Genomic DNA, 288358 nt, shown 5'->3' with positions numbered 1-288358 from the left:
TCCTACAGTACACCACATCGGTTTACGTTTATCTATTACGTGCAATAAAGCTTTATAAATTCCAAACGTTCATTGGCGTGGTCTTTGTTAGTGAAGCTAGTTTTGCAGGTATTTGGTCATAAACTAAAGTCTTAGACAAATTCAAACTTTGACTTTACTCTGACTTTGTTGTGTGTAGGTTTGGAAACAAAAGCTTTGGGTTAAGGTCAGAGAAAAGCTGTGGTTTTGGTTAAACATTAACAAACTTAAGACTTTTTCTGGATTAAACCACAACCTTGATCTTTCCTTAATTTAAACCAAGGGATGCCAGTGCCTAAACACAAACATTAAAAAGTATGAGCTGAAATTGTATTGCAGGATGGAAAATGAGTTAAACATGCTGTCAGTAAATAGTTCACTAATATCTAAAGAGTCAACATGGTTTGATTTGCCAGACACGTTCATTCACATCATTTTCTCATTATGTTAATAGTAATTTAAATCAAGTGGTATTAGATTTCCTCGAACCTATATGTGCAATTTTAAACCACCACAGCAGTCTAACAACAGTCACCCAGATTTATTTCACAATAAAATACTTAAATTAAGATTATTTAAGGTTATTTTATTGATGTACATTTGCAGAGAGGGTTTGTCATTTTCTGATATGACAAATAATAAAATGACAACATTTCTCCCGTAAAGACACAGTTATTAAAACCAACATGTAAAAATAGTTCTGAACCACGTTGGACGACAGTTTTCCCTTTTATACACTTTACATATAAAGTCTGTGTGCAACATAAACCTGCAAAGGGCTTTTTAACATCTACAATAACAAAGAATATAATCTTGCATTTTTATTTGTTGTTTGTCTAGTCAAGCTGTATTTCAAACGAAAAAAAAAAACATTTTTTTCATTAACCTGAATTTTTTTATGTAAGATGGCAACAATTATTAATTTACATCTATAATAAGACAACTGGAATAAACTCACCTTGTCTGTAGTTTTTTTATTCTGATCTTTCAGATGTTCTGTCGCCTGTGTGTCTGAACTGTGAACTGGTGTGTTGTCCACATACAGTACATTTTAATCCTTGTGTGTGCGCGTGCATATGTGTGTGTGTGTGTGTGTGTGTGTGTGTGTGTGTGTGTCGCTTAAAGCATTTGTGGCTTGTTTTTTGCATGTAATGCTCATTCACTTTGCATTGCTTTTGATTTGCAGCTTTAGTTTGGAGTATGTCATCTTTCTCCTTCCACAGCCTACGTCAAAGACTCTTCAACACCGACATGCCCTCAATAAGTATGTCTCTGTGATCTTCCTCAGTAATTAAAAATCCATACACAGACTGCACACAAACACATGTGAGTTATTGTTCTTTACATTTATTCCATCATTTAAAGCCACACATATATTAAGATTATAATTGATTGATGAGTGTCCATACATGAGAGGATGAAGGTAAAACAGTGATCATCTCTTTTTTATGCTCATACATTTATCATATTGAACAACTTTCATGCCAACACAGGGCAATAAACAAGGAAGCAGACACATTCAATTAATAAATAAGAAAATAAATCAAAACCACTTTGTTTTACAGTGTATTTTGAAGTATCTCCAGATGTTTCTTGCTTTTAGATTATGCTTCTTAGATCATTGGCAAGTACTTGGGTGCCCAAACTTTTTCCTGTGGAGGGCCAAAACTGAAGCTTGATGATGGGCCATGGGCCAACAGGAACCACCTATTATATTTCTCCTCGTTGTGCAGGCTTGCTTTGAAGCAATCTCATCTTATCTTTGTTCAGTGTTGTTCTTACAACACAGTAGTTTTCTGGCTCTCTGGAGAAACAGTAGAGGTAACACCAGACTGCTGGGCAGACCGAACCAGAAACTACCCACCCACATAGCACACCTTTCAGTCTCCCCCAGCTCTGGTGAGACACTCAGAACTCTGCTAAGTACATTTCCCACAAACCTGAACAACAGCACTCCCAGTATGACCATGATGGTATAGAACGCCCTGAGCTTTGATTGATCAATCTGCTGTCTGCGCTCACCCCCATCCCCTGGTCCTGGACGAATCAGAACACAAAGAACAGAATGGCTACAGAAAGAGATGACAGTTAATGCAAAGGTTGAGAAACAGTAAGACATGACATCGATGGACACATCATTTGCCACGGACATGAAACCTGTCCCCGCAAAGCACAGCAGCCAAACACAGCCAATGGTGACATTTCTGATTCTGATCCCTTTTGCCTTCCTCAGACTCAGATAGGTGATCGGGTGAACGACAGCCAGGTAGCGCTCCACACAGGTCAGGATGTGAAAGAACATCTGTGCACTTAAATTGATGGCTAAAAGGTAGATACCCACCATCACCATTTGAGTTAGCTCAGTATGGACACCATAACACACTAAGCTGGACCCTACGACATTAAACAGCTCTGTGACGACCATGTTGTAGGTGAAAATGTCGGAGTGGCTCATCGTCATGCTGGAGCCCTGTTGCCGCCATTGTTGGACACCCAGGTAGAGGATGAGGAGGCAGAGAGGGAGGAGGAAGAGGATGGTGGTGATGGTGAAGGTGGTAATGCTTAAAGTGCCCACTCTGGAGGACAAACACTTTTGCAGTTCATAATAGATGTTGGTGGAGAAAGGGGGCGAAGACGGAATAGACGTATTCGGTGAGGAAGAAGAGTTGACCAACATGACTATGGACAAATAGACTGGAAAAGAGGGAAACACAGAGAGCGAAAAACATTAAAAACATGCTTTAAGCTGAATGCTAAAGTTAACATGCTAACATTCCCACATTGGCAATGCTATCAAAGTGATGTTTAGATTCTTACCATGGTCACCATAGTAGTTTAACATGTTTTATAACTAGGTTCAGGAACAAAGACCACTCCTTGCACTCATCTCGTTTCCGCTCAAAATGTACTTTAGGTACTTTGTACCTTATCTCTTCACTCCCTCCTCGACTGGATTTCCACATCTCTCCCCTCCGAACCCTTTCATTTTTCCCGTCTCTCTTTTCCAAATCCAGGAACCACTGGGACTCTCGACAAGAGATACGAAGAGACAGCTCCCCACTCAGAGTCTCACCACCCACTCGGTTCCCTGTTACCATCTCGCCGAACCCCTCCATTCATTCATCCATCCGTCAACAAACCCACCTTCCTTCCATCCGTTCATCCCTCACCCATTCATTCCGATATATCTTCATCCCTCAACCCTCATCAATTCTTCCCTTCATCCTTCAACCTTTCATCCTTTCATCCCACAATCCTTTCCTAATACATTCATCCCTCCTACAGTACACCACATCGGTTTACATTTATCTATTACTTGCAATAAAGCTTTATTAATTGCAAACGTTCATTGGCGTGGTCTTTGTTAGTGAAGCTAGTTTTGCAGATATTTGGTCATAAACTAAAGTATTAGACAAATTCAAACTTTGACTTTACTCTGACTTTGTTGTGTGTACTTTTGGAAACAAAAGCTTTGGGTTAAGGTCAGAGAAAAACTGTGGTTTTGGTTAAACTTTAACAAACTAAAGACTTTTTCTGGATTAAACCACAACCTTGATCTTTCCTTAACTTAAACCAAGGGATGCCAGTGCCTAATCACAAACATTAAAAAGTAAAAACTGAGTTAAACATACTGTCAGTAAAAAGTTCACTAATATCTAAAGAGTCAACATGGTTTGATTTGCCAGACAGGCTCATTCACATCATTTTCTCATTATGTTAATAGTAATTTAAATCAGGTGGCATTAGATTTCCTCTAAACTATATTTGTAATTTTAAACCACCACAGCAGTCTAACAACAGTAAATCAGCTTTATTTCACGTTAAAATACTTAAATTAAGATTATTTAAGGTAGTTTTATTGATGTGAATTTGCAGAGAGGGTTAGTCATTTTCTGATATTACAAATCATAAAATGACAACATTTCTCCCGTAAAGACACAGTTATTAAAACCAACATGTAAAAACAGTTCTGAACCACGTTCGATGACAGTTTTCCCTTTTATACACTTTACGTATAAAGTCTGTGTGCGACATAAACCTGCAAAGGGCTTTTTAACATCTACAATAACAAAGAATATAATCTTACATTTTTGTTTGTTGTTTGTCTAGTCAAGCTATTTAAAAAAAAAGATTGTTTTCATTAACCTGAATTATTTTATGTAAGATGGCAACAATTATTAACTTACATCTATAATAAGACAACTGGAATGAACTCACCTTGTCTGTAGTTTTTTTATTCTGATCTTTCAGATGTTCTGTCGCCTGTGTGTCTGAACTGTGAACTGGTGTCCTGTCCACATACAGTACATTTTCATCCTTGTGTGTGTGTGCGTGTATGTGTGTGTGTGTGTGTGTGTGTGTGTGTGTGTGTGTGTCGATTAAAGCATTTGTGGTTTGTTCTTTTGCATGTAATGCTCATTCACTTTGCATTGCTTTTGATTTGCAGCTTTAGTTTGGAGTATGTCATCTTTCTCCTTCCACAGCATACGTCAAAGACTCTTCAACACCGACATGCCCTCAATAAGTATGTCTCTGTAATCTTCCTCAGTAATTAAAAATCCATACACAGACTGCACACAAACACATGTGAGTTATTGTTCTTTAAATTTATTCCATCATTTAAAGTCATACATATATAGAATTGACTGATGAGTGTAGATACATGAGAGGATGAAGGTAAAACAGTAATCATCTGTTTTTTTATGCTCATACATTTATCATATTGTACAACTTTCATGCCAACACAGGGCAATAAACAAGGAAGCAGACACATACAATTCATAAATGAGAAAATAAATCAAAACCACTTTGTTTTACAATGTATGTTTTAGTATCTTCAGATGTTTCTTGCTTTTAGATTATACTTCTTAGATTATTGGTAAGTACCGGCGTGCCCCAACCTTTTCCTGTGGAGGGCCAAAACTTGATGATTGGCCAACAGGAACCACCTATTATATTTCCCCACGTTGTGCTGGCCTGCTTTGAAGCAATCTCATCTTATTTTTGTTCAGTGTTGTTCTTACAACACAGTAGTTTTCTGGCTCTCTGGAGAAACAGTAGAGGTAACACCAGACTGCTGGGCAGACCGAACCAGAAAACACCCACCCACATAACACACCTTTCAGTCTCCCCCAGCTCTGGTGAGACACTCAGAACTCTGCTAAGTACAGTTCCCACAAACCTGAACAACAGCACTCCTAGTATGACCATGATGGTGTAGAACGCCCTCAACTTTGATTGATCAACCTGCTGTCTGTGCCCAACCCCATCCCCTGGCCCTGGACGAATCAAAACACAAAGAACAGAAAGGCTACAGAAAGAGATGACAATTAATGTGAAAGTTGAGAAAAAGTATGCCATGATATCGATGGACACTTCATTTGCAATGGACATGAAACCTGTCAACACAAAGCACAGCAGCCAAACACAGCCAATGGTGACATTTCTGATTCTGATCCCTTTTGCCTTCCTCAGACTCAGATAGGTGATCGGGTGAACAACAGCCAGGTAGCGCCCCACACAGGTCAGGATGTGAAAGAACATCTGTGCATTTAAATTGATGGCTAAAAGGTAGATACCCACCATCACCATTTGTGTTAGCTCAGTATGGACACCATAACACACTAAGCTGGACCCTACGACATTAAACAGCTCTGTGACGACCAAGTTGTAGGTAAAAATGTCAGAGTGGCTCATCGTCATGCTGGAGCGCTGTTGCCGCCACTGTTGGAGACCCAGGTAGAGGATGAGGAGGCAGAGAGGGAGGAGGAAGAGGATGGTGGTGATGGTGAAGGTGGTGATGCTTAAAGTGCCCACTGTGGAGGACAAACACTTTTGCAGTTCAAAGAAGTAGTTGGTGGAGGAAGAGGGAGAAGATGGAAGAGACGTATTCGGTGAGGAAGAGGAGTTGACCAACATGACTATGGACAAGTAGAGTGGAAAAGAGGGAAACACAGAGAGCGAAAAACATTAAAATCATGCTTGAAGCTGAATGCTAAAGTTAGCATGCTAACATTCCCACATTGGCAATGCTATCAAAGTGATGTTTAGATTCTTACCATGGTCACCATAGTAGTTTAACATGTTTTTTAACTAGGTTCGGGAACAAAGACCACTCCTTGTACTCATCTCATTTCCTCACAAAATATACTTTAGGTACTTTGTACCTTATCTGTTCACTCCCTCCTCGACTCGGTTTCCACATCTCTCCCCTCCAAACCCTTTCATTTTTCCTGTCTCTCTTTTTCAAATGCAGGAACCACTGGGACTCTCGACAAGAGATATGAAGAGACAGCTCCCCCATTCAGAGTCTCACCACCCACTCGGTTCCCTGTTACCATCTCGCCGAACCCCTCCATTCATTCATCGATCCGTCAACAAACCCACTTTCCTTCCATCCGTTCATCCCTCACTCTGACTTTGTTGTGTGTAGTTTTGGAAAGAAAAGTTTTGGGTTAAGGTCAGAGAAAAGCTGTGGTTTTGGTTAAACTTTAACAAACTTAAGACTTTTTCTGGATTAAACCACAACCTTGATCTTTCCTTAACTTAAACCAAGGGATGCCAGATCCTAATCACAACCATGAAAAAGTATGAGCTGATATTGTATTGCAGGATGGAAAATGAGTTAAACATGCTGTCAGTAAATAGTTCACTAATATCTAAAGAGTCAACATGGTTTGATTTGCCAGACACGTTCATTCACATAATTTTCTCATTATGTTAACAGTAATTTAAATCAGGTGGCATTACATTTCCTCTAAAACTATATGTGCAGTTTTAAACCACCACAGCAGTCTATCAACAGTCAACCAGCTTTATTTCACCATAAAATACTTAAATTAAGATTATTTAAGGTTATTTTATTGATGTGAATTTACAGAGAGGATTTGTCATTTTCTGATATGACAAATCAAAAAAGACAACATTTCTCCCATAAAGACACAGTTATTAAAACCAACATGTAAAAATAGTTCTGAACCACGTTTTTCCCTTTTATGCACTTTAAATATAAAGTCTGTGCGACATAAACCTGCAAAGGGCTTTTTAACATCTACAATAACAAAGAATATAATCTCAAACTTTTGTTTGTCGTTTGTCTAGTCAAGCAACATTTCAAATGGAAAAAAAAGATTGTTTTCATTAACCTGAATTATTTTATGTAAGATTGCAACGATTATTAATTTACATCTATAATAAGACAACTGGAATAAACTCACCTTGTCTGTAGTCTTTTTATTCTGATCTTTCAGATGTCCTGTCGCCTGTGTGTTTGAACTGTGAACTGGTGTAATGCCCACATACAGTACATTTTAATCCTTGTTTGTGCGTGTGTGTGTCGGTTAAAGCATGTGTGGCTTGCTTTTTTTGCATGTATTGCTCTATCACTTTGCATTTCTTCTGATTTGCAGCTTTACTTTGGAGTATTGTAGAAAAATCCATACACAGACTGCACACAAACACATATGAGAGATATTGAGACATTTATTCCATCATTTAAAGTCACACATATATTAAGATTATAATTGATTGTGAGTGTACATACATGAGAGGATGAAGGTAAAACAGTAATCATCTATTTTTTTATGCTCTTACAACTTTCATGCCAACACAGGGCAATAAACAAGAAAGCAGATACATAAAATTAATAATTAAGACAATAAATGGAAACCACTTTGGTTTGCAATGTATCTTGAAGTATCTTCAGATGTATTTTGCTTTTACATTTTCAGATAATTTAAGTTTACAAGATAGAAGTGGTTTTCATCACACGTCGACAAACAGATACCACTGTATTAAGTCATAATTTGTAATACATTATATTTTTTATTAGATACTACTGACTTGCCAAACTGTGTTTTTTCTGAGTATTTTACTACAAAATAGGCTAGGCTGTGAAATACAGTGGCAAAGCCTAGACATTAAAAGGTTAGGGTACAAGATAATAAGATAACTGTTAAAGATGACTAGATTAATCTTACAGAATCTATTTAAAGGTCCAGTGTGTAGGATTTAGTTCCATCTAGCGGTGTAATTGCACCCTCCCTTTCTAAGTATGTATGAAAAACTATGGTGGGTGTGAAATGTGTGAAAAACACGGCAACCCCTATCTGTCATATCTATACATGGTGGTTCAACATGGCAGCCTCCATGCCTTAATAATAGACTTTCCATTATGGCCACATTTGTGTGAAATACAGATATTCATAGTTCATATTGGTGACCACCAACCGAATGTCTCAACCACTATTGGATGGATTTCTATTAATATCATTCTAATTTTTCATCTTGCGCCCATCATCAAATAAAAATATAATTTTTTTCAAATAATTTGGTACTTAATGCCTCTACAAAATGCCTGCACACAATATTGTGCCACTTCATTTAGTAGAAATTCTTCATAAGATAAGCAAAACTTAGGATTTCTACAAAATTCACAACTGCTGTTTAAATGTATCTGGATTCAGTGTTGTTCCTACAACAGGCTAGCTTTCCTGCCCTGTGTAGAAACAGCAGAGGTAACACCAGACTACCCGGCAGACAGAACAAAAATGCAATGTTGATCACCATACGGGCATCTCTAGTCGGCAGCCTCATGAATCTGTATATGGCCATGCAACCCAGCTGCCCAGTAAACCTCAACAGCAGCACTCCCGTTATGGCCATGATAGTATAAAATGCCCTCTGCTTTGATTGGTCGACTCTCTCCCTGTCCCCGCCCCGTGCTCCCAGCGATGGGTGAGTAAGAGCGTGGAGAACGGAGAGGCTGCAAAAGGAGCTGACGAACAAGGAGAAGGTGCAGAGCAATAGAAATGGGAACATAGCGGTTTTAAAGGAATATGCATATGTTATCCCATCCATCCAACACACATCAGCCAAACACACCCAATACTGATGTTTCTGATCCTGACTCCGCCCGTCTTCCTCAAGCCCAGGTAGGTGATGGGGTGAACAACAGCCAGGTAGCGCTCGGCACAGGTCAGGCAGTGAAACAGAGTCTGTCCAGGTGGGAGTATGGACAAAGCATAAAGCCCAACAGTCGTTATCGGTTTGTTTCTCATGTAGTATCCAGTGCAGTACAAGGGACATCCTATCAGGGAGACAATCTCCATGGCCAGCATGTGGTAGGTGAAAAGGTCAGCGTGGCTCATCGCTGTTGTGGATCTGCCGCCTCCATCTTTGGACTACTACGTAGAGGACGAAGGAGGTAAGAGGGAGGAGGAGGAGGATGTTGGTGGCAGCCAAGGCAGCATAGATGTGGAACCCAGTTGTGGAGATGAGGCACGTAAAGGTGAAACATTTTGATGAGTAGAGAGGAAATGGATTGGCGTCATTGAAGTAAGAGGACGAGTTGACAGACATGTGTGAACACTGAAGGCCTCTGAAGAAAGAAGAGAAATGAGAAAGAATGAGCTTTTTGTCTGTGCCTCTAGATTTCTTGCGACTGCGACTTAGAGCAAATCTGCGTCGCCCTTGGTACAATTCACTGGGGCTGATCTAAGATAAGAGTCACTGTCAAAAGGTAAAAAAAATTTCGTGGGTGAAATGATTATGATCCAACTTCAAGGCCACTCTGCAAATCTGAGCTTAACGGCTCTCGTAACCAGCTGCTCTGTGCATACTGGGATGTAGAGTGATCCTGTGTGGATTTCAGTGATGCATTTTGTTTTGTTTTTTGACTTTTTTTTTCAGTGTTAAAGAAACCAAACCAAGGGGAAAACGTTTTGCAGACCCCAGCAAATAACATATATATTTGAAAATGCTCTTAAAAACGTCCCTACCGAGAAAAACAACAGCATTAGAGCAAATAGTAACAAAATTTGCAATTCAAAATATACTGTATGTTACTCCTTATTAGTGATCTTAATTAGCTTATAATAATAGAATTTGCAAACAAACACAATCAATAAATCATAAACAGTGAGTATCAGACTTTTTCATTTACAGAGCTAACATATAGGTTAGTCATTAAATATATTTAGCTGCATTAAAAAACACCAACCGTGGCAGTAGGAATCAGAGCTTTCTCCCACTGCGTCGCACACACAGCTCGGCTGCTGTACACCGGTGTCCGTCAGTAGAAACAATAATGTATGGAGAGTAGGATGGATGGATGTGTTTGTGTAACAAGTGAAACATAGGACACGTGGCAGTTTGCACAAAGTCAGTCATAATCACCTCTTCTCTTGTTTCCTCGTACTGTAGGTAAATGTTTTTTTTTCTTTCCATGTGTCGTTCCAGTGAAAACAGTGACAACAGTAAACTTACAAAAACATTAGTACATGTGAAGTGACAAAAGTTTGCAGCCCCTCGCTTAGCCTTGTGCACTTTTAAGCTATATCAAAGCAGATTATGTCCATATTACTTCATATTTCACGCCAGATCTTTAACAGCTAACATGGATTTTGCACATTTAAGGCCTTTTTTACAATTTAACTTTAAAAATAGGTAGCTGGAAACATTAGCTGATAAATTTGCATTTTGACTGGCTAAAAGGCTGCCTTTGTCTACCTCTTTTTTGAAATCAAGGACCCACTGTTTAAAAAAATTACTAGGTAAGTAACTAAAGGGGTCAGGTCTTGGCGAATTGTCAATTCTGCTAATATTTCTGATCCCGCTGCAAAAACGAAATCACAAAATCAAAAAAGCCTTGTTTCTTAGAAATAATTTTGTCAATGTTTTTGTGATTTGACCACGGAGATCGGAGTAACGGCTGGCTTGACCGCAGTTATCATATCACAGTCATTATATCGAGATCTCAAATTAATTATATCGTTATCTCGGGAAAACGGAGGAAATAAAATGTATGAATGCATGGCCCTTTAGGGCTTCCGTAAGTAAGACCACTTGAACAACTTCTTAGTTTAGGAGAAAGTCGTCTTGTCCTGGTGTTGGAAATGAAGCAGGTGTTTAGCTTTTTCATTGTTTTAATAAAAAAATTATAAAAATAAGAATGCTTCCGATGTCTTCATTTAAGACAAAGTCACTTATTTATGTCTTAAAGAAGATATTTATTTTTAGATTAACGTACAAATAACTTATACCCCATTGGCAAATTTTTATTATTTTTTGGTCAATACAATAAAATTTGATTTGAATATTTGGCTTGTCTTTGGAAGAACTGTTTTCTTATCGCAAGTACAGAAGGCAATTTTTGCACACACTGCTCTCTAAAATCAAATTCACTATGACTTAACTGAAATGCCTGTCAAATTTGTAGATTATTGGCAAGTAACTTTATTGACTCTACCTGATGTCACATATCACTGAATAAAATCCAGGCTGCTGTCTTGGCATAATTTTCTATTCTTAGATACTACAAACTAATCTAGATCCGTGTGCTGACTATTTGTTGCTCTTACAACACGGTAGTTTTCCGGCTCTCTGTAGAAATAGCACAGGTAACACCAGACTGCTGGGCATACTGAACCAGAGAAAAGACAAATACACAGCACATATCCCATTCTCTTCCAGCTGCAGTGAGTCATAGAGAGCAATGGAAAGGATATTCCCCAGGAACTTTAACAGCAGCACTCCCAGTATGACCATAATGGTGTAGAACGCCCTCAGCTTTGATTGATCAACCTGCTGTCTGCGCCCACCTCCATCCCCTGGCCCTGGACGAATCAGAACATAAAGAACAGAAAGGCTGCAGGAAATGATGACAGTTAAGGCGATGATGAAGATGCAATAAGACATGACCTCCATGGCCACTTGGTTTCCCACGGACATGAAACCTGTCCCCGCAAAGCACAGCAGCCAAACACAGCCAATGATGACATTTCTGATTCTGATCCCTTTTGCCTTCCTCAGACTCATGTAGGTGATCGGGTGAACGACAGCCAGGTAGCGCTCCACACAGGTCAGGATGTGAAAGAACATCTGACCAGTTAAGTTGATGGATAAAAGGTAGATACCGACCGTTTCTATTTCTCCGTGATCAGTATGGACACCACAACAGGTGAGGATGTCCCCAAAGACATTCACCAGCTCGATGGCGATCATGTGGTAGGTAAAAATGTCGGAGTGAGTCGTCGTCGTACTGAAACGCTTTTGCTGCCATCGTTGGACACCCAGGTAGAGGACGAGTATGTAGAGAGGGAGGAGGACGAGGATGGAGATGATGGTGAAGGTGGTGACACTGAGACTGCCAGCCGAGGTTTTGAAACAGTAGTGCATGAACACATACATGTTGAGGGATGAGGGGGAAGAAGGAGGAAGGGAGGCATTACAGGAGGAAGAGGAGTTGACTGACATAACTATGGGCTAGGGGCAAGGATAAAGTGAAAAAGAGGAAAAGATGGACAGCAAAGAACAAAATTAACAAGTGGAAACAGTGAATGAATCATGAATGAGATTTGCGATTGACTAAGAGTCTTGCTAGCAGCTCTGTGGGGCTGTACTTAGGCAAACTGATGCTTTGAGCTACATACTGTTGCTCAAAGGTTAACCAAACCAAAGTATTGGGTTAATTCAAGCTTTGACCAGATCTATTGGTGAATATTTACATCCATCAATAGTTATTTAGATTACTGACCAGATGTGTGGACTCGAAAAATCAGATAAATTTGATGACTTTAGACTCGACTCGACAAAGTCACAAAATACAACTTGAAGTTAATTATGTTAATTTTGCCTACCGAAGTGTATTTGCTGTTTCAAATTGGTTGGAATTCTTATGGGACAAGGGTTGAACACTTATATGCCACAGCAGGCACTATCAACCGCAAGCAATTTATATTTGACAATGAAATACTTAGATTATCATGTCAGGTACATCACATAATACAATATAGAGCAGTTTCATTGATGAATATTGCATTAAAAATGTGTCATTTATTCATGAAGCATGGTATGACATTTCTACCTTGTAGAGATAGTTTTTAAAAACCCGTAAACACAACAAATACAAACCTTGGCAGTCACCCAGGACAACAGTGCTGCCTTTGATACATATATAATGCCTGTGCAACCTATTTTCTAACAAGAATAACAGCAGAGGAATCAGTTTGTTTTTTGAAGCTGTAATTTAAACAATAAACCAACTGAGAATTGTTTTACCAGTATTATTTCTATTATCTTTTAAATGATCTATCATAAGGTAATTTGAATTAACTCACCTTTTGTTGTTTTGTTTTTTGATTCAGATCTTTCTGATGTTCTGTCGCCTGTGTGCCTGGACTGTGAACTGGTGTGTTGCCCACATGTGTTGATACTTCTGTGTGTGTATGTGTGTATGTGTGTGTGTGTGTGTGTGTGTGTGTGTGTGTCTGTCAGGTTAATTGTTTGTGGCTTTTTTGCATGTGGTATAACCAGGGACATCTATCATTCACTTTGCATTGCTTTTTATTTGCAGCTTTAGTTCGCAGTATTCTCGTTTACTGATGCAGATGCAGAACAGAGCCACATACAACTCTTCTGCCAACACAAGGCAGAAAACAAGAAATTACATAGAAAATAAATAAATGGGAAAAATTAGAAGTAATTTTGATTATGATGGTAACCAAGTATCTCAAGATTTGTTAATTTTACATTGTCAGATGAATTGAAGGACATTGTATCTATTGGACAATGTCTTATAAAACAAACTATCTCAACAATGTGTTCTAACAAACAATGCATTATTTTTTTAGTATTATTATTATTATGAAAATCTCCATTTATGGAGGAAGCGGTTTTCACAAGTAGCCTTGAAATACAATTTAACACTAAGAAATACAAGTGCTAGCCATAATTCATTAAAAAGTTATAAAAGTATATTTCTTTATTAGACAAATAATTCTGGTGTTGAGAAATGTCTTTATTTTTTACATATGCTTCAACCTCGTCTGTCCATTGAAGTGGATGTTTGACAGGATTCAAATGAGCTGTAACTTTAAACCGGTGCTTATTCAAATCAAACAGCGCCATTAAGACCAGAACACCTGTCTGTATGTGTGTGTGTCATTTGTTATCTTAATACCCAAGCAATCTGTACACCAGACTCCAATCCTGTATTTCACTGTTAAATTTGCTATTTAGATTTTTTTTTTACCATAATTGCTGCTTCACCTTGTGACCTTGTGACCTGTTTTGCTGAAATTGCTGATTTCTCTAATCTTGACCTTTTGTTGTTTTAGTAATAATCTGAAATTGGTTGTTTGAGAACAAAAACAACAGACCAACCATTCACATTAAATTCATGAATAAAGATGAAAGACTATTGAACTATATTTCAGTTTTTGTGGTAGAGAAATTGTGTCAGTTTTGGGTCATTTTGTGATGCACTGCCAAATGTTTCTGAATGAGGACTTGATATGATGATACCACTCACTTTAATCTGTCCTCAAAATGATATATGACCTGCAAGGCTGTGGCAGATCAATCAAATTTCAGATGCTCTACTCTGATCCTTGTCCTGATCTGTGTTCTTACCACACAGCAGTTTTCCTGCCCTGTGTAGGAACAGCAGAGGCAACACCAGACTGCTGGGCAGACAGAACCACACTCCTGACACCAGCACCCCACACCTGATACGCTCACTCACTGTCGAGGAGGAGTAAACAGAAAGAACAAGCAGATGTCCCCCCAGCCTGAACAACAGAACTCCCATTATGGCCGTGATGGTGTGAAATGCTCTCATCTTTGATTGGTCCCGGTCCCTGCCCCTATCACCTGGGCCTGGACGAATCAGAGTGCAGAGAACAGAAAGGCTGCAGAAAGAGACCACCAGTGTGGACAGAACTGAGAGACACAAAGCTGGGACCGTGCTATAGTTCGAAGAAAGACTGGTTAGCCCGAATGATCCCAGAAAAAGCAGCCAAACGCACCCAATGGTGATATTTCTGATTGTGACTCCTCCCCTGTTCCTCAGGTTCAGGTAGGTGATTGGATGAACAACAGCCAGGTGGCGCTCCACACAGGTGAGGATGTGAAAGAAAATCTGTCCGTTTGAGGTGACCGAAAAGAAGTACACACCCACCGTCATCAACAGAGGCACATTAAAGCAGTAGAAACCACACCCCAAGACGCCAATCATCTCCATGGCAACCAGGTGGTAGGTGAAAATGTCAGAGTGAGTCGCCGTGGCCATGGAAGCTGAGTGCTGCTTTTGCCACCGTTGCAGCCCCAGGTAGAGGACGAAGAGGCAGAGAGGGAGGAGGAGGATGATGTTGGTGACCGAGAAGGTGGTGAAGATGAAAAAACTAGATCTGTAGTTAAAGCAGACGGGCGAGGCCGGATGGAGGGAGGAATTAGAGGAGGGGAGGTGAGGAGGAAGAAGGGAGGCATTAGAGGAGGATGAGGAGTTGAAGGACATAACTGTTTGTATGAAGATGTGTTGAGGAGGAGAGGAAGCTGGAGGAGACAATGGTAGATGAGGAGAGAGGACCAAAACTACTTACTATGTGGTCAGAAAAACTACATTTAGGAAATAAAAACCATGTTATAACAGCTCAAACTGATATTACATTAATGGAAATAAAATATATACTAATATACACTCACCTTTTCAGCTTGAAACTGTCTGATGTGTCTCCAAACTGCAGAGCTCTGGTATCTCCTCCATTTATATATTGATGCTGGTGTATGAGGGCGTGTGTTTCTTTATTGTGTTGGCGTGCATGAGGATGCACTGCAGACAGTCTGTGGGCTACTTTGCATGTCACAGACCTATTAAAGGCATTCTATTTATTGTTACATTATACTGTAATTCTAAGTAGGCAAATGTCCTGTTCAGGTTTTCCTTCCACTGGCAGGTCAGACTGCAGATCCAGAGCGTAGCAGCAGCTCGTTTGCATTTTTTTTTTTTTTTTTGGAAACAACAATGATCAGCATCTTCCAGAAACATGGCTTTTTACTTTGAAAACAAATTGCATGCCATCCAGAAACAGATCATATTAACGCCACAAAGAGACAGGCAAAAGGTATAAAGACAGTCGTCCTTTTTAATGAAAGTACACTGTTGAAGTTACAACTTCTAATTTACCACATTTACAAACTCGATCAGTGTATAAACTGGCCACAGCTTGGAAATATTATGTTAGATGGAGCTGAAAACAACACATTTTTCTGCAAACAAAATTACATGGCATCAAAATGAATTGTACTTGTACTGTACATTTCCTATTTAAGGTCTGAAAACAAATGAAAAAGATTGAGAAACCACACTGACAAGCTTAATTTATACAGAAAGTTTAAATATAGGGCTGCTCTCAATTTAAAGGTCCCGTGTGTAGGGTTGTGCCGTCTACTAGTAAGAGAACCTACAGTGGTCAAAGATGCAAAATGCCTTATCCAGAGTCAGTCTTTGGTTTTACAGTTTTTCTGAATTGCTAAAACACTAAAACCCATTGGCTGAACAAAGTTCGCAGTTGCCTGAACTCATTTAGCTAATTGTGCGGTCTGTTGTCAATACCTTAAACCATTTCACATGGTAAAACACAATTTTCAGATCTCACTTAGACTTTTCAGCAGAACTCTGAACACAGTCTCATTCTCAAAACACATTCTGCAATCTAATGCACATGTCATCCATACTGGTAAACACAAGTGGCAACAATCAAATACAAATTGAGAACACATGTCATTGATTAAACACAACCACTCAAAATTGATTTCACTTGTTTCAAATCATGTGACACAACCAATACAAGCCAGTTCAGAGAGCAAACAGGTTGTTGAAGGTCTGACGGAGAAAGTCTAATAATGGATGTTTATTCCTTTGATTTTTGTATTGTATACTGTAGTACAGTGCATTGTAGGCTGTATACTGTACAATAAACAAATTGTCTGGCCCTGAACATTGTGCTTTCCATTTGTTTACAGTACTGGCTGCTCAATAGATTTTAACTGGTTGCAGGTTCATATCAACAAAGAACAAGAATTACAGTATCACAGAAACAAAGGACAAGTTTGTGAGATGCTGGGTACAGTACTGTACAAATAGGGGTACAAGGAGGAGGAAGAACAAACAAAATTGCAAAGAGCAAAGCAGAGTATAATTTCTGATCAATTTTGAGCTACTATGATAGAACATGTTTTCATTCATCAAAAGACAATGATGGAAAAAAATATGAAATTTGTTTTGAGATTAAAAATGTACTTCTCCCTGAGAACTATATGTTTTGAACGACGTGTTTTCTATTTTTTGGTGTATTGTTTACTGACTGCTTGATAGTGTAAATCATTTTGATTGCTTTGTTTATGATTTGAGAGCAGTGTTTGGTTTTGAACACAGGTAAAACTGTTTCGAGGCGAAAGTTTCATTTTGCACGAGGAGTCAGAGGTTTTGTAAATAGTGCTTGAAGCTGAGGTTTTGTGTTTAATGTTTTCAGAAAATGGAGCAAGGTTTCAGAAATTGTGTTTTAGCAATTGAGAAAAACTGTATCCGTTGAGGGCTACTGTAGAAACATGGCGGTGCAACATGGCGGCCTCTGTAGAACAAGTACCTACTCCCCCATAAAAAAGCATTCTAAGGTAACGAAAACTTTGAACCCAATTCATTTTTTTAAATAAAATAAATTAAGAGGATTGCACAACCGATTATTCTGTATTCTACTAAACTCTCCTCTGGTGTTTTTCTTTATCTGGATTCAGTGTTGTTCCTACAACATGCTAGCTTTCCTGCCCTGTGTAGAAACAGCAGAGGTAACACCAGACTACTCGGCAGACAGAACAAAAATGCAATGTTCATCACCATACGGGCATCTTCAACCGGCATCCTCATGAATCTGTATATGGCCATGCAAACCAGAAGCCCAGTAAACCTCAACAGCAGCACTCCCAATATGGCCATGATAGTGTAATATGCCCTCTGCTTTGATTGGTCGACCCTCTCCCTGTCCCCGCCCCCATCTCCCGGTGATGGAAAAGTGAGAGTGCGGAGGACAGAGAGGCTGCAAAAGGAGCTGACGAACAAGGAGAAGGTGAAGAGCAACAGAAATGGGACCACAGCAACACTAGGGAAGTACACATGTGTTACACCCATCCATCCAACACACATCAACCAAACACACCCAATGCTGATGTTTCTGATCCTGACTCCGCCCGTCTTCCTCAGGCCCAGGTAGGTGATGGGGTGTACAACAGCCAGGTAGCGCTCGGCACACGTCAGGCAGTGAAACAGAGTCTGTCCAGGTAAGATTATGGAGAACGCATAAAGGCCGACAGCCGTTAACAGTTGATTTACCATGAAGATGCCAATGCAGTAGAAGACACATCCCATCAGGGAGAACATCTCCATGACCACCATGTGGTAGGTGAAGAGGTCGGTGTGGCTTATCGCCGTTGTGGATCGCTGCCGCCTCCATCTTTGGACTCCTACGTGGAGGACGAAGGAGGAAAGAGGGAGGAGGAGGAGGATGTTGGTGATGGCAAAGGCAGTGAATATGGGGGACCCGCTTAAATAGTAAATAGAGGTAGAGGAGTTGGACGAAGACGCGTTGATGGACATGTGTGAACACTGAAGGCCTCTGACGAAAGAAGAGAAAGAGAGAGAAAATTTAAATATCTGGGATGATTTCTGACGGTATCATTATGGTTATTTTCTCAGACATATATAAAATTTATATCAGGAACAACAAAAAATGTCAGCATCTCCCAACCTGAGCACCAAAACCCCTTCAAGTTTCCTGATTAATCAAAGGGTTTGTTATTACTGGGGTTTCCAACCTTTTGTCTCAGTTGTTTTCTTACTGTGTTTCACTGTAGTTTTACCCCTTCCTGGCACTAACAGTGTAATGAAATTCCACTTTAACCCTCATGTTGTCCAAAAAATTTTTTTTTTCATCAAATGGTCTGAAAATAACGGGTTGTTAAATACTATGCTCTTCATCATTGAAATAAATTTTGATTAATTTGATTGTTTTTTGGGTGTCATCATGACACCTGTTGTCCTCTGGGGTCAAAAAGACCCTGCAGCACAAAGTGGTGCAATGGGGCATATTGTCACACCATACTGCTAAACAAGCGCACACACACACACACACACACACACACACACACACACACACACACACACCACACACAGCTTTTATGTGTCTGCCCTTGCCAGAGTGATCTAAAAACATCCACAATATGCCAAATATGCAATGCGTACATCTGCAAACATCATGCCATCACTACCTGCCTCGCATGCAACTGAGGGTTATTTTAGAAAAGTTAAACATTTTGTAAATTAATGTTGAAATGTTGTATATATGTCAGTTAATGAGTTGAATAAAGTTGACTAAAAAGTTGAAACACAGAGGTGGGTGATAATTTATACTTTATGCTATAAATAACAGTCAAACCAGGTGGGGTCATTTTGACCCCAGAGGACAAAAAGGTGTCATAATGAGCTGCCATTAAAAAAACACTGTCACTTTTGTAGGACATAAATTAATCAATTAATCATAAACAGCAAGTATCAGGTTACTTTTTTAATTCTAACACTAACAAAGGTTATGTATCAAATGTACATTCAAAGACACTAACCTTAACAGCAGTAATTGTTTCAGGTTTTTCTCTCGGTCCTCCCCACACACAGCTGGGCTGCTGTACACAGGTGTCCGTCAGAAGAAAGAATAATGTATGAAGTGTAGGGTGTATGTGTATTTGTGTAACACATGAAATTGCACAAGACATGAGAATTTGCATGTTACAAAACCAGTGATAATGACTCCTTCTTTAGTTTCCTCATGCTGTAGGGAAATGTTCTCTCCATGTAGTGTTCCAGTGTAGGGAAAAGATGGAGAGGGTGTTATATGCCTTATGTTTGCCATTTGTGTTAACTGTAGTGTTTAATATATGTTTTTAAATGTGGACCCCAGGGAGACTAGCTGTCCTTAAAGGCACAGCTAATGGGTTTCCTAACACGTAAACAGCATTGTGGTTTAGAGATACTGAATGACACAGAAATTGTCTATAACCACAGGTCCAACATACCAGTCAACAATGCACCTCAGTACTTTCAGGACTTTCAGATTATTGTTGAAAGTACTGTGGCTGAAGCCTTTATTCACCTCAACTGAAGAGAGAAAACTACTAACACATCATTACAAGTCCTGCATTCAAAACCATACTACATACATAAATATTTAATTACAATCAACAAAATTGTATCAGTGTGTTAATTGTGCAGTAAAATGGTCCCTGCCAGTGTTTTATTATGTCTTTGGATTAGGTTAACGTGTATCTTGCATTTTACTGCTGTAGATTTTTAAAGCTGATAACGTAAACCAAATTTTTTGACACTGTAGACCAGTGGTTCACAACCTGGGACCTCCACTAAGGGTCACCAAAGCTTCACAGGGGGTTGCAAGGCCTTTTTGATTTTCAGGGACTTAAGAAACATTTTTTTTAAATATATACACACACAGTAGGGCTTTATCTCAGCATTTTATCAAGAAGAAAACTTTTTTTTAAATTTAGATTATTATTTCAGATTTAAACTTTCAAGAACTGATCACAAGCTTATTATTAATAATATTATTCACAGAGCCTTCACTCTAAGCTTTGAAATTCAATACATGATATAGACACAGATTTGTATCAAAAGTTCCTAAGAATATTGCAGAAGCTCTGATGCAATATTAACAGGACATACTCCAAATTGTTTGGTTTACACAGAATTCCTGCAGTTGTTTCTTTATCTATATGGGTCAATCAATTAACGTTGATCAGTTGTTCTGTAGTGTTATTGTCATTGTCAACATTGAATATAATATAAAAATATCCCTAAAATATGTCATTTTATCAGTTTACTCAGTGTTAAAATAGGTCCCTTAAGGAAAAAGGTTGGGAACCACTGCTATTGAGTTAATGATTATTCAAGAAAACAACCGGCAGATTAGTTGATAATTGAAATAATCATTAGTTGCAGCCCTAAACATTAATGACCAAAACATGTCAAGATATATTTAAAGGACACCCACCTTGTCAGTCGTATTTATTGACCGTCCTTTACTGACCTTCCTTCTGCACTGTTTCCGAGTAAGAGACACATAAAAACTGACATCTGATCCAAATACACAGTATATTAACACATGACTGTGTGTCTGTGTGTGTGTAAAACCAATGGAAGCAAGACTGTGGGGATTTTTGCATGTTTCCAAACCAATCCAGACAGATTCACACGGTTAATTTCTGTCTGCAAATTCTCTTGTCACACTCTCCTTTTCCAGGGAGAGCAGACCACAAACTGTGCTGCAAGACAACAGAAACATTAACTAACTCATTAATTTAGACTTATAATACATATATAGTTTTACAAGAACTTAAGCAGCTCACTGTGTCTATTATTAAAACAAAATCACATGTTTTGCAAATCTATTAATATTTTTTTTTAGTATCTAAGCTTGCATTCGTGTCAGTTTCCAATTATTTATCATACCAATGCAAAGCAAGTCATTTTATTTGTCCATTAAGAGGAACATTTGACAGAATTCAAATTACTTTTCTGTAAGCAATGTCTGATGTGTATTCAAATCAAATAAAGTGATTTAGCACAGAGCCACAGTGACCACTGTGTAGCTCCCTCCCTCCCAGCAAATCTGCAGCAGGGAGAATCATACAGGGGGCGTGACCTTGTGGCTACAGAGCGTGTGACAGGGTAAGTAACAGCAGCCAGAATGACAGACTGACCTGTGCTCAGTGCAGCAGCAGTACAGCTGCTGGTAGTCAGCGCTAACCAGACAAGAGCAGCTGCTGCCACACAGAGAGTCCACTGGAGCTTTCACAGTCACTAGAAGCACATTCATGACTGTTTCTATGTGCTACCTGTGTTGTAACGCTTTGTTTGTATGGGGAAAGTGTCAGGCTACGTGTTACTCCCTCCAGTTTAAATCACGAACACAAGTCGTTCCTTTTATGCACGGGCATTTATTTGCACATCGGTGGTCAGTCATGCCGTGAGAACTAGATAAATTAAAATAAACAAATCACAAATTGAGTTTCATATCATACAAAGCATTTCAAAATAGAATAACATCAAAGGAATATTTCACAAACATAACAAATACCGTATATAATGTACTCGATTTGCTTACAACATGCGTTGTTTACGTTAATTGAAACAGGTAATATTAAGTCATCACATTACTCCGTGAGCATCTTAAACATGTGTAAACATAATGTAAACATCACTCTGCATACCTCATTGGCCGCGTTAACTCAAGGGGAGTAAGATAGTAAACTTCAAACGTCGAGACTCATCCAAATCTCCGTAGCATTAATAAGTATCTTCATAATGTCATCTTCTAATTAAGATTCCAGGTGCTCTGTTACTCGTGTGCTGTGTAGAGTCTAAATAATGACCCGCCCCTCTACAACATAACAACATTAGTTCCGCTATTAAATACACATCTCTCTCTGTGTGTATGTGCAGGCTCTTAAAATACACTGCTAACAGAAATATGATCCCTTAAAACGTAAATTATTTTAATTGTTGACTCAAAAGTATAAAATGAACTTAAACTGTATAACTGTCTCTGATGGCAGCTACACTACGGCTATGTAAGTGTATGGTTTGTGTTAGAGGGGTTGTTGCAATTTATATATATAATAATACATTTAGATCATTAATTATTTTTTTAAATCACTGAAGCAAAACATTTTGATAACCAGTATAGACACTGATTAAACCATTTTTTTTCTCCAATTATTGGTCTGTTCTTTTGGGGGGAAAAAGCCACCTCCTATTAGTACTTGTAGTACTTACAACGGCCACCAGATATCAGTATATATTTCTAAATTTGTCGAGGACATCTAAATTCCTGACCTGCTTTGCTGAGTGGAGTCAGAATTATTCATTTAAATAATCTATCTCAACTGTTTTATAATGCTATATCTGTAAAACATCAGTAAAAGCTGTCACTTTTCTGGTGGAGTAATTCTTACACACGACTCCTTTAACCCTTCATCCAAAGCCAGGAAGCTTTTGACTTTAACTTTTTGTATTAGATTAGTTTGTGAGGTTAAAGTACATAAAAAAAATAATTAAAAAAACATAATGACGAGCACATCCACTGTGTAGCCTTTCAACATCATGCGAAAGCCGGTTGTGGTTGCTATCATGGTTTATCCTTTTACGATAGCGACTCTGTCCTGCTCGTGGTTATGGGGAAGTTTACACTCGAGCAACCACAGCTAACGTTACCTGATAGAGCATTATGTTTGAACTCATTGGCTGATTCTTTGCATTGCTTTTTATTTGCAGCTTTAGTTTGCAGTATGACATCTTTCTCCATCACGTTTTACATTATAAATATGACAGACGTAGCACTCTTACACTGCCTTGCTCAAATACACTGACACAGCCTCAAAATCAGTAATCAAAAATACATACATACACTGCACACAAACACATCTGAGAGTTATTACTTATTACATTTATTCCATCATGTAAATTATACTGAATATGTGTCTGTCCTCAAAATGATATATGACCTCCTAGGCTGTGGTATATAGTAGACAAAGCCCAGAAATAAAAAGGGTTGAAGACAAGAGAATAAAACAACTACAAAAGGTCAATCAAAAATAATCTATTTAACAGTAACATTATATAACTTGAGTTCAATCAAATAAAATCTAAGACGTTCTACTCTGATCCTTGTCCTGATCCGTCTTCTTACAACACAGCAGTTTTCCTGCCCTGTGTAGGAACAGCAGAGGCAACACCAGACTGCTGGGCAGACAGAACCAGACTCCTGACACCAGCACCCCACACCTGATACGCTCACTCACTGTCGAGGAGGAGTAAACAGTAAGAACAAGCAGATGTCCCCCGAGCCTGAACAACAGAACTCCCATTATGGCCGTGATGGTGTGAAATGCTCTCATCTTTGATTGGTCCCGGTCCCTGCCCCCATCGCCTGGGCCTGGACGAATCAGAGTGCAGAGAACAGAAAGGCTGCAGAAAGAGATGATGAGTATGGAGAGAACTGAGAGACAAAAAGCTGAGATTGTGTTAAAACTCGAAGTGGTTAGGCCAAACGATGCCAGAAAAAGCAGCCAAACACACCCGATGGTGATATTTCTGATTGTGACTCCGCCCCTGTTCCTCAGGTTCAGGTAGGTGATTGGATGAACAACAGCCAGGTGGCGCTCCACACAGGTGAGGATGTGAAAGAAAATCTGTCCGTTTGAGGTGGCCGAGAACAAGTACATACCCACCGTCATCAACAGAGGCACATTAAAGCAGGCGCCGCAACAGTAGAAACCACACCCCAAGATGCCAATCATCTCCATGGCAACCATATGGTAGGTGAAAATGTCAGAGTGAGTCGCCGTGGTCGCCATGGAAGCGGAGCGCTGCTTCTGCCACCGTTGCAGACCCAGGTAGAGGACGAAGAGGCAGAGAGGGAGGAGGAGGATGATTTCGGTGACCGAGAAGGAGGTGAAGATGAAAAAAATGGATCTGTAAGTAAAGCAGGTGGCCGAGGGAGAGAGGGAGGCATTAGAGGAGGGGAGGGGAGGAGGAAGAAGGGAGGCATTAGAGGAGGATGAGGAGTTGAAGGACATAACTGTTTGTATGAAGATGTGTTGAGGAGGAGAGGAAGCTGGAGGAGACAAAAATAGAAAAGGAAATGGTAGATGAGGAGAGAGAACCAAAAGTTAAAATATATTGGGAAAACATCATAAATAATCTGAGATATATATTACTATGTGGTCAGAAAAACTACATTTAGTTGTTATATACAGCTCACAGTGATATTAAATCACTCTTTGAGAAAGTGGGAAAGATTTTACAGCTGCTAAATTATGTAAAAAGTGTATATTGACCCAATATACAAGATTTTATTTGAGTTCTGAGCTTAAAATAAGAAAAAAGTCAGTAAGTAGAATTCTGAAGAAAAAAAGTTTAAAGTTTGAATTCTGTATCTTTTTTATCTATATTTTTTAAACTTTAAACTATTTAAAATGTTGTGGAGCTAATCTTTTTCTGCAATATATAACATAATATAATAGTAGGTTAAAAAAATAGATGTTCACCTTTTACAGCTGCTAAGTTATGTAAAAATAATACATACATTACAGAGGAGGATTAGGGTGACATGTGAAAATTGTATTTGAGTTCTGAGTTTAAAGTAAAAAAAAAAGTCAGAATTTGACTGAATTTGTTGGAATTCTGGCTCATTTTTTATTCATTTTTTTTTTAACTTTATACTCAGACCTCAAATAAAATGTTCACATGGGTCTCTAATCCTCCTCCATAATATATAATATAATATAATAGCAGGTTGAAAAATAGATGCTCACCTTTTCTTCTTGAAACTGTCTGCTGTGTCTCCAAACTGGAACGCAGAGCTCTGCTGTCTCCTCTCTCTCTATATATATGTATCAATGCTGGTGTATGAGGGCGTGTGTTTATTTATTGCGTTTGCGTGTATGAAGATGGACTGCAGACAGTCTGTGGGTTTCTTTGCATGTCACAGAGCTATTAAAGGTATTTAATATATTGACACATTATACTGTACGTCTCAGTAGGCAAATGTCCTGTTCAGGTTTTCCTTCCACTGGCAGGTCAGACTGCAGGGTCAGATCCAGAACGTAGCAGCAGCTCGTTTGCATTTTGCTTTTTGGAAACAACAATTATCAGCATCTTCTTGAAACAGGGCCTTTTACATTATGCCATTTCATCATTTTAACGCCACATAGACACACACACGACAGCTGTATGAAGACAGTCACTTTTAATGAAAGCACACCGTTAAAGCTACAACTTTACAACTAATAGTTTGACATTTTCACACGTTATCAGTTTATATACTATAAACTGGAACTGAAAGCAACACAGAGTACATCACATTTGCTTCTACAAACAATTCTATACTTATAGTAATTTCCACTAACTTTAACACTAAAAATCCTGCTACTGTCACATTCTGGCTACGAATGTGAACACCACTGATGAGTAGCGGACGCAGACAGACGCCAACAGTAGCAGCTGAATTCAGTGTCTGCCTTTTGTCTTTCACTTTAAAAGGTTAAGTATGGATACATGAAGGTAAGGAGTTCTTGGAAGATCTTAAAAAAGGGGATTACAAAAGGCATGGAGTCACACTGAAAGAAGGTAAAACCAAAGTCTAATCTCAGGAATAACATTGTAGATATATATATTTTTTAACTCTAATTGCATCACAGATTTAGCAACAAAAGAGACTGTCCTCAGTCTTTATTGAGCAGAGTATGCGTTACATCTAGAAATGTTTAATTTTAAAAAAAGCTCTGCAACTAGATCTCTTTTTGTCACAAAATGTTTACATTTACACATTTATATCCCCTCATCTAATGCCATTAGATCAAAAAGAGTATCATATAGTACAAAACAATTTTTGTTTGCCACTCCATGTAGTAGATCTGGGAATATTTGAAATACAATAATTTTTTTATATAAAATAACAAATTTAGAGGATTTCTACACGAATCTCATCTTGTGTTTTTATTTATCCGGATTCAGTGTTGTTCCTACAACATGTTAGTTTCCCTGCTCTATGTAGGAACAGCAGAGGTAACACCAGACTACTGGGCAGACAGCACCAAAGTGTACTGTTGAGCAACACACAAGCATCTCCACCTGTTTTCTGGATGAATCTGTATGTGATCATGCAAACCAGAAGCCCAGCAAACCTCAACAGCAGCACTCCCATTATGGCAACGATAGTGTGAAATGCCCTCTGCTTTGATTGGTCGACCCTCTCCCTGTCCCTGCCCCCATCTCCCGGCAATGAACGAGCAAGAGCGCGGAGGACGGAGATGCTGCAAAAGGAGCTCACGGACAAGGAGAAGGCGAAGAGCAATAAAAATGGGACCACAGCGACATCAGGGATGTACCAATGTGTTACACCCATCCATCCAACACACATCAGCCAAACACACCCAATGCTGATGTTTCTGATCCTGACTCCGCCCGTCTTCCTCAGGCCCAGGTAGGTGATGGGGTGAACAACAGCCAGGTAGCGCTCGGCACACGTCAGGCAGTGAAACAGAGTCTGTCCAGGTAAGATTATGGAGAAAGCATAAAGGCCGACAATTGTTAACAGTTGATTTCCTATGTAGTAGCCAGCGCAGTAGAAGACACACCCCATCAGGGAGACAATCTCCATGGCCACCATGTGGTAGGTGAAGAGGTCGGCGTGGCTTGTCGCCGTTGTGGATCGCTGCTGCCTCCATCTTTGGACTCCTACGTGGAGGACGAAGGAGGAAAGAGGGAGGAGGAGGAGTAAGTTGGTGATGGCAAAGGAAGTGAAGATGTGGAACCCAGTTGTGGAGTTGAAGCAAATAAAGGCGCAGCAGTTTGATGAGAGGAGAGAAAATGGATGGGAGTCATTGATGGAAGAGGATGAGTTGACAGACATGTGTGAAGACTGAAAGCCTCTGAAGAAAGAAAGGAGAAAAAATCAGAGACAGAATGATCTTTTTGTCTGTCTTTACAGATTTCTGGCATTTCTCACTCCAATGAGTGGATCGAATGTTTCCTTGTGACTTTTAGTGTTGCATTGTGTTTGCTTTAACTTTTTCTCTGTGTGACAAGAAATCAATGCAACGGGAAAACATTTCGCTTCATAGAATAGTCCTGCACACGTCACAGTCATATTATAATTGTTATGTAATTCATGCAAACCAAAGCATAGAGCTGACTGAAACATTAGCATATTATTGAAATGTCTTTTCCTACAATGCACGGGGCACAGACACGCCACGGACTCCGTTTTTGTAGCTTCTGGTTGGTGCTAACTTGTGTGCAAAGAAAAACGTATGACAAAAAGTCCCCTAAACTTCAATATGTGTTACTTTAACCCAAACCCAAATCAAGTTGTTTCTGCCTAAACCTTAACCAAACCTCAACTACGGCTGAGCACAGTCAGCTTCAGAAAAGCTTCAGTGTTTGTTACAGTTGAATGAAAAGGGTTAATCCAGCAATGATGCACCGCACTTCCATTAAGTTTGGAAAAAAGATACAGGAGAAGCCCAGGTTTCCTGACATTTTGTCCCTCCCTCCAAACACCACATCCAACAATTCAGCATTAAAATGATACCCTCCCTGCCTGATGCAAATGCAAACTTGTATCCAACCCCACGGCCTATGATTGTTTATGATCTTCATAGCCTTATATTTGATTAGGATCAACAAAACAACAAAAATATACACACATTTAGTACCAGAACCCATGGTGTCATGGTAAATTGAAGGGTTTAAAGACTACTACTGGGATAAGAAACAATACAAATAATTAATTAATTTCTGCTGAACAAAATTCTGTTCTTTCTTTTGTCTTGGCTGTTTTCTTACTGTGTTTTACTGAAGTTTTACCCCTTCATGGCTCAAATGGTGAAATTCAATTGTACATAAAAAAATATGTTTTATGCTTTATTTGACTTTTTATAATTTATAGATATGTAACCTGTGATGAGGGTTAAAGTTAGAAATAAAACCATATATTATGCTGTGATCTTAACTGCCTCAGTAAACACTGCCACTTTTATAGGACATATATTAATTATGAATCATAAACAGCAAGTATCAGGTGACTTTTTAAATTCTAGACCTAACATATAGGTTAGTTATTAAACGTACACTCAATGATACCAACCTTGTAGTAGTAATTGTTTCAGGTTTACAGCTCCGCACACACAGCTCGGCTGCTGTACACAGGTGTCCGACAGAAGAAAGAACAACGTATGGAGTGTATTTGTGTAACATGTCAAATGCACAACACATGTGGGCATTTTGCATGTCATAAAACAAACCTTAATCACCTCTTCCTCAGTTTCCCTGTGCTGTAGGGAAATGTTATTTCCATGTGGCCCATTAGAGGGTTCACGGTGCAGGGAAAAGGTGAAGAGGGTGGATCAACACGGTTCAAAGGCATTGAATGCTGGTTGACACAGAGATTGGTGTTGGGGGTCATAAGATAAGATATACTGTATTGTTCCTGAGGGGAAATTTGCTGCTACACACACTTAAATACAATGTGTAGCCAATAAAAAAGTAAAGTGGTACATTAAGATACAATAGGAAATTACATATAACAAAACATTTTTAAGAAGAAAACATATCTCACTACACGTTCTACAATGTTTTGCATTGTTTGGCTCAGGAGATAGAGTGAGTCCACAGCTCCTCCCGTTGCATGTCAAAGAGTCCATGAACCCCACATAGCCCTTGTTGCTGTTCCATCTGTGTTTCGGGGGGGGAAGAAAAAAAAAAAACCAATAAAAAAAAAAAAAAAAAAAAAAAAAAAAAAAAAAAAAAAAAAAAAAAAAAAAAAAAAAAAAAAAAAAAAAAAAAAAAAAAAAAAAAAAAAAAAAAAAAAAAAAAAAAAAAAAAAAAAAAAAAAAAAAAAAAAAAAAAAAAAAAACCCAAAACCCCCCCCCCCCCCCCCCCCCCCCCCCCCAAAAAAAAAAAAAAAAAAAAAAAAAAAAAAAAAAAAAAAAAAAAAAAAAAAAAAATGATGTGTGTAAATTAATATGTTTCTGATGAGCAATCAGTACCTTGCATAGCAGCCTCTGCCATACTTGTATGAAATTGGCTCAGTGTACAAGTGCAGTCCATTTACCATTCGAGGTTTGACCGCCACTCTTTTAATTATGTTATCAATTCTTCTTCAGTGGTTAAATGGCACCAGACTGAAATATTAGCGCCACCAACTTAACACATATTACATTTTTACCTATTTTCTGGATTCAGTTGAAATGTATGCTACATTTGAAGGAAACCTTCTTAAGTGATGTCTTTTTATTTTTCATATGTATATTTATAATTGATCCACACTCGTGAAACTTTCATTTAAGCAACTTTTAAACTTGTAAGTTTTAATCAACCTCTATTATGGCACCAGATATGTTTGCTTAGAAGCTAAACAGTATTGTATTGCTCACAGGATGTCTGATGTTGATATTAACTTAAATGTATACTTAGAAATACAGAATCTGTGGGAAAATTACCTGAAAAAAACATTATTTTCTTATCATTGCTTTATTGTCTATGTAATGTGGATTTTACAATGACAGTTTTTTTAAATAAATATTGAGCAAAAAAGAAAGAAACATCAACAAATTAATCAATGAGTCATTCAACAGAACAGCAATTCAATCATCACTTCACAAACTTGTCTATAACATCTTATGTGATCTCTTTTTCATATTCTATCTAAAACCACTTCTCGTCTTATTCGTCTTATTCACGATGACCTCTGCCCTGACGCAGTTTTGGTCCTACAACATGCCAGTTTTCCTGCTCTGTGCAGAAACAGCAGAGGAAGCACGAGACTGCTGGGCAGAGAGAACCAGAAACTTGATTCAATCCCCACACACCGATCACGCAGGCTCATCTGCGGTAAGGCGTAAAACACGATGCAAACCAGACCCGCCAGAAACCTCAACAACAGAGTTCCCATTATGGCCATGACGGTGTTGAGTGCCCTCAGCTTTGATTGGTTAACCCTCTCTCTGTCCCCGCCCCCTTCCCCTGGTCCCGGTTGCTTCAAAACTCTGAGTATAGCAAGGCTGCAGAAAGAGACTACAGCTAAGGAGAAAATCAGTTCCATGAAGTACACCGTGACAGAGACATTAAAAATGTTCAGAGCAATAATACCAATCTTGGATAAACCCAACAGCCAAACACACAAAATGATGAAGATTCTGATTCTGCCTTTCCTCAGGCGCCTGTAGATGATGGGGTGAACAACAGCCAGGTAGCGCACTGCGCAGGTGAGGGTGTGAAAGGACGTCTGTCCACATGAGGTGATGAAGAAAGCATTGGACGCCACCATCATCATCCTCTGGACGTTATTGTAGACGCCAATGCAGTAAACGATGGATCCCAAGATGTACATCATCTCCATGACAACCATGTTGTAGGTGATGAGGTTGGAGGGACTCGTCGAAGTCGAGGGCTGCCGTCGCGATTGCTGGTGACCCAGGTGGAGGACGACAATGGTGAGGGGGAGGATGAGGAGGGTGTTAGTGACGGTGAGGGCGGTGAAGATAAAATTGCCAGCTCTGGAGCGAAAGCAGTTGGAAAAGACGAAGTGAGGAGGAAGAAGTGACAAATTGGAGGAGGAAGAGGAGTTGTCTGCCATTGTTGGAGGCCTGAAAACAAAGAGAGAGGACAGGAGAGAAGACATGGCCGCTGTAGTTAGTGTAAAGTAGGTTTAGCTGAGCAGCTAAACGATGAGCTCACAAATTGTTTTCACATTGTCATTTGATATGCTTTGAATACTAAAAATATTCCTTAGAGGCACTAAAAAAGAAATGTGTGCCTCACAGTTCAGTTATGAGCAAAAGCATATAAATGGCCACAAGTCAAACCGGTTCCAAATCAGTTCTTGCATTTACAGAACCTTTGGGATGTCTTGCTCCTGCTCATTGGAGGTAATTTGGGCTATAAAAAGTTGCCAAGTAGTCTGTATTGAGTCATTTTTGGGGGGTAAATTGTTCCAAATTCCAAATAATGACAGCTCAAAAGTTTTTTAATAAAAAACAAGAGACTCCGAAACCTTTGGGAGGTACGTTCAGCTCATCTCACTGTAAAGTTTTATTGACTGAAAATTGATCCACACTGATATAAAACTCTCATTTAAGCAACTTTCTTTCTCTAACTTCTACATTATTGTATTTCATTGCTCACCCTTCCAGACTGAAATATCTGTATATACCATAAGCAAGAATCTGATGTTAATATTAACTTTAATTTAGAAACACAGAGAGTCTGTGGGACAATTACCCTCAAATGTTCTGATGATTGTTGTGTTGTGCATATAATGTGGATTTTACAATAATAATTTGGTCTTGAAAGTAATTTTCACCTTAAGCAAAATAAGAAATCAACAATCAACGAATCAATAAATCAGTCAACAGAACAACAATTGATTCATCGCTTCACACATATAGTAAAATATGATAAACATTCTCTGGTTCCAGCTCACCAAATGAGAGGATTTCACTGCTTTTCTCTGTTTTATATCATTGTATACCAAAGATCACAAACATTAGTTGCAGCCATAAACATTAATAACTAAAACATTTCATGATATTGTTAAAGGTCACCCACCTTGTCAGTCGTATCTCCTTCTGACCTCCCTTCTGCTGTGTGTCAGAGACGCCTCAAAACTGACATCAAATCCACATATACGGTTTATTAACACGTGTGTGTGTGTGTGTGTGTGTGTGTGTGTGTAGCAGGTAGACTGTGACGACTTTTGCATGTTGCAAAATCAGTCGAGATTTTATGCCTTTTTACACGGTTCGTTTCTTTAAGCAAATGTGTTCATCACACTGTCCTTGCCCAGGTTACCTAGTACATTTGACGATTAAAACACTTCCTTTGATCAAACTAATACATATATAGTTTTACTAGAACTTACATAATTACTCACAAGCCTGCTATAAACCTAAAATCAGCAGTGGTGTCAAAAAAATACAAATAATAATCAATAATTCCACTTAAATTAATTTGAAAATTAGTAGAAAGTATAGATATTTGTGTAAAAATGTAAGTTCTCAGAAAAATAAGTTCTAGAGCACAGATAAACAAGTACAGTAACAAATATCCTCCTCAATCAATACATGTTTGCAAATCTATGAATATTTGTTTTAGTATCTGAGCTAACATTCGTGTCAGTTTCCTATTACATAATACACCAAATGCAAATGTCATTTCATCTGTCCATGAAGATGAACACAGAATACGTTTATGTAAGCAATGACTGCCGAGTATTCAAATCCAGTCAATGATCCGAATCAAATAAAGTGATTTGAGTGACTGTTTGCATCATTTCATTCAAATGTGTGCATGCAGATGAAAGATTACTTGGAAAAGATCATGTGTGTTTTGGTTTTTTGCTTTTGTTTGTGTTACAGGGATTGTTGGACTGTCTGCAATGCAAATACCTAGATTAGATTAACAGCGATAAGGTCAAGTTAAATCACTGAAGAAAAGTAGCTTGATAACTTAGATTGATACTAATTAAATCATCATGTTTTATGTCTGATATTTATTTCCTTGTTTTGTCATTTTATACATGTTTAAAAATGTGATTAATTATTGGTTTGTTATTTTCTGACAGGATAAAAGGCACCTCCTATTAATAGTAGTACTTGTAATACTTAAAAAGGCCACTAGATGTCAGCATTTATCTCTAAAGTTATTTCAGGGAATTTCCTAAGAATCACATCCTCTCAGATTTATTATAACTCAATATGCCCCAATTTTTTGGAAGTGCAATACACCCATTTAAGGTATTTAACCTCCAGTAGTCTCTGCTTTAGACTGTCCACTGATTGTTTGATGCATATTGAAAGTTTACCAGTTTTCACCAGGATAATCTAAACATCTGTTCATATTTCACCTTTTATTGATTAGTTTTATGGGGCATTTTCTGCCTCCATTTGTTTGGTTTTTCAAGTCACTAATATTTAGCAACTGGGTACATGTGCTCCAGCATGTGTGGACACAAAGGAAAGGGTGGAGCTGTCCTTTTTTTAATATATATTTTACATATATATAATTTGCTTTTTTGGGAGATTGACTCACCTCTGTAGCCAGCCTCTAGTGGCCATTTGAGGAACTGCAGTTTTTGGCATTTCTGTTCTGGCTTCATTTGCTGGTTACACCACAATCTCTTCTTGTTTGTTCTGAAGGTGGAGAATGAACAATGTGACTGATATCCAAACATCCACCTCTGACCTGGTGATATTGCTCTGCTAGCTACCGTCCCACGAGCCTTCAAATGTAATGTAATGTAAGCCGCCTACCTTTACAGGAATACAAGTATTTTGATATAAATATGTATTTGGCATATAACAACATGAGATGTGTGAGCATAATTACTTTTACTGTTGAGTAATTAGTAAAGTAATTGCTTTTCCTACAAGCAATGTGTAATAAGTAATTGATTATATTTTTCAAGTCCTAACTTGCCCAACACTGAATAAATACTAATGTGTCCACACTTTATTCTGTGCAAACGTCCAGAGGCACTTTTTATTTTATGTGTCTGAGGAACAGTGTGTCTTTTTCAGCATGAGAAAACTCTCTGGCACAGACACACACACACACACACACACATAGATACATATCCACAGGGGGAGTTTCCTGTTATACAGAGCAGGAGCAGAAAGGGAGGAGTGAGAAGGAGGAGGAGGAGGAGGGAAAAGTGGGAGGAGAGGGGAGAAGGAATGTCCGAGCAGAGGCATTGTGTTTGGTTATCTCACAACCAGAGAGAGAGAGAGAGAGAGAGAAGGAGAGAGAGAGAGAGAGAGGGAGGGAAGAATGACTCTGCTGGGAAGTAGAAACCCTCTCAGAAGGAGGTGTGACTCAGCCATGGAAAGAGGAGCAGCTCCCTCATGTGTGGATGGAAACTACTAGATACGTGGATCCATCAAGCAGCAGACCTGAGCTCACTGATTACAGCGGCGGCTGAAAGACTGATCTACCACAGGCTGTCAACTGATTCAAATTATATTTGATCCACTGATTCAGAAATCATAAGACTGGTTGGAGGACTGGAGGATCAGCCTCTGTGACTGATGTGAAGCCGCATCAACTGACTTTAAGTCTGATCTGAAGCCTGATCAAGTGATTGGAAGTCTCACTAATCAGTTTTACACCTTATATAAAGTCTGACGGATCTGACGCCTAATTTATTGACTTGACACTTGATTGCTTGAGTCTGACTGACTCCTGGGAATCCTAATTGACTAACTGGAAGCCTGTCAGCATTGACACCTGATTGGAAGCCCGATCCACTGATTGGAAGCCCAGCTGATCGATTGGTTTGCTGGCATCAGGATGAGCGGAGCAGAGGAGGTGGTGTGTGAAGGTTGGCTGCGAAAATCCCCACCAGAGAAAAAACTACGGCGATATGTGAGTACTTCACTTCTCTTTTAGCTTTTGGCAAAAACAGATCTGAGAATAACAACAAACAGTCCCACGTGCTATCAAAAGAGCACACCTTTAAAGTACTTGTCATTTTATTATGTGTTTTATTTCAGGTGTCAAGTACGCATCAGTAGTGACTGTTTATTAGACGCTGACATGCACCTACAGGGCAAACATGCTCCTGTGGGGTTTTTAATTAAACCTGAGGATTAGCTCTGGGTTTCATCACTATTTACACACTGAGTCATTTCCTTACGTTACAGAGCCACAATCATAAATGGATAAAACATTAAGCACAACACAGCTGTCGGCTGCTCCACCTTATCAGTTTTATAGTCTTTTTTAACTAAATGAAAGCACAAGCAGTCAAAGGTTTTATGTATTTGGAGGACGCCAACAGAGTTCTACTTGGTAACACTGTTTTTTGCTAACTGGAGGCCTAGTAGTTGCTGATATTAATGATTATTATTATGTTTTAGCATAAAATTCCAAGTACCCACTTTCTAATGTATATAAAGGCAATCACCAAGAGGCATGCAGCTAGGTATGGCTAAAATATGCAATCCTGTCTCAACATAAGGATATTTACATCTTTGTGGTATCATCACACTGAACCACCTGCTGCTTTAGATATTTATATACAGTATCTACATTTAGCAAATATCCAAAAAAGAGTTGACTTTTCCCTTCTGCCTTAAACATCTGGTACAACCAAAAAAAGTGATCAAATGCTAATTAAACTGAAATTTGGTCTTCATTAGTGAAAAAGCAGAAACTAAAGGATGTTATTGCCCTCTTTCTCGGAATATGACCACTGCCTTATGAAGGCATCCGCCTCCAAATATTTATAGATAATTAGCCTTTGCAGCACCTAGCGCCTACTGCTCCACTCAGCTTGCATCGGAACGGGATTTGAATTCCTCGCTAACTGGTTGGGAAAATGTTTGGAAATCTGCAATTAAGTCCTAATACCAAAAGAAGCATTCCTTCGCTGTATCAGAGAAACAGCTGTTTCTAACTGGCTAACACAACATAAGAGAAAAGGTACCTTTTATCTTTCAAATCTGAAAAGTGACAACCTGCCTTGAGCCTGAAATAGATACAAGAGTCGATATATAACGTAATATATTAGGTCAATATCCCAAAATTAGTACAAGGCTGTTTGTCCAACGGCAGCATGGATAGCTTTCCAGTAAAGAAACAGCTTAGGCAGTTATTCACACACACACACACACACACACACACACACACACACGCACACGCACACGCACACACACACACACACGCACATACACTGCATATCTGGCATGCCTTACCAGTGAGTTGAGCTAATCTCATCTCCCCTCTCCATATTTTCCCTTACTCTCTTTCTTTCTTTCTTTCTTTCTTTCTTTCTTTCTTTCTTTCTTTCCAGAGAAAACTCTGTTGTCTTTATTTGGTATATGTTGCCTTTCTGTTAAATTCATTTACTTTTTCTTCCTGTTCTTTTGTAACTTTCTTCTCTTAGTGAGTGTGTGTATATATGTGTTTTTCTTTCCTAATGGGGACCTTTTCTGATATAAACACTGACCTTGTCAGGACCAGTTGTCCTCGTGGGGATCAAAGACCGGTCCTAATGCAGCAAAAGGTCTGGTTAGGGTTAGGGGTAAGGTGTGAACTGAGGTTAGGGTTAGGTGGTGAATGAATGAAGTTGATATCTTAACAAGGGTAGCTGCGCAAACCTGCGTGCATGTGTTGAAAGCAAAAGGCCAGGGAGGAATAAAAGGAGCAGAAGAAAAGTTCAGACTCTGAAAATGATTGCTGAAGGAACTAAATTGAAAAACTTTAAAATTGTCCCAAGAGCTAATTTTGACGACCCCCACAATCCCTGTTGGCTGGCATCAGTAAACTAAATGTCATCCCAGCAGTGAAAACCTTAGAGGGGGAACAAACATACTGCACAGACACTTTGCTTGTGTTGCACTTTATTTTTCTGCTGCTACATATGAAAAAAGTACCACCGCAGGTGGGAACGAAGAAGAAGTAGAGGAAGAACTTGAGGAAAAAGTGTGGAAAAAAAGAAAATGAAGAAAAGAGTAAGAAGAAGAGTAGAGAGACAAGAAGGGCTCGAAATGAAGAGCCCATTGTCCAGACTGTGTATACATTCAGCCATGATGGTATATACAACCCAGTGTGTACACACACACACACTGCCCAACCAGCTGTGTGTTGACTGTCAACACACACACTCACACGGAGCCCCTCATAATGGCTGCTGCAGGCTGAGTCTGCGTTCATGTGTTCATGTTAAGTATTGGGCCAGAGTTCGTGGAGTGTACCTCATCATACATCATACACTCCCTGTTCTGTCAAAAACTGTGTGTGTGTGTGTGTGTGTGTGTGTTATGTAATAAACTAATCGCTCTCAGCTGGGCCCGGTTGGAAGAAGGGGCCTCCCTAAAGATTTAGAAGATTTGGTAACACACACACACACACACACACATACACACACACACACACACACACACACACACACACACACACACACACACACACACGAACTGGAACAGAACCAAGGAGAATAAAAAGTTCTGCAACCTTCAGTGCAATAACAAACGTCACACACACACACACACACACACACACACACACACACACACACACACACACACACACACACACACACACACACACACACACACACACACACACACATAAGGTCAAACACAGTTTAAAGAAAGCTGCATCTGAGACACTGTCCTGTGTCACAGACTGACAGGTTGGATGGACCTACTACAGCCAAAATGATCAACAACCATCATCGATCAATTAAAAAAAAAGGGTAGACGCTGTAGGTATCCTTCACGTCGCTTCATGATGCACATGGCTCCGCGGCCGAGTTATAATAAATATGAAACGGCCACTTGCAAAGGTCGGAGTTCATTAAGTTTTGGCACAAAAACAACCTGGTTAGGATTAGCAAAAGGTCGTAGGTTACGTAACGTACCTGATGTAACTTTAGTACATGATTAAAATGCAACCTCAAAGAAACTGTTTACTTTTGGGGGTCACATGGGACACGAACACTGGGTCTCCTGTGTTTGTTTGAGTCATCCATCCACCCCACCACCTCCATATGGGGACTTTCTCACTCTTTATAGTAGCGTATAGTAGAAAGTCACCTGATCTAAAACCTCCCTAAAATGTTTTAAATTAAATTATCTAAGAAGGAAAAATCATTCCGTGAGCTGAGTAGACGTTTAGGTGTCACAAACCTAAAAGCTTTGGAACCACTTGTTAATCTTGATATAGGGTTTCCTTGTGTACAACCTGTGTGATTGTCTGAACATTGACAACATAACTGACAGAAATAAAGTAAAAAGTATATCCAGAGGTATCCTGTAATGAAATACATGTCATTTTTAATAAAAGCGTTATTGAATTTGAAACCTATTTGGGTGGTTTTCAGTTCCAGTTGAGTTTTAGGGAAGTGATGAGGAACAAGTCAATGCCAGTTCCTTTGCAGTGTTTACAGTGACTGCCGTCAAATGGAAAGTGTTGGGACGTGTCACATGTTTGCAGTTCAAGAGAAGTGTTCAATGTGATGGGAAGAGGAGGGATAGATCAGTAAATAAGGAAGTGAACAGTTGGAAATTTGTTATTCAAGTCTGGTGTTAATTTTGGTTTGGAGGCAGGATGGAGGAAGTGTTATTTTAGATCCATTGTGCCCTCTTCCTGTCAGGGTCAGAGGTCAAAGGAGGAAACAAAACGAAAGGAGAGGAGGAGAAATGAGAGAAAATAGAGGGAGAAGAGATTAGACAAGGTGTTTAAAGAAATGATGTAATCAGATAATCACAGATTCTTGTGGCATAAGATGTTAACAGAACAAATATTGTGTGTGTAAAAACAGCTTTTTCTGCTTAGGATCAGCTCCTAAGTTAACGCTTGGATTTGAAAGTTTGGTTCAGCCAAATTCTCACCCCTCCCAAACCATGACAAAATTGGCAAGACTTTGCATTAGCATACCGCACAAGCACCGGTTGTTGTGCGCGCTGTACGTAACTGTACTGTATTCAGAGCTTAACAAGATGTAAAGAGTTTGTCCAGAGTCACGAAAAAAACCTGTAAAACACTTAAATGTCCTGGTTTTCACTTCAATTAATGTTCTAATATGTATCATGTTCTGTCCCACTTATTTTTACCCAACCCAACATAAATACGCAAAACATTTCAATGTGTGTTGTCAATCAAAAAGTTGTTGCCACGGCTGTTGCCTATGAGTCATAGGCTGTGATGCCAGTATGTTAACGGTTAGCTGTGATGTCGAAGAGAAATCAGCCTTTTCTAAAGAGCTCCAAGAGGCATACAGCTGGCAACAAAATGCTGCGTTCATGGCGTCCGTGGTGTTAAAATTTCAGTAGTGCTAAAATATGAGAGCCTCTTGTAGTATGGCTGTTAGCTCAACTACAACACAGGTATCCGCACAGTAACTCTCTCAAAGGACCATAAATGTGCTTCTAGTGACAGTTCTAGTCAAATTCTGGAGTTCTCAAACCTTTTTCACAGCAGCCGTTTTGACATGAATTAGTAGGGTAAACACAGGTGTTTCCACCTAATTAAGGTCCTGTTCCATTTAGTGTAGCAGAGCCTTTTTCCAGGGAGCTAACATGCACAAGAGCAGCCCCCTGACTCTGTTTGACCTGAATAAAACCTTAATTAGTAACACTGGTAACGCCTGTGTTTACCCTACTTTTTCATGTCAAAATAGCTGCTGCGAAAAAGGTCTATTAGCTCTCGCAGCTCGGCCCTGTTCCTTGAATTAGAAGGCATAGAAAAATATTTTCATACAAGTCGCTGCCACCCCGCTGCTTTTATTTAGCCAGCAGCCTGAAGACGACTGATCATCAAACAGAGTGAGGGGGGGGGGACAGACAAAAACACACACACACATCTACTGCCATCTCTTACCGGCATTTCCTGTTCAGCTATTTCCTCTTCCTGTCAGTGTTTGGAGAGGAGGGGAGGGGGAAACATGCTCTACAGTATTTAATTGCTGTGCACTTTGGTCATACACACACACACACACACACACACACACACACAGAGGCATGCCTTTGGAGTCACGTTGGTTTTGAGAAACACAATTAAACAGGGATCGGAAGAGATGGATTTGGTTTGTTGGACTGGTGGAAACAGGCAAACACAAACACACACACACACACACACACTCGTACACATACACAGACTGTATTTACCCACGTAAACAGAAGCACAAAGCTCAACCTTATGTTTCAAGTCTTCTTAATCGATCAGGTGTCCTTTCAGATAGTTATGGAGAAAACTTAAATTCTCCTGATTCCTTTAAACAGAAAAACACTGAGATTATCACGTGGCAAGATAATTGTGTGTGTGTGTGTGTGTGTGTGTGTGTGTGTGTGTGTGCACAAGCTGTTATTGAATTTAAATCCTTCTTCATGCTGCGTTTCACACCTTTAAATAATCATGACGTGTCGTTCGCACACTACCTACACACTAATACTAACAGCACACACAAGCACACACACACAGATGGTGAGTCATGTCAGAAAAATGAGGTGTCATCCCATGGGTCGCTCATGGGAGATGGACCCTACCCATAATGCTCAGCGCATGATGGGAACAGTCTGAGAGAAGTGTCAAACATTTAGCAGTTTACTGTGTGTGTGTGTGTGTGTGTGTGAGAGAGAGAGAGAGAGAGAGAGAGAGAGAAAGACAGAGATGTTTAGTTAACATTCATGTGCACTGGAGTGTAAAACTTTTCTTATGGGAGAGAGACACTAGAGTTAGTTTGAAAGTTAGAGAGAGAGGAGGAACTGACCTTTTAATCAATAATCTAGAATTTCATTTTGCTAAAGTCCTAAATCCTGCTGTTGACTCCTTGACAAGTATAATTTGAGCATAAAAGACAATAGTATAGGGTATAAAAAGAGAAGTCTATAGTAGATCTTTGCTAGTTAGAGATAGTTTGTACTAATGGTGGCGCTGGAGGAAAGTTCCCATGAACCCTCTGAAAATGAAAAGGGTTCATCTCACCTTTACTAGCCTGGTGTGGCTACATGTTTTGACGCAGGATGTATAAAACCTCTTAAAGCCAGCTTGAGCGAGTTCTAAGCTGCTTAGATGACCTTTACAAATATAAATGGGTTTTTTTGCTGATATGGACATGCTACACATCGTTAGTTCAGTCAGTTCAATCGTTTAGTTCATTTTATGGAAACCATGAGCACCAAAATATGAAATAATGAAATTAATGATTTGTGTGATATGTATGCACATTGCGTAATTCTTACGGCTTTAAAGGAACATTTATACTGGTTTAAATAAAGTATTTATTCTCTGCTGAGCAAGAGTTTGTGCAAGAGGAATTAAAAGCCTGTCCTTAATAGAGGCAGAAAAGCCTGTGCTATTAATTAAAGTTTTAAGGTATTAACATGACGAGTATCTACATGTTTTGGACGGAACATATTCATACTGTACTGAAGTAACTGTTCTGTTTGTAGTTTGAAACCATTTCATTCTTGTTCTCTCCTCTGTCTCTTTTTTCTATGTTAGAATAAAAAGAAATTAGAACCATTTAATATTCTCTCCCTCTGGATTGTAATACGTGTCTCTCACTCCCTCCAGGCGTGGAAGAGGCGTTGGTTCGTGCTGCGAAGCGGTCGGCTGAGCGGGGAGCCGGACATCCTGCAGTACTACAAGAACCAGCAGTCCCGCCGGCCGATCAGGACCATCAACCTGAACCTGTGTGAGCAGGTAAACAGACAGAAGCAGGACGGTCCAACACCATCTGTGAGCACTGCTGAAAAGGCAGTGAAAGACCAGCTGCATGGCATTATGAGCCAGAACTTTATTACTATTATGAACTTAATACCTTCCTTAAACATTTAATCCTATTCATTGATAACTGGAATACAAGTTTTCATTTCAGTATGTTTAGTTTTTTTTATTTTTAAATGTTGAACCTCCCTTTTTAGTTTGAGGGTTTGGGTTGAGTTTCTTCATGACTGTATTCTTTTATGTATTTATTTATGGATAAGTCATTTTAATCTTCATAGAATATGCTCCACTGCACAAACTAAAGTAAAACTTTGTTCCACTCTAAGCCAGACTAAAGTTTCTGGGTTTAACGCCTACTGCCTGCTAGTGCTTACTAAATAGTAATAGTAAGCAACAGGTTTTGTATTTTTTGTATTACTTTGGCACAGTTTCTTGTATTTTTCAATGACTTCTGTCAGCAGGAGAAACGTTGGACACTAGCTAAAGGTCTTACATTTGCGCTCCAACACTCATTCCCAGTCTGCCTGTTTTCTCTCTCTGCATCCCCTTCTTCTTCAGGTGGACGCTGGCCTGTCGTTCACAAAGAAGGAGCTGGAGAGCAGCTTCGTTTTCGACCTGAGGACGGAGGAGAGGACCTGGTACCTGGTGGCTGAGTCTGAGGAGGACATGAACCGCTGGGTGTCCGCCATTTGCCTGCTCTGCGGCTTCAACCCGACCGACGACGGTGAGGCGGAGAGAGAGGGAGGGAATCGAAATATTCTTCACACCCCTTTCTTATTTTGCATTTGAAATGGTTAGATGTGTGGGTTGTGGCTGAGTCAGTGTGAAAACTAGTGGGAGGAGAGAAGAGGACATGCAGAGAGAAAGATTGACAAAAAGGCCTTCAGGACTTTATGTGTGTGTGTGTGTGTGTGTGTGTGTGTGTGTGTGTTAGTGACTCAGATGTGTATATGGTAAAGTATTTAAAATATCATAAATATGGTATTGTGTATAACAGCTTTACTTTGTACAGTCATTTCAACTTTGTTTGTTTTTTACTGATATAGACTTTAATGCCCACAATGAGTCATTTTGTCTTATAACTCATGTTCTGATAACTTTTTTTAATCATTTTGCATATTATAATCTCAGAGAGTCAAATGTTGTGCAATACAACACTGTTGGTTGCATACAGCCTTGCTATCCCATTATGCATAACTCTTGTTTATAAGTTATTTAAATGTAACAGATACTTTTTAAATGTTTTATGCTGAAGTCAATGGATTTCTGTTTTGATGGAGCCTAACCAATATTTATGGTACTGTTTGGCTGACATGCATGTTTTACCCCAGACGGGAATTCGTATTTACAGTAAATCAGACGTAACCTGAACACACACCGTAAGCCCCAATCAGTAAGATCTGGTATCCTATTCATTCATCATTTTGACCTATTTGGGTATTTATTTTTGTCTCAAGGTCCCATCATGTTAAAGGTAAACGTTTAGCCATTTTTGATTATTTATAATAAAAATGAAAAAAAGTTAGACTAGAATATTTGTCATAATTAAGAGCCTGTTTAGCATTGCACGCCAACTCAGTGGTGACTTTATTCGGTATCAAAATCAATGCAACAGAACCAGCGATGCCATCTTTTTAATTTTTCCTTGTCAAAACCTGGCCCGTACGTTACCCACAATGCAGCTCCCTCTGGAGACACTAAAGTTACTTTTCAAAATGTCTACTAAGACCCATGTTGATAGGTTGAGCTTTAAAGAAAATACTGTCATTCAAATGTCTCATTCAAACACTCCAGTACCCATAATGCCCTGCAGGGAGACACAGGAAGAGTTTCTCATATATCTTTTCTTTCTACAAGATTTTACATATTGTTATTTGACCTCTCGTTTGGGGGACTTTTTTCTTTCTACAATTTCAGAGAGACCTCCTGTCTCCGGCTCATCCTCCATCACAGCGACAACCCCAACCAGTGGCAGTGCCACCATGGTAACAGGGTCGGTCCCACCCCCCTATGATCCAGTGAGTGTGAGGAACATGCAGCCTGATGCCAATGCAGAAGAGGATTACCTGTGGTTATCACACTGCCAGAGTCACATCAGGTAAACACACACAGCCAAAATACAGGAAGCAAGACTTTATCTTGTGATGTGAAAGTAAATTCATAGACCTCAGAAACAGAAGGAATACCAAACTCATACTACGCTTCACTGTACAAATTAGAACCAAAACCAAAACAGAGAGCATTTCAGATCTTATACATCTCACACAGTTTAAGTTGTGAGTTAGACCTCAAAGATTTGACAAACACGCTGTTTTGTTGCATGAACACTGGAGAGTCCATCATGCCAGAGTCACAAGGACAGAATACAACAGAATACAACAGAATTATAAATGAGTAAAAACAGTATAAATCATGTGAGTTTTGTTTAAAAATGTTGGCTAATATTCACATAAAATGCACAAATTCAACTTTTCCACTCTGATTCAGACTAAAGAGAACCGGCTGAAGCTAAATCAACTAGACCAACAGTCAGAGTTACAGGTTCAGACGTGTTGAATTTAAGGACGGGGATTAGAGGTTTATCTTAGCCTGGATCACACCCACGGATCTCTAAAAGACTTCAAACCGTCATGGAACAGTTCATCAGATTTTCCTCTTTAGCTGGAAAGATTTCTATTTCTGAACTTATTTTGCTGTCTCTCTTGTCTCCAGGCCTCCTTTAGGTTCCTCCAGCTCTCTTGAAACCGACTACAACGACAACCTCTACCCTCCTCCCTCTGCCACCTCCTCCTCCTCTTCCTCTTCCTCCTCTCCTTCCCTCCTTCCCAACAGCCTCCCAGTCCCGTCCTCCTCCTCCTCTTCCTCCGGCATTCGGACATCCCCTTGGACAGCTGCCACCGTGACAGGCCCTTTCAGCCAGTCTCTGGATGCCAGCATGACCCTTGACCTCTACAAGCGAGCCGGCAGGCCTCGCTGTCACCCGTCTCCTCATCCCAGGAAGCACTCGCTGGATTTCCACCTGCGACCCGTTGGGATGCCTCTCTGTGATGACACACGCTCCACCATGCATCCAAATACGCACTCATACACCAACAGTGGTTACCAGATCCCCCGTCCTGCGTCCACCCCGCAGCCACGACCCCTTCGCTGCCCATCCTCTACCCCCAGCGTGGACTCCCTGACCCCGGCGGAGCTCCACGCCTCCACCCCGACTCCTCCTCCACGCCCGCCGAAGCCCCCGACCTTTGCAGCCCAGGGAGAGAGCTCAGCTGGGGGCACGCTGCCCCGATCCACCTCAGAGCATGATAGGAGGGATGGATATGTGGAGGGTGGGGGAGGAGGTCTGCCAAAGAGTAACACTGTCGCTATGCCAGGACGCACACAGACAGGTGAGCCTTTGTCCTGACTTATCTCTCATTAAAGGTTTGGTATTAGAATAGTAGTTTGACATTTTGGGAAATATGTTTATGTATATAGAAATCACTCTCATACCACAACCTGACATTTTTACACTTTTTGGACATAACAGAAGCTGCTGCTTGTTACCTTTGCAGTCTTTATACCTTATGAACTCTCAGTGACCATCTTTGTTTGATTTCTTAGTGTCACATCTTATAGTGTTATTTTAGCTTCTTATATCTTTGACTTAAAGTTACGTGTCCACATTAAAATGTCTATAAACACTTCACTTATGTTCTGTATGTTGTTGAGTTGTGTTCTTACATTATCCCAAATGTTTCCATTGGTTGTTTTTAACTCTATAGATGAAGGATTTTAGTCGTTGGATGTCTGGATCTTAAGTAATCAGAGAAACAAGTTGAGTTGATGGCTCGCAGACACTTCGGGACATCCTTTGTACTCCAAACATCAGAGAAACACAGATTTTAACCTGAAACTGCTTTACTCAGTGTTTGTTTCATTTTAATAACCGGGTCTGTTTTTTTTTTTTTTTTTTTGAGAGGAGGAGACCTGTGTGGATAATTTGGCTCCTAGAAGAAACCTCCTGAGTGTCTGGATCTTAAGTTATCAGAGAAACAAGCTGAGCTAATCTTAGCAGCTCCGCTCACAGCCCCTCCGGGACGTCCTTTGTCTGCCAAACTGCGTCAGAGAAACACTGATTTTAAAGGTGTAACTGCTTTATTCAGTGTTATTGTTATTGTTTTGATGTGAGAGACCCCTAGAGTCAGAAATTACATATTGTACGTCTGAATGTAATCATCGATGCAAAAGCTGATGAAGCTGATGAAGAATCAAGAGGTACAAACGGATGCCAACTGGCTGCCTGACAGAGCTGCTCACAGAGGAATGCCTTTTGGCACATGTCATGTAAATCAGTCGTGAGTCAACGGAAATAAATATTGTTCCTAATTCAATATTCAGTTACAGTGGCGGTGAAATCCCCTTAAGAGGCTGCATCGTCACTAGTAGGTGGCAAAGTTTAAAACCTCAGAGGAGATCAGAGAGCTCTGCAGTCATAAAGCGGCTTTGTTGTGCAGAACTGGATTATATCCTCATGGCTAAAACAATTTGTGCCTGTTTTCACCATAATTTGATTGGCATTAGTATCCTTAATAAGACGAGAACTTTGCCCCGCAAGAGCACAAAGAGCCTCTTCAACCAGTTCAGCCTGGGTGGTAAAAATGTACAGTGTTCATGATGGAGACGCAACTGCTTAGGAGCATGTTTAGGAGAACAGTCGGGATGTTCGGCGTTATCTGGATCTGTTCTGACAAGTAAATTGTGTGTATTTTTATACACACTCGAAATGGACGGGGCTAAAACTGGAAGTGGGACAAGCCAGAACTTGCTGTTTCCCTGTTTCCAGTCTTTATGCTAAGCTAACCTCCTGGCTCCAGCTCTGTACTTAACGCACAGACATGAGATTGGTATCGATCTTCTTATCTAACTCTCAGCAAGATAAACCTGCTTCCCAAAATGTTGAACGTCATCACCCTTTAAGAGCGCACTGAGCCTCAGGTGGTTGATGTGATGGTCTGTACGCTCTGTGTTTCAGGTTGTGAGTCTTTTTACATCCTTCGGTCTCGGTCCGAGAGAGCGAGCATGTTTGAGTTCAGCGAGAGCTTCAACAGCTACTTCGTGAGTTAAAACTTCTAAAGCCTAAAATACAATATATGTGACAGAATTTCTGTTCTGTCATTCCCTGTTCTTTATTTTTTTTTAATCTCTTTTCAGTTTATCATTTCAAAATGCAAGTGTCTTTCTCTCTCTCAGTTTAATAAAGGCATGGTACCTCTGGGTAGTGTTGGCGCTGAAGATGACGATGTGGACGAAAACTATGTTCCCATGAGCGCAGCCACCACGGAGCCTCCTGTTGCACCAAGGTTGGTCAGAGGACACGTGAAGTGATAAAATTGTGTCCATGTGCTGGTTTCTTTTTATATGGCTGGACCTTCTTAACTTAAAATGTGGCACTTCAGTTTCTTCTTCTCTTGTTTCAGGGTGCTTCCAACTCCTGCCTCCGACCCCTCGGCCCAGCTCCAGGATGGAAACTACGTCCCCATGACCCCCCTCACCCCGTCCCTTCCCATTCATCCCACCCCTGCGACAGGGGACCTGGCGTCCCTGGGGAGGCAAGTTCCCCCACCCGCTCACATGGGTTTTCGTAACTCCCCCCTGACCCCCGTTGCTCCCCTCACCCCACCGCTCCGGAGGAATACCATTAACACTGCCGGAGGAGTGGAGGTCAAAGCCATGCCCCCCCCAATCCATCGCAACCTGAAACCACAACGCAGAGGTGGGTCGCAGGTTATCTGGAATTTATAGCTAACCCTGTGTCAAAGGAAGCTTGATCTGGTGTTTAATCCCTCTGTTACTGCTCCATATCCAGAACAATCACTAAGTCAATCATTTTGTAGACATATAAGATACAAAAAGACATAAAGAACAGCATTATATAATGAAAATCACAAAAAAATATAAACATATATATAAATAAATAAATATATATAAAAGGCATACAATGTACAAGTTTATGTGATTTCCAAGCAATTAATATTAAATGAATATACATTAAGTAGGTGAATATGTACAGTAAAGTCATCATCAGTCAAGTTTTAGTGTTAGTGATGCGGAGTGATGGCCTGTGGAAAGAAACTTCATTGTGACTTAAAATGTCAATTCTTCACACTTACAGCAAGCATTGATCCGTCCCCATTGATTTAGTTGCTGCAGTAGTGCAGCCTCATTGATGCTCTCTCCTGTCTGATGATGTGTATCCCTGCAGGGGTTTTTGCCAGTCAGCCTGCAGAGAAAACAGATGTCCAGACTGCCGGAGAGACGGCGCACAAAACCAGAGGTACAAACTATTAACTGGGCTGAGAACTGACAACACAGACTGAAACGGACATGAGCATTGCTTATTACACAGAGAACATTCTTACAATGATGTTGCTTTGCTATAAAGTATCCTGAGAAAAACTACATCCATTGCTCCTTGCAGACGCAGGAAGTACTGTGTCCTTGGAGGTTGGAGTGGTGGATTAGTGTGTAGTGAGGCCGACTTTCATGCAAGAGACTAGAGTTTCTTGCCCGTTTTTTTGGCAACCATAACCACTATCGTCCTACAACTACACTATTTCCTTAAAGTCCAAGACCAGGACTACTCGAGACCGAGTCAAGAGCAAAGAGGTCCAAAGAGGTTCGAGTCCAAGTCAAGAATGAGTGCAAATCAAGGCCGAAACAGAAAAAAAACAAACAGAAAAGAGATGAGATTTGGCAGGCAGGCATGCAAGTGACAGGCGCTTATTGCTAATACCCTAAGGTACTTGGCAAGACCAATAGGCCAAGTCCAAGTGCAAGTACATATATAATAGAAAAACCCTCTTAAATTTGAGCACAGACTCCAGTACTACAGCATTGTTTAAACATACCATAGCGCTGATATTAACTGTCAATGAACATAATCAAGGGTTTCCCAGAATCGTCCAATATTAACGTTCCTGTCGGAATGACGATAGGTTTGTTATCTGAGAATGGACCAGCAGCTTCTGGTCTTGGTTAACAAGCAACAAAATGAGGTATTTTCTTTACAAACAACTGTAATCAATGTCATTGAGGCCAGAAACCAACTCAAAGTGAAACCTTCTGAGGCAAGATTTTGATCTGAAACTGCCTGAGTTGAAGGAATGTTAATACATTGTATTAACATCAGTAGTTCAATAGGAGTTTGTTTTTGTTTTGTCTTTGTTTGATAGACAGAACTCTCGTAGCTTATAAATGTGAGACTGGTAAACAAAGTCTAGACTCTCGTTTCCCATCAGTACTTGCAGTTTATTTTCCACCACAATATAATTCCCGTTTTTTGGTCGTCTCTCCTTCGCCGGTCCGACTTGGCAAAACATTTTCTGTCATTGTTTGTTCACTTAAAGTCTGAAACATCTGCCAGTAAGACTCTTTCTGTTCCTGAAACAGACCATCGTTTCTTCTTCTTCTTCTCTCTCTCCATTCTCCCCCCCCATCCGTTAGTCATTTCACGTCTCCCTCGTTTCCCCTCTGGCCTCTTTTAGTTTTAATTATTTACCGGCTTCCACTTTGCTCAACAAGGCTGCACAGTGGGGTCATGACAGCCACACACACTCAAACACACAGCTCCATATATAGAGCTGTAGCTTATAGAAACATTCACATTAAATATTAGTGAAGGTTGACAGTTAAGGAGCAAAGTCTGCAACACTCAAAACACTACTTCTTCATTTGAGGTTTTACTTCTTCTCTCCTCTACACATAATAAAGCTCATCACTCTTTGATTGTTTCACTTTCTTTGTGTCTTTGTCCTGTTTTACTCAGATGACCTTTTGGAAAGCATTAATACAGTCAGCAGTAATAACTTAACTTATGTCTTATCCAATGTCCAGAGGTGGGATGTAACATAGTACAAATACTTTGTTAGTGTACTAATTTTTTCTAGGTATTTGTTTACTTGAGTATTTTACTTTTGTAGACAGATACCTGTACTTTCTGCTGCTAACATATTCAAAACAAGCTCATAACTTTAATCTGAATGCATTGGATGGGAATTAAAGATCATTATTATTATTTTGCATCATTGCACGCCTTCTCGACATTGAGACCGGTGCATGTCATATATAACATGCAAAAAATGCTGAAAACGTAAAATACGTTTTAAAAATGGTCATCAATGGTTTTGTTTTGAAGGAGGTAGGGACTCGGCAAAAGACCAATGGCCAATACCAGTTTGAGACAATACAAAAAACTTTATTATTTTGCATCACTGCACACCTTCCCAACATCAAGATGCATGCGGGGTGAAAAAAACAAACGTAAAAAAAAACAAGAGAGGGAGACTCGACCCTGTTTGAAGTTTCAGTTCATTTTGCACAGAAACAGTCGGTAAAAATGTCCTGCAGAGAAACTTAGCTTAACCCTTATACTATACTTAATAACCAAGGAACAACTTCAGAACAAGTCCTGTAGCAGTTTAATTACAACAGCATCCAACAACTAACTCAAATACATAAATTCATCATATCTATGAGCTATAAGCGAGTTTTATTGTCTTCACACCGCTCACAGATCAGGGATCAGCTACAACAGCTCAGTGTTGATGTGCTCTGGTCCTAAATCTGCACTCAATGTACAGATGAAGATGATCTCAGTCTTTTCTGATCTGATTTTGGGTGAAATGTATATATATGTTATATTGTTATATACGCCACTGTATTTTTAAAGTTTTTTTCCCCCTTAGTTCTGCAGTGAAATGTGTTTCAAAATGTAGTGGAAATTGAAAAGGTCTCCTCTTCCTCCCTCCCAGTGAAACCAGCTCCTCTGAACATCACTCCAGTGCAGCAGGACTGGCAGGAAGTCCCGCCCCCCATCCGCTCACCTGTCACTCGAACCTTCACGCGAGAGTAAGTCTGTGTGTGTTTGTGTGCGTGATAAGGAGCAGTGGCTCGGTGTTATATTGCAGCGTTGACAGAAAGCTACAAAACAACTCGATATTAAAGGTCTGTTAGGTCTGAGAGAGAGAGAGAGAGAGAGAGAGAGAGAGAGAGAGAGAATATCTGAGCAGGTACAATGAGCTGGGTTGCACTCTGCTGCCCTCCTGTGGCGGTGAGTGAGTACTACAAGTCAAAACCACTCTAAAAAGTTGTTTATCATCATTGTTTATTCTCTAAAATGTCAATTAAAATGTGCAACATAATTCCGGAGTTTGATGGAAAAGTCTGCTACTAACAATTATTTCCATAATCAGTTAATCTGCTGATTGTTCTATCAATTAATATTAATTGATTCATCACTTTACCTATATCACATCAAACCCTAGAGCCCAGTGTGATATAAAACAGTCCAACACACAAAATATTAAATTTACTAGTTTACTAATTCACTAAAATGTGCTTAATGATTAATTGTGTGTGTGTGTGTGTGTGTGTGTGTGTGTGTGTGTGTGTGTGTGTGTGTCAGTCCGTCCAGTCGTCGGGCAGCTAGGCCGACCTCTGCTCACAGCTCATCTCCCTCCTCTGATTCCGATGACCCGGATGACAGCTACGTCGCCATGACAACCTCCAACCTCAGCTTCAGTGCCGGAGAGCAGGTAAAACGTCCCCCGTCCCCCCCCGTCCCCCCCATCCTTCCTCCTCTTCTGATCTTATTCATTTTGTCATCATCACTTCTTTCTCCTCCTACTCTCTGCTTTCCTTCCTTCCTTCCTTTCTCTTTCCTCTAAACTTTTCTTTCTTTCTTTCTTGTGTGTGTGTGTGTGTGTGTGTGTGTGTGTGTGTGTGTGTGTGTACAGTCTCTGAGGCTCATGCTGCACCGGGCGTCAGAGGGCGGAGTCAGCAGCCCGTTGCTACGGCGAGCCAGAAGCGACAAACAGGTGGAGTACCTGGACCTGGACCTCCACACTGGGCGATCGACACTAACAAGACAGGTAACACCACTCTCTCTCCTCTCTTTCTAAATAATATTATTTATTTACTGTCACTATATAGAGCAGCTTTGAATGCCTGTATGGATTTGTTTTTATAATAATATTAATAATTATTTATAATAATAAGAATAATAATAATAATAATAATCATATAATTTTTCCATAATTGCAAGAAATTGGCAGGTAGAAATGTCTAGTAGGAGGTCAGCCACTAGAGGGCGCCAGATCAACAGATTCTTCATGTGTACAATATTCTTATTTTGCTTCATTTTTTTCTTCTAATATTTTTCAACATACATTCAGAATGTGATATATTTTATTGATAAGGAAGTATCTGCTTTGTCATTCACATCATGTTTGCAGTGAATCAATCAACAGATAAAAATACTTTTTTTTCCCACAACCAGAAACGCTGCACAGCAGAAGGCGGAGGTGGCGGCGCCGAACAGGCCGGAACGGGCGAGGAGCTCGCACGGGGCGGGCGCACACGTGTGGACTACGTGGTGGTGGACCCCAAAAGAACCAAGGCCCTGAGGAACACCAGAGAAGCGTGGCATGATGGGAGGATGTCCACAGAGAAGGAGAAATGCTAGAAATGCACACAGACGTTTGAAGAAGCTTCTTAACGAGCACTGAGGCCGTTAAAGGAAAAAGAGATTTACTTTAATGAAAAGTAATAAATTCATCACTTCCTGAGAGTTTCCATAAAAATGTTCATGCTCAGCTGACTTGTCAACCCAAGTGTGTATTACCAGCACAGGTAATCGGATTGTCTGCTGTAGAGAGAGCACAGTTTTTGTTGAATGTGTGAATGGAAGGCAAAGCTTGTTTCCAAAGGATTGGTTAACATGGTTCTACATTGACATTATAATTAGGTAACATTAGTGTCACTTAGCCAGGGAAGCTGAGGTTCTTCCAACGCACCTGCTGAGATTTAAGTTAAATCTCCAACTAGAGTATTTCTTCCTCCAGAGTTTCCGCGTCAGAGATGTGTTGTAGACATAAAAACTAAGGTCACAGGTTTGACACCAGTTTGAATAAAAATTACAGCACAGGTAACATCCACGAGCATCCAACCAAGCATCAGTTAGAGCTCCTTTATTCTCTAAACATTGTGTTTTCTGCTGGTATAGAGAAAATAAAGGTGGACTGTCCTGATGATTAAAAAAATCTGAATAACTTGATGATTCCCTTACGTAATCATCCCAGCAAGTTTGTGTGCAGTTAATTATTGTGTCAAATCAAATCTGTAATGTTACTGCTGAATAATTTCATTGATTCTGTGAGTGACAAATGTGATTTTTAGTAATGACTTTTCGACAGTGAATACATGAATAAACACTACACGACACAGGTTTCTAGTGTGTTTTATTGATTCTTGCATGACACAGAGTCATCTGAATCCAAACAGCTGGGCAAATGAAGCACACATTCGCAGAATGATGGCGGAGGCTGCCATGCAAGGTGCCAACTGCTCATCAGAAACTAACTAATCCCATTCACACACACTGATGACACAGAATCGGAGCAATTTTGGGTTCAGTATCTTGCCCCTGGACACTTCACCAAGCAGAGTGAGGAGTCTGGGATCAAACCACCAACCTTTTGGTTAGTGGATGACCGGCTCTACATCCACTCAACCACAAACAGAAAGCATTTTATTGTCTTATATTTATTTATTATTATTCCTATAGTCATGCTGCCATCATGCCTAAAACATGTTATCATACTCAAACAATGGAGATGAATTTAGATCATATTTAAATGACCTGTCTGACCTATCTCAAATATTCAAATAAACTAAACCAGAAGAGCCGATATTCAAACTTCCGGTAAATTAATTTAAATAAACAAATCTGAACCTCAAACGACTAACAGTTAAATGGGGAACTGTTAATGTAGCTACATGATGACTGTTTACTTTCAGCAATTAAAATGACTGACAACAGTTAACTGTCAGTATTTTATTCCCTGTGGGGTACTTACACCTACATTCATCATGTTTATGCAGAGTAACTATACCAGTTATATTACTTTTGTTGAGTAAAAAGTACAAAATGTTCTTCCTAAATGTAGAATACAAATCTAAGGAGGCATAAAATGGAAGCTTGGAGACAGGGAGAGAGAGTGAGGCCACACCCCCTAAAGTCACTGTCCTTTGCAGGTAGGTAATTAACCGTACCCACTGTGAAGTACTTGAGCTAAATGCTAACATGCAACAACAGGCTAAACTAACAAGCAAAGTTGGGACAGATTCATATGTTTTACCTGATGGTGGCGCTAGAGGAAATTTGCATTTCCGAAAGTGATAACAGTTCATCCTTAGGAGGACACGAGTGTCTGAACCTGACTTCTTGGCAACCCATGTTGAGACTCAAACCCAAAAAATCCCCCTGATGGTGGCGCTACAGGAAAGGTCAGGGGATCACCAAAGTCATTAAGGTTCATCCTCTGGGAACTGTGAATATCTGTATGAAGCTTCATGGCAATCCATCAAATAGTTGCTGAGATGGTTCAGTCTGGACCAAAGTGGCGGACTACAGTGAACAAGAGGGAAAAAAACTTTGGCAGGCATGTCTCTAAGCAACGTTACTGTTATTTACATGGGCGTGACAAGTCCTTTTCCCAACTTCACTCCACCTCTTTTTCAAAACATCTGAGGCATTCGTACTCTTGTTTGTTGTAAATGTCAGTGTTTGTCTGTTTAGCAACCGTATCCAAGGGGAGGGATGTAAGAAAAGGGCCCACCTATTATAAAAACCCTAGCCTGATCTCTGATTTGATACCTGACGGGGAGTGTTTGCTTGTTCGTCCACACACAGGAGTTCTCATGTATCCACATCAGGTGGGTACTGCACTAGATCAGACAGAGCCTTTAAACAAGACCAAACTACTCAGTGTAATAGATCCTCCATCAATATACTGTAAAACAAATAGGAGAGCTAATAGTTGGCCACTCACTGTTACTCATTATTATTGTTACCTGAACCTGAAGTATTTTCTCCTTGAACTTCCTTTATGAGCTGAGTCATCATGACTCCTCTTCTTGGCTTCACAGAAACATGTTTTTTTCCTTGAAGCAAATGAGCTGCTACTGCAAACTGAAAGTAAAGTCACTTCAGATCTCTGTTGTTTATTTTGACAGATCTCTCATTCACAAGTAAGTTCACACCAGGAAATGGAATTTAAATGATGTTATCTTCATCTTAGTATTTGGACAGTTAGGCTGCACAGCTTGCATGTCATAGACCTTAATACATAAACACACATGTAAATAATCTGTATGAAACTGAATTTTAATTTATGGAATGGATATTGCAATTAATGCCAATATTTTGTTATTTTCTCCCAAACTGTCTTGAACGATTTGAAAATATTAAAAGCAGAAATCTAATTCAGCAAAATCTTAAGTAACATATTTTGAATATTAGAACCCTTCTTATATGATTCTAATATGTCAATATATTATGTGTGTAAAATGTGAATTTTGTTTATTACATAAGGATAGTATTATCTGACTATACCTGAAAAAGGGGACATTCTGTTTTCCAGCTGTTTCTCAGCCCAGATAAACCAGTTTGACTACCTAACATGATTTGAGGGCAAGGCCTGTAACCACACGAACTGCATGTACATATCATATGACGTTTTAACGGAGACAGGGGTGTGAATAGGAGGAGCAGCATGAGTCAATAGAGACACACTCTACCTAGCAAAGTACAGGCACATCTTCAAACTTATTGACAGTGAGTGAGGATATCTGAGATTGAGGACAGTGATTCAGGACTGGCTCTGCTGGTAAGGCAAATATATCCATGTGTGAATAACAAGTTTTTTTTTTTTTATCTGCATTGGTAAAGTGTGAGAAAGGAGGATGACTTTAACTGTGCATATCTGTGGAGACAAAGCAGTGCTGCAGGGTGGACTGATAAATGACTGAAACGTCGCCTCATTACAAAGCAACTTGTCTGAGTAACTGGACATGTAGGCACAGATACTGAAAATAACTGTGGAGTTTGTTGTTGACATCTTTTGTGTTTATGACTCTTCATCGCTGTCTCCTCTCAAAGGGAAAGCATGACCTGCAGGATCCTGCTGCTCATCTACCTGACCTCCTGTGACTGTGGTTAGTTTGAAGTTTTTTTAACCATAAAGACAAACATTAATCCTCAGTAGTGGTCTGTCTGGGGTCTTGTTTTCTGGTATTTGAGAGTTTTACCAACCTTACACCCTATACTAAAACTAAGACATGCTGGCTTTATGGCTCTATGGCAATGTGGGTTCACCACTTTGGTCCAGACTGGAATATGTCAACAATTAGTCTAGCAGTCTTGCCATAATCCTTCTATGCCAACAAGAAAATAAATCCAGCATTCACTGGCTGTGTGACACAAACTTTGAAAGATTTCTACCTTTATGTTGATAAATAAATATAAATGTTATATGAAAGGTTTTGAAGGTCACCTCCACATTCAAATGTGTAATTAGCAATACCCTAAATAGCTTCAGTTATGGCTTAATTGAATGCATTTATTAATACTGGTGCTCTGCATTTAGTATACAGCCAGGTGGAAGGGTAATGCAGGGTACAAGAGATGAGTCACTGATGGTGACTCTCTGATCTTATCAACATTCCTCTGAGAGTGCACACAGATCACAGCTTTTAATGACTTTTGTTTTGTGTATTTGTTACCAAAGGGACTCTACACTATAGGTGTGGTCTCCCTACACAGCACCATATTATGAGACTTCTTCCTGTGCTAAACCATTTCTCTGCAGCGGCTCCACATGAGGATGCTACCAGAGGCACCACACCCATCTCGTTGTACTGTCCCTCCCTAACACACTCCGTATTTAACTGCTGTAGCCTGAGGGGGGGATCAAACCCAAGAGCTAATGTGGTGAAAAAAGAAAGCAAACAAAAGTCCTCTGTCCTCCTGCTCTGTTTGTGCCATCAGCAGTGCAGTGAAAAACTTCCATTGATAGAACAGAAACAGAGGAACCAAAATCCAAACAGCAGAAATTCAGATACAAGCTACAAAAGTAGTGAAAGCTGATGATGAACATTGTAATCCAACCTCCTTAAAGCACTATTTCATGCTGAAAATACTGAAGATAGTCATTTCTGTGCCACACCCGAATTGGTACAGGCCTCAGCCTGGCCACCTCTATGAAAATGTACACTTTTCCCATGACTGAAAGGTGTGGCATGTGAAGCTGTCCATCTCCTGTTTAATGCAGAACACAAACAGATGGTTATGCTACAGCGAGAAAGAAACACTAAAATCTCTGATAATCTCAAGGATTAACACTTTGATTTATCTGTATATTTGTAGCCTGGGACACAACATTTAGAGCACCAGTCCTTTAATCTTGTTCATCTCTCCTTGTCGTCCTCTCAGGAATGTTTGAGCCTCGTAACATGGCTCCAAGATATCAGGCAGAGGAGAACAATACAATCACAGTGGAATGGCGCTTCTCACCCAAAACCAACATTTCCATCCCCAAACTTAAGATCCACTGTGTGTTTGTGGCTGAGCTGAAGGTGTTTTATCATCTGGACAACAGTGTGGAGGAGTCTCAGGATAAGCAGTTTGCAGGACGGGTGCAGTGTGACAAACACGCTCTCACAGCAGGATCGGTAAGACTTCATCTGTCCAGAGTCAGGACTGAAGACTCGGGCCAGTACCTCTGCAGGATGGCCACGGAATTAGGCAAGAAGGTCAAAGAGTTCTCACTCAACATCACTGGAAAGACCACTCAAGGTTGTCACATATATCTGCTCATATATGCAACAAATATGCAAAAAAAACATCCACTGTGTAGTACAAACAGACTCAAAGCAAATTGACGTAGATTGTGTGCAGCTATAAAGTGTTTGTGTGAAATGTTCTTCACAGCACCCGTTGACGAACCTAAACCTGTGACACCAACACCAGCGAGGCGGGAAAGAATCGGCCTCTTTGTTGGATTGGGACTGGCAGCAGCAGCAGCAGCTGTACTGGCTGTGGCTGTCCTGTATCATACACTGCACTCAACCTGAGGTGAAAGCAAGATCAATGGCACGTAACTGAGTTGTTTCAGGTCTCTCCAGATTCTGCTGTCCTCTGCTGCTCTGAAGAGAAATCCACCAGATAGACGGCTGAAGACTGAAAGCTGCCGGCGTTCAAATCCAGCAAAAAGCACTGCAGCTGAGATTTGTGGTGGTTTTCTACCTCATGGTTAGCTAACAGACAAAAGTTGTTAACAGTTAATAACAGTGGTCACTCTTCTACTCAGAGTCCTTGTGTATCAGATCACAGTGTCTGTCTTCATGTCAGTGATGGGTTGGGACTGAATATTTTCTTCATTCATGTTAAACTGGACATAAAACAAACTAATCTATTGTTTTATGTTGCTCACTTAGACATCAGATGTACTGTAATACCAATTACAGCTAACAGTTAGTATATTTTGAGTTCTACTGTAGCAAGGTCTGATATCTTGATCTTTATTTTACTGATTTTCCTGAACATTCAGGACTTCCTGTATGCAGTGGTGGAAAAAGTACTCGGTAGGTTAAAGTAGCAATACCACAGTGTAGAAATACTCTGTTAAATTCAAAATGCAAATGTATTCGTCTTTAAAGCTGCACAGTATCAATATATCTGTAAATACATACTTTTATATTATGGTTCATATTTTTCATCCTGTATCTGGTCTATATTGAGATATCAATGCTGACTTAAAGCTTGAAGCTGCGATTGTTCTAATGACCACTAGATGCAGACTAGAAAAGAAAAAAGTGGATTTTATTTTGTTTTGACAGCCAATAAGCTGAAGAGTTTGACAAGTTTTATATTGTGTTTAAGTGTTTCACGTATCTCCTTTTATTCATTTGATCTCATGAACCTTATTTGTATTAACAAGATTGTTATGCCTCAAAGCTGAATAAGTAAAAATTAATTTTCTAATAAATCCTTTTGGGATAAAAATAAAACTGTTGCTATTTTCATTTTTGTCAGGAAATTAGTATTATTATTCATTTATTTCATTATGATTTTTGTTCAAGAAAAATACATAATTAGATACATCGTTTTGTAACAGTTTCAAGTGTTTATTGGTGTTATTTTTGATAAACTTTTACTTCTTGACATTCTGGGTGTCTGATATTAAAATACTTACACACACAAGTCATAACATCCTCTCTCATATAAAATAGGCATTTTTTTAAATAAAAAATGTATGAACAATGCATTAGGAAAGCCAGTGCATTGTAATGATGTTAACTGTCTGACATCAAACATCAGTCTCACAGTGGAAGCATTATTAACACTGATATCAATAATTTCTTCTGTAGTAATTTCATTTCAACTCGAACCCAAGGTAACACCATTTAACACAGATATAGATTTTATATCACACAAAAATAATTTGACACTTGAAACTTAGTTTGTTGTTTTTCTGAGAAACTTGACATCTGTACAGCTGCAGAGACGTTTCCTTTCTAATCAGCAGAGCAGAGTCCGGCACAGACAGCCAGTAGAGCTACTGCTGTCAGTCCCAGTCCAACATAGAGGCCGATCCTTCCCCGACTCTCTGGTTGTGGACTCATTTGTGGTCTCAGCAGTTTGGGCTCATCAGCAGCTACTGTAAAGGACATTAAATAAAATGGGGGTGAGTGTATGAAATCGAAAGCTTTTACTGAGACTGAAAACTAAACTTGGTCCTCTTTTACTATACTATTGACTTCTCCTGAATCCACTCACCAGTGACGCTGAGTCGGCATTCACCATAGGTCGCACCATAAGGTGTGCTGACTTCACACAGGTACGGGCCCGAGTCTTCAGTCCTGAGTCTGGACACATGCAATCTGATTCGTCCTTCTTTGAGGACGTCTTTGTCACACTGGACTCGTCCTTTAAACTGTTCATCCTGAGACTCTGGGTCCTCGACACCCTTACGTAGATCATACAGGACTGACTCCTTGTTTTCAGTAGTCAGGGTACAGTAGATAAAAGTTGAGTTGAGGGAACTGTCAGTGTTGGTTGTGAACGTCCATTCCAGTGTGATGTTATGGTTCTCCTCTGCCTGATAGGAGGTCTGTGTCACATTCACTACAAATGTTCCTGTTGAGGAGACAGAGAGGGAAAGTGAGGACCAGACAAAGTGACAACTTTAACATGTGAGCCTTTAAACTCCATCTAGAGATGTTTCTGTGGACAGTTTAGTGATGCTCTCAGTGCTGTAGAGGCCTTCCTCCTTACAGATTGAAAGATGGAAGTCTGAAAGTGTATTTGGACTTTTCTCTTCATGGATAATAAAGTGAAGGTGGAAACTAACCACAGACACAGGAGGTCAGGTTGATGAGCAGCAGGATCCAGCAGATCATCTTCTCCCTGTGAGAGGAGACAGCGGTGAAGAGTCATAAACACATGAGGTCAAAGTTCAGTCCTCACATGTACCAGAACAAACATCTACAGTCTGTCTGTAGTCATTACAATACTCCTTTGTATTTATTATCCTGATTATTACACACAATTGACCAAAGCATTTCCTCACTGACAGAGTCAACAACCACAGCAATGTAGTTAAAGCTAATATTCATAGTAAAATAAAACCTTTCTAGACTGCAGTAATATATTTTTGTCACAAGATGGCGCCAGAGGTTAAAGGGTTGCTGAGTCTGTTCACTATGGTTATAAAGACCATCGCATACAGTTCTATGCTGTACGTGCACGCCGGGATGTGCTGTGGTCACCCTGTAGGGCGGCTGTGCTCAGAGGCAGAGCGGGTCGCTCCCTAATCGGAAGTTTGTGGGTTCGATCCCCGGCACTACACAGTACAAGTGCATTACACTTTACCATGTCTCCATGACTCTTTGATCTGATAGCTATCAAATACAGCTTATTCATGGAGCACTTCAAGCTGTCAGTATTTATGAAAGAACTGCGAATCCACGCAAGAAGCTGGAGAATTTACAGAACTGTAAACTAAAGATCAACGTATTACTCACCGGATTTAACTGCATCTCATTATGTACACACACACACACACACACACACACACACACACACACTGTGAACAACAACAGTCAGTTCACTTTATGAAACCCCTGTGGTCATATCTTCTGTCACTTTTTAAAACCTCAATTTAAGCGTTTCCATTTTCAATCATGGTTTCACTCCATGGTTTGCGGGGCTAACTGTGAATGTATGACTACGGAGTCCCTAAAGTCCCCAAAAGGAAATATTATCATCTTATGGGCACAAGATAATTTACTATAAATTCACATACATCTCTAACGGCTTCAGATGCACACAGCTGTCATATAATGGAGAGAACTCAGCTTATCAAGTTTTATTTTCACCACAGAATGTCACACCAAGAAACTCCTGCTGCTCTTGCTGAATTCTGAATGTCAGCCAGATTCTGTTTAGAGCAAATAACAGAAAGATACCTTTCTCAACTATCTTATCCACCAGCTTAAACTGACTGCTTAAATAAAGCAATGAACACAGCAATGTTTCAAACATAGTGGAGAAATCAGCAAACATGTGCCTATAAAGCCACAAGAAAAAAAGAATTTTCCTTCTGGGGACTCCATATATGACTCATGAAGCCAGCGCATGAAGAGACATTTTGCTGAGTTGATGAGTTATCTGAGGAAGGAAAGCCTTTCAAGTCTCACAGTATTCTACAGCAGTAGACAGGTGTCACAGAGTGATATGAATCAGGAAGTACCTTATCAGACCAATAAAAAAAGAATTTGTTTCACAAATGTCCCGGAACAGCTGCTCTCATTTAGACACACATTATTGAGCTCCACAAAGGAAATCGACTACATTTGGTGCTCACTGAACACCTTCCTGTGCACAGTCATGATTGCGGGGGTAATCATGACTGTGCACAGGTTGTTCACACAAGCTACAACGGTTCAATATTTAGTCCACGATCAGTGTCAAGTGTCTAAAGTAATCTGTTACATTTCATTGTGTCTGAATTAATTAAGTATCCTCAAGATGTTAAAAAGCTCTTTGAATGGGGCCCACACAGGGTTGTCTGTCTGATGTGTGCAGTCAGTTAGAGTTAGAGCATGCTGTTGTGAAGGTAAGGTATATTAACATCATGTAAAATTTACATGTTCTGTGTCTTATTTATTTTTTATTTTATTTTATTCCTTTTTTTTGTGTCTTTGTTGATGTCCTGAGCACACTGAAGCAAATCCCTAGCAACTTGCACCTACTTGTATGGCAATAAAGTATTGAATCTTGAATCTTAAAAGAAAAACCGTGTCTGACTTTCTTAAGATAAAGGCAACTGTCTGCTGTTATTGTATAGATGACAAAAGGGCAGTGTTCAATCACAACTCTGCATCTCTGCAGGGCAACCCCACTCCACACTAGACTTTATCTTTTTCAGAGCTCCTTTTTACCTCCAAACCCAGCAGAACCAACAGAGAACCCATGTCAGTGTTTCTATGTATCAGCGGTTACATTTGCACCTGTCTGCATCTCTTCCAGGGAATAGTTGATGTAAAAAAATATTCATCAAATAGTTAAGTAGATCACTGCCATTGCCGTTAAAAAAGCGCAGGTCTGCTTTCAGGGGTGCATGCAAGTGAAAATATTCTGATAAATAGGCCGACTGTTTTTGATTTAAAGATTTTCAGAACAACACACAAAACTCTTTGTCCCATTTTTTGCTGTATGTATATAACATCAACCATAGAGGCCGTATTAGACTAATATAAAAATATTTATGAAAGAACTAAAAATAAAAAAGATAAACTTATTACTCACTCAGTCTCTGGGTGTGTATTAATCTCTTCTGGATAGACAATAGTTTATCTGCTTACTCTCCTGTTGTCAGAACAGATATTGTTTGCAGTCAGTGGCATTTGGAAGAAACACGCCCAAATTTTGAGACCTGAAATCTCACACTCATCAGTCAGTGCACATCTCAGGAAACCACAAGAGATTCTTGTTTCCTCTTCGTGGCTTTCACATCTCGGCTGATACATGACTTAAACCTAGCTTAGTGAAAAAACACACATTTCCACTGAAAGTAGAGTGGTCACACCGTCATTGTCTGTCTTGTGTTTATAGTAGTAGTTAGAGTGTGCAGTGAGACAGCGTGAGCAGGGCATCCGCCACCCAGCCAATCATCATCGCATTTGCAACGGTAATATGTAATAATGTAATGTCAGTCATTGATCGCTCTGTTCTCAATCATGATGATTCACCGAATCCCTGCTGAAAAATCCTCTCTCTGTATGAACGCGTTGTTCCGCCCAGTGAGTATGTATTGAATCTCTGGGACTGGGTGCAAACTTGCTGCACCGTGGGAAGGGCTCGCAGACTGACTTGCGCTTGATATGAACCATTAGAACGTTTTGGAGGATCGAACCACCAACCTTTCCGAACAGTGAGCGACCCACTGTACCTCTGAGCCACAGTCGACCCTCTCCCGTTTGTATGAAGTGCAGCCAACCAGGTCAGTAATGAATCTATATTGATGTTGGTGTTAATCAGGAGTTCACTTCAGTTGTAAAGGTTGAGTCTGTATATTTGAATAGAACAGCAGGAACAGCTGCACGTTTAATACCAACAAACTGTTTCCAGCGTATATTATCGCTCCCTGTTCTTCTACATAGTTCAAGGGGAAAACTATATATATATATATATATATATATATGATTCTTATATTGTAAGATCTGACAACAGCATCGTTGTTTATCTGTCATTCCTTTATATGCTGGTAGTATTTATACTGTAGCCTCATTAAAAACAAACTCAAATAAAATAAATCGGTTTTATTCTTTACGCTTTTTATTATTAAGGTAAAAGCTCATCAAAAACACTAACAACATGTTCTGCTGTGACTGTGTGAGTCAGGAAACAGTCCACGAGATATTTATTATGTTATTTATTTATGATCATTTGACCCGTTGAGCGGTGTGATTGTACTGTATGTATGTATTCTGATCTGCAGGCAGAACCGGTTTTGGGCATGCGGCAACACATTGACACACTGGGGGCGGGACCAACACTTAAAAAAAAAAAAACCCCTCCTCCCCCAAGTTTTTTTTTTTTTATCAAATCACTTTTTGTCCCATTATTGGCTCCTCATTTTAATGCTCTTATCAACATGGAAAAGTGGATCGGCTTGCTTTGTGCAAATGTTTTTTTTGTTTTTTTGTTTTTTTTCATTGAAAACAACATTAGGCTTATATATCTACTGTAGTGTTCAATTGACGAGGGGGCGAAGAATTCGCACCAGCTGTGTGCTTGGCCTTCAAATGGTATTTATATATTCAGACTGGATGACAAAACACACAGATCATAACACATCCATTATTACAAGCCTGTATGCCTATACTTGCCTTATGATATATAGCGGTGGGTCTTTTTGCGTTTCCGATATCTGATTTAAAGTGACGTTTAAGAGATAACGCACCCACTCTTCAATGGTGAGGACAAGAACTGCATGCAGGCCGGTGTCTTTAGTGATGAATCACCCTCATGCGCAAATCATACATTACAAATATCCTTATTTTACACATGATCCTTGATTATGAGGGTTATCAGGGGGGCTCATGTCTCATTAAGGGAGGCTGAGACCCCCCTGGCTCCCCCGTAGTTCGCACCCTGCAGAAAAGTAACAAGTCATCTTGAGGAGGACATGAATGGACAGAGAAACATTTCCATCCACAGAGCTGCTGCTAGTGCGGCTAAACCTGTCCTTCATAATCAGAATAGTTTATTTTCTCTGTGTCAGTCTGCTGTTTGTTTTGTTTTCTTTCTCAATAAAATGTTTTCAATGAAGGCAATCACCAACAATTCATATAATGTCCTTTACAGCTGCTGCTGATGAGCTGCTGGATAGTCCACAACCAGAGAGTCCACAACCAGAGAGTCAGGGAAGGATCGGCCTCTATGTTGGACTGACAGTAGCTCTACTGGCTGTCTGTGTCGGACTCTGCTCTGCCTCCTGTCATTGTTTGACTAAATCTAAAGAAAGAAAACATCTCTGCAGCTGTACAGATGTTGAGTTTTGAGTGTCAGAAAACTATTTTAAATATGAAATGTATATTTTTCTGTTAAATGGTGTTCATGTTACTACAGGTTTAAGTTTAAATGAAGTTATGTAATAATGTAATGTCATAAATGAAGTAATGTTAATGATGCTTCCACTGTGATCCCAGATGTTCCATGTTTGATGTCAGACAGTTAACATCAGAAGTAGAGCAAAGACATCTAAACAGCCATCGTCTGATTGATCCTCCACTGTAAGCTCTCTACAATGTCCCAGTTGTTGGAGTTGTCAGTCTATGAAGAGTTTCTCAGAGGAATCATTCACATTGAGCTGTAAGTTGGTTCAGTCATTGATCGCTCTGTTCTCCCTCCAGCTGTTATCAATCATCAGTCTTAAACAATGAGTCTGAATCAACAAGACAACAGAATTAGAAGAGAATTGTTCATTATTATATCTTAATCCTCCTGATGGATATTGTTACAATGCACTGACTTTGTGCTCTTTATATTAGACACTTATTAGACAGATATATATTAGACACTTATTAGACAGGTCTCAGATCTGTCTAATAAGTGATAGAGTTTAATGAGTTAAGAGAAGGCAGACAGGAGACACAATGGTGGTTTGTCTTTATTTCAATTTCATTTTGACGTCCAACAAAATGGATTCAGTTTGTCCTTCAGTCAGGGGTTGGGCTGATCTAATAACATTGGTATGAGTTATATAAATTTAGTGCTGTGTAGAGAAACCTGTGACTAAAAGCTTGTGTATGACTGATGTTTGTGTTGTTGCTTTAGTTACTGACGCTCATTAGAGGTTCAAAGTTGACCTTTTCAGACTCAATTTGTCCACAAACACTTTAATATTCTGTGTGGATGCAGATAAACAATAATAACTGTTGTGTTTATGACACTGATACATCTGGAAAATAAAATAGTGAATATTTTCCTTATTGGAAGCTTTGGAGACTTAAAGGACTCAAATCATCGCAGTTGGAGCGTCATTTCCTTGTTCCACCAACTGCTAGATGCAGGGCATTATGGGAAACGCCTGCCTGACTGATTTTTTCCAGGCGTGGTCCCACATGATCTCCTATTACAGCCCAACTATTAGAGGAGAGAAACAACGCAGGAACACAATCTGGATCCAGATCTGATCAGCACTGCCTCTGACACTTTGATCTGAGTTTGGTGCGTTGAGCTGGACGGACTCACTGAGAATGAGCTGTCAATCACAAGGTAGCCAGGGCAGCCTATGTGTAATGGCATGGCCTTTAGGGAATTGTTTTATGGGATATATTCAATGAAACTTAAAGATACTGAGTGACAGTTAGAATATATGAAATCTGACGCTTGACAGAGGAGTTCTACACATTGAAACCCTGCAGGACACAGAAAGCTTAAGGCAGCTGATAGAGAGAGAAGAACATACAGAGAAACACATCAACAGACAGTGCCGTGGTAAAGTTGGGGAAAAAATGGCGATTTGTTCTTTATTTCACTTTCATTTAGACCCCTCCCTCCTCCAGTGAGGAGCTGGTGGAGCTGTAACGCAGTGTGTCCTCAGCAGTCCCATTGGTGGCTGTGTAGGGACACAGTCGCTCTGTTCACATGAGAACTGACACAAAGTGAGACAGCAAACACAGTAAGTGACTAAAAGCTTTTGTATGACTGATGTTTTGTGTTCAACTGCAGCTGAGTTTTTACGAAGTGCGCAACAAGGAAATGACGCTCCAACTGCGATGATTTGAGTCCTTAAAGTCTCCAAAAGCTTCGAATAAAAAAAATATTCACTATTTTATTTTCCAGTCCATATCATTCATCTGACGCCGATCGGTCTTTCTGATGGTGGCTGTGCAGTCCAGAGGGCCGGCTGTCGCTCAGAGGTAGAGTGAATCGTCCACTTATCGTAAGGTCGGCGGTTGGATCCTCAGAAGTGACTCCCGATCTGTGTTCGTGAGCCTCAGACGGTTCAATGCGGGTTTATATACAGTCGCAATCCGGGTAGGATGGATGAGTGGGTGTGAGCCAATCACAATGTTGCTGAGAATCTCCCTGATTGGTTGTAAATACAGGTGGGCGGAGCTGAGAATCTCCCCGATTCCATGAAGTCATGTGACTTATGGCGTATGGGCGGAGTATTGCTTTTCACTTCATGGTGACCTGAAAAAAAATAAAAGCATATATATAGATATATGTATGTATATCTATATCTATATCTATATATATTTTGATATATGGGTTCAGATTAAAATCGTGCTCGCGTTTCTGTGGACAGAATCCACAATGCTGTTCTTGTATTGTATTTATCAAAGGCAAACTAATAGACGTGTGTGTCCATGTTGGTCAAGCATGTCATATTTGTACATGATGAACAACCATGTGTGTAATGTATGCAACTTCAGAAAGTCTTTAAATGTATATTTCCTCCAAGAACCTGAATAACTATTCCAGATTGACCAAAGCATGCATCACACATTCTCAATCATATTTCATAAAGTGGGGCAAGGAACAGAAATACCTAAAACACTTTTTCAACACTTGAATGCATATTTAGTTCCTCAATATAATGTTATAACATTGTCTTTTATTTATGACAGATTTATATCCTCAACATTAATCTGGTCAGAATCCTAAAACACTGAAAAGTGTCCTTGGCTCCAGTCCTGCTGACTGGATTTAGTTAGAACAGGAAATAGACACACAGGAGTTTAGGTGTCCCACCTCAGATGATAATGCATTCAAAAAACGATTTTAAAGAAATGGGATGCCACAGGAGTCTGTCCTTGGTTCTTTGCTGTTTATTTTGTACATCAATAACAGCAGTTCAGCAGTTAAACCCTGTGTATCTCAGTCCATTACGCTTTATCACTAATGACTAATCTTGTACCCATCACTGTTCTCTGTATCAAAGGGTTGGATGGACTTACTGTCAACTAGAAATATCCATCCCATGTTATTCATTTATAAAGCTCTACTGTTCTAAAGCTTCCAAACTACCTTACATCTCTACTGTCATTATAACGATCCAGTAACTACCTAACCTTCCACATCCCTCGTTAGCACTAATAATGCCACATCTGGTTTCTTGTCCTTATAAACTATATAAACAGTTTAAAACTAAATGGTAAGCCTGAAATGATATCAGATCTGATCAAATGAATTTGTATTTCACAATATATATCCATCATTATTTCTTCCAGACATTGATCTAAGTACTGTAGATAGCCTGTAGCTCCATTAGAGGACCTCCTACTTTTGAGTGTTTTTAATACATATAAATAATATTCTGTTCTTTTTTACTGAGTAACCATCAAAGATGTTGGATTGAACTCTCCATGTCCTCTTCAGCCAGCAGCAACACAGCTCAGTGAACACCTCCATCCTCATGTTGTCATGTTTCCTGCTTATGTAGTTAACTACTGGCGCCATCTTGTGGCAGAAATACATTACTGCAGTTTATCATCAGCATCAACACTGTACCTAGACTATAAATACAAAGGAGTATTGTAATGACTACAGACAGACTGTAGATGTTTGTTCTGGTACATGTGAGGACTGAACTTTGACCTCATGTGTTTATGACTCTTCACCGCTGTCTCCTCTCATAGGGAGAAGATGATCTGCTGGATCCTGCTGCTCATCACCCTGACCTCCTGTGTCTGTGGTTAGTTTCCACCTTCACTTTATTATCCATGAAGAGAAAAGTCCAAATACACTTTCAGACTTCCATCTTTCAATCTGTAAGGAGGAAGGCCTCTACAGCACTGAGAGCATCACTAAACTGTCCACAGAAACATCTCTAGATGGAGTTTAAAGGCTCACATGTTAAAGTTGTCACTTTGTCTGGTCCTCACTTTCCCTCTCTGTCTCCTCAACAGGAACATTTGTAGTGAATGTGACACAGACCTCCTATCAGGCAGAGGAGAACCATAACATCACACTGGAATGGACGTTCACAACCAACACTGACAGTTCCCTCAACTTCCTTTATATCTGCTGTCTACTGATTACTGATCACAAGGTTTCAGTCCTCTATAATCTACTTAAAGGTGGCGAGGTCTCAGAGTCTCAGGATGAACAGTTTAAAGGACGAGTCCAGTGTGACAAAGACGTCCTCAGAGAAGGACGAATCAGACTTCATGTGTCCAGACTCAGGACTGAAGACTCGGGCCTGTACCTGTGTAAAGTGAGAACAACTTATGGCTTGAGCTCTGCCAGATGTGGACTCAACGTCACTGGTAAGTTGATTCATTAGAAGGTTTTTATCAGATTAATTTCAGTTTTTAATGAACAGAAAAGTGCTGCTGATATTCTACTGCAGTTATCAGTGTGTGGGCTGCTGAACTAGCCTCTATAGACACATCAACAGTTGATGACTCAGACAAACACGTCTGTCTGTTTAAGAACATACCTGCTACACATACGTCCTCATGAGGTTCCACACATAAGTTTGCAGTGTTTGAACTGTGTGACCTTAAAGGACCTGAGAGTAGGATTTAATGACATCACATCACATTGACGCCATCTGGTGGTAATAACAAGCAAAAACATACATCATCAAACTCATTTTAAAAAAGCTACTATTCCTATTCTGCCATTTCTAAACTAATAAAAACTCCTTCAAGAGGCATGTTAGAAATATAATAACAGACAATGCTGTAAATAAATGAACATTCTTTAACTTTACTTTAATCTGTTGGTTATTTAGTTTTCTTCTTCAGTAAAATGTTTTCTGATCAAATGAATAACAGACACATATTTGTTTGATCTCTTTACAGCAGACAAACAACAACAGAGACAACCGCCACCAAACCAGGGAACAACTAGCTGCTGCTGTACATTAGCTCTGGCTGTAGTACTACTGTACTGCTTTACTTTTTATTTCCTGTAAACTCTCCACAACAACTGTACAAACACTACAGCCGCGCAGTGCTTTGAGCTAAATGCTCACAATGAAAATTATAACATAATGTTTACCATGGTAACCATCTTCTTTAGCATGTTAGTTTGCTGATTAGCACCTTTACAGTCGAGGAGAAGAAGAAGAAGAAGATATACCGTTATCCATCCTCACTCTATGGGGATGTTTGTTTACACACATAGGCCAAACTACAATCAGAGATGCCAGGTGAGACAGCAGTTCACCAGGACCAGGACCAGGACAAACAAGGCCAGAGGTCCCGATGACGTCAACCAGAGGGTCCTGAAGGTGTGTGTGGAGAAACTGGCAGGAGTGTTCCAGCATCTGTTTGACCTCTCCCTGAGATCTGGAAGACTTCCTGCTTAGTTCCTGCTCCCAAGAAAGGACGTTTCAGCGACCTCAAAGACTTCAGGCCTGTAGCCTCAACGTCACATGTTATGAAGACCTTTGAAAGACTGGTTCTGCAGTACCTCAGACCCCTGGTACACTGCCTGGACCCATTGCAGTTTGTGTACCAGGCTGACATCGGCGTGGATGATGCCATCATCTACCTGCTTCACAGAGCTTACACCCACCAGGAGAAGCCACAGAGCACCGTGAGGGTCACGTTCTTTGACTTGTCCAGTGCCTTTGCCACCATCCAGCCTCTCTGGCTGACAGAGAAGCTCTCTGGGATGCCGGTGGATCAGGACCTTGTGGCCTGCTGACTAAGACTGGTTTAAACTCCAACCTACAATGCACAAACTTTTTGCACTATTTATATTTAATTTCTACATGTACAGTTTATTCTTTGTCAAGCTGCTCAAATATTTGCACACTATTCTTACTTGAATATTGCATAGTATATGCGTATATACTTTCATTTATAGTCTTATATTTTCTATTATAGTTTATATGATTTTATTTTGTGATGTCTTATTGTACCTCCACTTCTGTACCTTTTTTTTTTTGCACTACATTCCCCAATGCTGCTGTGTCAATTTTGAATTTCTCCAAAGGGGGATCGATAAAGGAATATCTTATCTTATCTTATCTTATCTTATCTTATCTTAGACACACACAGGGCTTATAGATATGCAAATGTGGAGAGATGGTGGAATGATGGGCTGCCACGTAGCGGCGCTCCTGGAGTTGAAAAAACTTGTCGCATTACAGTGTACTCATAAAAGTTTCATTGTTTCAACTAGTTTTTCCTCATAGATGAAGTCGGACTCGTTCTTCTCTGAGGGCGTCTTTGTCAAACTGCACCCCAACTTTATTTTAAACTTTATTGTGAATTTTGATATAAAAGTGCAGCAATAAAAAACATACTACCATGTTTTTTTGTCCAGTATTGATTAATGTGCCGATTATGTTTTCATTTAATCTTTTGTTTTACTCATAAAAAGTCAGAAAATTGTGAAAAAAGCCTCTCTCAGCCACCTAAAGTACAATGTGACGTCTTCAAACTGCCTATTTCTGCTCATCAAGTGTCCAAAACACAAAGATATTCAATTTAAAATGATATAAAACAGAGAAAAGTTCCTCACATTTTCAATACTGGAACCACAGAGTTGTTCGCACTTTTGTTCCTAACGGATTTCAATTGTTGTTAATTAAGTTTCTTTTAATCAACAGATCAATTAAACCAGTTTGACTATTTAATGCAGGTAGGTGAGTATATTTGGAGCAATTCACTGTGTACTTGCATCAGCTCAGATTCACACAGATAAAACCCAGAGGAGGAGCTTTAGTCACATGATTTTATTTATTTTATTCTTTATTTCTCATAGAACTTTAAAGCCCCTGTCCTCTTCAAACTCAATGATATTAAAGCCATCAATCAACAGTCAGAATGTCCTCACAGTTACAAACAGAAAGATAAAGAGTTGTCTGAAAATCCTTGAACAAGCTTAATCAGTACAAACAAGGTTCATACATGAAATGAATGAAAATATTATCATTAAATGTTATCAATTAAATTACATACAAATATATGGAAAACAAAATCCACTGAAACAAGACGACTTTAAACTTAAAGTAAAGAGCTCCCTCTGCTGATCTTCATCCTTAATAGCAGTGTGAACAACTCAAAGCTTTTCTTACAGCACACATACAATGAAAGAATTATAATCAGTAACACAGTAAATAACAGCAAAAATAAAACAGTAACAGTACATTTCAGTTTAAATTGCACATTACAAGAAAAGGTTAAAGCTTTTACACTACATGCCACATTCACCCTTTCACACACATTCACACAGTGATGGCAAAGCCCCATGAACTCATTCATTCACAATAAAAATTTGGGGTGCCGTATCTTGCTTAAGGACACTTCGACATGCAGTAAGAGGAGTCAGGGATGGAACCAACAACCTTCTGATTAGTGGACCACAGAACACATCAGAACAGGCAGATCTGAAGGATCTTTAGTGAACCTGAACACTTCATTACATCCTGCAGGAGTCAGCTACATGATCCATAGAATATAAAGAAAAATATATTTTATCTTGAATAAATTCCTCACATTGAGCTTTAAATACAAAAGGTTAAAAAAGAGAATTTTCATAGATTATACATGGTATATGAGGTAGACATGTTTATCTTGTATCTCAGCCAACGAGAAACTACTATGTAACAAAACTGTGATCAAATTGTTTCCTCTGATCCAGATGCTGAGCTCTAACTGTTCTCACATCCACCACTGGACTCTGAGTAAAAATCTCATTCTCTAGACAGACAGTGAATGAATAAAAGGCAACGAACAACCAGCAGAGCTGCTGTGTAGTCAGGTCACAGTTGATAGAAAGAGTGTTGAGGGAACTGTCAGTGTTGGTTGGGAACGTCCATTCTAGTGTGATGGATAGGAGGTTGGGTCACATTCACTACGACTGGAAACCCGACTGGAGGGGCTGAGTCAAGTCCATGTCTCCTATCTTCCGTGTTCAAACCGTGTCGTCCAGGTCCTAAAGACAGGAGTAGTGGACAGGTGTCCAGAGATTTAAAGCGACCAGATAGCTGAGCCAACAGGCTAGCTAATAGCAGTCGGGGCAGTCCAACAGACACATATCCAGTTTACAACTCTCTTGACTTCAGGTCTGAAAGCCAATGGCGACAGACTTTTAACCAGTTAAAATATACAGGATAAAACAATCAGGATCAAAAAACGTCTCAATTGTCCTCCAAGGTGAGCCATTACCAACGATCTGATGGCTCACTGCGACCGAAAGAGGGTCCTCCAGACAGAGTACTGTTAGTCCTGATGGGTTGTTTCTCTAAGAAACTCAACATCTATACAGCTACAGAGACGTTTCCTTTCTTATCAGCAGATTTAGTAAAACAGTGACAGGAGGCAGAGCAGAGTCCGACACAGACAGCCAGTAGAACTGCTGTCAGTCCAACATAGAGGCCGATCCTTCCCCGTCTCTCTGGTTGTGGACTCTCTGGTTGTGGTCTCACTGTTGGTCTCTGAGGTTTGGCCTCTACAACAGCTGCTGCAGAAAACAAAATTAACAATGACAAGGGTAATCGGCACAGAGATAAGAAAAACTACAAATAAATACATAAGATGTGTTTAGTTCTAAGCTCCACTGTTCCTAAGTACAGCCTCACAGAGCAGCTAGGATGGCTGTAGACTCTCAGTCTTGTTCTACTCACTGAGTTCTACTGAATTAACTCACCAGTGACACTGAGTCGACATTCACTATAGCTCACACCATAAGTTGTGTTCACTTCACACAAGTACAGGCCCGAGTCTTCAGTCCTGAGTCTGGACACATGAAGTCTGATTTGTCCTTCTCTGAGGACGTCTTTGTCACACTGGACTCGTCCTTTAAACTGTTCATCCTGAGACTGTGGGACCGTGACACCTTCATGTAGATAATACAGGACTGAAACCTTCTGATCAGTAATCAGTTCACAGTAGACAGAAAGAGAGTTGAGGGAACTGTCAGTGTTGGTTGTGAACGTCCATTCCAGTGTGATGTTATGGTTCTCCTCTGCCTGATAGGAGGTCTGTGTCACATTCACTACAAATGTTCCTGTTGAGGAGACAGAGAGGGAAAGTGAGGACCAGACAAAGTGACAACTTTAACATGTGAGCCTTTAAACTCCATCTAGAGATGTTTCTGTGGACAGTTTAGTGATGCTCTCAGTGCTGTAGAGGCCTTCCTCCTTACAGATTGAAAGATGGAAGTCTGAAAGTGTATTTGGACTTTTCTCTTCATGGATAATAAAGTGAAGGTGGAAACTAACCACAGACACAGGAGGTCAGGTTGATGAGCAGCAGGATCCAGCAGATCATCTTCTCCCTGTGAGAGGAGACAGCGGTGAAGAGTCATAAACACATCAGGTCAAAGTTCAGTCCTCACATGTACCAGAACAAACATCTGCAGTCTGTCTGTAGTCATTACAATACTCCTTTGTATTTATTATCCTGATTATTACACACAACTGGCCAAAGCATTTCCTCACTGCACACCAAGACTCAATGCTGATGATAAACTGCAGTAATGTATTTCTGTCACAAGATGGAACCGGTAGTTAACTCTACACTATGGCAACAAATGGATCAAGATGTTCGCTGAGCTGTGTTGCTGCTGGCTGAAGAGGACACGGAGAGTTCAATCCAACAGTAAACAAAGAACAGAATATTACAGTATATTAACTTAGATTCAGTTTTGTGAATATGGAAGGACTGTTCAGCATCCTACATTGTGAACCTTGCAGCTTGAATATAATAAACAACATACAAATGTAGGTGTCGAACAGTGGCGTGCACAGACTTTTTGAAGGGCAGGGGCGAAAAAAAAAAAAGGGCACTTTAGCACACATTTTTCAACAATTGGGCCACGAGCCCCCCCCGTGCACGCCACTGGTGTCGAGTAATTGACATAATCATATTGCCTTTAACAGAGTCTACACAAAGGTACTCCTCTTGGAACAAATGTCTGTATGTGTTTTAATCTCTTGCGATTTATGAACTGCAATGCTTTTTATATCTCTATACATCTCTATCCCTAGACATAAAGTTTAAGAATGAATTTAAATTACCATACAAAATAGACATATACAAATATGAAAACACTAAATACAAACAGCCTCATGTTGTAATGATCTGTGTCACAATAACACTGCCTCTCAATAACAGTGCATCATATTCTATAGGCTGATCATGAAATCTTCTTTAAAGTAGGTTATCAGTCAAGCAGGGGAGTAAAAAGTAGCATAAATATGTTGCAATGTGATGATAACAGACCTATGACATGTTATAAAGGTTTGTTACTATAAGTGCAGCTGTTACTGCAGGTGTTTAATGGCACACAGAGTCGCGTTAATGTGGATGAGATGATCAGTGGCTGTCACTGAATGGATCACAACTGTTGTAAATCTTGTTTTCATATAATAATAATAATAATAATAATAATAATAATAATAATAATAATAATACCATCATGAATAAATAGGCTACATTACCTTGTATGTCTTCAGCCTCATGAGCACGAAAAGCCGCTTCACAAGATGATCTCGTATAGTCCGATCCATCAGCATTGTCACCAACATGAAACCCCCTTCAGACTACAGGGATTCTTCGAAAGCACAAGCACGCCTCCTTTACTAGCCTTCTGAGAAAGGCTGAACCATTTCAGCATTACAGGGGCCCTCGAAATACTACACGGCCATAGAACATGAATTATCTGAGCAAATTATGTATTATAATATGTAAGCCTCTTGTTAGTTCAGAAATAAAATTGATGTAGTTTCTTGCTAAAATCACCCAGGAAGCCCTTCACACCCCTCACTACAAACATGGTTCAGTCCTGTGTGGTATCGACCACAGCTGACTGAAGGGGAGTTAGGGAAACTTCCCCCACTGATCTCAGCCTGCCAATACCAATGTGTAGGTACTGAGTGGCGGATCTGCTACTGACCTCAGATCAGTGTGATGCTGTACAGCTGCAGTAGGAGGTGAAAAGATGAGACATTCTTAACACAATGTGCCACAGCAATAGAAATACAGTGTTTCACTGCTTGTATAGAGAATTGACACTTTATCACCTTGTAGGTTAATCCCTCCGTCTTCTATGATCCCTAAATCTTCCTTGAGGGAATATGACTAAATTGACTAAAGCTAAAGAAAGGTGTCATTAGAAGAAGCAACTGTAACAGGAAATGTGGTGGTTGGTTTCCTGTTGTTTGCTGTCTAAGATATTTCTAGGAAGTTTGGAGAGCAGTTTCTAGGTAATCTGGGCCCAGTTTTTACCTGAGGTCAAAGATGATAACAATCACCTAAAATATATTTTCAATATTTTTATATTATCATTACTGTACATTTTGCATGACTTTGTTTTCCAAAAAATACATTTCAATTGAACAAGTTCAAAAAACTTTTATTATTTATCTGCAATCACAGACATAATGTATTGTACAAGTATTTCATGTGCATAGATAGATAGATAGATAGATAGATAGATAGATAGATAGATAGATAGATAGATAGATAGATAGATAGATAGATAGATAGATAGATAGATAGATAGATAGATGAGGCAAATCTTAAGTATATAACTAAAACTAAAATACTCTACACACATCAAATCTAATTCAGACTGAATACATACAATGTGTTAAACTTTCAAAAGTCCAAAGGAGAATCAAAGAATTAATTATTGTTCAGCTGTCACACTGAAGCACCATCATTATTCTAGGAGGCACCATGAAAGAATATGAGTGTGACACTGAGATCATATGCACAAAGAATGAGTTTGTAGGAAACTCTTCAGTAGTCTCTGAGGACCAGTGTGTAGGATTTAGTGGCATCTAGTGGCGAAGCTGCAGAATGCAAACAACTGAACACTCCTCGCCCTCCACTTCCAAGAGAGAGAAACTTTAAAAGTGGTGAGAAACACAAACGGCCTCGTGTAGAGCCAGTGTTTGGTTTGTCCGTTCTGGGCTACAGTTCAGTTCAACATGGCAGAAGAGGACCGCATCTTGGCTAAAATGTACACCTTGCAGGTCATAAAACAATCTTCATTTAAACTCGACATAAATAAAAACAATTCCACCAAAATGTTCTTTACATTGTTCCAACAACAATCACCAACTCTGCATTGGCTGAAATAAACCCTTAATTCACAGAGGTAGATGAGAAACACCATCAGTTTCACATGGAGACACTCACATACACTAACAGGCACAGAACAGTAAACAATGCTATTACTCCACTATATATTTACACAGCAAATAGTTGTTTGCTGCTATATTCATTTTATAAATCTCATACATACGTACACACGCACAAAGTACAAAAGGGAATCGAAGATTTAACTTCAATCATCACATTTATGCACCATTGTTATTCCCAGAGGTAGCATGGTAGAATATTAGTCTCTTTTTATTGCTGTACGGCCACTGGGACAGATTATCAATCTCTCTTAATACATCCAACTTGCAGTCAAGGCACAGATTCATAAAGACTGCATGACATCACCACTGTGTTTAACAGGTGGGGAGGCCCAGTGGGTTAAGGTCTGAGGTTTGTACTTACAGCAGATGTTACTGAATGACCATAAAATGTTTCACTGTGGTTCTGCTGGACACTGGTGACTCTTGGTGCAACCAGATTACACACATAAATAATAACAATGTCCAGAATACATGTAACATTAACAGCAGCCTGAGGAAGAGATAGAGTAGTGATGTGGAATGGACTACTGCATTACATTAACATAGCAGTATGGCCAAAGTGCAAACATCAAAAGACAGGATGGCCTAAACATTAATATAACAATAAAATAACCTTGGTAATAGGAGGTAGTAAGAGCAATATAAAAAAGGGTGGCTTCAACTACACACACATTCACTGATTATTCACTTAACAGGTAGAGGTAGAACAAATAACTTCCGTGTTGTGTTGAGTTCACTCTTCCACACGAGGTATTTAAACATTGATCAAAAGTCCAATAAGGACTGAAACTGCTGCTGGTAATACTGTACACAAACCAAAATAGGGCGCGATCCTCCCCCGGCTCGCTGGCTTTGACGGCTCGTTCATGGTTCGATCGCTGCCTGCTGCAAAGAGATTAAACAAATGAGTCACTGTGTGCAGATTTCTCTTTACATTAAATAAAAGAATAATGAACATTATGTTATTGGATTATTATTGCATTAAAACATAGGCATTCATTTAAGTAGCTGGTAGAATAATAGATCATCATTTGTTTGTTGATTTTTTATAGTTACTTACTGTGTTTGCTGTCTCACTTTGTGTCAGTTCTCATGTGAACAGAGCGACTGTGTCTCTGCACAGCAACCAATGGGACTGATTGATTGCTATAGCTGTCAATTTTAGTCCTTGAGTTCATAGTTACGTGCTTTATTTGTTAACTGCTATAAGGAATATAACTCTCCTTTGTAGTATGCATGAGAGGAGATGCTGCGAGATTTGTGGACTTCTATGTAGTGTCTGCTGATAATGTAGTGGGCTGGTCTGGACACAAAATGCCAGGGCTGAATTTTTGGCCCAGTCCACCCCTGTCTCCGCCTCTTCACCTCCTCTCTCTCTGATTGGTGTTGAACAACAGGCTAACAAACGGACCACCAACCATGAGGAGCAGAGGCGTGTCAACCAGTAAACAACACGCCTTTCATGAATCTCTGCTGAATCATGTTCTGTGGAGCAGAAACATGATGATCGCCTCTGCTGAATCATGTTTTCAGGAAAGGCGTGTTGCTCAACACCAATCAGAGAGAGAGGACGTGAAGCGGTGGAGAGGATGCATTACAGTATCTTTGGAGCTTGGAACAAGGGAGAGGTGATGGTCACCCGTTTGTATGAAGTGCAGCCAACCAGGTGAGTAATGAATCTATATTGATGTTGGTGTTAATCAGGAGTTAACTTCAGTTGTAAAGGTTGAGTCTGTATATTTGAATAGAACAGCAGGAACAGCTGCACGTTTAATACCAACAAACTGTTTCCAGCTTCTATTATCGCTCCGTGTTCTTCTACATAGTTCAAGGGGAAAACTATATTTATATATATATGATTCTTATATTGTAAGATCTGACAACTGCATCGTTGTTTGTGTTTATTTGTTGTTTTGTCATTCATCTTGGTAAATGTTAAATGGACAGGCGTCTTTTCACATGATGCCCCACCTTAAAAGCCATGTGGTAGGCTATACGACAAAGTAAACCGGTTTAACGCCCTGAAGTTACCTAACTCTTTCAGTTCACGGTGTTTTCTAGTAGTTCTTCTAGTTTTCTATTGCTACTTTTAAGTTTACTGTTCCCTTTTTTGGTTTGACTGGTTGTAAAGCATGTAGCAAAACATTATCACCCAATTCTGTTTCACCTTGTTAGTCAACTTCACTCCAACTCAGTACCACCAATTTTACACAATTACATAGCAGCACCCAGTGGTGGGCAGGTCAACCTGGCAGGAATATCACAGGTGGGGAGAAATTGAATAAAATGTCCATAATTCAGAGTAAGTAGTCAAGTAATCAATTTTACTTGAAATGAGTGCAGACAGAGTCATTTTTAGGCAGTTATATGGAAGAAAATCCTATTTTTGATGTAAATGAAAAGTGATCAAGGGTCAATTTGAGCCAAAGACCACAGAAGGGTCAACATCATCACCTCATCTAGAGCTTCCAAACACATGTTGTCTTTGATCGTTGGCAGAGATAAATTCCTGGCAGAGTTTCTTCCTGTCCAAGGCATCAACCTTTTCTTGAGTATGACAAACTTCCACATAGTTCAGGCGTTTGTGGCGGGGACGGCCAATCCCACAAGAAAAGGCAGAGCCAATAGAGGAGCTTGTGGGCGGGTCTAAACTAACAGGCTTCAGCTTGAGCGGCCGTTTTCCTCGTGGTCCTAGTGCTTGACGAGTCTCTGTTTACTATAGTAACATTGTTTTTGGACGGTACAAACTGCAGGGGACCGAAACGACCTTTTGAATAAGTGCAGGGGACATGTCCCCTGTGTCCCCCCGCCAAATTACGTCCATGCTCAGGTCAGTCTAATCCTGAGGAAAACACACACACACACACACACACACACACAGATATGAAACTATTCTTTCATTTTTATTTGTGGATTCACACAAACACATTTAATCAAACTTCATCTGATGATTGTTTTACTGAGTAACCATCAAAGATGTTGGATTGAACTCTCAATGTCCTCTTCAGCTCCATGTTTCCTGCTGATGGTGCAGAGTTTAACCTCTGGTGTCACCATATAAAAGATATACATCACTATGTATGTGTTTATGACTCTTCACCGCTGTCTCCTCTCACAGGGAGAAGATGATCTGCTGGATCCTGCTGCTCATCAACCCGACCTCCTGTGTCTGTGGTTAGTTTCCACCTTCACTTTATTATCCATGAAGAGAAAAGTCCAAATACACTTTCAGACTTCCATCTTTCAATCTGTAAGGAGGAAGGCCTCTACAGCACTGAGAGCATCACTAAACTGTCCACAGAAACATCTCTAGATGGAGTTTAAAGGCTCACATGTTAAAGTTGTCACTTTGTCTGGTCCTCACTTTCCCTCTCTGTCTCCTCAACAGGAACATTTGTAGTGAATGTGACACAGACCTCCTATCAGGCAGAGGAGAACCATAACATCACACTGGAATGGACGTTCACAACCAACACTCACAGTTCCCTCAACTCTCTTTCTATCTACTGTACCCTGACTACTGATCACAAGGTTTCAGGCCTGTATCATCTACATGAAGGTGTCGAGGTCTCAGAGTCTCAGGATGAACAGTTTAAGGGTTAGGTTTAAGTTTAAATTAATTTGTGTAATAATGTAATGTCATACATGAAGTAATGTTAATGATGCTTCCACTGTGATCCCAGATGTTCCATGTTTGATGTCAGACAGTTAACATCAGAAGTAGAGCAAAGACATCTAAACAGCCATCGTCTGATTGATCCTCCACTGTAAGCTCTCCAAAATGTCCCAGTTGTTTGAGTTGTCAGTGTATGAAGAGTTTCTCAGAGGAATCATTCACATTGAGCTGTAAGTTGGTTCAGTCATTGATCGCTCTGTTCTCCCTCCAGCTGTTATCAATCATCAGTCTTAAACAATGAGTCTGAATCAACAAGACAACAGAATTAGAAGAGAATTGTTCATTATTATATCTTAATCCTCCTGATGGATATTGTTACAATGCACTGACTTTGTGCTCTTTATAATGTGTACATATTGTAAATAAATCTCTCTTTATATGAGAGAAGTTGTTATGAATCTTCTGTGAATATGTTCAATAAAGTGCACACAGTGCAGATCTCAGATCTGTCTAATAAGTGATAGAGTTTGATGAGGCGTCCTATCAAAATAAAGGACAGTGTAAAGGTGAACAACAGTGCATTATTTGTGTGTATCAGTTGTGTACTATGACTCTTATACCATGGCCACTTACTGAAGAATATAAACGCAGGATGGGTTTTAATCTTTAGCAGCTTTTAACATCAGATATTGTTGCTGGTTAAGGGAAGACAGACAGGAGACAAAATGGTGGTTTGTCTTTATTTCACTTTCATTTTGGAAAAAGTAATAAAATGGATTCAGCCCCTCCTCCAGTCACGGGTTTCCTGTTAAAGTCATAAACCAGTATTTCCTCTGTTGTTTGCTGCTCGTTCGCCTGCAAACACGTAAGTAACTAAAACCTTCTGTATGTTTGATGTAGCCCTGTATAAAAATCATATACAGGGCTCAAGTGACAGAGCATAAAAATAATCTAACAGTATAATAACATGCTGTATTAAAAAAGTTCATATATAAATAGAGTTCATAATATTTAAAAATGGTTAAAATGTGTGCCAATTAAAAGCATAAATATAATATGTTAAGTTTAATAAATAAGACTATTTACAGTTAAGAGATACATTCACAAAATGTTCTTTAAGTTCATTAAGTCTGTTAAAATATCTGTGGTCCGAGAGAAAAGAAGAGAGGAAGAAGCCGTGTTTACATCAATCTAACCCGTTACCTATCACATGTCAATCATTTCATTCCTGTTTTGCCTTTGGTTGTGTTAAAATTCACGAGCCATTCACAGTATGTGTAAGGAGTGGGATTAGTGGCGCAGGTTAGTGTGGGGAGTAGTGAGCACGCATGAGGAGAAAAAACAGATGCTATCGACCAGAGAGCCAAGAGAGGAGCCATCTTGGTGTGGGGAGCATTTAAGTTTTATCGTGGAGGTCGACTACTCGTGGTCCTGATATAAACTTCTGTGTGACCTGCATGAAGATTATTGCATTTAAAGAACAGTTGTGGTGGTCATTATTAAAATAGCAAACATTATTAAGGGTACACATTCTTAAAGTAACATAATAAAAAGTTGTATTTTTCCTAAAACGAGCCCAGGGCCAGTCTCATTGTATAAACCACTCTAGCTTTATTTTTTAACTACATGGGACCTGGGTTACATTGATGTTTGTGTTTCATATTGGGTTCTTTATTGAACTACTTTCATCTTCAGCTGGAAACCTCCTCCAGGATCTGATCTTCACATTTCTTACAGTTTTCCAGGAGTTGATCAGTGACAGGACAATGTGCACAAATTCAGCAGCGAGAAATAAAAAGGCTTTTCCTTTCCTGCTGTACTCTTCCTACTGAGTTATTTAGTTCCTACTTAAGATTTAGTTGATGTTTGGATAGATGACACAATTACTGTCTGCATAGTTCCTCTGTGTTGAGTTCAAGTCCACAACAAGGAAATGAAATAAAAATATTTAAATATTCAACGTAAATATTCTGTATTTTTACTGCAACTTTGGTGTTTTCTCTTTATTGTTCTTTGTTTCAGCAAATCTTCATTAGTTATTTTTCATTTTGATCTGAATCATTAACAACAGTTTTTTCTTTTTCCAGATCATTATCTGACTGATGCAATGTTCACATTCACCTAGCACAAACACATGAACAGGTAGGACTTTGTTTCAAAGCTGAGGCTACTGCAGTAAATGTCCACTGAGATGATCTGAAACAAGACTCTGCACTCTGATGTTAACAGCTGTAGTAGCTCACAGTGTGTACAGTTGTGTATTACAATTGTAATTGTTGTATGGAAGCCCTGAGGGGGTATGATGACAAAGATTGTGCTGATTTTCTACGTAGATCTAAATAGTTTCCTCTCCTGTTTATGTGTATCTCTTGTGGCTGAAATGAGTATTACAACAACAAACATTGAAAAAAATCACGCATCGAACAACACTTTTCTTATTCACAAAAAGAAACTTAGAAACCTGTTGAGTCTCTGTAACTCATTTTATAACAGTCTAGACCTTCTTTATGTGATACGTGTCCTGACATCACTTCTGTTATGATTGGGCTCTATACAAAGAAAACTGATTTTAATAAAACTGATCACCATGACTTCTGTATTTATAACTACATTTATAAACATTACAGACCTTAAAGGAAGATCTTCTTCGTGCTGAGTGATCTACCAATCTGTCCTGTTTTAATAAAGTTCTTCTTCCTCTAATAAACCTGTCTCCTCTCTGACAGGGAGAAGATGATCTGGATCCTTCTGCTCGTCGGCCTGACCTCCTCTGTCTGTGGTTAGTAGGACTGAAACTAACAATTCATTTCATTAAAGATTAATCTGCTGATTATTTCCTACATTAATCCAATCAAACTGTTTATGAATGTAAAGAAAGTTGTGAAAAATCTCCCATAAAGACTTCCAGAGGCCAAAGTGACGTCCTTAAACTGCTTCTTTAGTTCAACCAACAGTTAAAAACCAAACATTATTTCATTCACTGTCATATATTACAAAGACAAACAGCAAACCTGCACATATGAGAAGCTGGAAGCAGCAAATATTTGGTTTTGTTGCACTAAAAATGACAATTAATGTAATCTAATTTCTATTTAAATGGATGAATCAAACACTAGTAGCTCTAGTGGTTAGTTTATGTGTAAGTCTCAGTACATCTGACAGAAATGAGGTGAAGATCGATGTCTGACTCTACATAACGTCTCTATTGTGCCTCTCTTTGCCCTCTCTCTCGTCTACAGGGATGTTTGTCTTGAAAAAGACTCCGACCTTCTATCAGGCAGAGGAGGACGATAACATCACCATCGGATGGGACAGTCCCATCATGTCCCTCACCATCCTGAGTTGTTTCTTCCAGTCAGAGCCTCTGAAGCTTTTCTATGAAATGGTTGACGGTGTGGAGTCCTCAGAGTCTCAGCATCAGCAGTTTGCAGGACGGGTGCAGTGTGACAAAGGCGCCCTCAGAGGAGGACGAGTCAGACTTCATGTGTCCAGAGTCACGACTGATGACTCTGGACGTTACTGGTGTGATCTGGCTGCTAATTATGACAAGATCAGGAGAAGATGGAGGCTAGAGACCACTGGTAAGCTGACTCAGCAGAACTCTAACCAGGACTCATGTTGCATTACACACTAAAAGTTTATACAGTGGACCTATTACCACCACTTCATTAAATGCATGGCGTCAAGATAAACATTCTAAATAATAGTGTAGATTTTTAATGTACATTTTTTGGAAACATTATTTGAAATAAAAAAACTGTTAAACTGGATTACACCGAATGTTAAGTGACTCTATTTTAGGAAACATTATTACTTACATAAGTACTTTGGTATTTTGTTTTCACAGAAGAAATAAGAGTTATTTTAATTAAGAAAGATTTTTTGAAAGTGTTTACTTTCAAAGTTTTAAGTAACCAAAACTCAATTTTGTAAGTTGAAAAACAGTCTTGGTTTGAGTACTTTTAGATTTTTTTGATTATACGAATAAAAATGTCAAAATGAAGTCAGTGTCCCCTTAAATTACTAAAGCTACTTGATCAAGAATGTTTGTTTAACTTACAAACTTGAGTTTATTTTACTTATCTGGGTTCACAGTGTAGCCTAATCAATGAACAAATTTCTACCAATTATTGATTCAGTGCTAATTAAAAATACCTTTTATTTGTAGAGGGAAAGCTAATTCTATGAACTCAATGTTGAACATTTGTTGAACGCAATTTCATTAGAGGTTGTCGTAATTTAAAAAGATCATGAATCTAACAGCCTCCTGATTTAAACCCACAGAACATTTCATCCTGAATGTGACCTCTGGTGGAGACAACAGTGATGTGTTCCTCACAACACCAATGTTACCTGAAGGTAGGTCAACATGCTGAGCTGTTACCATGGTTACTTATAGAGAAATAATACATCAGAGACCAACTGTTGTCATTTAAAGGCAAAAACTGGCTGGTTTTATCAACATACTTAACACAATTCACAAAACCACACACCCAAACTGCAAAATACCTCATATATCCTGCAAAATGAAGCACTGCTACCAAAACTACGTATAGCATTATCAAAATCAAACTTTTGCACCAAATGGCACACACTTCATTCATCTTACCAGATGTTTGTCTAACCAATGGCAAACATGTGACTTTATGTCAGATTGTTGTGTATTATACAGAGAACCTTGTTCAGTGCATTTAAAAAGTGCCATATTGAATTGCAAAATGTGTGTAAAGCTGACTTGAGAAGAGGTTTTGCTCTCTGTGTGTCAGTTTAAATAACTGTGCTATGCATGTCATTTTAGTGGGTTAGCAATTGGAAAAAAACTGTAATAATGCATTAGTATGTGTCAACAGACTGCAACAAACTTTATGTGATCAGCAGGTTTATTTTTCAAAAAGGTCAATAAGTTTGTTACAGTGCCACCATGTGGCCGAGTGCTGTAATTTCTGTTTTATGACTGATAGCTGATTGACCTAATGAGAGGCAGATATTTACTTGTTGTTATTTGTTTATTTAGTTTCTCATTGTCTCATTTTTACATTTGATGAACTGGTGTAAATGTTCTTGATGTGGTGGTCCAACACTACTGAGTAGATGCTCCTAATATCAGATACAAACACTGGTTTTATGTCTTCAGATCCAAACCACACAGCAAAAGAGCCGAAGAAGGAAAACAAATCAGCTTATTGGGATAACGTAAAAAGAGGTATCGGAGCTGCAAATGTCGGACTTGTAATATTTGGTTCTATAATATTAGCAGCACTCAATTTTCCCTCTTCTATTGTTTGGAATGTGATATACAAACAAGATTCTGCAAGTTGACTCTCAAACTGCACTGAAACAAGCTTTTGCTCCATACCAGCACTTTCAACTACTAACATATACTTAACTCATTAATCTGAATATATTGTAGTGGTGTGTGTTTGTACATATTGTATTGTATATATTTCATATTGAATGCAGTGATTGTAGATGTATATCTGAATGTGTTTGCCTTCGTCCATGCAGTCCATTGAAACTTGAGTCAGAGCATCCATCACAGTGGTGGATGTGAGAAAAGTTACTAGCTCACAATATGGGTCAGAGGAAACAGTGTGATCACAGTTTCGTACCATGGACAAAAAATATAGTAGTTTCTCGTTGGCTGAGATAAAAGATAAACCTGCCTACCTCATCTACCATGTATAATCTATGACATTTCACATTTTTTTTTACCCATTTTGTATTTAAAGCTCAATGTGAGGAATTTATTCATGATAAAATATATTTTTCTTTATATTCTATGGATCATGTAGCTGACTCCTGCAGGATGTAATGAAGTGTTCAGGTTCCCTGAAGATCCTTTAGATCTGCCTGTTCTGATGTGTTATGTACACTGGCAATAAGCTTTAACCTTTTCTTGTTGTAATGTGCAATTTAAACTGAAATGTACTGTTACTGTTTTATTGTTGCGGTTATTTACTGTGTTACTGATTATAATTCTTTCATTGTATGTGTGCTGTAAGAAAAGCTTTGAGTTGTTCACACTGCTATTAAGGATGAAGATCAGCAGAGGGAGCTCTTTACTTTAAGTTAGGTCGTCTTGTTTCAGTGGATTTTGTTTTCCAAGTTAAGGTTGTGAAAAGCTATCAAGCTTTCATTAGTTGCATTTTGGTTTAAAGTAGTTTCACTAAGAAGATTAATATTATATACGTATGTGATTTAATTGATAACATTCTTCCTCTTTTATTCACTTTATCTTATGAACTTTGGTTTTATTGAGTGTTTAAGATTTTATACCTTAAAGTTAAATAAATAAATCTAATGAATATTTCTGGAATAAAATAAATAAATACAAACTTTGTTGTTTCCATTTTTGTCAGAACTTTCCTTTTTCTGTGGTTGTAGTAAAACACCAACTCACATTATACTATGTGTACTATGTACAATAAGTACACATTATAATCAGTATGAAAGCACTGTAACAATGGCCATCATAATATTAAGATATAATCATTATTGCTGCTGTTCTTTTTATAATTCTGTGTCTTGTTGATTCCAGTCAAACTTATTCAATAGTCTTATAAAACATGTTATACTCTATATATGATTTTGTGTTTCCAGTTTCACTTCAAATCTCACATTCAATTTCTCTGAGGCTTCATATTAAAATCATCAACTGAAGGCGGCTGCAGTTTTCAGAAGCAGTGTCTCTCCACTGACCACAGTGCATGATGGGAAACTCTCTGCTTGCCCCCTAATATAAAACTTGTTATGCAATGCGTATTAGTAGTAGCCTCTTTGTTAGTCATTACAAAGTATGAATGCCTTATTCTGAATGAGCTCATTCTACAACTACTAGGCCATGAAGAGTTTCCCCTCAATAACCTGCTAATTACTGATTATTGACACTAACTGAGGAAGTTGTTGTCATCAATTATGATCTTAATGTGCTTTGTTCAGTATGGACATTATAAGGTGGTTGTACCACAAGAACGCTCATTCTCTCTTAATAACACTTAATAAATATGCTCTATTCTAATGTAACAAAACAGACAGTTGAACTATTAAAGGTGGTGGGCTGTTTTATTCATTTCATTATGTTTTTTTAAAGAAATCCATGAAAGAAAAATACCTAAATAGACAGATCAGTTTAAAGTCTTAACGTTTATTGTCATTGTTTTTGATCAACTTTTACTTCTTGACATTCTGGGTGTCTTGAACACACCCAAGTAATAACAGCCTCTCTCATATGAAAATAGGATTAAAAAATAAATGTACAAACAGTACATTAGGAAACTGTGAATCAACAAGACAACAGAATTATAACAACTAATTTAAACACAAAACCAAAGAATACAATGTAATACAAAAATATATATTTTATATTACAATTAGTTTTCTGACACTTTAAACAGATGTTGAAGGTAGAGAGTGTCAGAGTCTGTTGGTTTCATCAGTCAGGTGATAAACAGTTCTGATAGAAAGTCCTCCAGACAGAGTCCTGTTAGTCCTGATGGGTTGTGTCAACATCTGTACAGCTGCAGAGATGTTTCCTGTTAGCACGTTTCACTCACACGACCGGAGACTTTTCTTTTCTTTGTTTCTTTTTTTTTTTCTCTGTGGTAAATCTTCTGTCCGTCTGCTCGCGGCCACTTGTGACACCACGTGTTGTCTTCTTGAACTTATAATAAGCAGACGAGGCGTGATAGCTGGTCTTTCATGTTTACTTCACAACTTGCACATAACAACAGTTCAGTGCTACCCGCGTGGCTACAAACAACAACCGGCAGTAATGGAGTTCTTAACCTAGTGTACTCATAACATCACAGTAGGAGGTCCTCTAATGGAGCTACAGGCTATCTACAGTACTCAGATCAATGTCACGCCTCAACACACGTCACGAACACTCCTGCGTGTGTACATAAAGCTGTCGTACACAAATACAAATACAAACAGCAACTGGAGCACTTTAGGAGTTGAAAGGATCGAACCGACAACCTTCCGATTAGTGACCGACTCACTCTACCTCTGAACCACAGTCTCTCTGTCAGTATAGTATCTGTGGAACTTGGAACAAGGAAGAGACGATGACCACCCGTTTGTTTTAACTGCAGACAGCCAGGTGAGTAATGAATCCTATATTGATGTTGGTGTTCAGTGCGGTTATTTCTTGAATGACACCCTGGGCGAGACCCCCTTCTTGTTAGCCATTTCACACAATTCAGAAAAACAAAAATGTGCATGAACTATAAGCCTGTATTTATTATATTATATATATATATATTCTATGTATTAATAAATGTGCGTTATTTAGAAGAAAGTCGAGGTATGACAGTGGATCCCCTCCTTGTCTGTTCCATATAAGGGAGACCCAGAGGTGAAGTGCCCCAACCCCCCCTCCCCTTCTCTGGTGACAAAGCACACAGACACTGAAGAGTAGAGCTGTTAAGGCTGGGCAGCATGTGTAACTTCCTAAATCTGACTAGTTAATGAACTGTTAATATATGTTGACCTGCCCTTTTCAACCATCCAGTCTTCAATGTTACTAATTCTTTGATTTTGATGAACTCTCTATTTTGAAATGACAACGTTTGATGTGTTCAGATTTGGACACACTGGGTCAACTTGTATGGGACACTGTTAGAGATGTGTGTACCCAGACGTTTGTTGTTCAGTGTGGTTGATCTGTCCATAAAGCCATTTGTAGATTTCCTCAAGCAGTTTTATCCTTTTGTTAACTGTGATATTGTAATGCACCTGATCTGATAAAACATCATGTTTACTGAACATGCTGTTTTTATTGATGCATTTCAAACTTTTTATCACACGATGGTGTATGACTCTTGACTTGGAGGATTAAATAGTTTGTTCAACATATTTCAAGGGGACTTATCTACTTGTTTGGCTCTGATTCTTATATTGTAAGATCAGCATCGTTGTTTGTGTTTATTTATCATTCCTTTATATGTTGGCAGTATTTATATTGAACCCTTATTAAACATGTTTATTCCTTAAAACAACTAAAATAAAGTTAATATAAGTAAAGTTAAAGATAGTTATAAAAAGTTCATCAACCACTGACAACATATGTGTTGAACACAGTGTTCAACAGGGCAATATATGCTGTACCTAGAACAGGTTAGTCAAGTTTTCTCTCATTCTCACACAGTAAAATAATCACCTGGTACAAGGTTGTTCACCATTAGTTGGTGCTGTTGTTGCTTCCTTGTCTGTCCACGTACTTTCAGCACATGGTGTTTTTATTATATATGAAACTGTTGTTTCATTTTTATTTGTGGATTCACACAAACACATTTAATCAAACTTCATCTGATGATTGTTTTACTGAGTAACCATCAAAGATGTTGGATTGAACTCTCAATGTCCTCTTCAGCTCCATGTTTCCTGCTGATGGTGCAGAGTTTAACCTCTGGTGTCATCATATAAAAAGATATACATCACTATGTATGTGTTTATGACTCTTCACCGCTGTCTCCTCTCACAGGGAGAAGATGATCTGCTGGATCCTGCTGCTCATCAACCTGACCTCCTGTGTCTGTGGTTAGTTTCCACCTTCACTTTATTATCCATGAAGAGAAAAGTCCAAATACACTTTCAGACTTCCATCTTTCAATCTGTAAGGAGGAAGGCCTCTACAGCACTGAGAGCATCACTAAACTGTCCACAGAAACATCTCTAGATGGAGTTTAAAGGCTCACATGTTAAAGTTGTCACTTTGTCTGGTCCTCACTTTCCCTCTCTGTCTCCTCAACAGGAACATTTGTAGTGAATGTGACACAGACCTCCTATCAGGCAGAGGAGAACCATAACATCACACTGGAATGGACGTTCACAACCAACACTGACAGTTCCCTCAACTCTCTTTCTATCTACTGTCTACTGATTACTGATCACAAGGTTTCAGTCCTCTATGATCTACGTGATGGTGTCGAGGTCACAGAGTCTCAGGATGATCAGTTTAAAGGACGAGTCCAGTGTGACAAAGACGTCCTCAGAGAAGGACGAATCAGACTTCATGTGTCCAGACTCAGGACTGAAGACTCGGGCCTGTACCTGTGTGAAGTGAGAACAAATTACGGCTTGAGCTCTGACAGATGTCGACTCATTGTCACTGGTAAGTTGATTTTATAGAACTCAGTTAGTAAAAGAGGACTCAGAGTCTAAGACTATTAGTTTGGTGTGTTAGCATGCTAACATTAGCTAATTAGCACTAAACACAAACTAATAGCTGAGCTGAGTTACTTTAGTGTTAAGTTAAATTCCTCCTGAGGGGGACACGGATGGACAGACTGATATTTCCATCCACAGAGCTGCTGCCAGCGGCTGAAACTGTCCATCATAACGACCTGGAGCCATGAACCAGGAAACAGAGAAAATCAGCAAATCCTCACATTGGAGAAGCTGTAACTAGATAATGTTTGCTGTTTAACCACATTTTATATAATGTCCTTTACAGCAGCTGCTGATGAGCCCAAACCTCAGAGACCAACAGAGAGTCCACAAGCAGAGAGTCCACAACCAGAGAGTCCACAACCAGAGAGTCCACAACCAGAGAGTCGGGGAAGGATCGGCCTCTATGTTGGACTGACAGCAGCTCTACTGGCTGTCTGTGTCGGACTCTTCTCTGCCTCCTGTCACTGTTTGACTAAATCTGCTGATAAGAAATGAATCATCTCTGCAGCTGTACAGATGTTGACACAACCCATCAGGACTAACAGGACTCTGTCTGGAGGACCCTCTTTCTGTCAGAATGAGTCATCAGACTGTTTAACACCTGACTGATTAAACCAACAGACTCTGAGACTCTCTCAACATCTGTTTTAAGTGTCAGAAAACTATTTGTAATATAAGCTCTCTACAATGTCCCAGTTGTTTGAGTTGTCAGTGTATGAAGAGTTTCTCAGAGGAATCATTCACATTGAGCTGTAAGTTGGTTCAGTCATTGGTCGCTCTGTTCTCCCTCCAGCTGTTGTCAATCATCAGTCTTAAACAATGAGTCTGAATCAACAAGACAACAGAATTAGAAGAGAATTGTTCATTATTATATCTTAATCCTCCTGATGGATATTGTTACAATGCACTGGGTTTCTAATGTTCTGTTTATACATATTTTATATTTAAATAATCCTGTTTGTATTTGACAGAGTTATAGTATTGTATGTGTAAGTTTTTTTAATATCAGACACCCAGAATGTCAAGAAGTAAAAGTTTATCAAAAACAATGACATTAAACGTTAAGACTTTAAACTGATCTGTCTATTTAGGTAATTTTCTTCATGGATTTATTTAAAAAAAACATCATGAAATGAATAAAACAGCCCACCACCTTTAATAGTTCAAGTGTCTGTTTTGTTACATTAGAATAGAGCATATTTATTTAGTGTTATTAAGAGAGAATGAGCATTCTTGGGGTACAACCACCTTATAATGTCCATACTGAACAAAGCACATTAAGATCATAATTGATGACAACAACTTCCTCAGTTAGTGTCAATAATCAGTAATTAGCAGGTTATTGAGGGGGAAACTCTTCATGGCCTAGTAGTTGTAGAATGAGCTCATTCAGAATAAGGCATTCATACTTTATAATGACTAACAAAGAGGCTACTACTAATACGCATTGCATAACAAGTTTTATATTAGGGGGCAAGCAGAGAGTTTCCCATCATGCACTGTGGTCAGAGGAGAGACGCTGCTTCTGAAAACTGCAGCCGCCTTCAGTTGATGATTTTAATATGAAGCCTCAGAGAAATTGAATGTGAGATTTGAAGTGAAACTGGAAACACAAAATCGTATATAGAGTATAACATGTTTATAAGACAATTGAATAAGTTCGACTGGAATCAACAAGACACAGAATTATAAAAGAACAGCAGCAATAATTATTCTATCTTAATATTATGATGGCCATTGTTACAGTGCTTTCATACTGATTATAATGTGTACTTATTGTACATAGTACACATAGTATAATGTGAGTTGGTGTTTTACTACAACCACAGAAAAAGGAAAGTTCTGACAAAAATGGAAACAACAAAGTTTGTATTTATTTCTTTTATTCCAGAAAGATTCATTAGATTTATTTATTTAACTTTAAGGTATAAAAATCATCATAAAAAGTTCATAAGATAAAGTGAATAAAAGAGGATAAATGTAATCAATTAAATCACATATGGAGAAACCTTCCTGCTGCTTTCTGCTGCATTCCAGTTACAGAAACATTCAAACAACAACCACATTGCTGGATTCAGGTGTGTAATGATATTATCATAATGTAATATTAATCTTCTTAGTGAAACTACTTTAAACCAAAATGCAACTAATGAAAGTTGGACAGCTTTTCAGAACCTTAACTTGTGGAAAACAAAATCCACTGAAACAAGACGACCTAACTTAAAGTAAAGAGCTCCCTCTGCTGATCTTCATCCTTAATAGCAGTGTGAACAACTCAAAGCTTTTCTTACAGCACACATACAATGAAAGAATGATAATCAGTAACACAGTAAATAACAGCAACAATAAAACAGTAACAGTACATTTCAGTTTAAATTGCACATTACAACAAGAAAAGGTTAAAGCTTATTGCCAGTGTACATAACACATCAGAACAGGCAGATCTGAAGGATCTTCAGTGAACCTGAACACTTCATTACATCCTGCAGGAGTCAGCTACATGATCCATAGAATATAAAGAAAAACATATTCTATTGTCACAGCTTTAAATGCATAAAAGGTAAATAAAAGAGAAATTGAATAGATTATACCTGGTATATGAGGTACACCTGCTTATCTGTATTTCCTGTCAGCCAATGGGAAACTACTATTTTCTGTGTCCATGGTATAAGTTAAGAAAGTTGGACTACGTTTTCCAGAATCAACTCACCAGTGACATTCAGAAGCTGCCAGCAAATAATGTGTGTTCACTTCACACAGGTACGATGATAATAAATTATAATAATAATAATAATAACAGATGTTGGAGAGAGAGTGTGCATGTGTGTGTTAGTGTCTCTTGGTTTTATGATTCAGGTCTTGAACGAATGCTCTGATACAGAAGTGGGGTCCTCCAGAGTCCAGACAGAGTGCTGTTAGTTCGTTTTCTCTGAGAAACTCATATATGTGTATAATGTTTAAAGTAAAACGTAAAGCAGAATCCCGCACAGACAGCCAGTAGAACTGCTAGTGCCACTCCAACATAGAGGCCGATCCTTCGCTGACTCACTGGTTGTGGACTCACTGGTTGTGGACTCTCTGTTGGTCTCTGACCTTTGGGCCAATCAGCTGCTGTAAAGGACATTAAGAACAAAATGTGGGTGTTTGTGGAAAAATTTTACTGAAACAGAAAACAAACCCAACAACGGACTGACACAGAGAAAACAAAGACTCAACATAATCTTATTTTGCATCATTGGTTACCATGGTAACATATCAGCATAATTATTTACTTTACTAGATCTTCAATGTGCATATTAAAGATATGTTTTTTTAATTTTACTTCCTACAAACTATGTGTGGAAATTCAGCATAATACAATATCCCAGATACTCTGATGTTTCTATTAAGCGACTGAATTAAATATTTAAATTAGTGATAAATTATTAATAACTACAACTTTTTACTACAAACAGCAAATACTCCCCTGGTTCCAGTTTCTCAAATGTGAGGATTTGCTGACTTTCTGTTTCATGTCTGTCTAACTTTAATATGTTGTGTTTTGAACTGTTGGTCGGACAGAACAAACAATGTGAAGGTTGTAGGAGGAAGACTGTTGGGCTGTTGGTAGCTGCTCTGTGAATGTTAGTTTGTCCATTCATTTCTACCTCAGGGTGAATTTTACCTTTGGTGACCCCCCAAACGTTCCTTTTTCTGCCAACATCAGGTCAAAATATTCACACACTAAACTTGTTCCCAAGTACAGTTCCACTGAATCAACTTACCAGTGACACTGAGGCGACATTTACCCAAACTGCCACCATAATTTGTTCTCACTTCACACAGGTACAGGCCCGAGTCTTCAGTCCTGAGTCTGGACACATGAAGTCTGATTCGTCCTTCTCTGAGGACGTCTTTGTCACACTGGACTCGTCCTGCAAACTGTTCATCCTGAGACTCCGGGACTTCAACACCTTTACGCAGATGATACAGGACTTTGTCATTAGTAAACAGTTCACAGTAGATAGAAAGAGAGTTGAGGGAACTGTGAGTGTTGGTTGTGAACGTCCATTCCAGTGTGATGTTATGGTTCTCCTCTGCCTGATAGGAGGTCTGTGTCACATTCACTACAAATGTTCCTGTTGAGGAGACAGAGAGGGAAAGTGAGGACCAGACAAAGTGACAACTTTAACATGTGAGCCTTTAAACTCCATCTAGAGATGTTTCTGTGGACAGTTTAGTGATGCTCTCAGTGCTGTAGAGGCCTTCCTCCTTACAGATTGAAAGATGGAAGTCTGAAAGTGTATTTGGACTTTTCTCTTCATGGATAATAAAGTGAAGGTGGAAACTAACCACAGACACAGGAGGTCAGGTTGATGAGCAGCAGGATCCAGCAGATCATCTTCTCCCTGTGAGAGGAGACAGCGGTGAAGAGTCATAAACACATACATAGTGATGTATATCTTTCACATGATGACCCCAGAGGTTAAACTCTGCACCATCAGCAGGAAACATGGAGTTGAAGAGGACATTGAGAGTTCATTCCAACATATTTGATGGTTACTCAGTAAAACAATCATCAGATGAAGTTTGATTAAATGTGTTAATAAAGATGAAAGAACAGTTTCATATATAATAAAAACACCATGTGCTGAAAGTACGTGGACAGACAAGGAAGCAACAACAGCACCAACTAATGGTGAACAGCCTGATGGTTGTATCAGGTGATCATTGTGCTGAGGAATGAGAAGAATCTGCTCCACCCCTAGGTGTCATGAGTGCAAGTATGTTGTCAGTGTTTTTGATGCGCATTTAATTACCTTTAACATAAAACAAGTGCTAGGCAAGGATTAAAACTTTTAATTGCTTTTAATCCCAGTTACGCAAAATTCAATAATGAATTCAAAAGTAGTGTGCTCTGCCATATCAGGTCGTATATAAAGGAATGACAAAACAACTGCAAATAAACCCAAACAACGATGCTGTTCAGATCTTACAATATAAGAATCAGAGCCAAACACACACTGATATATACATCCCTCGAAATATGTTTGTTAGTATTAAACGTGCAGCTGTTCCTGCTGTTCTATTCAAATATACAGACTCAACCTTTACAACTGAAGTTAACTCCTGATTAACACCAACATCAATATAGGATTCATTACTGACCGTGTCTCCATTCAGATGATCTGTGAGTGTGTGTTGGTTCCACAGCTATCACAGACTACCCTTACACACTGTCAGTGGTCCTGTTCCTCCATACATAGTGACATTATACAGATGTACCCAAAGCAACGCTGGCCACGGATCCTTTCCTAGGTGGAGGTCTCTCTGTGTCTCCTCTGCTTTTATATGAATGCCTGATGAAAGACGTCATAAGCCGCTAACAGGTGGTAGGCGGAGTAAAACAAGACTGGGAGTCTACTGAGAGTTCCTGTACTTGGGAACAGAGGAGCTAAACTAAACACACCTTAGTTCAGTGCCACTGCTGAGTTGATTCAGTAGAACTTTCTCTTTCATTCAGCAGTTTTTTTTGGATAAATAAGATCTGAGGAAAAAAAGTATTGTGGACTACCACAGCAGTATCTGGGACATATGATACACCTTCATCTTTATAGTGACCAAATGGTTTTATTGATTTGGCTTTTTGCCATTAGAAATGCACATTTAGATTCATATACTGACATAAAATAGATGTGATTATAAATAGTGTGAGTAATACAGAAGAGATTTTAAAATAACCTTTACCCCCCCTCCCATCCATCTATTTTAGATGGAGAGAGGAGTCATCATTCAATAAAATATTTTTGATTATTTGGAAGGCAGGGTATAGTTCCATCCATTATATCTGATAACACTGTACCTACTTGTTGTTAGCTTTATATAATTATATATAGTTATAGTTATACTGAGATCTGTTGTGGATATTTAGGTTGATTTGTATGAATGACACAGATTAGTTTGGTCTCTTTACAGCAGCGAGGGATTTGCCCAAACCTGAGGCACAAAACACAAGAAGTCGGGGAAGACTCGGACTCTACTGTGCAGTTTAGACGTCTCTGTGGCTTAGAGGTAAAGTGGATTGTTCACTTATCGGAAGGTTGGCTGTTCGGTCCCACCCTTCGATCCTACTAACAATACACATACCGCTGCATCAGGTTGGCTTGCATAGCTGTCTGTTCACTGCTGCCAAGTTATGGTCAGCCATTCTCTCTCTATGCTTGTGGCTCCTTGAAATGTAACTGACTGTTTTATATTCATATGAATCATTTCAAACTTTATTTGTCAGACATTGAAAATGTTTCTTGTGTGTTTCAGTAAATCAGTTTAATAAATGAAAATGTACAATTTGATCAATCCACAGTTCCTTAAAGATTTTCTAAATAAATCAAATTAAAGGGAAACTTTTTGTAATCAATACTGCAACATTGTTTAGCTGCTGGAGGATTTTTATTTTCCCACCAATTTAATCAAATATTTTATTTCTTAGTTTAATGTTATTCTTATATCTATACAGTCTTATTATAATGATCTGTTGTGAGCAGAGCCTCACATGAACTCTTACTACAGAAACTGTGTTGAGTTTAAAGTCTGAAAGACTCAAAGAACAGCTGCTGTCTGACTGTGTGAATCCACAAATAAAAATGAAACAACAGTTTCATATATAATAAAAACATCATGTGCTGAAAGTACGTGGACAGACAAGGAAGCAACAACAGCACCAACTAATGGTGAACAGGCTGATGGTTGTACCAGGTGATTATTTTACTGTGTGAGAATGAGAGAAAACTTGACTAACCTGTTCTAGGTACAGCATCTGGTCCTGTTGAACACTGTTCATGACTCACACAGCATCATATGTTCTCAGTGGTAGATGAACTTTTATAACTGACTATCTTTAACTTTACTTATATTAACTTTATTTTAGTTCTTTTAAGGAATAAACATGTTTAATAAGGGTTCCATATAAATACTGCCAGCATATAAAGACAAAAGACAAAACAACTACAAATAAACACAAACAATGATGCTGTTGTCAGATCTTACAATATAAGAATCAGAGCCAAACAAGTAGACAAGTCCCCTTGAAATATGTTAAACAAACTATTTAAGCCTCCAAGTCAAGAGTCATACACCATCTCGTGATAAAAAGTTTGAAATGCATCAATACAAACAGCAGGTTCAGTAAACATGATGTTTTATCAGATCAGGTGCATTACAATATCACAGTTAACAAAAGGATAAAACTGCTTGAGGAAATCTACAAATGGCATTATGGACAGATCAACCACACTGAACAACAAACGTCTGGGTACACACATCTCTAACAGTGTCCCATACAAGTTGACCCAGTGTGTCCAAATCTGAACACATCAAACGTTGTCATTTCAAAATAGAGAGTTCATCAAAATCAAAGAATTAGTAACATTGAAGACTGGATGGTTGAAAAGGGCAGGTCAACATATATTAACAGTTCATTAACTAGTCAGATTTAGGAAGTTACACATGCTGCCCAGCCTTAACAGCTCTACTCTTCAGTGTCTGTGTGCTTTAGTTCATTTCAGTCACCAACAGACAGAAAGATGACATGGGCTATAAAACAGAACACGGAGCGATAATAGAAGCTGGAAACAGTTTGTTGGTATTAAACGTGCAGCTGTTCCTGCTGTTCTATTCAAATATACTGACTCAACCTTTACAACTGAAGTTAACTCCTGATTAACACCAACATCAATATAGATTCATTACTCACCTGGTTGGCTGCACTTCATACAAACAGGAGAGGGTCGACTGTGGCTCAGAGGTAGAGTGGGTTGCTCACTGTTAGGAAGGTTGCTGGTTTGATCCTCACAAATCCCAAAATGCATCAGTTTCTGTGTGTCTTTATTTAGCAGACTATGGCAAGCCATTTTGATATTTAACAGCTAGACTGGATATGTGTTGCAGATATGTCTAATTCAGTTTTGCCTAGTCAAAAACAACATTTCAGATATCTGCAACTACATTCTTCCTAGGACAGATGATGTCACTTTTGCCATTCATTTGTATGGGTTTTCTCATTACGGATATCTACAATTCAGTTGCAGATATCCACTATGTGAATTACGGATATCTGGAATTGAATTGTAGATATCCGTAATTCCAGTTAGTATGTATATCCAGTCTAGCTGTTAAATGTTAAAATGGCTTGCCATAGAAAGCAACGTGATAAAGACACGCATCAACTGGAGCTGTTGACCCTACACAATCTTGTACTACTACTGTTCTAAAACTACCTTACATCTCTACTGTCATTATAACGATCCAGTAACTACTTAACCTTCCACATCCTCGTTAGCACTAATAATGCCACATCTGTTTTATTGTCCTTATAAACTATATAAACAGTTTAAAACTAAATGGTAAGCCTGAAATGATATCAGACCTGATCAAATGAATTTGTATTTCACAATATATATCCATCATTATTTCTTCCAGACATTGATCTGAGTACTGTAGATAGCCTGTAGCTCCATTAGAGGACCTCCTACTTTTGAGTGTTTTTAATACATATAAATAATATTCTGTTCTTTTTTACTGAGTAACCATCAAGTGAGGAAATGTGCATTCCAGTTGTTTTTCTTTTCTATTTTTTTTTACATTTTAAATCGCTGTCACGCACACAGCATGCGCACACAAGCTCCTCCTTTACCACTCCACTGAGACAGACAGCGCGCACAGCAAGGGCACGAGCAGCAGAGTACACGTGGGCTGCTATTGTGATATGCAAATGTCAGATGACGTCACCTGAGCTGTCTGACACAGTGGCCTCTCCCACAGACACTCTACTGTGATGGAGACTGTGGCTCAGAGATGTTGGCGACCTCTCTGGTGTTATTGGAGACTTTATCAGTTACGGTGCTCAACGAGCAGCGGGTGCTGCTGTGAGTCCCTCCCCGTCCAGAAGCACTCACAGGCGGCCAGTCTCACAGTAGCAGTCCGAGCAGAGGAGACGAAGCTGCTTTCCTTACCGAGGAGTTGGTAAAAATGCTTTCCTGTGGAACATGCGCGCAGATGGCACTAGGGCCGGGGGGGCATGACCCCCTCAGATTCATAGTGACCCCCTCAGATTCATAGTGAGCAGGGAGCACTCAACTGTGGGGTTACGTTGTTCAGAGCTCCAAGTTCCGACTTTCAGTGTAAATTGAACACACCATAAGCCACGACTCTCACAGACTATAGGGAATTCCTAATAGTACTACTTCTGTCATTTAAAATGTGAATTTCATTATTATTTTTTTCATACCTTAAAGTTCAATAAGTAAATCTAAGGATTATTTCTGGAATAAAAATAAATAAATACAAATTTTGTTGTTTCCGTTTTTGTCAGAACTTTCCTTTTTCTTTACCCTAACTTATAAATGAAGCCTGGACGACATATTAAAAGAGACTGATGATAAACATGTCTACCTCATTAATACTCTTAATGTCCTAGTAGTTGTAGAATGAGCTCATTCAGAATAAGGCATTCATACTTTATAATCACTAACAAGAGTCAGTATGCTGCATGCTAATAGGTAGATAGTTAATGGTCAATATGTGAGCCTTAATATGAAGTGTTACCAACTTTTCTTCATGTTTTAATCTTAAAAAATGATTCCATTCAACTTATTGAAGGATTATAAATGTTCTGTGGTTGATGACAATTTCTATGAGCCAGAGAAGCTGAATAAATTAATCTCAAATATTCCAGATCATTTCATTCTGAGGTGACACAAACATTTGATCACATGGGATGTCAACATCAGCACAGTCTCATGTTACAGGAAACAAGAAGTCATCCATTTGGGGAACTTGGTGAATATTGTTGAACGTTCCCAACAGTCAGACAACTCTTTATCTTTCTGTTTGTAACTGTGAGGACATTCTGACTGTTGATTGATGGCTTTAATATCTTTGAGTTTGAGGAGGACAGGGGCTTTAAAGTTCTATGAGAAATAAAGAATAACAGCTTTTATTTCTATACTTTCACTTTGAAGTAAAATCATGTGACTAAAGCTCCTCCTCTGGATTTTGTCTGTCTGAATCTGAGCTGATGCAAGAACACAGTGAATTGCTCCATATAAAATCACCTACTTCCTCCTGTAACATTCAGACTGTAGTGAATCAACTCGTCCAGTTCAGACATAAAGTGTGACAGCTTGCTGCTCCATCAACTACAAAGTAAGTAACTCAAACCTTTGATTTACTGTCAGCACAGTTTGAATTGTGTACAGTGGTTCATTCACTGCTGATATGTTTGATCCAATGTCGACTCGGATTAGAAAACAGTTTAAAAATGGCTCTAAGTGTATTTGAGATTAATGAGCTGGATAAATACAGAGTTTGGAGGTTTAATCTTCATCTTGATGTGATAGAAAGAGTCAAATGGCTTAATTGATCAGTTGATCAAAACAACTTAATTAACAATTTTTATTAACATATATAATCTGTTAGGAAACAAAAGTGCCAACAACTCTGTGGTTCCAGAATCGTAAATGTGAGGAACTTTTCTCTGTTTTATATAATTTTAAATTGAATATCTTTGTGTTTTGGACTCTTGGACGAGCAGAAATAGGCAGTCTGAGGACGTCACATTGTACATTAGGTGGTTGAGAGGCTTTTTCACAATATTCTGACCTTTTATGAGTAAAACAATAGATTAAATGAAAACATAATCAGCAGATTAATCAATACTGGAAAAACATCCATGATAGTATGTTTTTTTATGGCTGAACTTTTATATCAGCTGATCTGGAAAGTTCACAATAAAGTTTAAAATCCAGTTCAGCAGGTTGGATGGTCTTTAGAAAGTTTCTAACAGCGAGGATTAAAGAGTTCTACCAGAGATGAAATGAAAAAATGTAAACAACAGTGTTTCCTTTCCAGATCAGTGTCTGACCGATGCAATGCAGCCAGAAAGTTGTTCAGCAGGAAAACTGCGCCATCGCTCGCTCGTCCTCGTTCACACGCTTGGGGAGGAGTTCATGGTTCCTGGGAGCAGCTGACAGACAACACACCTAGCACAAACACATGAACAGGTAGGACTTTGTTTTAAAGCTGAGGCTACTGCAGTAACTGTACACTGAGATTATATGAAACAAGATTCTGCACTCTGATGTTAACAGCCGCTTTAATATCTAGTAGCTCACAGTGTGTACAGCACAACAATCAGCACAGAAACATGACATGGTGCTGATTGTAATTGTTGTACGGAAGCCCTGAGGGGGTAGGGACAAAAGATTGTGTTGATTTTCTACGTCAGATCTAAATAGTTTTCTCTCCTGTTTATGTGTATGTCTTGTGGCTGAAATGAGTATTACAACAACAAACATTGAAAACAATCACGCAGCGAACAAAACTTTTCTTATTCACAAAAAGAAACTTAGAAACCTGTTGAGTCTCTGTAACTCATTTTATAACAGTGTAGACCTTCTTTATGTGATAAGTGTCCTGACATCACTTCTGTTATGATTGGGCTCTATACAAAGAAAACTGACTTTAATAAAACTGATCACCATGACTTCTGTATTTATAACCACATGTGTAGTTTAATATTATCTGAAGGATGAAATGATTCTTTAAAGCAAACCAAACAAACTCCAGTTATACGACAAAGACAAGACTGATTTTATGACACTCTTACAACAGAAATGCTCCTTTGTGACCTTTCACTTTATTTCTGACTGATTTATAAACATTACAAACCTTAAAGGAAGATCTTCTTCGTGCTGAGTGATCTACCAATCTGTCCTGTTTTAATAAAGCTCTTCTTCCTCTAATAAACCTGTCTCCTCTCTGACAGGGAGAAGATGATCTGGATCCTTCTGCTCGTCGGCCTGACCTCCTCTGTCTGTGGTTAGTAGGACTGAAACCAACAATTCATTTCATTAACGATTAATCTGCTGATTATTTCTTCCATTAATCCAATCAAACTGTTTATGAATGTAAAGAAAGTTGTGAAAAATCTCCCATAAAGACTTCCAGAGGCCAAAGTGACGTCCTTAAACTGCTTGTTTAGTTCAACCAACAATTAAAAACCAAACATTATTTCATTCACTGTCATATATTACAAAGACAAACAGCAAACCTGCCCATATGAGAAGCTGGAAGCAGCAAATATTTGGTTTTGTTTCACTAAAAATGACAATTAATGTAATATAATTTCTTGGAATGAATTAAATGGATGAATCACACACTAGTAGCTCTAGTGGTTAGTTTATGTGTAAGTCTCAGTACATCTGACAGAAATGAGGTGAAGATCGATGTCTGACTCTACATAACGTCTCTATTGTGCCTCTCTTTGCCCTTTCTCTCGTCGACAGGGATGTTTGTCTTGAAAAAGACTCCGACCTTCTATCAGGCAGAGGAGGACGATAACATCACCATCGGATGGGACAGTCCCATCATGTCCCTCACCATTCTGCGTTGTTTCTTCCAGTCAGAGCCTCTGAAGCTTTTCTATGAAATGGTTGACGGTGTGGAGTCCTCAGAGTCTCAGCATCAGCAGTTTGCAGGACGGGTGCAGTGTGACAAAGACGTCCTCAGAGGAGGACGAGTCAGACTTCATATGTCCAGAGTCAGGACTGATGACTCTGGACGTTACTGGTGTGATCTGGCTGCTAATTATGACAAGATCAGGAGAAGATGGGGGCTAGAGACCACTGGTAAGCTCTTTAAGTTGATTTGAAATGAAAAGCAGAAATGCTCTGTGCACTGCAGCACTGTACAATGGAAGTGTTACTGTCATACTAATACACATTTGACCCCATAGAACATTTTGTACTGAATGTGGCCCAGACCAATGATGGAGAGAGCAGTGATGTGTCCCTCAACTCATCAAAGTCTCAAGTGGCAGCAACTAAAGGTCAACATGGTAAGCTGTTACCATGGTTACTCATTAAGTAACACTGTATAAATATCGCATGAAGTTTACCTTTTAACTTTGATGCATAAATCTGATTACAAGGTAAAACATTTCTCTAGTTTGGTCCATAATTTCTCCCAGTTTTACTTTAATGTTGTACTCAAACAGTTCAATGATCTGGGAACATACCTTTCCTTAGTGGTTGAAGCTTTCTGCATTTGTCCAAACGTTCTTGCTGTGATAATGCTCCTCCTGATGTCACATACAGTATAAAACACTGGTGTTGTGTCTTCATGCAGGTGCAGGACAGCCACCAGGAAGCCCAAAACATGAAGTCATAGCTCCACTATTAATAGTAGCTGTGGTTTTTGTTTCTGTAATCTTGGCAACTTGGACATTTCTGACAGCATGTGCTTGTGAAGACCGAGGACAACAGCGTATGTCTGCTTTATTATTTGTTTTAATGGAACTTGTTCTGATTTATTTGTGCCCATTGTTCACCTGCACTTCCTGTTTTCTCATGTCAACCATACAGCTCAAGACCAGGATGGACGTTACATCGTGCTTCCGATTGAGATAGAAAACGAGGAGGAGTTATTTAAGTGAGCTGATTCAATGTCCCCATCCTGACCCACTCCAGATGTGAGTGGACATTTGGCTGAGCTGATTTTGGGATCCTATTTCACTTTTTACAGTCTGGGTTCAAACTGCTAGAATGAAGCACTAAAATGAAGGTAAAGTTACGGTTAATTATCCTCTTCCCTGTCCATGGATGCTTGGATTCATCCTCACAGTAACAGCTTTATAACAAGTGGGTTTCTAGCTACCAGAGACAAATATGTATATAGTGAGTTTGTCTTCTTTTTGATTTAAGTGTTTTCTACGTCTCACTGAGCCGACCTGATACAACTTGCAGAGACTTGAACGAGTCTCACACTGGACTTTAGATCCCAAATAGGTTTCATTAGACTGGAAAGGCAACGTCGCCACAAGCTAACATGACAAAGAGCAATGTATATGTGGACACCAAATGGATTACATTGTGCTGATGCCATTATGTGAACAAATTATGACTCGCTACATAGTCAAGATAAAATGCATTATCAGTGCTTAAAAGAATCACAAAATACTGTATCTATAATCTGAGGAAACATCAAAACATATCTAAAAAGCAATGATTTCTTTAATAATGTGATCTGTTTGCTTTTATATATTTATATATGGAAATGTGTCCTTTTTCATTACTATGCAACAATAATACAGACTCAGTGTGAGTATTTCCAAAATACTTGTTTACTGTGATGTCCATATGTCAGTTTCTGCAAGTTGATTCTTATACACTCAAACAAGCCTGTGCTCCACTTGCAGCCAAGTTACTAATCACACATACTTTATTGCATATTCTTACTCTAAGTATGCTGTAATGGTATATACAGTATTTACACATATAGATTTCATATATTTAACACAGAATATTTTCATCTCTTCTCTTTTTTGTGAGGGAGATAAAAAGAAATGAGGGAGAGAGGTGCAACAGTGGTCCAACTCCACAACCCTTAGATTCTAAATCTGAAGCATTTGTCTTTTATATTTATTATTGTTATATTTCTGCATTTTAAATTGTCTAAAGAAATGTTTTAAAAGCACTTCTGACTTTGTGAAGCACTTTGTAACTTAAAACATAAAATGTGAAAAATAAAAAATAAACTTTGCTATTATCTAACTGTGTAAATGTATTGTGTGCTTGTAGGGGCATGGAGGGATTGTGTTTTCCCATTAGTTTTTATTATAAACAAAAGCATGACTTCCTGTGTACCACAACAGTTTATTATTATATGAGGTGGACATGTTTCTCAGTATTAGTTCAATAAAGTGCACACAGTGCAGATCTCAGATCTGTCTAATAAGTGATAAGGCATCTTATCAAAATAATAAACATCATATTCAAGTAACTAAATATGCATTCAAGTGTTGAAAATGTGTTTTGGGTATTTCTGTTCCTTGCCCCACTTTATGAAATATGATTGAGAATGTGTGATGCATGCTTTGGTCAATCTGGAATAGTCCTTCAGGTTCTTGGAGGAAATTATATATTTTTTTTCAGGTCAACATGAAGTAAAGATCAGTGTGTGGGTTAGATATCAACAGAACTCTAATAGTAAAACTATGTAGTTTTATACAGTGAATTCCCCCTGCTGCAGTTTAAGCTGCTGGCCACCAACGTCCTGTAGAGGTAGATACAGGTAGGCACAGATAGACAGGTAGATACAGGTAGGCACAGATAGACAGGTAGATATAGATAGGCACAGGTAAACACAGATAGACAGGTAGATACAGGTAGACACAGGTAGACAGGTAGTAGGTGTTGCTGAGAATCTCCGCCCACGTTCGTCAACAACTTGGTGAGCTATGGTGAGTTGATTCAGGAGAACAAGAGTCTACAGCCTCCCCAGCTGTTCTGTGAGGCTGTACTTAGGAACAGTGGAGCTTTGGAACTAAACACTCTTAGTTTAGTGTGTTATATTTAGTGTATTGTACAGGTAGGTGGCGCACTCATCTCCGCCTCCGGGCGACAGAAGCGCGTAAAGCTGGCGCTGATGTGAGGCGTATGAACGCGCGAAGGCAGCGGGACTAGAAAAATAGAAATAATACCAAATCAACAGTTCAGTCAGTCAGGGAGCAGAGCAAAACATAGTGGTATGTGGGAGCATCGAACCCCCACTCTGCCTCTGAACCACAGCACCCCTCTAAACCGCCTCATTATTTGGAGGAAGATAATTAAACTTCATGACCACAGAGCATAAAATAATCTGTAGTCTTTACTTCACATCGAAACTATAAATTCTGATTCTGTTTTATAACAATAAATGTCTTTATTCGTTAATAGAACTCCCCTCCCCCACTCACAGACTGTTTCTCTTTCTCTCTTTCTCTTTCTGTTTTGGGTTCATCAACATTCAACAAACAGACATCCTGCACAGTCCGCTCAAAGATCGTTTCTTAAGAAGGATTCAGAAGGATTTGGTCTAACTGAAGACAAACGAGGTCAGTTGTGTATCCTTTATTCATAATGCTCTTAATCATAAGTTGACTTCGGTTGTAAAGATTGAGTCTGTTTAATTATCTTTACGATGATGTATGAACAATAATGTATGTGAGCCATTAAACAGCAGGAACAGCTGCACATTTCATATGAAGAATGTGTGTCCTGGTTATATTATCGCTCTTGTTCTTCATTTCAAGGGGACATATTCACTTTGTACTCCTTGCATTACCAATCGTTACTTCAGATCAGCATAAAGTAGGATATGATTCTTGTTATTGTGATTGTTATTGTTTATTTACAGTTGTCTTTCCCTTATATGCAGACAGTATTTATGTTGCTGCCTAATGGAACAAAATGTTGATTCCTTAAAACAGCTAATTGTTTACATCGGTGTTATTCGGTAAAGTAATAAAATACTCAGAAAACACTGACAACACTGAAACTCACTGAGACAAGGAATTTACGCCCATTTGGTCCTGCTGTATATTTGTTCACCACTAGGTGGAAGCTTTGTTGCCTCTTAGATGTCCACATATTTTTGGTCACATAGTGTTTTTATTATATTTGAAGCTAAATTTGGTTCCGTTTCATTTTTAATTATGGAATCACACACATCAAATATGTTGGATTGTTTTCTTCAGCCAGCAGCAAAGCAGCTCAGTGAACCCCTGGATCCTCATGTTGACACGTTTTTATAGTGGAGAGTTTATCTACTGACGCCATCTTGTGTCAGAAATACATTACTGCAGCTTAGACATTTTTAAAATTAAAAAAAAACAGACTTTACATTATTGTGGTTGTTTTTATCATCAGCATTGAGTCTTGGTGTGCAGTGAGGAAATGCTTTGGTCAGCTGTGTGTAATAATCAGGATAATAAATACAAAGGAGTGTTGTAATGACTACAGACAGACTGTAGATGTTTGTTCTGGTACATGTGAGGACTGAACTTTGACCTCATGTGTTTATGACTCTTCACCGCTGTCTCCTCTCACAGGGAGAAGATGATCTGCTGGATCCTGCTGCTCATCAACCTGACCTCCTGTGTCTGTGGTTAGTTTCCACCTTCACTTTATTATCCATGAAGAGAAAAGTCCAAATACACTTTCAGACTTCCATCTTTCAATCTGTAAGGAGGAAGGCCTCTACAGCACTGAGAGCATCACTAAACTGTCCACAGAAACATCTCTAGATGGAGTTTAAAGGCTCACATGTTAAAGTTGTCACTTTGTCTGGTCCTCACTTTCCCTCTCTGTCTCCTCAACAGGAACATTTGTAGTGAATGTGACACAGACCTCCTATCAGGCAGAGGAGAACCATAACATCACACTGGAATGGACGTTCACAACCAACACTCAGAGTTCCCTTAACTTCCTTTTTATCTACTGTAGACTGATTACTGATTACAAGATCTCAGTCCTGTATGATCTAGATAAGGGTGTCGAGGTCCCAGAGTCTCAGGATGAACAGTTTAAAGGACGAGTCCAGTGTGACAAAGACGTCCTCAGAGAAGGACGAATCCGACTTCATGTGTCCAGACTCAGGACCGAAGACTCGGGCCGGTACCTGTGTAACGTGAGAACAAATTATGGTGCGAGCTCTGAAAGATGTCAACTCAGAGTCACTGGTAAGTTGATTTTATAGAACTCAGTTAGTAAAAGAGGACTCAGAGTCTAAGACTATTAGTTTGGTGTGTTAGCATGCTAACATTAGCTAATTAGCACTAAACACAAACTAATAGCTGAGCTGAGTTACTTTAGTGTTAAGTTAAATTCCTCCTGAGGGGGACACGGATGGACAGACTGATATTTCCATCCACAGAGCTGCTGCCAGCGGCTGAAACTGTCCATCATAACGACCTGGAGCCATGAACCAGGAAACAGAGAAAATCAGCAAATCCTCACATTGGAGAAGCTGTAACTAGATAATGTTTGCTGTTTAACCACATTTTATATAATGTCCTTTACAGCAGCTGCTGATGGGCCCAAACCTCAGAGACCAACAGAGAGTCCACAACCAGAGAGTCCACAACCAGAGAGACCACAACCAGAGAGTCCACAACCAGAGAGTCCACAACCAGAGAGTCCGGGAATGATAATCCTCTATGTTGTACTGGGACTGGCAGCAGCAGCAGTTCTACTGGCTGTCTGTTGTTGTTACTTTAGACGAAACGAGAAACAACCCATTAGGACTAACAGATGATGTTGAGAAAGGAAACGTTTATGCAGCTGTATAAATGTTGAGTTTTAAGTGTCAGAAAACTATTTGTAATATGAAATGTATATTTTTCTGTTAAATGGTGTTCATGTTACTACAGGTTTAAGTTTAAATGAAGTTATGTAATAATGTAATGTCATAAATGAAGTAATGTTAATGATGCTTCCACTGTGATCCCAGATGTTCCATGTTTGATGTCAGACAGTTAACATCAGAAGAAGAGCAAAGACATCTAAACAGCCATCGTCTGATTGATCCTCCACTGTAAGCTCTCTAAAATGCCCCAGTTGTTTGAGTTGTCAGTGTATGAAGAGTTTCTCAGAGGAATCATTCACATTGAGCTGTAAGTTGGTTCAGTCATTGATCGCTCTGTTCTCCCTCCAGCTGTTATCAATCATCAGTCTTAAACAATGAGTCTGAATCAACAAGACAACAGAATTAGAAGAGAATTGTTCATTATTATAATACAATGCACTGACTTTATACTGTTTATAATGTGTACATATTGTAAATAAATCTCTATATGAAAGAAGTATTTTAATAGTCTTTAATAAAACATATTGTATTGTATATATTTCCTATTGAATGCAGTGATTGTACATGTATATGTGAATGTGTTTGCCTTCCTCCAGGCAGTCCATTGAAACTTGAGTCAGAGCATCCATCACAGTGAACATCATGTCTCATCATGTGTTCTACTGTAGCTGTCAGAGCTGTGCTGCTGCAGTTCAAAGTGCACATTGAACTTCAAACTTTGAATCATCCACTGATTTAATCCGACAATGATGTTGCTGTTGTTAAAATAGGTTTGCAATAATTAATAATAATAATAAATAACACTGTATGGTCTTCCTGCAGATTTATAGAGTATCTGTGATATTTCAACAGTTTCTCTTTGTCTGTAGAGATGTAGATTATCAACAAAGTACATGTGACAGTTCATGAACATACCCTAACCATAATTTGTTTTTGTACCTAAACCTAACCAAAACTTAACCACAGTGATGTAATATCAGACAATATCAACTAATAAGATGTTGAAATATTACAAATAATCTATAAACTATGTGTAGCAGGACGATCCAAATAAAGAGTTATCCAATAAGTAATAAGCCAATTAGCGTGTCTTAAAACATATTTTATAAAATAATTTTTCTTTAGACGTCCTCGGCTCTGTGTGTATACATATCTCACACTTGACTTGAATTCTGGATCCAGTATGTCTGTATCTCTTATGAAGATCTTTCTCAGTTCTCATCTTACTAAAATAAAGTTCAGCAAGTAACCAGGCAGCATCTGTTCTTTGTGTTCTTCACACTTCAAACTAACAGATTCTGTAAATCTGATCAAACTCACTTCTTTTGACATCTAACAGGATTTTTTTGATTGGAATAAAATCTCTGAATATTCATCTACCCAAACTGCAGGAAGAGAAGATACAATTATTATTCAGCTTCTGAGTCTTAAACACCAAATCATCAAGTTGAGATTCACCCAGTTCACTGAGAAACATCTTCTGGACAAACAATGAAAGGAACGTCAAAAAACTTTACTGAAGTCAGGAACAAACACAACATAGACCTTTATTTTCATTTAATTCATCATTTTATTAAAGAAATAAAATAATGAGAAATAGGACATGTTAATATTTGCATTATATTTTAAACAGACTTCCCTTGAAAACTATCCATGGATCACAAACTGCTTGTTAGCTACAATCAAACTACATTAACCACGTACAGCACGTACCAGCATTAATGTTAAATACTACTTTTAAATATAACTTAAAGCCCAAACTTTACATATCTGTGCAAAAGATTATCTGTCGAGAAAACAGTCAATAAAATAATTGGAAGACTAAAATAATTAGAAGGTAGATAAAATAAAATAAACATCACAAATAAACATCTGAAATGGATTAAAAATAGTTAAACTATATGATAGGACTGTGTATTGACAGGGAGCTGATACATATCACAAGACAGGGTTTACAATTATTACAATATGTTGACAAAATGAAACCACTGCCACAGATCATGTAAAGTGCTAATTCAAATGCAATAAAGTGTTTGTGAGAATCGCTACAATATCATGAGATACTCAATCAATACTGAAGTGTATTGATATTTTCTTACACCCCTATAGATTACAGTTTCAGTTGCACAACAACACAATAAAATCATTGTTACAGGTCAGACCACACAACAACAGAAAGCTGTAGTTTTGTTGATGTGTTCAGTCTGCTGCTCCCAGACCAGAGGATCAAGAAACACATGCAGGGACAGTAACACAGTATTTATCGTTTGTGTTATTCTGAAACATAAAAACACACCTTAATGTCCTGCTATATACTCAGAACTCTGGATTCTGATTGGTTAGAAGGTGTGCATTAACTTTAAGTAACCAGACAGTATAATAAATATAACTGGAAAATTCCAAAATAAATTTTTATTGTGTCTTGCTCTGGCCCATATGTTAATACCATGTCTTTAGCTAGCTAGAGGTAGCACAATTAAACACATTAACCAAAGCTAGCGATTGCTAATCTCTAGCTTTGGTTAATGTGTTTAATTGTATTATTCTCCTGAAGGAGCGCTAATGTAAATTAAGGAACAGCTCATAGTAGGGTAAAATATTTAAGGTGTATTGCACTTATTTTGTTTTAATATTAAAATCATTCAGCTTTAAATTGTTTGTTTGTTAGCCGCCTTCTAATTATCTTTAGCTAGCCAGCTAGCGCTAACTTATTAATGCCTTGTCATTCTCTGTAGCTAGCTGTGTGTGTGTGTGTGAGGCAGGCTTTGGTTGTCATGGCAATCAGGGGAGGCCACAGCAGCTGCGCCGAAAAACGTACAGAAGAATAGTAATAAGTATAGTTTGCAAGGCACAATAATAATTAAGCTTTACATCTTTAAATGTAAATATTAATCACTTAATAAAACAATCTTAATGTCAACTTCATTTAGCTCAAAGCACTGCACGGCTGTAGTCTTTGTACAGTTGTTGAGGAGAGTTTACAGGAAATAAAAAGTAAAGCAGTACAGTAGTACTACAGCCAGAGCTAATGTACAGCAGCAGCTAGTTGTTCCCTGGTTTGGTGGCGGTTGTCTCTGTTGTTGTTTGTCTGCTGTAAAGAGATCAAACAAATATGTGTCTGTTATTCATTTGATCAGAAAACATTTTACTGAAGAAGAAAACTAAATAACCAACAGATTAAAGTAAAGTTAAAGAATGTTCATTTATTTACAGCATTGTCTGTTATTATATTTCTAACATGCCTCTTGAAGGAGTTTTTATTAGTTTAGAAATGGCAGAATAGGAATAGTAGCTTTTTAAAGTGAGTTTGATGATGTATGTTTTTGCTTGTTATTACCACCAGATGGCGTCAATGTGATGATGTCATTAACTCCTACTCTCAGGTCCTTTAAGGTCACACAGTTCAAACACTGCAAACTTATGTGTGGAACCTCATGAGGACGTATGTGTAGCAGGTATGTTCTTAAACAGACAGACGTGTTTGTCTGAGTCATCAACTGTTGATGTGTCTATAGAGGCTAGTTCAGCAGCCCAGACACTGATAACTGCAGTAGAATATCAGCAGCACTTTTCTGTTCATTAAAAACTGAAATTAATCTGATAAAAACCTTCTAATGAACCAACTCACCAGTGACTCTGAGTCGACATTTACCAACGTTGCCACCATAAGTTGTGAATACTTTACACAGGTACAGGCCCGAGTCTTCAATCCTGAGTCTGGACACATGAAGTCTGATTCGTCCTTCTCTGAGGACGTCTTTTCACACTGGACTCGTCCTTTAAACTGTTCATCCTGAGACTCTGTGATCTCGACACCATCCCTTAGATTATAGAGGACTGAAACCTTGTGATCAGTAATCAGTTCACTGTAGATAAAAAGGAAGTTGAGGGAACTGCCAGTGTTGGTTGTGAACGTCCATTCCAGTGTGATGTTATGGTTCTCCTCTGCCTGATAGGAGGTCTGTGTCACATTCACTACAAATGTTCCTGTTGAGGAGACAGAGAGGGAAAGTGAGGACCAGACAAAGTGACAACTTTAACATGTGAGCCTTTAAACTCCATCTAGAGATGTTTCTGTGGACAGTTTAGTGATGCTCTCAGTGCTGTAGAGGCCTTCCTCCTTACAGATTGAAAGATGGAAGTCTGAAAGTGTATTTGGACTTTTCTCTTCATGGATAATAAAGTGAAGGTGGAAACTAACCACAGACACAGGAGGTCAGGTTGATGAGAAGCAGGATCCAGCAGATCATCTTCTCCCTGTGAGAGGAGACAGCGGTGAAGAGTCATAAACACATACATAGTGATGTATATCTTTATATGATGACACCAGAGGTTAAACTCTGCACCATCAGCAGGAAACATGGAGCTGAAGAGGACATTGAGAGTTCAATCCAACATCTTTGATGGTTACTCAGTAAAACAATCATCAGATGAAGTTTGATTAAATGTGTTTGTGTGAATCCACAAATAAAAAATGAAACAACAGTTTCATATATAATAAAAACACCATGTGCTGAAAGTACGTGGACAGACAAGGAAGAAACAACAGCACCAACTAATGGTGGACAGCCTGCTGGTTGTACCAGGTGATTATTTTACTGTGTGAGAATGAGAGAAAACTTGACTAACCTGTTCTAGGTACAGAATATTGCGCCCTGTTGAACACTGTGTTCAACACATATGTTGTCAGTGGTTGATGAACTTTTTATAACTATCTTTAACTTCACTTATATTAACTTTATTTTAGTTGTTTTAAGGAATAAACATGTTTAATAAGGGTTCAATATAAATACTGCCAACATATAAAGGAATGATAAATAAACACAAACAACGATGCTGTTGTCAGATCTTACAATATAAGAATCAGAGCCAAACAAGTAGATAAGTTCCCTTGAAATATGTTGAACAAACTATTTAATCCTCCAAGTCAAGAGTCATACACCATCTTGTGATAAAAAGTTTGAAATGCATCAATACAAACAGCAGGTTCAGTAAACATGATGTTTTATCAGATCAGGTGCATTACAATATCACAGTTAACAAAAGGATAAAACTGCTTGAGGAAATCTACAAATGGCATTATGGACAGATCAACCACACTGAACAACAAACGTCTGGGTACACACATCTCTAACAGTGTCCCATACAAGTTGACCCAGTGTGTCCAAATCTGAACACATCAAACGTTGCCATTTCAAAATAGAGAGTTCATCAAAATCAAAGAATTAGTAACATTGAAGACTGGATGGTTGAAAAGGGCAGGTCAACATATATTAACAGTTCATTAACTAGTCAGATTTATGAAGTTACACATGCTGCCCAGCCTTAACAGCTCTACTCTTCAGTGTCTGTGTGCTTTGTCACCAGAGAAGGGGAGGGGGGGTTCGGGCACTTCACCTCTGGGTCTCCCTTATATGGAACAGACAAGGAGGGGATCCACTGTCATACCTCGACTTTCTTCGAAATAACGCACATTTCATTCATAATATAATAAATACAGGCCTATAATACATAGAATATATATATAATATAATAAATACAGGCTTATAGTTCATGCACATTTTTGTTTTTCTGAATTGTGTGAAATGGCTAACAAGAAGGGGGTCTCGCCCAGGGTGTCATTCAAGAAATAACCGCACTGAACACCAACATCAATATAGGATTCATTACTCACCTGGCTGTCTGCAGTTAAAACAAACGGGAGATCATCGTCTCTTCCTTGTTCCAACTTCCACATACTGTACTGACAGAGACGGTCGGTTCGATCCTCCCAAATCCCAAATCCAGTTCCTGTTTGTCTTTATCACGTTGCTTTCTAACAGCAACTTTCTGGCAGAAGTGTCAGTGAGTCAATTCACACACGGCTGCTGACATCACGGACAGAACATCGCCCTAAAGTATTGGAAAGCACAGTCTTAAAGACACAGGCACCCTGCAGCCTACACAATCCAAACTAATTTACTCTACTGTCATTATAACGATCCAGTAACTACCTAACCTTCCACATCCCTCGTTAGCACTAATAATGCCACATCTGGTTTCTTGTCCTTATAAACTATATAAACAGTTTAAAACTAAATGGTAAGCCTGAAATGATATCAGACCCAACTCTCACGCTTTCGCAGTGTGACACACGGTTTTGCCTGTTTTCACACGCACTCACGCCACACATCCAATTTCTCACGCAAAAAAAAATCCGATCTCGGGCCGTTTCGGTCCCCTGCAGCTTTTACCGTCCAAAAACAATGTTACTCTATAGTAAACAGAGACTCTTCAAGCACTAGGAGCAAGCGGAAACGGCCGCTCAAGCTGAAGCCTTTTAGTTTTAGACCCGCCCACAAGCTCCTCGATTGGCTCTGCTGTTTGTTTGTGATTGGCCGTCCCCGCTGTCACTCCATCTTGCTCGCACACCTGTCTGTTGCAGTTGCCCAGGTAACATCAGAGGTTTCAGTCACATTAACGTTTGAATCGGTGTCCACGTGCGTATGTGCGTGGGTGTGTCCAGAATGTTTTTTCTATTTTTACATTTACATTCTTTACAACCAGTCAACCAAAAAGGGAACAGTGAACGTAAAAGTAGCGATAGAGAACTAGAAGAACTACTATTGTGTAATGGGGGCGCCGGTTAGTTCAGTCGGTAGAGTTGCTGCGTGTCATCCCCTCTCTCTCCACCCACCATCACTGTCTCCCTACAGCTGTCTCTATAAATGAAGCCATCAAAAGGCCAAAAAAAAACTTCAAAAAAAAAAACCTGTGTCCCCCTCACCTCTGAAATCAAAATGTGGTCCTTGATCTGAGCTGAGAGTATGTAACAATGAATATCGTCCAGTTGAGTACTCACTCTGTTAAACTTTAAATCTTGATATAAAGTATTTGTTTGTGCGTGTGAACATGATTTAGTGTGGTGAAATCTGTCATAACAAGCAGCAGGAGAGCACCTTGTTAACCTGGTGGTATACTGCATGCTCACAATATCAGTTTAATACCATTCTAATCAACATATCAATCAACCTACAGGCACTAGGTCCAATCTTCAACACTGGTCTATGAATAAGGCTTTATTGTGATACAGGCAGTCATTGAGGCACAACAATAGTTTTCTGGTTGAATGTTCAGCTCAAGTCTAGAAGGCCCTACAAGTCATGATGTCGAACATGAATCAGAATAAGTTCAGGTATTGCACATCTTTAGCAGACCTCCCAACAATCCACTAGACTGCAGGAAATCACATCTACTTAATCCAAAATGTCCTGTGGGTGGACCTTCAGCTGGGTACAACATCAAATGAATTCCAATCCTCTGATATCTGAGCCACCAACTTGTGTGGCTGCGTGCGCGGCATCGTTTTGGTCACACCTGACAAAATCTCACTCCAAGGTTTTTTTGAAAAGTTGGCAGGTATGAAAGCATATGTTACATGCGATGAAAAAAACCTACTGGTGTCTTCATCAGGTGCAGTTGAGGCAAGAACTGGTGGAGAGCGACTGAATCAGAGACAAAGTACATATAAGTAATCTTTTATCTCGTCTTTATCACAAACGTTACTGACCTTTTGAAGTTCTTCTCTGCTCTTCTCTGTTCACTGACACAGTCGAGGAGGCGAGACGGAGTTTTAGGTGGTTATAGCGCTAAAGGGTGGCAGTGGCCGGAGTGCGCATTACGTAGCGGTTGAGCACTATCATAAAGAATCAATGGGGGAGGTAGTAGTTCCTCTTACTCAGATAGAAACAAAAACAACAGCAAAAAAAAAAATAATAATAAAATAAAAAATAGAAATGCCCATTATCAATGTTCGGTGGGCGGAAACAGCCCTTTTAAGGAAGAGAGCCTTTCACATTTCCCTCTATAAAGAACTGCGACTGTTTACGCCAGAGAGACGACAACTTCAACAAGACCCAGCGGTTACTACAGAACCATCTCTGCCATCAGGTAAACATTTATAAATATGATCTCTCTACAGGACGTTGGTGGCCAGCAGCTTAAACTGCAGCAGGGGGAATTCACTGTATCAAACTACATAGTTTTACCAGAAAACATATATTTTAACTCGCGTTTGTTCTTGTGTTGTACGGAGCCCCTAAAGTCCCAAAAGGTAACATTTGTTTATCTTATGGCCACAAGTTATTATCTTATGTCTTTATAGACATATGTTTGCTGATTGCTATGTTATTGGTGGGAGAGCTGGTGGATAAAACACGGCGGACAATCAGATTTCAGCAAGAGCAGCAAGAGTTTTTCTTCATACAGTGACAACTGAAACCACTGGGACATTTTACAACCTGAAGAAATATTTAAGATATTTATGAAAAGGCTCAGGTCAGTCTGTCTGATGATGGCTGTACAGTCTAGAATTTGAGAACATTACGATTTATCACGAATGTTCATGTGCTGAATGAGAACTATTGCTACTACTACTCCACCTCTACTTAACACTCCCTCAGTGACTCAGTGTACATTTACTGTGTCCTTTCTACACAGAGAGGGGAAAGTAACTATGCCCCCCTCTGGTAACATTCTCTGCCTCATGCAGGCTGTTTCTCACTCACTGAGTGACTGAGTGAGTGAGACTGCTAAGTAGAGGTGGAGAAATCCCGAAGGTTACAGAACCATCTCTGCCATCAGGTTAACATTTATAAATATGATCTCTCTACAGGACGTTGGTGGCCAGCAGTTTAAACTGCAGCAGGGGGAATTCACTGTGTAAAACTACATAGTTTTACTATTAGAGTTCTGTTGATATCTAACCTACACACTGATCTTTACTTCATGTGGACAGTGCATTACTCTTTATCACTAATGACTAATCTTGTACCCATCACTGTTCTCTGTATCAAAGGGTTGGATGGACTTACTGTCAACTAGAAATATCCATCCCATGTTATTCATTTATAAAGCTCTACTGTTCTAAAGCTTCCAAACTACCTTACATCACTACTGTCATTATAACGATCCAGTAACTACCTAACCTTCCACATCCCTCGTTAGTACTAATAATGCCACATCTGGTTTATTGTCCTTATAAACTATATAAACAGTTTAAAACTAAATGGTAAGCCTGAAATGATATCAGACCTGATCAAATGAATTTGTATTTCACAATATATATCCATCATTATTTCTTCCAGACATTGATCTGAGTACTGTAGATAGCCTGTAGCTCCATTAGAGGACCTCCTACTTTTGAGTGTTTTTAATACATATAAATAATATTCTGTTCTTTTTACTGAGTAACCATCAAGTGAGGAAATGTGCATTCCAGTTGTTTTTCTTTTCTATTTTTTTTTACATTTTAAATCGCTGTCACGCACACAGCATGCGCACACAAGCTCCTCCTTTACCACTCCACTGAGACAGACAGCGTGCACAGCAAGGGCACGAGCAGCAGAGTACACGTGGGCTGCTATTGTGATATGCAAATGTCAGATGACGTCACCTGAGCTGTCTGACACAGTGGCCTCTCCCACAGACACTCTACTGTGATGGAGACTGTGGCTCAGAGATGTTGGCGACCTCTCTGGTGTTATTGGAGACTTTATCAGTTACGGTGCTCAACGAGCAGCGGGTGCTGCTGTGAGTCCCTCCCCGTCCAGAAGCACTCACAGGCGGCCAGTCTCACAGTAGCAGTCCGAGCAGAGAGGAGACAAAGCTGCTTTCCTTACCGAGGAGTTGGTAACAATGCTTTCCTGTGGAACATGCGCGCAGATGGCACTAGGGCCGGGGGGCATGACCCCCTCAGATTCATAGTGACCCCCTCAGATTCATAGTGACCCCCCCCCGCCCCCACTGTCCCTACTTAAGGCGACAAACATCGCCGGTAAAACGGAGGATTAATGTTCCGTTAGTTAGACTACTTTACATTGCAGTGCGCATTGAGAGCCCGCTGTTTGTGTCTAAGACTAATGGTGCGTTCCAGTTGTGCACGAATGTCGAATTTCCGAGCTCCAAGTCAGAACTTTAATCAGAACCCCCCGTGAAGTTTAAATCGGATTAATCTCACCAGCCAGACGTAGAATTCATGCTATCTGCTGCTCACGTAAACAGTAGTTACATGTTTGGTTGTACGTTTGTGAGGCTGGGAAGCGCCGGGAGCACTCAACTGTGGGGTTACGTTGTTCAGAGCTCCAAGTTCCGACTTTCAGTGTAAATTGAACACACCATAAGGCACGACTCTCACAGACTATAGGGAATTCCTAATAGAACTACTTCTGTCATTTAAAATGTGAATTTCATTTACAGTATACATACTTATTTTTATGTATGTAAATATGTTGTTGTTTACACTCCTGAGTTTACAAACAAATGTTTAAATAAAACATATTTTGCATAAGGCATGATGTTTTTGTGGGTGATTGGCATTGCAGACAAGTCGTTACTTCACATTGAAACTATAAATTCTGATTCTGTTTTATAACAATAAATGTGTTTATTCTTTAATAGAACCCCCTCCCCCACTCACAGACTGTCTCTCTCTCTTTCTCTTTCTGTTTTACTGCGGTCTCACCATCACCATCAAAACAGACAGACAGTCAGGTCTAACTGAAGACAAACGAGGTCAGTTGTGTATCCTATATTCATAATGCTCTTAATAATAAGTTGACTTCGGTTGTAAAGATTGAGTCTGTTTAATTATCCGGATTTTCTCTTTACGATGATGTATGAACAATAATGTATGTGAGCCATTAAACAGCAGGAACAGCTGCACATTTCATATGAAGAATGTGTGTCCTGGTTATATTATCGCTCTTGTTCTTCATTTCAAGGGGACATATTCACTTTGTACTCCTTGCATTACCAATCGTTACTTCAGATCAGCATAAAGTAGGATATGATTCTTGTTATTGTGATTGTTTTGGTTTATTTACAGTTGTCTTTCCCTTATATGCAGACAGTATTTATGTTGCTGCCTAATGGAACAAAATGTTGATTTCTTAAAACAACTAACTGTTTTCAGTGAACCCCTTTATAGTGGAGAGTTTATCTACTGACGCCATCTTGTGTCAGAAATACATAACTGCAGCTTAGACATTTTTATTTGACTATAAACAAACAGACTTTACATTATTGTGGTTGTTTTTATCATCAGCATTGAGTCTTGGTGTGCAGTGAGGAAATGCTTTGGTCAGCTGTGTGTAATAATCAGGATAATAAATACAAAGGAGTATTGTAATGACTACAGACAGACTGTAGATGTTTGTTCTGGTACATGTGAGGACTGAACTTTGACCTCATGTGTTCATGACTCTTCACCGCTGTCTCCTCTCACAGGGAGAAGATGATCTGCTGGATCCTGCTGCTCATCAACCTGACCTCCTGTGTCTGTGGTTAGTTTCCACCTTCACTTTATTATCCATGAAGAGAAAAGTCCAAATACACTTTCAGACTTCCATCTTTCAATCTGTAAGGAGGAAGGCCTCTACAGCACTGAGAGCATCACTAAACTGTCCACAGAAACATCTCTAGATGGAGTTTAAAGGCTCACATGTTAAAGTTGTCACTTTGTCTGGTCCTCACTTTCCCTCTCTGTCTCCTCAACAGGAACATTTGTAGTGAATGTGACACAGACCTCCTATCAGGCAGAGGAGAACCATAACATCACACTGGAATGGACGTTCACAACCAACACTGACAGTTCCCTTAACTTCCTTTTTATCTACTGTAGACTGATTACTGATTACAAGATCTCAGTCCTGTATGATCTAGATAAGGGTGTCGAGGTCCCAGAGTCTCAGGATGAACAGTTTAAAGGACGAGTCCAGTGTGACAAAGACGTCCTCAGAGAAGGACGAATCCGACTTCATGTGTCCAGACTCAGGACCGAAGACTCGGGCCGGTACCTGTGTAACGTGAGAACAAATTATGGTGCGAGCTCTGAAAGATGTCAACTCAGAGTCACTGGTAAGTTGATTTTATAGAACTCAGTTAGTAAAAGAGGACTCAGAGTCTAAGACTATTAGTTTGGTGTGTTAGCATGCTAACATGAGCTAATTAGCACTAAACACAAACTAATAGCTGAGCTGAGTTACTTTAGTGTTAAGTTAAATTCCTCCTGAGGGGGACACGGATGGACAGACTGATATTTCCATCCACAGAGCTGCTGCCAGCGGCTGAAACTGTCCATCATAACGACCTGGAGCCATGAACCAGGAAACAGAGAAAATCAGCAAATCCTCACATTGGAGAAGCTGTAACTAGATAATGTTTGCTGTTTAACCACATTTTATATAATGTCCTTTACAGCAGCTGCTGATGAGCCCAAACCTCAGAGACCAACAGAGAGTCCACAACCAGAGAGTCCACAAGCAGAGAGTCCACAACCAGAGAGTCCACAACCAGAGAGTCCACAACCAGAGAGACCACAACCAGAGAGTCCACAACCAGAGAGTCCACAACCAGAGAGTCCGGGAATCATAATCCTCTATGTTGTACTGGGACTGGCAGCAGCAGCAGTTCTACTGGCTGTCTGTTGTTGTTACTTTAGACGAAACGAGAAACAACCCATTAGGACTAACAGATGATGTTGAGAAAGGAAACGTTTATGCAGCTGTATAAATGTTGAGTTTTAAGTGTCAGAAAACTATTTGTAATATGAAATGTATATTTTTTGTTAAATGGTGTTCATGTTACTACAGGTTTAAGTTTAAATGAAGTTATGTAATAATGTAATGTCATAAATGAAGTAATGTTAATGATGCTTCCACTGTGATCCCAGATGTTCCATGTTTGATGTCAGACAGTTAACATCAGAAGAAGAGCAAAGACATCTAAACAGCCATCGTCTGATTGATCCTCCACTGTAAGCTCTCTAAAATGTCCCAGTTGTTTGAGTTGTCAGTGTATGAAGAGTTTCTCAGAGGAATCATTCACATTGAGCTGTAAGTTGGTTCACTCATTGATCGCTCTGTTCTCCCTCCAGCTGTTATCAATCATCAGTCTTAAACAATGAGTCTGAATCAACAAGACAACAGAATTAGAAGAGAATTGTTCATTATTATAATACAATGCACTGACTTTATACTGTTTATAATGTGTACATATTGTAAATAAATCTCTATATGAAAGAAGTATTTTAATAGTCTTTAATAAAACATATTGTATTGTATATATTTCCTATTGAATGCAGTGATTGTACATGTATATGTGGATGTGTTTGCCTTCCTCCAGGCAGTCCATTGAAACTTGAGTCAGAGCATCCATCACAGTGAACATCATGTCTCATCATGTGTTCTACTGTAGCTGTCAGAGCTGTGCTGCTGCAGTTCAAAGTGCACATTGAACTTCAAACTTTGAATCATCCACTGATTTAATCCGACAATGATGTTGCTGTTGTTAAAATAGGTTTGCAATAATTAATAATAATAATAAATAACACTGTATGGTCTTCCTGCAGATTTATAGAGTATCTGTGATATTTCAACAGTTTCTCTTTGTCTGTAGAGATGTAGATTATCAACAAAGTACATGTGACAGTTCATGAACATACCCTAACCATAATTTGTTTTTGTACCTAAACCTAACCAAAACTTAACCACAGTGATGTAATATCAGACAATATCAACTAATAAGATGTTGAAATATTACAAATAATCTATAAACTATGTGTAGCAGGACGATCCAAATAAAGAGTTATCCAATAAGTAATAAGCCAATTAGCGTGTCTTAAAACATATTTTATAAAATAATTTTTCTTTAGACGTCCTCGGCTCTGTGTGTATACATATCTCACACTTGACTTTCTGAATGTACATGATCCAGTATGTGTATCTCTTATGAAGATCTTTCTCAGTTCTCATCTTACTAAAATAAAGTTCAGCAAGTAACCAGGCAGCATCTGTTCTTTGTGTTCTTCACACTTCAAACCAACAGATTCTGTAAATCTGATCAAACTCACTTCTTTTGACATCTAACAGGAGTTTTTTGATTGGAATAAAATCTCTGAATATTCATCTACCCAAACTGCAGGAAGAGAAGATACAATTATTATTCAGCTTCTGAGTCTTAAACACCAAATCATCAAGTAGAGATTCACCCAGTTCACTGAGAAACATCTTCTGGACAAACAATGAAAGGAACGTCAAAAAACTTTACTGAAGTCAGGAACAAACACAACATAGACCTTTATTTTCATTTAATTCATCATTTTATTAAAGAAATAAAATAATGAGAAATAGGACATGTTAATATTTGCATTATATTTTAAACAGACTTCCCTTGAAAACTATCCATGGATCACAAACTGCTTGTTAGCTACAATCAAACTACATTAACCACGTACAGCATGTACCAGCATTAATGTTAAATACTACTTTTAAATATAACTTAAAGCCCAAACTTTACATATCTGTGCAAAAGATTATCTGTCGAGAAAACAGTCAATAAAATAATTGGAAGACTAAAATAATTAGAAGGTAGATAAAATAAAATAAACAAACACAAATAAACATCTGAAATTGATTAAAAATAGTGAAACTATATGATAGGACTGTGTATTGACAGGGAGCTGATACATATCACAAGACAGGGTTTACAATTATTACAATATGTTGACAAAATGAAACCACTGCCACAGATCATGTAAAGTGCTAATTCAAATGCAATAAAGTGTTTGTGAGAATCGCTACAATATCATGAGATACTCAATCAATACTGAAGTGTATTGATATTTTCTTACACCCCTATAGATTACAGTTTCAGTTGCACAACAACACAATAAAAACATTGTTACAGGTCAGACCACACAATAACAGAAAGCTGTAGTTCTGTTGATGTGTTCAGTCTGCTGCTCCCAGACCAGAGGATCAAGAAACACATGCAGGACAGTAACACAGTATTTATCGTTTGTGTTATTCTGAAACATAAAAACACACCTTAATGTCCTGCTATATACTCAGAACTCTGGATTCTGATTGGTTAGAAGGTGTGGATTAACTTTAAGTAACCAGACAGTATAATAAATATAACTGGAAAATTCCAAAATAAATTTTTATTGTGTCTTGCTCTGGCCCATATGTTAATACCATGTCTTTAGCTAGCTAGAGGTAGCACAATTAAACACATTAACCAAAGCTAGCGATTGCTAATCTCTAGCTTTGGTTAATGTGTTTAATTGTATTATTCTCCTGAAGGAGCGCTAATGTAAATTAAGGAACAGCTCATAGTAGGGTAAAATATTTAAGGTGTATTGCACTTATTTTGTTTTAATATTAAAATCATTCAGCTTTAAATTGTTTGTTTGTTAGCCGCCTTCTAATTATCTTTAGCTAGCCAGCTAACACTAGCTTATTAATGCCTTGTTAGCCTCTGTAGTTAGCTGTGTGTGTGTGTGTGTGTGTGTGTGTGTGTGTGTGAGGCAGGCTTTGGTTGTCATGGCAATCAGGGGAGGCCACAGCAGCTGCGCCGAAAAACGTACGGAAGAATAGTAATAAGTATAGTTTGCAAGGCACAATAATAATTAAGCTTTACATCTTTAAATGTAAATATTAATCACTTAATAAAACAATCTTAATGTCAACTTCATTTAGCTCAAAGCACTGCACGGCTGTAGTGTTTGTACAGTTGTTGAGGAGAGTTTACAGGAAATAAAAAGTAAAGCAGTACAGTAGTACTACAGCCAGAGCTAATGTACAGCAGCAGCTAGTTGTTCCCTGGTTTGGTGGCGGTTGTCTCTGTTGTTGTTTGTCTGCTGTAAAGAGATCAAACAAATATGTGTCTGTTATTCATTTGATCAGAAAACATTTTTCTGAAGAAGAAAACTAAATAACCAACAGATTAAAGTAAAGTTAAAGAATGTTCATTCATTTACAGCATTGTCTGTTATTATATTTCTAACATGCCTCTTGAAGGAGTTTTTATTAGTTTAGAAATGGCAGAATAGGAATAGTAGCTTTTTAAAATGAGTTTGATGATGTATGTTTTTGCTTGTTATTACCACCAGATGGCGTCAATGTGATGTGATGTCATTAAATCCTACTCTCAGGTCCTTTAAGGTCACACAGTTCAAACACTGCAACCTTATGTGTGGAACCTCATGAGGACGTATGTGTAGCAGGTATGTTCTTAAACAGACAGACGTGTTTGTCTGAGTCATCAACTGTTGATGTGTCTATAGAGGCTAGTTCAGCAGCCCAGACACTGATAACTGCAGTAGAATATCAGCAGCACTTTTCTGTTCATTAAAAACTGAAATTAATCTGATAAAAACCTTCTAATGAATCAACTCACCAGTGACTCTGAGTCGACATTTACCAACGTTGCCACCATAAGTTGTGAATACTTCACACAGGTACAGGCCCGAGTCTTCAGTCCTGAGTCTGGACACATGAAGTCTGATTCGTCCTTCTCTGAGGACGTCTTTGTCACACTGGACTCGTCCTTTAAACTGTTCATCCTGAGACTCTGAGATCTCGACACCATCCCTTAGATTATAGAGGACTGAAACCTTGTGATCAGTAATCAGTAGACAGTAGATATAAATGAAGTTGAGGGAACTGTCAGTGTTGGTTGTGAACGTCCATTCCAGTGTGATGTTATGGTTCTCCTCTGCCTGATAGGAGGTCTGTGTCACATTCACTACAAATGTTCCTGTTGAGGAGACAGAGAGGGAAAGTGAGGACCAGACAAAGTGACAACTTTAACATGTGAGCCTTTAAACTCCATCTAGAGATGTTTCTGTGGACAGTTTAGTGATGCTCTCAGTGCTGTAGAGGCCTTCCTCCTTACAGATTGAAAGATGGAAGTCTGAAAGTGTATTTGGACTTTTCTCTTCATGGATAATAAAGTGAAGGTGGAAACTAACCACAGACACAGGAGGTCAGGTTGATGAGAAGCAGGATCCAGCAGATCATCTTCTCCCTGTGAGAGGAGACAGCGGTGAAGAGTCATAAACACATACATAGTGATGTATATCTTTTATATGATGACACCAGAGGTTAAACTCTGCACCATCAGCAGGAAACATGGAGCTGAAGAGGACATTGAGAGTTCAATCCAACATCTTTGATGGTTGCTCAGTAAAACAATCATCAGATGAAGTTTGATTAAATGTGTTTGTGTGAATCCACAAATAAAAATGAAAGAACAGTTTCATATATAATAAAAACACCATGTGCTGAAAGTACGTGGACAGACAAGGAAGCAACAACAGCACCAACTAATGGTGAACAGCCTGCTGGTTTTATCACGTGATTATTGTGCTGGGGAACTGACTGTAGATCAGAATGAGAAGGAGGAGTTTTCTTTACACCGAGGGTTAAATGTTGAACACTGTTTCCTGACTCACACAGTCACAGCAGAACATGTTGTCAGTGTTTTTGATGAGCTTTTTATTACCTTTAAGAATAAAACTGATTGATTTTATTTTAGTTACTTTAAGGAATAAACATGTTTAATGAATCTACAATATAAATACTGCCAGCATATAAAGGAATGACAAAACAACTGCAAATAAATCTACAAATGGCATTATGGACAGATCAACCACACTGAACAACAAACGTCTGGGTACACACATCTCTAACAGTGTCCCATACAAGTTGACCCAGTGTGTCCAAATCTGAACACATCAAACGTTGCCATTTCAAAATAGAGAGTTCATCAAAATCAAAGAATTAGTAACATTGAAGACTGGATGGTTGAAAAGGGCAGGTCAACATATATTAACAGTTCATTAACTAGTCAGATTTATGAAGTTACACATGCTGCCCAGCCTTAACAGCTCTACTCTTCAGTGTCTGTGTGCTTTAGTTCATTTCAGTCACCAACAGACAGAAAGATGACATGGGCTATAAAACAGAACAGGGAGCGATAATAGAAGCTGGAAACAGTTTGTTGGTATTAAACGTGCAGCTGTTCCTGCTGTTCTATTCAAATATACAGACTCAACCTTTACAACTGAAGTGAACTCCTGATTAACACCAACATCAATATAGATTCATTACTCACCTGGTTGGCTGCACTTCATACAAACGGGAGAGGGTCGACTGTGGCTCAGCGGTACAGTGGGTCGCTCACTAAACTGATGGTCGGCGGTTCGAGCCTTACAAATTAGACAGCACCGCCCCTTTTGACAGCCGGGTGATGGACACGCCTCCCTCTTCTAGTGCCCACTTCCCCTGCATTTTCTGAGAAATACAACCAGCAGTAGAAAAAAACAGAAGGCACCCACACATCCGTAGAGAAACACAGTCCACCATCACGTGATCACTACTGAAAAAACAACAGAACACTGACTTTAATAAAACTTCTGTATTTATAACCACACGTGTAGTTTAATATTATCTGAAGGATGAAATGATTCTTTAAAGCAAACCAAACAGACTCCAGTTATACAACAAAGACAAGTGTGATTTTATTAGTGTTGTAGTACTCGAGATCGGTCTTGGTCTCGAGACCATTTTTTGAGGGTCTCGGTCTTGTCTCGGTCTCGGACTGGGCGGACTCGGGTTTTTTTAACGAGACCGGTCAAGACCACCGCCAGTGGCAGACTGGCCATCGGGAGCACCGGGACGTTTCCCGGTGGCCTGGCCGCCGATGGTCGGGACCGAAGGTTCGGTTCGGGTCGCGCTTGATTGTTAAATAAACAATCCGTTGTGCGGCTCATTAGAGTATCTGCCTCACTGAAGCTCACACACACTGAGCAACAACGTTGGGCACGAACACACCCCCTCCTCTCTTTTTCTGAGGCTCTCTGTCACAGCACTGCAGACACACCCACACACACACACCCACACACACACACACCAAGTTGCGACCCCGCCCCCCTCCTCCCTCACGTGTTCTACATGTTTGAAAGATGGAGCGAGATCGACAGCCCAAGAGGAAAGGTGGAGCAGAGAGGGAGAGACTTACAGAGCTAAAAGCACTGATCACAGATCAGCGCAGTGCTGTAACATAACTGACCTGTTTGTCAGTAAGGGAGCAGGTCAGACATTAAACACTAGTGGAGACAACAGACACACAACCAGAGCCTATCCAGCACCACCAGCTTCATGAGGAGGTTGGTTCCACTTTGACTAACACAAACTGACTTAATAAAACAAATGTTTTAATTTGTAACAAAGGATATTACAAATTTTAGAATATGGTTAACTAACATAGACACAACATAATACATTATATGAATATTGAAATCCTTGTATTATATTGTTTCATTTAACCTTTATTTAACCAGGTAGAATCCCATTGAGATTAAGAACATTATTGGTTGTTATATGAACATAGACAATGCATATAAAAATGGTCAATCAGTGAATTTGAATCGCTGAGGAATGATGGGTGGCTTTTGGATTTTTCTTTACAAAGGTGGAGAAGGGAGCAGTGTCAGCACGGTGAGCAGTACTAGTGCTGCAAGAGCTCCTGCTGTCATGGCAGTGGTGGACAGCAGCAGTGAAGAGTCAGAGCAGGAACATCATTTCAGTTTATGGGATTTGAGTTCAGGTTATTGCAGCACAACAGAAACCTTTATTTTGTAGGGAAAGAAACAGAAAGCTGTGTGTGGGCGCATGTGGAGCCTTTGCTTTATAATTTTACACTCTTACATCAGTAGGCACCCAACCTAACTCACTCTTGGTGTTTTGCATTAATCGGGTGGTGGTGGCCTGGGACAGTATCAAACTCCCGGCCTGAATTTTTGTCCCAGTCCGCCCCTGACCACCGCTGATAGGCTTTTTGTCCATGCCTGACTGATAAGAGTGAAAAAGGACCCTCTCAAAAACAGCTAATAACTTCAAACCATTGGCTGCAGCTAGGGGGAATTATTTTTATGTTTTACGATTCTCCTTATGGTCTTGGTCTTGTCTCGGTCTCAGCCTCTAAAAGTCTTGGTATTGTTTCGGTAATGTCTTGGTCTTGGTTGGTGCGGTCTTGACTACAACACTAGATTTTTCACCGAAATGCTCCTTTGTGACCTTTCATTTTATTTCTGACTGATTTATAAACATTGCAGACCTTAAAGGAAGATCTTCTTCGTGCTGAGTGATCAACCAATCTGTCCTGTTTTAATAAAGTTCTTCTTCCTCTAATAAACCTGTCTCCTCTCTGACAGGGAGAAGATGATCTGGATCCTTCTGCTCGTCGGCCTGACCTCCTCTGTCTGTGGTTAGTAGGACTGAAACTAACAATGCATTTCATTAACGATTAATCTGCTGATTATTTCCTCCATTAATCCAATCAAACTGTTTATGAATGTAAAGAAAGTTGTGAAAAATCTCCCATAAAGACTTCCAGAGGCCAAAGTGACGTCCTTAAACTGCTTGTTTAGTTCAACCAACAGTTAAAAATCAAACATTATTTCATTCACTGTCATATATTAAAAAGACAAACAGCAAACCTGCATATATTAGAAGCTGGAAGCAGTAAATATTTGGTTTTGTTTCACTGAAAATGACAATTAATGTAATATAATTTCTATTTAAATGGATGAATCAAACACTAGTAGCTCTAGTGGTTAGTTTATGTATAAGTCTCAGTACATCTGACAGAAATGAGGTGAAGATCGATGTCTGACTCTACATAACGTCTCTATTGTGCCTCTCTTTGCCCTCTCTCTCGTCTACAGGGATGTTTGTCTTGAAAAAGAGTCCGACCTTCTATCAGGTAGAGGAGGACGATAACATCACCATCGGATGGGACAGTCCAATCCTGTCCCTCACCATCCTGAGTTGTTTCTTCCAGTCAGAGCCTCTGAAGCTTTTCTATGAAATGGTTGACGGTGTGGAGTCCTCAGAGTCTCAGCATCAGCAGTTTGCACGACGGGTGCAGTGTGACAAAGACGCCCTCAGAGGAGGACGAGTCAGACTTCATGTGTCCAGAGTCACGACTGATGACTCTGGACGTTACTGGTGTGATCTGGCTGCTAATTATGACGAGATCAGGAGAAGATGGGGGCTAGAGACCACTGGTAAGCTCTTTAAGTTGTTTATTTGAAATGAAAAGCAGAAATGCTCTGTGCACTGCAGCACTGTACAATGGAAGTGTTACTGTCATACTAATACACATTTGACCCCATAGAACATTTTGTACTAAATGCGGCCCAGACCAATGATGGAGAGAGCAGTGATGTGTCTCTCAACTCATCAAAGTCTCAAGTGGCAGCAACTAAAGGTCAGCATGATAAGCTTTTACCATGGTTACTCATTAAGTATCACTGTACAAATATTGCACGACATTTACCTTTTAATTTTGATGCATAAATCTGAATACAAGGCAAAACATTTCTCTAGTTTGGTCCATAATTTCTCCCAGTTTTACTTTAATGTTGTACTCAAATTATCTGGGAACATACCTTTCCTTAGTGGTTGAAGCTTTCTGTATTTGTGCAGACGTTCTTGCTGTGATAATGCTCCTCCTGATGTCACATACAGTATAACACACTGGTGTTGTGTCTTCATGCAGGTGCAGGACAGCCACCAGGAAGCCCAAAACATGAAGTCATAGCTCCACTATTAATAGTAGCTTTGGTTTTTGTTGCTGTAATCTTGGCAACTTGGACATTTCTGAAAGCATGTGCTTGTGAAGACCGAGGACAACAACGTATGTCTGCTTTATTATTTGTTTTAATGGAACTTGTTCTGATTTATTTGTGCCCATTGTTCACCTACACTTCCTGTTGTCTCATGTCAACCATACAGCTCAAGACCAGGATGGACGTTACATCGTGCTCCCGATTGAGATAGTCCCCATCCTGACCCACTCCAGATGTGAGTGGACATTTGGCTGAGCTTATTTTGGGATCCTATTTCACTTTTTACAGTCTGGGTTCAAACTGCTAGAATGAAGCACTAAAATGAAGGTAAAGTTACAGTTAATTATCCTCTTCCCTGTCCATGGATGCTTGGATTCATCCTCACAGTAACATCTTTATAACAAGTGGGTTTCTAGCTACCAGAGACAAATATGTATATAGTGAGTTTGTCTTCTTTTTGATGTAAGTGTTTTTCTACGTCTCACTGACCCGACTTGATACAACTTGCAGAGACTTGAACAAGTCTCACACTGGACTGCTCCCAAATAGGTTTTATTAGACTGGAAAGGCAACGTCGCCACAAGCTAACATGACAAAGAGCAATGAATATGTGGACACCAAATGGATTACATTGTGCTGATGCCATTATGCAAACAAATTATGACTCGCTACATAGTCAAGATAAAATGCATTACCAGTGCCTAAAATAATCACAAAAAACTGTATCTATAATCTGAGGAAACATCAAAAAATATCTAAAAAGCAATGATTTCTATAATAATGTGATCTGGTTGCTTTTATATATTTATATATGGAAATGTGTCCTTTTTCATTACTATGCAACAATGATACAGACTCAGTGTGAGTATTTCAAAAATACTTGTTTGTGATGTCCATATGTCAGTTTGCTGTGTTGCTGCTGGCTGAAGAGGACATGGAGTGTTAAATCCAACATCTCTGATGGTTACTCAGTAAAAAAGAACAGAATATTATTTATATGTATTAAAAAACACTCAAAAGTAGGAGGTCCTCTAATGGAGCTACAGGCTATGTACAGTATTCAGATCAATGTCTGGAAGAAATAATGATGGATATATATTGTGAAATACAAATTCATTTGATCAGGTCTGATATCATTTCAGCGTTACCATTTAGTTTTAAACTGTTTATATAGTTTATAAGGACAAGAAACCAGATGTGACATTATTAGTGCTAACTAGGGATGTGGAAGGTTAGGTAGTTACTGGATCGTTATAATGACAGTAGAGATGTAAGGTAGTTTGGAAGCTTTAGAACAGTAGAGCTTTATAAATGAATAACATGGGATGGATATTTCTAGTTGACAGTAAGTCCATCCAACTCTTTGATACAGAGAACAGTGATGGGTGCAAGATTAGTCATTAGTGATAAAGAGTAATGCACTGTGATACACAGGGTTTAACTGCTGAACTGCTGTTATTGATGTACAAAATAAACAGCAAAGATCCAAGAAGAGACTCCTGTGGCATCCCATTTCTTTAAAAAACATTTTTTGAATGCATTATCATCTGAGGTGGGACACCTAAACTCCTGTGTGTCTATTTCCTGTTCTAACTAAATCCAGTCAGCAGGACTGGAGCCAAGGACACTTTTCAGTGTTTTAGGATTCTGACCAGATTAATGTTGAGGATATAAATCTGTCATAAATGAAAGACAATGTTATAACATTATATTGAGGAACTAAATATGCATTCAAGTGATGAAAATGTGTTTTTGGTATTTCTGTTCCTTGCCCCACTTTATGAAATATGATTGAGAATGTGTGCTGCATGCTCTGGTCAATCTGGAATAGTCATTCAGGTTCTTGGAGGAAATATGCATTTAAGGACTTTCTGAAGTTGCATACATTACACACATGGTTGTTCATCATGTACAAATATGACATGCTTGACCATGTCTTTACCAACATGGCCACACACGTCCTCCATCTTTATACACTGAGTTTGATAAATACAATACAAGAACAACCTAATCCACAGAAATGCGAGAAAGCTTTTAATCTGAAACCCATATATATATACATATATATATATATATATATATATATACACACACACTGTATATATTTTATATATATATATATATATTTTCATGTCCACATGAAGTAAAGAGCAGTGTGTAGGTTAGATATCAACAGAACTCTAATAGTAAAACTATGTAGTTTGATACAGTGAATTCCCCCTGCTGCAGTTTAAGCTGCTGGCCACCAACGTCCTGTAGAGAGATCATATTTATAAATGTTAACCTGATGGCAGAGATGGTTCTGTAACCTTCGGGATTTCTCCACCTCTACTTAGCAGTCTCACTCACTCAGTCACTCAGTGAGTGAGAAACAGCCTGCATGAGGCAGAGAGAATGCTACCAGAGGGGGGCATAGTTACTTTCCCCTCTCTGTGTAGAAAGGACACAGTAAATGTACACTGAGTCACTGAGGGAGTGTTAAGTAGAGGTGGAGTAGTAGTAGCAATAGTTCTCATTCAGCACATGAACATTCGTGATAAATCGTAATGTTCTCAAATTCTAGACTGTACAACCATCATCACAAAGACTGACCTGAGCCTTTTCATAAATATCTTAAATATTTCTTCAGGTTGTAAAATGTCCCAGTGGTTTCAGTTGTCACTGTATGAAGAAAAACTCTTGCTGAAATCTGATTGTCCCCCAGATTCTGTTTAGAGGGGCAATAACCGAAAGATATCTTTGATATCTGAACCATCTTATCCACCAGCTCAAAAGCAATGAACACAGCAGTGAATGAGTTCTGTCGTTCTGCTACACAAACTCCTCCGCCGCGTTCGTACACCCAAGCAATGTGAGCAATGTGGGATTTGTAGGATCGAACGCAAATCTTACGATTAGTAAACGTGGTTTGGTATGCAGACCCACTGTACCTCTGAGCCACAGCCCCCAGCCTCGATTACTCGATTGTACAGCCATCATCAGAAAGAAGTGAACTGAAGGAGGGAGGGAGTCTGAATGAAAGTAAAATAAAGAACAAACCGCCATTGTGTCTCCTGTCTGTGTTCCCTCAACCAGCAACAATATGTTAACTGTCTGTTTCAACACTAAATGTGATGTGAGGGGGCTGGCCTGTAAATCCAAAGCACCGCCCTGTTAGGTAGAGTCAGAGGGAGCTCCCCGCCTTCATAAGGACAGGTGAGGGCAATTAGTGCCTCTTTGTCTGAGGCCTGGTTGTGTGGCAGGATTGCTGTGTCGTGCAGGTAAGGGAGAGAGGAGGAGGAAAATGTTATATTGCCTTATTAGAAATCTAATGAGATCTTTTGTATATTTAGTGGTGGTGACTGTCCTGAGTGATCCAGATGGAGCATGCTCTGTAGCCCTGTGCTGAAGAGGTATGTCTCAGTGAACTTTGGGGCTTCATTAAACCGTAGCTATATCACTAATATGATAAAATCTCTTTAGGCAAAGACTCAGCTCCTCCATCTCCCCTTTTAAGCCAGAGTAGAGCTTTTCAACTGTTGCATTGCTTCTTAGCAGAGCCCCACATGTACAAGGTAACTGAAACCAGTATGGTAAGGTAGGAGGGTCATGCCCTCTGAGGTATGTTGTTGTCAGCTGATGAGACTGACTTTTGTTATGTTTTCTTTCCCCTTATTGCAGATTTAAGGCCAGACTGCTGCTTTGCCTGAGCCAGTTCGCCAAGGTGGTTGGCGAATGTGTTACAGACTGTACAACTTACATAATCTGTAGATGGTTGAATATTGTCTTTTTATATTGGGTGTAGTGACCCTGAGTGTCTGTGAATCTGAACCAACTGAATCTCATTGTATTTTCCGTCTTTTGTTTGATTAGGCAGTGGGACGACCTGCGGGGAGTAGTCGTGGGATAGGCACCCCTCCTTGCATGCAGTGTGGTATATTTGAAGGGTAGTGGTCACGTCATTGGGTTGTAGGTTTGACTTTCCTTGCAGTGCAAGTTGTAGTGTTTGTAGTGATCAGTGTGCACACAAGGTGATTTTGATTGGGTGATAGTCTCCCGCGGTGAGTACCCTGTCCTGCCTATTCCTCGCGATCATTTAATCTTATTGTATTTTATGTTATGGTGAAGCCATTTGCTATTTATATACTGGTTGTTTCGACCATTTTAGTATTGTGGAATAAACTAATTTTGACTAGTTTTATGGTTTCTCTTTTCTTTTTCAGGTCTTTTGCCAGTATAATTTATTTTTAATAAATATTATTGGAGAGCTGAATGCACGTCTCCCGCTTTTCTTGAACCCTTTAAAAATTGTGTCAACGCTCAGATGGTTGGTGTCTAGGGCTGGTATAATTCTATTCTGGGTATCGGTCCGCATTGTAACCTGGGTGGGGTCAGTTAGTTTAAATCTGATTTATTTCTCATAACTCTTGAAATCGAAATCAGAATAATCGTGTGTGTGTGTGTCCGTCCCCCTGTGTGTCCGTCCCCCTGTGTGTCCGTCCCCCTGTGTGTCCGTGCCCCTGTGTGTCTGTGTCCCTGTGTGTCCGTCCCCCTGTGTGTGTGTGTGGGTGTGTCCCTGTGTGTCCCTGTATGCCCGTCCCCCTGTGTGTGTGTGGGTGTGTCCCTGTGTGTGCCTGTATGCCCGTCCCCGTGTGTGTGTGGGTGTGTCCCTGTGTGTGCCTGTATGCCCGTCCCCCTGTGTGTGGGTGTGTCCCTGTGTGTCCCTGTATGCCCGTCCCCCTGTGTGTGTGTGGGTGTGTCCCTGTGTGTGCCTGTATGCCCGTCCCCGTGTGTGTGGGTGTGTCCCTGTGTGTCCCTGTATGCCCGTCCCCCTGTGTGTGTGGGTGTGTCCCTGTGTGTGCCTGTATGCCCGTCCCCCTGTGTGTGTGTGGGTGTGTCCCTGTTTACCCCTCTCCTTCTTCTGAGCAACTCTCCAATCAAAGGTGGAGACTCCCAACCCACTTCATTGTTGTCAGTGTTGCATGCACAGTGCGAAGGGCTCACAGGCTGAAACATCGCATTTGCAACGGTAATATGTAATGATGTAATGTCAGTCATTGATCGCTCTGTTCTCCCTCCAGCTGTTCTCAATCATCAGTCGAATCAGTCATGATGATTCAGCGAATCTGAAAAATTCATCGGTCTTTATGAACGCGTTGTTCCGCCCAGTGAGTGTATATGGAAACTCTGGGATTGGGTGAAAACTTGCTGCACCGTGGGAAGGGCTCGCAGACTGACTTACGCTTGATATGAACCATTAGAACGTTTTGGAGGATCGAACCACCAACCTTTCCGAACAGTGAGCGACCCACTGTACCTCTGAGCCACAGTCGACCCTCTCCTGTTTGTATGAAGTGCAGCCAACCAGGTGAGTAATGAATCTATATTGATGTTGGTGTTAATCAGGAGTTAACTTCAGTTGTAAAGGTTGAGTCTGTATATTTGAATAGAACAGCAGGAACAGCTGCACGTTTAATACCAACAAACTGTTTCCAGCGTATATTATCGCTCCCTGTTCTTCTACATAGTTCAAGGGGAAAACTATATATATATATATATATATTTATTCTGATTCTTATATTGTAAGATCTGACAACAGCATCGTTGTTTGTGTTTATTTACAGTTTTGTCATTCCTTTACATGCTGGCAGTATTTATGTTTATTCCTTAAAACAAATGGAGTGACTCCTGCGAGCTATCAGTAGTGTGGCCATTTCCTTCACATCAAAAGGAGGACACTTTGTATACACGGGGACACACAAGCAGATATTTGTTTGGTATGATCCGGTTTTAAATGTTAATGTTTTTCCACCAGATTACATAAAGGTGCATACACATACCACATAGCTAATAATAAACAGGTCCAATAAACATCATACAGAAACTGTTAATGTTTTTATCTGGATAGATAAAGGGTAAAACAAATGCAGCACCTTCTGTTTCAGATGTAAAGGCTTTACCTATCTACATATGAGTGTGAACATTTTCAGAATTTCAGTCCAACAACCGACAGTAGCTCACATTATGTTCTCTGTGGCTGAGAGTTTGATTGACAGCCTGGTGGTAACTTAGCAACTGCGGTGATCGCCTGGCCAATCAACACATGGCTCATTTGAATATTTAAATGAGCCATGTGTTGATAGGTCACAACACGAAAATGTAACCAATGAAATGACTTATTTTGACCCACATTTTTAGCCAATAAGTATTAAAGTAACAGGTAATGTGTCAGAAGGCGACCTTTTTAGTTATTTTCTCAAAAGGAGGACAAATGAGTGTCCGGCTTAAGACTGCACCTGCAGCCGGACAGGGCGTTTAAAAGCCGGACTGTCCGGACTAAAGCCGGACGAATGGCCACCCTACCCACCATAGCTATCAGTCAGTCAACTCGACCTGTGCGACCTGTTGCATTTCCCAGCTCTCCCTCTGCCCTGTCAATGACTCTGTTGCCCTGCATCCATATTGCTGCTGCTGCTCTGTAAGCCCCCCCCACTACCCAGCATCCACCTGTAGGCTCCGACTGGGGTTAAGGTATTTGCTCATCACTCCCCAATATCTCTATATAACTTTATCTGTGGGGAGTGATGAGGTCAGAGTCTAGACGGCAAAATCTATCTAATATGTTACACTGCTGTAATAAACATTTCAAACATGAGTTGTCTGATTGAACTAAAATAAATCAGTTTTATTCTTAAAGGTAATAAAAAGCTCATCAAACACACTGACAACATATTCTAGTCCGCGAGCCGTTTTTATTCATTTGTTTTATTATTTTGTGAAGTAATACAAGACAAGATGGTATGATGATCTCCACACTTCAGGGCAGAATACAGGATATTAAAGGGATAATAACAGAGAAGAAACCAGATCAATCCCTCTAAACTGAAGCACACTTAGATAGTTGATGGTGGTTAGTTCACAGCTGTGGGTCTCAGTTATTTTCTGTCACCCAAACCTCTATCTCTCCTCCTCCTTCAGCTCTGTACACCAGTGTTCCTGTGTACTTCTTCTACAACAGGCCGCCTGTTGATTAGTTTGAGCACTGCTGCCACCTAGTGACTGGACGCTTGTTTATCGTTCAAGCAAGAATAAAGACACTAATACTGAAAGTCCCCCGACTCCTCACCTACTGGTTCACAGAGACACCGTAAACTGTTGGATGCTGCTGTTTTGCACATTGCAATATATTTTGATTATGTTATTTATTTATGATCATTTGAACCATGTTGAGCTGAACCAACCATTGTGATCTGCAGTCAGTTCCTCAACAAATCATGACCATGTGATACAACCATCAGACTGTTCACCATTAGTTGGTGCTGTTGTTGCTTCCTTGTCTGTCCACGTACTTTCAGCACATGGTGTTTTTATTATATATGAAACTGTTGTTTCATTTTTATTTGTGGATTCACACAAACACATTTAATCAAACTTCATCTGATGATTGTTTTACTGAGTAACCATCAAAGATGTTGGATTGAACTCTCAATGTCCTCTTCAGCTCCATGTTTCCTGCTGATGGTGCAGAGTTTAACCTCTGGTGTCATCATATAAAAGATATAAATCACTATGTATGTGTTTATGACTCTTCACCGCTGTCTCCTCTCACAGGGAGAAGATGATCTGCTGGATCCTGCTGCTCATCAACCTGACCTCCTGTGTCTGTGGTTAGTTTCCACCTTCACTTTATTATCCATGAAGAGAAAAGTCCAAATACACTTTCAGACTTCCATCTTTCAATCTGTAAGGAGGAAGGCCTCTACAGCACTGAGAGCATCACTAAACTGTCCACAGAAACATCTCTAGATGGAGTTTAAAGGCTCACATGTTAAAGTTGTCACTTTGTCTGGTCCTCACTTTCCCTCTCTGTCTCCTCAACAGGAACATTTGTAGTGAATGTGACACAGACCTCCTATCAGGCAGAGGAGAACCATAACATCACACTGGAATGGACGTTCACAACCAACACTGACAGTTCCCTCAACTCTCTTTCTATCTACTGTGAACTGAGAGCTGATCACAAGGTTTCAGTCCTGTACGATCTAGATAAAGGTGGGGAGATCCCACTGGCTCATGGTGAACAGTTTACAGGACGAGTCCAGTGTGACAAAGACGTCCTCAGAGAAGGACGAATCAGACTTCATGTGTCCAGACTCAGGACTGAAGACTCGGGCCTGTACCTGTGTGAAGTGAACCCAAATCATGGTGGCAGTTTGGGTGAATATCGACTCAACGTCACTGGTGAGTTGGTTCAGTAGAACTTTCTTAACAGTTTCCATTCAGCAGTTTTTGTGGATAAATTAGAAGCTGAGAAGAAAAGTATTGTGGACTTCTTCTCCTTCTCGCAGTATCTGGGAAATATGTTACAACCTAATGTGCTGTGGATATTTTGTTTTCCTTTTTAGTGAATTAATATTTATTTATTATTAACACAGATTTGTTTGTTCTATTTACAGCAGCGAGGGATTGGTCAGAACCTGAAAGACAAAAATCACCAAGTCGGGGAAGGATCGGCCTCTACTGTGGACTGGGACTGACAGCAGCAGCTCTGCTGGTTGTTCGTTGCCTTTTATTCATTCACTGTCTGCCTAGAGAACAAGATTCATACTCAGAGTCCAGTGGTGGATGTGAGACAAGTTACAGCTCAGCATCTGGATCAGAGGAAACAATTTGATCAACAATTTAAAGAATATTACATATAAATGAACGTTTGTTGCATTCAAGCCCTCGCCAAACGAGTTCCCACAATGCTGATGAAGCCTATTACTGCCAGCTAAATCTTGCACTATATGGAGATTTGAAATCTTTCAAACTTTCCCTCACTGGAGCAGCAGTATTGATACATTTCACATCAATCAGCAATACTGGAATTTCAATCCAAAAAGGGTTCATTTAACCAGTAGAAGAACAACAGAACAACAACGCCTCATAAAACTCTTTCACTTATTAGACAGATCTGAGATCTGCACTGTGTGCACTTTATTGAACTAATGCAGTTAAACACGTCTACCTCATATCTGTGAAATCTCTGTTGTTTTTTAACATTTGCACTTAAAGCTCAATGTGAGGAATTTATATTGATATTCTATTATCTTTTTATAATATTTATATTGTATTTGATCATGTAGCTGACTCCTGCAGGATGTAATGAAGTGTTCAGGTTCATCCTTCAGGTCTGCCTGTTGTGATGTGTTATGTTCACTGGCATTAAACTGTAGTGGTACACAGGAAGTGTTGCTTTTGTTTATAATGAGAACAAATGATAAAAACAGTGTTGTTACAGTTGTGCATTATGTTAGTTGATCCACAGTGATCTGCTGCAGACAGCACATGATTGTTTATTGTCTAACATCATGAAAACTGTAAAACTGCAGTTTGGACCTTCTGTTCAGAATCTATATTCAGCTTTAACTTGACAGTGCAATTTAAACTGAAGTGTACTGTTACTGTTACTCCTCAGCTGGCTGCAGGTTACAGCTGTGGCTCCTTGAAATGTAACTGACTGTTTTATATTCATATGAATCATTTCAAACATTATTTGTCAGACATTGAAAATGTTTCTTGTGTGTTTCAGTAAATCAGTTTAATAAATGAAAATGTACAATTTGATGGATCCAGAGTTCCTCAAAGAATGTCTAAATATTAAAATTAAAGGGAAACTTTTTGTAACCAATACTGCAACATTGTTTAGCTGCTGGAGGATTTTTATTTTCCTACCAATTTAATCAAACATTTTATTTCTTATTTTTAATGTTATTCTTATATCTATACAGTCTTATTATAATGATCGGTTGTGTGCAGAGCCTCACATGAACTCTTACTACAGAATCTGTGTTGAGTTTGAAGTCTGAAAGACTCAAAGAACAGCTGCTGTCTGACTGGACTTTATTCTGAGTGGAGGAAAATAGCTTCTACACAAGAAAAGTCTTCTTCATGTCGACCCAACAAGGTTGGATGTTAAAAAGGAAAAAATAAAATTTAAATATTAACACAAACGAGGGACTGAAAAGCAGGAATCATCTGTAAGACATCTGTAAGACACAATCCCTCCATGCTGCTTCATTCACACAATAAATATACACAGTAAAATAACAGCAATTTATTTTCATAGAAAACAGTTACTTTTTATGTTTTAAACAAAGTCAGAAAGTGCTTCAGAGTCAGAAGTTTTTTCTGAAGAATCAAACATTCTGTTTGGTTTTAGAAACAACTTCAAAAGCTGAAATATCACAATAATAAATACAAAAGACACATAAATACTTAAATAAATGCTTCAAATAGAGAATTTAAGGGTCCTGGGTTTGAGTCCAACAGGTTTATGTCCCCAAACTATAACTGGATATTTGTGAAACTAATGAAACCATGGTCAGATTAAAACAGAGATTCAAAGTTTACATGTTGAATGTGTTTGTCTTCTCCTCCAGGCTGCTGCTGCTTTCATTCTACTTCACTTTAAATCAGCATGCAGAGACTTTAACATGCTCCACATACTGTCTGTTATTAATGTGTCACTTTAGTTCTTGTTGGATCATGGTGCAGTGGACACTTTCCTAATCAATGTGCACTTTGAACTGCAGCAGCACAGCTCTGACAGCTACAGTAGAACACATGATGAGACATGATGTTCACTGTGATGGATGCTCTGACTCAAGTTTCAATGGACTGCCTGGAGGAAGGCAAACACATTCACATATACATGTACAATCACTGCATTCAATATGAAATATATACAATACAATATGTACAAACACACTCCACTACAGTAGATTCAGATTAATAATGAGCAGTTAAGTATATGTTAGTAGCTGAAAGTGCTGGTATGGAGGAAAAGCTTGTTTCAGTGCAGTTTGAGAGTCAACTTGCAGAAACTTTTTTTTTTTTTTTGTTGGTCTTGTGTTGAACACATCACTGTTGTCTCCACCAGAGGTCACATTCAGGATGAAATGTTCTGTGGGTTTAAATCAGGAAGCTTCAGATTCATGATCTTTTTAAAGTCACAACAACTTCTAATGAATTTATGTTCAACAAATGTTCAACATTGAGTTAATTGAATTAGCTTTCCCTCTACAATTAAAGGTATTTTTAATTACCGTAAAATTAATAATTGGTAGAATAAAATGTATGTTGGTTGATTAGGCTACACTGTGAACCCAGATAATTAAAACGAACTAAATTTAAACAAAGTTAAACAAACATTCTTGATCAAGTAGCATCAGTAATTTTAGGTGACACTGACCTAATTTTAACATTTTTATTTGTATAATTATCTTCGATCTTCACGTTATTTCAGCTTGAAACACTTCTATCAAGGAACTGACTGCTTATGGCAAATGATTTTACAGTTCAATGTGTCAGAAGAGGTTCTGATTGTTTTATCTAAGCAGTGAAGATGATTCTGCTGAGAAATCCAGGAGCCACTTGAGTGTTAGTGTGATCTAATGCAGGGCTTTACATTGAGATTGTACAGTGTGTCTTTATCATGGTCACCAGGAGTCAAAAAACAAACCACCATTTTGTCTCCTGTCTGTCTTCCCTTAACCAGCAACAATATCTGATGTTAAAAGCTGCTAAAGATTAAAACCCATCCTGCCTTTATATTCTTCAGTAAGTGGCCATGGTATAAGAGTCATAGTACACAACTGATACACACAAATAATGCACTGTTGTTCACCTTTACGCTGTCCTTTATTTTGTTAGGACGCCTCATCAAACTATCACTTATTAGACAGATCTGAGATCTGCACTGTGTGCACTTTATTGAACATATTCACAGAAGATTCATAACAACTTCTTTTATATAAAGAGAGAATTATTTACAATATGTACACATTATAAAGAGCACAAAGTCAGTGCATTGTAACAATATCCATCAGGAGGATTAAGATATAATAATGAACAATTCTCTTCTAATTCTGTTGTCTTGTTGATTCAGACTCGTTGTTTAAGACTGATGATTGATAACAGCTGGAGGGAGAACAGAGCGATCAATGAGTGAACCAACTTACAGCTCAATGTGAATGATTCCTCTGAGAAACTCTTCATACACTGACAACTCAAACAACTGGGACATTGTAGAGAGCTTACAGTGGAGGATCAATCAGACGATGGCTGTTTAGATGTCTTTGCTCTACTTCTGATGTTAACTGTCTGACATCAAACATGGAACATCTGGGATCTTAAAAAAATCTTAAACCTGTAGTAACATGAACATAATTTAACAGAAAAATATACATTTCATATTACAAAGAGTTTTCTGACACTTAAAACTCAACATTTATACAACTGCATAGACGTTTCCTTTCTCGTTTCGTCTAAAGTAACAACAGACAGCCAGTAGAACTGCTTCTGCTGCTGCCAGTCCCAGTCCAACATAGAGGCAGATCCTTCCCAGACTCTCTGGTTGTGGACTCTCTGGTTGTGGACTCTCTGGTTGTGGACTCTCTGGTTGTGGACTCTCTGTTGGTCTCTGAGGTTTGGGCTCATCAGCAGCTGCTGTAAAGGACATTATATAAAATGTGGTTAAACAGCAAACATTATCTAGTTACAGCTTCTCCAATGTGAGGATTTGCTGATTTTCTCTGTTTCCTGGTTCATGGCTCCAGGTCGTTATGATGGACAGTTTCAGCCGCTGGCAGCAGCTCTGTGGATGGAAATATCAGTCTGTCCATCCGTGTCCCCCTCAGGAGGAATTTAACTTAACACTAAAGTAACTCAGCTCAACTATTAGTTTATGGTTAGTGCTAATTAGCTCATGTTAGCATGCTAACACACCAAACTAATAGTCTTAGACTCTGAGTCCTCTTTTACTAACTGAGTTCTATAAAATCAACTTACCAGTGACACTGAGTCGACATCTGTCAGAGCTCGAACCATAAGTTGTTCTCACTTTACACCGGTACAGGCCCGAGTCTTCAGTCCTGAGTCTGAACACATGAAGTCTGATTCGTCCCTCTCTGAGGACGTCTTTGTCACACTGGACTCGTCCTTTAAACTGTTCATCCTGAGACTCTGAGACCTCGACACCATCCCTTAGATCATACAGGACTGAAACCTTGTGATCAGTAATCAGGTCACAGTAGATAGAAAGGAAGTTGAGGGAACTGTCAGTGTTGGTTGTGAACGTCCATTCCAGTGTGATGTTATGGTTCTCCTCTGCCTGATAGGAGGTCTGTGTCACATTCACTACAAATGTTCCTGTTGAGGAGACAGAGAGGGAAAGTGAGGACCAGACAAAGTGACAACTTTAACATGTGAGCCTTTAAACTCCTTCTAGAGATGTTTCTGTGGACAGTTTAGTGATGCTCTCAGTGCTGTAGAGGCCTTCCTCCTTACAGATTGAAAGATGGAAGTCTGAAAGTGTATTTGGACTTTTCTCTTCATGGATAATAAAGTGAAGGTGGAAACTAACCACAGACACAGGAGGTCAGGTTGATGAGCAGCAGGATCCAGCAGATCATCTTCTCCCTGTGAGAGGAGACAGCGGTGAAGAGTCATAAACACATGAGGTCAAAGTTCAGTCCTCACATGTACCAGAACAAACATCTACAGTCTGTCTGTAGTCATTACAATACTCCTTTGTAATTATAGTCTAGGTACAGTGTTGATGCTGATGATAAACTGCAGTAATATATTTCTGTCACAAGATGGCGCCAGTAGTTAACTCTCCACTAAAAAAAGGAAACATGACAACATGAGGATGGAGGTGTTTACTTGGTCACGTGTCTATTTCCTGTTCTAACTAAATCCAGTCAGCAGGACTGGAGCCAAGGACACTTTTCAGTGTTTTAGGATTCTGACCAGATTAATGTTAAGGATATAAATCTGTCATCAGTAAAAGACAATGTTATAACATAATATTGAAGCAACTAAATATGCATTGAAGTGTTGAAAATGTGTTTTGGGTATTTCTGTTCCTTGCCCCACTTTATGAAATATGATTGAGAATGTGTGATGCATGCTTTGGTCAATCTGGAATAGTCATTCAGGTTCTTGGAGGAAATATGCATTTAAGGACTTTCTGAAGTTACATACATTACACACATGGTTGTTCATCATGTACAAATATGACATGCTTGACCATATCTTTACCAACACACGTCCTCCATCTTTATACACTGAGTTTGCCTTTGATAAATACAATACAAGAACAACCTTGTGGATTCTGTCCACAGAAATCCGAGAAAGCTTTTAACCTGAAACCCATATATAGGTATAGAATATATATATATATATATATATATATATATATATATATATATATATATATATATATTCAGGTCCACATGAAGTAAAGAGCAGTGTGTAGGCTAGATATAATCAGTGAGGAGGTGAGACTGTTAAGTAGAGGTGGAGAAGTAGTAGTAGTAGTTCTCATTCAGCACATGAACATTTGTGATAAATCGTAATGCTAATAAGTTCTCAAATTCTAGACTGTACAACCATCATCACAAAGACTGACCTGAGCCTTTTCATAAATATCTTAAATATTTCTTCAGGTTGTAAAATGTCCCAGTGGTTTCAGTTGTCACTGTATGAAGAAAAACTCTTGCTGAAATCTGATTGTCCCCCAGATTCTGTTTAGAGGGGCAATAACTGAAAGCTGTCTTTCTCAACTATCTTATCCACCAGCTCAAACTGACTGCTTGAATAAAGCAATGAACACAGCAATGTTTCAAACATAGTGGAGAAATCAGCAAACATATGCCTATAAAGCCACAAGATAATAACTTGTGGCCATAAGATAAACAAATGTTACCTTTTGGGACTTTAGGGGCTCCGTACAATACAAGAACAAACGCAAGTTAAAATATATGTTTTCTGGTAAAACTATGTAGATTTATACAGTGAATTCCCCCTGCTGCAGTTTAAGCTGCTGGCCACCAACGTCCTGTAGAGAGATCATATTTATAAATGTTTACCTGATGGCAGAGATGGTTCTGTAGTAACCGCTGGGTCTTGTTGAAGTTCTGCAAGAGTTTGTATGAATAGTCAACCCAGTCTCATGAAAATACGTGATACTGTCACGAGGCGGTGCCTATAGAGGGTATGCGTTTACGTCACTCTGAAGAAGCGGAGCATATGAGCGGAACGGAGCGGCAGGGAGCGGAAGGGAGCGGAAGGATTTTGTGTTTAGCGAAGTGTCCCAGTGTACTATTCCTGTAAAAGTAACAGATGGGGATAATGTGGAACAAGAAAAAGAATGTGGCGACATCAGAGCATATGAGCGGAGCGGACCGGGTGAAAATGCCCGCTCCTCGCTCACAGACCTGCCAATATGCGCCGCTCCGCGCCGCGCCGCGCCGCTCATATGCTCTGAATCAGATATACAGGTCCGGCCCAAGGCATAACATAACAAGATAAAGGTATGTCTTGGTAATGTAACATTTGGTGTCAAGGAGATTTTGAAAAGTTCCCTGAAATTATGAAAGTCCCTAATTATTGTTGATATTTAGTTCCAAAGACGTTAGTCTGTAATAGCAAATTAATAGCTAAACGTCTTATATAGACTTCTCATGAGTTGTTCTGAGTGGTCTCCCTATGCACAAACAATTTCCGAACTCGTACTACTTTACCCTGACACTTAACCCACATAGAGACATAAACCCACATTTCAGTGCCTAGGCCCGACCAATGTGGCTCGGTGGAGGAAAGAAAAAGTCACAGTCTGTGACCACAGCACACAAGTAAACAGCCTTTTGCATTGCTGCTACTAAATGAGGAGTTGTCGTTTTTTTCTGTATGACATTTTAATGTTGACTCACACAGTGGGACTCTGGGCCCTGAGTTTGGATGCAACTTGTCTTGACTTATATTGTTTGAACTGTTCCCTGATTTACTGTGTTTGAAGATGCAGTGTTTGCATTAGGGAACACACGCACTAGGCTCCACTTGGCACTGGTAGTAACTTATCACACTGTTTTTCAGGTTGTTTCTTCTTGTGTGGTTTAACAACGCCTGGGACTTACTGACAATAAAAACTTTTTAATTTAACTTAAAAAACAATTCACTGAACTCTCAAGCTGTGCAAGTCATAATAGAATTGGCTTTGAAAAAAACCCACAGTGACTGATTTGATGTGGGATGTGGTGGCTGGAGAATGTGTGAACATTTAAACAACCTTTCAATGGATTGTAAAATTAAAGGACTTGGTGTCAATATCAGGCACTGGGTTACAATCATTAACACTAAGTATGTGGCTAACTGATCTATTTACATGTACAATGTATTGGAACAATATTATTCAGCAATCCTCTCAAGATTGTTGGTGAACAGTGTTTTTCTGATGTTTTGCTCTTTCTCCTACAAATCTGGATTGAATCTACCCCCAAGTCACCATGTCAGACCACTGATCCCGTCACTTGGTGTTATTAAGGTGGGTAATGTACACTTTTACTATAAGCACTTTGTTGAGTTTAGACACTGACTGGAATAAAGAAACACAACTTTAACTGATGTTTGACTAACATTTTTTTAATGTAAAAAACAATAGAAAATGAAAAGCATTATCAACTGTGAACACTGACAGCAGACAATTTAGTTAGCTGGTTAATTGCAGCGAGTAAAATTCATTTTTAATTCACCTCTCTGAGCGGCTGAGGATGTACCGTACAGGTTTTGAAACACTTGGAAGGCATTCTCTGAGGTCACTTGCATAGGCTTCATTTTAATACTGCTGTGATAGCTGTGATTATAGCTTTTCAACAAGTCTTGTAAGACATCGAGGTAGCGCATGGTGTTGTTTGCCGTAAAGTATCTCCACATACTACTTTTTAAAGTACGATTAAATCTTTCAATCACAGAGGCTTTGAGATCACTGGCTGTGGAAAAATGTATGATACCGTGTTTTTTCATCAAAGCCTCAAAAGCCTTGTTAAAAAATTCTTTCCCCGCATCAGTTTGTAGTTTTACAGGCGTCTGACTTTCTTCAAAAATAGATTCAAAAGCCTTTACCACCTCAACGGCTGTTTTTCTCTTCAGAGCTTGTACATATGCCTTCTTGGAAAACACATCTATGACCGTTAATAAATAATTATACCCGTCATTATATTCAGACAGAGCTTGCATATCACACAGATCTGCTTGAAATTGGTTTAAAGGACGAGGTACAAAAACTCTGTTTCTAATAAAATGTACTCTGGCTGGTTTGTGTAGAGTGTAAGCATCCTGCTCTGATAAAAAGTCTTTGACATTTTGAACTCCTACCCTCTGACATGTTTCATCTTGAACATTTTTACGTAGTCGTTCTACACCTCCAAAGCTCCCTGGATGGCTAGGATCGTAATACACTTTTTTCATGAAACGTTTCTCAGACATGTTGAAAACGGAATGAGAGAAAAATACGATGTACAAGTTATTTTATTAGAGGTTTGCATAGTCACAAATACAAAAACACATGTTATAAAAGTACAAGATAAACTTTTCAGTTCTAATAACAAGTATGAAAATAAGTATAAAAAGTACAGGATCCATGAGAGTGCACACTACTTGTGGAGGAAAACTCCTTTTTTTTTTTTTTTTTTTTCTTTGTTTTCAAAATATTTGTTTATAAAATCACAATCCCCAACACCTAGTGACCGACTTGAGCTGCATGCATATCGTTTTGGCACCTAAATGATCAAACATGCTGTCAGAGGTCGCTTCCACATCTTTCAGATTGTGTAGAATCATATCAGCAGCGGCCCTGACTCTAACTTCATCAGATGGAAGGTTACGCATATTCAACAGACACTGAACTGCAGGAATGAATTTAGGCTTGTAAAGCATCTTCATCAACCCTTGAAAGTTGATGCTATAGTAGAACTCCTCTAACGGTTCCAAACACTGATGTTCTTTCTGGCTGGGGTGGCTGGTTTGACATCCGTAGCAGTTGGCAGTGCGGTACTTGTTGATGGTGATGGCGAGCAGATGCAGCACGGCCGTTTTAACAGTACCGTAGAAAGCACTAGATAGCCAGCCGTCGATTTCATCCACCGGTTCTTCCTCATCCCACAGAGGTGGTAATGGTGGTGGAGTCAAAGAAACAGAGCTCAAGAGGGTTGGGTACTCTGGTGCCGGCCGTAGAGGTGTGGGAGGCTGGGAATCACCCATGTCTACCCAGACGGAATCACAGGGTGAGTTCTGTGGGGCTGGTGGATAGCCAGGGCTCTGGACCACCATTGTGGGTTGAGAACTGCGAATCCTGGGTCCCATCTGCGTATGAACCAGGGATGCAGCATGGCGAGTCGTACAGCGTTGGAGAGGCAGGGTCCTGGGGTTCCTCCAAAACAGTGCTGAGGTTACAGATGGATCCATCGGCCGAATGTCTGCGAGTTGCGCCCGAACGGCCCCAGAGGTTGAATCTTCAGGGATGTCTGAAAATGGGGTCCAGATAGTGGCGATCCCGCGCTGCTGTCCGTTGATGGCGGCCATTTCTTCTTTTTTTCGTTTTGGAGCGGTTTGATCAAGGATGCTGTGTTAGGTTTGACTGTGTTACTCCTTTTTAAACCTTTGAAGACGGGGTAGTGGTCGGAGAGGGGGCGGTAGTGGGTTGTCAGGGGGCGGTAGTGGGCGGTAGTGGGCGGTAGTGGGCGGTCAGGGGGCGGTAGTGGGCGGTCAGGTGTGTGGCTTAGAACGTCAGCTTTTTTCTCACTTTCAAAGTGTCATTCCAATTACGACTGCTATGGAAGAGGGTTGTGATTCTCTCTCCTATTTCATCCATCTTTTCTAGCCAAGCGGCTAAAGGGATGGCTAGCACAGGCCGGAATACACCGCAGTTCGTATTAAAATACTCTAGGACAAAATCCTCCTCAAGAGGCTTCTCCCTAGATGCTTGGATAGTGGCGCGTATGAACCATTGACTGGAACCAGATATCTTTGCCTGCCAAACAGCCCTAGAAATGACACCAGACTCTGGTACATCGGTGGAAGGATCTGTTCTCACTTGTTTCTCATCCGAGGGCCGATCAGACATCACTAGCCTCAACACGGCCCAGTCGTTGGAGGTAAGAGTCACCACATTTTTCATCAAATTCAATTTTTCATCATCACCCAGCTGGTACAACCAGAGCTCGCCCTCTTCATACTTGAACACATACCCCCAACATCCAGAAGATCCATGCTGCAGTAAAGACCATTGTTCTCCCAGAGATTCCTTTGGAGGAGCCTGTGTACGCTGTACATACACCATACTTTTCCTCGGGGCGGGAGGAGGCCCTCTCACTTGCCGGTAGATGGTGACTGGTGTCTCGCAAATCACAGACATCTCATCTTCTGGTATATTCTCTTTTTCACAATCGTAAAACTTTTCTTGTAGCATTGTGAATTGATGGCGAACTCTTTGCTGACTCTGTACTTATAATATTTGTCTTTTGTTCACACTTGAGTTTTAAAGGTTCCCCGCCATAGGGTCGGGGGTGGGGGGTGGGCCAATTAACTGTGTACAATCTATTGATTGTTTTATCTTAAAATGTTTACCATCTGGAAGGGGGGCAAAATGTTTACCATCTGGAAGGGGGGGCATCTCTATCTATTAGACCCCCTTAAAAACAAACCTTGAAGTGTCAGATTTTTTGATTGATCGATTTGACCTTTTGACCTGGGACAGGGTGCCTGGGGCTAGTACCTGTCACTTTAGAGTTTGACAAGAAGTGCATAGATCCCTCTCTCTGACATGTTTGACCAACATGGCCATACACGTCCTCTGTCTTTATACACTGAGCTTTGATAAATACAATACAAGAACAGCTTAATCCACAGAAATGTCCACATGAAATAAAGAGCAGCGTGTAGGTTAGATATCAACAGAACTCTAATAGTAAAACTATGTAGTTTGATACAGTGAATTCCCCCTGCTGCAGTTTAAGCTGCTGGCCACCAACGTCCTGTAGAGAGATCATATTTGTAAATGTTTACCTGATGGCAGAGATGGTTCTGTAGTAAACTTTGGGATTTGCAAGAAGTTCGGCTTATCCACCTCTACTTAGCAGTCTCACTCACTCAGCCTGCATAAGGCAGAGAGAATGCTACCAGACAGTGAGGGAGTCGGTGAGTGAAACTGTTAAGTAGAGGTGGAGAAGTAGTACCTAGTTCTCATTCAGCACATGAACATTCGTGATAAATCGTAATGCTAATAAGTTCTCAAATTCTAAATTCTTAAATTCTTGTTTCAGTTGTCACTGTATGAAGAAAAACTCTTGCTGAAATCTGATTGTCCCCCAGATTCTGTTTAGAGGGGCAATAACCGAAAGCTGTCTTTCTCAACCATTTTATCCACCAGCTCAAACTGACTAAAGCAATGAACACAGCAATGAATGAGTTCTGTGGTTCTGCTACACTGCCCAGCGGATCCCAGCATACAAACCTTGGTATGCAGCCGCCTGGTATGGTACCTTGGTAGCAGCACAGTGAACGAGTTCTGTAGTTCTGCTACACAAACTCCTCCTCCTCCGCCACGTTCGTACACCCAAGCAAGGTGAGCAATTTGGGATTTGTAGGATCGAACCGCCAACCGTGGTTTGGTATGCAGACCCACTGTACCTCTGAGCCATAGCCCCCTGCCTAGATTACTCGATTGTACAGTCATCATCAGAAAGAAGTGAACTGAAGGAGGGAGGGAGTCTGAATGAAAGTAAAATAAAGAACAAACCGCCATTGTGTCTCCTGTCTGTGTTCCCTCAACCAGCAACAATATGTTAACTGTCTGTTTCAACACTAAATGTTAGTTTAAATCAGATTTATTTCTCATAACTCTTGAAATCACAATCAGAATAATCCCAGGGAGAAATTACTTTCGTTACATATACTCCATATATATATATATGTGTGTGTGGAAGCCATCGACAGAGACAGAGACAGAGACTCACCAGTGACGCTGAGTTACCCGAACCATGTTTTGGGTTCACTTCACCAGTCTTCAGTCTGAAAAATTCATCTGACTTTATGACGGCGTTGTTCCGCCCAGTGAGTGTGTATTGAAACTCTGGGACAAGTGCAAACTTGTAATAAAGAACAAACAGAATACAGGATATTAAAGGGATAATAACAGAGAGAAGAAACCAGATCAATCCCTCTAAACTGAAGCACACTTAGATAGTTGATGGTGGTTAGTTCACAGCTGTGGGTCTCAGTTATTTTCTGTCACCCAAACCTCTATCTCTCCTCCTCCTTCAGCTCTGTACACCAGTGTTCCTGTGTACTTCTTCAACAACAGACCGCTTGTTGATTAGTTTGAGCACTGCTGCCACCTAGTGACTGGACGCTTGTTTATCGTTCAAGCAAGAATAAAGACACTAATACTGAAAGTCCCCCCGACTCCTCACCTACTGGTTCACAGACACCGTAAACTGTTGGATGCTGCTGTTTTGCACATTGCAATATATTTTGATTATGTTATTTATTTATGATCATTTGAACCATGTTGAGCTGAACCAACCATTGTGATCTGCAGTCAGTTCCTCAACAAATAATAATCATGTGATACAACCATCAGTCTGTTCACCATTATTTGTTGCTGTTGTTGCTTCCTTGTCTGTCCACGTACTTTCAGCACATGGTGTTTTTATTATATATGAAACTGTTGTTTCATTTTTATTTGTGGATTCACACAAACACATTTAATCAAACTTCATCTGATGATTGTTTTACTGAGTAACCATCAAAGATGTTAGATTGAACTCTCAATGTCCTCTTCAGCTCCATGTTTCCTGCTGATGGTGCAGAGTTTAACCTCTGGTGTCATCATATAAAAGATATACATCACTATGTATGTGTTTATGACTCTTCACCGCTGTCTCCTCTCACAGGGAGAAGACTTCCATCTTTCAATCTGTAAGGAGGAAGGCCTCTACAGCACTGAGAGCATCACTAAACTGTCCACAGAAACATCTCTAGATGGAGTTTAAAGGCTCACATGTTAAAGTTGTCACTTTGTCTGGTCCTCACTTTCCCTCTCTGTCTCCTCAACAGGGACATTTGTAGTGAATGTGACACAGACCTCCTATCAGGCAGAGGAGAACCATAACATCACACTGGAATGGACGTTCACAACCAACACTGACAGTTCCCTCAACTCTCTTTCTATCTACTGTACCCTGATTACTGATCACAAGGTTTCAGGCCTGTATCATCTACATGAAGGTGTCAAGGTCCCAGAGTCTCAGGATGAGCAGTTTAAAGGACGAGTCCAGTGTGACAAAGACGTCCTCAGAGAAGGACGAATCAGACTTCATGTGTCCAGACTCAGGACTGAAGACTCGGGCCGGTACCGGTGTAAAGTGAGTGTAAACAACTTATGGTGACAACGTTGGTGAATGTCGACTCAATGTCACTGGTAAGTTGATTTTATAGAACTCAGTTAGTAAAAGAGGACTCAGAGTCTAAGACTATTAGTTTGGTGTGTTAGCATGCTAACATTAGCTAGTTAGCACTAAACACAAACTAATAGCTGAGCTGAGTTACTTTAGTGTTAAGTTAAATTCCTCCTGAGGGGGGACACGGATGGACAGACTGATATTTCCATCCACAGAGCTGCTGCCAGCGGCTGAAACTGTCCATCATAACGACCTGGAGCCATGAACCAGGAAACAGAGAAAATCAGCAAATCCTCACATTGGAGAAGCTGTAACTAGATAATGTTTGCTGTTTAACCACATTTTATATAATGTCCTTTACAGCAGCTGCTGATGAGCCCAAACCTCAGAAACCAACAGAGAGTCCACAACCAGAGAGTCCACAACCAGAGAGTCCACAACCAGAGAGTCCACAACCAGAGAGTCCACAACCAGAGCGTTGGGGAAGGATCGGCCTCTATGTTGGACTGACAGCAGCTCTACTGGCTGTCTGTGTCGTATTCTGCTCTGCCTCCTGTCACTGTATGACTAAATCTTCTGATAAGAAATGAAACGTCTCTGCAGCTGTACAGATGTTGACACAACCCATCAGGACTTACAGGACTCTGTTTGGAGGACCCTCTTTCTGTCACAATGAGCCATCAGACTGTTTAAGACCTGACTGATGAAACCAACAGACTCTGAGACTCTCTACCTTAAACATCTGTTTTAAGTCTCTTCTTAAAATGCACTTTTACAGTCTTGTCTTCTGGCGGTCCTTTTTTCTAACCTTTTATTCACTGTGGTTTTATTGTTGTTTTTAATTGTTTTATCTTTTTATTTACTGATTGATAATGTTTACTTTGTTTATTTTATATGTTGTTACTGATGCTGCTATGGTTCTTATTGTGAACCCAGTTTACATTATTATTAATAAGATAAGATAATTATCTTAATTCATTCGTTCTGATGGACACTGTTACAATGCACTGACTTTATACTGTTTATAATGTGTGTATATATTGTAAATAAATCTCTATTTATATGAAAGAAGTCTTTTAATAGTCTTTAATAAACATATTGTATTGTATATATTTCCTATTGAATGCAGTGATTGTACATGTATATGTGAATGTGTTTGCCTTCCTCCAGGCAGTCCATTGAAACTTGAGTCAGAGCATCCATCACAGTGAACATCATGTCTCATCATGTGTTATACTGTAGCTGTCAGAGCTGTGCTGCTGCAGTTCAAAGTGCACATTGATTAGAAAAGTATCCACTGCACCATGATCCAACAAGAACTAAAGTGACACATTAATAACAGACAGTATGTGGAGCATGTTAAAGTCTCTGCATGCTGATTTAAAGTGAAGTAGAATGAAAGCAGCCACAGCCTGGAGGAGAAGACAAACACATTCAACATGTAGACATGTAAGGAAGCAACAAAGGTCCCCCTAGTGGTGAACAAATATACAGCAGAACCAAGTGGGCGTAACTTCCTGCCTCAGTGAGTTTCAGTTCTGATTGTTGTCAATGTTTTCTGAGTATTTTATTACTTTACCGAATAAAACCGAAGAATAAATATTTTTTCCATTAGGCAGCAACATAAACACTGTCTGCATATAAGGGAAAGACAACTGTAAATAAACAATAACAATCACAGTAACAAAACAAATAACTGTGGTCATGAAGCTGATCATCTTCTTCCTCATCTGACAGCTCGCTGCTATTCAACTGTTAACTAATCATTAGATTGATAGTCAGCAGTGTTTGAGTTGTGTTCAGGGTTCATGTACTGTTGGTTCAACATGTGTTTCTTTCTACTGTGACACAGATTAGAAAATGGTTGAACATGATGGTTTGGTACAGCTGTCCAGTTGAGACTTGGGTAAAACAAAATACAAATATGCTTATATATGTAATTACCATGAATTCATTCATGCAAATTCAATAAACATAGTAAAGTAATTCACAAACTAAATCTCATTTTACATTCTGCCCTTTGTTCAGATGAAAAGCTGCTGCTGTCTGTTCCGTTACTCCAGCCTTTGAGTTTTTAACTTTAACTTCTTAACTTTTAATCTCTTTTTGTTCGTTCTTATTTGTTCACTGTAACTCTATGAAGTCCTGTCCTCTCTAGCGATGTTGTTTGACAGAGTCTTTGTGTTTTCTTTCGTGTTTTAATGCCGCTTCCACCGGGACACGCTGCCGTATGATGGCACTAACGGCGGTCGGTACAGTGGACAGAGCCGCTGATTTACCGGCTGAACTCTGGAGGAAACACACCGGGGATGAAGAGGAGGGAAGCAACGTGGGGGAAGAGAGGAGGGTGGAGACGGGACGGCTTTATGGAGAAGATTGAAGCGGTCTCTTAACGCGGAGCCACGCAGAGTACCGGGAGTCTGATGTGTTTCACTGAGACAGGACTGCACAGGGACATTACGGACCACAACGTCTCTGTCGATGGCTTCCACACACACACACACACACACACACACACACACACACACACACACAAATGAGACTTGAGATTTGCAGACTTCATCATGTCTTCTTCGCGGGGTTTACAGGTTTGCGTGTTGTGTGAAGTAAACGCAACATGTTTCAACTTTCTGCTAAGATATATGTGACTGTTTTGCGGGGATTAGGAAATCATGCATGCCCCGAATATTTTGATAGATTGATATATTTGAAATAAATAAATGTGCGGATCAATTATGTGATCGCATAATCACGTTTTTCTGGAGGGACTGCATTTAGCATTACCAACAGGGACATGTCCGGCTTCATTTAGACGTATGCTCCTCCAGCCCGTCATAGCATTATTATTGACATTACACTCACCATGACAATAATAACAAAGCCACTCTTGAATACAAAAGCAGACTATAAACTACCTTTATTCATGAATAATAAACAGCATCACTGACAGCTCCATATGGATAATAAATAATATAAATGATCGCTACTGAAGGTGAATTAGTGTTGTTCAGAGTTAGTGAATTAATTAATTAGTGAATGAAGTGTTGGTATTAAACGTGCAGCTGTTCCTGCTGTTCTATTCAAATATACAGACTCAACCTTTGCAACTGAAGTTAACTCCTGATTAACACCAACATCAATATAGGATTTGGCTGCAGGTCATACAAACAGGTGAGGGTTGACTGTGGCTCAGAGGTAGAGTGGGTCGTTTACTAATCTAAAGTTCAATGAAACTGAGAGGGGGGACTTCTATGGGGTGCCGTTTGTAAAGCGGCTCACGCTGAAAATAACAGCAACATTTTGTCACATTTAGCTTCAAACAATGTTTAATGTAATCTAAATGTTTCGGGTGAAACTAAATATTTAACTAATATGCAAATTAAAAATGCCGGTAACCGGAAGTAGCTGGAGAATTTACAGAACTGTAAACTAAAGATCAACGTTTTACTCACCTGATTTAACTGCATCTCATTATGTACACACACACACACACACACACACACTCACTCTGAACAACAACAGTCAGTGTACTTTATGAAACCCCCTGTGGGCGTATCTTCTGTCACTTTTTAAAACCTCAATTTAAGCGTTTCCATTTTCAAACATGGTTTCCCTCCATGGTTTGACTTATAAAGCCAGGCGCATGAACAGAAATGTTGCTGTTGATGACTAATATGAGGAATGAAAGCCTTTGAAGTCTCAAAGTATTCTACAGCTATAGCTGAACAGGGGACTCGCAGGTTCTGCAGCATGCAACAGGTGGCACAGAGAGTCACTGGCGGTATTCCCCCGGAGAAACACAGTGATGTAACTCAGTATTGCTCCACCCAGAGTGCATGAGAAGTGAGAAGTGGAGTGCCTGTTGCGGTATGTGTTTAATAACACATGAATTGTGAACAGACAAGTCACAGTCGCCCCTCTAGACTGCACAGCCATCATCAGAAAGTGTGACCAGCACCAAAAGCCTTTTCATAAATATCCTTAATATTTCTTTAGGTTGTAAAATGTCTTACAGTTCTGTGAATTCACTTTTGCTGCTTCTGACTAAAAGTTAGATCAGCAGACTTTCCATATTTAGGCGGTGGACTCCTGGATTCTTTCATTAATACTTTTATGTTAGACTTATGTTAGTCTATAGCCTGATGATAAAGAACCGAATATGAAACATTTGATCTGGATCTGAAGGAGGGAGGGAGAAAGTGAAATAAAGAACAAACCACCATTTTATCTCCTGTCTGTCTTCCCTCAACCAGCAACAATATCTGATGTTAACTGACTGTTTCAACACTTAATGTTAGTGATGAGGAAGAACTGCTTTATAACTCAGTTCAACTGGACAATTGTACCAAACCGTCATGTTCAACCATTTCTAATCTGTGTCACAGTAGAAAGAAACACATGTTGAACCAACAGTACATGAACCCTGAACACAACTCAAACACTGCTGACTATCAATCTAATGATTAGTTAACAGTTGAATAGCAGCGAGCTGTCAGATGAGGAAGAAGATGATCATATTTATTCTTCGGTTTTATTCTTAAAAGTAATAAAATACTCAGAAAAGATTGACAACAATGCTAGGTGAGTTTATTTGGAGGAAGTTATTTCAGCTTCATGACCACAGAGAATAAAACAATCTGTAGTCTGTACTTCACATTGAAACTATAAATTCTGATTCTGTTTTATAACAATAAATGTGTTTATTCTTTAATAGAAATTTCAAGTAAACACCCTGATCCCCCTCAAACTCACAGAGACTGAACAGTCACCTTACAGACAGAGAAAGAGATAAAAACACATGAGACAGTACTGATCTTAACAGAACACACAGTTATTAAACCTAAAACACACTCAGAGATTTAATTTAACTGACTGACTTTGGGTAAACTGGAAAAACTAATGATGAAACAAAACCCACACGATGCATATCTGTATGTGGAACCAATCAGAGAGGGGGAGTCACACTGACAGTGTAGATACATATAACGGAACCAAAAGCACTCAGAGCTAATTTCTTGACAAGAATGCAGACATCATGGATCATACTTTAATTTCACCTTGCTGTTGGACTGAAGACAAACACGGTCAGTAATGAATCCTATATTGATGTTGGTGTTAATCAGGAGTGAACTTCAGTTGTAAAGGTTGAGTCTGTATATTTGAATAGAACAGCAGGAACAGCTGCACGTTTAATACCAACAAACTGTTTCCAGCTTCTATTATCGCTCCGTGTTCTTCTACATAGTTCAAGGGGAAAAGTATATATATACATATATATATATATATGATTCTTATATTGTAAGATCTGACAACAGCATCGTTGTTTGTGTTTATCTGTTGTTTTGTCATTCCTTTATATGTTGGCAGTATTTATATTGTAGCCTCATTAAACATGTTTATTCCTTAAAACAACTCAAATAAAATCAATCAATTTTAATCTTTAAGGTAATAAAAGCTCATCAAAAACACTGACAGTGTTGTGCTGCGACTGTGTGAAACAGGAAACAGTGAACCGTCAGTAAACCACAGAGCTGAAGCTGCTGCTGTGTAAGTTCCACATTCATTGTGGTCTGTACAACCAGCAGCCTGTTCACCATTAGTTGCTGCTGTTGTTGCTTCCTTGTCTGTCCACGTACTTTCAGCACATGGTGTTTTTATTGCAACACAGCTCAATGAACTACGGAAGCCCTAAAGGGCCATGCATTCATACATTTTATTTCCTCTGTTTTCCCGGGATAACGAGTTAATTTTCTCGAGATCTCGAGATAACAATATAATTAATTTGAGATCTCGAGATAATGAGTGTGATATGATAACTGCGGGCAAGCCAGCCGTTACTTCGATCTCCGTGGTCAAATCAGACGTCACCAGCATCAACACTGTACCTAGACTATAAATACAAAGGAGTATTGTAATGACTACAGACAGACATCTGTTTATGACTCTTCACCGCTGTCTCCTCTCACAGGGAGAAGATGATCTGCTGGATCCTGCTGCTCATCAACCTGACCTCCTGTGTCTGTGGTTAGTTTCCACCTTCACTTTATTATCCATGAAGAGAAAAGTCCAAATACACTTTCAGACTTCCATCTTTCAATCTGTAAGGAGGAAGGCCTCTACAGCACTGAGAGCATCACTAAACTGTCCACAGAAACATCTCTAGATGGAGTTTAAAGGCTCACATGTTAAAGTTGTCACTTTGTCTGGTCCTCACTTTCCCTCTCTGTCTCCTCAACAGGAACATTTGTAGTGAATGTGACACAGACCTCCTATCAGGCAGAGGAGAACCATAACATCACACTGGAATGGACGTTCACAACCAACACTCACAGTTCCCTCAACTTCCTTTTTATTTACTGTCTACTGTTTACTGATCACAAGGTTTCAGTCCTCTATAATCTACATGAAGATGTCGAGGTCCCAGAGTCTCAGGATGAACAGTTTAAAGGACGAGTCCAGTGTGACAAAGACGTCCTCAGAGAAGGACGAATCAGACTTCATGTGTCCAGACTCAGGACTGAAGACTCGGGCCTGTACCTGTGTAAAGTGAGAACAACTTATGGTTCGAGCTCTGACAGATGTCAACTCAGTGTCACTGGTAAGTTGATTTTATAGAACTCAGTTAGTAAAAGAGGACTCAGAGTCTAAGACTATTAGTTTGGTGTGTTAGCATGCTAACATGAGCTAATTAGCACTAAACACAAACTAATAGCTGAGCTGAGTTACTTTAGTGTTAAGTTAAATTCCTCCTGAGGGGGACACGGATGGACAGACTGATATTTCCATCCACAGAGCTGCTGCCAGCGGCTGAAACTGTCCATCATAACGACCTGGAGCCATGAACCAGGAAACAGAGAAAATCAGCAAATCCTCACATTGGAGAAGCTGTAACTAGATAATGTTTGCTGTTTAACCACATTTTATATAATGTCCTTTACAGCAGCTGCTGATGAGCCCAAACCTCAGAGACCAACAGAGAGTCCACAACCAGAGAGTCCACAACCAGAGAGACGGGGAAGGATCGGCCTCTATGTTGGACTGACAGCAGCTCTACTGACTGTCTGTGGCGGACTCTGCTTTGCATTCAGTCGTTGTAAATATGCTAATAAGAAAAAAACGTCTCCCCAGCTGTACAGATGTTGATAACCCATTAGACTGTTTAACACCTGACTGATGAAACCAACAGACTCTGAGACTCTCTACCTTCAACATCTGTTTCAAGTGTCAGAAAACTATTTGTAATATGAAATGTATATTTTTCTTTTAAATGGTGTTTATGTTACTACAGGTTTAAGTTTAATGTAGTAATGTTAATGATGCTTCCACTGTGATCCCAGATGTTCCATGTTTGATGTCAGACAGTTAACATCAGAAGTAGAGCAAAGACATCTAAACAGCCATCGTCTGATTGATCCTCCACTGTAAGCTCTCTAAAATGTCCCAGTTGTTTGAGTTGTCAGTCTATGAAGAGTTTCTCAGAGGAATCATTCACATTGAGCTGTAAGTTGGTTCACTCATTGATCGCTCTGTTCTCCCTCCAGCTGTTATCAATCATCAGTCTTAAACAATGAGTCTGAATCAACAAGACAACAGAATTAGAAGAGAATTGTTCATTATTATATCTTAATCCTCCTGATGGATATTGTTACAATGCACTGGGTTTCTAATGTTCTGTTTATACATATTTTATATTTAAATATTCCTATTTGTATTTGACAGAGTTATAGTATTGTGTGTGTAAGTTTTTTAATATCAGACACCCAGAATGTCAAGAAGTAAAAGTTTATCAATAACAATGACAATAAACGTTACGCCGCCTTCAGATGATGATTTTAATATGAAGCCTCAGAGAAATTGAATGTGAGATTTGAAGTGAAACTGGAAACACAAAATCGTATATAGAGTATAACATGTTTTATAAGACAATTGAATAAGTTTGACTGGAATCAACAAGACACAGAATTATAAAAGAACAGCAGCAATAATTATTCTATCTTAATATTATGATGGCCATTGTTACAGTGCTTTCATACTGATTATAATGTGTACTTATTGTACATAGTACACATAGTATAATGTGAGTTGGTGTTTTACTACAACCACAGAAAAAGGAAAGTTCTGACAAAAATTGAAACAACAAAGTTTGTATTTATTTCTTTTATACCAGAAAGATTCATTAGATTTACTTATTTAACTTTAAGGTATAAAATATTAAACACTCAATAAAAACAAAGTTCATTAGATAAAGTGAATAAAAGAGGAAGAATGTAATCAATTAAATCACATATGGAGAAACCTTCCTGCTGCTTTCTGCTGCATTCCAGTTACAGAAACATTCAAACAACAACCACATTGCTGGATTCAGGTGTGTAATGATATTATCATAATGTAATATTAATCTTCTTAGTGAAACTCCTTTAAATCAAAATGCAACTAATGAAAGCTTGACAGCTTTTCACAACCTTAACTTGTGGAAAACAAAATCCACTGAAACAAGACGACCTAACTTAAAGTAAAGAGCTCCCTCTGCTGATCTTCATCCTTAATAGCAGTGTGAACAACTCAAAGCTTTTCTTCCAGCACACATACAATGAAAGAATGATAATCAGTAACACAGTAAATAACAGCAACAATAAAACAGTAACAGTACATTTCAGTTTAAATTGCACATTACAACAAGAAAAGGTTAAAGCTTATTGCCAGTGTACATAACACATCAGAACAGGCAGATCTGAAGGATCTTCAGTGAACCTGAACACTTCATTACATCCTGCAGGAGTCAGCTACATGATCCATAGAATATAAAGAAAAACATATTTTATTGTTGTGGTTTACAGAGATTTAAATGCATAAAAGGTAAATAAAAGAGAAATTGAATAGATTATACCTGGTATATGAGGTACACCTGTTTATCTACTATGTCTCTTATACCATGGCCACTTACTGAAGAATATAAAAGCAGGATGGGTTTTAATCTTTAGCAACTTTTTTGTTTTACCCATGTAATGTGTGTGAAGTTGTTGCCATGGTTACCTGCTGGTTTGTGTATTTCCTGTCAGCCAATGAGAAACTACTATTTTCTGTGTCCATGGTATGAGTTAAGAAAGTTGGACTACGTTCTACAGAATCAACTCACCATTGACATTCAGCAGCTGCCAGCAAATAATTTGTGTTCACTTCACACAGGTACAGTCCTGAGTCTGGACACATGAAGTCTGTCTCATTTACATTACTGATCAAATTTTTCCTCTGATCATGCTGAGATGTAAATGTTCCCTTCTACTACTGACCTGAAATCTGAAGTCGTGACCTTCAGGTACAGAGTGAATGAATAAAAGATAAAAAGCAACCAGCACAGCTGCTGCTGCTGCTGCCAGTCCCAGTCCACAGTAGAGTCCGAGTCTTCCCCGACTTCTTGTGTTTTGTGTCTCAGGTTTGGGCAAATCCCTCGCTGCTGTAAAGAGACCAAACTAATCTGTGTCATTTATACAAATCAAACTAAATATCCACAACAGATCTCAGTATAACTATAACTATATATAATTATATAAAGCTAACAACAAGTGAGTACAGCGTTATCAGATATATTGGATGGAACTATACCCTGCCTTCCAAACATTATTTTATTGAATGATGACTCCTCTCTTGCTCTATCCAAATAAAATAGATATGTTCTGTGGAATAAGTGCAGAAAATGGCAGTAATGAGATGGAAATATCTGCATATTATAAGTTTACTTACAACTTATAACAATACTATTTATCATCACATTTATTTTATGTCAATATGTGAATCTAAATGTACATTTCTAATGGCAAAAAGCCAAATCAATAAAACCATTTGGTCACTATAAAGATGGAGGTGTATCATATGTCCCAGATACTGCTGTGGTAGTCCACAATACTTTTCTACTCTGATCTTATTTATCCAAAAAAGCTGCTGCAATAAAGTTCTACTGAATCAACTCACCAGTGACATTGAGTCGACATTTACGCAAACTTCCACCATAATTTGTTCTCACTTTACACAGGTACAGGCCCGAGTCTTCAGTCCTGAGTCTGGACACATGAAGTCTGATTCGTCATTCTCTGAGGACGTCTTTGTCACACTGGACTCGTCCTTTAAACTGTTCATCCTGAGACTCTGTGATCTCGACACCATCCCATAGATTATAGAGGACTGAAACCTTGTGATTAATAATCAGTCTACAGTAGATAAAAAGGAAGTTGAGGGAACTGTCAGTGTTGGTTGTGAACGTCCATTCCAGTGTGATGTTATGGTTCTCCTCTGCCTGATAGGAGGTCTGTGTCACATTCACTACAAATGTTCCTGTTGAGGGAGACAGAGAGGGAAAGTGAGGACCAGACAAAGTGACAACTTTAACATGTGAGCCTTTAAACTCCATCTAGAGATGTTTCTGTGGACAGTTTAGTGATGCTCTCAGTGCTGTAGAGGCCTTCCTCCCTACAGATTGAAAGATGGAAGTCTGAAAGTGTATTTGGACTTTTCTCTTCATGGATAATAAAGTGAAGGTGGAAACTAACCACAGACACAGGAGGTCAGGTTGATGAGCAGCAGGATCCAGCAGATCATCTTCTCCCTGTGAGAGGAGACAGCGGTGAAGAGTCATAAACACATGAGGTCCAAGTTCAGTCCTCACATGTACCAGAACAAACATCTACAGTCTGTCTGTAGTCATTACAATACTCCTTTGTATGTATAGTCTAGGTACAGTGTTGATGCTGATGATAAACTGCAGTAATGTATTTCTGTCACAAGATGGCGCCAGTAGTTAACTCTCCACTAAAAAAAGGAAACATGACAACATGAGGATGGAGGTGTTCACTGAGCTGTGTTGCTGCTGGCTGAAGAGGACATGGAGAGTTCAATCCAACATCTCTGATGGTTACTTAGTAAAAAAGAACAGAATATTATTTATATGTATTAAAAACACTCAAAAGTAGGAGGTCTTCTAATGGAGCTACAGGCTATCTACAGTACTCAGATCAATGTCTGGAAGAAATAATGATGGATATATATTGTGAAATACAAATTCATTTGATCAGGTCTGATATCATTTCAGGCTTACCATTTAGTTTTAAACTGTTTATATAGTTTATAAGGACAAGAAACCAGATGTGGCATTATTAGTGCTAACGAGGGATGTGGAAGGTTAGGTAGTTACTGGATCGTTATAATGACAGTAGTGATGTAAGGTAGTTTGGAAGCTTTAGAACAGTAGAGCTTTATAAATGAATAACATGGGATGGATATTTCTAGTTGACAGTAAGTCCATCCAACCCTTTGATACAGAGAACAGTGATGGGTACAAATATGACATGCTTGACCATGTCTTTACCAACACAAGTCCTCTGTCTTTGATAAATACAATACAAGAACAACCTAATCCACAGAAATGATTGAACGCTTTTAATCTGGAAACCCACACTGTATATATATATATTCATGTCCACATGAAGTAAAGAGCAGTGTGTAGGTTAGATATCAACAGAACTCTAATAGTAAAACTATGTAGTTTGATACAGTGAATTCCCCCTGCTGCAGTTTAAACTGCTGGCCACCAACGTGCTGTAGAGAGATCATATTTATAAATGGTTGGGGATTTGCTAGAAGTTTGGCTTCCCCACCTCTATTTATAGCAGTCTCACTCACTCAGCCTGCATGAGGCAGAGAGAATGTTCCCAGACCAACCCGCACTGCTGTAGAGTTCAGATCAGTTCACTTCCTATGACGGCTGCAGTTTCAGTTCGCTGTACAGAGAACTGAAACTGCAGTACAATTTGCAGGCTCGAACCGCAAACCTTCCGATTTGTGAACGTGGTTCGGTATGCAGACCCACTCTTCCTCTGAGCCACAGCCCCCAGCCTAGATTACCCGATTGTACAGCCATCATCAGAAAGAAGTGAACTGAAGGAGGGAGGGAGTCTGAATGAAAGTAAAATAAAGAACAAACCGCCATTGTGTCTCCTGTCTGTGTTCCCTCAACCAGCAACAATATGTTAACTGTCTGTTTCAACACTAAATGTTAGTTTAAATCAGATTTATTTCTCATAACTCTTGAAATCACAATCAGAATAATCCCAGGGAGAAATTACTTTCGTTACATATACTCCATATGTGTGTGTGTGTGTGTGTGTGTGTGTGGAAGCCATCGACAGAGACGTTGTGGTCCGTAATGTCCCTGTGCAGTCCTGTCTCAGTGAAACACATCAGACTCCCGGTACTCTGCGTGGCTCCGCGTTAAGAGACCGCTTCAATCTTCTCCATAAAGCCGTCCCGTCTCCACCCTCCTCTCTTCCCCCCACGTTGCTTCCCTCCTCTTCATCCCCGGTGTGTTTCCTCCAGAGTTCAGCCGGTAAATCAGCGGCTCTGTCCACTGTACCGACCGCCGTTAGTGCCATCATACGGCAGCGTGTCCCGGTGGAAGCGGCATTAAAACACGAAAGAAAACACAAAGACTCTGTCAAACAACATCGCTAGAGAGGACAGGACTTCATAGAGTTACAGTGAACAAATAAGAACGAACAAAAAGAGAATAAAAGTTAAGAAGTTAAAGTTAAAAACTCAAAGGCTGGAGTAACGGAACAGACAGCAGCAGCTTTTCATCTGAACAAAGGGAAGAATGTAAAATGAGATTTAGTTTGTGAATTACTTTACTATGTTTATTGAATTTGCATGAATGAATTCATGGTAATTACATATATAAGCATATTTGTATTTTGTTTTACCCAAGTCTCAACTGGACAGCTGTACCAAACCATCATGTTCAACCATTTTCTAATCTGTGTCACAGTAGAAAGAAACACATGTTGAACCAACAGTACATGAACCCTGAACACAACTCAAACACTGCTGACTATCAATCTAATGATTAGTTAACAGTTGAATAGCAGCGAGCTGTCAGATGAGGAAGAAGATGATCAGCTTCATGACCACAGTTATTTGTTTTGTTACTGTGATTGTTATTGTTTATTTACAGTTGTCTTTCCCTTATATGCAGACAGTGTTTATGTTGCTGCCTAATGGAAAAAATATTTATTCTTCGGTTTTATTCGGTAAAGTAATAAAATACTCAGAAAACATTGACAACAATGAGAACTGAAACTCACTGAGGCAGGAAGTTACGCCCACTTGGTTCTGCTGTATATTTGTTCACCACTAGGTGGACCTTTGTTGCTTCCTTAGATGTCTACTTGTTGAATGTGTTTGTCTTCTCCTCCAGGCTGCTGCTGCTTTCATTCTACTTCACTTTAAATCAGCATGCAGAGACTTTAACATGCTCCACATACTGTCTGTTATTAATGTGTCACTTTAGTTCTTGTTGGATCATGGTGCAGTGGATACTTTTCTAATCAATGTGCACTTTGAACTGCAGCAGCACAGCTCTGACAGCTACAGTAGAACACATGATGAGACATGATGTTCACTGTGATGGATGCTCTGACTCAAGTTTCAATGGACTGCCTGGAGGAAGGCAAACACATTCACATATACATGTACAATCACTGCATTCAATAGGAAATATATACAATACAATATGTTTATTAAAGACTATTAAAAGACTTCTTTCATATAAATAGAGATTTATTTACAATATATACACACATTATAAACAGTATAAAGTCAGTGCATTGTAACAGTGTCCATCAGAACGAATGAATTAAGATAATTATCTTAATAATAATAATGTAAACTGGGTTCACACTAAGAACCATAGCAGCATCGGTAACAACATATAAAATAAACAAAGTAAACATTATCAATCACTAAATAAAAAAAGATAAAACAATTAAAAACAACAATAAAACCACAGTGAATAAAAGGTTAGAAAAAGGACCGCCAGAAGACAAGACTGTAAAAGTGCATTTTAAGAAGAGACTTAAAACAGATGTTGAAGGTAGAGAGTCTCAGAGTCTGTTGGTTTCATCAGTCAGGTCTTAAACAGTCTGATGGCTCATTGTGACAGAAAGAGGGTCCTCCAAACAGAGTCCTGTAAGTCCTGATGGGTTGTGTCAACATCTGTACAGCTGCAGAGATGATTCATTTCTTATCAGCAGATTTAGTCATACAGTGACAGGAGGCAGAGCAGAATACGACACAGACAGCCAGTAGAGCTGCTGTCAGTCCCAGTCCAACATAGAGACCGATCCTTCCCCGACTCTCTGGTTGTGGACTCTCTGGTTGTGGACTCTCTGGTCTCTGAGGTTTGGGCCCATCAGCAGCTGCTGTAAAGGAAACATTATCTAGTTACAGCTTCTCCAATGTGAGGATTTGCTGATTTTCTCTGTTTCCTGGTTCATGGCTCCAGGTCGTTATGATGGACAGTTTCAGCCGCTGGCAGCAGCTCTGTGGATGGAAATATCAGTCTGTCCATCCGTGTCCCCCTCAGGAGGAATTTAACTTAACACTAAAGTAACTCAGCTCAACTATTAGTTTGTGTTTAGTGCTAATTAGCTAATGTTAGCATGCTAACACACCAAACTAATAGTCTTAGACTCTGAGTCCTCTTTTACTAACTGAGTTCTATAAAATCAACTTACCAGTGACATTGAGTCGACATTCACCAACGTTGTCACCATAAGTTGTTTTCACTTTACACCGGTACCGACCCGAGTCTTCAGTCCTGAGTCTGGACACATGAAGTCTGATTCGTCCTTCTTTGAGGACGTCTTTGTCACACTGGACTCGTCCTTTAAACTGTTCATCCTGAGACTCTGAGATCTCAACACCATCATGTAGATGATACAGGACTGAAACCTTGTGATCAGTAATCAGTAGACAGTAGACAGAAAGAGAGTTGAGGGAACTGTCAGTGTTGGTTGTGAACGTCCATTCCAGTGTGATGTTATGGTTCTCCTCTGCCTGATAGGAGGTCTGTGTCACATTCACTACAAATGTTCCTGTTGAGGAGACAGAGAGGGAAAGTGAGGACCAGACAAAGTGACAACTTTAACATGTGAGCCTTTAAACTCCATCTAGAGATGTTTCTGTGGACAGTTTAGTGATGCTCTCAGTGCTGTAGAGGCCTTCCTCCTTACAGATTGAAAGATGGAAGTCTGAAAGTGTATTTGGACTTTTCTCTTCATGGATAATAAAGTGAAGGTGGAAACTAACCACAGACACAGGAGGTCAGGTTGATGAGCAGGATCCAGCAGATCATCTTCTCCCTGTGAGAGGAGACAGCGGTGAAGAGTCATAAACACATACATAGTGATGTATATCTTTTATATGATGACGCCAGAGGTTAAACTCTGCACCATCAGCAGGAAACATGGAGCTGAAGAGGACATTGAGAGTTCAATCCAACATCTTTGATGGTTACTCAGGAAAACAATCATCAGATGAAGTTTGATTAAATGTGTTTGTGTGAATCCACAAATAAAAATGAAACAACAGTTTCATATATAATAAAAACACCATGTGCTGAAAGTACGTGGACAGACAAGGAAGCAACAACAGCACCAACTAATGGTGAACAGTCTGATGGTTGTATCACATCATCATTTTACTGTGTGAGAACGAGAGAACACTTGACTAACCTGTTCTCAAAGTAGGCACAGCATATTGTCCTGTTGAACACCGTTCATAACTCACACAGCATCATATGTTGTCAGTGGTTGATGAACTTTTTATAACTATCTTTAACTTTACTTTTAGTAACTTTATTTTTGTTTTAAGGAATAATCATGTTTAATAAGGGTTCAATATAAATACTGCCAACATATAAAGGAATGACAAAACAACTGCAAATAAACACAAACAATGATGCTGTTGTCAGATCTTACAATATAAGAATCAGAGGCAAACAAGTAGATAAGTCCCCTTGAAATATGTTAAACAAACTATTTAAGCCTCCAAGTCAAGAGTCATACACCATCTTGTGATAAAAAGTTTGAAATGCATCAATAAAAACAGCATGTTCAGTAAACATGATGTTTTATCAGATCAGGTGCATTACAATATCACAGTTAACAAAAGGATAAAACTGCTTGAGGAAATCTACAAATAGCATTATGGACAGATCAACCACACTGAACAACAAACGTCTGGGTACACACATCTCTAACAGTGTCCCATACAAGTTGACCCAGTGTGTCCAAATCTGAACACATCAAACGTTGCCATTTAAAAATAGAGAGTTCATCAAAATCAAAGAATTAGTAACATTGAAGACTGGATGGTTGAAAAGGGCAGGTCAACATATATTAACAGTTCATTAACTAGTCAGATTTATGAAGTTACACATGCTGCCCAGCCTTAACAGCTCTACTCTTCAGTGTCTGTGTGCTTTAGTTCATTTCAGTCACCAACAGACAGAAAGATGACATGGGCTATAAAACAGAACAGGGAGCGATAATAGAAGCTGGAAACAGTTTGTTGGTATTAAACGTGCAGCTGTTCCTGCTGTTCTATTCAAATATACTGACTCAACCTTTACAACTGAAGTTAACTCCTGATTAACACCAACATCAATATAGATTCATTACTCACCTGGTTGGCTGCACTTCATACAAACAGGAGAGGGTCGACTGTGGCTCAGAGGTAGAGTGGGTTGCTCACTGTTAGGAAGGTTGCTGGTTTGATCCTCACAAATCCCAAAATGCATCAGTTTCTGTGTGTCTTTATTTAGCAGACTATGGCAAGCCATTTTGATATTTAACAGCTAGACTGGATATGTGTTGCAGATATGTCTAATTCAGTTTTGCCTAGTCAAAAACAACATTTCAGATATCTGCAACTACATTCTTCCTGGGACAAATGATGTCACTTTTGCCATTCATTTGTATGGGGTTTCTCATTACGGATATCTACAATTCAGTTGCAGATATCCACTATGTGAATTACGGATATCTGGAATTGAATTGTAGATATCCGTAATTCCAGTTAGTATGTATATCCAGTCTAGCTGTTAAATGTTAAAATGGCTTGCCATAGAAAGCAACGTGATAAAGACACGCAGGAACTGGAGCTGTTGACCCTACACAATCTTGTACTACTACTGTTCTAAAACTACCTTACATCACTACTGTCATTATAACGATCCAGTAACTACCTAACCTTCCACATCCCTCGTTAGCACTAATAATGCCACATCTGTTTTATTGTCCTTATAAACTATATAAACAGTTTAAAACTAAATGGTAAGCCTGAAATGATATCAGACCTGATCAAATGAATTTGTATTTCACAATATATATCCATCATTATTTCTTCCAGACATTGATCTGAGTACTGTAGATAGCCTGTAGCTCCATTAGAGGACCTCCTACTTTTGAGTGTTTTTAATACATATAAATAATATTCTGTTCTTTTTACTGAGTAACCATCAAGTGAGGAAATGTGCATTCCAGTTGTTTTTCTTTTCTATTTTTTTTTTACATTTTAAATCGCTGTCACGCACACAGCATGCGCACACAAGCTCCTCCTTTACCACTCCACTGAGACAGACAGCGCGCACAGCAAGGGCACGAGCAGCAGAGTACACGTGGGCTGCTATTGTGATATGCAAATGTCAGATGACGTCACCTGAGCTGTCTGACACAGTGGCCTCTCCCACAGACACTCTACTGTGATGGAGACTGTGGCTCAGAGATGTTGGCGACCTCTCTGGTGTTATTGGAGACTTTATCAGTTACGGTGCTCAACGAGCAGCGGGTGCTGCTGTGAGTCCCTCCCCGTCCAGAAGCACTCACAGGCGGCCAGTCTCACAGTAGCAGTCCGAGCAGAGGAGACGAAGCTGCTTTCCTTACCGAGGAGTTGGTAAAAATGCTTTCCTGTGGAACATGCGCGCAGATGGCACTAGGGCCGGGGGGCATGACCCCTCAGATTCATAGTGACCCCCTCAGATTCATAGTGAGCAGGGAGCACTCAACTGTGGGGTTACGTTGTTCAGAGCTCCAAGTTCCGACTTTCAGTGTAAATTGAACACACCATAAGCCACGACTCTCACAGACTATAGGGAATTCCTAATAGTACTACTTCTGTCATTTAAAATGTGAATTTCATTATTATTTTTTTCATACCTTAAAGTTCAATAAGTAAATCTAAGGATTATTTCTGGTATAAAAATAAATAAATACAAATTTTGTTGTTTCCGTTTTTGTCAGAACTTTCCTTTTTCTTTACCCTAACTTATAAATGAAGCCTGGACGACATATTAAAAGAGACTGATGATAAACATGTCTACCTCATTAATACTCTTAATGTCCTAGTAGTTGTAGAATGAGCTCATTCAGAATAAGGCATTCATACTTTATAATCACTAACAAGAGTCAGTATGCTGCATGCTAATAGGTAGATAGTTAATGGTCAATATGTGAGCCTTAATATGAAGTGTTACCAACTTTTCTTCATGTTTTAATCTTAAAAAATGATTCCATTCAACTTATTGAAGGATTATAAATGTTCTGTGGTTGATGACAATTTCTATGAGCCAGAGAAGCTGAATAAATTAATCTCAAATATTCCAGATCATTTCATTCTGAGGTGACACAAACATTTGATCACATGGGATGTCAACATCAGCACAGTCTCATGTTACAGGAAACAAGAAGTCATCCATTTGGGGAACTTGGTGAATATTGTTGAACGTTCCCAACAGTCAGACAACTCTTTATCTTTCTGTTTGTAACTGTGAGGACATTCTGACTGTTGATTGATGGCTTTAATATCTTTGAGTTTGAGGAGGACAGGGGCTTTAAAGTTCTATGAGAAATAAAGAATAACAGCTTTTATTTCTATACTTTCACTTTGAAGTAAAATCATGTGACTAAAGCTCCTCCTCTGGATTTTGTCTGTCTGAATCTGAGCTGATGCAAGAACACAGTGAATTGCTCCATATAAACTCACCTACTTCCTCCTGTAACATTCAGACTGTAGTGAATCAACTCGTCCAGTTCAGACATAAAGTGTGACAGCTTGCTGCTCCATCAACTACAAAGTAAGTAACTCAAACCTTTGATTTACTGTCAGCACAGTTTGAATTGTGTACAGTGGTTCATTCACTGCTGATATGTTTGATCCAATGTCGACTCGGATTAGAAAACAGTTTAAAAATGGCTCTAAGTGTATTTGAGATTAATGAGCTGGATAAATACAGAGTTTGGAGGTTTAATCTTCATCTTGATGTGATAGAAAGAGTCAAATGGCTTAATTGATCAGTTGATCAAAACAACTTAATTAACAATTTTTATTAACATATATAATCTGTTAGGAAACAAAAGTGCCAACAACTCTGTGGTTCCAGAATCGTAAATGTGAGGAACTTTTCTCTGTTTTATATAATTTTAAATTGAATATCTTTGTGTTTTGGACTCTTGGACGAGCAGAAATAGGCAGTCTGAGGACGTCACATTGTACATTAGGTGGTTGAGAGGCTTTTTCACAATATTCTGACCTTTTATGAGTAAAACAATAGATTAAATGAAAACATAATCAGCAGATTAATCAATACTGGAAAAACATCCATGATAGTATGTTTTTTTATGGCTGAACTTTTATATCAGCTGATCTGGAAAGTTCACAATAAAGTTTAAAATCCAGTTCAGCAGGTTGGATGGTCTTTAGAAAGTTTCTAACAGCGAGGATTAAAGAGTTCTACCAGAGATGAAATGAAAAAATGTAAACAACAGTGTTTCCTTTCCAGATCAGTGTCTGACCGATGCAATGCAGCCAGAAAGTTGTTCAGCAGGAAAACTGCGCCATCGCTCGCTCGTCCTCGTTCACACGCTTGGGGAGGAGTTCATGGTTCCTGGGAGCAGCTGACAGACAACACACCTAGCACAAACACATGAACAGGTAGGACTTTGTTTTAAAGCTGAGGCTACTGCAGTAACTGTACACTGAGATTATATGAAACAAGATTCTGCACTCTGATGTTAACAGCCGCTTTAATATCTAGTAGCTCACAGTGTGTACAGCACAACAATCAGCACAGAAACATGACATGGTGCTGATTGTAATTGTTGTACGGAAGCCCTGAGGGGGTAGGGACAAAAAGATTGTGTTGATTTTCTACGTCAGATCTAAATAGTTTTCTCTCCTGTTTATGTGTATGTCTTGTGGCTGAAATGAGTATTACAACAACAAACATTGAAAACAATCACGCAGCGAACAAAACTTTTCTTATTCACAAAAAGAAACTTAGAAACCTGTTGAGTCTCTGTAACTCATTTTATAACAGTGTAGACCTTCTTTATGTGATAAGTGTCCTGACATCACTTCTGTTATGATTGGGCTCTATACAAAGAAAACTGACTTTAATAAAACTGATCACCATGACTTCTGTATTTATAACCACATGTGTAGTTTAATATTATCTGAAGGATGAAATGATTCTTTAAAGCAAACCAAACAAACTCCAGTTATACGACAAAGACAAGACTGATTTTATGACACTCTTACAACAGAAATGCTCCTTTGTGACCTTTCACTTTATTTCTGACTGATTTATAAACATTACAAACCTTAAAGGAAGATCTTCTTCGTGCTGAGTGATCTACCAATCTGTCCTGTTTTAATAAAGCTCTTCTTCCTCTAATAAACCTGTCTCCTCTCTGACAGGGAGAAGATGATCTGGATCCTTCTGCTCGTCGGCCTGACCTCCTCTGTCTGTGGTTAGTAGGACTGAAACCAACAATTCATTTCATTAACGATTAATCTGCTGATTATTTCTTCCATTAATCCAATCAAACTGTTTATGAATGTAAAGAAAGTTGTGAAAAATCTCCCATAAAGACTTCCAGAGGCCAAAGTGACGTCCTTAAACTGCTTGTTTAGTTCAACCAACAATTAAAAACCAAACATTATTTCATTCACTGTCATATATTACAAAGACAAACAGCAAACCTGCCCATATGAGAAGCTGGAAGCAGCAAATATTTGGTTTTGTTTCACTAAAAATGACAATTAATGTAATATAATTTCTTGGAATGAATTAAATGGATGAATCACACACTAGTAGCTCTAGTGGTTAGTTTATGTGTAAGTCTCAGTACATCTGACAGAAATGAGGTGAAGATCGATGTCTGACTCTACATAACGTCTCTATTGTGCCTCTCTTTGCCCTTTCTCTCGTCGACAGGGATGTTTGTCTTGAAAAAGACTCCGACCTTCTATCAGGCAGAGGAGGACGATAACATCACCATCGGATGGGACAGTCCCATCATGTCCCTCACCATTCTGCGTTGTTTCTTCCAGTCAGAGCCTCTGAAGCTTTTCTATGAAATGGTTGACGGTGTGGAGTCCTCAGAGTCTCAGCATCAGCAGTTTGCAGGACGGGTGCAGTGTGACAAAGACGTCCTCAGAGGAGGACGAGTCAGACTTCATATGTCCAGAGTCAGGACTGATGACTCTGGACGTTACTGGTGTGATCTGGCTGCTAATTATGACAAGATCAGGAGAAGATGGGGGCTAGAGACCACTGGTAAGCTCTTTAAGTTGATTTGAAATGAAAAGCAGAAATGCTCTGTGCACTGCAGCACTGTACAATGGAAGTGTTACTGTCATACTAATACACATTTGACCCCATAGAACATTTTGTACTGAATGTGGCCCAGACCAATGATGGAGAGAGCAGTGATGTGTCCCTCAACTCATCAAAGTCTCAAGTGGCAGCAACTAAAGGTCAACATGGTAAGCTGTTACCATGGTTACTCATTAAGTAACACTGTATAAATATCGCATGAAGTTTACCTTTTAACTTTGATGCATAAATCTGATTACAAGGTAAAACATTTCTCTAGTTTGGTCCATAATTTCTCCCAGTTTTACTTTAATGTTGTACTCAAACAGTTCAATGATCTGGGAACATACCTTTCCTTAGTGGTTGAAGCTTTCTGCATTTGTCCAAACGTTCTTGCTGTGATAATGCTCCTCCTGATGTCACATACAGTATAAAACACTGGTGTTGTGTCTTCATGCAGGTGCAGGACAGCCACCAGGAAGCCCAAAACATGAAGTCATAGCTCCACTATTAATAGTAGCTGTGGTTTTTGTTTCTGTAATCTTGGCAACTTGGACATTTCTGACAGCATGTGCTTGTGAAGACCGAGGACAACAGCGTATGTCTGCTTTATTATTTGTTTTAATGGAACTTGTTCTGATTTATTTGTGCCCATTGTTCACCTGCACTTCCTGTTTTCTCATGTCAACCATACAGCTCAAGACCAGGATGGACGTTACATCGTGCTTCCGATTGAGATAGAAAACGAGGAGGAGTTATTTAAGTGAGCTGATTCAATGTCCCCATCCTGACCCACTCCAGATGTGAGTGGACATTTGGCTGAGCTGATTTTGGGATCCTATTTCACTTTTTACAGTCTGGGTTCAAACTGCTAGAATGAAGCACTAAAATGAAGGTAAAGTTACGGTTAATTATCCTCTTCCCTGTCCATGGATGCTTGGATTCATCCTCACAGTAACAGCTTTATAACAAGTGGGTTTCTAGCTACCAGAGACAAATATGTATATAGTGAGTTTGTCTTCTTTTTGATTTAAGTGTTTTCTACGTCTCACTGAGCCGACCTGATACAACTTGCAGAGACTTGAACGAGTCTCACACTGGACTTTAGATCCCAAATAGGTTTCATTAGACTGGAAAGGCAACGTCGCCACAAGCTAACATGACAAAGAGCAATGTATATGTGGACACCAAATGGATTACATTGTGCTGATGCCATTATGTGAACAAATTATGACTCGCTACATAGTCAAGATAAAATGCATTATCAGTGCTTAAAAGAATCACAAAATACTGTATCTATAATCTGAGGAAACATCAAAACATATCTAAAAAGCAATGATTTCTTTAATAATGTGATCTGTTTGCTTTTATATATTTATATATGGAAATGTGTCCTTTTTCATTACTATGCAACAATAATACAGACTCAGTGTGAGTATTTCCAAAATACTTGTTTACTGTGATGTCCATATGTCAGTTTCTGCAAGTTGATTCTTATACACTCAAACAAGCCTGTGCTCCACTTGCAGCCAAGTTACTAATCACACATACTTTATTGCATATTCTTACTCTAAGTATGCTGTAATGGTATATACAGTATTTACACATATAGATTTCATATATTTAACACAGAATATTTTCATCTCTTCTCTTTTTTTGTGAGGGAGATAAAAAGAAATGAGGGAGAGAGGTGCAACAGTGGTCCAACTCCACAACCCTTAGATTCTAAATCTGAAGCATTTGTCTTTTATATTTATTATTGTTATATTTCTGCATTTTAAATTGTCTAAAGAAATGTTTTAAAAGCACTTCTGACTTTGTGAAGCACTTTGTAACTTAAAACATAAAATGTGAAAAATAAAAAATAAACTTTGCTATTATCTAACTGTGTAAATGTATTGTGTGCTTGTAGGGGCATGGAGGGATTGTGTTTTCCCATTAGTTTTTATTATAAACAAAAGCATGACTTCCTGTGTACCACAACAGTTTATTATTATATGAGGTGGACATGTTTCTCAGTATTAGTTCAATAAAGTGCACACAGTGCAGATCTCAGATCTGTCTAATAAGTGATAAGGCATCTTATCAAAATAATAAACATCATATTCAAGTAACTAAATATGCATTCAAGTGTTGAAAATGTGTTTTGGGTATTTCTGTTCCTTGCCCCACTTTATGAAATATGATTGAGAATGTGTGATGCATGCTTTGGTCAATCTGGAATAGTCCTTCAGGTTCTTGGAGGAAATTATATATTTTTTTTCAGGTCAACATGAAGTAAAGATCAGTGTGTGGGTTAGATATCAACAGAACTCTAATAGTAAAACTATGTAGTTTTATACAGTGAATTCCCCCTGCTGCAGTTTAAGCTGCTGGCCACCAACGTCCTGTAGAGGTAGATACAGGTAGGCACAGATAGACAGGTAGATACAGGTAGGCACAGATAGACAGGTAGATATAGATAGGCACAGGTAAACACAGATAGACAGGTAGATACAGGTAGACACAGGTAGACAGGTAGTAGGTGTTGCTGAGAATCTCCGCCCACGTTCGTCAACAACTTGGTGAGCTATGGTGAGTTGATTCAGGAGAACAAGAGTCTACAGCCTCCCCAGCTGTTCTGTGAGGCTGTACTTAGGAACAGTGGAGCTTTGGAACTAAACACTCTTAGTTTAGTGTGTTATATTTAGTGTATTGTACAGGTAGGTGGCGCACTCATCTCCGCCTCCGGGCGACAGAAGCGCGTAAAGCTGGCGCTGATGTGAGGCGTATGAACGCGCGAAGGCAGCGGGACTAGAAAAATAGAAATAATACCAAATCAACAGTTCAGTCAGTCAGGGAGCAGAGCAAAACATAGTGGTATGTGGGAGCATCGAACCCCCACTCTGCCTCTGAACCACAGCACCCCTCTAAACCGCCTCATTATTTGGAGGAAGATAATTAAACTTCATGACCACAGAGCATAAAATAATCTGTAGTCTTTACTTCACATCGAAACTATAAATTCTGATTCTGTTTTATAACAATAAATGTCTTTATTCGTTAATAGAACTCCCCTCCCCCACTCACAGACTGTTTCTCTTTCTCTCTTTCTCTTTCTGTTTTGGGTTCATCAACATTCAACAAACAGACATCCTGCACAGTCCGCTCAAAGATCGTTTCTTAAGAAGGATTCAGAAGGATTTGGTCTAACTGAAGACAAACGAGGTCAGTTGTGTATCCTTTATTCATAATGCTCTTAATCATAAGTTGACTTCGGTTGTAAAGATTGAGTCTGTTTAATTATCTTTACGATGATGTATGAACAATAATGTATGTGAGCCATTAAACAGCAGGAACAGCTGCACATTTCATATGAAGAATGTGTGTCCTGGTTATATTATCGCTCTTGTTCTTCATTTCAAGGGGACATATTCACTTTGTACTCCTTGCATTACCAATCGTTACTTCAGATCAGCATAAAGTAGGATATGATTCTTGTTATTGTGATTGTTATTGTTTATTTACAGTTGTCTTTCCCTTATATGCAGACAGTATTTATGTTGCTGCCTAATGGAACAAAATGTTGATTCCTTAAAACAGCTAATTGTTTACATCGGTGTTATTCGGTAAAGTAATAAAATACTCAGAAAACACTGACAACACTGAAACTCACTGAGACAAGGAATTTACGCCCATTTGGTCCTGCTGTATATTTGTTCACCACTAGGTGGAAGCTTTGTTGCCTCTTAGATGTCCACATATTTTTGGTCACATAGTGTTTTTATTATATTTGAAGCTAAATTTGGTTCCGTTTCATTTTTAATTATGGAATCACACACATCAAATATGTTGGATTGTTTTCTTCAGCCAGCAGCAAAGCAGCTCAGTGAACCCCCTGGATCCTCATGTTGACACGTTTTTATAGTGGAGAGTTTATCTACTGACGCCATCTTGTGTCAGAAATACATTACTGCAGCTTAGACATTTTTAAAATTAAAAAAAAACAGACTTTACATTATTGTGGTTGTTTTTATCATCAGCATTGAGTCTTGGTGTGCAGTGAGGAAATGCTTTGGTCAGCTGTGTGTAATAATCAGGATAATAAATACAAAGGAGTGTTGTAATGACTACAGACAGACTGTAGATGTTTGTTCTGGTACATGTGAGGACTGAACTTTGACCTCATGTGTTTATGACTCTTCACCGCTGTCTCCTCTCACAGGGAGAAGATGATCTGCTGGATCCTGCTGCTCATCAACCTGACCTCCTGTGTCTGTGGTTAGTTTCCACCTTCACTTTATTATCCATGAAGAGAAAAGTCCAAATACACTTTCAGACTTCCATCTTTCAATCTGTAAGGAGGAAGGCCTCTACAGCACTGAGAGCATCACTAAACTGTCCACAGAAACATCTCTAGATGGAGTTTAAAGGCTCACATGTTAAAGTTGTCACTTTGTCTGGTCCTCACTTTCCCTCTCTGTCTCCTCAACAGGAACATTTGTAGTGAATGTGACACAGACCTCCTATCAGGCAGAGGAGAACCATAACATCACACTGGAATGGACGTTCACAACCAACACTCAGAGTTCCCTTAACTTCCTTTTTATCTACTGTAGACTGATTACTGATTACAAGATCTCAGTCCTGTATGATCTAGATAAGGGTGTCGAGGTCCCAGAGTCTCAGGATGAACAGTTTAAAGGACGAGTCCAGTGTGACAAAGACGTCCTCAGAGAAGGACGAATCCGACTTCATGTGTCCAGACTCAGGACCGAAGACTCGGGCCGGTACCTGTGTAACGTGAGAACAAATTATGGTGCGAGCTCTGAAAGATGTCAACTCAGAGTCACTGGTAAGTTGATTTTATAGAACTCAGTTAGTAAAAGAGGACTCAGAGTCTAAGACTATTAGTTTGGTGTGTTAGCATGCTAACATGAGCTAATTAGCACTAAACACAAACTAATAGCTGAGCTGAGTTACTTTAGTGTTAAGTTAAATTCCTCCTGAGGGGGACACGGATGGACAGACTGATATTTCCATCCACAGAGCTGCTGCCAGCGGCTGAAACTGTCCATCATAACGACCTGGAGCCATGAACCAGGAAACAGAGAAAATCAGCAAATCCTCACATTGGAGAAGCTGTAACTAGATAATGTTTGCTGTTTAACCACATTTTATATAATGTCCTTTACAGCAGCTGCTGATGAGCCCAAACCTCAGAGACCAACAGAGAGTCCACAACCAGAGAGTCCACAACCAGAGAGACCACAACCAGAGAGTCCACAACCAGAGAGTCCACAACCAGAGAGTCCGGGAATGATAATCCTCTATGTTGTACTGGGACTGGCAGCAGCAGCAGTTCTACTGGCTGTCTGTTGTTGTTACTTTAGACGAAACGAGAAACAACCCAATAGGGATAATGTTGAGAAAGGAAACGTCTATGCAGCTGTATAAATGTTGAGTTTTAAGTGTCAGAAAACTATTTGTAATATGAAATGTATATTTTTCTGTTAAATGGTGTTCATGTTACTACAGGTTTAAGTTTAAATGAAGTTATGTAATAATGTAATGTCATAAATGAAGTAATGTTAATGATGCTTCCACTGTGATCCCAGATGTTCCATGTTTGATGTCAGACAGTTAACATCAGAAGTAGAGCAAAGACATCTAAACAGCCATCGTCTGATTGATCCTCCACTGTAAGCTCTCTAAAATGTCCCAGTTGTTTGAGTTGTCAGTGTATGAAGAGTTTCTCAGAGGAATCATTCACATTGAGCTGTAAGTTGGTTCACTCATTGATCGCTCTGTTCTCCCTCCAGCTGTTATCAATCATCAGTCTTAAACAACGAGTCTGAATCAACAAGACAACAGAATTAGAAGAGAATTGTTCATTATTATAATACAATGCACTGACTTTATACTGTTTATAATGTGTACATATTGTAAATAAATCTCTATATGAAAGAAGTATTTTAATAGTCTTTAATAAAACATATTGTATTGTATATATTTCCTATTGAATGCAGTGATTGTACATGTATATGTGAATGTGTTTGCCTTCCTCCAGGCAGTCCATTGAAACTTGAGTCAGAGCATCCATCACAGTGAACATCATGTCTCATCATGTGTTCTACTGTAGCTGTCAGAGCTGTGCTGCTGCAGTTCAAAGTGCACATTGAACTTCAAACTTTGATTCATCCACTGATTTAATCCGACAATGATGTTGCTGTTGTTAAAATAGGTTTGCAATAATTAATAATAATAATAAATAACACTGTATGGTCTTCCTGCAGATTTATAGAGTATCTGTGATATTTCAACAGTTTCTCTTTGTCTGTAGAGATGTAGATTATCAACAAAGTACATGTGACAGTTCATGAACATACCCTAACCATAATTTGTTTTTGTACCTAAACCTAACCAAAACTTAACCACAGTGATGTAATATCAGACAATATCAACTAATAAGATGTTGAAATATTACAAATAATCTATAAACTATGTGTAGCAGGACGATCCAAATAAAGAGTTATCCAATAAGTAATAAGCCAATTAGCGTGTCTTAAAACATATTTTATAAAATAATTTTTCTTTAGACGTCCTCGGCTCTGTGTGTATACATATCTCACACTTGACTTGAATTCTGGATCCAGTATGTCTGTATCTCTTATGAAGATCTTTCTCAGTTCTCATCTTACTAAAATAAAGTTCAGCAAGTAACCAGGCAGCATCTGTTCTTTGTGTTCTTCACACTTCAAACCAACAGATTCTGTAAATCTGATCAAACTCACTTCTTTTGACATCTAACAGGAGTTTTTTGATTGGAATAAAATCTCTGAATATTCATCTACCCAAACTGCAGGAAGAGAAGATACAATTATTATTCAGCTTCTGAGTCTTAAACACCAAATCATCAAGTAGAGATTCACCCAGTTCACTGAGAAACATCTTCTGGACAAACAATGAAAGGAACGTCAAAAAACTTTACTGAAGTCAGGAACAAACACAACATAGACCTTTATTTTCATTTAATTCATCATTTTATTAAAGAAATAAAATAATGAGAAATAGGACATGTTAATATTTGCATTATATTTTAAACAGACTCCCCTTGAAAACTATCCATGGATCACAAACTGCTTGTTAGCTACAATCAAACTACATTAACCACGTACAGCACGTACCAGCATTAATGTTAAATACTACTTTTAAATATAACTTAAAGCCCAAACTTTACATATCTGTGCAAAAGATTATCTGTCGAGAAAACAGTCAATAAAATAATTGGAAGACTAAAATAATTAGAAGGTAGATAAAATAAAATAAACAAACACAAATAAACATCTGAAATGGATTAAAAATAGTTAAACTATATGATAGGACTGTGTATTGACAGGGAGCTGATACATATCACAAGACAGGGTTTACAATTATTACAATATGTTGACAAAATGAAACCACTGCCACAGATCATGTAAAGTGCTAATTCAAATGCAATAAAGTGTTTGTGAGAATCGCTACAATATCATGAGATACTCAATCAATACTGAAGTGTATTGATATTTTCTTACACCCCTATAGATTACAGTTTCAGTTGCACAACAACACAATAAAAACATTGTTACAGGTCAGACCACACAACAACAGAAAGCTGTAGTTCTGTTGATGTGTTCAGTCTGCTGCTCCCAGACCAGAGGATCAAGAAACTCATGCAGGGACAGTAACACAGTAATTATCGTTTGTGTTATTCTGAAACATAAAAACACACCTTAATGTCCTGCTATATACTCAGAATTCTGGATTCTGATTGGTTAGAAGGTGTGCATTAACTTTAAGTAACCAGACAGTATAATAACTGGAAAATTCCAAAATAAATTTTTATTGTGTCTTGCTCTGGCCCATATGTTAATACCATGTCTTTAGCTAGCTAGAGGTAGCACAATTAAACACATTAACCAAAGCTAGCGATTGCTAATCTCTAGCTTTGGTTAATGTGTTTAATTGTATTATTCTCCTGAAGGAGTGCTAATGTAAATTAAGGAACAGCTCATAGTAGGGTAAAATATTTAAGGTGTATTGCACTTATTTTGTTTTAATATTAAAATCATTCAGCTTTAAATTGTTTGTTTGTTAGCCACCTGCTAATTATCTTTAGCTAGCCAGCTAGCGCTAACTTATTAATGCCTTGTTAGCCTCTGTAGTTAGCTGTGTGTGTGTGTGAGGCAGGCTTTGGTTGTCATGGCAATCAGGGGAGGCCACAGCAGCTGCGCCGAAAAACGTACAGAAGAATAGTAATAAGTATAGTTTGCAAGGCACAATAATAATTAAGCTTTACATCTTTAAATGTAAATATTAATCACTTAATAAAACAATCTTAATGTCAACTTCATTTAGCTCAAAGCACTGCACGGCTGTAGTGTTTGTACAGTTGTTGTGGAGAGTTTACAGGAAATAAAAAGTAAAGCAGTACAGTAGTACTACAGCCAGAGCTAATGTACAGCAGCAGCTAGTTGTTCCCTGGTTTGGTGGCGGTTGTCTCTGTTGTTGTTTGTCTGCTGTAAAGAGATCAAACAAATATGTGTCTGTTATTCATTTGATCAGAAAACATTTTTACTGAAGAAGAAAACTAAATAACCAACAGATTAAAGTAAAGTTAAAGAATGTTCATTCATTTACAGCATTGTCTGTTATTATATTTCTAACATGCCTCTTGAAGGAGTTTTTATTAGTTTAGAAATGGCAGAATAGGAATAGTAGCTTTTTAAAGTGAGTTTGATGATGTATGTTTTTGCTTGTTATTACCACCAGATGGCGTCAATGTGATGTGATGTCATTAAATCCTACTCTCAGGTCCTTTAAGGTCACACAGTTCAAACACTGCAAACTTATGTGTGGAACCTCATGAGGGCGTATGTGTAGCAGGTATGTTCTTAAACAGACAGACGTGTTTGTCTGAGTCATCAACTGTTGATGTGTCTATAGAGGCTAGTTCAGCAGCCCAGACACTGATAACTGCAGTAGAATATCAGCAGCACTTTTCTGTTCATTAAAAACTGAAATTAATCTGATAAAAACCTTCTAATGAACCAACTCACCAGTGACTCTGAGTCGACATTTACCAACGTTGCCACCATAAGTTGTGAATACTTTACACAGGTACAGGCCCGAGTCTTCAATCCTGAGTCTGGACACATGAAGTCTGATTCGTCCTTCTCTGAGGACGTCTTTTTCACACTGGACTCGTCCTTTAAACTGTTCATCCTGAGACTCTGTGATCTCGACACCATCCCTTAGATTATAGAGGACTGAAACCATGTGATCAGTAATCAGTTCACTGTAGATAAAAAGGAAGTTGAGGGAACTGTCAGTGTTGGTTGTGAACGTCCATTCCAGTGTGATGTTATGGTTCTCCTCTGCCTGATAGGAGGTCTGTGTCACATTCACTACAAATGTTCCTGTTGAGGAGACAGAGAGGGAAAGTGAGGACCAGACAAAGTGACAACTTTAACATGTGAGCCTTTAAACTCCATCTAGAGATGTTTCTGTGGACAGTTTAGTGATGCTCTCAGTGCTGTAGAGGCCTTCCTCCTTACAGATTGAAAGATGGAAGTCTGAAAGTGTATTTGGACTTTTCTCTTCATGGATAATAAAGTGAAGGTGGAAACTAACCACAGACACAGGAGGTCAGGTTGATGAGCAGCAGGATCCAGCAGATCATCTTCTCCCTGTGAGAGGAGACAGCGGTGAAGAGTCATAAACACATACATAGTGATGTATATCTTTTATATGATGACACCAGAGGTTAAACTCTGCACCATCAGCAGGAAACATGGAGTTGAAGAGGACATTGAGAGTTCAATCCAACATCTTTGATGGTTACTCAGTAAAACAATCATCAGATGAAGTTTGATTAAATGTGTTTGTGTGAATCCACAAATAAAAATGAAACAACAGTTTCATATATAATAAAAACACCATGTGCTGAAAGTATGTGGACAGACAAGGAAGCAACAACAGCACCAACTAATGGTGGACAACCTGCTGGTTGTACCAGGTGTGAGAATGAGAGAAAACTTGACCAACCTGTTCTAGGTACAGCATATACTGTGTTCAACACATATGTTGTCAGTGGTTGATCAACTTTTTATAACTATCTTTAACTTTACTTATATTAACTTTATTTTAGTTGTTTTAAGGAATAAAAATGTTTAATAAGGGTTCAATATAAATACTGCCAGCATATAAAGGAATGATAAATAAACACAAACAACGATGCTGATCTTACAATATAAGAATCAGAGCCAAACAAGTAGATAAGTCCCCTTGAAATATGTTAAACAAACTATTTAATCCTCCAAGTCAAGAGTCATACACCATCTCGTGATAAAAAGTTTGAAATGCATCAATAAAAACAGCAGGTTCAGTAAACATGATGTTTTATCAGATCAGGTGCATTACAATATCACAGTTAACAAAAGGATAAAACTGCTTGAGGAAATCTACAAATGGCATTATGGACAGATCAACCACACTGAACAACAAACGTCTGGGTACACACATCTCTAACAGTGTCCCATACAAGTTGACCCAGTGTGTCCAAATCTGAACACATCAAACGTTGCCATTTCAAAATAGAGAGTTCATCAAAATCAAAGAATTAGTAACATTGAAGACTGGATGGTTGAAAAGGGCAGGTCAACATATATTAACAGTTCATTAACTAGTCAGATTTATGAAGTTACACATGCTGCCCAGCCTTAACAGCTCTACTCTTCAGTGTCTGTGTGCTTTGTCACCAGAGAAGGGGAGGGGGGGTTGGGGCACTTCACCTCTGGGTCTCCCTTATATGGAACAGACAAGGAGGGGATCCACTGTCATACCTCGACTTTCTTCGAAATAACGCACATTTCATTCATAATATAATAAATACAGGCCTATAATACATAGAATATATATATAATATAATAAATACAGGCTTATAGTTCATGCACATTTTTGTTTTTCTGAATTGTGTGAAATCGCTAACAAGAAGGGGCTCTCGCCCAGGGTGTCATTCAAGATAGAACCGCACTGAACACCAACATCAATATAGGATTCATTACTCACCTGGCTGTCTGCAGTTAAAACAAACGGGTGGTCATCGTCTCTCCGTTGTTCCAAGTTCCACAGATACTGTACTGACAGAGAGACTGTGGTTCAGAGGTAGAGTGAGTCGTTCACTAATCGGAAGGTTGTCGGTTCGATCCTCCCAAATCCCAAATCCAGTTGCTGTTTGTCTTTATCACGTTGCTTTCTGACAGCAACAGAAGTGTCAGTGAGTCAATTCACACACGGCTGCTGACATCACGGACAGAACACGGTCCCAGAACAGGGAAAGCACAGTCTTAAAGACACAGGCACCCTGCAGCCTACACAATCCAAACTAATTTACTCTACTGTCATTATAACGATCCAGTAACTACCTAACCTTCCACATCCCTCGTTAGCACTAATAATGCCACATCTGGTTTCTTGTCCTTATAAACTATATAAACAGTTTAAAACTAAATGGTAAGCCTGAAATGATATCAGAGCTGCCAACTCTCACGCTTTCGCAGTGTGACACACGGTTTTGCCTGTTTTCACACGCACTCACGCCACACATCCAATTTCTCACGCAAAAAAAAAAAAATCCGATCTTGGTCCGTTTCGGTCCCCTGCAGCTTTTACCGTCCAAAAACAATGTTACTCTATAGTAAACAGAGACTCGTCAAGCACTAGGAGCAAGCGGGAAACGGCCGCTCAAGCTGAAGCCTTTTAGTTTTAGACCCGCCCACAAGCTCCTCGATTGGCTCTGCTGTTTGTTTGTGATTGGCCGTCCCCGCTGTCACTCCATCTTGCTCGCACACCTGTCTGCTGCAGTTGCCCAGGTAACATCAGAGGTTTAATTTACATTCACGTTTGAATCGGTGTCCACGTGCGTATGTGCGTGGGTGTGTCCAGAATGTTTTTTCTATATTTACATTTACATTCTTTACAACCAGTCAACCAAAAAGGGAACAGTAAACGTAAAAGTAGCGATAGAAAACTAGAAGAACTACTATTGTGTAATGGGGGCGCCCGCCGGTTAGTTCAGTCGGTAGAGTTGCTGCGTGTCATCCCCTCTCTCTCCACCCACCATCACTGTCTCCCTACAGCTGTCTCTATAAATGAAGCCATCAAAAGGCCAAAAAAAATACCTGTGTCCCCCTCACCTCTGAAATCAAAATGTGGTCCTTGATCTGAGCTGAGAGTATGTAACAATGAAATGTCGTCCAGTTGAGTACTCACTCTGTTAAACTTTAAATCTTGATATAAATGATTTGTTTGTGCGTGTGAACATGATTTAATGTGGTGAAATCTGTCATAACAAGCAGCAGGAGAGCACCTTGTTAACCTGGTGGTATACTGCATGCTCACAATATCAGTTTAATACCATTCTAATCAACATATCAATCAACCTACAGGCACTAGGTCCAATCTTAAACACTGGGCTATGAATAAGGCTTTATTGTGATACAGGCAGTCATTGAGGCACAACAATAGTTTTCTGGTTGAATGTTCAGCTCAAGTCTAGAAGGCCCTACAAGTCATGATGCCGAACATGAATCAGAATAAGTTCAGGTATTGCACATCTTTAGCAGACCTCCCAACAATCCACTAGAATGCAGGAAATCACATCTACTTAATCCAAAATGTCCTGTGGGTGGACCTTCAGCTGGGTACAACATCAAATGAATTCCAATCCTCTGATATCTGAGCCACCAACTTGTGTGGCTGCGTGCGCGGCATCGTTTTGGTCACACCTGACAAAATCTCACTCCAAGGTTTTTTGAAAAGTTGGCAGGTATGAAAGCATATGTTACATGCGATGAAAAAAACCTACTGGTGTCTTCATCAGGTGCAGTTGAGGCAAGAACTGGTGGAGAGCGACTGAATCAGAGACAAAGTACATATAAGTAATCTTTTATCTCGTCTTTATCACAAACGTTACTGACCTTTTGAAGTTCTTCTCTGCTCTTCTCTGTTCACTGACACAGTCGAGGAGGCGAGACGGAGTTTTAGGTGGTTATAGCGCTAAAGGGTGGCAGTGGCCGGAGTGCGCATTACGTAGCGGTTGAGCACTATCATAAAGAATCAATGGGGGAGGTAGTAGTTCCTCTTACTCAGATAGAAACAAAAACAACAGCAAAAAAAAAATAATAATAAAATAAAAAATAGAAATGCCCATTATCAATGTTCGGTGGGCGGAAACAGCCCTTTTAAGGAAGAGAGCCTTTCACATTTCCCTCTATAAAGAACTGCGACTGTTTACGCCAGAGAGACGACAACTTCAACAAGACCCAGCGGTTACTACAGAACCATCTCTGCCATCAGGTAAACATTTATAAATATGATCTCTCTACAGGACGTTGGTGGCCAGCAGCTTAAACTGCAGCAGGGGGAATTCACTGTATCAAACTACATAGTTTTACCAGAAAACATATATTTTAACTCGCGTTTGTTCTTGTGTTGTACGGAGCCCCTAAAGTCCCAAAAGGTAACATTTGTTTATCTTATGGCCACAAGTTATTATCTTATGTCTTTATAGACATATGTTTGCTGATTGCTATGTTATTGGTGGGAGAGCTGGTGGATAAAACACGGCGGACAATCAGATTTCAGCAAGAGCAGCAAGAGTTTTTCTTCATACAGTGACAACTGAAACCACTGGGACATTTTACAACCTGAAGAAATATTTAAGATATTTATGAAAAGGCTCAGGTCAGTCTGTCTGATGATGGCTGTACAGTCTAGAATTTGAGAACATTACGATTTATCACGAATGTTCATGTGCTGAATGAGAACTATTGCTACTACTACTCCACCTCTACTTAACACTCCCTCAGTGACTCAGTGTACATTTACTGTGTCCTTTCTACACAGAGAGGGGAAAGTAACTATGCCCCCCTCTGGTAACATTCTCTCTGCCTCATGCAGGCTGTTTCTCACTCACTGAGTGACTGAGTGAGTGAGACTGCTAAGTAGAGGTGGAGAAATCCCGAAGGTTACAGAACCATCTCTGCCATCAGGTTAACATTTATAAATATGATCTCTCTACAGGACGTTGGTGGCCAGCAGCTTAAACTGCAGCAGGGGGAATTCACTGTATAAAACTACATAGTTTTACTATTAGAGTTCTGTTGATATCTAACCTACACACTGCTCTTTACTTCATGTGGACAGTGCATTACTCTTTATCACTAATGACTAATCTTGTACCCATCACTGTTCTCTGTATCAAAGGGTTGGATGGACTTACTGTCAACTAGAAATATCCATCCCATGTTATTTATAAAGCTCTACTGTTCTAAAGCTTCCAAACTACCTTACATCTCTACTGTCATTATAACGATCCAGTAACTACCTAACCTTCCACATCCCTCGTTAGCACTAATAATGCCACATCTGGTTTCTTGTCCTTATAAACTATATAAACAGTTTAAAACTAAATGGTAAGCCTGAAATGATATCAGATCTGATCAAATGAATTTGTATTTCACAATATATATTCATCATTATTTCTTCCAGACATTGATCTGAGTACTGTAGATAGCCTGTAGCTCCATTAGAAGACCTCCTACTTTTGAGTGTTTTTAATACATATAAATAATATTCTGTTCTTTTTTACTGAGTAACCATCAAGTGAGGAAATGTGCATTCCAGTTGTTTTTCTTTTCTATTTTTTTTACATTTTAAATCGCTGTCACGCACACAGCATGCGCACACAAGCTCCTCCTTTACTACTCCACTGAGACAGACAGCGCGCACAGCAAGGGCACGAGCAGCAGAGTACACGTGGGCTGCTATTGTGATATGCAAATGTCAGATGACGTCACCTGAGCTGTCTGACACAGTGGCCTCTCCCACAGACACTCTACTGTGATGGAGACTGTGGCTCAGAGATGTTGGCGACCTCTCTGGTGTTATTGGAGACTTTATCAGTTACGGTGCTCAACGAGCAGCGGGTGCTGCTGTGAGTCCCTCCCCGTCAAGAAGCACTCACAGGCGGCCAGTCTCACAGTAGCAGTCCGAGCAGAGGAGACGAAGCTGCTTTCCTTACCGAGGAGTTGGTAACAATGCTTTCCTGTGGAACATGAGCGCAGATGGCACTAGGGCCGGGGGGCATGACCCCCTCAGATTCATAGTGACCCCCTCAGATTCATAGTGACCCCCTCAGATTCATAGTGAGCAGGGAGCACTCAACTGTGGGGTTACGTTGTTCAGAGCTCCAGGTTCCGACTTTCAGTGTAAATTGAACACACCATAAGCCACAACTCTCACAGACTATAGGGAATTCCTAATAGTACTACTTCTGTCATTTAAAATGTGAATTTCATTATTATTTTTTTCAAACCTTAAAGTTCAATAAGTAAATCTAAGGATTATTTCTGGAATAAAAATAAATAAATACAAATTTTGTTGTTTCCGTTTTTGTCAGAACTTTCCTTTTTCTTTACCCTAACTTATAAATGAAGCCTGGACGACATATTAAAAGAGACTGATGATAAACATGTCTACCTCATTAATACTCTTAATGTCCTAGTAGTTGTAGAATGAGCTCATTCAGAATAAGGCATTCATACTTTATAATCACTAACAAGAGTCAGTATGCTGCATGCTAATAGGTAGATAGTTAATGGTCAATATGTGAGCCTTAATATGAAGTGTTACCAACTTTTCTTCATGTTTTAATCTTAAAAAATGATTCCATTCAACTTATTGAAGGATTATAAATGTTCTGTGGTTGATGACAATTTCTATGAGCCAGAGAAGCTGAATAAATTAATCTCAAATATTCCAGATCATTTCATTCTGAGGTGACACAAACATTTGATCACATGGGATGTCAACATCAGCACAGTCTCATGTTACAGGAAACAAGAAGTCATCCATTTGGGGAACTTGGTGAATATTGTTGAACGTTCCCAACAGTCAGACAACTCTTTATCTTTTTGTTTGTAACTGTGAGGACATTCTGACTGTTGATTGATGGCTTTAATATCTTTGAGTTTGAGGAGGACAGGGGCTTTAAAGTTCTATGAGAAATAAAGAATAACAGCTTTTATTTCTATACTTTCACTTTGAAGTAAAATCATGTGACTAAAGCTCCTCCTCTGGGTTTGTCTGTGTGACTCTGAGCTGATGTAAGAACACAGTGAACTGCTCCATATAAACTCACCTACTTCCTCCTGTAACATTCAGACTGTAGTGAATCAACTCGTCCAGTTCAGACATAAAGTGTGACAGCTTGCTGCTCCATCAACTACAAAGTAAGTAACTCAAACCTTTGATTTATTGTCAGCACAGTTTGAATTGTGTACAGTGGTTCATTCACTGCTGATATGTTTGATCCATTGTCGACTCGGATTAGAAAACAGTTTAAAAATGGCTCTAAGATGTGTGTTTGAGATTAATGAGCTGGATAAATACAGAGTTTGGAGGTTTAATCTTCATCTTGATGTGATAGAAAGAGTCAAATGGCTTAATTGATCAGTTGATCAAAACAACTTAATTAACAATTTTTATGAACATATATAATCTGTTAGGAAACAAAAGTGCCAACAACTCTGTGGTTCCAGAATCGTAAATGTGAGGAACTTTTCTCTGTTTTATATCATTTTAAATTGAATATCTTTGTGTTTTGGACTCTTGGACGAGCAGAAATAGGCAGTCTGAGGACGTCACATTGTACATTAGGTGGTTGAGAGGCTTTTTCACAATATTCTGACCTTTTATGAGTAAAACAATAGATTAAATGAAAACATAATCAGCAGATTAATCAATACTGGAAAAACATCCACGATAGTATGTTTTTTTATGGCTGAACTTTTATATCAGCTGATCTGGAAAGTTCACAATAAAGTTTAAAATCCAGTTCAGCAGGTTGGATGGTCTTTAGAAAGTTTCTAACAGCGAGGATTAAAGAGTTCTACCAGAGATGAAATGAAAAAATGTAAACAACAGTGTTTCCTTTCCAGATCAGTGTCTGACTGATGCAATGCAGCCAGAAAGTTGTTCAGCAGGAAAACTGCGCCATCGCTCGCTCGTCCTCGTTCACACGCTTGGGGAGGAGTTCATGGTTCCTGGGAGCAGCTGACAGACAACACACCTAGCACAAACACATGAACAGGTAGGACTTTGTTTTAAAGCTGAGGCTACTGCAGTAACTGTACACTGAGATTATATGAAACAAGACTCTGCACTCTGATGTTAACAGCTGCTTTAATATCTAGTAGCTCACAGTGTGTACAGCACAACAATCAGCACAGAGACATGACATGGTGCTGATTGTAATTGTTGTACGGAAGCCCTGAGGGGGTAGGGACAAAAAGATTGTGCTGATTTTCTACGTCAGATCTAAATAGTTTTCTCTCCTGTTTATGTGTATCTCTTGTGGCTGAAATGAGTATTACAACAACAAACATTGAAAACAATCACGCAGCGAACAAAACTTTTCTTATTCACAAAAAGAAACTTAGAAACCTGTTGAGTCTCTGTAACTCATTTTATAACAGTGTAGACCTTCTTTATGTGATAAGTGTCCTGACATCACTTCTGTTATGATTGGGCTCTATACAAAGAAAACTGATTTTAATAAAACTGATCACCATGACTTCTGTATTTATAACCACATGTGTAGTTTAATATTATCTGAAGGATGAAATGATTCTTTAAAGCAAACCAAACAAACTCCAGTTATACGACAAAGACAAGATTGATTTTATGACACTCTTACAACAGAAATGCTCCTTTGTGACCTTACACTTTATTTCTGACTGATTTAGAAACGTTACAAACCTTAAAGGAAGATCTTCTTCGTGCTGAGTGATCTACCAATCTGTCCTGTTTTAATAAAGTTCTTCTTCCTCTAATAAACCTGTCTCCTCTCTGACAGGGAGAAGATGATCTGGATCCTTCTGCTCGTCGGCCTGACCTCCTCTGTCTGTGGTTAGTAGGACTGAAACTAATAATTCATTTCATTAACGATTAATCTGCTGATTATTTCCTCCATTAATCCAATCAAACTGTTTATGAATGTAAAGAAAGTTGTGAAAAATCTCCCATAAAGACTTCCAGAGGCCAAAGTGACGTCCTTAAACTGCTTGTTTAGTTCAACCAACAGTTAAAAACCAAACATTATTTCATTCACTGTCATATATTACAAAGACAAACAGCAAACCTGCCCATATGAGAAGCTGGAAGCAGCAAATATTTGGTTTTGTTTCACTAAAAATGACAATTAATGTAATATAATTTCTATTTCAATGGATGAATCACACACTAGTAGCTCTAGTGGTTAGTTTATGTGTAAGTCTCAGTACATCTGACAGAAATGAGGTGAAGATCGATGTCTGACTCTACATAACGTCTCTATTGTGCCTCTCTTTGCCCTCTCTCTCGTCGACAGGGATGTTTGTCTTGAAAAAGACTCCGACCTTCTATCAGGCAGAGGAGGACGATAACATCACCATCGGATGGGACAGTCCCATCATGTCCCTCACCATCCTGCGTTGTTTCTTCCAGTCAGAGCCTCTGAAGCTTTTCTATGAAATGGTTGACGGTGTGGAGTCCTCAGAGTCTCAGCATCAGCAGTTTGCAGGACGGGTGCAGTGTGACAAAGACGTCCTCAGAGGAGGACGAGTCAGACTTCATATGTCCAGAGTCAGGACTGATGACTCTGGACGTTACTGGTGTGATCTGGCTGCTAATTATGACAAGATCAGGAGAAGATGGGGGCTAGAGACCACTGGTAAGCTCTTTAAGTTGATTTGAAATGAACAGCAGAAATGCTCTGTGCACTGCAGCACTGTACAATGGAAGTGTTACTGTCATACTAATACACATTTGACCCCATAGAACATTTTGTACTGAATGTGGCCCAGACCAATGATGGAGAGAGCAGTGATGTGTCTCTCAACTCATCAAAGTCTCAAGTGGCAGCAACTAAAGGTCAACATGGTAAGCTGTTACCATGGTTACTCATTAAGTAACACTGTATAAATATCGCATGAAGTTTACCTTTTAACTTTGATGCATAAATCTGATTACAAGGTAAAACATTTCTCTAGTTTGGTCCATAATTTCTCCCAGTTTTACTTTAATGTTGTACTCAAACAGTTCAATGATCTGGGAACATACCTTTCCTTAGTGGTTGAAGCTTTCTGCATTTGTCCAAATGTTCTTGCTGTGATAATGCTCCTCCTGATGTCACAAACAGTATAAAACACTGGTGTTGTGTCTTCATGCAGGTGCGGGACAGCCACCAAGAAGCCCAAAACATGAAGTCATAGCTCCACTATTAATAGTAGCTGTGGTTTTTGTTGCTGTAATTTGGGCAAATTGGAGATTTCTGACAGCATGTGCTTGTGAAGACCGAGGACAACAACGTATGTCTGCTTTATTATTTGTTTTAATGGAACTTGTTCTGATTTATTTGTGCCCATTGTTCACCTGCACTTCCTGTTGTCTCATGTCAACCATACAGCTCAAGACCAGGATGGACGTTACATCGTGCTCCCGATTGAGATAGATAATGAGGAGGAGTTATTTAAGTGAGCTGATTCAATGTCCCTATCCTGACCCACTCCAGATGTGAGTGGAAATTTGGCTGAGCTGATTTTGGGATCCTATTTCACTTTTTACAGTCTGGGTTCAAACTGCTAGAATGAAGCACTAAGATGAAAGTAAAGTTACGGTTAATTATTCTCTTCCCTGTCCATGGATGCTTGGATTCATCCTCACAGTAAAAGCTTTATAACAAGTGGGTTTCTAGCTACGAGAGACAAATATGTATATAGTGAGTTTGTCTTCTTTTTGATTTAAGTGTTTTCTACGTCTCACAGACCCGACCTGATACAACTTGCAGAGACTTGAACAAGTCTCACACTGGACTGCTCCCAAATAGGTTTCATTAGACTGGAAAGGCAACGTCGCCACAAGCTAACATGACAAAGTGCAATGTATATGTGGACACCAAATAGATTACATTGTGCTGATGCCATTATGTGAACAAATTATGACTCGCTACATAGTCAAGATAAAATGCATTATCAGTGCTTAAAAGAATCACAAAAAACTGTATCTATAATCTGAGGAAACATCAAAAAATATCTAAAAAGCAATGATTTCTATAATAATGTGATCTGGTTGCTTTTATATATTTATATATGGAAATGTGTCCTTTTTCATTACTATGCAACAATAATACAGACTCAGTGTGAGTATTTAAAAAAAACACTTGTTTGTGACTCCATATGTCAGTTTCTGCAAGTTGATTCTTATACACTCAAACAAGCCTGTGCTCCACTTGCAGCCAAGTTACTAATCACACATACTTTATTTCATATTCTTACTCTAAGTATGCTGTAATGGTATATACAGTATTTACACATATAGATTTCATATATTTAACACAGAATATTTTCATCTCTTCTCTTTTTTTGTGAGGGAGATAAAAAGAAATGAGGGAGAGAGGTGCAACAGTGGTCCAACTCCACAACCCTTAGATTCTAAATCTGAAGCATTTGTCTTTTATATTTATTATTGTTATATTTCTGCATTTTAAATTGTCTAAAGAAATGTTTTAAAAGCACTTCTGACTTTGTGAAGCACTTTGTAACTTAAAACATAAAATGTGAAAAATAAAAAATAAACTTTGCTATTATCTAACTGTGTAAATGTATTGTGTGCTTGTAGGGGCATGGAGGGATTGTGTTTTCCCATTAGTTTTTATTATAAACAAAAGCATGACTTCCTGTGTACCACAACAGTTTATTATTATATGAGGTGGACATGTTTCTCAGTATTAGTTCAATAAAGTGCACACAGTGCAGATCTCAGATCTGTCTAATAAGTGATAAGGCATCTTATCAAAATAATAAACATCATATTCAAGTAACTAAATATGCATTCAAGTGTTGAAAATGTGTTTTGGGTATTTCTGTTCCTTGCCCCACTTTATGAAATATGATTGAGAATGTGTGATGCATGCTTTGGTCAATCTGGAATAGTCCTTCAGGTTCTTGGAGGAAATTATATATTTTTTTTCAGGTCAACATGAAGTAAAGATCAGTGTGTGGGTTAGATATCAACAGAACTCTAATAGTAAAACTATGTAGTTTTATACAGTGAATTCCCCCTGCTGCAGTTTAAGCTGCTGGCCACCAACGTCCTGTAGAGGTAGATACAGGTAGGCACAGATAGACAGGTAGATACAGGTAGGCACAGATAGACAGGTAGATATAGATAGGCACAGGTAGACACAGATAGACAGGTAGATACAGGTAGATACAGGTAGACAGGTAGTAGGTGTTGCGGAGAATCTCCGCCCACGTTCGTCAACAACTTGGTGAGCTATGGTGAGTTGATTCAGGAGAACAAGAGTCTACAGCCTCCCCAGCTGCTCTGTGAGGCTGTACTTAGGAACGGTGGAGCTTTGGAACTTAAACACTCTTAGTTTAGTGTGTTATATTTAGTGTATTGTATAGGTAGGTGGCGCACTCATCTCCGCCTCCGGGCGACAGAAGCGCTGATGTGAGGCGTATGAACGCGCGAAGGCAGCGGGACTAGAAAAATAGAAATAATACCAAATCAACAGTTCAGTCAGTCAGGGAGCAGAGCAAAACATAGTGGTATGTGGGAGCATCGAACCCCCACTCTGCCTCTGAACCACAGCACCCCCTCTAAACCGCCTCATTATTTGGAGGAAGATAATTAAACTTCATGACCACAGAGCATAAAATAATCTGTAGTCTTTACTTCACATCGAAACTATAAATTCTGATTCTGTTTTATAACAATAAATGTCTTTATTCGTTAATAGAACTCCCCCCCCCCCACTCACAGACTGTTTCTCTTTCTCTCTTTCTCTTTCTGTTTTGGGTTCATCAACATTCAACAAACAGACATCCTGCACAGTCCGCTCAAAGATCGTTTCTTAAGAAGGATTCAGAAGGATTTGGTCTAACTGAAGACAAACGAGGTCAGTTGTGTATCCTTTATTCATAATGCTCTTAATCATAAGTTGACTTCGGTTGTAAAGATTGAGTCTGTTTAATTATCCGGGTTTTCTCTTTACGATGATGTATGAACAATAATGTATGTGAGCCATTAAACAGCAGGAACAGCTGCACATTTCATATGAAGAATGTGTGTCCTGGTTATATTATCGCTCTTGTTCTTCATTTCAAGGGGACATATTCACTTTGTACTCCTTGCATTACCAATCGTTACTTCAGATCAGCATAAAGTAGGATATGATTCTTGTTATTGTGATTGTTATTGTTTATTTACAGTTGTCTTTCCCTTATATGCAGACAGTATTTATGTTGCTGCCTAATGGAACAAAATGTTGATTCCTTAAAACAAGTAATTGTTTACATCGGTGTTATTCGGTAAAGTAATAAAATACTCAGAAAACACTGACAACACTGAAACTCACTGAGACAAGGAATTTACGCCCATTTTGGTTCTGCTGTATATTTGTTCACCACTAGGTGGAAGCTTTGTTGCCTCTTAGATGTCCACATATTTTTGGTCACATAGTGTTTTTATTATATTTGAAGCTAAATTTGGTTCCGTTTCATTTTTAATTATGGAATCACACACATCAAATATGTTGGATTGTTTTCTTCAGCCAGCAGCAAAGCAGCTCAGTGAACCCCTTGATCCTCATGTTGACACGTTTTTATAGTGGAGAGTTTATCTACTGACGCCATCTTGTGTCAGAAATACATTACTGCAGCTTAGACATTTTTAAAATTAAAAAAAAAACAGACTTTACATTATTGTGGTTGTTTTTATCATCAGCATTGAGTCTTGGTGTGCAGTGAGGAAATGCTTTGGTCAGCTGTGTGTAATAATCAGGATAATAAATACAAAGGAGTGTTGTAATGACTACAGACAGACTGCAGATGTTTGTTCTGGTACATGTGAGGACTGAACTTTGACCTCATGTGTTTATGACTCTTAACCGCTGTCTCCTCTCACAGGGAGAAGATGATCTGCTGGATCCTGCTGCTCATCAACCTGACCTCCTGTGTCTGTGGTTAGTTTCCACCTTCACTTTATTATCCATGAAGAGAAAAGTCCAAATACACTTTCAGACTTCCATCTTTCAATCTGTAAGGAGGAAGGCCTCTACAGCACTGAGAGCATCACTAAACTGTCCGCAGAAACATCTCTAGATGGAGTTTAAAGGCTCACATGTTAAAGTTGTCACTTTGTCTGGTCCTCACTTTCCCTCTCTGTCTCCTCAACAGGAACATTTGTAGTGAATGTGACACAGACCTCCTATCAGGCAGAGGAGAACCATAACATCACACTGGAATGGACGTTCACAACCAACACTCACAGTTCCCTCAACTCTCTTTATATCTACTGTAGACTGATTACTGATTACAAGATCTCAGTCCTGTATGATCTAGATAAGGGTGTTGAGGTCTCAGAGTCTCAGGATGAACAGTTTAAAGGACGAGTCCAGTGTGACAAAGACGTCCTCAGAGAAGGACGAATCAGACTTCATGTGTCCAGACTCAGGACTGAAGACTCGGGCCGGTACCTGTGTAACGTGAGAACAAATTATGGTGCGAGCTCTGAAAGATGTCAACTCAGAGTCACTGGTAAGTTGATTTTATAGAACTCAGTTAGTAAAAGAGGACTCAGAGTCTAAGACTATTAGTTTGGTGTGTTAGCATGCTAACATTAGCTAATTAGCACTAAACACAAACTGATAGTTGAGCTGAGTTACTTTAGTGTTAAGTTAAATTCCTCCTGAGGGGGACACGGATGGACAGACTGATATTTCCATCCACAGAGCTGCTGCCAGCGGCTGAAACTGTCCATCATAACGACCTGGAGCCATGAACCAGGAAACAGAGAAAATCAGCAAATCCTCACATTGGAGAAGCTGTAACTAGATAATGTTTGCTGTTTAACCACATTTTATATAATGTCCTTTACAGCAGCTGCTGATGAGCCCAAACCTCAGAGACCACCAGAGAGTCCACAAGCAGAGAGTCCACAAGCAGAGAGTCCACAACCAGAGAGTCCACAACCAGAGAGTCCACAACCAGAGAGTCCACAACCAGAGAGTCCACAACCAGAGAGTCCACAACCAGAGAGTCCGGGAATCATAATCCTCTATGTTGTACTGGGACTGGCAGTAGCAGTTCTACTGGCTGTCTGTTGTTGTTACTTTAGACGAAACGAGAAACAACCCATTTGGACTAACAGATGATGTTGAGAAAGGAAACGTTTATGCAGCTGTATAAATGTTGAGTTTTAAGTGTCAGAAAACTATTTGTAATATGAAATGTATATTTTTCTGTTAAATGGTGTTCATGTTACTACAGGTTTAAGTTTAAATGAAGTTATGTAATAATGTAATGTCATAAATGAAGTAATGTTAATGATGCTTCCACTGTGATCCCAGATGTTCCATGTTTGATGTCAGACAGTTAACATCAGAAGTAGAGCAAAGACATCTAAACAGCCATCGTCTGATTGATCCTCCACTGTAAGCTCTCTAAAATGTCCCAGTTGTTTGAGTTGTCAGTGTATGAAGAGTTTCTCAGAGGAATCATTCACATTGAGCTGTAAGTTGGTTCAGTCATTGATCGCTCTGTTCTCCCTCCAGCTGTTATCAATCATCAGTCTTAAACAACGAGTCTGAATCAACAAGACAACAGAATTAGAAGAGAATTGTTCATTATTATAATACAATGCACTGACTTTATACTGTTTATAATGTGTACATATTGTAAATAAATCTCTATATGAAAGAAGTATTTTAATAGTCTTTAATAAAACATATTGTATTGTATATATTTCCTATTGAATGCAGTGATTGTACATGTATATGTGAATGTGTTTGCCTTCCTCCAGGCAGTCCATTGAAACTTGAGTCAGAGCATCCATCACAGTGAACATCATGTCTCATCATGTGTTCTACTGTAGCTGTCAGAGCTGTGCTGCTGCAGTTCAAAGTGCACATTGAACTTCAAACTTTGATTCATCCACTGATTTAATCCGACAATGATGTTGCTGTTGTTAAAATAGGTTTGCAATAATTAATAATAATAATAAATAACACTGTATGGTCTTCCTGCAGATTTATAGAGTATCTGTGATATTTCAACAGTTTCTCTTTGTCTGTAGAGATGTAGATTATCAACAAAGTACATGTGACAGTTCATGAACATACCCTAACCATAATTTGTTTTTGTACCTAAACCTAACCAAAACTTAACCACAGTGATGTAATATCAGACAATATCAACTAATAAGATGTTGAAATATTACAAATAATCTATAAACTATGTGTAGCAGGACGATCCAAATAAAGAGTTATCCAATAAGTAATAAGCCAATTAGCGTGTCTTAAAACATATTTTATAAAATAATTTTTCTTTAGACGTCCTCGGCTCTGTGTGTATACATATCTCACACTTGACTTTCTGAATGTACATGATCCAGTATGTGTATCTCTTATGAAGATCTTTCTCAGTTCTCATCTTACTAAAATAAAGTTCAGCAAGTAACCAGGCAGCATCTGTTCTTTGTGTTCTTCACACTTCAAACCAACAGATTCTGTAAATCTGATCAAACTCACTTCTTTTGACATCTAACAGGAGTTTTTTGATTGGAATAAAATCTCTGAATATTCATCTACCCAAACTGCAGGAAGAGAAGATACAATTATTATTCAGCTTCTGAGTCTTAAACACCAAATCATCAAGTAGAGATTCACCCAGTTCACTGAGAAACATCTTCTGGACAAACAATGAAAGGAACGTCAAAAAACTTTACTGAAGTCAGGAACAAACACAACATAGACCTTTATTTTCATTTAATTCATCATTTTATTAAAGAAATAAAATAATGAGAAATAGGACATGTTAATATTTGCATTATATTTTAAACAGACTCCCCTTGAAAACTATCCATGGATCACAAACTGCTTGTTAGCTACAATCAAACTACATTAACCACGTACAGCACGTACCAGCATTAATGTTAAATACTACTTTTAAATATAACTTAAAGCCCAAACTTTACATATCTGTGCAAAAGATTATCTGTCGAGAAAACAGTCAATAAAATAATTGGAAGACTAAAATAATTAGAAGGTAGATAAAATAAAATAAACAAACACAAATAAACATCTGAAATGGATTAAAAATAGTTAAACTATATGATAGGACTGTGTATTGACAGGGAGCTGATACATATCACAAGACAGGGTTTACAATTATTACAATATGTTGACAAAATGAAACCACTGCCACAGATCATGTAAAGTGCTAATTCAAATGCAATAAAGTGTTTGTGAGAATCGCTACAATATCATGAGATACTCAATCAATACTGAAGTGTATTGATATTTTCTTACACCCCTATAGATTACAGTTTCAGTTGCACAACAACACAATAAAAACATTGTTACAGGTCAGACCACACAACAACAGAAAGCTGTAGTTCTGTTGATGTGTTCAGTCTGCTGCTCCCAGACCAGAGGATCAAGAAACACATGCAGGGACAGTAACACAGTATTTATCGTTTGTGTTATTCTGAAACATAAAAACACACCTTAATGTCCTGCTATATACTCAGAATTCTGGATTCTGATTGGTTAGAAGGTGTGCATTAACTTTAAGTAACCAGACAGTATAATAACTGGAAAATTCCAAAATAAATTTTTATTGTGTCTTGCTCTGGCCCATATGTTAATACCATGTCTTTAGCTAGCTAGAGGTAGCACAATTAAACACATTAACCAAAGCTAGCGATTGCTAATCTCTAGCTTTGGTTAATGTGTTTAATTGTATTATTCTCCTGAAGGAGTGCTAATGTAAATTAAGGAACAGCTCATAGTAGGGTAAAATATTTAAGGTGTATTGCACTTATTTTGTTTTAATATTAAAATCATTCAGCTTTAAATTGTTTGTTTGTTAGCCACCTGCTAATTATCTTTAGCTAGCCAGCTAGCGCTAACTTATTAATGCCTTGTCATTCTCTGTAGCTAGCTGTGTGTGTGTGTGTGAGGCAGGCTTTGGTTGTCATGGCAATCAGGGGAGGCCACAGCAGCTGCGCCGAAAAACGTACGGAAGAATAGTAATAAGTATAGTTTGCAAGGCACAATAATAATTAAGCTTTACATCTTTAAATGTAAATATTAATCACTTAATAAAACAATCTTAATGTCAACTTCATTTAGCTCAAAGCACTGCACGGCTGTAGTGTTTGTGCAGTTGTTGTGGAGAGTTTACAGGAAATAAAAAGTAAAGCAGTACAGTAGTACTACAGCCAGAGCTAATGTACAGCAGCAGCTAGTTGTTCCCTGGTTTGGTGGCGGTTGTCTCTGTTGTTGTTTGTCTGCTGTAAAGAGATCAAACAAATATGTGTCTGTTATTCATTTGATCAGAAAACATTTTTACTAATGAAGAAAACTAAATAACCAACAGATTAAAGTAAAGTTAAAGAATGTTCATTCATTTACAGCATTGTCTGTTATTATATTTCTAACATGCCTCTTGAAGGAGTTTTTATTAGTTTAGAAATGGCAGAATAGGAATAGTAGCTTTTTAAAGTGAGTTTGATGATGTATGTTTTTGCTTGTTATTACCACCAGATGGCGTCAATGTGATGTGATGTCATTAAATCCTACTCTCAGGTCCTTTAAGGTCACACAGTTCAAACACTGCAAACTTATGTGTGGAACCTCATGAGGGCGTATGTGTAGCAGGTATGTTCTTAAACAGACAGACGTGTTTGTCTGAGTCATCAACTGTTGATGTGTCTATAGAGGCTAGTTCAGCAGCCCAGACACTGATAACTGCAGTAGAATATCAGCAGCACTTTTCTGTTCATTAAAAACTGAAATTAATCTGATAAAAACCTTCTAATGAACCAACTCACCAGTGACTCTGAGTCGACATTTACCAACGTTGCCACCATAAGTTGTGAATACTTTACACAGGTACAGGCCCGAGTCTTCAATCCTGAGTCTGGACACATGAAGTCTGATTCGTCCTTCTCTGAGGACGTCTTTTTCACACTGGACTCGTCCTTTAAACTGTTCATCCTGAGACTCTGTGATCTCGACACCATCCCTTAGATTATAGAGGACTGAAACCTTGTGATCAGTAATCAGTTCACTGTAGATAAAAAGGAAGTTGAGGGAACTGTCAGTGTTGGTTGTGAACGTCCATTCCAGTGTGATGTTATGGTTCTCCTCTGCCTGATAGGAGGTCTGTGTCACATTCACTACAAATGTTCCTGTTGAGGAGACAGAGAGGGAAAGTGAGGACCAGACAAAGTGACAACTTTAACATGTGAGCCTTTAAACTCCATCTAGAGATGTTTCTGTGGACAGTTTAGTGATGCTCTCAGTGCTGTAGAGGCCTTCCTCCTTAAAGATTGAAAGATGGAAGTCTGAAAGTGTATTTGGACTTTTCTCTTCATGGATAATAAAGTGAAGGTGGAAACTAACCACAGACACAGGAGGTCAGGTTGATGAGCAGCAGGATCCAGCAGATCATCTTCTCCCTGTGAGAGGAGACAGCGGTGAAGAGTCATAAACACATACATAGTGATGTATATCTTTTATATGATGACACCAGAGGTTAAACTCTGCACCATCAGCAGGAAACATGGAGCTGAAGAGGACATTGAGAGTTCAATCCAACATCTTTGATGGTTACTCAGTAAAACAATCATCAGATGAAGTTTGATTAAATGTGTTTGTGTGAATCCACAAATAAAAATGAAACAACAGTTTCATATATAATAAAAACACCATGTGCTGAAAGTACGTGGACAGACAAGGAAGCAACAACAGCACCAACTAGTGGTGAACAACCTGCTGGTTTTATCACGTGATTATTGTGCTGGGGAACTGACTGTAGATCAGAATGAGAAGGTGGAGCTTTTCTTTACAAGCAGGGCAGCCCTGCCTCTGTTCCTGGGGGGTTAAATGTTGAACACTGTTTCCTGACTCACACAGTCACAGCAGAATATGTTGTCAGTGTTTTTGATGAGCTTTTTATTACCTTTAAGAATAAAACTGATTGATTTTATTTTAGTTACTTTAAGGAATAAACATGTTTAATGAATCTACAATATAAATACTGCCAGCATATAAAGGAATGACAAAACAACTGCAAATAAATCTACAAATGGCATTATGGACAGATCAACCACACTGAACAACAAACGTCTGGGTACACACATCTCTAACAGTGTCCCATACAAGTTGACCCAGTGTGTCCAAATCTGAACACATCAAACGTTGCCATTTCAAAATAGAGAGTTCATCAAAATCAAAGAATTAGTAACATTGAAGACTGGATGGTTGAAAAGGGCAGGTCAACATATATTAACAGTTCATTAACTAGTCAGATTTAGGAAGTTACACATGCTGCCCAGCCTTAACAGCTCTACTCTTCAGTGTCTGTGTGCTTTAGTTCATTTCAGTCACCAACAGACAGAAAGATGACATGGGCTATAAAACAGAACAAGGAGCGATAATAGAAGCTGGAAACAGTTTGTTGGTATTAAACGTGCAGCTGTTCCTGCTGTTCTATTCAAATATACAGACTCAACCTTTACAACTGAAGTGAACTCCTGATTAACACCAACATCAATATAGATTCATTACTCACCTGGTTGGCTGCAGGTCGTACAAACGGGAGAGGGTCGACTGTGGATCAGCGGTAGAGTGGGTCGCTCACTAAACTGATGGTAGGCGGTCCGAGCCTTATATGCAGCCCTTGTGATGGACACGCCCAGCATTTGCGCTGCATTTTCTGAGAAAAACTACCAGCAGTAGAAAAAAACAGAAGGCATCCACACATCCGTAGAGAAACACAGTCCACCATCACGTGATCACTACTGAAAAAACAACAGAACACTGACTTTAATAAAACTTCTGTATTTATAACCACATGTGTAGTTTAATATTATCTGAAGGATGAAATGATTCTTTAAAGCAAACCAAACAGACTCCAGTTATACAACAAAGACAAGTGTGATTTCATTAGTGTTGTAGTACTCGAGATTAAACACTAGTGGAGACAACAGACACACAACCAGAGCCTATCCAGCACCACCAGCTTCATGAGGAGGTTGGTTCCACTTTGACTAACACAAACTGACTTAATAAAACAAATGCTTTAAGTTGTAACAAAGGATATTACAAATTTTAGAATATGGTTACCTAACATAGACACAACATAATACATTATATGAATATTGAAATCTGTGTATTATATTATTTCATTTAACTTTTATTTAACCAGGTAGAATCCCATTGAGATTAAGAACATTATTGGTTGTTATATGAACATAGACAATGCATATAAAAATGGTCAATCAGTGAATTTGAATAGCTGAGGAATGATGGGTGGCTTTTGGATTTTTCTTTACAAAGGTGGAGAAGGGAGCAGTGTCAGCACGGTGAGCAGTACTAGTGCTGCAAGAGCTCCTGCTGTCATGGCAGTGGTGGACAGCAGCAGTGAAGAGTCAGAGCAGGAACATCATTTCAGTTTATGGGATTTGAGTTCAGGTTATTGCAGCACAACAGAAACATTTATTTTGTAGGGAAAGAAACAGAAAGCTGTGTGGGTGCATGTGGAGCCTTTGCTTTATAATTTTACACTCTTACATCAGTAGGCACCCAACCTAACTCACTCTTGGTGTTTTGCATTAATCGGGTGGTGGTGGCCTGGGACAGTATCAAACTCCCGGCCTGAATTTTTGTCCCAGTCCGCCCCTGACCACCGCTGATAGGCTTTTTGTCCATGCCTGACTGATAAGAGTGAAAAAGGACCCTCTCAAAAACAGCTAATAACTTCAAACCATTGGCTGCAGCTAGGGGGAATTATTTTTATGTTTTACGATTCTCCTTATGGTCTTGGTCTTGTCTCGGTCTCAACCTCTAAAAGTCTTGGTATTGTTTCGGTAATGTCTTGGTCTTGGTTGGTGCGGTCTTGACTACAACACTAGATTTTTCACCGAAATGCTCCTTTGTGACCTTTCATTTTATTTCTGACTGATTTATAAACATTACAGACCTTAAAGGAAGATCTTCTTCGTGCTGAGTGATCAACCAATCTGTCCTGTTTTAATAAAGTTCTTCTTCCTCTAATAAACCTGTCTCCTCTCTGACAGGGAGAAGATGATCTGGATCCTTCTGCTCGTCGGCCTGACCTCCTCTGTCTGTGGTTAGTAGGACTGAAACTAACAATTCATTTCATTAACCATTAATCTGCTGATTATTTCCTACATTAATCCAATCAAACTGTTTATGAATGTAAAGAAAGTTGTGAAAAATCTCCCATAAAGACTTCCAGAGGCCAAAGTGACGTCCTTAAACTGCTTGTTTAGTTCAACCAACAGTTAAAAATCAAACATTATTTCATTCACTGTCATATATTAAAAAGACAAACAGCAAACCTGCATATATTAGAAGCTGGAAGCAGCAAATATTTGGTTTTGTTTCACTGAAAATGACAATTAATGTAATATAATTTCTATTTCAATGGATGAATCAAACACTAGCTCTAGTGGTTAGTTTATGTATAAGTCTCAGTACATCTGACAGAAATGAGGTGAAGATCGATGTCTGACTCTACATAACGTCTCTATTGTGCCTCTCTTTGCCCTCTCTCTCGTCTACAGGGATGTTTGTCTTGAAAAAGAGTCCGACCTTCTATCAGGTAGAGGAGGACGATAACATCACCATCGGATGGGACAGTCCCATCATGTCCCTCACCATCCTGAGTTGTTTCTTCCAGTCAGAGCCTCTGAAGCTTTTCTATGAAATGGTTGACGGTGTGGAGTCCTCAGAGTCTCAGCATCAGCAGTTTGCACGACGGGTGCAGTGTGACAAAGACGTCCTCAGAGGAGGACGAGTCAGACTTCATGTGTCCAGAGTCACGACTGATGACTCTGGACGTTACTGGTGTGATCTGGCTGCTAATTATGACAAGATCAGGAGAAGATGGGGGGCTAGAGACCACTGGTAAGCTCTTTAAGTTGTTTATTTGAAATGAAAAGCAGAAATGCTCTGTGCACTGCAGCACTGTACAATGGAAGTGTTACTGTCATACTAATACACATTTGACCCCATAGAACATTTTGTACTAAATGCGGCCCAGACCAATGATGGAGAGAGCAGTGATGTGTCTCTCAACTCATCAAAGTCTCAAGTGGCAGCAACTAAAGGTCAGCATGATAAGCTTTTACCATGGTTACTCATTAAGTATCACTGTACAAATATTGCACGACATTTACCTTTTAATTTTGATGCATAAATCTGAATACAAGGCAAAACATTTCTCTAGTTTGGTCCATAATTTCTCCCAGTTTTACTTTAATGTTGTACTCAAATTATCTGGGAACATACCTTTCCTTAGTGGTTGAAGCTTTCTGTATTTGTGCAGACGTTCTTGCTGTGATAATGCTCCTCCTGATGTCACATACAGTATAACACACTGGTGTTGTGTCTTCATGCAGGTGCAGGACAGCCACCAGGAAGCCCAAAACATGAAGTCATAGCTCCACTATTAATAGTAGCTTTGGTTTTTGTTGCTGTAATCTTGGCAACTTGGACATTTCTGACAGCATGTGCTTGTGAAGACCGAGGACAACAACGTATGTCTGCTTTATTATTTGTTTTAATGGAACTTGTTCTGATTTATTTGTGCCCATTGTTCACCTACACTTCCTGTTGTCTCATGTCAACCATACAGCTCAAGACCAGGATGGACGTTACATCGTGCTCCCGATTGAGATAGTCCCCATCCTGACCCACTCCAGATGTGAGTGGACATTTGGCAGCATTGACACTGAGCTTATTTTGGGATCCTATTTCACTTTTTACAGTCTGGGTTCAAACTGCTAGAATGAAGCACTAAAATGAAGGTAAAGTTACAGTTAATTATCCTCTTCCCTGTCCATGGATGCTTGGATTCATCCTCACAGTAACAGCTTTATAACAAGTGGGTTTCTAGCTACCAGAGACAAATATGTATATAGTGAGTTTGTCTTCTTTTTGATGTAAGTGTTTTTCTACGTCTCACTGACCCGACTTGATACAACTTGCAGAGACTTGAACAAGTCTCACACTGGACTGCTCCCAAATAGGTTTCATTAGACTGGAAAGGCAACGTCGTCACAAGCTAACATGATGAATAGCAATGTATATGTGGACACCAAATGGATTACATTGTGCTGATGCCATTATGCAAACAAATTATGACTCGCTACATAGTCAAGATAAAATGCATTACCAGTGCCTAAAATAATCACAAAAAACTGTATCTATAATCTGAGGAAACATCAAAAAATATCTAAAAAGCAATGATTTCTATAATAATGTGATCTGGTTGCTTTTATATATTTATATATGGAAATGTGTCCTTTTTCATTACTATGCAACAATGATACAGACTCAGTGTGAGTATTTCAAAAATACTTGTTTGTGATGTCCATATGTCAGTTTGCTGTGTTGCTGCTGGCTAAAGAGGACATGGAGAGTTAAATCCAACATCTTTGATGGTTACTCAGTAAAAAAGAACAGAATATTATTTATATGTATTAAAAAACACTCAAAAGTAGGAGGTCCTCTAATGGAGCTACAGGCTATGTACAGTATTCAGATCAATGTCTGGAAGAAATAATGATGGATATATATTGTGAAATACAAATTCATTTGATCAGGTCTGATATCATTTCAGCGTTACCATTTAGTTTTAAACTGTTTATATAGTTTATAAGGACAAGAAACCAGATGTGACATTATTAGTGCTAACGAGGGATGTGGAAGGTTAGGTAGTTACTGGATCGTTATAATGACAGTAGAGATGTAAGGTAGTTTGGAAGCTTTAGAACAGTAGAGCTTTATAAATGAATAACATGGGATGGATATTTCTAGTTGACAGTAAGTCCATCCAACTCTTTGATACAGAGAACAGTGATGGGTGCAAGATTAGTCATTAGTGATAAAGAGTAATGCACTGTGATACACAGGGTTTAACTGCTGAACTGCTGTTATTGATGTACAAAATAAACAGCAAAGACCCAAGAAGAGACTCCTGTGGCATCCCATTTCTTTAAAAAACATTTTTTGAATGCATTATCATCTGAGGTGGGACACCTAAACTCCTGTGTGTCTATTTCCTGTTCTAACTAAATCCAGTCAGCAGGACTGGAGCCAAGGACACTTTTCAGTGTTTTAGGATTCTGACCAGATTAATGTTGAGGATATAAATCTGTCATAAATGAAAGACAATGTTATAACATTATATTGAGGAACTAAATATGCATTCAAGTGATGAAAATGTGTTTTTGGTATTTCTGTTCCTTGCCCCACTTTATGAAATATGATTGAGAATGTGTGCTGCATGCTCTGGTCAATCTGGAATAGTCATTCAGGTTCTTGGAGGAAATATGCATTTAAGGACTTTCTGAAGTTGCATACATTACACACATGGTTGTTCATCATGTACAAATATGACATGCTTGACCATGTCTTTACCAACATGGCCACACACGTCCTCCATCTTTATACACTGAGTTTGATAAATACAATACAAGAACAACCTAATCCACAGAAATGCGAGAAAGCTTTTAATCTGAAACCCATATATATATACATATATATATATATATATATATATATACACACACACTGTATATATTTTATATATATATATATATATTTTCATGTCCACATGAAGTAAAGAGCAGTGTGTAGGTTAGATATCAACAGAACTCTAATAGTAAAACTATGTAGTTTGATACAGTGAATTCCCCCTGCTGCAGTTTAAGCTGCTGGCCACCAACGTCCTGTAGAGAGATCATATTTATAAATGTTAACCTGATGGCAGAGATGGTTCTGTAACCTTCGGGATTTCTCCACCTCTACTTAGCAGTCTCACTCACTCAGTCACTCAGTGAGTGAGAAACAGCCTGCATGAGGCAGAGAGAATGCTACCAGAGGGGGGCATAGTTACTTTCCCCTCTCTGTGTAGAAAGGACACAGTAAATGTACACTGAGTCACTGAGGGAGTGTTAAGTAGAGGTGGAGTAGTAGTAGCAATAGTTCTCATTCAGCACATGAACATTCGTGATAAATCGTAATGTTCTCAAATTCTAGACTGTACAGCCATCATCACAAAGACTGACCAGAGCCTTTTCATAAATATCTTAAATATTTCTTCAGGTTGTAAAATGTCCCAGTGGTTTCAGTTGTCACTGTATGAAGAAAAACTCTTGCTGAAATCTGATTGTCCCCCAGATTCTGTTTAGAGGGGCAATAACCGAAAGATATCTTTGATATCTGAACCATCTTATCCACCAGCTCAAAAGCAATGAACACAGCAGTGAATGAGTTCTGTCGTTCTGCTACACAAACTCCTCCGCCGCGTTCGTACACCCAAGCAATGTGAGCAATGTGGGATTTGTAGGATCGAACGCAAATCTTACGATTAGTAAACGTGGTTTGGTATGCAGACCCACTGTACCTCTGAGCCACAGCCCCCAGCCTCGATTACTCGATTGTACAGCCATCATCAGAAAGAAGTGAACTGAAGGAGGGAGGGAGTCTGAATGAAAGTAAAATAAAGAACAAACCGCCATTGTGTCTCCTGTCTGTGTTCCCTCAACCAGCAACAATATGTTAACTGTCTGTTTCAACACTAAATGTGATGTGAGGGGCTGGCCTGTAAATCCAAAGCACCGCCCTGTTAGGTAGAGTCAGAGGGAGCTCCCCGCCTTCATAAGGACAGGTGAGGGCAATTAGTGCCTCTTTGTCTGAGGCCTGGTTGTGTGGCAGGATTGCTGTGTCGTGCAGGTAAGGGAGAGAGGAGGAGGAAAATGTTATATTGCCTTATTAGAAATCTAATGAGATCTTTTGTATATTTAGTGGTGGTGACTGTCCTGAGTGATCCAGATGGAGCATGCTCTGTAGCCCTGTGCTGAAGAGGTATGTCTCAGTGAACTTTGGGGCTTCATTAAACCGTAGCTATATCACTAATATGATAAAATCTCTTTAGGCAAAGACTCAGCTCCTCCATCTCCCCTTTTAAGCCAGAGTAGAGCTTTTCAACTGTTGCATTGCTTCTTAGCAGAGCCCCACATGTACAAGGTAACTGAAACCAGTATGGTAAGGTAGGAGGGTCATGCCCTCTGAGGTATGTTGTTGTCAGCTGATGAGACTGACTTTTGTTATGTTTTCTTTCCCCTTATTGCAGATTTAAGGCCAGACTGCTGCTTTGCCTGAGCCAGTTCGCCAAGGTGGTTGGCGAATGTGTTACAGACTGTACAACTTACATAATCTGTAGATGGTTGAATATTGTCTTTTTATATTGGGTGTAGTGACCCTGAGTGTCTGTGAATCTGAACCAACTGAATCTCATTGTATTTTCCGTCTTTTGTTTGATTAGGCAGTGGGACGACCTGCGGGGAGTAGTCGTGGGATAGGCACCCCTCCTTGCATGCAGTGTGGTATATTTGAAGGGTAGTGGTCACGTCATTGGGTTGTAGGTTTGACTTTCCTTGCAGTGCAAGTTGTAGTGTTTGTAGTGATCAGTGTGCACACACGGTGATTTTGATTGGGTGATAGTCTCCCCGCGGTGAGTACCCTGTCCTGCCTATTCCTCGCGATCATTTAATCTTATTGTATTTTATGTTATGGTGAAGCCATTTGCTATTTATATACTGGTTGTTTCGACCATTTTAGTATTGTGGAATAAACTAATTTTGACTAGTTTTATGGTTTCTCTTTTCTTTTTCAGGTCTTTTGCCAGTATAATTTATTTTTAATAAATATTATTGGAGAGCTGAATGCACGTCTCCCGCTTTTCTTGAACCCTTTAAAAATTGTGTCAACGCTCAGATGGTTGGTGTCTAGGGCTGGTATAATTCTATTCTGGGTATCGGTCCGCATTGTAACCTGGGTGGGGTCAGTTAGTTTAAATCTGATTTATTTCTCATAACTCTTAAAATCGAAATCAGAATAATCGTGTGTGTGTGTGTGTCCGTCCCCCTGTGTGTCCGTCCCCCTGTGTGTCCGTCCCCCTGTGTGTCCGTCCCCCTGTGTGTCCGTGCCCCTGTGTGTCCGTGCCCCTGTGTGTCCGTGTCCCTGTGTGTCCGTCCCCCTGTGTGTGTGTGTGGGTGTGTCCCTGTGTGTCCCTGTATGCCCGTCCCCCTGTGTGTGTGTGGGTGTGTCCCTGTGTGTGCCTGTATGCCCGTCCCCGTGTGTGTGTGGGTGTGTCCCTGTGTGTGCCTGTATGCCCGTCCCCCTGTGTGTGTGGGTGTGTCCCTGTGTGTCCCTGTATGCCCGTCCCCCTGTGTGTGTGTGGGTGTGTCCCTGTGTGTGCCTGTATGCCCGTCCCCGTGTGTGTGTGTGGGTGTGTCCCTGTGTGTCCCTGTATGCCCGTCCCCCTGTGTGTGTGTGGGTGTGTCCCTGTGTGTGCCTGTATGCCCGTCCCCGTGTGTGTGTGTGGGTGTGTCCCTGTGTGTGCCTGTATGCCCGTCCCCCTGTGTGTGTGTGTGTGTGTGGGTGTGTCCCTGTTTACCCCTCTCCTTCTTCTGAGCAACTCTCCAATCAAAGGTGGAGACTCCCAACCCACTTCATTGTTGTCAGTGTTGCATGCACATTGCGAAGGGCTCACAGGCTGAAACATGCATTTGCAACGGTAATATGTAATGATGTAATGTCAGTCATTGATCGCTCTGTTCTCCCTCCAGCTGTTCTCAATCATCAGTCGAATCAGTCATGATGATTCAGCGAATCTGAAAAATTCATCGGTCTTTATGAACGCGTTGTTCCGCCCAGTGAGTGTATATTGAAACTCTGGGATTGGGTGAAAACTTGCTGCACCGTGGGAAGGGCTCGCAGACTGACTTACGCTTGATATGAACCATTAGAACGTTTTGGAGGATCGAACCACCAACCTTTCCGAATAATGAGCGACCCACTGTACCTCTGAGCCACAGTCGACCCTCTCCCGTTTGTATGAAGTGCAGCCAACCAGGTGAGTAATGAATCTATATTGATGTTGGTGTTAATCAGGAGTTCACTTCAGTTGTAAAGGTTGAGTCTGTATATTTGAATAGAACAGCAGGAACAGCTGCACGTTTAATACCAACAAACTGTTTCCAGCTTCTATTATCGCTCCCTGTTCTTCTACATAGTTCAAGGGGAAAACTATCTCTATCTATATATATATATATATATATATATATATATATATTCTGATTCTTATATTGTAAGATCTGACAACAGCATCGTTGTTTGTGTTTATTTACAGTTTTGTCATTCCTTTACATGCTGGCAGTATTTATGTTTATTCCTTAAAACAAATGGAGTGACTCCTGCGAGCTATCAGTAGTGTGGCCATTTCCTTCACATCAAAAGGAGGACACTTTGTATACACGGGGACACACAAGCAGATATTTGTTTGGTATGATCCGGTTTTAAATGTTAATGTTTTTCCACCAGATTACATAAAGGTGCATACACATACCACATAGCTAATAATAAACAGGTCCAATAAACATCATACAGAAACTGTTAATGTTTTTATCTGGATAGATAAAGGGTAAAACAAATGCAGCACCTTCTGTTTCAGATGTAAAGGCTTTACCTATCTACATATGAGTGTGAGCATTTTCAGAATTTCAGTCCAACAACCGACAGTAGCTCACATTATGTTCTCTGTGGCTGAGAGTTTGATTGACAGCCTGGTGGTAACTTAGCAACTGCGGTGATCGCCTGGCCAATCAACACATGGCTCATTTGAATATTTAAATGAGCCATGTGTTGATAGGTCACAACACGAAAATGTAACCAATGAAATGACTTATTTTGACCCACATTTTTAGCCAATAAGTATTAAACTAACAGGTAATGTGTCAGAAGGCGACCTTTTTAGTTATTTTCTCAAAAGGAGGACAAATGAGTGTCCGGCTTAAGACTGCACCTGCAGCCGGACAGGGCGTTTAAAAGCCGGACTGTCCGGACTAAAGCCGGACGAATGGCCACCCTACCCACCATAGCTATCAGTCAGTCAACTCGACCTGTGCGACCTGTTGCATTTCCCAGCTCTCCCTCTGCCCTGTCAATGACTCTGTTGCCCTGCATCCATATTGCTGCTGCTGCTCTGTAAGCCCCCCCACTACCCAGCATCCACCTGTAGGCTCCGACTGGGGTTAAGGTATTTGCTCATCACTCCCCAATATCTCTATATAACTTTATCTGTGGGGAGTGATGAGGTCAGAGTCTAGACGGCAAAATCTATCTAATATGTTACACTGCTGTAATAAACATTTCAAACATGAGTTGTCAGATTGAACTAAAAGAAATCAGTTTTATTCTTAAAGGTAATAAAAAGCTCATCAAACACACTGACAACATATTCTAGTCCGCGAGCCGTTTTTATTCATTTGTTTTATTATTTTGTGAAGTAATACAAGACAGGATGGTATGATGATCTCCACACTTCAGGGCAGAATACAGGATATTAAAGGGATAATAACAGAGAAGAAACCAGATCAATCCCTTTAAACTGAAGCACACTTAGATAGTTGATGGTGGTTAGTTCACAGCTGTGGGTCTCAGTTATTTTCTGTCACCCAAACCTCTATCTCTCCTCCTCCTTCAGCTCTGTACACCAGTGTTCCTGTGTACTTCTTCTACAACAGGCCGCCTGTTGATTAGTTTGAGCACTGCTGCCACCTAGTGACTGGACGCTTGTTTATCGTTCAAGCAAGAATAAAGACACTAATACTGAAAGTCCCCCGACTCCTCACCTACTGGTTCACAGACACCGTAAACTGTTGGATGCTGCTGTTTTGCACATTGCAATATATTTTGATTATGTTATTTATTTATGATCATTTGAACCATGTTGAGCTGAACCAACCATTGTGATCTGCAGTCAGTTCCTCAACAAATCATGATCATGTGATACAACCATCAGACTGTTCACCATTAGTTGGTGCTGTTGTTGCTTCCTTGTCTGTCCACGTACTTTTAGCACATGGTGTTTTTATTATATATGAAACTGTTGTTTCATTTTTTATTTGTGGATTCACACAAACACATTTAATCAAACTTCATCTGATGATTGTTTTACTGAGTAACCATCAAAGATGTTGGATTGAACTCTCAATGTCCTCTTCAGCTCCATGTTTCCTGCTGATGGTGCAGAGTTTAACCTCTGGTGTCATCATATAAAAGATATAAATCACTGTATGTGTTTATGACTCTTCACCGCTGTCTCCTCTCACAGGGAGAAGATGATCTGCTGGATCCTGCTGCTCATCAACCTGACCTCCTGTGTCTGTGGTTAGTTTCCACCTTCACTTTATTATCCATGAAGAGAAAAGTCCAAATACACTTTCAGACTTCCATCTTTCAATCTGTAAGGAGGAAGGCCTCTACAGCACTGAGAGCATCACTAAACTGTCCACAGAAACATCTCTAGATGGAGTTTAAAGGCTCACATGTTAAAGTTGTCACTTTGTCTGTTCCTCACTTTCCCTCTCTGTCTCCTCAACAGGAACATTTGTAGTGAATGTGACACAGACCTCCTATCAGGCAGAGGAGAACCATAACATCACACTGGAATGGACGTTCACAACCAACACTGACAGTTCCCTCAACTCTCTTTCTATCTACTGTGAACTGATTACTGAAAACAAGGTGTCAGTCCTCTATGATCTACATGAAGGAGTGGAGGTCCCAGAGTCTCAGGATGAACAGTTTGCAGGACGAGTCCAGTGTGACAAAGACGTCCTCAGAGAAGGACGAATCAGACTTCATGTGTCCAGACTCACGACTGAAGACTCGGGCCTGTACCTGTGTGAAGTGAACCCAAATCATGGTGGCAGTTTGGGTAAATGTCGACTCAACGTCACTGGTGAGTTGGTTCAGTAGAACTTTCTTAACAGTTTCCATTCAGCAGTTTTTGTGGATAAATTAGAAGCTGAGAAGAAAAGTATTGTGGACTTCTTCTCCTTCTCGCAGTATCTGGGAAATATGTTACAACCTAATGTGCTGTGGATATTTAGTTTTCCTTTTTAGTGAAATAATATTTGTTTATTTATAACACAGATTTGTTTGTTCTATTTACAGCAGCAAGGGATTGGTCAGAACCTGAAAGACAAAAATCACCAAGTCGGGGAAGGATAGGCTTCTACTGTGGACTGGGACTGACAGCAGCAGCTCTGCTGGTTGTTTGTTGCCTTTTATTCATTCACTGTCTGTTTAGAGAACAAGATTTTTATTCCAGTGGTGGTTGTTAGAAAACCCACAGCTTAGCATCTGGATCAAAGGAAACAATTTGATCAACAAAGAATATTATATATTAAGGAACATTTGTTGCATTCAAGCCGTTGCCAAATGAGTTCCCACAATGCTGATGAAGCCTATTACTGCCAGCTAAATCTTGCACTATATGGAGATTTGAAATCTTTCAAACTTTCCCTCACTGGAGCAGCAGTATTGATACATTTCACATCAATCAGCAATACTGGAATTTCAATCCAAAAAGGGTTCATTTAACCAGTAGAAGAACAACAGAACAACAACGCCTCATAAAAATCTTTCAATTATTAGACAGATCTGAGATCTGCACTGTGTGCACTTTATTGAACTAATGCAGTTAAACACGTCTACCTCATATCTGTGAAATCTCTGTTGTTTTTTAACATTTGCACTTAAAGCTCAATGTGAGGAATTTATATTGATATTCTATTATCTTTTTATAATATTTATATTGTATTTGATCATGTAGCTGACTCCTGCAGGATGTAATGAAGTGTTCAGGTTCATCCTTCAGGTCTGCCTGTTGTGATGTGTTATGTTCACTGGCATTAAACTGTAGTGGTACACAGGAAGTGTTGCTTTTGTTTATAATGAGAACAAATGATAAAAACAGTGTTGTTACAGTTGTGCATTATGTTAGTTGATCCACAGTGATCTGCTGATGATTGTTTATTGTCTAACATCATGAAAACTGTAAAACTGCAGTTTGGACTTTCTGTTCAGAATTTATATTCAGCTTTAACTTGACAGTGCAATTTAAACTGAAGTGTACTGTTACTGTTACTCCTCAGCTGGCTGCAGGTTACAGCTGTGACTCCTTGAAATGTAACTGACTGTTTAATATTCATATGAATCATTTCAAACATTATTTGTCAGACATTGAAAATGTTTCTTGTGTGTTTCAGTAAATCAGTTTAATAAATGAAAATGTACAATTTGATGGATCCAGAGTTCCTCAAAGATTTTCTAAACAAATCAAATTAAAGGGAAACCAGAGGTCACATTTGAGATAAAATGTTCTGTGGGTGTCAATCAGGAGGCTGTTAGATTCATCATCTTTTTAAAGTTATGGCAACTTCTAATGAATTTATGTTCAACAAATGTTCAAGATTGAGTTAATAGAATTAGCTTTCCCTCTACAGATAAAGGTATTTTTAATTACCATAAAATGTATAATTGGTAGAATGAAATGTATGTTGGTTGATTAGGCTACACTGTGAACCCAGATAAGTAAAATGAACTCAATTTTGTAAGTTAAACAAACATTCTTGATCAAGTAGCTTTAGTAATTTTAGGTGACACTGACTTCATTTTGACATTTTTATTTGTATAATTATCTTCGATCTTCACGTTATTTCAGCTTGAAACACTTCTATCAAGGAACTGACTGCTTATGGCAAATGATTTTACAGTTCAATGTGTCAGAAGAGGCTCTGATTGTTTTATCTAAGCAGTGAAAATGATGAGCCACTTGAGTGTTATTGTGATCTAATGCAGGGCTTTACATTGAGATTGTACAGTGTGTCTTTATCATGGTCACCAGGAGTCAAATGTTCTGAGTCTGAAACATCAAACTAACCACGAGAGCTACTAGTGTTTGATTCATCCATTTAAATATATTCTAATATTCCATTAATTGTCATTTTTGCTGCTTCCAGCTTCTGAAATAATGAATGAAATAATGTTTGGTTTTTAACTGTTGGTTGAACTAAACAAGCAGTTTAAGGACGTCACTTTGGCCTCTGGAAGTCTTTATGGGAGACTTTTCACAACTTTCTTTACATTCATAAACAGTTTGATTGGATTAATGGAAGAAATGATCAGCAGATTAATCGTTAATGAAATGAATTGTTGGTTTCAGTCCTACTAACCACAGACAGAGGAGGTCAGGCCGACGAGCAGAAGGATCCAGATCATCTTCTCCCTGTCAGAGAGGAGACAGGTTTATTAGAGGAAGAAGAACTTTATTAGTGTAACATCAGAGTGCAGAGTCTTGTTTCATATAATCTCAGTGTACATTTACTGCAGTAGCCTCAGCTTTAAAACAAAGTCCTACCTGTTCATGTGTTTGTGCTGACATTGCATCAGTCAGATAATGATATGTAAAGGAAAAACTGTTGTTAATGGTTCAGATCAAAAGAAAAAGTAACTAATGAAAATTTGCTGAAACAAAGAAGAACAAAGAGAAAACACCATATTTTTGTTGAATATTTAAAGGGACACAATCTTCACTGTTTCATTTCCTTGTTGTGGGCTTGAACTCAACACAGAGGAACTATGCAAACAGTAACTGTGTCATCTATCCAAACATCAACTAAATCTTAAGTAGGAACTAAATAACTCAGTAGGAAGAGTACAGCAGTAAAGGAAAAGCCTTTTTATTTCTCGCTGCTGAATTTGTGCACATTGTCCTGTCACTGATCAACTCCTGGAAAACTGTAATAAATGTGAAGATCAGATCCTGGAGGAGGTTTCCAGCTGAAGATGAAAGTAGTTCAATAAAGAACAGAATATGAAACACAAACTTCAAACATACAGAAGGTTTTAGTTACTTGCGCGTTTGTAGGCGAGCAAGAAGCAACACAACACTAATGAGTATGAGGAAAAACTGGTTTATGATGTCACCAGCCCAACTCCTGACTGGAGGAGGGGCTGAATCCATTTTGTTGAACGTCAAAATGAAAGTGAAATAAAGACAAACCACCATTGTGTCTCCTGTCTGTCTTCCCTTAACCAGCAACAATATCTGATGTTAAAAGCTGCTAAAGATTAAAACCCATCCTGCCTTTATATTCTTCAGTAAGTGGCCATGGTATAAGAGTCATAGTACACAACTGATACACACAAATAATGCACTGTTGTTCACCTTTACGCTGTCCTTTATTTTGATAGGACGCCTCATCAAACTCTATCACTTATTAGACAGATCTGAGATCTGCACTGTGTGCACTTTATTGAACATATTCACAGAAGATTCATAACAACTTCTCTCATATAAAGAGAGATTTATTTACAATATGTACACGTTATAAAGAGCACAAAGTCAGTGCATTGTAACAATATCCATCAGGAGGATTAAGATATAATAATGAACAATTCTCTTCTAATTCTGTTGTCTTGTTGATTCAGACTCATTGTTTAAGACTGATGATTGATAACAGCTGGAGGGAGAACAGAGCGATCAATGACTGAACCAACTTACAGCTCAATGTGAATGATTCCTCTGAGAAACTCTTCATACACTGACAACTCAAACAACTGGGACATTGTAGAGAGCTTACAGTGGAGGATCAATCAGACGATGGCTGTTTAGATGTCTTTGCTCTACTTCTGATGTTAACTGTCTGACATCAAACATGGAACATCTGGGATCACAGTGGAAGCATCATTAACATTACTTCATTTATGACATTACATTATTACATAACTTCATTTAAACTTAAACCTTTAGTAACATGAACACCATTTAACAGACAAATATACATTTCATATTACAAATAGTTTTCTGACACTTAAAACTCAACATTTATACAACTGCATAGACGTTTCCTTTCTCAACATCATCTGTTAGTCCTAATGGGTTGTTTCTCGTTTCGTCTAAAGTAACAACAACAGACAGCCAGTAGAACTGCTGCTGCCAGTCCCAGTACAACATAGAGGATTATCATTCCCGGACTCTCTGGTTGTGGACTCTCTGGTTGTGGACTCTCTGGTTGTGGACTTTCTGCTTGTGGACTCTCTGCTTGTGGACTCTCTGTTGGTTTCTGAGGTTTGGGCCCATCAGCAGCTGCTGTAAAGGACATTATATAAAATGTGGTTAAACAGCAAACATTATCTAGTTACAGCTTCTCCAATGTGAGGATTTGCTGATTTTCTCTGTTTCCTGGTTCATGGCTCCAGGTCGTTATGATGGACAGTTTCAGCCGCTGGCAGCAGCTCTGTGGATGGAAATATCAGTCTGTCCATCCGTGTCCCCCTCAGGAGGAATTTAACTTAACACTAAAGTAACTCAGCTCAACTATTAGTTTGTGTTTAGTGCTAATTAGCTCATGTTAGCATGCTAACACACCAAACTAGTAGTCTTAGACTCTGAGTCCTCTTTTACTAACTGAGTTCTATAAAATCAACTTACCAGTGACACTGAGTCGACATCTGTCAGAGCTCAAACCATAATTTGTTCTCACTTCACACAGGTACAGGCCCGAGTCTTCAGTCCTGAGTCTGGACACATGAAGTCTGATTCGTCCTTCTCTGAGGACGTCTTTGTCACACTGGACTCGTCCTTTAAACTGTTCATCCTGAAACTCTGTGATCTCGACACCATCCCTTAGATCATAGAGGACTGAAACCATGTGATCAGTAATCAGTCTACAGTAGATAAAAAGGAAGTTGAGGGAACTGTCAGTGTTGGTTGTGAACGTCCATTCCAGTGTGATGTTATGGTTCTCCTCTGCCTGATAGGAGGTCTGTGTCACATTCACTACAAATGTTCCTGTTGAGGAGACAGAGAGGGAAAGTGAGGACCAGACAAAGTGACAACTTTAACATGTGAGCCTTTAAACTCCATCTAGAGATGTTTCTGTGGACAGTTTAGTGATGCTCTCAGTGCTGTAGAGGCCTTCCTCCCTACAGATTGAAAGATGGAAGTCTGAAAGTGTATTTGGACTTTTCTCTTCATGGATAATAAAGTGAAGGTGGAAACTAACCACAGACACAGGAGGTCAGGTTGATGAGCAGCAGGATCCAGCAGATCATCTTCTCCCTGTGAGAGGAGACAGCGGTGAAGAGTCATAAACACATGAGGTCAAAGTTCAGTCCTCACATGTACCAGAACAAACATCTACAGTCTGTCTGTAGTCATTACAATACTGCTTTGTATTTATAGTCTAGGTACAGTGTTGATGCTGGTGACAAACTGCAGTAATGTATTTTTGTCACAAGATGGCGCCAGTAGTTAACTCTCCACTATAAGCAGGAAACATGACAACATGAGGATGGAGGTGTTCACTACGGAAGCCCTAAAGGGAAGAATATAACACTTTTATATAACGTTATATATATATATATATATGCCTATATAAATTTTGAGTGTTATATATATATAACACTCGAAATTTAAGTGCGTCTGATTTGACCACGCAGATCGGAGTAACGGCTGGCTTGACCGCAGTTATCATATCACACTCATTATCTCGAGATCTCAAATTACTTATATTGTTATCTTCTGTAGTTCACTGAGCTGTGTTGCAATAAAAACACCATGTGCTGAAAGTACGTGGACAGACAAGGAAGCAACAACAGCACCAACTAATGGTGAACAGGCTGCTGGTTGTACAGACCACAATGAATGTGGAACTTTACACAGCAGCAGCTTCCGTTCCGTGGTTTACTGACGGTTCACTGTTTCCTGTTTCAAACAGTCGCAGCACAACACTGTCAGTGTTTTTGATGAGCTTTTATTACCTTAAAGAATAAAATTGATTGATTTTATTTGAGTTGTTTTAAGGAATAAACATGTTTAATAAGGCTACAATATAAATACTGCCAACATATAAAGGAATGACAAAACAACAGATAAACACAACAATGATGCTGTTGTCAGATCTTACAATATAAGAATCATATATATATATATATATATATATATATATACTTTTTCCCCTTGAACTATGTAGAAGAACAGGGAGCGATAATATAAGCTGGAAACAGTTTGTTGGTATTAAACGTGCAGCTGTTCCTGCTGTTCTATTTAAATATACAGACTCAACCTTTACAACTGAAGTTAACTCCTGATTAACACCAACATCAATATAGGATTCATTACTGACCGTGTTTGTCTTCAGTCCAACAGCAAGGTGAAATTAAAGTATGATCCATGATGTCTGCATTCTTCTCAAGAAACAAGCTCTGAGTGCTTTTGGTTCCGTTATATGTATCTACACTGTATATACACTGTCAGTGTGACTCCCCCTCTCTGATTGGTTCCACATACAGATATGCATCGTGTGGGTTTTGTTTCATCATTAGGTTTTCCAGTTTACCCAAAGTCAGTCAGTTAAATTAAATCTGAGTGTGTTTTAGGTTTAATAACTGTGTGTTCTGTTAAGATCAGTTCTGTCTCATGTGTTTTTATCTCTTTCTCTGTCTGTAAGGTGACTGTTCAGTCTCTGTGAGTTTGAGGGGGATCAGGGTGTTAACTTGAAATTTCTATTAAAGAATAAACACATTTATTGTTATAAAACAGAATCAGAATTTATAGTTTCAATGTGAAGTAAAGACTACAGATCGTTTTATTCTCTGTGGTCATGAAGCTGAAATAACTTCCTCCAAATAAACTCACCTAGCATTGTTGTCAATCTTTTCTGAGTATTTTATTACTTTTAAGAATAAAACCGAAGAATAAATATGATCATCTTCTTCCTCATCTGACAGCTCGCTGCTATTCAACTGTTAACTAATCATTAGATTGATAGTCAGCAGTGTTTGAGTTGTGTTCAGGGTTCATGTACTGTTGGTTCAACATGTGTTTCTTTCTACTGTGACACAGATTAGAAATGGTTGAAAATGATGGTTTGGTAAAGCTGTCCAGTTGAATTGAGTTATAAAGCAGTTTTTCCTCCTCACTAACATTTAGTGTTGAAACAGTCAGTTTGCATCAGATATTGTTGCTGGTTAAGAGAAGAGAAGACAGACAGGAGATAAAATGGTGGTTTGTGTCCTCAGCAGTCCCATTGGTTGCTGTGCAGAGACACAGTCGCTCTGTTCACATGAGAACTGACACAAAGTGAGACAGCAAACACAGTAAGTGACTAAAAGCTTGTGTATGACTGATGTTTGTGTTGTTTTCATTGTGTTCAACTGTTGCTACATTTACTGACGCTCATATGAGATCATATAAATATAAAACCAGTTGAAACCGGATCAAATGTTTCATATTGGGTTCTTTATCATCAGGCTATAGACTAACATAAGTCTAACATAAAAGTATTAATGAAAGAATCCAGGAGTCCACCGCCTAAATATGGAAAGTCTGCTGATCTAACTTTTAGTCAGAAGCAGCGAAAGTGAATTCACAGAACTGTAAGACATTTTACAACCTAAAGAAATATTTAGGATATTTATGAAAAGGCTCTTGATGCTGGTCACACTTTCTGATGATGGCTGTGCAGTCTAGAGGGGCGACTGTGACTTGTCTGTTCACAATTCATGTGTTATTAAACACATACCGCAACAGGCACTCCACTTCTCACTTCTCATGCACTCTGGGTGGAGCAATACTGAGTTACATCTCTGTGTTTCTCCGCCCAGCGACTGCGGTCAAACCAGCCGTAACTTCGATCTCCGTGGTCAAATCAGCCGCACGTAAATTTCAACTGTGCGAGTATTCTCAGCATTACGGTAAAAGCGGAGAAACAGCGTATTCACTTCCGGTTTTCAAAATAAATGTATTATGAACATTAAGCCATAATTCGAACCTACATTTAAAATAAAATATGTTGCATTAAAGTTTTCCATGCGGCCATGATGAATAAAAAACACCTAATAGCCAATCGAGTATCTTTACTGCGCCAGTGTGGAGAAATGTCAAAATAACCTGTAGTAACATGAACACCATTTAACAGAAAAATATACATTTTATATTACATGTAGTTTTCTGACTCTCAAAACTCAACATCTATACAGAGACATTTCCTTTCTTTAGATTTAGTCAAACAAAGACAGGAGGCAAAGTAGAGTCCGACACAGACAACCAGTAGAGCTGCTGTCAGTCCAACATAGAGGCTGATCCTTCCCCGACTCTCTGTTGGTCTCTGAGGTTGACACAGAGAAAAGAGACTATTCTGATTATGATGGAGAGTTTTAGCAGCACTAGCAGCAGCTCTGTGGATGGAAATGTTTCTCTGTCCATTCATGTCCTCCTCAAGATGACTTGTTACTTTGGTGATGTTTTTGTGTCGTCATAATCATAATAATATTGTTTATGACAGTTTTGTTTAACATTAGCATGCTAACACAGTACACTAAGATGTGTCAGAAATTATACTGAATCAACTCACCAGTGACATTGAGTCGACATTGACCCAAACTGCCACCATAAGTTGTCTTCACTTCACACAGGTACAGGCCCGAGTCTTCAGTCCTGAGTCTGGACACATGAAGTCTGATTCGTCCTTCTCTGAGGACGTCTTTGTCACACTGGACTCGTCCTTTAAACTGTTCATCCTGAGACTCTGGGACCTCGACACCTTCATGTAGATGATACAGGACTGAAACCTTGTGATCAGTAATCAGTACACAGTAGATATAAAGAGAGTTGAGGGAACTGTCAGTGTTGGTTGTGAACGTCCATTCCAGTGTGATGTTATGGTTCTCCTCTGCCTGATAGGAGGTCTGTGTCACATTCACTACAAATGTTCCTGTTGAGGAGACAGAGAGGGAAAGTGAGGACCAGACAAAGTGACAACTTTAACATGTGAGCCTTTAAACTCCATCTAGAGATGTTTCTGTGGACAGTTTAGTGATGCTCTCAGTGCTGTAGAGGCCTTCCTCCTTACAGATTGAAAGATGGAAGTCTGAAAGTGTATTTGGACTTTTCTCTTCATGGATAATAAAGTGAAGGTGGAAACTAACCACAGACACAGGAGGTCAGGTTGATGAGCAGCAGGATCCAGCAGATCATCTTCTCCCTGTGAGAGGAGACAGCGGTGAAGAGTCATAAACACATACATAGTAATAGATAAAGAAAAAAAAGATAATGTTTGGTTAAATGTGTTTGTGTGAATCCACCAATAAAAATGAAAGAACAGTTTCATATATAATAAAAACACCATGTGCTGAAAGTACGTGGACAGACAACAACAGCACCAACTAGTGGTGAACAGGCTGCTGCACTCAAAAACTGATCCAAGCCCTTCTTTGATGTGACACATTAAATTGTTGTTTGATTTGCTGAAACAAATCTAGTAAACACTAAACAGATGTAAATTTAATTGTGGTAACGTAATAGTTTCACCTTGACATTCATGAACTCAAAACAAATGAGTTTCATTTGAATTGGGACCGCCCATTGCCCGAAGCAGCGCGCTCTCAGCCTCCGTTCCTCCCGGTCATTTTTCACTGACAACTTCTGCCAACGCTGCGGCAGGATTTTTTTACTTATTTTACTTTACAGAGCCACGGAAAGCTGCTGTAATTCCACTCCTTGGTGAGTACTCGATTTTGTTATATTTTAAAAAGCATGCTGTGAAAAGACAGACAAATTTTACCGTCAGTGAAGTCTGACATGGGCTCGCGGGCTAGCTAGCTAAGATACATGAGGGAGAATTAAGTTTGACCAAGTGTCTGTGGTTACTCTGACACGGGTTATAACCACACAACTTTTACTTAAAAAGTGTACACGAACATGAATTATGAGCTCTAACAACTAATGAGTCTGTTTAAGCAAACCCCCCCTCACCTCTGCCCTCCCTTCCCCTCCTCAGTCAGGGTCTCTCTCTCTCTCACACATTAAACCTGTCTACTTAGATGTTACAGGCTGTTTGTGGCTTGCAAAGACCAATTACTCGCTGCAAACTTGTCGCAAATTGCCGTTTTGAATGTGTTGGTCATTTATGTGATATATACAGTCTATGGTTACAACACCAAAGGCTAGCTAACAGTCAGTCAGTTTTTTTTTACCAATACAAAAAGAGAAGCTGTGGCACAAACATCATCTAATGCTGTCAGGAAAACGAGGTGTGTAAATGTCTGTTATTAATTGATTTTATTGCTTTCTTTTACAGTTTGATTATATAATTATTTTTTTCACATATACAACAGACAGCCCAAAAACCTACTGATCTTCAGACTGTTCTAATCCCTGCACCACCATCACAACCAGGTGTCTTTATTTGTCACCCATGTTTTAGTGCGATGACATCAACATAAGGAGGGAGTGCATCCTGAGAAGCCTTGTTGTCTATGTCAATGAAGACCCAGATGTGTTTTTCAAGGAATATTTGGTAAGTTTATTAAAATTCTCTCATGTAGTATAATTGTAAACCTGCAACATAAAAAATACTCTAAGTCATCTCTTTTCTATTTTTCCTGAATTTCCTGTCTTCTGGCACCTCCATTTTACTCGTCAGGACATTACTGCAACCAAGTGACACGTAGTAGTCACTGTACACACTGGAAATGATCATACAAAGATACACACAGTACACGCAGACACACATACCTTTATAAGTGGGGATGGATTTGGTTTCTCACTCCTGAGTTTTGCTGAATATTTTCTGTGGTAGATTCTAAAAGGATCATTGAAATTGCATAGTTTTAAAACTGAAAGATGTTGGCCATAAAGCTGCTGACATTATGTTGCTACAGCTCTCTTCCACTGCTATAGCCTTGGCTCTGACAGCTCCAGTTTCAGGCAGTGATGGAGCTGAAGCTGATCGGGCTCAGTCCACTGTCATCCATATTCTCCAGAATCTGAGGAGCAGTCTGTGAAATACGCTCCACCCTGTCTCACCTCCTCCTCTCTCCTTGTTCTGTCAGTGTCTGTCCACTTTTTAAGCATTTTTCAAAATGATGCAGCAGGTGAAGTTAGGCTCTGACTGCAGGGGTTAGTTACTCTATAATACTGAGACTAATCTAATTCCATGCGTTATTTATAAGAAATACTATGAAACAGCCAGTGACTTCAGGAAACAACACTGATGTGTGCATCAGAAGATTCTATAAAAGCACCACCATCCCTAACCCTGGCCTATATCTTATCAAACGTTGAAGGCTACAGCACGAATTAGCACCTGTTTTTTTGACAGAAGCAACTGATAAACTGCTTTAAACTGCTGTATGTAGTAACTGTGCATTTATATGTTGTATATGATTTTCTGTTTGTTGATTAGCATTTTACTTATATTTGTTTTCTGTGTTGTTGTTCGGTCCTCTGCAGCTGAGGATGCAGAGAGGGACATCGCCACCACAGTCATGGGGATTTACACAATCCGAAGAGATGGACATGAAGAGCCAGAGGACGTGGGAGTTGTGATTGAGGGCATTAAAGTCCTCAACAATGTTGGCAGCGTCATCATGGGGTTCATCATGCTGTTTGGGCTCATTTATGCCCTTGATCTAGCCTTTCCCGAAAACCTCAAGTTCTTCGAGTTTTTCCAGAAGCTGAAAATCAAGCTGTTTTCATAAGGTGCAAACACTGTGTCCACACATTCAGTGACAGTCAGCATGGATGTTTTTCTTGTTAACTACTTGTGTAGCACATCTTGAAGTGTGTTCCAATGGATAGGCTGTGACTGGACTCAAAGAAATTCCTTTTTTTCTCTCACGTTTCAGGTTCTGTTTTGTACTTCTACCATGTGTATAGTATAGTAGAACCAAAGTTTTCATGTTTAATGTGAGTTGGTTATACCATGCCTTAGCCTTTGCAGATATTCTACTTGTATTATTATTGTACTAGCACTAATACTAGTTACTTTGGTTGAAGCAGTTTTGAAGCGGATTAATTTATTTACTTTTCTAAATATGATAGGTCATACACTGTGTTCATCATAGATAAAAAACTTAAGAGAAGCTTAAAAAGCTAAGCTCTCAGTCAAGGTCAAAGTGCATTTTGAATAGTTTAGTTTGAGATTGGTGGAAGACTTTCCATGTTTTGTACTGTAGATGTGTGTTAAATGTGGTATATGTATATTTCATTCCAGTATTTAGGCACTACATAGTGCAGTTAATGGTAAAAAATGTTCAGGGTCGGTCAAAACATGCCTTAGCTTTTCTGCCTGAAACATATAGCTAGGCTCTGAGGCAGTTTTTCTGTGTGTTTTGACACAAGTCAGTAACTGTCATCAATATGTTGATGAGTTCCATGTTGATGTTTTATATCTATATATATCTCTCTCTCCCTCTCTCTTTCTCTATAGATATATAGATATATATATTTGTATGAGGTTTTATTCGTTTTAAATAAAAACATATTAACCAGATTTTGTGTTATGTGTCTCTGAATAATATTATTTTAGACCAGCTATATTAGTTTAGGTTGTACAAAGGTAAATCAGTTTAGGCCAGTTAATGTACCTATTTTATTTTGGCTGTATTTGATAAAGATGAGTTTGACCAACTCAATTAAATCATATTACAAGGAGGTACTTAGTTCGAGTAGGCAAAGATAGACTCCGAAGATGTCTACTGACCAGGTAACGTCTGAGTGAATGCCTGCTAGTGTCTTCCATTGAGGCTGCTTCTTATGTTGCTGATGTGTGTGACGTCACGCCATAAAGCAATTCTTGTTAGATTTGGCGGGACGCCACCTTTCAGACTTGCGTTGCTGGTTCTGCCAACGGCGTCCCTCTCCTGCTTTGCTATCAGGATGATTCTCTATACTACAAGTTCGTTTACCATCGAAATGACTTCGAAGCTGTTATATTAAGGTACAAATCTTGCATAGTGTGCCTTTAAGGAATAAACATGTTTAATAAGGGTTCAGAATAAATACTGTCAACATATAAAGGAATGACAAAACAACTGCAAATAAACACAAACAATGATGCTGTTGTCAGATCTTACAATATAAGAATCAGAGCCAAACAAGTAGATAAGTCCCCTTGAAATATGTTAAACAAACTATTTAATCCTCCAACTCAAGAGTCATACACCATCTTGTGATAAAAAGTTTGAAATGCATCAATACAAACAGCAGGTTCAGTAAACATGATGTTTTATCAGATCAGGTGCATTACAATATCACAGTTAACAAAAGGATAAAACTGCTTGAGGAAATCTACAAATGGCATTATGGACAGATCAACCACACTGAACAACAAACGTCTGGGTACACACATCTCTAACAGTGTCCCATACAAGTTGACCCAGTGTGTCCAAATCTGAACGCATCAAACGTTGCCATTTCAAAATAGAGAGTTCATCAAAATCTAAGAATTAGTAACATTGAAGACTGGATGGTTGAAAAGGGCCGGTCAACATTAACAGTTGGATGGATCGAAGGGAGGGATGGGGATAGATGTTAATGTTCTCTTCCTAAGCGCACTTTAAGGCATTCTCATGTTAAAATGTTTTTTGTTTTTTTTTACAAAACAGCTGTTTAGCAGTAATATGCAATAATAATAAAAAAAGTTATTGTACCTGTTGAATTGTGTATAATAAATAAAAATACACATGAATGTGAAGAAGTGAGTGTTATTTAGGGAGGAAGAGGGTGAGGGGGGTTAGGGAGTAGGGATACGGCTCAACTTATGTTACAACTTGTAAGTTGGCATGAGCGGGGTAAGTTGAGCCACGAGACCACTTTTTTGGACATGCTATATTATCAAAACAGTTATGTTTACACTCATTCTGTTTGTTTGAAGGGATGCACAACATCCTGGAATATATGCAGATATAAAACTATGATTGCCTTGATGTAGTGGTCCTAAATATGAAAAATGGCTCATCTTACCCCACTCTCCCCCACTGACCTGGTTGTCTTCAGTTAAACCAAACATGTGACCGTCGCCTCTCACCTGTTCCAAGTTCCACAGCTACTGTACAGTGACAGGGGTTGGCTGTGGTTCAGAGGTAGAGTGGGTCATTCAGTAATCCAAAGGTTGGCGGTTCAATCCTCCCAAAATGCTTCAGATGTTGTGTGTCATAGTATGCTTTGATTCATGTTTTCTGCATTAGGGAAGAAGCGCTGTGCCTTTAAACACTTCCACCCTCTGTGCTAGCCAGAAGATACGCCCTTTTTGTTTATTTATTTATTTTTATCTGACATGGGGAAGAAGCGGTTTGCCTTATTGCACAGAGGGTGATGGCAGCTGTCCGGCAGCTTTCTGGCAGTGGAAAGTCCATTATTTGTGTGTATCAGTTGTGTACTATGACTCTCGGCGACTTATTGAACAATATAAAGGCGAATACAAATGCAGATGTTATTATTAAATGCATTAAAAGAGACAAATTAAACATTTAAACATGATATAACACCTGTCAAACTTCAACAATACACTCTTTTAATCACTAACTTCATTAGAACAATCACAGCTTTAAGTTATTCAGCATTTAATTCAACTCAATATAGACCAGTGATCCACTGATGTAAAAAACAGATAAAACATATTTACTATATATACTATATATCAGGTCAGTGGAGAGACGCTGCTTCTGAAAACTGCAGCCGCCTTCAGTTGATGATTTTAATCTTATGATGGCCATTGTTACAGTGCTTTCATACTGATTATAATGTGTACTTATTGTACATAGTAAACATAGTATAATGTGAGTTGGTGTTTTATTACAACCACAGAAAAAGGAAAGTTCTGACAAAAATGGAAACAACAAATTTTGTATTTATTTCTTTTATACCAGAAAGATTCATTAGATTTACTTATTTAACTTTAAGGTATAAAATCTTAAACACTCAATAACAACAAAGTTCATAAGATAAAGTGAATAAAAGAGGATAAATGTTATCAATTAAATCACATATGGAGAAACCTTCCTGCTGCTTTCTGCTGCATTCCAGTTACAGAAACATTCAAACAACAACCACATTGCTTGATTCAGGTGTGTAATGATGTTATCATAATGTAATATTAATCTTCTTAGTGAAACTCCTTTAAACCAAAATGCAACCAATGAAAGCTTGACAGCTTTTCACAACCTTAACATGTGGAAAACAAAATCCACTGAAACAAGACGACCCTAACTTAAAGTAAAGAGCTTCCTCTGCTGATCTTCATCCTTAATAGCAGTGTGAACAACTCAAAGCTTTTCTTACAGCACACATACAATGAAAAAATTATAATCAGTAACACAGTAAATAACAGCAACAATAAAACAGTAACAGTACATTTCAGTTTAAATTGCACATTACAACAAGAAAAGGTTAAAGCTTATTGCCAGTGTACATAACACATCAGAACAGGCAGATCTGAAGGATCTTAAGTGAACCTGAACACTTCATTACATCCTGCAGGAGTCAGCTACATGATCCATAGAATATAAAGAAAAACATATTTTATTGTTGTTGTTTACAGAGTTTTAAATGCATAAAAGGTAAATAAAAGAGAAATTGAATAGATTATACCTGGTATATGAGGTACACCTGTTTATCTACTATGACTCTTATACCATGGCCACTTACTGAAGAATATAAAAGTAGGATGGGTTTTAATCTTTAGCAACTTTTTTGTTTTACCCATGTAATGTGTGTGAAGTTGTTGCCATGGTTACCTGCTGGTTTGTGTATTTCCTGTCAGCCAATGAGAAACTACTATTTTCTGTGTCCATGGTATGAGTTAAGAAAGTTGGACTACGTTCTCCAGAATCAACTCACCAGTGACATTCAGAAGCTGCCAGCAAATAATGTGTGTTCACTTCACACAGGTACAGTCCTGAGTCTGGACACATGAAGTCTGTCTCATTTACATTATTGATCAAAGTGTTTCCTCTGATCATATGCTGAGCTGTAAATGTTCCCTTCTACTACTGACCTGAAATCTGAAGTCGTGACCTTCAGGTACAGAGTGAATGAATAAAAGATAAAAAGCAACCAGCACAGCTGCTGCTGCTGCTGCCAGTCCCAGTCCACAGTAGAGTCCGAGTCTTCCCCAACTTCTTGTGTTTTGTGTCTCAGGTTTGGGCAAATCCCTCGCTGCTGTAAAGAGACCAAACATATCTGTGTCATTCATACAAATCAACCTAAATATCCACAACAGATCTCAGTATAACTATAACTATATATAATTATATAAAGCTAACAACAAGTAAGTACAGCGTTATCAGATATAATGGATGGAACTATACCCTGCCTTCCAAACATTATTTTATTGAATGATGACTCCTCTCTTGCTCTATCCACATACAATAAATATATTCTGTGGAATAAGTGCAGAAAATGGCAGTAATGAGATGGAAATATCTGCATATTATAAGTTTACTTACAACTTATAACAATACTATTTATCATCACATTTATTTTATGTCAATATGTGAATCTAAATGTACATTTCTAATGGCAAAAAGCCAAATCAATAAAACCATTTGGTCACTATAAAGATGGAGGTGTATCATATGTCCCAGATACTGCTGTGGTAGTCCACAATACTTTTCTCCTCTGATCTTATTTATCCAAAAAAGCTGCTGCAATAAAGTTCTACTGAACCAACTCACCAGTGACATTGAGTCGACATTTACGCAAACTTCCACCATGATTTGTGTTTACTTTACACAGGTACAGGCCCGAGTCTTCAGTCCTGAGTCTGGACACAAGAAGTCTGATTCGTCATTCTCTGAGGACGTCTTTGTCACACTGGACTCGTCCTTTAAACTGTTCATCCTGAGACTCTGTGATCTTGACACCATCCCTTTGATTATAGAGGACTGAAACCTTGTGATCAGTAATCAGTTCACAGTAGATAAAAAGGAAGTTGAGGGAACTGCCAGTGTTGGTTGTGAACGTCCATTCCAGTGTGATGTTATGGTTCTCCTCTGCCTGATAGGAGGTCTGTGTCACATTCACTACAAATGTTCCTGTTGAGGAGACAGAGAGGGAAAGTGAGGACCAGACAAAGTGACAACTTTAACATGTGAGCCTTTAAACTCCATCTAGAGATGTTTCTGTGGACAGTTTAGTGATGCTCTCAGTGCTGTAGAGGCCTTCCTCCTTACAGATTGAAAGATGGAAGTCTGAAAGTGTATTTGGACTTTTCTCTTCATGGATAATAAAGTGAAGGTGGAAACTAACCACAGACACAGGAGGTCAGGTTGATGAGCAGCAGGATCCAGCAGACCATCTTCTCCCTGTGAGAGGAGACAGCGGTGAAGAGTCATAAACACATGAGTTCAAAGTTCAGTCCTCACATGTACCAGAACAAACATCTACAGTCTGTCTGTAGTCATTACAATACTCCTTTGTATGTATAGTCTAGGTACAGTGTTGATGCTGATGATAAACTGCAGTAATGTATGTCAGTCACAAGATGGTGCCAGTAGTTAACTCTCCACTAAAAAAGGAAACATGACAACATGAGGATGGAGGTGTTCACTGAGCTGTGTTGCTGCTGGCTGAAGAGGACATGGAGAGTTCAATCCAACATCTTTGATGGTTACTCAGTAAAAAAGAACAGAATATTATTTATATGTATTAAAAACACTCAAAGTAGGAGGTCTTCTAATGGAGCTACAGGCTATCTACAGTACTTAGATCAATGTCTGGAAGAAATAATGATGGATATATATTGTGAAATACAAATACATTTGATCAGATCTGATATCATTTCAGGCTTACCATTTAGTTTTAAACAGTTTATATAGTTTATAAGGACAAGAAACCAGATGTGGCATTATTAGTGCTAACGAGGGATGTGGAAGGTTAGGTAGTTACTGGATCGTTATAATGACAGTAGTGATGTAAGGTAGTTTGGAAGCTTTAGAACAGTAGAGCTTTATAAATGAATAACATGGGATGGATATTTCTAGTTGACAGTAAGTCCATCCAACCCTTTGATACAGAGAACAGTGATGGGTACAAGATTAGTCATTAGTGATAAAGAGTAATGCACTGTGATACACAGGGTTTAACTGCTGAACTGCTGTTATTGATGTACAAAATAAACAGCAAAGAACCAAGAAGAGACTCCTGTGGCATCCCATGTCTTTAAAAAACATTTTTTGAATGTATTTTCATCTGCAGTGGGACACCTAAACTCCTGTGTGTCTATTTCCTGTTCTAACTAAATCCAGTCAGCAGGACTGGAGCCAAGGACACTTTTCAGTGTTTTAGGATTCTGACCAGATTAATGTTGAGGATATAAATCTGTCATCAGTAAAAGACAATGTTATAACTTTATATTCAAGCAACTAAATATGCATTCAAGTGTTGAAAATGTGTTCGGGGTATTTCTGTTCCTTGCCCCACTTTATGAAATATGATTGAGAATGTGTGATGCATGCTTTGGTCAATCTGGAATAGTCATTCAGGTTCTTGGAGGAAATATACATTTAAGGACTTTCTGAAGTTGCATACATTACACACATGGTTGTTCATCATGTACAAATATGACATGTTTGACCATGTCTTTACCAACACACGTCCTCCATCTTTATACACTGAGCTTTGATACATACAATATAAGAACAGCCTAATCCAAAGAAATTAGTTAACGTTTTTAATCTGAAACCCATACTGTATATATATATTCATGTCCACATGAAGTAAAGATCAGTGTGTAGGTTAGATATCAACAGAACTCTAATAGTAAAACTATGTAGTTTGATACAGTGAATTCCCCCTGCTGCAGTTTAAGCTGCTGGCCACCAACGTCCTGTAGAGAGATCATATTTATAAATGTTTACCTGATGGCAGAGATGGTTCTGTAGTAACCGCTGGGTCTTGTTGAAGTTCTGCATTCAGCTCCACTCCTCCACATCTCTCTGCCTTAAACAGAGACCGCAGCTTTGAGCAGCTCTTTTATAGTGTCTAAGCACTGCAAAGTATTCCTCCGCGGACTGAAGGGAAAGAGGAACTAGTGCGGCACACAGACCCTCCTTAGGATCGAGCCGCCAACCTTCCGATTACTGAGCGACCCACTCTGCCTCTGAGCCACAGCCCGCCTCTAGATTGTACAGCCATCATCAGAAAGAAGTGAACTGAAGGAGGGAGGGAGTCTGAATGAAAGTAAAATAAAGAACAAACCGCCATTGTGTCTCCTGTCTGTGTTCCCTCAACCAGCAACAATATGTTAACTGTCTGTTTCAACACTAAATGTTAGTTTAAATCAGATTTATTTCTCATAACTCTTGAAATCACAATCAGAATCAGACATACTTTAATAATCCCAGGGGGGAATTACTTTCGTTAAATATACTCCATATGTGTGTGTGTGTGTGTGTGTGTGTGTGTGGAAGCCATCGACAGAGACGTTGTGGTCCGTAATGTCCCTGTGCAGTCCTGTCTCAGTGAAACACATCAGACTCCCGGTACTCTGCGTGGCTCCGCGTTAAGAGACCGCTTCAATCTTCTCCATAAAGCCGTCCCGTCTCCACCCTCCTCTCTTCCCCCACGTTGCTTCCCTCCTCTTCATCCCCGGTGTGTTTCCTCCAGAGTTCCGCCGGTAAATCAGCGGCTCTGTCCACTGTACCGACCGCCGTTAGTGCCATCATACGGCAGCGTGTCCCGGTGGAAGCGGCATTAAAACACGAAAGAAAACACAAAAACTCTGTCAAACAACATCGCTAGAGAGGACAGGACTTCATAGAGTTACAGTGAACAAATAAGAACGAACAAAAAGAGAATAAAAGTTAAGAAGTTAAAGTTAAAAACTCAAAGGCTGGAGTAACGGAACAGACAGCAGCAGTTTTTCATCTGAACAAAGGGAAGAATGTAAAATGAGATTTAGTTTGTGAATTACTTTACTATGTTTATTGAATTTGCATGAATGAATTCATGGTAATTACATATATAAGCATATTTGTATTTTGTTTTACCCAAGTCTCAACTGGACAGCTGTACCAAACCATCATGTTCAACCATTTTCTAATCTGTGTCACAGTAGAAAGAAACACATGTTGAACCAACAGTACATGAACCCTGAACACAACTCAAACACTGCTGACTATCAATCTAATGATTAGTTAACAGTTGAATAGCAGCGAGCTGTCAGATGAGGAAGAAGATGATCAGCTTCATGACCACAGTTATTTGTTTTGTTACTGTGATTGTTATTGTTTATTTACAGTGAGTTTATAAACTCACTGAGGCAGGAAGTTACGCCCACTTGGTTCTGCTGTATATTTGTTCACCACTAGGTGGACCTTTGTTGCTTCCTTAGATGTCTACTTGTTGAATGTGTTTGTCTTCTCCTCCAGGCTGCTGCTGCTTTCATTCTACTTCACTTTAAATCAGCATGCAGAGACTTTAACATGCTCCACATACTGTCTGTTATTAATGTGTCACTTTAGTTCTTGTTGGATCATGGTGCAGTGGACACTTTTCTAATCAATGTGCACTTTGAACTGCAGCAGCACAGCTCTGACAGCTACAGTAGAACACATGATGAGACATGATGTTCACTGTGATGGATGCTCTGACTCAAGTTTCAATGGACTGCCTGGAGGAAGGCAAACACATTCACATATACATGTACAATCACTGCATTCAATAGGAAATATATATAATACAATATGTTTATTAAAGACTATTAAAAGACTTCTTTCATATAAATAGAGATTTATTTACAATATATACACATTATAAACAGTATAAAGTCAGTGCATTGTAACAGTGTCCATCAGAACGAATGAATTAAGATAATTATCTTAATAATAATAATGTAAACTGGGTTCACACTAAGAACCTAGCAGCATCAGTAACAACATATAAAATAAACAAAGTAAACATTATCAATCACTAAATAAAAAAAGATAAAACAATTAAAAACAACAATAAAACCACAGTGAATAAAAGGTTAGAAAAAAGGACCGCCAGAAGACAAGACTGTAAAAGTGCATTTTAAGAAGAGACTTAAAACAGATGTTGAAGGTAGAGAGTCTCAGAGTCTGTTGGTTTCATCAGTCAGGTCTTAAACAGTCTGATGGCTCATTGTGACAGAAAGAGGGTCCTCCAAACAGAGTCCTGTAAGTCCTGATGGGTTGTGTCAACATCTGTACAGCTGCAGAGATGATTCATTTCTTATCAGCAGATTTAGTCATACAGTGACAGGAGGCAGAGCAGAATACGACACAGACAGCCAGTAGAGCTGCTGTCAGTCCCAGTACAACATAGAGGCCGATCATTCCCCGACTCTCTGGTTGTGGACTCTCTGGTTGTGGACTCTCTGGTTGTGGACTCTCTGGTCTCTGAGGTTTGGGCTCATCAGCAGCTGCTGTAAAGGACATTATATAAAATGTGGTTAAACAGCAAACATTATCTAGTTACAGCTTCTCCAATGTGAGGATTTGCTGATTTTCTCTGTTTCCTGGTTCATGGCTCCAGGTCGTTATGATGGACAGTTTCAGCCGCTGGCAGAAGCTCTGTGAATGGAAATATCAGTCTGTCCATCCGTGTCCCCCTCAGGAGGAATTTAACTTAACACTAAAGTAACTCAGCTCAGCTATTAGTTTGTGTTTAGTGCTAATTAGCTCATGTTAGCATGCTAACACACCAAACTAATAGTCTCAGACTCTGAGTCCTCTTTTACTAACTGAGTTCTATAAAATCAACTTACCAGTGACAATGAGTCGACATTCACCAACGTTGTCACCATAAGTTGTTTTCACTTTACACCGGTACCGACCCGAGTCTTCTGTCCTGAGTCTGGACACATGAAGTCTGATTCGTCCTTCTCTGAGGACGTCTTTGTCACACTGGACTCGTCCTTTAAACTGATCATCCTGAGACTCTGAGACCTCGACACCATCCCTTAGATTATAGAGGACTGAAACCTTGTGATCAGTAATCAGTTCACTGTAGATAAAAAGGAAGTTGAGGGAACTGTGAGTGTTGGTTGTGAACGTCCATTCCAGTGTGATGTTATTGTTCTCCTCTGCCTGATAGGAGGTCTGTGTCACATTCACTACAAATGTTCCTGTTGAGGAGACAGAGAGGGAAAGTGAGGACCAGACAAAGTGACAACTTTAACATGTGAGCCTTTAAACTCCATCTAGAGATGTTTCTGTGGACAGTTTAGTGATGCTCTCAGTGCTGTAGAGGCCTTCCTCCTTACAGATTGAAAGATGGAAGTCTGAAAGTGTATTCGGACTTTTCTCTTCATGGATAATAAAGTGAAGGTGGAAACTAACCACAGACACAGGAGGTCAGGTTGATGAGCAGCAGGATCCAGCAGATCATCTTCTCCCTGTGAGAGGAGACAGCGGTGAAGAGTCATAAACACATGAGGTCAAAGTTCAGTCCTCACATGTACCAGAACAAACATCTGCAGTCTGTCTGTAGTCATTACAATACTCCTTTGTATTTATAGTCTAGGTACAGTGTTGATGCTGATGATAAACTGCAGTAATGTATTTCTGTCACAAGATGGCGCCAGTAGTTAACTCTCCACTATAAGCAGGAAACATGACAATATGAGGATGGAGGTGTTCACTGAGCTGTGTTGCTGCTGGCTGAAGAGGACATGGAGAGTTCAATCCAACATATTTTAAATATCAATATAATTATCTTCATATGGGCTATAATAAAAACACTGTGCCCACAGTGTCCTAAAGGGGGGGCCTTGTTGGAGGACTGTGTTTAACTCACCCACAGATGATCAGGGATGCACAATTAATGGAAATATGTGCAACAAGGAAGTCACAGCACTTTTTTTGATAAAGGTCCAATGTGTGACAAACAGCATTATAATGCACTGTAGTGCTGCAGAGGTGTTGTTTGTTACAGACTCCAGTGGAATTTGTGATGCAAAAATGATCATATAATGGCAATACAAGTATTTGTAATAAAACTCTAACTCTTTCAGTTCACTGTGTTTTCTAGTAGTTCTTCTAGTTTTCTATTGCTACTTTTAAGTTTACTGTTCCCTTTTTTGGTTTGACTGGTTGTAAAGCATGTAGCAAAACATTATCACCCAATTCTGTTTCACCTTGTTAGTCAACTTCACTCCAACTCAGTACCACCAATTTACACTTCTTTTTGGAATATATGGTAAACAGACCTTTTCTGCGCCTAATAAAACACACACACACACACACACACACACACACACACACACACACACACACACAAACCGATTCAAACGTTAATGTAAATGAAACTTCTTTACAATCCTTCTAGCTGACGTGACCCAGGCAGAACAAACGCCCAACATATTTCGCGACATTTCACCGAGACACACCCTCTTTTTGTCGTCATATCAGTAGTCCCACCCACCGGCTCCACAGCCGCACGGCTTTTAGGCTAAGACTAGTTAGCTTACAGTCCGTTGCAATGGATCGTTTTGTGATCAATAAAAAAGAGTGCAGGTAGAAAATGAAGACCAAGACCCAGACTCCCAGAGGGACAAAGAAGAAGAGACAGATTGGAAAAATGAATCTGAGAGAGGAACTCGTGAGCCAGCACCTGAAGGAGCGCCAGAGCAGTCTCTGCTCTACGCCCCCCCCGTTAGCTGCCCTGCGGACACAGACACCACTTGCCATTGCCTTGTGGTCGCTTGTATTAGGCTTAGTTATTTTGTTGAATATTCTTTGGCCAAATTCAGTTAAAACTACCTTTATATCGAACATGCTCGTGCTGTGTATCATAGAAACGAGAACCTCTTTATAAAGTAACTGAAGTCATGGAAATCAGTGGTTTTCTTAGCAACCCCACGTATCGCTCCAGCTGTTCCTGCTGTTCTATTCAAATATACAGACTCAACCTTTACAACTGAAGTTAACTCCTGATTAACACCAACATCAATATAGATTCATTACTCACCTGGTTGGCTGCAGGTCATACAAACGGGTGACCATCACCTCTCCCTTGTTCCAAGCTCCACAGCTCGCGCTGTGCTTTTATACCACGGAATAGTATGAGATACAGCCGTCAGTACAGAGAAGTTGGAGTCAGACGAAAGACCAACGAGATCTCCCCGTCGGGTTCCAACTTGCTGGCGTTCGACTCCACCCTCTCTGTACGAGAAGTGGAAAGATTTAGCCACCAGACAACCTCTCGTTGCTGCCGACTGGCTTTCTCTGTAAAGCTCTTAGCGGTGTGTTTGCTTTTGGCACCGGGTATTGTATTTCTGTGTATCAGTTGTGTACTATGGCCACTTACTGAAGAATATGGAGGCAGGATACAAATACATTTGTTATTATTAAATGCATGATGATATAACACCTGTCAAACTCTTCAACACTACACTCTTGTAATTACTAACTTCATTAGAACAATCACAGCTTTACTTTTTCAGCATTTAATTCAACTCAATATAGACCAGTGATCCACTGATGTAAAACACAGATGAAACATATTAAAAACATATTTACTATATATACTATATATCAGGTCAGTGGAGAGACGCTGCTTCTGAAAACTGCAGCCGCCTTCAGTTAATGATTTTAATATGAAGCCTCAGAGAAATTGAATGTGAGATTTGAAGTGAAACTGGAAACACAAAATCATATATAGAGTATAACATGTTTATAAGACAATTTAATAAGTTTGACTGGAATCAACAAGACACAGAATTATAAAAGAACAGCAGCAATAATTATTCTATCTTAATCTTATGATGGCCATTGTTACAGTGCTTTCATACTGATTATAATGTGTACTTATTGTACATAGTACACATAGTATAATGTGAGTTGGTGTTTTACTACAACCACAGAAAAAGGAAAAAAAATGGAAACAACAAAGTTTGTATTTATTTATTTTATTCCAGAAAGATTCATTAGATTTATTGATTTAACTTTAAGGTATAAAATCTTAAACACTCAATAAAACCAAAGTTCATAAGATAAAGTGAATAAAAGAGGAAGAATCAATTAAAAATCAATTAAATCACATATGGAGAAACCTTCCTGCTGCTTTCTGCTGCATTCCAGTTACAGAAACATTCAAACAACAACCACATTGCTGGATTCAGGTGTGTAATGATATTATCATATAATGTAATATTAATCTTCTTAGTGAAACTACTTTAAATCAAAATGCAACTAATGAAAGCTGGACAGCTTTTCACAACCTTAACTTGTGGAAAACAAAATCCACTGAAACAAGACGACCTCACTTAAAGTAAAGAGCTTCCTCTGCTGATCTTCATCCTTAATAGCAGTGTGAACAACTCAAAGCTTTTCTTCCAGCACACATACAATGAAAGAATTATAATCAGTAACACAGTAAATAACAGCAACAATAAAACAGTAACAGTACATTTCAGTTTAAATTGCACATTACAACAAGAAAAGGTTAAAGCTTATTGCCAGTGTACATAACACATCAGAACAGGCAGATCTGAAGGATCTTCAGTGAACCTGAACACTTCATTACATCCTGCAGGAGTCAGCTACATGATCCATAGAATATAAAGAAAAACATATTTTATTAGGGACCGAGCCAGCGACAGCGACCGGCAAGGTCCCTATTGTATTTGCTCCGTTTCTTATTATTATTTTTAGCCCCCATTGACTGCGATTTTGCCCCCCTGAACATATACGAAAAGTCAATTTTATTTGGCAAAGTATTCAGGTCTGGTGAAAATGGGGAGTTTACATGTGTCGCTTTTGGGTCTGCCACTAGGTGGCGCTACCATCATAAAAAATGCGTTGAGGCTAATAACTTCTGCATCGTTTGTCGCACATTCAAAAAACTTACATCCACGTGTTCGGTGAATGGAGCTGAATCTCCCCATATAAGCCCCGCCCACTTCCGCCTAGAATTTTTTTTTCTAGAGCGCAAAATGTCCCTGAACTACTTTTTCGGGTTCCTCCTACACGCTTTGTCCGATTCGCACAAATTTTTTCACCTAGAACCTGGGGACCGCCCTGGCAAAAAAAGTAATTGGAACCTTTTTGAAATTTAAAAAAATAAGCAGGCTATAAAATTCCAACTTCCTGTAGATTTTTCGTCAAAAAAGGAAGTGGACCATTTCCCCACATTGGTAAGTCCGATTGACACAAAACTCGGGTCCATAGTTCAACATGTCTTCCTTAAGCATCGTGCACAATTTCAGGCCATTGCCACTAGGTGGCGCTCTTTAAAATGAAGAACTTTATATCTCTACAACGGTATGTGTGATTAAGATGAAACTTAGTATGATGCTTCCCCCTGGCTCCCTGAGGCTCCCTTAAAAAGGAAAAACTAAATACGCCACTAGGTGGCGCTCTTTTGGCATGAAAGATCACTGTGCGAATACCGTAATAGTTATGAATATGAAATTCACAGGGGACGTGTAGAGTAGTGCCTGAAGCTCACATACCAAAGATCGTGTTCGTCATTTGTGTAGCGCCCCCTACAGGATAAAAAAACAGAAGCCCCGGCGCCACGTTTCACCGATATGTACGAAACTCGGTAGGCAGGTGTAACATGCTGGGACGTACAAAAAAGCCTCTTGGACCCATACCCCAAACCCCACAGGAAGTCGGCCATTTTGATTTTCATTTTCACTTTCGGCGAACTTTTCGCGTTGTATTTGAACGAACTCCTCCTAGGGAATTTATCAGATCTGCTTCAAAATGTGTGAGTACAGTCCAAAAATGGTGCTGATTAAAGGTTGTGCTATTTGTGCATGTACGTTGAAGGGCGTGTCCGTGGCGTGGCATCAAAGTCAGCCGTTTAGAGTTTTTTGGCCATTTTCTGTGATTTTTCGCGTTGTATTTGAACGAACTCCTCCTAGGCAATTTATCGGATCTACTTCAAATTTAATCAGCACAATCTAAAGACATTCATGATTAAAAGTTGTGCTATTTACGACATTCCGTCAAACGGCGTGTCCGTGGCTTGGCATCAAAGTCAGCCATTTTGCATTCCGTGCTCATTTTCTGTGATTTTTCGCCTTGTATTTGAACGAACTCCTCCTAGGGAATTTATCGGATCAACTTCCAATTTAATCAGCGCAATCTAAAGACATTCATGATTAAAAGTTGTGCTATTTACGACATTCCGTCAAACGGCGTGCCCGTGGCGTTGCGTTGAATTTCGACCATTCACCATAAACAGATAGTACTCAACTTCAGTGTACAGTCCCACCCTGAACACGTCCTCGTAACTTCAGCGTTCATGATCCAATCTCAATGAAACTTCACGTGTTTGATAACAGTCCCACCCTGAACACGTCTACATGACAATATTCAGACATAGTGATAGCGCCACCTACTGGCAACAGGAAGTAAGCGCTGCGTGGCGATTTTGAGCTGCGTTACGTGAAATGACCGTGCCAGTGACGACTTGTCAAATTCAGCGGATTCGCCATGAAATGCCACTCATAACTTCAGTGTGCAATGTCCAATCTCTAGTGAACTTCATATATTCTGTAACAGTCTCGCCCTGAACACGTCCTCATAACTTCAGCGTACGTGGTCCAATCTCAATGAAACTTCACGTGTGTTACAACAGTCCCGCCCTGAACTTGTCTACATGACCATATTAAGATATAGCAATAGCGCCACCTTCCAGCAACAGCTGGTAAGCGCTGCGTGGCCATTTTGAGTTGATGTACGTGACATTTTCGTGTTGTGGTCCGCACGTGTTACGACGGCACGCGACACGTCCGCAGCGCACCCCGAGTTGCGTGGAGTGCGAGGTCCCGCCCAACGCTGCTTGCAGCTTTAATTGTTGTTGTTTACAGAGTTTTGAATGCATAAAAGGTAAATAAAAGAGAAATTGAATAGATTATACCTGGTATATGAGGTACACCTGTTTATCTACATTCGATCAATAAAGTGCAGTTTATGCAGATCTTCTAATAAGTGACAACGTTTGATGAGGCGTCCTATCTACTATGACTCTTATACCATGGCCACGTACTGAAGAATATAAAAGCAGGATGGGTTTTAATCTTTAGCAACTTTTTAGTTTTACTCAAGTAATGTGTGTGAAGTTGTTGCTATGGTTACCTGCTGGATTGTTTTATTTCCTGTCAGCCAATGAGAAACTACTATTTTCTGTGCCCAGAGTTAAGACATATGAGTTTAGACAGTGAACAGTGTGCTGACACCAACGGCGGACACACACTGTTCACTCCCAGCCAATTACAGGTACGAAATGAAATCAATGACAGGTTTCTTCTCAGCATATCACACATTCTGGAAAACACAGTCACCACAATAAAAAAAATACTTTAGGTTGGCTCAACACAACAGTCTTAACACAGTGACACTGGTTGAGGCAGACGACCACCCACCTAGAGTCGAGGTCTGTCTGAGGTTTCTGCCTCTTTAAAGGAAGTTTTTTCTTGCTGCTGTCGCTATCTAATATCTAAGCACAAACACAAACAAGTTGGCGCACTGTGCGGTTATATTGTAGCAGCCTGCAGTCAAACAGAAGCGGTGACAGTACAGTTCCTTGGGGTGTGCCAGTGCTGCTCATCACCACGTCTGACAAGCAGCTGTGCAGTCTGACATACTGAGGTCTGTCAGTGAGGTAGTCTGTGATCCAGGCCACGAGGTCCTGATCCACCTGCATCCCAGAGAGCTTCTCTGTCAGCCAGAGAGGCTGGAATGAGGCAAAGGCACTGGAGAAGAACGTGACCCTCACGGTGCTCTGTGGCTTCTCCTGGTGGGTGTAAACTCTGTGAAGCAGGTAGATGATGGCATCATCCACGCTTATGTCGGCCTGGTACACAAACTGCAACGGGTCCAGGCAGTGTACCAGGGTTCTGAGGTACTGCAGAACCAGTCTTTCAAAGGTCTTCATAACATGTGACGTTGAGGCTACAGGCCTGAAGTCTTTGAGGTCGCTGAAACGTCCTTTCTTGGGAGCAGGAACTAAGCAGGAAGTCTTCCAGATCTCAGGGAGAGGTCAAACAGATGCTGGAACACTCCTGCCAGTTTCTCCACACACACCTTCAGGACCCTCTGGTTGACGTCATCGGGACCTCTGGCCTTGTTTGTCCTGGTCCTGGTCCTGGTGAGATGCTGTCTCACCTGGCATCTCTGATTGTAGTTTGGCCTATGTGTGTAAACAAACATCCCCATAGAGTGAGGATGAATAACAGTATATCTTCTTCTTCTTCTTCTCCTCGACTGTAAAGGTGCTAATCAGCACAACATGCTAAAGAAGATGGTTACCATGGTAAACATTATGTTATAATTTTCATTGTGAGCATTTAGCTCAAAGCACTGCACGGCTGTAGTGTTTGTACAGTTGTTGAGGAGAGTTTACAGGAAATAAAAAGTAAAGCAGTACAGTAGTACTACAACCAGAGCTAATGTACAGCAGCAGCTAGTTGTTCCCTGGTTTGGTGGCGGTTGTCTCTGTTGTTGTTTGTCTGCTGTAAAGAGATCAAACAAATATGTGTCTGTTATTCATTTGATCAGAAAACATTTTACTGAAGAAGAAAACTAAATAACCAACAGATTAAAGTAAAGTTAAAGAATGTTCATTCATTTACAGCATTGTCTGTTATTATATTTCTAACATGCCTCTTGAAGGAGTTTTTATTAGTTTAGAAATGGCAGAATAGGAATAGTAGAATTTTTTTGAGTTTGATGATGTATGTTTTTGCTTGCTATGACCTGACGCCCAAATATTTTGTCCGACTCTATTTTTTACAGTTAAAAAAGGTTTAAATGCATAAAAAGAAACCACAGATATGCAATATATCTCCCACATATATACCTACTTTAACCTTTCAAAAACAGTGAGTTGTTGGCAATTTCTGTGCTCTTTAAAGTGTCAAAATATCATGTGGTGCGACTGTCCGGCCTTGATTGTTGTTTCGAAAACGTCTTTAAAATTACCCTAAATATATTTTCTTTCCTATTTGGCATGATTTTCAAAGTATTTTTTCATCCTGTACAAATTTTCAAAGCATTTGTAGTTATAGTTCCATTATAACATACAAGCAAACTTTGTCCGAGGATGTAAATTTTATAAAATATCATGTGGTGCGACCATCATAAAAATACTACTTTGGGACTTTAATTTTCAAATCCAGTCCAAGACAGGAAGTTGCATCCTCCAAGAGTTTGCCAAGAACCCTTAGAGACAGCATCAGGTTTGTTAATCTTTCTCAAATTTGATAAAAAACATCCTTCTAACGGTTGGTATGTAGTTGCCATATCTGGATATCATGTGGTATGACCTCCAAAAAAGTATGAATATTAAACTATTTCTACAAATATATATTTTTATTATAAATTTCAAACTTGCCTTTTGTGTGAAGCTAGCTTGTTTTGTTAAGGAGGATAATTATTTGCCTGTTAATGTTGACTGAACATGAAAATATCATGTGGTGCGACCATTGTAGGGTGTTTTTGATGATAGATATATGTCCTAGATAGGCAGTTTTTGTGCTTTTATATTTAAGACTAACATACAAAAAGTACTTTACATTAATATTTTTTGGAATAGTTTTTTGTACAATTTGAGCATTGTTTTCCAGATATTTCATAAATGAAATTTACGTTTAGTTTTTTGTACAATATCATGGGAAAAATGTAAAAAAAAATGGAGCATGTAATTTCACTGTGGTAATTATGTATTCATTAGTAATTTGTCATTTATTTACTGTTTTAATCTATTTTACCAGATGCCACTGTCAAGCAAAGCAAAAACCGCTCGCCATAGGCAGCGTGTTAATGCTGACCCTGCGGCAAGAGAGGAGTACCTTGCTAGAAGAAAAGAAAGCTATCAGAGAAGAAAACAACAGGGAAAGATTCTATATGTGAAGTCAGATGATTTGCCACAGAGAGAGAAAAATAAACAAAGAGAGAAATGGAAGGCTGCATCTCGTGCTTACAGAGAAAGGAAAAATATGGCAAATGCTATATTTGATCTTACACCACCATCTATGGAGGACATTCCACCAGTTCTGGTTGATGTAGATGGGGCACAAGAAGATGAAAATGCAGGCCAAGCTGTGGCAGACCCCATCCTTGTTCAGGATTTTAATCCACCAGTGTCCTCCACACCAGATAAGAGAAGGAATACAGCAGGGAAATATTGCAAAAGACTACAGAAAGAGAAGTGTGAACTGAAAAAGCAGGTCATACATCTAAGGAAACAACTAATTGAGATGAAAAAAACGAATTCAATTCAACGAATTCAAGCAAAGGGGGTCCAAGAAACTGTCAACAGAAAGGAAGCAAGCACTTGTCAACTTTCTATCCAGAGATGAAAATAGTCGTCTTCTAGCTGGGAAAAAAGACACCATCACCAAAAACAAACAGAAAATGCAAAGAAGAGTTTTAACAAAGCCCCTTCTTGAGCTCCATGCACAGTATCAAACAGAGGTAGAACAGCATCTCTCCATATCCTACAGACAGTTTGCCAGAAAACGGCCTTTTTATATCACTGAGCCAAAGACCAGGGATAGAGATACTTGTGCATGTGTAGAACATGAGAATATCCGGCTATTGGTCAGCAGACTTTCCAAGAGAGGACTGCTGAAGACAACCAGCATCTCAGATTTAGTGAGAATGATCGTGTGTGACCCTAAAAACAAACATGGATGCATGCATGGATCGTGCATGTCTGAAGTGCTGCTTTGATGAAATTAAATTTCCTGACACAGACTGCACTGAGATTTCTTGGGAACAATGGGAGCGGGTAACATCAACAAATGGTGAGAAAACCTTTGCAAATGTTTTGAAACAAACCTACACAGGGACAATCCAGGACTTAAAAAGAACTATTTCACAAAAAGCTAGAAGCATTGGCCATTCATCAGTTCAACTGGATCCACCAAACAGAACAGTTCCGTGACCTGAAGCAAAATCTGACTGAATCTGAAGCTGTTCTTCACATTGATTTCTCTGAAAATTATGCCTGCAAGATGAACACAGAAGTACAAGCTTATCATTTTGGAGGCAGCCGAAAACAGGCTACAATACACACTGCTGTCTTCTACAAAGCCCACAGCACCAAATCGTATGGCACAGTATCAAACTGCCTCCGCCATGATGAGCGGGCAGTGTGGGCACACCTGGAGCCCATATTAAAAGAGCTTCAGGAAACCAGCCCACAAATTACAGTTCTCCATGTTATCATTGATGGACCAGTTACACAGTACAGGAACAAATCCAACTTTTACCTACTTAGTACCGTTCCTTTCCTTTCTGGATTCAAGCATGTGACATGGAACTATTCGGAAAAGTCCCATGGAAAGGGTGCCCCGGATGGCATTGGTGTCTGTAAAGAGGGATGCTGATCTCTATGTTCGACGAGGAGGTGAGCTGCAGACTCCACTGGACTTGTTTAACATGCTAGCCAAAAAATCAGGGTCAACTATTACTCATCATTGGATAAATGAAGAGAGCATCCAGAAATATGATGAGCTGATTCCAGAAAATGTGACTGCTGTGAGAGGAACCTTGAAGATACACCAGGTTTTGTCATGCAGCCCAAATCACTCACAGGGAGGTTTCATGCTTCTGCAAGCATGCAGAAATGAAGACATGCCTCTGTTACCAGCCAAAAAAAGTCAACCTGAGAGAAACTATGTGCCACACTGAAGCTGCAACAAGCAGTCCAGAGCCACCAAAGGATCAAGCCAATCTTCAAGACTTAAGTGGCAAGTTTGTGATTGTGAGCTATGATGAGCTTCCATATGTGGGCCAGGTCCTTCAGGATGTGGGAGAGGAAGTTCAGGTTAGCACCATGCGGCAGTTGGATGATAAGAACTTGTTCATATGGCCACAAACTCCAGATGTCATCTTTTACTTTAAGAAAGATGTACACGCTGTCATCTCAGAACCTGAGCCAGCAACCTCACGCTGTTCTAAGTTGAACAGCCAAGACTGGGAAAAGTTCACTAATGCCTGGGGCAGTTAATGCAGTTACTGTATGTTTGATGGTTTTTGAAAAATGTTTTAAATGGTTATGAAATCTTTGTTTAAAACCAAGCCAATCTTTTGTGCACTTATGTTTGAGATTTTTTATTTTAAAAAGTTTATAAAAAAAAAAAATTCAGGAAACTAAGGCAATGTGGTGCACATTCAGATCTTCATTGTAAAATATTAAATATTTGTTCAAAACAAAGTGCATTTATGTTTGAGATTTTTCATCTTTCTGAAATGAATTGTTTTATTTGTATTGTTATTATTGCAATTTTATTATAATCGGTTGTAATTCTATGTTTTGTATTAAAAGTATTGTTTATTGACCTGTTTATTGACCTATATTTATTATATAATATCTTCATGTCATTTGGTGCGACCACTCATCATGTGGCGCTACCAATAAAAGTAGTAACTCTATTGAATTCAAAATATAATATCTAGTTTCTGTAGCTGAAATATTAATCACTGATACAGTATAATTAAGTAACTGGTAGTTTGTATTTTTTTAAATCAGTGTAATTTAATTTAGAATAAATATAGTTGGGTCAGTACAATTATGAATGGGACTGTAACATTATGGAACAAAAATATCAAAAATCATTATTGACAAAATATCAAAAGAAATGTAAATACTTTGTTTGTAAACACTTTAAATAACTGTAAACTTGTAAAAAAAAATGTTAAGCAAATTATGGAAAATAACAAATTTTAAGATAAATCACAGTCGCACCACATGACATTTTTTAAGGCCACGGCCAATTCATATAGATGAAAAACCACTAAAAACGCTTAATTTCATTCTTAATTTTAATTTCTGTGTGCACAACATTCCTAATGTTTGAACAATTGCGATAGATATGCTAAGTTTTTGTATTTTAAATTTGGCCTGTTGAAAATCCTTATACGTCACTGACCCTACCACCAGATGGCGTCAATGTGATGATGTCATTAAATCCTACTCTCAGGTCCTTTAAGGTCACACAGTTCAAACACTGCAAACTTCATGAGGACGTATGTGTAGCAGGTATGTTCTTAAACAGACAGACGTGTTTGTCTGAGTCATCAACTGTTGATGTGTCTATAGAGGCTAGTTCAGCAGCCCACACACTGATAACTGCAGTAGAATATCAGCAGCACTTTTCTGTTCATTAAAAACTGAAATTAATCTGATAAAAACCTTCTAATGAATCAACTCACCAGTGACATTGAGTCGACATTCACCAACGTTGCCACCATAAGTTGTGTTCACTTCACACAGGTACAGGCCCGAGTCTTCAGTCCTGAGTCTGGACACATGAAGTCTGATTCGTCCTTCTCTGAGGACGTCTTTGTCACACTGGACTCGTCCTTTAAACTGTTCATCCTGAGACTCTGAGACCTCGACACCTTCATGTAGATCATACAGTACTGACACCTTGTTTTCAGTAATCAGTTCACAGTAGATAGAAAGAGAGTTGAGGGAACTGTCAGTGTTGGTTGTGAACGTCCATTCCAGTGTGATGTTATGGTTCTCCTCTGCCTGATAGGAGGTCTGTGTCACATTCACTACAAATGTTCCTGTTGAGGAGACAGAGAGGGAAAGTGAGGACCAGACAAAGTGACAACTTTAACATGTGAGCCTTTAAACTCCATCTAGAGATGTTTCTGTGGACAGTTTAGTGATGCTCTCAGTGCTGTAGAGGCCTTCCTCCTTACAGATTGAAAGATGGAAGTCTGAAAGTGTATTTGGACTTTTCTCTTCATGGATAATAAAGTGAAGGTGGAAACTAACCACAGACACAGGAGGTCAGGTTGATGAGCAGCAGGATCCAGCAGATCATCTTCTCCCTGTGAGAGGAGACAGCGGTGAAGAGTCATAAACACATACATAGTGATGTATATCTTTTATATGATGACACCAGAGGTTAAACTCTGCACCATCAGCAGGAAACATGGAGCTGAAGAGGACATTGAGAGTTCAATCCAACATCTTTGATGGTTACTCAGTAAAACAATCATCAGATGAAGTTTGATTAAATGTGTTTGTGTGAATCCACAAATAAAAATGAAACAACAGTTTCATATATAATAAAAACACCATGTGCTGAAAGTACGTGGACAGACAAGGAAGCAACAACAGCACCAACTAATGGTGGACAGCCTGCTGGTTTTATCACGTGATCATTGTGCTGGGGAACTGACTGTAGATCAGAATGAGAAGGTGGAGCTTTTCTTGACACCGCAGGGCAGCCCTGCCTCTGTTCCTGGGGGTTAAATGTTGAACACTGTTTCCTGACTCACACAGTCACAGCAGAACATGTTGTCAGTGTTTAAGATGAGCTTTTTATTACCTTTAAGAATAAAACTGATTGATTTTATTTTAGTTACTTTAAGGAATAAACATGTTTAATGAATCTACAATATAAATACTGCCAGCATATAAAGGAATGACAAAACAACTGCAAATAAATCTACAAATGGCATTATGGACAGATCAACCACACTGAACAACAAACGTCTGGGTACACACATCTCTAACAGTGTCCCATACAAGTTGACCCAGTGTGTCCAAATCTGAACACATCAAACGTTGCCATTTCAAAATAGAGAGTTCATCAAAATCAAAGAATTAGTAACATTGAAGACTGGATGGTTGAAAAGGGCAGGTCAACATATATTAACAGTTCATTAACTAGTCAGATTTATGAAGTTACACATGCTGCCCAGCCTTAACAGCTCTACTCTTCAGTGTCTGTGTGCTTTAGTTCATTTCAGTCACCAACAGACAGAAAGATGACATGGGCTATAAAACAGAACAGGGAGCGATAATAGAAGCTGGAAACAGTTTGTTGGTATTAAACGTGCAGCTGTTCCTGCTGTTCTATTCAAATATACAGACTCAACCTTTACAACTGAAGTGAACTCCTGATTAACACCAACATCAATATAGATTCATTACTCACCTGGTTGGCTGCAGGTCATACAAACAGGAGAGGGTCGACTGTGGCTCAGAGGTAGAGTTGGTCGCTCACTAAACTGATGGTCGGCGGTTCGAGCCTTAAAAAATTATACACGCCTCCCTCTTCTAGTGCCCACTTCCCCTGCATTTTCTGAGAAATACAACCAGCAGTAGAAAAAAACAGAAGGCGTCCACACATCCGTAGAGAAACACAGTCCACCATCACGTGATCACTACTGAAAAAACAACAGAACACTGACTTTAATAAAACTTCTGTATTTATAACCACACGTGTAGTTTAATATTATCTGAAGGATGAAATGATTCTTTAAAGCAAACCAAACAGACTCCAGTTATACAACAAAGACAAGTGTGATTTTATTAGTGTTGTAGTACTCGAGATCGGTCTTGGTCTCGAGACCATTTTTTGAGGGTCTCGGTCTTGTCTCGGTCTCGGACTGGGCGGACTCGGGTTTTTTTTAACGAGACCGGTCAAGACCACCGCCAGTGGCGGACTGGCCATCGGGAGCACCGGGACGTTTCCCGGTGGCCTGGCCGCCGAACTGACCCGCTCGGCGGTCGCCGATGGTCGGGACCGAAGGTTCGGTTCGGGTCGCGCTTGATTGTTAAATAAACAATCCGTTGTGCGGCTCATTAGAGTATCTGCCTCACTGAAGCTCACACACACTGAGCAGCAACGTTGGGCACGAACACACCCCCTCCTCTCTTTTTCTGAGGCTCTCTGTCACAGCACTGCAGACACACCCACACACACACACACACACACACACACACACACACACACACACACACCCACACACACACACACACACCAAGTTGCGACCCCGCCCCCCTCCTCCCTCACGTGTTCTACATGTTTGAAACATGGAGCGAGATCGATAGCCCAAGAGGAAAGGTGGAGCAGAGAGGGAGAGACTTATAGAGCTAAAAGCACTGATCACAGATCAGCGCAGTGCTGTAACATATCTGACCTGTTTGTCAGTAAGGGAGCAGGTCAGACATTAAACACTAGTGGAGACAACAGACACACAACCAGAGCCTATCCAGCACCACCAGCTTCATGAGGAGGTTGGTTCCACTTTGACTAACACAAACTGACTTAATAAAACAAAGGCTTTAAGTTGTAACAAAGGATATTACAAATTTTAGAATATGGTTAACTAACATAGACACAACATAATACATTATATGAATATTGAAATCCTTGTATTATATTGTTTCATTTAACCTTTATTTAACCAGGTAGAATCCCATTGAGATTAAGAACATTATTGGTTGTTATATGAACATAGACAATGCATATAAAAATGGTCAATCAGTGAATTTGAATCGCTGAGGAATGATGGGTGGCTTTTGGATTTTTCTTTACAAAGGTGGAGAAGGGAGCAGTGTCAGCACGGTGAGCAGTACTAGTGCTGCAAGAGCTCCTGCTGTCATGGCAGTGGTGGACAGCAGCAGTGAAGAGTCAGAGCAGGAACATCATTTCAGTTATGTGATTTACTTACATCAGTAGGCGCCCAACCTAACTCACTCTCAGTGTTTTACGTTACTCGGGTGGTGGTGGCCTGGGATGGTATCAAACTCCTGGCCTGAATTTTTGTCCCAGTCCGCCCCTGACCACCACTGATAGGCTTTTTGTCCATGCCTGACTGATAAGAGTGAAAAAGGACCCTCTCAAAAACAGCTAATAACTTCAAATCATTGGCTGCAGCTAGGGGGAATTATTTTTATGTTTTGTTATGATTCTCCTTATGGTCTTGGTATTGTTTCAGGCTCAACCTCTAAAAGTCTTGGTATTGTTTCGGTAATGTCTTGGTCTTGGTTGGTGCGGTCTTGACTACAACACTAGATTTTTCACAGAAATGCTCCTTTGTGACCTTTCATTTTATTTCTGACTGATTTATAAACATTACAAACCTTAAAGGAAGATCTTCTTCGTGCTGAGTGATCTACCAATCTGTCCTGTTTTAATAAAGTTCTTCTTCCTCTAATAAACCTGTCTCCTCTCTGACAGGGAGAAGATGATCTGGATCCTTCTGCTCGTCGGCCTGACCTCCTCTGTCTGTGGTTAGTAGGACTGAAACTAACAATTCATTTCATTAACCATTAATCTGCTGATCATTTCTTCCATTAATCCAATCAAACTGTTTATGAATGTAAAGAAAGTTGTGAAAAATCTCCCATAAAGACTTCCAGAGGCCAAAGTGACGTCCTTAAACTGCTTGTTTAGTTCAACCAACAGTTAAAAATCAAACATTATTTCATTCACTGTCATATATTACAAAGACAAACAGCAAACCTGCACATATGAGAAGCTGGAAGCAGTAAATATTTGGTTTTGTTTCACTAAAAATGACAATTAATGTAATATCATTTATCAACTCTAATAGTAAAACTATGTAGTTTGATACAGTGAATTCCCCCTGCTGCAGTTTAAGCTGCTGGCCACCAACGTCCTGTAGAGGTAGATAAAGGTAGACACAGACAGACAGGTAGATACAGGTAGATACAGGTAGCACAGATAGACACAGATAGACACAGATAGACACAGATAGACAGGTAGATACAGGTAGACACAGATAGACACAGATAGACAGGTAGATACAGGTAGACACAGATAGACAGGTAGACACAGATAGACAGGTAGATACAGGTAGACACAGATAGACACAGATAGACAGGTAGATACAGGTAGACACAGATAGACAGGTAGGCACAGGTAGACACAGATAGACAGGTAGATACAGGAACACAGGTAGTAGGTGTTGCTGAGAATCTCCGCCCACGTTCGTCAACAACTTGGTGAGCTATGGTGAGTTGATTCAGGAGGACAAGAGTCTACAGCCTCCCCAGCTGCTCTGTGAGGCTGTACTTAGGAACGGTGGAGCTTGGAACTAAACACTCTTAGTTTAGTGGGTTATATTTAGTGTATTGTACAGGTAGGTGGCGCACTCATCTCCGCCTCCGGGCGACAGAAGCGCTGATGTGAGGCGTATAAACGCGTGAAGGCAGCGGCACTAGAAAAATAGAAATAATACCAAATCAACAGTTCAGTCAGTCAGGGAGCAGAGCAAAACATAGTGGTATGTGGGAGCATCGAACCCCCACTCTGCCTCTGAACCACAGCACCCCTCTAAACCGCCTCATTATTTGGAGGAAGATAATTAAACTTCATGACCACAGAGCATAAAATAATCTGTAGTCTTTCCTTCACATCGAAACTATAAATTCTGATTCTGTTTTATAACAATAAATGTTTTTATTCGTTAATAGAACTCCCCTCCCCCACTCACAGACTGTTTCTCTTTCTCTCTTTCTCTTTCTGTTTTGGGTCCATCAACATTCAACAAACAGAAAGCCCTGCACAGTCCGCTCAAAGATCGTTTCTTAAGAAGGATTCAGAAGGATTTGGTCTAACTGAAGACAAACGAGGTCAGTTGTGTATCCTATATTTATAATGCTCTTAATCATAAGTTGACTTCGGTTGTAAAGATTGAGTCTGTTTAATTATCCGGGTTTTCTCTTTAAATTAATGAACAATAATGTATGTGAGCCATTAAACAGCAGGAACAGCTGCACATTTCATATGAAGAATGTGTGTCCTGGTTATATTATCGCTCTTGTTCTTCATTTCAAGGGGACATATTCACTTTGTACTCCTTGCATTACCAATCGTTACTTCAGATCAGCATAAAGTAGGATATGATTCTTGTTATTGTGATTGTTTTGGTTTATTTACAGTTGTCTTTCCCTTATATGCAGACAGTATTTATGTTGCTGCCCAATGGAACAAAATGTTGATTTCTTAAAACAACTAACTGTTTTCAGTGAACCCCTGGATCCTCATGTTGACACATTTTTATAGTGGAGAGTTTATCTACTGACGCCATCTTGTGTCAGAAATACATAACTGCAGCTTAGACATTTTTATTTGACTATAAACAAACAGACTTTACATTATTGTGGTTGTTTTTATCATCAGCATTGAGTCTTGGTGTGCAGTGAGGAAATGCTTTGGTCAATTGTGTGTAATAATCAGGATAATAAATACAAAGGAGTGTTGCAATGAACACAGACAGACTGTAGATGTTTGTTCTGGTACATGTGAGGACTGAACTTTGACCTCATGTGTTCATGACTCTTCACCGCTGTCTCCTCTCACAGGGAGAAGATGATCTGCTGGATCCTGCTGCTCATCAACCTGACCTCCTGTGTCTGTGGTTAGTTTCCACCTTCACTTTATTATCCATGAAGAGAAAAGTCCAAATACACTTTCAGACTTCCATCTTTCAATCTGTAAGGAGGAAGGCCTCTACAGCACTGAGAGCATCACTAAACTGTCCACAGAAACATCTCTAGATGGAGTTTAAAGGCTCACATGTTAAAGTTGTCACTTTGTCTGGTCCTCACTTTCCCTCTCTGTCTCCTCAACAGGAACATTTGTAGTGAATGTGACACAGACCTCCTATCAGGCAGAGGAGAACCATAACATCACACTGGAATGGACGTTCACAACCAACAATGACAGTTCCCTCAACTCTCTTTCTATCTACTGTGAACTGATTACTGATCACATGGTTTCAGTCCTGTATCATCTACATGAAGGTGTCGAGGTCCCAGAGTCTCAGGATGAACAGTTTGCAGGACGAGTCCAGTGTGACAAAGACGTCCTCAGAGAAGGACGACTCAGACTTCATGTGTCCAGACTCAGGACTGAAGACTCGGGCCTGTACCAGTGTGAAGTATTCACAAATTATGGTGGCAGTTTGGGCAGATGTCGACTTAATGTCACTGGTGAGTTGGTTCAGTAGAACTTTCTCTTTCATTTTAGCAGCTTTTGTGGATAAATGAGATCAGTGGAGAAAAGTACTACCACAGCAGTATCTGGGACATATGATACACCTTCATCTTTATAGTGACCAAATGTTTTTATTGATTTGGCTTTTGTGTGTGTATGTGATAATAGTGTGAATAATGCAGAAGAGATAAAATAACCTTTACCCCCCTCCCTCCCATCCATCCTTTTGACCCCCACCCATCCCTCACTGCAACCTGAGGGTTGTTATAAGTTGTAAGTAAACTAACAATATGCAGATATCTCCATCTCATTACTGCCATTTTCTGCACTTATTCCACAGAATATATCTATTTTATTTGGATAGAGCAAGAGAGGAGTCATCATTCAATAAAATAATGTTTGGAAGGCAGGGTATAGTTCCATCCATTATATCTGATAACGCTGTACTTACTTGTTGTTAGCTTTGTATAATTATATATAGTTATAGTTATACTGAGATCTGTTGTGGATATTTAGGTTGATTTGTATGAATGACACAGATTTATATTTGGTCTCTTTACAGCAGCGAGGGATTTGCCCAAACCTGAGGCACAAAACACAAGAAGTCGGGGAAGACTCGGACTCTACTGTGGACTGGGACTGGCAGCAGCAGCAGCAGCTGTGCTGTTTGCTTTTTATCTTTTATTCATTCACTCTGTACCTGAAGGTCACGACTTCAGATTTCAGGTCAGTAGTAGAAGGGAACATTTACATCTCAGCATGATCAGAGGAAACACTTTGATCAGTAATGTAAATGAGACAGACTTCATGTCCAGACTCAGGACTGTACCTGTGTGAAGTGAACACAAATTATTTGCTGGCAGCTTCTGAATGTCACTGGTGAGTTGATTCTGGAGAACGTAGTCCAACTTTCTTAAATATCATACCATACCATACCATGGACACAGAAAATAGTAGTTTCTCATTGGCTGACAGGAAATACAACAAACCAGCAGGTAACCATAGCAACAACTTCACACACCTTACCTGAGTAAAACTAAAAAGTTGCTAAAGATTAAAACCCATCCTACTTTTATATTCTTCAGTAAGTGGCCATGGTATAAGAGTCATAGTAGATAGGACGCCTCATCAAACTTTGTCACTTATTAGAAGATCTGCATAAACTGCACTTTATTGATCGAATGTAGATAAACAGGTGTACCTCATATACCAGGTATAATCTATTCAATTTCTCTTTTATTTACCTTTTATGCATTTAAAGCTGTGATGATAAAATATATTTTTCTTTATATTCTATGGATCATGTAGCTGACTCCTGGGTGCAATGAAGTGTTGGTAGTCTAGTCCTGTCTGTTTTATGTACACTGGCAATAAGCTTTAACCTTTTCTTGTTGTAATGTGCAATTTAAACTGAAATGTACTGTTACTGTTTTATTGTTGCTGTTATTTACTGTGTTACTGATTCTAATTCTTTCATTCTATGTGTGCTGTAAGAAAAGCTTTGAGTTGTTCACACTGCTATTAAGGATGAAGATCAGCAGAGGAAGCTCTTTACTTTAAGTGAGGTCGTCTTGTTTCAGTGGATTTTGTTTTCCACATGTTAAGGTTGTGAAAAGCTGTCCAGCTTTCATTGGTTGCATTTTGGTTTAAAGTAGTTTCACTAAGAAGATTAATATTACATTATGATAATATCATTACACACCTGAATCAAGCAATGTGGTTGTTGTTTGAATGTTTCTGTAACTGGAATACAGCAGAAAGCAGCAGGAAGGTTTCTCCATATGTGATTTAATTGATAACATTTATCCTCTTATTCACTTTATCTTATGAACTTTGTTTTTATTGAGTGTTTAAGATTTTATACCTTCAAGTTAAATAAGTAAATCTAATGAATATTTCTGGAATAAAATAAATAAATACAAACTTTGTTGTTTCCATTTTTGTCAGAACTTTCCTTTTTCTGTGGTTGTAGTAAAACACCAACTCACATTATACTATGTGTACTATGTACAATAAGTACACATTATAATCAGTATGAAAGCACTGTAACAATGGCCATCATAATATTAAGATAGAATAATTATTGCTGCAGTTATTTTATAATTCTGTGTCTTGTTGATTCCAGTCAAACTTATTCAATTGTCTTATAAAACATGTTATACTCTATATATGATTTTGTGTTTCCAGTTTCACTTCAAATCTCACATTCAATTTCTCTGAGGCTTCATATTAAAATCATCAACTGAAGGCGGCTGCAGTTTTCAGAAGCAGCGTCTCTCCACTGACCTGATATATAGTATATATAGTAAATAGGTTTTTAATATGTTTCATCTGTTCTTTACATCAGTGGATCACTGGTCTATATTGAGTTGAATTAAATGCTGAATAATTTAAAGCTGTGATTGTTCTAATGAAGTTAGTGATTAAAAGAGTGTAGTGTTGGAGAGTTTTACAGGTGTTATATCATGTTTAAATGTTTAATTTGTCTCTTTTATTTCATTTAATAATGCATCTGTATTTGTATCCTGCCTCTATATTCTTCAGTAAGTGGCCATAGTACACACCTGACACACATAATTGACTGTTGTTCACCTTTACGCTGTTCTCTATTTTGATAGGACGCCTCATCAAACTCTATCACTTATTAGACAGATCTGAGATCTGCACTGTGTGCACTTTATTGAACATATTCACAGCTTCTGGGTGTCTGATATTAAAAGATTTACACACAGAAAATTCACAACAACTTCGCTCATATAAAGAGAGATTTATTTACTGTATGTACACATTATAAAGAGCACAAAGTCAGTGCATCAAACATGGAACATCTGGGATCACAGTGGAAGCATCATTAACATTACTTCATTTATGACATTACATTATTACATAACTTCATTTAAACTTAAACCTGTAGTAACATGAACACCATTTAACAGAAAAGTATACATTTCATATAACAAATAGTTTTCTGACACTTGAAACAGATGTTGAAGGTAGAGAGTCTCAGAGTCTGTTGGTTTCATCAGTCAGTTGTTAAACACTCTGATGACTCATTCTGACAGAAAGAGGATCCTCCAGACAGAGTCCTCTTAGTCCTGATGGGTTGTGTCAACACCTGTACAGCTGCAGAGACGTTTCCTGTTTCATCATCAGATTTATGCAAACAATGACAGGAGGCAGAGCAGAGTCCAACACAGACAGCCAGTAGAACTGCTGTCAGTCCCAGTACAACATAGAGGACGATCATTTTGTGACTCTCTTGTTGTGGACTCTCTGTTGGTCTCTGAGGTTTGGGCTCATCAGCAGCTGCTGTATGGACATTATATAAAATGTGGTTAAACAGCAAACATTATCTAGTTACAGCTTCTCCAATGTGAGGATTTGCTGATTTTCTCTGTTTCCTGGTTCATGGCTCCAGGTCGTTATGATGGACAGTTTCAGCCGCTGGCAGCAGCTCTGTGGATGGAAATATCAGTCTGTCCATCCGTGTCCCCCTCAGGAGGAATTTAACTTAACACTAAAGTAACTCAGCTCAACTATTAGTTTGTGTTTAGTGCTAATTAGCTCATGTTAGCATGCTAACACACCAAACTAATAGTCTTAGACTCTGAGTCCTCTTTTACTAACTGAGTTCTATAAAATCAACTTACCAGTGACTCTGAGTTGACATCTTTCAGAGCTCGCACCATAATTTGTTCTCACGTTACACAGGTACCGGCCCGAGTCTTCAGTCCTGAGTCTGGACACATGAAGTCGGATTCGTCCTTCTCTGAGGACGTCTTTGTCACACTGGACTCGTCCTTTAAACTGTTCATCCTGAGACTCTGAGACCTCGACACCTTCATGTAGATGATACAGGACTGAAACCTTGTGATCGGTAATCAGTCTACAGTAGATAAAAAGGAAGTTGAGGGAACTTTCAGTGTTGGTTGTGAACGTCCATTCCAGTGTGATGTTATGGTTCTCCTCTGCCTGATAGGAGGTCTGTGTCACATTCACTACAAATGTTCCTGTTGAGGAGACAGAGAGGGAAAGTGAGGACCAGACAAAGTGACAACTTTAACATGTGAGCCTTTAAACTCCATCTAGAGATGTTTCTGTGGACAGTTTAGTGATGCTCTCAGTGCTGTAGAGGCCTTCCTCCTTACAGATTGAAAGATGGAAGTCTGAAAGTGTATTTGGACTTTTCTCTTCATGGATAATAAAGTGAAGGTGGAAACTAACCACAGACACAGGAGGTCAGGTTGATGAGCAGCAGGATCCAGCAGATCATCTTCTCCCTGTGAGAGGAGACAGCGGTGAAGAGTCATAAACACATACATAGTGATGTATATCTTTTATATGATGACACCAGAGGTTAAACTCTGCACCATCAGCAGGAAACATGGAGCTGAAGAAGACATTGAGAGTTCCATCCAACATCTTTGATGGTTACTCAGTAAAACAATCATCAGATGAAGTTTGATTAAATGTGTTTGTGTGAATCCACAAATAAAAATAAAAACACCATGTGCTGAAAGTACGTGGACAGACACGTGATCGTTGTACTGTGAGGAACTGACTGCAGACCACAATGACGAGATGTGGAGCTTTAAACAGAAGTAGTTTCAACTCTGTTATTGACGGTTCAGTGTTCCCTGACTCACACAGTCGCAGTAGAATATGTTGTCACTGTTTTTAATGAGCTTTTATTATCTTTAAGAATAAAACGGATTATTTTTATTTTAGTTGTTTAAAGGAATAAACATGTTTAATGAGGCTACTATATAAATACTGCCAGCATATAAAGGAATGACAAAACAATTGCAAATAAACACAAACAATGATGATGTTGTCAGATCTTACAATATAAGAATCAGATATATATATATATATATATATATATAGTTTTTCCCTTGAAATATGTAGAAGAACATGGAGCGATAATATAAGCTGGAAACAGTTTGTTGGTATTAAACGTGCAGCTGTTTAAAACCAACCTGTCCTGCTGTTATGTTCAAATATACAGACTCAACCTTTACAACTGAACTCCTAATTAACACCAACATCAATATAGGATTCATTACTGACCGTGTTGTCTGCAGTTAAACCAAACGTGTGCGTCGCCTCTCCCTTGTTCCAACTTCCACAGCTACTATATTGTAAAATCTTGAAGGGGAGTCTGTGGTTCAGAGGTAGAATGGGGCGTTCAGTAAGCAAAAGGTTGGTAGTTCGATCCTCACACAACCCAAAACACTCCAGATACTGTGTGTCTAACTGTGTGTTGCGTACTTTCTGGCTGGATATACACACCACCACTACACAGCTCCAACCGTCTAGTACATAGAGTGACATCCGGAAGCTTTCTGGCTTTCTCAGAAAGAGTCAGGAAGCTTTCTGAGAAAGCCAGGTTGCTGGCTGGTTTTCTCTTCGTGAAGAAGAGAGCTTCACCCTCTCTCAGACTTTGACCTACTTAAATACGCTCCCAAGCTGGCTTTCTGGCTTTCTGGCTTTTTCTGTAAAGCACTTATGTGTTTGCTTTTGGTACCAGGTAGAATATTTCTGATATTTGTGTGTATCAGTTGTGTACTATGGCCACTTACTGAAGAATATAAAGGCAGGATACAAATACAGATGTAATTATTAAATGCATTAAAAGAGACAAATTAAACATTAAACATGATATAACACCTGTCAAACTCTTCAACACTACACTCTTTTAATCACTAACTTCATTAGAACAATCACAGCTTTAAGTTATTTAGCATTTAATTCAACTCAATATAGACCAGTGATCCACTGATGTAAAGAACAGATGAAACATATTAAAAACCTATTTACTATATATACTATATATCAGGTCAGTGGAGAGACGCTGCTTCTGAAAACTGCAGCCGCCTTCAGTTGATGATTTTAATATGAAGCCTCAGAGAAATTGAATGTGAGATTTGAAGTGAAACTGGAAACACAAAATCATATATAGAGTATAACATGTTTATAAGACAATTTAATAAGTTTGACTGGAATCAACAAGACACAGAATTATAAAAGAACAGCAGCAATAATGATTATATCTTAATATTATGATGGCCATTGTTACAGTGCTTTCATACTGATTATAATGTGTACTTATTGTACATAGTACACATAGTATAATGTGAGTTGGTGTTTTACTACAAAGATTCATTAGATTTACTTATTTAACTTTAAGGTATACAAATCTTAAACACTCAATAAAAACAAAGTTCATAAGATAAAGTGAATAAAAGAGGATAAATGTCATCAATTAAATCACATATGGAGAAACCTCCAACTAAACTAACCACAGACACAGGAGGTCAGGTTGATGAGCAGCAGGATCCAGCAGATCATCTTCTCCCTGTGAGAGGAGACAGCGGTGAAGAGTCATAAACACATGAGGTCAAAGTTCAGTCCTCACATGTACCAGAACAAACATCTACAGTCTGTCTGTAGTCATTACAATACTCCTTTGTATGTATAGTCTAGGTACAGTGTTGATGCTGATGATAAACTGCAGTAATCTATGTCTGTCACAAGGTGGCGCCAGTAGTTAACTCTACACTATAAGCTGAAGAGGACATTGAGAGTTCCATCCAACATCTTTGATGGTTACTCAGGAAAACAATCATCAGATGAAGTTTGATTAAATGTGTTTGTGTGAATCGACAAATAGAAATGAAAGAACAGTTTCATATATAATAAAAACACCATGTGCTGAAAGTACGTGGACAGACAAGGAAGCAACAACAGCACCAACTAATGGTGAACAGCCTGCTTTTTGTATCACATGATCATTGTACTGTGGAACTGACTGCAGATCAGAATGAGAGATAAGGTTGAGCTTTACACAGCAGCAGCTTCAACTCTGGGGTTTACTGACGGTTCAGTGTTGAACACTGTTTCCTGACTCACAATCACAGCAGAATATGTTGTCAGTGTTTTTGATGAGCTTTTTATTACCTTTAAGAGTAAAACTGATTGATTTTATTTGAGTTGTTTTAACATTGTTAACTATTGTCTTTCGGCTCCCAGATCGTGGTCGGGAAGAAACAGGGGAGACTTAGTTTCTACAGGTAACTTGTAACTTCAGGGGGTTTACTGGTTTTCAGCTGTTGCTCGCGCTACCATACTGGGTGGTATATAAAGGAATGACAAAACAACAAATAAACACAAACAACGATGCTGTTGTCAGATCTTACAATATAAGAATCAGAGCCAAACATATATATATATATGCTGTTGCTGCTGTTTCAAATATACAGACTCAACCTGTATAACTAAAGTTAACTCCTGATTAACAACATGAATGTAGGATTCATAATTTACCTGGTTTGTCTTCAGTCAAACAGCGAGGTGAGACTAAAGTGTGATCCGTGATGTCTGAGGATCTGTGAGTGCTTTTGGTTCCGTTATATGTCAGTCTGTCAGTGTTCCTCCCCCTCTGCATTGTTTCATACACAGATATGTATCGTGTATGATTTGTTTCATCAAGTTTTTACAGTTTACCCAAAGTCTTTTGAGTGTGTTTTATGTTTGATAACTGTGTTCCACCTGCTAAGATCCGTACTGTCTCATGTTCATGACTCAAGGTAACATGATGGGTTGTTCTCTGTCTTTCTGTTTGTAAGGTGTTTGAGGAGCAGAGGGTTTTTATTCTAAATGTCTTTGATGATGAAATTCCCATCGTGTTGCTATTCATCAGGTTTTTTCACTTTCACTCGAAATGAGTCATCACACCGAGCAGTTGCAGTATGAGACAAAGTAGCATCACCTTTTCTTTTTCCATTCAATCTCTCTGTTTGTTCCTGTGAGTTTGAGGGGGCGGGTACTTTATTTGAAGTTTCTATTAAAGAATAATGACATTCATTGATATAAAACAGAATCAGATGATTGAATCTTTTTATATCTATAATTTCTTAATGCTTTAGCAACATTGTCTCTGTTACATTCAGGCCAATAAAGCAAACTGAAGTGATCAATTGAAAAACTGATAGGAGTGTTTGTCTACTTCTTTTATCTTTGTACAGTTAGTTTGTTGTCTGCTTGAGCTTTTTTATTCCTTCCCTGCGAAGGTGTCCATCCATGCTTAGAGACAGTTTTTCTTAAAAATAACCTCACTGATATTTAGGTTAAATGGCTGCAACAAGCTGGTACGAGCAAAAATAGTTTAAAAAAAGACGAAGAAAATGAAGACATGCTCAGTGATCGGCTCTTTAGATGCATGCAGACATGACAGATCTTTCATCTCACCTATATCCTATATTGATGTTGGTGTTAATCAGGAGTTATCTTCGGTTGTGAAGGTTGAGCCTGTATATTTGAATATCAGCACTTTCTCTTTAAATTAATGAATAACAGGAAGATTCAACTACAGCTTTCAAAGACTGAAGACGGATCATCTTCAAACATGATGAAGAGTTTTTCAGACATACACCCCTGCTAAGGTTAGCAGCCCGATGGAGGCACGCAGGTCAATCTCATCCATTCTTTTCCAGTTGTCTCCATATTTACGGAAACCCTCCATATTTGTCATCTCCAGGGTGATTTTTTTTCCCGTGGCTGAACATGCTGAATGCTGAGACGATATCCTGGGCATGAGCAACTGCATGTCTTGTGGGCCCTGGGGTCACCCTCATGACATTTTGTGCTGCCATCCTGCCCTGGTTGTCATATGGTGACCAGGACTGTCTTTGACAAAAATGTTTCTCTTTCAGCTTGGGTGATTTCTTCTTCATCTGAAGATGATTCATCGTGCTCTTGGTCGTATTCTTCCCCATCTTCTTCAGTGAAATGTGCACTGATGGCTAAAGTAATGAGATTACTGATGGGTACTGTCATCTGCAGCACCTTTATAGCCTCTGACTGCATTTCCTGTTAGTTAACAATGCTTTCACGAAAGGTTTATTCCCTATGATCTTTTTGTATTTTGACTGGGAACTTCAGATAGGTGTGGGGTTGTGGAGAGGAAAGTGTTTGTTTTCCAGAGTCCAATCTGTAGCACACATCATTTCAGTTTCTTGCATACGAGTATTGCCATTAGAATATGCTCCTATTTTTAGTCTTTTTTTTTTTTAAAAAAAAAAGAGGGAGCTCTGTTCACTACAAAAACAGAGGAAAATGCATTCAGGGATAAGGTTCATGGGGGCATATAATAGAGGGATTTTCTTTGTTGAAGTCAGTTGATTGTTGAGACAACTCGGTTTACCTGTGTCTTGTGTGATGCAAATAAATCTTGCAGGTGAAGTGGAACTGTTGATTCTCTTTGTTTTTTGAGTCTGTGTGACCATTCTGGGTACTTTCAGTGGGAGTTTGTGGTGTTTCACTCCAGTCAGATAGCTAGGTTTAAGTCACGTACCAGCAGAGGAATGACAAAGGGGGGAAACTTAAACCAAAAAAGAGACGCTGAGATGTTGTACATGCTCGAGCATTTTGGTTTGCAGTGCTCTAGATTCCACATTTAATAAAACTGTCTGTGGTATATTGTGTGTGTGAGAGCGTGTGTGAGATTGTGTGTGTTTCAAGGTTTCTGTACCCAACCCTCGCACATCTTGTGTTGGCTGTTTATCTGCTGTGAAAGTGTAATTGATTATTGTGTTTACATTACATTTACATTTTCGGTTTATTCAATCAAACTGTAAAGTGTCTAGCTGTATATAAGCTTGGTTAAAGCACAAGATGTATGAGACATGTATACAGCATTATTTTTGTTCATTTATTTTTTCTTTCTTTAACCCAGTTCTCACGGGTGGACCAGCAATAAAGCCCTGTATTTTAAAAAAGACCTCTTGCCTCATGCCTGTCACTGGAGGAAATATATGTGTTGTTGCTAATTTGACAGTGTCGATGTCTAATTGTGCAGCTAACATAACTAACTAACTTCACTTTATACTTTGTTGTCCTAATAATGTTGTAACATGATTCCGTGATCAGGTTAATATTGTAGTGATGGAAGTTTCTGTCTAGAAGTGGGTGGGATGGGTTTACATTGGAGTTAATAGAAAGCCTGTTGAGTCCCATACAGTCGCTGATGGGTACCATATGTAGCTGTATGGGGTGCCAAAGAAAAAAATACAAAGCGTCAGTCTTCGACGAGTTGGGAATGTACTGGTTCATATGTACTGTTTAAAGCAGGCTCAACCTCACTAACGAACACTACACATTACACTAACAAACAACGGTCTGTTCGGTCGTTATACATTCTGGCAAAACTTATTGCTTTCACTTGAAAAATTAATTCTGCTCTGTTTTTCTGAATTAACCACTTATTGTGTCATAATTCTGAGATACATTTTCATGGCAAAAAAAATAGACTCTGTTTCTGCATTGACGAAAGTCCTCCAGCCGTCACTGACTGATGAGTGTGAGACCTCAACGGCTTTGAGGTTTTACAAATGTCACAAGATACGCCCACAGGCTTTCCTGTGTGTTTCTTCCAAACGGCACTGACTGCAAACAATATCTGTTCTGACAACAGGAGAGCAAGCAGATAAACTATTGTCTATCCAAAAGAGATTAATACACATCCAGAGACTGAGTGAGTAATAAGTTTATCTTTTTTATTCTAAGTTCTTTCATAAATATTTTTATATTAGTCTAATACGGCCTCTATGGTTGATGTTATACATTGATCTGGCTCAGCAAAAATCGGACAAAGTTTTGTACATTGTTCTGAAAATATTAAAATCAGTAACAGTCAGCCTATTTATCAGAATATTTTCACTTGCATACACCCCTGAAAGTAGACCTGCGCTTCTTTTAACTGCAATGACATTGTCATGTTTTTTACATCAACTATTTCCCCCATCAGAGCTACTGTAGAGCGCCCACCTGCCTGTACTGTGAACATAGGTAAAACAAGCTTTTTAATACCACCCTCTTCAGGTCCAAACAGCAAAGGCGTTTATTTTCAATACTCAGGATGCACATTCTCAGATATGTTTCAATTACTTTCAGTTTAGAGAAGGATCTTTTCTGCACATGCGACAGTCAGAGGTAGAGTGAGAAAGAGTTTAACAGCTGTGTTTTAACAAATCTGTATTAGTTACTTTTCCTTTTTCCACATCACTGTCCGACTAATTAACAGGTTAACAAAAAAAGTTAGTTAAATAGAGTGAATGGAGAAATTAAAAGTCACCTTGATGAAAACATGAATGCTTCCATAGACCACGAGGTAGTGGAGCACTTCGATCGCTTGTGGACAAAATGAGTATTACAACAACAAAACCTGTCTCCTCTCTGACAGGGGGATGATGTTCTGGATCCTTCTGCTTGTCGGCCTGACCTCCTCTGTCTGTGGTTAGTAGGACTGAAACTGATGATAATTTTCATTAACGATTAATCTGTTGATTATTTCTTTCATTAATCCAATCAAACTTTTTATGAATGTTAAGAAAGTTATGAAAAATAAAGAAGACTTCAAATCAAAGCAATTTTCAAATCTCTGCAAACTGATGATTTTCTGTAGTTAATAATTTGGTGGTAACTAAAAATACCTTTTAATTTTAGATTAAAAGCTAATTCTATGAACTCAAGATTAAACATTTGTTGAACATAATTTTATTAGAATTTGTCATGAATCAAAAAGATCATGAATCTAACAGCCTCCTGATTTTCACCCTTAGAGGATTTCGTCCGGAATATGACCTCTGGTGGAGACAACAGTGATGTGTTCCCCACAACACCAAAGCTACCTGAAGGTAGGTGAACATGCTGAGCTGTTACCATGGTTATTTATAGAGAAATAATATATCAGAGAACCAACTGTTGTCTGATACATTTAAAGGCAAAAACTGTACTTTTATCACTACTTGACCATTAAAATGTACCACATAAACCTCTGAACCACATGGTTAATGTGGTAATAATAATGCATCAGTTTGTGTCAACAGAAATTCAGCATATTAACTGTGATCAATTCACTGTTTTAAATAATTTTCAAATCTCTGCAAACTGATGATTTTATATGGTTATTAATTTGGTGGTAACTAAAAATATATTTAATTGTAGAGGGAAAGCTTATTCTATAAACTCAGTTTTGAACATTTATTGAACATCATTTTATTAGAATTTGTCGTAACTCAAAAAGATGATGAATCTAACGCCTCCTGATTTAAACCCACAGAAGATTTGGTCTCCAATGTGACCTCTGGTGGAGACAACAGTGATGTGTTCCTCACAACACCAAAGCTACCTGAAGGTAGGTGAACATGCTGAACTGTTACCATGGTTACTAATAGAGAAATAATAGTAAAAAAATATAGTAAAAGTCTGATATATTGAAAGCCAAAAACTGTACTTTTAGGCGCTACTTGACCATTAAAATGTACCACATAAACCTCTGAACCACATGGTTAATATGGTAATAATAATGCATCAGTTTGTGTCAACAGAAATTCAGCATATTAACTGTGATCAATTCACTGTTTCAAGCTATATTCAAATGATGATGATTTTATATGGTTATTAATTTGGTGGTAACTAAAAATACCTTTAATTGTAGAAGGAAAGCTAATTCTATGAACTCAGTGTTGAACATTTGTTGAACATAATTTTATTTGAAGTTGTCATAACTCAAAAAGATCATGAATCTAACAGCTTCCTGATTTAAACCCACAGAGGATTTCGTCTTCAATGTGACCTCTCGTGGAAACAACAGTGACATATTCCTCACAACACCTGAAGGTAGGTCAACATGCTGAGCTGTTACCATGGTTACTCATAGACAAATAATATCAGAGATCACCTGTTTTCTGAAACATTTAAAGGCAAAAACTGTACTTTTAGTCACTACTTGACCATTAAATATGTACCCTATGAACCTCTATTTTTTCTCTCTATCTCTGAAAACTGATTTTAATGGTGTATCAACCTGAACTGAAGGACAAACAACGACTAAGTTGAAACCATCATACTTATCAGGTTGATTAGTTCACTTACGCCTGATTATTTAGAGGAAAATATTGTTTTATAGTTTCACATTTTGTAGACGCACAGTGAAAAACTGAGGAAACAGAAACTTGGTATAACATTTCATCAGGTACAACAAACTGATGGATAATTCAATATGAACACACTGTGACAAACTTTATGATCAGCAGGTTTTGGGTAAATAAGTCAATAAGTTTGTTACAGTGCCACCATGTGGCCGAGTGCTGTAATTTCTGTTTTATGACTGATAGCTGATTGCTGTTAAAGCACCTAATGAGAGGCAGACATTTACTTGTTGTTACTTGTTTATTTAGTTTCTCATTGTCTCATTTCTACATTGATGAATTGATTTAAATGATCTTGATGTGGTGGTCCAACACTACTGAGTAGATGCTCCTAATATCAGATACAAACGCTGGTTTTATGTCTTCAGATCCAAACAACACAACAAAAGTGCCGAAGAAGGAAGTCAAATCAGATTATTGGACCAAAGAAAAACTCATTTGTGGATCCATATCTATTGGAGTTGTAATAGTTGCTCTTCTAGTAGGTCTAGTTAATGAAGCTGTCATAAAAAAGAGAAGGTATGTTTCCTCTTCTGTTGTTTGAAATTAAACTATTCTGAGTGCTATGATTTGTTTGTGTCACTGTTTTGTTGTTCATGTTGTTTCTCATGTCAATCACACAGATCAAAACCAGGACAGATGTTCCTTCATTGACCTTCTGAGAAAGATCACTACCAAGAGGGAGTTTAGTGTTAATCAAGCAAGTTACACCCAAAACTGCTGCAGATGTGAACGGACATCAGAGCTGTGCTGCTGCAGTTCAAAGTGCACATTGAACTTAAAACTTTGAATCATCCACTGATTTTGTTTTAATTTGACGATGATATTGCTGTCGTTAAAATAGGTTCGCAATAATTAATGATAATAATTAATAACACTTTGTATGGTCTGCCTGCAGATATATTTATTAGTATTTTTGATATTTCAACTGAATCATACTGAATAATATCACACAATCTCAACTAATAGACATTACAAATAATCCATGAACTATGTGTAGCAGGACGATCCAAATAAAGAGTAACTAATAAGACTTCTAACCGCTGATTAGCGCGTTTTAAAAAATATTTTACAATTATTTTTTTCTTAAGACATCCTCGGCTGTGTGTGTATACATTAGTTTAAACTGACTTTTTCAACTTATTTTCAATATGTAACATCTGAATGTTTTAATCATATCTCATAATTGACTTTCTGAGTGTACATAATCCAGTATGTCTGTATCTCTTATGAAGATCTTTCTTAGTTCTCATCTTACTAAAATAAAGTTCAGCAAGTAACCAGGCAGCATCTGTTCTTTGTGTTCTTCACACTTCAAACTAACAGATTCTGTAAATCTGATCAAACTCACTTCTTTTGACATCTAACGGGAGTATTTGATTGGAACAAAATCTCTGAATATTCATCTACCCAAACTGCAGGAAGAGAAGATACAATTATTATTCAGCTTCTGAGTCTTAAACACCAAATCATCAAGTAGAGATTCACCCAGTTCACTGAGAAACATCTTCTGGACAAACAATGAAAGGAACGTCAAAAAACTTTACTGAAGTCAGGAACAAACACAACATAGACCTTTATTTTCATTTAATTCATCATTTTATTTAAAAAAAATACAATCTTGAAAAATAAGACATGGAAAGTTCACATTTAAATAAAATCTATGCCAAACACCTTAATTTCTTGCCATACACTCAGACTTCTGGATTCTGATTGGCTAGAAAGTGTGGATTAACTTCTCAGTAACCAGACAGTATAACCCGTACAACTATGACATCTGTGTTTGCATTAATCTACCAGTTTCGAATTGTGGGTTAAACCAGAGCTTGAGGCTAGTGTTAATGTGTTAGTGTGTAACCACCGACATCAACAACCATTCAATAGGATAAGTAGGTTCTCAGTCCAACTTTACAGCAGACATAAAAGGTGTAAACTAACCACCGACACAGGAGGGCAGGTTGATGAGCAGCAGGATCCAGCAGATCATCTTCTACCTGTGAGAGGAGACAGCGGTGAAGAGTGATAAACACAGGGAATGACTATAACCTCACAAGTAGCAATGATCATAAAATTAAGTTTATTTTAATTAATTAATATCAAACTATTCCTAAATAAAAATAGGCTTAATTCTGATTGGTGGTTTTGTCTCTAATTCAATCATTAGTATATCTACAGTATCCCAGAAACCTTGTGAAAAAATAATAACTGACTAGAATAGATTTGTTTGCTCATGGAAGCATTGTGATTTGTGAACTGTTTTAGGACAATTCAGGAAACTGTGCAGTGTTAATTGGGTGTCAAGTCTACTATGTCCCTCCCTGGCCTATATTGGTCATTTCTTTACCTTTATATGTGTTTTTCACATATCTGGTGTACTGTCTGCTAAATACCTGAAACAATAAAGCTGAAAAGATTATAATTATGAACACATGTGTCGGTAAAATAATGAAGGTTATAATTACATGGGTTGAGATCCTCTGTCTACTTCTGCAACAGCTTACGGACACAAACACCTTTTTCAATTGTATGAGATGTATGATCTGTCACACTAATCTAATCCTCAACTCAGCAGAATAATACAATTTGATTTGATTGAGATTTTCCATGATTGTGGTTATACCGATAACATAACAGTTCAGGATAAATAAACATTACTTTTTTACAAAGAATGATAATAGGAAATTAAAGGTCAATAACTGAGGGCAAGTGTGATTATTCTACCTTTGCAGGTCCAGGAAATATTTTCCACTGAAAATGAAAACCAGTGACACTGCCTTCCAGTTAGTGAGGGGGTGTATGAGTAAAACTGAGAGAGAGGGGATTTTATTGTATATCAATATGAATAATAGCAAACTTGTAGTTTAAAGACATTTAGCAAGAACAGAATATCTTTTTTTTTGCTCAAATGAAATTATTTTTTGATTGTGTAAAATTTCTCTATAAAATATAATTCATGTGCTCGCAAAATAATTTTTTCTGCACTCCGAATCTCCCATTGCTCGCTCAGGAATGAGGCACAAACATAACGCCATACATCACTACTCACTTGCATACTTCCAGAAATGGAGTCTCACAGGTTAGGCCACGTGTTGATGAAGAAGTACAGGATGACATTTGTGATCTTGATTTCAGGTTAACCAAAAATATTCAGCTGTTGCAGGCTGGAGTCAGGAACTAGTCTGGTGCAAAAAAGGATATATATATATAAAATATATCCATAAGACATTGCCAAAGACAAAACAATAGTGTCAGAGGACCGACATCAGGATAGCTTTAAGATCACAAGGTGACGGTATCAAACAGGAAATGGAGGCGGTGCAGCAGGTTTCAGCTTGAAGTTGCTTTAAGAACTCACTTGAATAATTTCCCAGAAGGCAACATCCCCCAGCCACCGTGTGTCTGTTTGAACCAACACCAGGCCATTTTAGTTAGTTTCCATGTCCATTTATTGAGAACCATGCACAAACATCCCTTGTGGTAATCAGTAATCAATGTGAGGAAACATTAATTTAGAACAAAATTACCCATATGGGGGATACAGAAAACGAGATTACACACTCCAGGCAGCCCACTGAAACTTGAGTCAGAGCCTCCATCACAGTGAACATCATGTCTCATCACGTGTTATACTGTAGCTGTCAGAGCTGTGCTGATGCAGTTCAAAATGCATATTGATCAGAAAAGTTTCCCCTTGCACCATGATCCAACAAGAACTAAAGAAGAACTAAACTGACACGCATTCTGCAAACTGTACCTGGCTTTCAGGGGAACCTACTTGTTGCTGGGGTTAGGACTGACCGTAACGCACAGTATGCTGACTACAAAACAGATAAAATAATAAGGTGGGTTCCACCAGCAGACTGCGTAGGACCAGGACGTTTATTTTATGTATATTTTTTGATGTGAGTTAATGATATTGTGATATTGTCACGCTTCACTGGTGATGGCAACAATATCAGAATCTTTATTAAAGTGAGTTAGTGATGAAGCACCATTATGCAGAACATCAACAGCAGCCTTTGGTTTATGCATAATTCATGATGAAGAAGATGTAAAGACTTTCAAAAAGTCTGTGTCTGGGGTGGGAAGGAGTGGCCACAATCTTGCCTGCCCGCCTCAAGGTCCTGGAGGCGCACAGGTCCTGGAGGGATGGCAGGTTGCAGCCAATCACCTTCTCAGTAGATTGAATGATATGCTGCAGTTTGCCCTTGTCTTTGGCAGAGGCAGCAGCTCACCAGATGGTGATGGAAGAGGTGAAGATGGACTCGATCCAGATCTAGGATCTAGATCCAGGCCCGACCACAAGTCAGTGTGTGAAAGACGGACTTTACCAGGCTTAAATACCAAATCCAGGGGCGCCGCCAGGAATTTTGGGCCCTGTGACAAAACAATCAAATTGGGCCCCCTCTGCGCAGCTGTTGTCACCACATCTCTAGGACCTAACTGTCCCATCAAAATCTTTACATAACTCAAATAAAGGCTTGCAACTGTCTTGCTTCTTGCAGTTCAATACTAGTACTAGCACAATATTTACTGCTGGTGGTTTGTACATGCATGCAAGTCTGCATACAGTATGCAGTTCACTATTTGATGCAAGATTGAAAGCAACCATAAAATGCATACTCACTGTTTCCAACTGTCCAGCATCCAGTACAGACAGTAGGTTGTTGTTTTATTTTATTTCATAATGATCATTATGTGAGAAAATAATTGTTAGGATGGAAGGATTTGAATTTCTGTCATTAATAAATATTTCATTTTCTTTTTTGTAATGGTAAAAAGAGCAAGAGAGAAATCCCCACAGACTCCCTGCAATGATGCTAACTGGGAGACTGGGGTGCTGCTGACTCTTCTGTTGTTAAGTCTGCTAAAAGGGTCAGGGACAATAATTTAATATGAATATGTTGCTAAACGTTTCCCTGAACTGATTAAATGGTGATTAAATGTAGGCTAGTCTGTAGCTGGCTATCTTATTTCCCTATAGACATTAAGCCAACAGGTTAATACCACTCACAGACTATAGGCTCCTTTCTTGGTGAAACACTGGGTTACAGATTGACATCCTTTCCTTTGACTTTCCTCTCTCTCTTTTCTCTCTTTCCTTTTTTGAAAACCAGATTTTGATTTACTAGTTAACATTTTGATTAACATCACTGTAGTTCTGGCGCATCTACTGACTGCAATAAACACCTCACTGATAAGTGCTAAGGCAGGACCAAACCATTTCATGCAGATACAGGGGGGTGGTCGGTCTATTTGGATGTTTACTTTTTGGTCAATGGGGATATTTAACTTTTACTGCCAAAAACAAGTAAGAACAAAGAGATCATTAATTTTATTATTATATTTGAAATATATATACTGAATGATGATGGTTTAATCATTTTATATTAGTTTTTACCTATTTTTGTCAGTCATAGGCCCTTGGAATTGTACTAACTTTTCCCCCCTATACGGGCCCCTGACCAAATCATCAAGTAGAGTTGCACCCAGTTCAGTTTGGTGAAAAACTTCAAGTATCAAAAGTATCAAAGCATGTCAGTTTGTGATTAGTCAGTTTTGTTTAAAAAGTTTGATACTGACAACATGTATGATGTATGTGTTTACTACTATAAATTACTGTACTAGTATTTAACTGTGGGTAATAACAGCACTGGTGAATCTTGGATTAAAGAACTCAGAGCTGTAGTGTTATATGTGTTACCACCAACAACAACTGAAAAAATACTGAGAACCATACAAATCTAATCTTAAATGTGTTTGATGTTTCTGTGAATGTGGTCATATGAGTCAGAGGAAGAAACACACAACTTTTACGATAACAGTGGAACTGGTAGTCTTTGTAGGAAATACAACCAAAACTTGCACAGAGATGTGGAGAACTCACAGTTGAGGTAAGAGTGAAGTATTAACAATGTTCAGGGAGACTGCCTGCATCGAACAATTATTGTAACTTTCTGAAATAAAGTCCAACAATCACAATAGGTCTACTTCACTCACTTGGAAGAACTGTCGACAAATTCTCTCTCAGACTCTTCACTCAACTACTTCTGTCACTTTTCATTTGTGCAACCAAGTTTGAAACCACAAATGCCTTGAAAGTGAGTTGTTCATGGTACATTGCTTCCACAAAAGAAACAAATGACACACCGTCCCCGTGCAGAGATCAGGAAGGCAGCGCAAAAGCCGCCAGGTGGACGAGACGCCTCCTGAGTGTGACCATTCAGAGCAGCAGCAACACTCCTATCTCCAGACGTGGTCGACAATGTCGGTCTTGGCATTCAGTCCACCAATACCTTCTGTTAGATGGTCACATGGTGACCAGTTTGGTGACAGTGAAGTACAGCCTCACAGAAGCTGGTTACATGCATGAGTACAATTGTTCAGGAGAGTTCACAGGAAAAATAAATAACTAACCAGTACAGTAGTACTACAGCCAAAGCTAATCTACAGCAGCAGGTAGTTGTTCCCTGGTTTTGTGGCTCTTGTCTCTCATCTTTGGGCTGAACTCTGGCTGCTGAAAGGAGATCAAACAAATATGTGTCTGTTATTCATTTGATCAGCAACATTTTACTGAAGAAAAAAACAAAATAAGCAGCAGATTAGGGTAAAATTAATACATTTTAATGTTTACACTATTGTCTATTATTATATTTCTAAGATGCTAATTATTATTACAGTTTGTGATTTGAAGCCACTTTGTGTAGAACTTTTTTGTAAAGGTAACATTTTTTTAAAGGCCCAGTATGTAATATTTAGGGCACCCTAAATGGAATATAATATTCATAGGTATATTTTCATTAGTGTTCAGTCCACAACATTTTTCTACTCAGCGTTTTATTTGCTTTCTGGTGGAGAGTTTTATTCATACGACAAATATATGTAGCTACCACCAGCGACCAGAGGCTCAATAACTAACATGTTATCTTGTTTGTTTGAGAAAGTTCTACTAAAGTCTACTGAATTAACTCACCAGTGACGTTGAGTCGACATTCCCCAAAGTTGCCACCATAATTTGTGAGCACTTCACACAGGTACAGTCCCGAGTCTTCAATCCTGAGTCTGGACACATGGAGTCTGATTCGTCCTTCTCTGAGGACGTCTTTGTCACACTGGACTCGTCCTTTAAACTGTTCATCCTGAGACACTGTGACCTCGACACCATCATGTAGATAATACAGGACTGAGACCTTTAGATCAGTAAGCAGTTCACAGTGAATATAAAGGGGAACAGGGGGCCTTTCAGTGTTGGTTGTGAACGTCCATTCCAGTGTGATGTTATGGTTCTCCTCTGCCTGATAGGAGGTCTGTGTCACATTCACTACAAATGTTCCTGTTGAGGAGACAGAGAGGGAAAGTGAGGACCAGACAAAGTGACAACTTTAACATGTGAGCCTTTAAACTCCATCTAGAGATGTTTCTGTGGACAGTTTAGTGATGCTCTCAGTGCTGTAGAGGCCTTCCTCCTTACAGATTGAAAGATGGAAGTCTGAAAGTGTATTTGGACTTTTCTCTTCATGGATAATAAAGTGAAGGTGGAAACTAACCACAGACACAGGAGGTCAGGTTGATGAGCAGCAGGATCCAGCAGATCATCTTCTCCCTGTGAGAGGAGACAGCGGTGAAGAGTGCTTTATTTTACATTTTTATAAATGATCCTCCATATATTGTGAAATGTTGATGTAGTTATATGTGCTGATTACTTAATTTTGTTCTTTATGTCACTCACATTAGTGGAAGTGAGAGATCATCTACTTGTTGAGTTGGATACTATACGCTTAATAGGTGAAAATTAACAAATTGCTATTGAACACTGACTAAACTAAATGTATTTGGTAGTGGGAGTGCGAAAACCACAGCACTCAACTTATTGGATATCAATTGAGCAGGTCAGATGTTAGATTTGATAATTTACTGTCTTGGTCTGACTAGAATGATCGTATCATCTCTATGAGGGCGAAGCTATTTCAAAGAGAGGTTTTGCATATAAACCACCTTCTGTTATGAATGATTGTGTTCATCTCTTCTGTCATACCTGGAGTGTGTGACTAAGTGTTATTTGGAATAATACACTGCACTTCTTTTGCAAAAAACTAATACACTGGTTCTTGTCAAGGATATATAGCATGACAGGTAAGTACAGGTTATCTGGTAGTACCAAGTCCACAAACAACTGCTCTATATAGGGCTTCTTCTGCTATGACATGGTCAACATCAGACAATCAAAAGTAGATTTTCTTTAAAAAAGTCACTTAATAAAAGTTGATGAATCTTACATAGATGTTATTTTGTTATTCCTGTTTTGGAACCTTTTATAGTTATGGTTTTTGTGTGGACCCCAGGAAGACCTGTGACCACTTTGTGGTGAGACAGCTCATGCTACAACCAGTACTTTTTTTCTACTTTTACTCCCTACATTTCTACAGAAATATCCATACTTTATATTCCATACATTTTCAAAACAGGCTTCTTATGCTAGTATCAATGTATTTGAGAGGAATTATTGATTATTACTGTGCTGCCGCTACGTGCATGTGCATAACATGCTGTGTGACCCAGTTCAAAGATTCAGTTAGCTTTGCACACAGCTAACTGAGAGCTAAAAGCCGGTAGACATGTCCTTTAAAGAAACCAAGACAATACTTTTTACCTTCGTATTTCTACTCTGAGTACATTTTAGAGCCTATACGTTTTCACTTGAGTACAGATGTTGAGTCAGTACTTCTGCTTTTACCAGAGTTTTAGTGTCTGTACTCTACTTGAGAGAAGAATGTGTACATTTTCCACCTCTGGGTACAACGTTTCAAAAGAAATCAAATATTTCAACATGAAGAGAGCACACGCAGGTTGAATAGAACTGTGACATTGTACTGTATATATGCTCAACTTTCATTTTAACTTTTATCCCTAAAAGCAATTTGTGGTAATAATTTCATCAATACTTACTTGCATAATGAGGAATGGCCCCTTTAGGCATCATCGTGTCGCAGGTTAATCCTAAATCTTTGATGAGGAAGTTGACAAAAATCAGTTAATTCCCACAAGGCCATGACAGTGTCAGAGGACCATCATCGGCACAGTTTAGAGAAAATGTAACAACGAGGTAAAAAACTGACTGTATCAGCCAATAGCAGGCAAAAGGGGAGAGGCTAAAATGAGTTCTGTTTACTGGAATTGAGGGTGTGTGTGTGAGTAAAAGAAAGGGAAACCCCTATTGCATTGTTTACACTTTCACTTACACACAGTCATTGCATGCTGGGAGGAGCTGAAACATCCAGCGTGAGTTTAATTAACAACAATAACTCTGTTCTTCACAGGTGGATTTCTGAGTTATCCAGATTACTCAGCCTGGATCTTAATCAACCTGGACTTGTCCTTAGCCCAAACCTACAATTCAATTTTATTTGTATAGCACCAAACATAACATAACAATAACTTCTCAGGACAATTTTCAAATAGAGCAGGTCTAGACTGTACTCTTAACCGTACTTTAAATATATAAATATTTAAATATATAAATTAAATATATAAATATATATAAAAAAACTTTCTTTTAACAGGCAGAAACCTTAAACAGTGGGAGTGCAGTGTTCTAATGGGGTAACAGGGTACTATGAGCTCTTCAAGATACCAAGGTTGCTGACCTTGAAGAGCTTTGTGGGCAAGAAGGATTTTAAATTATATTCAGATTTTTATATATAATTGTTTTACTCTTATTGGCTTTTTGTTTGTGGGTCTTTTATTGCAAGTGGCGTTTTGAGTGTAGTTGTGTCTGCTCTCTCAGGCAGCAGGAAAATGTCAGGCAGCAGCAATTAATTGTTTTCTTCTCAAACTGAAAAAGAGAAAAAATTAAAAAAAAAAAAAAGGAAAAAGAAGATTTTTATTTATTAGCTCAATGATTTTGTTTTTGCATCTATGTCTCTGTCTGTTTTATGTATGCGATTGTATATACTAAATAGGCTTTTTCTTTGACAAATTAATTGTTCTCATTTTTTATTAGTCTTTTTTTCTCTGGGTGTTGAGTACTGCTTACTTCTCTAACCCAGAACCAGGCTTGTTTATCAGAGAGTGAAGGCGCTGTGAATTTAGCTTGTGTTAAGGTCTTCAGTGTTTAGATCTTAAATATTAATCTAAACTTTAAAAATAACAATTTAGTTTAGTTTTCTTTACAGAAATGAATGAGATGCTGAGATATAGGCCTGCTTTGTATATTTTTAAAGTTGAAAAGGCCTTGTGAAGCTTTGGCAACCCCTTGTGGGGGTCCTGACCTCCAGGTTGGGAACTTCTGTTTTAGAGTGAATCTGCAGGCTATAGCAAAACTATAATCTGTCAATGTAATTTTCACAATGACATTTTCATAAGGAAAAAATGTATGTACTTGTATGAAACAAAATAAAAAACTCAGTAAAAATACTGACAGATTCTGTCTGTCAGATATGACATTCAAATATGAATTTGGCACGTAAACGTCCAGCCAACCCGTCCAGTTTTCTCTAAAAACTGTCACTTAATGAATAAATGAAACCATTATTTCCCCCTCTAAGTCTAACTTAGGAGAAAACAAAATACAACTAAAGTGTAGGCTGTTTAGCGTTCATGGGAAAATACAGCACAGTGTCACAGCACACTAACATATTCTAGGCCCATTGTGATTGGTCCACGAGTATGACGTCACCTAATAGAGTCACTCCAGGTGATTCACATGCAGTTGCACTGCAGAGGCTCATGGTTGCTGCCAGGGATGTAGTATATAGTGCCGCGCATTTATACTGTCATGATGATGTTAGTGACGTTTAGGCGGAGTGATACAATGTTTGATGTGTCTAGTTCCCGGTCTACCGGAGTGCATGTAATGCAGACTACAAGTGTGTGTAATAAAGTAACACTCTTGGAGTTAAAGACAAGCCTAGGGATGTCCGTTATGTATGTCAAGTCACCGGTCATGAAGAACTATAACAAGGGGCAGATCTAGATGGGTGACAGCAGCCACCCCTGAACAATGGCTGGCCACCCCTGATTGGTGTCAAATGCTGTCAAATTTAACACATTAATTTAGCTTATTTTTAAAGAGAACGTGTTAAAAAACAGAAATTAACACATATAATATTTGAAAATAAAGCAGTTTATTGTTTTCAATGCTACCTTTTCATATTTGTACATGATTGTTTGCGATTAAATCAGCATATTATAAGTCTCTGGGTACCATATGATGCATCAACCTCTGCCAAACTATTAAAAGAGTAAATTAAACTACAATCCATTTGTCCAATCACACAGTCAACCAGTCACAAAGTTAAGATCACATAACTGAACTGAAAAGAGTTGATACCAGAATGTGCATCAAGTTAATTTAAGTTATTCATTTTGTGATAATATGATGCAATTTTAATATTCAGAAACATCCAAAGATTCCATATACATAAGATATCAATAATGAATACAACTGAAGCAATAATTGAACAATAAGGATCATATTGATTTTAGAAAATTGTTTATTTGTGGAGACAGAAACATGAACAAAGCTTTTGCTCCATACCAGCACTTCAGCTACTAACATATATTTAACTGCTCATTATTAATCTGAATATACTGTAGTGGTGTGTGTTTGTTTTTTATAGTATATATTTCCTATTGAATGCAGTGATTGTACATGTATATGTGAACGTGTTTGCCTTCCTCCAGGCAGTCCATTGAAACTTGAGTCAGAGCATCCATCACAGTGAACATCATGTCTCATCATGTGTTATACTGTAGCTGTCAGAGCTGTGCTGCTGCAGTTCAAAGTGCACTGACTTCACCAGTCTTAAACACCAAAATCATCAATTAGAATTGACACTGAAACATCTTTATTTTTCTTTTGTCATTTTATTTCAAAAAAAATAAATCATGAAAATTACATCACAGTATTTATTGTACAAAATATTGCACATGAAGTTTTAAATGTAAAAAATATTTTCATCCAGGAAAGTGTTATTGTTTTGGTCAATATAAAGAAATACTAGTGGGAGGCAGGAAGTCTCACAGCGTGTTATATATTATAATATATATAAAAAGCCATACCTGGACCTCAACACTTAAGCTACACTAACTGTTTGACTGTACTTCTTTATCATAAAGAAAACAAATCAACCAGTATAGCAAGCAACAACAAGCATTAATGTTACACATTTATCCACAGTGTAGTGCACTCAGAGCTCTGCTGGTCTAACCAAACAGGATCTCTACATTCAAGAGCAGCAACATCCCCAAATAAAGATTTGTGTATCTTAGTATCACATTATTATTACAGATACAGTTCCTGATCAGCCTGAACTGGATCAGGGTTTATTTGTGCAAAAGCTTATTGTGCATTATACAATGGCCTCTTAACGAATAAAAGGGCTTGTAGACCATTTAACTGTGTTTGTTTTGTTTTTAAAGTTTGATACCAGTCCACTGTCCAAAACATGAAGGTGTGCATTAGCATTCAGTTAACCAGACACATATGATGTATGTGTTTACAGTTCTAAATTACTGTACCAGTATTTAACAGTGGCTGAAGAGTTGTTGTATGTGTGACCACCAACATACCGGTAAATAGTGAGAACAGTGCAAATCTAACAGTCAGAGGAGGTAAGTACGGAAGTGCATTGCATTCACTGGATTAAAAACAATTAGACACCTTATCTCATAATTACGAGAAAAGATGAGGAAAGGTGTCACATTGGCCACTGCTTCACTCAGAACCACTAACTGCACATCCATGAAGAGGCCGTGTTGACATACTAATATTAATACCATCCTCATTTTAAGAAACATCAGTATTTCTCAGTGTCTCAAACCGAGAACGTAGTAATAGCAGATTAACTGCAATAGCACCATCACTGCCACTGAGAGAGGATTTACAGACGTTTCCTTTTTCTTTATCTTATCTCGTAATTATAAGATATATATATTTTTTTATCCAGTGAATGCAATGCGCTTCTGTAGGAAAGAGAGCCTTCGTCTCAGGGGCAGCCGCAGGGGACAGGATAGAGGTCCAGAAATATCTCAACAACTCGCATGGTGACCAGTTTGATGACGTACGTACAGCCTCACAGAAGCTGTACAACTGTACAATTGTTCAAGAGAGTTCACAGGAAGAATAAATAAATAGACCAGTACAGGAGTACTACAGCCTGAGCTAATCTACAGCAGCAGGTAGTTGTTCCCTGGTTTGGTGGCTCTTGTCTCTCATCTTTGGGCTGAACTCTGGCTGCTGAAAGAAGAGATCAAACAAATATGTGTCTGTTATTCATTTGATCAGAAAACATTACAAACACATTACAAATTATATTATATTTTTTAACATGCTTCTTGAAGGCGTTTTTATTAGTTTAGAAATGGCAGAATAGAAATAATAGCATTTTTTAAATGAGTTTGACGACTTATGTTTCTGCTTACAATTCCCCCCAGATGGCGTCATCACTGCAGTTTGTGATTTGAAGCCAACTTTTGTGTGATGGTATTATTTTTTTGAAGGTCTACTGTGTAACATTTAGCAGGATCTATTTACAGAAATGAAATATAACAGTGTATAATCACCTGAATATAGGAATTGTTATGTTTTTGTTACCTTAGAATGAGTTTTTATCTATCTGTCTGTAGACGGGGATGGTGAGCATTTTTTTGCAAAGACAGGTCTGAGGCGACCGAAAAAAACACTGCCAGTTAAAGGAATAGTTCAACATTTTGGGAATTTATTTGTTTTCTGGTGGAGAGTTTTATTCATATGACTAAACAATATACAAATATATGCAGCTACCACCAGCGACCAGAGGCTCAATAAGTAACATGTTATCTTGTTTGTTTAATCTGTACAAAGACTGAAGTATAAGAACATGAATTTGCTGTTTTCCCTGCCAAGAGAAAGGCTGGAACAAACATTAAACAAACACGATTCTTTCGGCTTTTAAAACTCATGGACATTGTGACAGAACTTCACACAGTTCTTACTTGTGTTCAAGTGTATTTTGCAACACTGCAAAATGATGTGATGTTACAAAGTCTAAAAACTCATGAGGACATATATGTAGCAGGTACATACAAGAAAATTACGTGTTTGTCTGAGTCATTTAGGAGACTGTGAATACTGTGTGTCTATAGAGCCTAGTTCAGCAGCCCAGTCAGTACAACACTGATGAGAAAGTTCCACTAACATCTACTGAATCAACTCACCAATGACGTTGAGCCGACATTCCCCGAAGTTGCCACCATAATTTGTGAGCACTTCACACCGGTACAGGCCCGAGTCTTCAGTCCTGAGTCTGGTCACATGAAGTCTGAGTCGTCCTTCTCTGAGGGCGTCTTTGTCACACTGGACTCGTCCTTTAAACTGTTCATCCTGAGACTCTGAGACTTCGACACCATCATAGCGATCATACACACCTGAACGCTTATGATCAGTTATCAGTTCACAATATATAAAAAGTGGGATGGGGGGCCTTTCAGTGTTGGTTGTGAACGTCCATTCCAGTGTGATGTTATGGTTCTCCTCTGCCTGATAGGAGGTCTGTGTCCCATTCACTACAAATGTTCCTGTTGAGGAGACAGAGAGGGAAAGTGAGGACCAGACAAAGTGACAACTTTAACATGTGAGCCTTTAAACTCCATCTAGAGATGTTTCTGTGGACAGTTTAGTGATGCTCTCAGTGCTGTAGAGGCCTTCCTCCTTACAGATTGAAAGATGGAAGTCTGAAAGTGTATTTGGACTTTTCTCTTCATGGATAATAAAGTGAAGGTGGAAACTAACCACAGACACAGGAGGTCAGGTTGATGAGCAGCAGGATCCAGCAGACCATCTTCTCCCTGTGAGAGGAGACAGCGATGAAGAGTCATGTTTTAATGTGAACATGTGCCACACTTGTGTATTCATGTATAAATACGTACAACTAACTCATCACTTGCCAAACACCTTGTAGAATTTCTTTATTTTTTTTCTTAGACATTCACTCATATTCTACGAGACACTGAAATTTGTCAACATGCAGAGTTCATTCTCCCACAAACACGTGACATCTTGGGTTTTAATATTTCACTCAATAAAAATAGCAGTTGATCAGTCGGCTGATTGATCAGACTGATTATCTGGCATTTTGACATAATCGGCTTTGGAAGAATGTCTGAGCCCTCGAGGCTAATAAACAAAAATTGTCTTCAGTCACATCTGCAGACAACCTCATCACTGTGGCTGCTGAGATACAATGTTGGTTATGAGTTCTGGGAAAGTGGTTGCTTTCAAGCCATTTATCGTAACTCGAGCATCCTGCTGTAAACACATGTCTGAATTTCCTGTAGAAGAGAATAGAATTATACATAACTATATCTATTCTTTTGATATCAGCATTATATATCAGCCATCGGCAGCTCTCTACTCTAAATATCGGCCATTTAAAAACTCATATCAGTCGACCACTACTTTAAGAGCACAAACAGCACGAGAGGTAAATGTAACTGTGACACTGTGTTAGGGCCTGTATTCATCAAACTGCTCAACTTTTACTTTTACTTTTATTCCTACCCTCAAACTAAAAAAAGAATATCTCAAAACAATAAATGTTTTCAACAGTACTTACTTGCGTAATGCTTTTCATCTCGCAGCTTCATCCACAAATCAGGTTTACCAAAAGCATCTTCTACAAGCTTGAGTCAGGGAGTAGTCAGATGGAACCATTTAATTCCCATGAGATCAGAGTGTGTCTGAGGACCATTATAGTAACAGTGAGCTATTAAACTAACTGTATATGCCATTGGTCTGTCAGATAGAGGGGGAGGAGTTATAGTGGAGGAGGTGTCTGTGTCAACTGTGGTTGACATTTTCTTGAAGAACTGATTATTCATTTGTGAAATCCCCCAGGTTGTTTTAGAGTGAATCGTCAGCCTATTGTAAAACCATTATAATCTGCTGGTGTCTGTCAGATATGACATTAAATGTGGCATTAAAATGTGTCGTTTTAACTTATTCAGTTATAAACTTTATGCAATTAAAGCTGCTTGAAGAGCAGGGCCCAGAAAATGAAAGTTAATGAGTGTAGGCTCTTTAGTGTTTATAGGAAGATACAGTATGGCATCTCATCACACTTCCATATTATAGGTTGTGCCAAATTCAACACATTAATTTAGGTTAAAAATAACATGTTCATAAACAGAAATGAACACATATGATCTAATGATCTATTATGGCCACATTTTAGACTAAGTTATAGGCTCTTACTCTTTTCAAAAAGTAATTAGTTACCCTACTCGTTATAGACTTTAAACTGTACATTTTAAACCTTTATATTCTTCATTTATTGTATGTCTATTACATCTGGAGTACATGTAACGAAAGTCATTTCCCCCTGGGATTAATATTAAGTATTTCTTATTCTGATTCTGATTACTTTTCTGCTACACCTCACAAAATTCCAACGGAGTATTAGGGTCAAACTAAGACAAAAATATATTTTTTTGGAAATTACGAGAATAAAGTCATAATATTACGAGAATAAAGTCATAATATTACGAGAATAAAGTCATAATATTACGAGAATAAAGTAGTAATTTTGAGAACTCTTCCCCCTCAGTTAAAATGAGGAATGTTGAGCATCTTGTGAAGTTATACTTTGGTATCGGTTTACAAGGAAATAATCTTTTGGCCAGGCCCAGCCCGGCCCTAACCAATTTGGCTCCCTAGGCAAGATGTTAGGTGCCCCCCCCATGACTGTAAACCACTGCCTTATATACATACATATACTCACGCAGGAAACTGAATAGCTTTGTCTTTGACATTTTATTTTATTTTCAGAGAAACAAGTTGCTCAATCAAAACAGTTAACAAGAAAATAATAAATTAGAAATAAATAATACAAGAAATATAAATAGCCCACACAAAGTATAACATTTAACTACCTACAAAATAAAAACTGTAAACAGGTGATAAAATAAATGAAACTTCACCACATCAGTCATCCTCACATCCCCTGCTACAGTTGTACTCTCCTAGTCTCTCTTTCAGAAAAGTCATCTACAACATCATCATATGACAACTGATCTGAGATCACATGATTGATGCTTATGGTGGAAAGTCCACTGAGTTCTTGCATTATAGTAGATCTCAGGTAAGGTTTAATGAGTTTGAGCTTGGAGAAGCTTCTTTCAGCAGCAGCCACTGCAACAGAAAGAGTTGGGTGTTACAGTCCAGTCCATGCATACTACAAAGGAGAGTTATATTCCTTATAGCAGTTAACAAATAAAGCACGTAACTATGAACTCAAGGACTAAAATTGACAGCTATAGCAATCAATCAATCAGTCTTTATTCATTTATAGTGTCAAATCACAACAGAAGTTATGTCATGACTAGGGGTTGACGAGACTAACGGGAAGAACCCTCATGCTACCCTTTCAGTTTTTAGTCTGTGACTAAAAATCTTTTGGTGTAAGCCCAGCATTAGTTAAAACCAGACTTGGACAATAATAACAAAATATCCTGACAAATAATCTAAATAGAAACATATTGCAGACAGTAGCAGCATTAGAGCTGAAACTCATTTGTTTTAACGGTGACTCTGTCATTATGAAACCGAAAATAATGATCTATAGCTGTGTGGAAAAAGTCTAAGACATGAATTACAGGTCTGAATAGATATGCATTCTTATATATGTGTATGTGCACATGTATATATTGCCCTACTTCCTCAGCCGCAGCCAGCCAGCTCCACTCCTCACCAAATTCATGACCTGCAAGAAACAGCAAACAGAACTTGTACTCAGTATCTGTGTACTGACAAGTATATGTAGCCATGTAGCCTTTTTGTGATGTAGTGACACTTAGTGAACAAATGTATCCGTCATGAAGGATGACTGAAGTCTCAAAAGAGCCCTAAGGCCTACCTGCATAACTGTTCATTGAACTTAAAAGATATGCAGATGTTTGAAATTAAAATCATCAATATGAAAATCTTCAACCGAGGAAATAATCATAATCAAACCTTTTGTTTCAATCTGAGACAAAACAAGTTGCATAATAACCTCACAAAGTCAGGCTCTCTCTCTCTCTCTCTCTCTCTCTCTCTCTCTCTCTCTCTCTCGCTCTTTCTCTCTCTCTCTCTCTCTCTCTCTCTCTCTCTCTCTCTCTTCTCTCTCCTGTTTGACAGGAGATGATGGTAGCAGAGAATATAAAGAGACATTTATGAATTACCAATTGTCATTTTATCACACATATAGTATGTTTCTTCACATAAACCTTTAAACATACACATATTGCATAAGCTCAGGAACCCAAAAGTGTCCCAGTGAATGATGGAGGAGACAAAGCAGGTCCTCAAAAGGGGACAGAGGGAAAACAACTCCTTAGGCTCTCATATATAGGGTGGTCAACCTAAAAGAAACATGGAAATATTATTAAGTCATCATCACAAATCAAGTATGAATTCATATAACATTATAAGACACATGACATACTCAACCAATCAGAGACGTCTCAGTAGCCAAAAAGTGGTGAAGTGGAGGCAGAGAGAGAGCAAGTCCTCGAACATGGACGAGGGGGAACAACTCCTCAGGCTCTCACATGTCAAGTGTTCAACCTGAGAGGGACATGGAGACATTATTAAGTCTCTAACCCTATGAATTGAAAGATTACAATAAATTCAATGGCAAATATTGCAAATTAAACTCATTATTTCCTATAGGTTTACTTGTATTTTGTGCTAAAATTAAAAGTATCTCATCTGTTTTTACAATACAGCTTGATTCTGCATCTCTATTTACAACTCATTAGTCCATGTCAATGTTTACTGTTGCTATGGCAACAAGAGACTGCTGACTACACTACTACTGCCTCCACTCGCTCGTCTCCCGGCGCAGCTTCCACCTCCATAAAGTCTTATTATTATTTAATAGGCTTCACTATGAAGTTAAATTAATGTGGGCTTTTTTCACACTAAGAAATAATAGCACCAACTTGTTTTGGTATAAAACATATTGAAAGTTGCACCTTTTGTTTTTTTCCTTCCCCCATCGTGGCGCCCCCTAGATGGACGGCGCCCTTAGCATTTGCCTATACTGCCTATGCCATGTTTTGATATTTCCTGCCGTGCATTATTTATAAAGGACCCCACAAATGTTTTATTGTAATTACATTTTGCAGTTGCATTCTCATTCCTTCATATTCCAGATTTAATGTAACATGTTTGTCTAAGCTGCAAGGTTCAGATCAGGCTATAAAATATGATGCATTGTTAGAGTGAGATGCTGATTGACATTTGACTGTAACATGATGTTTTGTGTTTACTGTTTTGCTATAATAAATGAATCTAATTCGAATCCTTGACAACATATAGAGCTGCATCTCCACTATATAAAACGATCTCATGCAGAAGGGTAGGAGCCATTTGTGTGTATTTTCTGATTTAATCCCCAGGGGAGTGTTTTTCTTTGTGTGTACAGATGAGCACCAGCTGTAATATGCAGATCAGGAAAGATCAGTCTCAGTTCTCACCATAAACCTCAACTACAAACCCGTGGGTTCCAGTACATTTTTAATCTCACACGATATCTTCACAGTACGGACTTCCCCAATCACTCCTGCTCAGAACAAGTTCAAAACAAATGTAATCAAAAGCAAAATAGTCTTAAGAGATCATTATATATTCTGTGTCTTTAAAGTTTAAATGCGTTGCACACAATGTCAAACAGCGTTGGGAAAGGAAAGGTGAAAACATGCCCTGACACGCACAGAAACACTGAGCTATGTACTTCTTGTGTTGCTGAATTTTGGACCTTTATGTTCTCTTCACCAATATCGTGTGAAAGTTGGTGATCTTTGAGCAAGAGACCGGTCCGGACAGGTCACAGCAGACAGAATATGAAGAATATCTGCCACTATGGTAGAAATGCGAACACATATTCAAAGAGTCAGTGTGGCTCATCGGCCTGTATAGCCTTTAATGTAATAACCATACCACCACCATAAGTGATA

The 288358-nt window shown here is 39.0% G+C and overlaps 7 protein-coding genes and 1 long non-coding RNA gene across 104 annotated transcripts; 4 read left to right on the top strand and 4 right to left on the bottom strand.

Moving 5' to 3' along the window:
* Positions 1 to 34219: 34219 nt before the first annotated feature.
* Positions 34220 to 52915, top strand: LOC127363523 (GRB2-associated-binding protein 1). Its single transcript, XM_051400055.1, has 13 exons — positions 34220 to 34843; positions 41501 to 41629; positions 42212 to 42377; positions 43571 to 43751; positions 44366 to 45042; positions 46668 to 46750; positions 46886 to 46995; positions 47113 to 47408; positions 47898 to 47969; positions 50446 to 50542; positions 51099 to 51228; positions 51430 to 51564; positions 51972 to 52915. The coding sequence occupies exons 1-13, from the start codon at positions 34769 to 34771 to the stop codon at positions 52155 to 52157; spliced, it is 2337 nt and encodes a 778-aa protein (XP_051256015.1). The 5' UTR covers positions 34220 to 34768; the 3' UTR covers positions 52158 to 52915.
* A 5738-nt stretch (positions 52916 to 58653) lies between these two features.
* On the bottom strand, positions 58654 to 126744 carry LOC127363560 (V-set and immunoglobulin domain-containing protein 1). 19 transcript variants are annotated; one of them, XM_051400214.1, is made up of 5 exons: positions 117586 to 117642; positions 114294 to 114617; positions 73738 to 73793; positions 73164 to 73523; positions 71233 to 72977 (listed from the first exon to the last, which is right to left on the bottom strand). In XM_051400214.1, the coding sequence occupies exons 3-5, from the start codon at positions 73784 to 73786 to the stop codon at positions 72775 to 72777; spliced, it is 612 nt and encodes a 203-aa protein (XP_051256174.1). In that variant the 5' UTR covers positions 73787 to 73793; positions 114294 to 114617; positions 117586 to 117642; the 3' UTR covers positions 71233 to 72774. The 19 variants fall into 19 exon arrangements, with proteins under 19 accessions (XP_051256186.1, XP_051256182.1, XP_051256184.1 ...); XM_051400226.1 differs by lacking the exons at positions 71233 to 72977; positions 73164 to 73523; positions 73738 to 73793; positions 114294 to 114617; positions 117586 to 117642 and adding exons at positions 58654 to 59193; positions 59313 to 59672; positions 112821 to 112876; positions 126557 to 126744; XM_051400222.1 differs by lacking the exons at positions 71233 to 72977; positions 73164 to 73523; positions 73738 to 73793; positions 114294 to 114617; positions 117586 to 117642 and adding exons at positions 58660 to 59193; positions 59313 to 59672; positions 94790 to 94845; positions 95606 to 96012.
* LOC127363552 (uncharacterized) lies at positions 81061 to 134096 on the top strand. Of its 6 annotated transcripts, none has more exons than XR_007884889.1 (9): positions 81061 to 81149; positions 82372 to 82426; positions 83011 to 83063; positions 83524 to 83865; positions 103230 to 103331; positions 130007 to 130144; positions 130243 to 130311; positions 133409 to 133630; positions 133737 to 134095. XR_007884889.1 is itself a non-coding variant. In XM_051400152.1 (9 exons), the coding sequence occupies exons 2-8, from the start codon at positions 82419 to 82421 to the stop codon at positions 133462 to 133464; spliced, it is 768 nt and encodes a 255-aa protein (XP_051256112.1). In that variant the 5' UTR covers positions 81061 to 81149; positions 82372 to 82418; the 3' UTR covers positions 133465 to 133468; positions 133539 to 134095. The 6 variants fall into 6 exon arrangements, 5 of the variants coding, with proteins under 5 accessions (XP_051256112.1, XP_051256111.1, XP_051256113.1 ...); XM_051400152.1 differs by having other exon boundaries at positions 133409 to 133468; positions 133539 to 134095; XM_051400151.1 differs by having other exon boundaries at positions 133409 to 134096.
* On the top strand, positions 106032 to 256667 carry LOC127363548 (anti-sigma-I factor RsgI8). 39 transcript variants are annotated; one of them, XR_007884881.1, is made up of 12 exons: positions 189982 to 190138; positions 190847 to 190998; positions 191764 to 191816; positions 192277 to 192618; positions 192726 to 192827; positions 206385 to 206522; positions 206621 to 206689; positions 209797 to 209856; positions 210125 to 211909; positions 254756 to 254811; positions 255026 to 255385; positions 255952 to 256212. XR_007884881.1 is itself a non-coding variant. In XM_051400122.1 (9 exons), the coding sequence occupies exons 2-8, from the start codon at positions 190991 to 190993 to the stop codon at positions 214177 to 214179; spliced, it is 723 nt and encodes a 240-aa protein (XP_051256082.1). In that variant the 5' UTR covers positions 189982 to 190138; positions 190847 to 190990; the 3' UTR covers positions 214180 to 214224; positions 214439 to 214600. The 39 variants fall into 39 exon arrangements, 26 of the variants coding, with proteins under 26 accessions (XP_051256098.1, XP_051256097.1, XP_051256107.1 ...); XR_007884880.1 differs by having other exon boundaries at positions 209927 to 211909; XR_007884879.1 differs by having other exon boundaries at positions 209797 to 210018.
* LOC127363555 (uncharacterized) lies at positions 141788 to 277545 on the bottom strand. Of its 29 annotated transcripts, XR_007884890.1 has the most exons (7): positions 277328 to 277545; positions 275929 to 275984; positions 275355 to 275714; positions 274799 to 274898; positions 271737 to 271780; positions 271428 to 271560; positions 269940 to 270375 (listed from the first exon to the last, which is right to left on the bottom strand). XR_007884890.1 is itself a non-coding variant. In XM_051400184.1 (5 exons), exons 2-5 carry the CDS (start codon positions 183523 to 183525, stop codon positions 142330 to 142332), a joined length of 627 nt encoding a protein of 208 aa, XP_051256144.1. In that variant the 5' UTR covers positions 183526 to 183532; positions 203531 to 203617; the 3' UTR covers positions 141788 to 142329. The 29 variants fall into 29 exon arrangements, 28 of the variants coding, with proteins under 28 accessions (XP_051256144.1, XP_051256139.1, XP_051256135.1 ...); XM_051400184.1 differs by lacking the exons at positions 269940 to 270375; positions 271428 to 271560; positions 271737 to 271780; ... (2 more) ...; positions 275929 to 275984; positions 277328 to 277545 and adding exons at positions 141788 to 142547; positions 142890 to 143124; positions 162546 to 162670; positions 183477 to 183532; positions 203531 to 203617; XM_051400179.1 differs by lacking the exons at positions 269940 to 270375; positions 271428 to 271560; positions 271737 to 271780; ... (2 more) ...; positions 275929 to 275984; positions 277328 to 277545 and adding exons at positions 141788 to 142547; positions 142890 to 143124; positions 162546 to 162670; positions 162886 to 162941; positions 203531 to 203617.
* Positions 218064 to 261107, bottom strand: LOC127363558 (uncharacterized). 8 transcript variants are annotated; one of them, XR_007884900.1, is made up of 5 exons: positions 260460 to 261080; positions 259614 to 259669; positions 259040 to 259399; positions 258298 to 258698; positions 218064 to 218650 (listed from the first exon to the last, which is right to left on the bottom strand). XR_007884900.1 is itself a non-coding variant. In XM_051400204.1 (5 exons), the coding sequence occupies exons 3-5, from the start codon at positions 259660 to 259662 to the stop codon at positions 258412 to 258414; spliced, it is 696 nt and encodes a 231-aa protein (XP_051256164.1). In that variant the 5' UTR covers positions 259663 to 259669; positions 260460 to 260550; positions 260682 to 261080; the 3' UTR covers positions 258142 to 258411. The 8 variants fall into 8 exon arrangements, 6 of the variants coding, with proteins under 6 accessions (XP_051256168.1, XP_051256166.1, XP_051256165.1 ...); XM_051400204.1 differs by lacking the exon at positions 218064 to 218650 and having other exon boundaries at positions 258142 to 258698; positions 260460 to 260550; positions 260682 to 261080; XM_051400208.1 differs by lacking the exons at positions 218064 to 218650; positions 258298 to 258698 and adding an exon at positions 235450 to 236078 and having other exon boundaries at positions 260460 to 261107.
* LOC127363572 (uncharacterized) lies at positions 221931 to 227183 on the top strand. The gene is made up of 3 exons (XR_007884904.1): positions 221931 to 222006; positions 223324 to 225206; positions 226142 to 227183. It is a non-coding gene; the product is annotated as an uncharacterized LOC127363572 (long non-coding RNA).
* A 2310-nt stretch (positions 277546 to 279855) lies between the features above and the next one.
* On the bottom strand, positions 279856 to 284104 carry LOC127363563 (programmed cell death 1 ligand 1-like). Its single transcript, XM_051400231.1, has 4 exons — positions 283975 to 284104; positions 283152 to 283207; positions 282578 to 282937; positions 279856 to 281618 (listed from the first exon to the last, which is right to left on the bottom strand). The coding sequence occupies exons 2-4, from the start codon at positions 283198 to 283200 to the stop codon at positions 281494 to 281496; spliced, it is 534 nt and encodes a 177-aa protein (XP_051256191.1). The 5' UTR covers positions 283201 to 283207; positions 283975 to 284104; the 3' UTR covers positions 279856 to 281493.
* Positions 284105 to 288358: the final 4254 nt, after the last annotated feature.

This window comes from Dicentrarchus labrax, unplaced genomic scaffold (assembly GCF_905237075.1).
Source record: "Dicentrarchus labrax unplaced genomic scaffold, dlabrax2021, whole genome shotgun sequence".
Lineage (NCBI taxonomy): Eukaryota > Metazoa > Chordata > Actinopteri > Moronidae > Dicentrarchus > Dicentrarchus labrax.
This window is presented reverse-complemented; position numbering and strand designations above follow the sequence as displayed.

Coding starts and splice junctions, on each gene's coding strand:
- LOC127363523 (XM_051400055.1), top strand. CDS start 34,769: ATGAGCGGAGCAGAGGAGGTGGTGTGTGAAGGTTGGCTGCGAAAATCC. Junction 47,409..47,897: donor CCTGAAACCACAACGCAGAG/GTGGGTCGCAGG, acceptor GTATCCCTGCAG/GGGTTTTTGCCAGTCAGCCT. Junction 47,970..50,445: donor GACGGCGCACAAAACCAGAG/GTACAAACTATT, acceptor CCTCCCTCCCAG/TGAAACCAGCTCCTCTGAAC.
- LOC127363552 (XM_051400151.1), top strand. Junction 130,145..130,242: donor TGAAGACCGAGGACAACAAC/GTATGTCTGCTT, acceptor TCAACCATACAG/CTCAAGACCAGGATGGACGT. Junction 130,312..133,408: donor CATCCTGACCCACTCCAGAT/GTGAGTGGACAT, acceptor TTGTATATTTAG/TGGTGGTGACTGTCCTGAGT.
- LOC127363560 (XM_051400211.1), bottom strand. Junction 73,524..94,789: donor CCTGACCTCCTGTGTCTGTG/GTTAGTTTCCAC, acceptor TCTCCTCAACAG/GAACATTTGTAGTGAATGTG. Junction 72,978..73,163: donor ATGTCGACTCAGTGTCACTG/GTGAGTTAATTC, acceptor TGTTTTCTGCAG/CAGCTGTTGTAGAGGCCAAA.
- LOC127363548 (XM_051400122.1), top strand. Junction 191,817..192,276: donor CCTGACCTCCTCTGTCTGTG/GTTAGTAGGACT, acceptor TCTCGTCGACAG/GGATGTTTGTCTTGAAAAAG. Junction 192,619..192,725: donor ATGGGGGCTAGAGACCACTG/GTAAGCTCTTTA, acceptor TTGACCCCATAG/AACATTTTGTACTGAATGTG.
- LOC127363555 (XM_051400163.1), bottom strand. CDS start 233,624: ATGTGGAGGAGTGGAGCTGAATGCAGAACTTCAACAAGACCCAGCGGT. Junction 231,727..231,940: donor CCTGACCTCCTGTGTCTGTG/GTTAGTTTCCAC, acceptor TCTCCTCAACAG/GAACATTTGTAGTGAATGTG. Junction 223,480..231,583: donor AACTGATTACTGATCACAAG/GTTTCAGTCCTC, acceptor ACTGATCACAAG/GTTTCAGTCCTGTATCATCT.
- LOC127363558 (XM_051400203.1), bottom strand. CDS start 259,662: ATGATCTGCTGGATCCTGCTGCTCATCAACCTGACCTCCTGTGTCTGT. Junction 259,400..259,613: donor CCTGACCTCCTGTGTCTGTG/GTTAGTTTCCAC, acceptor TCTCCTCAACAG/GAACATTTGTAGTGAATGTG. Junction 258,699..259,039: donor ATGTCAACTCAGAGTCACTG/GTAAGTTGATTT, acceptor ATGTCCATACAG/CAGCTGCTGATGAGCCCAAA.
- LOC127363563 (XM_051400231.1), bottom strand. CDS start 283,200: ATGGTCTGCTGGATCCTGCTGCTCATCAACCTGACCTCCTGTGTCTGT. Junction 282,938..283,151: donor CCTGACCTCCTGTGTCTGTG/GTTAGTTTCCAC, acceptor TCTCCTCAACAG/GAACATTTGTAGTGAATGGG. Junction 281,619..282,577: donor ATGTCGGCTCAACGTCATTG/GTGAGTTGATTC, acceptor CTCTTCTTTCAG/CAGCCAGAGTTCAGCCCAAA.